The following is a 288,358-nucleotide window of genomic DNA, read 5'->3' on the forward strand; positions in this document are numbered from 1 at the left end:
TAAAAGAAAAAACTTGATGCTATTTTTGTAGGGGTCAGCAGAACATGTTGGATTGGCCTAAGAGAGTCTTGTGTATCTAAATGTCTGTGATAACTGGGTTAGACCTGGGGAGGTACAGAAACATAGATTTGGATTCCCGAGGAACTTTAATGTAAAAATATGAAATAAAAAATGAAACAGAGTTCTGTTGCTTAGTTATTGCTGCCCAGATCACAGAATACAGAATAGCTGGATTTTAATCCTGAAGGGCACCATGTACTTCTCATGGTATTTTCTCTCAAAATTCTTTTGTGAAATGACAAAGCTTTGAATACCAAAATAACCTGAATTATCTTCAGTTCTGCTGACAGGTAATTAGTCTGCTTGGAAGTCTTAAGTGAGCCATATAGAAATTACAGAACAATCAATATAGCTGATCAATGTAGTTACTTTCATCCTTCTTTTGGTTATGGGTGGAGATATATGTATGTGTATAAAGCACACACAAAAGAAGAGGTTTCCTTAAATTTGAAAATCATGGTCACTTGTTTCCAGATTTAGCTGAGATATAATATAACTGAACGAAGCAAATAGAAGAGGCTAAGTATGGTATAATAGGATATTGCTCTGTGCGTGCAATAAATTCCATATGAATGAATCCCAGCAGAATCCTCACAGACAGGTAGCTCAAACCATCATCCCATGGATTGGGAATGAGCATCCTGTCTTCAGTACATAGAGGAACTGGGAACTTTTTAACTATTAAATCCAGAGAATTTCCATTAGAATCTTTCTCCACCAGCTGTCAGGTGCATGTGCATGTTTACATTCTTCTCATATACAGGCATTAAAATCTCAAATTGACTTGATAGATGCCACAACAATTTCAGGGAATGTGATGAATTAAAGAATATCACTGGTGATTTTTAAGAATCTGTATATATTTATTTCTCTTTATGGCACATTTAATGATTGCCTGAAGTCCTTTCTAGCCCTAATTTCTATGATTCTGCAGTTAAACGCTATTCAAAATATGTTCTAAGAAATAGAGATTTGTATGTGCTTGTATAGACAGTACCTGACAAGTAGAATAATCTGTGGATAATAGTACTAAATTATGTCTACATTGCCATGGTTCAAAATGTAATGAGTATAACTATACATGAATAAGTATACACAGTAACAATGCACAAGTATACACAAATTAATGTTTTCAGGCAGCTAGAAATTTATACTTTTTTTTTAATACTTTTTTTATACTTAATTTTTTTATACTTTTATACTCAAACATGGCGGTTTGAGTTTGTATAGCAATACTGTAAATGGGATTAAATGAAAAGGTTGAGTTTGTTTAACATGCATATATTTTTAATAGAGTATTTTCATGTTAGGTATGATGTGCAAATGAAGAGTGTAGACCACTTGTTTTAGAACAGTAGCTGATATAAGTGGAATAGACTTATTTCATAATTTTTATTTTTAAACACTTAATGACCTAAGTTATAACTTCAAAGGAAAATTTAAAAGATCAAGAGAAATCAGGACGACCAGACCTTTGTACAAACCAGGCATACTTCAGAGAGCCTACATTTGATACATCTGTTTGACACTATCTGAAACGCAAGTTCTAAACCCAATTGGTAAATGAATTAAGTTTAAAAACTCTGAAGTGAGGTTCCTGTGTTGTATTAACTTGGTATCTCTAACATCTATGCTATACTGTACCTAATGCTGTTGTTGAGATTTTTCTCCCCTTTTCACCAATATGAAAAATACTACTTTCTTTTCTAATATCAACCTGTAATTCTGACATTCTGTATTCGTTCTGACTTCAGCATGGTAAACTAGAAAATATATGTCCAGTTAACTTCATTATAATGATGAAAATCATATTAACATGTTCACACAAATTAAAGTCTCTTTTCTCTACTTCAAAACATTTTGTGCTGTTTAAGGTCTCGTGACTCTTGGGAAACGATAGGAAATTTTATTCAGTCAGGTTCTCTTCTAATAATTTCTGAGAGAAACAGGAAGAAATGACTCATTCTAAATGTTTATGCCCTAGCATTTCAGAGTTAATAGTAGCAGATCTTGTAAAGCAGCCTGTTCAAAGAGATCTGTAAATTAGTGAATAGACATTTATATAAACAATCTTTTAGCACAGAAGAAAAATGTTATACACAGAGATTTTGTGAAAATACTGTCATGGCTTCTGAATGCTAGTGGAGATAGTGAGTCAGTAATTACCTCATTGCCTTGGGTAATTTTTATCTCATCTTTGACACTGATTGTAAGTGAAACTAGCTTGTTGTTTACATGTGAAGTCATAATGTCTGTTTATCTGTTTTATATCAAGAGACAGTAAATTCCCAGTGGGTAATTGCTATTTGAAATCCTTTGCCATCATTTAGACAAGTAGAACTGAAAATGTTAACAGGTCTGATTCCTGAAAATCCCGATGGAAAGGCCTAGTTATAATTCATGTGTTACAAGGTGTATCTTCTGCATGCTTCCTTATGCCCTTATGTCCAATGATAACTGTTAAATGTTAATTAAAAGCAGTATATCTTGGAAGCCCATCTGTATGCTAAAATACAGTTCAATAGTATTTGGCTGTTGGAGTTATAACTAGCAATAAATGTTATAGCAAACAAGATATATCTAACACTATTGGAAAACACTAGAAATGAAAGATGGTCTGCAAGATGAGAGCTAGCAGCGGAAACTAGGTTACTAAGTGAAGCAAGTAAGTGCTGAATTGGCTAAACACTGTGGAAAGAATCAGGGCTTATATTTGTGTATTAAATGTGGAACTGAACATTGTTCAAGCTGTAAGCTGTTGCTTTTCACATTACTTAACTGAAGCCTAGCCTTGAGCTTCTCCCAGTATGAGCCCTGAAAACCACCATTCCAACCAAATTCAGATGGGTTCTGAAGATAGATCCTACAGCAACATGAATGTCCATGATCAAGCTAGTTCAAGGATCATTTAGTCTAGATGCTTTTGTTCTCAGAGAATTGCTAGCTATTTCTGCAGTGAATTCACTCCTATTTCCTACCAAACCCATTTACAGAGCAATAAAGAGTACAGAGCAACATTCCACTTGTTCATCTCTTCACATATTTTCAAATGTCTATTAAAGCACTAAAAAAAGCAATCTCCTTAAACTTTAAATGACCTTTATATAAAATTGACAGTAAAGTGCTGCCTATACAGAAAAAAAAGACAAAGTATCATCTTTCATTTTAACAAACATAGGCTGGTTGAAAAACTTGCAAGTCACTTTTTTCTTTGCATAGATGCCACAGTCATAAGTGGTTGCACTAACCCCTTGTACTCATTAAACTGTCTGGTAACCTAGCATTAAATTGAAGAGCAGAGAGGAGGAGAATTGGTAGTACAGAGGAGGTATTCATCAGCTACTTGTGGATATTGCTACTTCTTCTCCTGGGTCTAGATACTTGCCTGTATCTCTTTGAATGCTGACAAATTAAGCTAAAACTGCAGCTTAGGAAGCAAATTTTTAGGTTTTGCCACCTGCTCTAGTGGGCTAAAGCTTTAACATTATCAGGGGAAGACAAGGAGGGAGGGGAAAGCTGTTTTAAACTTAGTTTGAAAAGAAGACCAAAATATTAAATCAGACCTCTGAGCTGGAGCTAATACTTATTGTGTACACCTAGACTGGCTCAGAAATAAAGGACTCCTTGAAATCCTCTTAAACCAGTTCACTCTACAGAGATTTTTCAGTGGGTATGGAGAAACAGCCATTCATTTGTCCTCCAGAAATGATTGCAAGATACCATGAATGCAATATTTTCTGGACATAAATTATCTCATCATTAGATGAATATTACACATTCTTTCTGTGTAAGAATACTTTGACAGTCTCTTTGAAGGCTTATGAATTTTGACATTTCCACATCAGGCAGACATCTATAGCAAATTATAAAAAAACAGTGAACTGAAACAAAGGCCAAAGTTCCAAGAACTTTTTGCTATTTCATAGGCAGTCACATTTCTGTGGAGATAGAGAATGTACTTGCCAACTCTACTGTATTTGATGGCTGAATCCAAAATGGTTGTTTCTTACTGCCCTTTTTTTCTGCATCTCTGAAAACAGGTTTGTTTTCACCTGGTATAGTTGATGAATTGGCAAATAGTATCCTGCCTCTGATAGTCTGCCTCTGATACTAAGATTACCATGCCTCACAGTCCATCAGAATTCAAATGCAAGTAAACAACTCCTGCAGCTGCCTGGAGAGAACCTCATCTCTGGTAACAAACTTGTATTCAATATTAAACATGGAGAGGTACTAAAGCAAAGATTTTGTCCTCTTTGAAGACTCATCACTCGATCTGCTGTATTTGACTTTAAAAAAGGGTAATTTATCTGTTGGTAAGCTATTTCCCGTCCTTTATGCTTGCACATTTGGACACCTAAAGTACATTTTTCCTAGCTGCCACCTTGAATTCTACATCTTCTTTCTCTCCAGACAGAAAACTAAGCAGAAGCACATGGCAAGTGCCTCACGATTAGTATCTTTGTATTATGATCACGCCTTTGCTTGGGGAACCTGAGCCTAAAAGAAATCAATTTTACAGGTTAGACTCAAAGCTGAACATTAGGGTATTTGTTTAAGTATATATAAAAGCAATGTTATTAGAAAGTAATTTCAAATGCAGTCTCAGAAATTCAATTTTGTCTTCTTTGTAACATTAATACAGATAACGAAATAGCTGAAGTATGGAAATGGACTGAACACCTACTGTCTCTTTGAATGGGAGATCTGAAGAAGAAAATTCAGGAACTTCTGTGATGCATTGAAATAGCTATAAACTATTTAAATGCTAGAGGAGAAATACCTAAAATCAAGTTGCACAGACTCAAAAGTAGAATGCCCTGTTTTTAAAAAGAATGTCAGTGTGATTTCAAAGTCATATCATAAGGATGATATGAGCTTCATTTAATCCTATGTGATTAAATATCAGTTGTGTTGCAATGCAATAAATTACAAGGGAATGTGTGACTCTTGTTTTTAGCCAATAAGCTGGTGTGGAAGAATAACTTTTATGAATGTGTATGGGCAGGATCCAAGTAGTTCCTTTAGGTGTGGTGAGCCTCAATTATATTTATCTGAGATACCAGGCTTTCTCCCAGGATCTCTGATGGTGAGAAAATGATGTTCACTCTCTGAGATTCTGGATGCTTTTCCTCTCCTTTCCTATAGGGCATGTTTAACTTACAGACCTTGCTTCCTCTAAATGGCTTCTCCCTCCTGAGCACTCTCTATGAGCATTTGTCTCTGTAGTGGGGTTTGAGCTCCCATCATACAGATATTTTCTTACAAGATACCATACCTTTTCTTTGATAGGACCCCTATTACAATGTATAGGGCAGATGGTGCTTTGTCACTGAGATGCTTTTTAGCCTTCTGTTTTTCTACATTGTTAGAGTGAGTTCTCACCTCATGGCTCCTTCTCAAAGTGGCTTTGAAAGCAGAAAGAAATGGTCATGGGGAGAGATAATGAAGGAGGTTCTTTCTATTGCTTTACTAACTACAAGTTCTGAAAGATGTCTAGAAAATATGGAAAAGGACAGAATGGAGAAGGTTAGAAGGTACCCACAGAACTGGGGTCTCTCTTCATCTCTGCTGCAAAATTCTTTTCAGATTTATCTACTGAATTTATGTGGTTTTGCCGCTCTAAACTTTTCAGACAACCAGCTGAACCTAAAGGGAACTCTCTGAAGAATGTCTAAGAACCTAGTACAGGAATTTCCTATATAGCAGTTCCTGAAGTATCACTTGTTTTTCTCCTTGTATATCATCTTTATTCACTCCCAAATCTTATGTGAGTAGATATTATTGGTTAGGCTTTGAGGAATTCATGTGCCTGCATTTTCTGTCTAGTCCTATTTGTGTAGACTTTGAGGAATTTGTGTGCTTGGTATTTTTCAGATCATGACAGACCTTTCTTGTCCAATGTGTTGGACCTATTACAAGTATGCTACAGACAGAGTACAGGGATGATGTGGACAGCATGTCTGACATCGTTTGGGGTGTTAACCAAGAAAACAAGGGAAACAAATTAACTCCTTAACAAATGATATTTATTTTTTTTCTATAGCTGTGTGCAGTACCAGTAGATCTAATTCAGGATATAGTTGTTCACCCAACATTCGTGAGAGATCTTTCATATCTTTATGTTAAAAACAGAAATGTTGTAGCTCATCTTCCTCTGAGTACTGCTGACTGTTCATGCTGCACTTCTATTTAGTCAGTACTTTATGGAACAATTTATGAAATAAGTACAATATGCATTTTTAAGTAGGGGAAATGACCTATTCTTTAATAACTTTCAGCATAAATCATTATAGCATGGGTCATTATTTCTAGGTAAACTTCTTTATTAACCTCTGTTCTGAATAGGACTTTTCAGCATGAGTTGAAATATTAAGATATGTATTCATGGACCAAATGATACATTCAGGTATCACTGCAGGATCACTGCACTCTTTCTCAGAGGAAATCTTTCTTCATTTGATAACCTCCTAGCTAAAGTCATATTGACATCAACTTTATTGTTACAGAAGTATCAAAGATCCTTTTTTTTTATTATTATTTTTTATTTAATTGCAGCATAGCAGGTTCTGCTTTCTTTTATCAGTATTTTCAAGAACTGGAAGCTGCTACCAATTGCCATTTATTGTGTAGGATACAGTACATTTAAATAGAGATGTTTTTCTAACAGTCAAAAATTTCCTCAGAGGAAGTATTTTGACTGGGCTTTGTGGATCTTTTCAGGCTATAAAGCTTATCTCATTCTTTCCCCTTCCCACTGCTCAGGACAGAAGCTAATATTTTGGATCTGTATTAATCCAGGCTGAATCAGACTCCTTAATAGAAGACAAATGTCTTTGTGGCTCCAAAAGTAAAAGCATTACTTGTGTCTTGCTCCATTCTTGGAGTATTAAAATATGACGATGTCATGATACCTAGCAGTATTTTCTCTAACTTTTGTAGGTCTATGCATTTATTTGAGGTAGAACATTTATTACATATTTCTACATTCCCTATGTGCAGTAGAAATGTGTTTGCCTTAACTAATCCATGACAGTATGTTTTGCACAGCAGATATTCATTCTCTAATGTTGTGGTAAAACCACCTACAACTTTTCCTTGTCTATAAAAGTGGGAGTTAGAAGAAGTAGGTTAATTCTCAGCTCAGCCACAGAAATGCCTCACATTGTCAGTGAGCTTATTAATATTTTGAGCCTGAGTTTCCATATCTGTAAAATAGAATTGTATTGACTGGACATCTCAGATTCAATAACAATTTTAAAATGCTGTTAGATTTGGAATTACCTTTTTATCCAAAAAGTACATGTGACTAACAAGGCTTTTTGGAGAAATTGTTGCTGAGCTGAGCTGACTTTCCTCACTTTAGTTATGTGTACATTAGCAATAGTTCTACCTGCAGGAGATTTACAGAGTGAAATAGTTGGTGCTGACAATCTTCTATTCACACTAAAACAGTTTATTCTGGACTAGAGTCAGTCTGATTCCAGTGACTGAATGGTTGGAATACAGTAGGCAAGCTCCTGTGTTATATCTTCTAGTCCAGTTTCATCTGAAAGAAATGTAGTTTATTTGCTCCAAGACCGCTACACGATGTAAACTAAAACCATGGTGAGTGGGGGTAGTTAGTGCATACAAAAGTATGCTGCTGATGCAAACTAAAACACCAATATGATTACACCCTCAGCCCATTCTCTCAGTAGGAGAATCAAATCTGAAATACAACAGGGTTTGTTTTTTAGTGTTTGTTCTCAAAGAAATCAGATAGTATCAATTCTGTCCTCTCAGAAAAGACTTTATTCAGGGTATTTGGTTTTCTAGAACTTCTCCAGCCAGTCACTTGCAATACCTCTCCATAGTCCCTCTCCCTTAAATTCCCAACCTAGTTCTGTCAACAGATTCCTTCTAGAAATCTTCTGAATGCCAATTTTGAAAGGATTTTTTCTAAGGATTTCTATTTTTCCAGACACTTTGCTTTTCTCTCTCTTCACTCCCTTGCTTAGGTCATTACTTAAATCTTAACACAACGAAAATGATAGATCTATAGGTTCCAAGCTGGTGAAAAACATAAAAAAGCATAACTCCATAATTCTCACAATCATTATAAGGGCTAGAATTGAAACAGTGAAGAAGACCTGTCATAAAATCCAAAATGTAGTATGCAGACAATGATTCCCTCTCAACTCTGAGACCATTTTGTGTACACTTTTGCAAGGATAATGAGGCAGGTATATGGTATTTCATAGGAAGTTTATGAAAGAGTTCTCGACATACACACATACCCAAAGAGAAAGGAATTGAAAACTATATTCACGTGTTTCAGTCTTTCTGTCTTGGAATACTGACAATGGTAGAACAATAACTGAGTGTTCATCAATTTGCACTTAGGTGTTCAAAGTCGTGCATGTCCTGTGTTTGGAACAGTCAAAATACTAATGTGAAACTATGCAGAATACTACATTAGTAAATTTATATATAAACTGTAAATAAAAAATTCTGATTTAGAAATCTTTAAAATCCAATCATTTATACTTCAGCCTGGGCAGAGTGCCACATCGGCTTTCAGATGGGATCTGTTCTAGTACCATAACGCAGAACAAACTAAATCTGTTAGTTTTTAAGTAAAAAGATACCAGATTGTTCATGCAGGCTGATATCCTACTAAATAAGCAAATAAGAGTATTATTAATATATGTTCAAGACCAAATTAAAAAAATAAAAAGTTTAAGTGCAGCTGTTCTTATGCATATATATATCAATAACCCTGACCCATGTTTTGCAAAACCCAGTTAAAAACAGTTATTCTTTGTCTAATTCCCCTGTTCCAGAAACAATCCTCATCATGCCACGCTTACTTCTCAGAAAATCCTGTAAAGCTAGATGCATAGCCAAGCCAATGAACTCTTCATATACATTCCTGTAAGAGCAAGCATATGTAAAATTTTTAGCAGAATGGCATGGATTGTTTAGAAGTGAAGTGAAAACAGAGTTAATTCTGTCTCCTTGTATGCATGTGCAAAGGCAGGATTATTCTAAGGGTTTTCTGTCTGTACTTTTTTGTATCTGCATTCTAATTACTTGAAACAGTGTTTGAGGGAGCAAAATGCTGTTTGAAAATAAAATAAGGCTAACAAAAGTTGCCGTCAAGTCAAGCAATAGAAGTTGCACTTGATCTTTATGGATCAGTTGATACAAGTAATATCAGTTATTGCACTAAGATTTATTCTGTGGTGAACTTAATAAAAAAAAAAAAAAAAAAAAGGAGAAAGAGAGGACAAAAATTCCAAGCTGCAACAGTTACAACAGATTTCATCCACATTTAAATATTTTCTTTTTCCATTAAGGGAGAATATACAAGTTTTTCTGCTGGTTTGGTTTGGTTTTTAAATTAATTTTCACTTAATAGGATAATAGAGCTAATAGGACTAGCAGGTTCAAACTTTATACAATTTGTACAATTAGATATCTTTCTCCTGCCTATTTTCATGATAAAATCATCCTCCCAATTTGTCAGGAATCTTCTAATACAAAAATAATTTTCCAGGTTATTTCACTTTGTCTTTTTAATATCGCAAATTGGGTGGTACATGCATAGTTGGCACATCTGTGGGTGGCTTTCTAACCAGTTCCACAAGCCACAGACTAGCTTATTAGAAACTGAGCAGTTGATGGTGTGTATATGATTATCATTAATTCAGTAAAAATCCAGAAATGCAAACTTGATATTTGAGCACTCTAATTGGATAAGCTTATTATTGCTTTGCAAAAAGTTATATATGTAAGTTTGCACAAAAAACATGACTTTGCAAAAAATATAAGTTATTCTTGATACCTCTGTGTTGTTTGAGACAAGACCAGAAATGGATGTTTAGGTTCAAACATCAACATTTACACAGCTTTACAGACAGGATGGATTCTACACTGTGTTTTTGTTCCAAACCGGAAAATTTTCAGCTACACTTGCATATAAAGGATGACATGAAAATCATAATTTCAGTTAGGACTGGGGAAACTATAGCAATTAGCAAAAATTACTCTAATTAAAATCTTAAACTAGAATACCTTTGGTGTCTAAATGTCACTGGAAGAAGTAGTATGCTTCCATTTGTTCCTCATCTCCTTGCCGATAAGAAGTACAGAGTAATTTAATCCTTGACATCACTGGGCTAACATACGAAGTGCAAGGTATGGGTTGGATTTTTTTTTTTTTAAACCTCACTGTTGCTGGTTGTACATTCATATTCATTATGTAAACCAGTGGGTTGAGTTAGTGTTTCTTTATGTATTCCATACAAATACGCATTGTTTTGGGAAACAACTCTGTTATTGTAAGAGGGAGAGATGAAAGGTTATAGCTTGAAGCTGTAAACCAAAATTTGTGTTAAGGAGAAAGGAAAACACGGTGAATGAAGTTGAATATCCCTCTGCTCAGCCAAAGTGAGATCATCGCTTGTATGGGTAATTAAAATTGCAAGAGTCTAAGATCATGTGTTATCAGTAACCTTTACAGGTCAGGTTCATGTGTTGCAATAATTTATAAATTACTTTGCTCTTATCCTTTTGTATGCTAAAACTTGATTTGGCTTTTCCAGCAGATATATTGATTCTGCAGCTCCTAGGAGAAGGAATTACCATTAGATGGTATTTTAGACGATTTCCCATTATTATCTGACCCTCTGCTATCTTATTACTGCCTTCTATTACTGTTACAGATTCTTTCATTTCATGACTTTGGACTTTAGAGTGTTATCTGGAGATCAAACATCTTGCTGGGGAGCTGCACCAGTGGAGAGCAATGATCAGAGACACACAGACAACAAAATAAATCACTCGGTGTCTATGTTGTTAAGCTGACTAAGTGCTGTTATTACGACTCCTTTTTTTTTTTTTTTTTTTTTTCATTGCTGATGTGGGTGCATCAGTGCAAAGATTTCAATTTCCCATCATAAATATACAGAGGAGAAATTGAATTTGTACAGGGGACTGATCTCTGATCTCTTTTGTGTAAAAATTCAAACAGCTCAAAAAAACATTCCCTGTGTAATTTATCGTACTACTTTCATGCCCAGCATCTGCCTCTATTCACCTTAGTCTAAACCTGTCCCTTTGACAGGTTTTCATGGTTCTTGTAAAGAACTTTTCATTTTCTTTTCTTTTAGAAAATGGTGTGATATATGAACAGCATTCATATAATTGTCCATTGTGTTAATACATCCATGCGTATTTGTCTATCTTCAATGTGTAGTAGGAAAATAAGTATATAGCCTCTTGTACATAGCAAACATCTCTCAAAGTACGCAGATTACATCATGTACATAGTTCACAGTAGTTCACAAAAAAGCCATAATCAAGAATATATTCTAATTAAATTCCTATGAAAAAATATTTCATACTAAGCAATCTTAAGACAAATCAAAGGTGTAGAAAGTTTTTATGAACAGCTGGATGTAATGGGAACACATAGGAGATGAAGGTCTTCTAATAACCTGTAAAGGAGGTGTTAAATCAAGCATGCAAAAGAGAATTTGTTTTATTCAAGCTTGTAAGTTTTTTCCTATCAAACTCAAATAGCTTCTGCCTTTGACAGCAGTGTTGTTTTAGTCCCAAGAGGCATGCACCTTTTACTGGTATCCATTATGAATGAGCATTTAAGATATGAGAATACAAAACCATTATAATTTTTCTCCAGAGTGTAATGTAAAAATATTTTTAGGGATATGAGAATTTAAGTTTATGAATAAAAAGAAACAGCTGGACTGGTTGGACAAGAAAAGTGTGCAAGCTGATGTGGTCAAACCAGACCTTATAATCAATATGACAGGGCTTAAGGGAGCCCTCAAATGTGGAAGCACTGAGAGGCATTGCCCCCCTCTTAGTTTCTTCTCTGTTACTATGTCATTCACTTACCACTGAATGCCACATTATACAATGTAAATGTAAACTTTACATTATGAGCACATCATCAGTGAACTTAGTCTCATAATACTAGGATAACGTGTATTCTGCATTCAAACATACAAAAGAATTTTGTGATGATACAAGATAGTCTTGCCTAAATTGATTTTAAAAGATGAGGTGGGAGGCTGGAGAAATCTCTTCTTTTCTTTAGGATTATAGGTTTTAATAGATGTAATTTATCTATACGTTGACCTATTTTATGTTTTTCAAGCTAGATTTTCTGCCTTTATATTCATAAATTCTATTCTTAGAATAGCTTTTTATTGTGTTTCAAAAGAGCGTTTTCTTATTTTGTGACATTAAAGGGTTGTTTTTGTTTTTCCAATATGAATACCTGGATGCCTCTAAAATGCTCTAAGGGGTTTACTAACTGTGAAAGCTTTATCTTTCCTATTAGAGATCATGTTTATTTTTTTGTGCTGCCTTCATATGATTAAATGCACATAGGTCTGCCTTTGTAGAATTTAAAGGAATAAAATCAGCATTTACATTTTATCACTTCATTTTTAGTATGGACTAAAGTTATTCCTGCATTTGATGGAATCAACAAGTTTGTTATATAAAACTGTCTTGCTTGCTCAAGTTCAGATGTCCCAGTTTGCTCATAACCAGGAATCTGTCTCTGCATTGTGAGAATCAGCAAGCCTGAAAGGAAAGCACCTGCTACCATCTTAATTTCAAGAAAAGCATTCAACCGAGTAGAACCTATTCTAAAATAAGAATTACTTAGAAAATAAAATATTTCTGAAAAACTCAAGTATTTCTAATTTATATATTTTTCAGTCAGCTGATCCTTATTTGCAGTGTTTACATGACAGTGCAATAACATTTAGAATCAGGTCATTATTTCAGCAGTGCCAATAAAGCCACAAAGTAGTATGTAAAACCCTGCGTAAATCATTTGTTGGATGAGCAAGGAAAAATCTTGAGGCTGAATTTATCATTAGGTTGGAAGTGTTTATATCCTACAGATGAGTAATCTTTATGTTTTAGAGGATAATATTTTATATTCATTGCACTCTTGTGAAACCTATTGAATGCTTGCTTCAAGAAACAAATTTTGGGAGAGGATGAGGATCTACGTTTACCTTTGGAAGGAAAATGGTAACTTGAAGTTGTAGTGGCTAAGTCATCTTGATATACATCTAAACATAGTGTCTCCTTCTATCTGTGTAGGGTCTGAGTATACACCGTGTGCCTGAGCAAAGTAAAAGAGAACATTACTCTTCTGGCATTACTGTATTAGGATGTTATTTAGTCAAAGTAGTAGAGGAGCAGGTATGAACCATCAGCACATACTTGGCTTCTAGCTAATTATATTGTTGGACAGGAGTACAGATACAGAGAGCTTTAGGTATTCATTACATGAGTACATTGGCTTGAGAAGATAAAAATCTTTTATGGACTCCTTTTAACCTCTGCTGTCAATAGTGTGAATAGAACTTACCCTGAGAAAGGAAGAAGGACAGATGTAACAAATCTTAAAAGTGCTAAAGAGGGCTGGCAAGGGCAAAAGATTGCTTCCCATGTCACTAGCAAGTATTGGTTGAAGAATATTTCAGATAACAGATATGCTGTTCACTGAGAAATCATTAGCAAGTATTAGCTGCCAGTCTTCCAGCTGCCAATGTGGCAGCATACTTGGGCCTAAAAACTCATTTACTGGATAATTCAGTGAGAGAATGCTTTTACATACCTAGTAAGACAAAACTTAGTGCTGAACCTGGTGATAACAATTAATTATTGAATTACTGGTGAACCTAAGTAATAATAAACTTTCTTGAGGTCCTGAGTTTTGAAGTTTCTCCTAACTCCTCATTTGTAATTGTTAAACACAGACACACATACTTATTGTTTGTTATTAAATACCCAAACAAAGTCCTCCAGCCTTTTAATCTTTTTCCTCTTTTCCTGAATTCTCTCCTCATTTTCAAGTTAGTGAAATGACTCTCCCTACATGTATACACTTAATGTAAAGTTTTGGAAAACTTCAGTGTTCAAACAGGTCGTTCAAATTTCAGTGTTCAAACACAGGTTATTCTTTTCTCACACTGGGAAAAATTGAAGTTAGTATGTATTTTGTGATCCAGTATCCTTCCAGGATGTTCTAATTTTATTTCAGTTGCTATCAAAATTAAGTATAAATGACAATCTGAATAATATAATCCTATCCATGTTTGCACTTAGTAAACCATACATAAACAAATGAACACAAAATCTGTCAAGAAATTTTGTTTTATACAATAGCAATTAGTGGATTAAAGAATATTAATATTGCCTATTTTTAGGTTATTTATAACTTTGATTTATATGTGAACAAGAGGGAAGTCTAGAATTTCCAACTGAGCCTCAAAGGACTTGTTCAACAAACTTTATCTTGGAAAGCAGCTTGACGAAATGGTAGTACAAAAGTAAAGAAGTAATAAAAGAATTCTGTCTTAAGATACTTGAGTCAATTTGTCAGAAAAAAAAAAGAATGAATAGAACAATATGAATGGAAACTTTTAATTTTAAACCTCAGTTGACACTGAGAATACACTACATAAAAATCTGCCTGATTTTTCTTCTCTATGACCTATTTTCAAAGATCAGGTAATAAAGGGAAAAACAAAAAGCTTTTATCATATCAATTTAATTTCATCTGTCTTTTAAATAGGTATATTACGTATCTAGATGAAGCTCCTTCTATAGTCAGTGGGCAGAACTAGATGGTCCCAAAGAAAAATTAACCACCTTCCAAAGGCATACATAATTGTCATAAATCTTCTTCTGAATGAGCCTGACTCCTTCCATTGATTTTAGAGTACTCAAATAATGAATTTAGACTAGAAGTTTAACTTTCAAGAGAGTTTGATTATTCAAGATGAATCCCATCCTCAGTCTAATGGAACCTCCTAACCATTTAACTCAGTTCTTCTCTATCTTATCCCATCCATCTTCTCTATCTTGTCCCATCCATCTCTCTTCTCATGGAGAAGAAAATATAGTCCCATTGACTATAGTGGAATTTGAGAATGTATTTATAGTTACACATTTGCTGAATGCAGATGTACGTGACAAAGAATTGGAAAAGATGATTCCTGATTAAATATCTCAGTCACAGAGTCATTCCTCTGACTGCTCTGTTAGTTAGCTCTGCAATATAAAACTTGAGGTAAACAAACAAGCAATCAAAACCAAAAAAGAAACATACAAAAAACCTCCACTAACAAGTACTCTAGATGCTGGCAGATATGTGTTATCTGACTAACAATATGAGTTCATCAGTCACTTCTGCCATGACTTTTAGTATGAATTTATATTAATCATTCACAATGTAATGAGAAAAAAAAAGTATACTTTTTTAGGCAAAGTATGGTATGAAAAATTAACATTTTCTTTTAATTCAAATAAATTTTTCTTTAGCTAACCCATAAAAGATCTTAATCTCTGTTTTGCAAATGAGTCCCTTATTCAGTTATGAGTAGAAGAAAATGATAATTGAGCTTTTAGGCTGTAAGGAGAAATCAGTGTGATGTGCTAACCTAAAATTAAAATATTATCAATTTTTGGAAATGAAATCACTGTATGACAGCCTCACGTTTTCACCCGTGAGGCCTTATATGAGTCATGAGGGATGAACAGATGTGGACAATAATGTGATAGCATTACCTGTGTGAGATGGAGAAAAGGACAGGGCATCATGTTCTGCAGTGGCCTGCTGTCACAAAAACGAAGTCTGTGGCTTTTGAAACTTCCACAAGTGTGGTGGAGACATTTGGTCTGAGAACAAGACTGCATCTATCCCGAATTAACCCTGGTAAATATATAATACAGACGTGAGAAACTTCAGCATGCACTGCTTTAATCTACTGATTTGTTCCTTTTGCCTTGATTGTTAATGTAAAACATAGTATATATATTAAAACCTGCCGTGCATACATATTAGAGGAAAATTAAAAGGTTGTGTCCTTTTACCAACAGGACTTTCACATGGTGCACTCTGAGACTTACTAGCAGTGTATAGGTTTGCTCACCTCTGTAAAAATCATAGTGCTGTAAAAAAAAAAAAATCTACCCGTGCGCAGATTTTTTTACATCTTCTATTAAAGAGAAGAGAAATAACAGTATCAGAATAAGAGCAGTTATTTTTCATCCTCTAGAAGGCATAGCTTTATCAATTAGAAATGGTTAGTTTGTCAGCCAGATTTTGGAACTGGGTGCTAATCTCTGGATTAGCTGCCTGTCATCTGAGGCTATGTATCACTATGCAAATATGCATCACTAAATGACCTTTGTGGTTAAATTTAGATGAGCATTTACGGAAAAAACTGTCAGTTTCGTTTAATTTTCCCGAAGTCTTTGTCAGTGTATCTAAGGATCTCAGTCACCCTGGGGTGTTACCAAAGGTACATAAATAATGAAGGCGAAATCATCATTGACTATTTTGAAGTATTTAAAAAGATAAATGCTAAAATGTATTGATAACATGATTAACAAAACAAACTTGACTAGTTTCTACTTTCATGCTCCGTGTTGCCTCTTTGAGAGTTGTTCCTTGACTTGTTTTACTTAAGAATATGCAGCCAACCAGTATTGTTATAACAGTTAAAATGGTTTAACTACTGCATTTGTGTTACTCTGGATACAGTTTAGACATGTATGCGTAATTGGATGCATTGTTTATAGTGGAGAGTGGCTGACAGAGTCATTAACCAAGTTTGCCTTCTCTCTCTCAGGCTCAGGTTGAGGCTGGTCTAGGTGCAAAGTCAAATAGCAGTGTTCTACACAACCACATGTCTGCTTAAGTCTCTTATGGCAAGGAATAATGCATATTTTTTCTGTCACTTTTAACCCATTTCTGAACCCATAGATGTGAGAAATGTGGTCCAAACTGGAAACAAGAACTAGATGTAAACATTTTAAAGCTGTTTCAAGTAGAATTTATGTTGTGTGTGGAAGAAATGGATATGAAGATATTATGCTATTATTTTATGATGGGTACTGTTTATTCTGCATTTTGCTTCAGACACATCAGCAAAAATTTGTGGGCAAGTTTTTATGAAGTGATACCTCCCGAGACGAATAATGGTGTGATTTTTCTAAACCTAAGCATTTTGTTGTACTGAGCTGGTTTTACTTCTATTCAGAAGAGGAAGGACAATGCTTTCTGTAGAAGTCACAGTAAATGTAAGTAATTGAACTTCATTTACCAGGTAGAAATGCACTGTAGCAGTGATATTTACCACATCAGTGATTACAAGGCAATTATAAAATCACACCAGCTTATTAAAATTGATGAGCGATGTTATACCTATACATGATTTGTTAAAAAGTATCAGTGTAGCTGATAAGTCTACAAAGTATGCAGTGAGAAAATTAACAAGTTATGCTTGTATCTTCATTTAAAGTGAAAACGGTAACCTTTAAATTCTTTAAAACATTTCTTGTTTGCATTTTTGAGTGAGAAACCACAGGAAAGAACGTGCAATGAAACTGTTTTTTGACACAAGCTGTAGTAACAGAACCAGTTAAGATCAAGGCCTTCCCTGAAAATAGTTCTGCATATTTCACATTTTCTTTAACAGTTTTCTAACATCAGCTGTAGCTGGTTATTTATACTTGTCTTCCTGGTTTAGAGTGAAATTCCAGCCTTTAAAGCATGTATGTATTTAGATAGGTCTTCTTAAGAAATTAGTTAGGCTCTTCCGTGGTCTTAAATAAAGTAAAAAGTATTTATTACTGCAGGTATGGTTTATTTTAAATCTATTGAAGCTCATAGGAATGTTTCTATTGACCTGCAGTAGGTCATAGCTGAAGTTATCAAAGTTTTTTTTAGTACGGTAATTGTTTGGGGTTGCTGAATCCACGAGCCTTACAGAGGTCCAGCCCCCAGTGAACCTGAGCACGCATTTCCAGATGCAGTACTCTGTACACATATACCCACAGCCAGCCACACCGATCTTCTCAGTCAGAAAAAAGAGCACTTGTACAAAGACAGCTCCAGCTACCTCACCCTGGTCTCCTCTCTTGTTGAGCAGGATGAAAGTCTTCTTAATGGAAAGCGTATGTACAAAGACACGTCTATGCACACACACAACATAGGCTCCTTACAGCAGCTAGGACAGCCTGCCTGGTAGCTGGCCCAGGACCTGCAGTCTCCTCTGATCCCTCCCTTTCCCATCTTCAGTCCTTCTGCTAAACATCCCATAGGAAATCTGGTGCAATCCTCCTCTGCATCCCGTCACGAGTCCTGTAACCCTGCCTAGGTATTGGTGGTCTGTCAGGAGATCTGAGAGCTGCTCCCCTTGGTGCACCTGACAGCTGCCACCCCAAGCCCATGGGACACCCAAGAGGGGCTGGGCTGGGTCTTGTGGCTCTGGTGGGTGGCTGGGGCTCCCCTACCTGCCCATGTCCCCCTGCACTCCTTTGTGCTCGTGGAAATGATTTTTTGATCACGTAGTCTAACCATCATGAACAGGCACGCTTGAAAAAGAGAATAGCAGCACATTTGGAAAAGCAATTAAAACTGCTATTTATAACTGCATGTTATTCCTATCAAAATGATAAGAGAAAACTCCGCTTTCTTCATAAGGATTCAGCTGTTGTTTTCTTTTTTAAATTGAATCTTTCAATTCTTGTCCCTGTCCCTTTTGTAAATCTTGTCTGTGAATTTGTATAGTTCATTAAAAAAAAGAAAAGTTTATAAAAGAATGTTTAAAGCTGTGTAAAAATATTGAGTTATGATTTTTATAATTGCACAAGTGCTTAACCAAAGAGCAGAAATATTAAAAATATTGCCTAGCCAATATCCAGTGTGCAATATTTAAATTTTGCATTGTTGCAATTATTCACAATTTTTATAATTGCTATTTTACAAACTTAAAGAACTAGCAAACTGAAAGAAATTGTAGTTTGCTCCTAAAATTTCAAAAGCAAAAACAACAGCTAATTTAAATAGATTATTCTTAATGAGATGCTGCTCAGCTCTAACATGCAGCTAATTCAATTTTCATGTGAAAATAAATAAATTAACTAGAGAGATTAACATAGAAAGTTCAGGAATAAGGGGGGAATGATGCTATCTAATAGTTTCCCTTGAAATTTACTGGTAAATTTGTTGTTCATCCAAGAGTTGTAAAGGTGACACCGTGTGGTAATAAAGAATATTGCTCCAGTATTCATTAGGCACCAAAAGGTTGTTTCGAACTGCCATTTCTATGTATATAAACAGAGTAACATTACAATTGAATCATGGATGTGGCCAATAGTCTTTCCCTGAAAGGTCCCCTATGTACATCATACTGCTCTAAGGAACCTGCTTTGGCAGGGGGTTGGACCTGATGATCTTTCAAGGTCCCTTCCAACCCCTTCAATTCTGTGATTCTGTGATATTACTACCATTTTAGATTCAAAGTGTCTCAATTAAAAAAAAAAAAAAAAAAAAAAGCAATCCTTGACTTTTTTTTGGACCTCAGTCTGGTCCTTTTGTTTTTGTTTTGCATCTTCAGAGAACTAAGTGTATTTAAACACTGCTCCTCAAATTCAGCTGCTATGCTTTGTCCTGATGTAGACGAACAAAGAGTGCACTGAAAACCTGAGAATTACATTAATTGCATCTTCTCTATATAGATAGCATGTGCACAAATATGCCCCCTAAAAAAAAAAACAGGGCATAGAGCACAAATCATGTAACTATATCTGCAACGTATCCAAAGGTTATACAGTGATATATGTGGGGCTACCACCTTATTTTTGCCTATGCACAGTCACTGCAGTGGCTAAAAGGATAGTTCAGTGGAAATAAATGATGTTGGGAAAAAGAGATAGTCAAACTGTTGTGTGTTTAAAGGTGCTGTACTAGCAAGTTATCACAGCTTGATCGTTACAGCTGTGCGTTGCTGAGCCTGAGCAGAAGAGCACTCTAAGTCCTGATATGAATTAGCTCCTTTTCCTCCAAAACATAGTTGTAACCAGTCAGTAGGATTGTCCTGCTGGCCTTACGTGATGAGATGGCTGGGATGGGAGGCTGCACTGGATGTCTCAGGCATAGTGCAGGTGGCAGGTCTTTGGAGTTTGTTTCAAAATATGAAAGCCCAACTTTTGGCCTACATGAAACTAACCTATCTGTTTATTGAGAAATTATGTTCACTGAGCCCCATCCCTCTTTTGTGGGTTAGCCTCTGTTCAAAATACAGCATCGTGTGTCCTGTATCTGGCATAGAATTAGTGCTAAACCACATTCTTCTATTAGAACCAGCATTATTACAGGATGCTTATTCAATAAGAAATCTAATTCTTCAGCCTTCTCTTCATCCTAGCTTTCAGTCCAGCTTTAGCAATGCTGTTGCCTACCACAGATATACCTACACATAAACCATCATGCCCTCACTTGGCAGCAGCTCTCAGCCAACCCCTCTCAGTCTTGCAGAGCCCTACAATTAGAATAGCCAAACCCCAACTATTCAATTAATTTTGCCCATAAGCATGAGTGACCATGTATGTTTGAAGTGAAGTTGTTCTTACTTCAGTCTTAGCAGTGTAATTAAATGGTATGTGATCATATTTATGATCATATTTACTATTGCATGTATGCTCACTGCCCTGCATAAGTGATAAGGGGTGTGAACTAAGAGGCATATTCCAACTGCCTTCCCCTCGCTAGGCTTGGAAAATAAAGATATTATGGGCTAGTGTGGGTGAAAAGTCAGTAAAAAATGTAACAGATAGGTGATGAATATCCCCAAGTAGGGAGCCAGGTATCGGTCAAAAAGGTATTAATATTGGTGAAAGCTGCAGTTAAATAGATTACTCCTAAATGAAAAGCTTCACACGAGAAAGAATATGGAAGAATTTGAAATATTGCAGGATATCAAGCAATTTATTAAAGAGTAACTAAAATGTGACAGAATGATAATCATGGATGTTATTTTTAAAGCCATTGTTCTGCTGGGAGGAAAGATGAAAAATAGAGATGATGTTGAGCTGACAACACTGGAACAACCTACTGAAAAATAAGACAGAAAGGGATAAAAAAAGATCTTTTAAGGTTAATATCACTTTAGGAAAGGATCAATAAGGACTTTACTTAAAGCTGAGGATTTTCTGTGTTTTTCCACTGGCTCATTTGAATATAAGAAATGACTTTGCAGTTCTGTTGGAGAAATATTATCAAGAATGTCTGTGGTATGGCATTGAATAGATAGAATAATTAGTAATACTGTAGTAGGTGTAGATATTAATTGCCACTCTAGCAAAATTCACCTTTAAATGTCTCTTAATCCAATGAGGAGAGAACATCACAGGATGGTATGAATATGATTATGACAACAAATTTGTTACATTGAAATGGTAAATGAAAGATCTTTAAGTCTGCGGTACAAATTACTGTGGAATAAAGTGGGAACTACAAAGTAGTAATTCGTACATAAGGTCATACTGTTTGTTAGGTAAGATCGGTTTACTTTTCTTTCAGTGAAGGATTAGTCAGGTACAAGGGACTGCATAGGTGGTTACTGTGGAGCAGCTGACATGCTGGATTTCAGTGTGTAATTATCCATGTTCTCATTCCATGAAGTTCTCAATTTCAAAAGGCAGCCTTTCGTTCATTAAGGGAACTAATTAGTAGAATTAACTAGATGAAGAAGCCCTGCAAGACTGTAAAAACTGGCAAAACTATGAGGAATCTGCATCTCAAGCGAAAATAGTGTGGAGGGAACTTACATAACACCAGTCCAAACTAATGAATGAACATCTGTGAAGTGTCAAACAATTAAGCTGATAACATACATGGAACAGAAAAAAACATTTGATCAGAGAAAACATACCCTCTTTCAGCGGTCATATGTAAGGGTAATATGAGAATTGCCAAGATTCAAGGAGAACTGCATCTTGCCAAGATACCAAAATAAAGTAAAAAATAATTAATTTTAAAAAGGCTTTTCAACTTTATATTAAAACAAATAGAAGCTGTTCACATCCAGTGCCAGAGTCCTATTCCTGCTACACACAGGAGTATCAAAATTGGCAAGGCTTATGTAGGACACAAACAAATATGTCAAGTCAATATCCTAATATAACAGCTAGGGGTAAGGGAGCATCAACCTTATTGTGAAGCTGTAAAATCCTGGGTAAGGGTAGGGTTCAAAAGAGTTATTATCTGTTCTTTCTCCAGTGAACAGATTTAGTGCCTCAAATCTAGTTTTCAAAGAAAAAATCCAGTTACATGAGAACCAGCACATCCACAAAAGGAATAGCCTGCACACCTGCTGCTGACCTTTGCTTATGTGAACTCCCAGTCCATCTCCAAAAGACTTCTCTGATCCAATACAACAAAGAAATTGAGTAAATGGCATAATTTACAAGAACCCCTAGTGGCTGCTGCCACGGGAGCAGAGGAGCAAAGCAACATCAAATCTTGACCTCTTTAAAGGTCAGTAAGTAAATAGTAATATAGCATTGTCACAGAGCAGGTCATAAGGCACATTTTGTACTCAGTTTGGGTATTTTAATGTCTGATTTAGGGACTATCTGATGTCAAGCCTGGAAGCCTGGCCAAGTGTGCAGCTGGCAGGCAAGAAACTGAATAGACTGGTTGTGCTGTGGATAATAGGAAAGGCTATCACACACACACACACAACCAAACAAATGTAAATTCCTGAGAACGCAGGCACTTCCTACCCTATTCTGTCACATCGGTTCTGAATAATGATCTCAACATTTCTACTGAGGATCCAGAACAGAAAAAGTAGAAGTGGACTAATGACTAATACTACTAAGAAAAGGGTGCTGCCAAGAACTGGAGAAGACAGAAATAATACAACTGGGGAAATGCATACAGAATTTCAAAGTACAAAGCGGTGCACTGGCAGGTAGGAGAGGAGCAGCCATGCCATCATGCTCTCCCAGCTAAGCACAGCAGCTGGAAGCATCTCTGTGCAGTAATTAGTCTTGGAGTGACTGCTGTTCAGATGCAGCTGTGAAAAAGAAGGCTTAGGTATTTCTAACAGGTGAAGTATTTAGCAGTGCCAGGAATAATCTAATTAAAGTCAGGCAGTTTTAAACAGTGTAGGCTTGATGAAATTTACTCAGGATATTTAAAGAATGGATGAAGTGCTACTAATGCAGTTACAGGTCATTCATGAGGGGGCTTTCCAGATTGAGATGTGTTTTGAAGACCAGTGAAGTCATAGCCTCACTAAAAATTAAATCTGGTGGATAGAAGAAATAGGGATGGTGTTTGAATTCATGCTGTTGAAAAATAACAAAATAACCAAATTGCATAAGCCTCTGGATTCCTGTGGGTAGCAGATCTGTATTATTTTTTCTAGATAAAAGTTATGTCAATCTAGCTACTTTGTATGTCAGGCTAACAGTCTTACTGGACAACCAAATCAAGTAACTTCTGGATATTTTCTACTCCAGGTAACAAATGTTGCTTTGGCAGTCTTGTAACAGTTTATCAAGCAAATCATATTTTCTCCTCCTATATGAAAGTTATTAGATATTCCAGCTTAAAGAAACTGCTAATGTTGAGTCAGACATCAGTGCTCTTTGCATCTAGGAAGACAAACTCTTTTCACTGTAGCTTCAAATAGGCTTCTCTCGAAAAAGCACGCATTTCTATTTTCCCTGTGGGTTGACTTCTGTCTTAGCTTATCAGCTGTGAATCATGCCTCCCAGAGGATTTCCAGCATCTGTGGACTGTTTGTTCATACAGCATAGCAGATGCTTGTTTAGATCCTTAGAAGTGTGCAGTTAGATGTGGTTTTGCCACACAATTTGAGTTAGAAATACTTCTCAAGTATCATATTTGTGCTTGCTCCTGGGAGAAATTCTCCATCTATGGATGTGGTCCAGGCAGATGGCGTATGCATAGGACTGAAGCTCAAGATACCAGTTGATGAGTCTTGTGTTCATCTTCTGCTTGATCTCCAACAACTTTAAAGGAGCATGGTTAGTCACTTGAGAGAAGAGAACATTGGAAAGTTTGGATTAAATGCATTGAACTTCTTTTGTTGCAAAGCACTTCATTTCATTGTACTTCTCCTCTTGAAGGCTTTAGCTGCCACATAAAACAGTGTGCATGCTGCTGTAGAAGTTCTTCCCCAAGGTTTTGTGCAGAGCATCTATAAACAATTCTTTTTCAAATCTAATTTTTAGACAACAAAGTATCATAAAGAATTTATTAATAATTACTATTAATATTGGCAAATGTGCCTGTGTAGGCAATTCAAATGTAATCCCTGTAAAATGGGGTTGGGAAGAAGGAAAGTATTGTGAAACTCAAAACACAGATATAAAACACTGGTAACATCTGAACTGAGAAGGAATTTATCTGGTTCTTGGTAGTGCCTTCTCTGTATTTTAATCTTTTTGCTTCATTTTAGTTCCTTAATTATTGTATGCCCTGTTTGGCGTTATCTGCTTCAAAAGTGATATCTGGTGCCTTAAGTGACTCAGGACTACTTGAGCCTGAGTCAACAGAGCTGTCAACAGCTGAGCTGTCTGTCAACACAAATACAAATATGATCAAAACACACTGATATCTTCCTCCCCACCTTCCCCAGTCTATTAACTTAATTAAAATTATTACAACAGCAAGAATAAAACCGTAAGTAGGCTGCATCTTGTTGAAATAGCATTTGCATTTTGAAAACAAATGAAACTACCACCACCAACAGCCTGTTAGAGGAGGTAAAATCCTCCACCACAATTAGCAAGTTCCAGCATTAAGACTTCAGCACAAGCCAACAGTGAAAGTGTGCATTACAATATTTTTCTAAAATAATGCTTTCTATTTTTATAATGTTCTTGTTCATAGTTCAGTTGTCTCTTAAGCAGCTATTCTATACTTTAACTTATTCATTCTTCAGTCTGTGATCCTATCCTTTACTTATCACATATTGTTCAACATCTGCATCAGACAGAGCTATTGGAGCTATTCACAACTTTGTTTTCTATGAATCACTAGAGAATGTGTGTTTCTCGAATGATCACATAGAATGGTAAAGGAAGGAAGTATTTTACAGCTGTAAAATGCAAGACACAAAGGCATTAGTATTAAGTCTTCTTGGTGAAGGAATGCTTAGTTTGAGATATCTGGGACGTAATTTTCTTGGAGTATGTAGTAATTCAGTAAATCCAAAATGGAAATGTCTTTGGCTTCAGGTGGATTTCTAGCTTTCTGGGCAATCCTGTAAGCTTAACTATGGTTGTTATTCAAGCAGCATAAAATGAACACAGCCTAGAACAGCCTAATCTAAATAAACTGCTTAGCATCATTTGAGAACCACTCTGATGCAAACAGACTCTGAAATTGCCCGTAAAACACTTTAAACATTTACAGTTCATTTCAAGCTAACTCCTACTTCATAGGGGATCCCCCATACCTAATACTGCAACAAATATTTTATTTATTTAATGCCAGAAAAGCTCCAGTCTGTCCTTTGTCCTTAACACCTTTGTCAACTTGCCTCATGGTGTCAATGTTCACAATTCCACTCTATAGTTTCATGTGGTATTACTGTGGCAGCTTAGAACCACTGAGCAATGTGGACGACATCTTCACTGCAGCTAAGCACACCCAGCTAAACTGAGTGATATGGGCCTGCTCTTGGGCTGTCTGTAGCTTTAAGCATTGAGTCCAGCTGCCACTTAACCACCCTGCCTGACTTCATTTCCCACGTTTTTTAGCACATGAGATTTCATAAAGCATTACTGTTTCAGTTGAAACAGTATACATATATTTTTTGGTCCAAGACAGAACTGCAGACATCCAAGTTCTTCCCTCCAAAGCATAGTGCTTCAGCCATTTCAAAGAAAAGGTTATCTGAATTTGTTTTATTCTCTAAATTCTTCCAAATGGCAACTATTTTTTGCAACAACCAGGAACTCTCAGATAAGTTGGCCAGACAACATAGAATACCTTTGAACAACACTATCAGTGACAGATCTCTAACAAGCAGAATATTGTCTCATACAGTTCTGGAGTATGGCAATTTTATAAATTAGGAAGGTTGGATAACCTTAATGATAAACAGTGGTATCAGTCCTAGATGTAACTATTCAACATGACTCCTTGTATTCGGATCCCACCTCCTAATGGGAGCACTTTCTACATTAGGACCTTTGATAAACAAATGTCACTTGAACTCAGCCTCTTGTATGTGGACCTAAACTTTCAATTTCTTACTTCTGTCATCAATGTCATGACCTCAACAAAATACTGAAAAGATAAAAACAACAACAGACCAAAGAGTTGAAAAGAAAGAAAAGAAGGAAGGGAAGGAAGGAAAGGGAAGAAAAGGAAGAAAAGAAAGAAAAGAAATTCCTTTATAGGAGACAGGAAAAGCTTCATGCTGCAATTCCCATGCAGTTGTTACCCAGATAAGCCGCCTAAACTAAAGATTGCAAAATGGCAGTAGAGCTGCTCACCTCTTTCTACAGCCTAAGCAAACATTTGTACAGGAAATCAGTGTTAGGGCCCTGAGGGATTTTTTTTCCTCTGACCTTCTTGGGGTTTTGGCCACCTGGGCTCAGGGCAAACATGGAGAGAGTGCAGCTGATGGCTTTGAAATAAAGAGCAAGCAAAAACCTCCTTCGAGGGGACCTCCATGCAGCTCTGCAGCTGGAGCTCCTTCCTCCTCTGCCTGGGGCTCCTGAGGCTCTTGTGGTTGGTCACTGCTTGAGCTGCTCTGTGGCAATGTTGTGCCTGTGCCTTGTTGATCCAGATCCTGACCTGCTGGCTCGATGTCCCTGCTGGAGCCGGGCCCTTGCCCTGCCACCCCAAACATGGGGTGGTGGGACAGGCCCTACCCTGCCAGTGCTGCTGCTTGACAATCTAAAAGTCAGGGAGACATTATACCTGTTGGTGCCAGTGCGTGTGCACATCTCTGGGGGATTGTGCAGGAGGTAGGGGTGTTTCTCACGTTACAGAAAAGCCTTTGATATCATGGACACCCAAAACCGCAGTGATTATAAAACTACCAAAATTGTAGATGTTGTACAACTTCAGTTTTAGAAGCTATACAACTTCAGTTTTATCGGCTCATGACAACATCAGCCTTGTGGTAGATTTGCTTCCTAGCATGTTTTCATACTCTTGATTTATTATTATTGTTTATTATTATTATTATTATTATTATTGTTGTTATTATTATTTAGTATTCCTATGGCTGGAAAATTCCACATCCATCTTTCAATGTTGTTTTCCACTCCACACATTGCCTTGTACTATGATTATATTTCCTAATTCATAGATAATAATTTTAATGCTTTAAGAAAGACCAAAGTGTTTGTATAAAAGAGTGTATTTGCCCACTTCCCCTCAAAAATAGATCCAGATTGTATTCATCGATACAGCTTGTGGACATCCTCAAGGATATCTCCCACAGGAAGAGGAATGTCTGAGAAGTGCCATTACAGAGAAAAATAAACCATTAGCTCTGCTCTGTTCCAGGGAGTGAGCTGTGGTTAAACAGAATTAAAGTCTAATCATAAAGCTGTCTCTTCTACAAAACAAAATTGATATTCCCTTAAAACAATGAATATCCACAATACATCCATCACATCCAGCTCTTCCAAAATACAGATGTGGGTGTGCAGCTGCAAATCTTCTTTTCTACTGAGATATTTCAGCCCTTCAGGAGTGCTTGAAGGCAACAGGATACACTTCACATTTTCAGAAGGTCCCATTTCCTGTAATATCTGTGCTTTCCAGAGGTCAGGTTAGTAAAGAAAGAATTAGAATCCAAATTACTTGTATACATTGTGAAAATGAGAGTTGAAATCATCAGGAAGTTTTATTCCCTTTTCAACAAAAGAGAAATCTTTGAAGGCTATATACTACTGAAATCAAAATATTGAAAAGTTCTTTTAAAACTGTTTTTAATTAGTAGTAAAATATTTGCATCCAAGGGTCTGGCATTACTTTGTAATTTAGAAATGCTTAACAAATTGTTAAGTTTCTCTAAGTTGTTCTGTATTTTGTTGATAAGTATGTCAGGTCTGTGTTTTTGGTGGTTTAGATATGTTAGTAGAAGAAGGTGTCACAATCTAGAGGATCACCCGATCCACTGGTATATAAAGATCACAGCTGTGGGTTTGTAGGATTCTGGAATACAAAAAGAAATGGAGGCTTTATTTTCTAGGGATTTCTGTTTATTCCAGATCACCACAAATCACTACTAGAAAGTATACTGTGATTAATAAGGCACACACATATATACATACAGATGCATAGAGAGAAGTAATAAGCTATTACAGATGTTACCAGGAAGCAAACACTTGTAAAGACTTTTTTTTTTCTTTCTCTGAATTTTTGTGTTCATCTGTAGTCAATTACACTGAAGAGCTGTATAAGCACTCTTTCAGCTTCTCAACTCATCTCCATCCTTTAAGATAAACAGACAAAGCTTCTTGAGGTTTTTTGTTGTTGTTATAATACATTTTATGTCTTTTACTGCTTTGAATAACTTTTAGTCACTCATTCAGTGCTTCTTTCATCTCTCATCCTTATAACTGTAGCTTACCTACAATTAAAGATTTGAGCTCAGTTTAGTGCTATAGCAGCTTCTGCAGTTGGGCATGGGAGTACCACAACTGCATGCTTCTGGACTCTCAGCTTCATGGAACTGCCCTGCAGCATTGGTGGGTCACCTCTTTCCTTGACACTCGATATTGCATCCCCTTCTGTTATTGTAATCGGGAGTAGGGCCTGGGTGGGTTTCTGTTTACTGCTCTTGTGCACCATGCATAGAGATCTCTGGAGAATTACTCAGATGTTGAGGCTGATTTCAGAGAAGAGTCTGAGTTGTGTCCCCTTTACCTGTGAGTCCTGCATAGGGAATCTCAAATTCTTACTTTCGTACTAAGAATAACTTCCATCCACTCCTCCTGAATGGAGCTATTTCCATGTTGAGTTTTTCCTTCATTGATTGACCCTGCTTTCCTCGGTCACTCATTGAATCAACAGCAAACTAACAGCATTGACTGAACTACTTTTCTCCACAACTGCGTAAAATATACACAAATGTAAAACCAGTCCTTGAAAAGTGTGATGAAAAAAAAAAAAGCCACTTGGCTATATTCCCTGTTTACATTACATGTTCATATATATTTGTTATTCATCTTTTAATCCCAGTAGTATGTGCCTTGATGATTTTTATCAACTGAATTTATAATTTTGTAAAAAATTATATCAACTTAATTTGACAAGATCTATTTTCAGGGTACCCATGTTGATTAGCAGTAATTATATTATCTTCCTTTAGTTGCTTATTACTTGAATCCCATGTCAGGCTTTACATAATTACAACAATCTCTTAATAGTGGCAGCATGAGACCTTTTGCTGATGACACTTAGATTATCTTCCTCATGATAATGCAAGGGTTTTTTCTTTCCCCCTCTAAATATTCCAGATAGATGCTTAAACACCTATTTATCCTGTTTGCTAAAATGTTAAGATAGTGTGAACATAATAATGAACTGCATAGTATTCTTTCTGAAAGATTTGAGCAGAAGGTTCAGAGCTACTTTAGTCTGAATTGTTACTTCCATGGAAACCTGGAGCTTTTCATATTCAAAAATCTGTCTACAAGATTTCCTTACATTAAACATCTTTTTTTCCTAACAAAAGAATAGATTCCAGGCCTTATCCTTTGCTCTTGAGGATTCTTACATTGTTGTACTGGAGGCTACAATCTGATAGTCAGCAACTAGATTTTTTGTAGTCTATATATTAGCACATTTCACATAACGAAAAAAAGAGCCCCGCTTGTGGTGCAAAGGCCAAAGGACCAAACTGTCCCTTCATGAATATTTTTCAGATGCACCTCCCAGAAAAAGCAATTGGCCTTGACGTGAGCTGGGCCAGGAGTGAAATCTTGGGTACTTGTCACCTCCTTGTATCTTTTTATACTTAAGGTTTATTATACGTTCAATATTGAACATCATATACAGTTGAATATCTTTATGCATTAAGTAGCTTGAACATACTTTGAAAGCTTGATTTTATTTATCTAAAAAGTGTCAGGTCCCCAGTACATTTTGCCTACAAAATATAGTTCAGTGAATGTGTTTGCATCAGCTGTAAAATTGAAAAGAAGAAATCCTTATATTTTCATACCTAGATGACATAGAAAAATATTTTTATATATCTTTTTGTAAGCAGACCCCCATTCCTGACATTCAAAATTCTGAAAACACACTTGTGTAAATAACACAATAAAGAACAAATATATAAATTAAAGAACAAGGTTGGTGGGACATTTTTATCCTCCATGTAATCGTCGGGATTAAGTTGGTCCAACAACTTTGTCATTTTGTTTCTAATTAGTAAATTGGTTTGCAATAGCCTAGGTCCTCAGATTACCGAAGAGCTCATGTTAAAGTGAATTTATATTTCTGCTTCTGATTTCGTTTTTCTGTGATTTTATTTTAATAATAAAATATGATTAATTTTGCTTTGTTTATCACATTCCTTCATTAATTTTAATTAGTGAAGTCATAGCATTTTAATAGTAAGAAGCCTTTGAACACAGTGGAAAATCAGCATTGATAGGATAAATGAAAGGCTTTGCAAAGTTCAGAGGCTCTAATTAGAAGATTGAATCTAATACCTCTCTTTCCCTAAGTGATATTGGATTTTATACATGATTTATAAGATCTGAAAGACCAAAATAAATGTAAGACACTTACTATTGAAACTATAGATTCCCCTGACTTATGAGAAGACTATCTGAATTTATATGAATATATATTAGCTTATCAGGACCTTTGCTGCTGTTTCTGGAATACTTTTTTTTTTCTTTTTCTTTTTTTTCTGAACAACTACTTTTTAGGGATGAAAGATTGATGAATATTTAATATTCTTTTCTAAGTAGCTTCTCTCCTTTGGAATATTTTCTTGAATAAGGATCTTTTTGCTGAGGAAGGTCTTAAATATGTGATTAAAGGAATGAAAGGACATCCATACTCCTGTCATGAGGTTGTCACTGGCCAGGCTGGTACTGTTTTATTGATTATGACTTTCTCAAATGAAGAAAATATGAAGATTTTGGTACTTCTACCTGGGGAATGATATATCTGGAAGAAATAAATTTGATAATTTATACCATGTTTGCATTCACTGAGTAAGACCATAAACTTCTTTATAACTTCTGCATTTCAGTGGAAAGATTATTTGGAAAGATTTTATTTTTCATGTAATTGTTTGAGAAGACAGTGGGAAGGGCATTAGTCTTTCTAAATTCTGAATCCAGAGTAGCTCACCTATTCAGGGTGCTTCCAAAAGGAAAAGGAAAATGTCTATGCATGCTAGAATGGTTTGTACAGAAAGTTATGTAGTAGTTAATATGTTCTTTTTCTCATTTTTTTCCCTGCTGTAAAACTTCTAAAGGGAAAATGAGTGGTAGGAACAAAGAAAATTGTTGATTAGAAAATTATTGAACTTTTGCAATGTCTGTTGAAATCTAATACCTCAGTTCAAGCTGGACTGTCATTGAATAACCCATGAAGCATCTTAATAAGAAGCATGCTTCATATGTACATTGAACATCCCTTTAACAGTGTGGCAGAATTGGTGTATGGAGAGGATTCATACCAAGCAATTGAACCGTATATAAAGATGCAAGGTACCTGTTGCTGACACAGAGGTTTACACATACTGGAATAAAAAAGGGTTGAACTGGCAAAGGTACAGCATCATGCCGTTGGAAAATAACTGTATGTCAACAATGATGTTAAAGTTCCCCACATATAGCATTACGCCAGTCTTGGCATAGAGGGTAATTGAGAGTGTTCAAAATGGAAATATTTGGTGTTTATACTGCAGCATAGTGGATAAACAGATCTCCAGACACAATCTTTAGTTTATACCCCTTAATTAGCAGCGGTAGTAAGTTAAGAGCAACACTGTAGGAAGAGATGTTGTACCAGATGGGACTGATATTCAGAGAAGCTTTTTTCACTGAATTTTTTGGTAAAGATGCTACATGTTCAAAGAGAAAATTCTATAGGAAGAAAGAATTTGTTTCAGGGGCACAAAACTTGTACTCTACAGCAGTGTCATAAGATGACCTGCTTACAGTTGTCCTCTGTGTGAACATATATGTTTAAATGAAGTTTTGAACTAGTTTTTGAGACTAGGTTGAACGAGAGAAGTTGAAGATAAGATATAAAATTGGGCTGAAGTCATTATTACCATCAGAAAGTGGCAGAATTAGACTTCCTCGTGGAATTCTCCATAAAGCAAGTTCTTTTTCTACATTAACATGGAAACATTACCTTAACTGCTTTGTTTATTTCTCTCAAAGGAGGAGACTTTTATTTTTGATTTACTCAGAATAAAAATGCAAAGAATTGCTTACCTTAGATAAGATTTGAAATTTAAAATGCTTCCCTTCAACATTCAAAATTTAAAATGGCAAACACAAAAATATAGTTTTAAAAATGCTTATGCTTAATCATCTATTCTCCCATTCTTAAAGTTTTGCATTTTATTTTTTCCCAAACGTCATACTTCTGTATTAAATTCCGACATTGCTTTTCCAAGGCCATTTTTTGATTCTGTTGCTGTGCTTATAACCTTTCCAGTTTTGGTGTCATGTACTATTTTTAGAGCACATTCTTTATTATATATTTTACAACACTAATGAAAGTGTGTAATAAATTTGATCCTTGATTTTTTTTGTTCTTGCTCTGACACATTCCATTTGCGTTGTCATCTTCCTTTGTATTTATGCTCCTTGAGTTTCCTTCTTGCCTTAGGGATTTTTTCCAATCCTGTCATTATCCCCTAGGCAGTTCCTTTTCTCCTGGGGATTTTCCTTCTTTTCTTCAGAGTCCTCCCGTCTAGCTTTATGTTAACACACTACAGTGGAAACTCTTTGCACTGTTTTCTTTAATGATAGTATTTTGTATATGATATACTTAGCATTTCATGACAAGCATTCAATCCAGAAGATGACAAAGCTAAGGTTTTACAGACAGCCTTTGCTGTTTTAAAGCATATACAGTATTATGCAATCCTGAGCAAGACCATACTGTTGTTTTTGTACTGGTTCTGTGAAGTGCAACATGGGCAAAGTATTCAGCAAAGGAAAAAAAATAAATCAGTGTAGATGACAAGGACCCAATGATACAGGACAGACTTGATGATATGGCAGATACTATGCATTAGTTTATTCCATGAATAGTATCCCACTTCCCTGGGAGAAATGATGAAGTGAAATGTATTTGCCTGGCTGTGCGAGACATTGTACAAAATACAGTGGAATTCAGCTTTGTGTTTAGAATATTTGAATCTACAGGTTCGCTAAGTTTTTTGGACCTCAGAAATGTCAGACATACAATACAGGATCAACATCTCTCTGGTCTAATGTGATGTGGCCATAATCTGTTGCTTCAGGAAAACAGGCGAGAATTGGTTTAGCGGCAATGAAACGTATTTTCCTATTGCAAAGCTGTGAGTGATAAGGTTTATTCTTGGATGCGTGAAACCTGCCCGTGTCCTGGTCTATGTTATTTTATCCTAATGTAACCTTGGATGTTCTTTTTATTCACGTGGACATCTTAGGCCTGTAAAGCTTCACTGTTGTTTATGGCAGAGTCCTATTTTGGCAGGAATAACTTAGTTTTTCTTCCATTTTTTCCCATCTTTCTATTAACAAAAAATACTCATCTTAAAATGTTGCCTTCTTACTATCAGTAGTGCTGTGAGTACATAAAAGAAATAAAACACCGGTTTACTTTGCAGGGGCTAAGTTTGCCAGGCTTCTAAGCAACATCATGGGAGTGTAAGCAAATATGATTCCAGCTTGCACTGGCACATGGAGTTTGTCCAGGCATTTTAAGAGACTGAGATCACGTTCCACACCATCGCCACTCACCTGTGACCATGAGGCTTGGGTGGACAAAGACTGACAAGAAAGGAACACTTGGTCTCTAAGTACCAAGTGTCTTCAGTGCATTGGAAAAATCAAATTCCATAACCTCTAAATCTCAAATTTCTTATGTGATACTGTGTTTTTTGTTTTTGTTTTTAAGTCCCACAACTGCTCTATCATCTTACATCTTCAGTGCCGTATCTACAAGACTTAGAATGGTTTTGTTGTATTTGAGATCCATCAAATGCTGGTGCTTAAATTGCAAATATAGCTTACAAAGAGAAAGTCCATTGCAGAGAAATGAAGTTGGCTGCAATCCCATCTTAATTTTGAGTATAGTAAAAGAAGGAAGTCTGCAACAGATTCTGAAGCATCAACAGCGTCAATTATGAGAACAAAAAATAAGTCAAAATTATACTTTAACAGACTACAAAAATAATTGCAAGTATAAAAATTGCTAGAATAAGCCTTCCGCTGTGGTTTTTGAGCTCATTTGAAAGATTTTACTTGAACATTATTGTAACTGAGATTATATGCTAGAATATATTTTTTTATTTTTTTTCCCCCCTCAAGGAAAAGGGGAGAGTTGCATGCTTTGAGTTTTTTTCTTGATTTAAGTTCAAAATACTTCTGGAAGATAAATTCACCTTTCAAATCATACAGACCTTTATGTCAATTTATTGTACATCTGTGTTTTTTCCTGTTATACTTTATTTTGTAATAAGAATCCCTCCTGTTGCCTAAAGGTAGACTTAGAGGCTCACGGAGACTCAGTGTCTTAAAACCTCTTACTGCACTGTAATAATATAGTGACAAAGAGGAAAAAATAAATACTTGCCATCCAATTGCATGCTATCATTCTGTTTTTATTCTAAAACCATTATAACAACATATGTATATTTGAAGCATCTCACAAAACCACGTTGTTAAGACATTTTTTTCTGTTAATTTATAATCTCTAGTCTCCCTTACCCAAGAGAAGACTACTAAATTAGCTGTGGAGGAGTTCTTGTTCCCATATCTATTTTTAGGTAACAGAATGTCCATTTTTTGAATGAGATTTCATATCCCAGACTTATTTCTTTACTGTCACTGTGAACTAAAATGATAAAGTTGTGAATTAAAGCAGGAATTAGTAGAACTTGACACTTTGTTCTTTTTTGGGTGTTAGCTCAGCCAAGCCACATAGAAACATTGAGAGTTTCATAGGCTTCTGAAGAGGATTATTTCCACACACAACCAGAATGGTACTATACAAATAAGTTTTAAAAATGTTTCTATAGTTCAGAAATAGTTGTCTGAAAGGGATCAATTCTTACATTAAACAGCTGGATTATCTAATCCAAACTAGATCACATTTCAGTAGGAGGCATATTCCCATTCCCTTTGGATGTACCAGTAATAATACTTTTACTTTCTGCTCCTTACATTTCTAAACAAAACTGCTACAATTAGTTCATAAACACAGTTTTTGTATCTTTTATATCAGAGTTTGGTCCTGGTAGTTACCCAGGTAACTATCAAATTAAAGGTTTGCTGGTAAATAGTGATGTTCCAAGAGGTCCAATATGAATGCAGTGAAGAAGGCATTGAAGGAAAGGAGTAAATTGGCATGATGGTAGTTCAGGTTTCTATACTTATTGTTGATCGATAGTTCAAATGAATGTTAATGATTTAAAGCAGCTGAAAGTAGAGAATCACTGGATGGAAGCATAAACAGCTACAAAAGGAGAAACAGAAGAAAAATATGCACATCAAATGTGGCCCAGCCTGTTCCGAAGTAGGTGAATATGTTTAGCTACCTTGAGTTTAAACAATGGGAAAAATATCATGCAAATACAAATATTACCTCTGCAGAGCAAAACTTGTCATTGAAATGCTTCTTTTAGCCTTGGAGAGTTTACTAGAAATCTACTTCCTCCTACCCCAAATTCTGACTTATTTTTTCCTACAGAGGAAAACTTTACATTAGTATGGAAATATAAAATGTAATGTAGAGACTCAAAACATTACTGATATTTGTTTGAACTATATTTCTTTATCTTTAAGTTAAAGAAAATGAAACAGCTGTTTGGTATCAAACAGATTTTCATGTCTTTTAAAAGAACCAAGGGGTTAAAATATTACCTCCACTATATTAAACATAGAATGTCTTTGACAAGCTCATTAAAATTAATATGAACATTTCAATAGTACAGACTGGCTGCCATAAATTATTCAGGAAAAGAAATTATGCCATTCAACAAAGCATGCATTTTTTATTAAGATGGAAAACCAGGAAAACTTTAACTAGTAGCTAATTTCAGTTACAATGAACACACCCTGTATTAGAGCAGTGTGGATCTCTTAACTTCATTACATGGTGTAGCCATGGTTACCAGTCCCTGAAAGGAAAGAGACAAAGACTTGACAGCAGTTTGTTGTCAGCCATGAAACCACAAATCAAATCAATTTCATCTCTTTTCAGACATGAGCTGGAGCTACTGGTTGCTTGTCAGGTTTAGGTGTGTGCATGTGCATATGCAGTGCGTAGCATGACGGAGTGATGTGAACCTGCTTGCTATTATTTTGTTGTTCCTTATTGGAATGAAGGCAAGCCATACCATACAGGTAGTGTACATAGGGAATCCAGTGGGTTTAGCTGACCTTCATTGAAATTTGCTGGGACACCCCAACTCTGGATGGCAGACACGTAAGCAATAGAAGAATGCTATAACCAAAGAACAAAAGATTTGTAGATCCGTAATGTCACATTTGAGATCCCCTCTGGCTTGATCAGCGTTCGTAGTTTTATGCTTATCATAATCTATGATGATGCTCAGTGGGTCATCTGCAAACCACATAAAGACACCTAGAAACTGAACTTGATATTAAACTTGAACTAGATATTAAACTGAACTAGATATTAAACTTGACATGATCACCAGCTGCAACATGGGGCTTATAAACATAGGTGCTGTCACTGATTTTTTGCCCTGTTCAAATATGCAGTAAAAATGGTTTGTTTCAGGGGTGCAAAGCTAATGCATATCCCCAAGCCCATGAAGATGCATTGAACAACTGGTATAAAGTATATGTTGATAATCCCTGTCCAGTCTGTATAATCTAGGAACACAGAAGTGGACAGGGAATTCCCTTTGTGAATTCAGTGCTCCATAGCTGGAGATTCCTGTTATAAAATCTTTCATGAAATTTAAAAACTGCATTTCAACATGCATAGACATTTTTTCCTATTCATCCTGCTGGTAGGTTGTGATGTTTAGGAAAATACTTCTAACTCCAAATCTATATTTTTGTATACGTTTGGGAACCAGTACTGTGTTCATCATTTCAGAGTCATTTCCTTTTTTTTTTTTTTTCTTTTTTTTTTTTTTCTTTTTTTTTTTTGGCTAGACAAGCTTATAGTTCTTCTCCTTTTCCATGATCAGTTAGGTCTTCCTTCTCTACAGATGGACTTAGCAAAGAGATTCAGCAATTCGCATTCATCCTTGTTGAATACATGTGAGCAGAAATGTACACAATCAGAAGAGGTCTCCTCCATCTGTTCTAGACTGGCATTCACAGTTTGCTGCCCTTCCTAGGAAGGTTTATTTAGCATATACGAGGATTGCATTTACATATAGCATGGCAATGAGGAGTAAAATGTACAGCTCTTGACTAAAACTCACAGTCCTTGTACAGTGCATAGCCTGTGAGTTAAACGGACTCCTAAGCAAAGCCTAAGGGAATAATGAGTTGAGTAGAAATGGTTCAGTAAACCCATGGCAGCCTTGCCGACTTTGCATGCTTCTGTCCTTCCTTAGTTTCTTCCAAACAATTCAGTTCAATGCACAGCTCTCAGTAGGATTAGTTTCTGAAAGATTGCAGATGTCCGCATAGGTTAAAAAAAATAAATAACAGAAGGCTTTCACTTTGTACTTGCACACCGACATAAGTTGAGGCTCTTAGGAGTTTCCATATGTATAAACAGTATTTTTCAAGCTACTTGGATTTAGTTTTAAAAGTACCATAAAATCTGATATTTTATCAACTTAATTTAATGCTTAAAAGACATTCTCAGAAAACTTCCTCTACTGCCTTGTTTTCTCCAGGGAATCTGCAGTAGTAATTATCAGTCAATCTGCAGTAGTAAATTATTCATTTACCCCCAAAATTTTGCTAGTTTATTTAAATGTTTGGAAGTATACAAAGCAGCAAAATCTTCTGATACTGTTGTCAGTTTCTTCATTACAGAATCACTGTCTCTTCCTTTCTGGAAATAGAATACTCCTGAATATTTTTAGGTGTTTGCTCCTTCAACTGTTCTCTGCTCCTTTCCTCAGAAAGCAAGCTTTCCTATTTCTAATTGCATAATATCTGCATCTTAAACAACTTGCATCCCTTCATCTCAAAAGGCTCTAAAAGGGGGGGTAAGTATCATTGAGAGACAAGTGAATAATGCACAGTTTTTCAGGAAATTCTCTTCTGTTATCTTAGTGAGGTGACATATATTGATTTCAGGCTTGAAATTTTCTGAAAGGTAAAACAGTGTATTTGTAGCAGTTCTTCTACGACACCTACTGGTTAAATTGGCCCTTGCATTATAATGCTAGCCTGTGATGATAATCCTAGCTGGAATCCTTCCTATTCTATTAAACTGTTCCAGATTCTGAAATTTAATTATTCTCCACTGGACATAATCTGACCAAAGACCAAAATTAAAATAGGTGATAAAATTTCTGGAAGTCATATTATCAAAACTGGACTCCTAAATAGATTGCAGTAATGATAAAGTTATGCATGGATTTGAAAGTATTTTAACAAGTTGAAAAGCCACCATTTTTTCATTTGGGAAACGACAGCACAAAACATCTTGATAGGAACAATGAAGTGGTAGGTGCTCAATGGACAATAAAGTCAGTGATCTGTAGGTATATAAGGTTCTGTATATGCCTTGGAAAAATCTTCCACCAAGGTGATATAGCCAGGATAATATAAAGTATTTATATATGTACTGGGGAGTCAAAAAAAGCAAATGATTTTTTTTTTTTTTTTTGAAATACTAAGTATAGGGTTGTAATAGTGATGACTAAGGGTAGTTTTTCACTTTGACCTTAGATAAAGACAAAGTCTTACATTTGCATTCTGTATTATAAAATCATTTTTCTTATGTTTATGATACTTTCATTGTTCAGGGAGAAAGGATGAAACATGGGTACTGCTTTTCTATTCTTGTAAGATATACTATGATTTATTACAATATTACTGCAGATTATTAATTTATAACAAGTCTTTTGTTAACCTCTAATATTATATGAGAAAATTGTTTTATGTCAGTCAATATTAACAATGGGAGCTCTTTAAATTATAATTATAAATGAATTCTTCTTAAGATAGGAACAAACAACAGAAGTACTAAGGCAATGCTTTTCAATTTATCAGGATCTTGTAATGATACAAACTGTTCCAAAAAGCAACTCAGGTATTTGGGAGGATGATTATTATTATTGCTTAATAATAATTATTATTAATATTTTTGTTTACTATAGATTTGATAGGTTTTCTATATATTTACTGTAGATTATGTAGACCTTAATTTCAAGCTCCTCTACTGCTTAGAACCGGAGGAACTGCAGGGTTTCTTTTGTTGACACCTTTTCTGAGATGTATCAGAGATGCTCAAGGACTTTGCTTTGTCTTAGGGTAAAGTGTAGAGTTATATGGAAATAAAGGAGTAATTTCAACTGGTGTCTTTTATGCCATGGCCCTGAGTGGTCCTGCCCTTTTGGGTATTTAGTTCACTGCATGTAAAACCAGCGTACTGACACGAGTTGTCTAGAAGAGCCAGAAGGAGCCTCTGCTGAGGATCTGCTTCATAGGATCCCCCAACTCCTTTGCTTGGGAGCAGCTTTAAAGCTGAAGTTCTAGTTCTTGAAAATGACTTTGCTACACATAGTTGTTTCTGTAAAAGCAGTACTTCTCCCAGGCTTTTTTGAAAGAATAAAATAGCTGCCATTAAAAAGGGGATTGGATGGAATATTGATTAAATGCCGCCTCTTTTTTTTTTTTTTTTTTTTTAAATTTAAAACCAACAGCTTACTGATCCTACTTATTGAGCCCTGTTTCACTAGTTAAAGAGAATTTGTATTTTAAATGTTGAAAATGCAAAGTCTGCTTTATACCTTTACATTTCATCAGTCTCATATACAGTTGGCAACCTGTCCTGTAACAGTGCTACAAAAGGAATACACGTTTCTTCCTTTCTTTTTTGCTTAACTGCTCAGTATTTAAATAATTAGCTTCTGCATTCAGTCAACCAGATTATAGCTCTCTAGGTGGTTTCTTTATGAGCAAGTGGCTTCCAGTCTTAGCTCATTTTCTGTTCAGTTGTCTCCACTGTTCAGCTGAAATCTGCAGCATCAACTTTTACTTAGGGGTAGAAAGCACATTCATTCTAAGCAATAAAGCTCAGGGTTTGCTCTCAGTCCCATATAGTTTTTACAGCCAATAAAAAACATGTTACAGAGCAGATTTGTTCCTTACAGACTGCATTCTTTACTGCATTTTATTTTCAGTTCAGTGAATCTCAGTGAGAGAAACATTTCATTTAGGAGACAATGTTCAATTGAATGAAAAGTAAATCACAGTTTTGATGCTAGATGAGAAACTGGATTTTCCACAGCAATAATTCACTGCTGTCAGCCTATGACTGCATGCACTGTTTGGAAAGAAGCAAAATAGTCAGACATTCTTCCGTAAGACTGGAGATCTGCCTTGGCTGATGTTCCACTGCTCCTCCCTTTTCAATGAAATTTCTTTAGATTCTGTTACAACTTGATTTTAATTTATCTCAGCTGTAAAGAACTGTATTTTGGGGTCTGATTGCTGCTGATGTCACTGTTCTGTTGCACAGAAGGACATGATTTGGTCTAAAACTTCATTTGTTTGTGGTTTTATTTAGAGGCTGTGAACTTTGAAGGGGGAAGAATCTCTTCTCTGACACAAATTGTAGTTAAAAAATGTATCTATATGTGAATATGCTGGTTAAGACCTAACAAGAAAGCATATATTCTCCATATTTCCTCCTCTTGCTTGGAGACCCTGGGGTCAGGAAGACCTAGAGAAGGAGGGTGCTTCTGTGGATGTATGTTAGAGGAAAGGAGAAGAAGTGGGCAGACATAATAAGCATGTTTGTGTGATTAGATCATATAATTTGTTGTTAAAATCTCTACTTTAACTATGCTTTTATGATACAATGTTTTTGTGACCTGAGAAAGTGTGTGCTTCATGCTACCCATGCTCTTCCAAGAGCTGAAATAACAAAAATTGGGAAAAACTACTATGAAAGTTACCTAGAGCAGGTAGGATGCTGTACATTGGTTTGATACAACTAAAATATTGACTGTACACTGAGCTGTGGAGGATCTCCAAATCCATGTCAGTCAGTGTAAAACATAATCTTAAATTCCAAGGAAGAAGAGACTGAATGCAGCTGGCCCTGTTGTGTAGATGCTCCTGAAATTCCCACAGTTGCTGCTTCACACTCATGTTGATAAGGTACAGTGGGGGTATCCAGGTCTTTATAGGTGGCTAGTTTTTATTTTTATTTTTTAATTTTGTTTTCTTCACATTTTTTTCTAGTATTATTTCTAGCAAATACAAGCATTATGTTTTTTGCTGGACACAGAGGCCATCTTGTGGCAGGATGATGGTAGTTGAATTAAAATACTAATTTAGATGGAAAAATTAAATCCAATTTCTTGAAACATTTCCAGTATTATTTGTAGTACCCTTATACATTGAAGCATAATTATGATATATATATGTACTGACAGCATCTGCTGGGCCTGCAGCAGAATATTCATTCCTAAAGAGCAGGTACTGATGACAAAAGATCTGAAGACAAAATATGTTAGCAAGAAAACTGCAATAACATTTTCTGGTAACAGAACATCAGACTACATTTAAAAGACATCTTTCTTTAAGGAAAAAATTAAAAAAGGGAAGGATGATTATGTCACTGTGAAGGGGTCAAGCTCCTCATATTTCTATCTTACAACTAAAAAATGATAATTCTGCAGGACAAGACATTACTGAATAGAATAATGAAACTAATGAATACTATGTTTCTTTATCTTTTCTTTTGTAATGTGATTTTCACATTTATTGTAGTGATTTAGAAATGTTGCAAATGAATATTTATAACCCCCTGAAAATAAAAGATTCAGGCTAACAATGTGTATCACAGTTAAGTTTTGTCAGCAAGATGTACAGAGATTCTAAATAGTTTAAATATTAATAAATCTTAGATTAATAACTTTTACATTTAGATTAACATTTAAAGTTTGTATTATATTATTAATTAAATAATTAAAGTGGCTGGGAGGTAGGGGTTGAAGGAATAAAGGAATTGCTGATTTGAAACCGTAATAATAATTATTATTATAACTGAAAAATAAGTATGCACCAGTGGACTTTAAGAAAGAGCTGCATCTACTGCACGTTGCTAGCGCATTAGGGAAACTGCACAGATGTGACAGCCTGTGCAATCAGAAATTGATATTTGCATATGCAAATACCAAGCAGCTTTCCCCAGAACTCTGTGATTCACTGGACTTGTCAGCTACTTTGAGACTTGTAACAGAAATGTCAGAGTTCATCTTCTAGAGACTTCTGTGGTGTGTTGTATGAGGTGGATTGCAGTACAGTGGCAACTAACAGAAGACCATCAATTAGGATATAATTTCAGCAGAAACATAGTAATAAAAGGCCAAATCTGCTAGTGCTCTGACTTTTGAAAAATAGGTTAATCTTACTTTGCATTCTGAAAAGAAATGAGTTTTTAGAGTTTAAAATGCATGGCTAAAGAATGGTACAAATACGTATGTTTTATTATCTACACTTTCAATACAAGAGGTCAATATAATTAATAAAATTACAAGGCAATTTTTTTTTTTTAATTTATAAGAAGAAATACTTCTCCCAAATTTGATTGTAGCGTGAAAAACAAAGACAAAAACAAAACCTGAAACATTACCGTGATAGATAATAGTGAGGCAGCAAATCCGTTAATTTCTTGAAACAGATTAGATATTGAAACGTGGTAATGCTGAAAGTTTTGATGACATTCACAGGGATAATAAACATTCACGGAGAACATAAAAGTCAGGAATAGTTACAAACAGCCTTACATTAAGAAGAAATTTTTTCTATTATTTTAATGATCCATTATGCTTTCCTCTGAAGAATCTGATAGCTATTATTATTGGACATACAGTAGTCCATATATCATGGAATGATGCATAAGACTTTTGATAAAGTATAATGAATAATTCCTAGTTTTTAGGAGCATTTACAAACACGATCCTCTGTCAACTGAGTATGGTATGTCTAATTAGAGCCCTTAGACATGTGTGCACACCAGTCCATAATTCCTCATACCTGTATTTTCAGTATGTCGCTTTTCCACAGGGTAAATGTTCACTTTTAGCAAGCAAGGGTATTGTTATCATTCTTTGTTTTAGAAAAGAGTTTGCAAAGTGACAAATAAAACAGTGGTCTGTCGCTTCATCAGATGATACACATCCTGAAAACATTCACTCTTCTCAACAAGAAAGAAGAGAAATTGGGCTGTTAGTTGCCAGTGACTCTGTCAAGTGAACACTTTATTTTGCCACTTACAACAAAGTTCTTCTGAAAGATCCTTTCTGCCGCTCTTCTGCAAATAGCGAGACAGGAGCTGCTGTTTATCAGCCGACCTCGGAAGGGTCTTTTGCCAGCAGCAAAGAAGCTCATAGATCTGGTGTGTTAAATTATCGGGGCATTTCAGCCTAACAAGCTGAAGTACGCTCCGCCGAACAGGGAGGCGTAAAGCAAGCAGTGGTGTATTATCTTCTGCAAGCTCTTCTGCAAGCCAAAAGAGCAAGCTGTCCCATAGGGCCTCTGAGGGGCAAAAATTAGTAAAGCAATGCTATTATTTTTCTGTTATGTAAATTTTTCTTTCAAAAAGCTTTCTAAAGCTGCAGGCTCAGTGGGTGACCTCCCAAACTAAATGTGGTTTGTTTTTTACTGTAATGGAAACATCATCACTTCTTCTTTCTAATGTAATTTTTGGCAACTGCACTGAGACGTGAAGTGGATATAGTCAAAAGCAGATTCAGTAATGATCTATAGCTCTTGGAACAGCATGGGGAAAGATAGCAATAAAATAAAAGGCATTTCCTATAACTGATACATTAGTTACACTGGAGCTTTCCAGTACAAACTGAATCTTATCATACAGAAAATTGTATGCTGCTCAAGTACTCCCCCCCCCCCCCCCCCCCCATTATCTTTAAAGAGCTTTTACATCTCCTGGTAACCAAATCACCTTTTGCTTTAAATAACTTTTAATGCATTAAGTACTTTGGTTCCTGATTATGGCATTTTAAAATGTCAGTTACAACTGAAATAAATCTTGCCATTTAAAAAATAAATAGCTAATATAACTATTACTTATATTGATGTTAATGTGTCATGTAAATGTTCTTACCTGATGAATCAGAAGAAATTCTTTTTGTGCTTCGTGGACGGTTGACCAACTTTTCATGCTATCAAACAAAATGTGTTGAAGAAAGAGAAATGACTAACTGAGCACGGGATGAGGCACAGGGATGGGTCATAGTACATCAGCACTGAAGACCGGTCCTACCTACACAGGGCATTTGAGTCACTACTGAAAGTGAAGCAACACCATCAGCTGGTATAGATCAGTAAACAGCTATCGAACTAATGAAATCAAGTCTGTTTACACAAAATGGATGTTTATTGCATCTTATTAACAAGATTATTTTTATTAACAAGATTGATTTACGCAATTTAATAAAAGTTTCTTCAGTAGCATTATGTTGTGATAGGTGTATAGAAACTGGGGATATAGAAAATCTGTAGGGAAACTTTGTACACAAGATGCATTCTAATTTCAAATGCTGCATTAACTTTTCCTTCCTGTCCCTGTGTACTTATTATAACTGTGTGCATAACATACTGTTTCAAGGAAAATAACAATACATACTGCATACTTAGAAACTGTTAGGTCTAGAAATTATACTATGGGTGTAGCTATAGTTATTTTACATTGTTCAACTTTTAATTATAAATCACTAAAAATCATCATCATTCAAAAGGCAAGTTTCATTAGTAAATACAGAGTTCTTCCTCTTTCTTCCTTTTAACACTGGAGAGAAGGACAAAAACCTGTCTTTTTTCCTTATGACTGAGAAAAAGGAAAGTCTTGTGGGCCTTAATCTTGTTTCCTACTCCATATAGAACAAGAAATTATTTACAAAAACACTAAGCACAAGAAAAGACTAAATTGCATCAAGTCAAGTTGGGCTCCTTTTTTGTTAAAACCTGAAATTGTCCTCTTTTAGTGCCCACATTAAATGTACTTTCATCATTCAGTTGTATTACCTGGCTGTTTATGCTTTCCCTATGAAACTTGCTCCAGGTTTATTCGTGGAGCTTCCCTTTTCCATTTATGAATTAATAGCATGAAACTCTCACTGAATAAATTACTCTCATTTGTGTGCTTCTACAGCAATTCTAACATGCACCAAGTGTGAAGGTAGCATAACATGGCTGAAAAACCCCTCAGAGTAAGGGGAATATAAAGCTCTTCCAGAAGGGGGCATTGTTTTTCTTCCAAGACAGGAATTTCTTTGGCTTCCTTTTATTATGTGTTTATATTTGAACCTATTTTTATTCATTAATGAGAATTTAGCACCTCAAAGCTCTGTATGATATTTTCAAAGTTATTACGGATGAACTCAATCACCCGTGGACTGACTTTAATCTGAACTACTTTAAGCTATTTAATTTTAAAACAGTTGTAAAAATGGTAAGAATTGAAAATGAGTATTGTCTAGAAATAGTGCGATAATATACAAGGCATTAGACCTAAAACATTAAATCTGCCTTTAAAGATTAAATATCTCTGGTGAAGAGCTAAATTCATCCATGGTTCAGCTGCACTGGCATGTGGCCCCGCTGTTTTGGTTGACAGTGTAAGTAAAATACTCTTAGCGGTCAAAGCAGTTTTTTAGTCTGGAAGGCCCTAAAATTAGCTAAGCAACTGCTTTTCTGAAGCAGAGGATCACATACTATTTTGCTGTTAGGCAGTCATTAAACGTGAAACTTCAGCAGAATAGTAATTTGATAATGCTTGAATGGATTACACCACTATTTTCTGCAAAGCACTCTGATTTCAGTCAGTAATACTGAAGTGCCCTGCAAAATGGACCTTCAGACATGGCCAGACTCTGCTTGCATATCAAACAGGACAGACAGAAAAGGAGAAATTAACCTTTTAAACTCTTCAGCCCAGCTTTACAATCATACAACTCCTTTGAAATCAGTAGGAAAATCACTGATATGCTCACGCATACTTGACATTAGAACCTGATCCACTGCGTTTCCTTATGTTGAAAATAACAGGTTTGACCAACCAGTGTTTTTGAATGCTGAGGAAATGAAAGCCCTATAAATAGGGCTTAGTTAATGGTTAGTTAATCAGTTATTACATTTAAACTAAATTTAAGATATTAATGAAAGTAGCAGAAATGTAAGTAGTCTTTGCTGTTCTGACCCTGTATTTCAGGGATTTTATTCCCAACCCCTGAAAGGGTTCCCCAATATACTGAGAGCGAGTGAGAAATCCTTCATCAGCACTACAGTTTAGAGTCAATTAATTCATTTTAAGAGACAAGAGCCTTACTGTGACAACTGGGAATGTGTAAGCAGCTGTTAGTGTAAGAGCAATATTATTAACAAAACAGCATTATCAATAGGAGAGAGATGAAAACTGAGAACTATGTTTTAATATGCTTGAGAGAGATGTGGTAGTTAAATTGCTGTATTTTAGTAGTATGCATGTGGTAGAAACTGGCAGAACTGAAGAATCATTGCTTGAGTATATCTGTCATCATCAGGGCAATGTCTATTATTAATGCTCAAATTGTTCTAAATCAGCAGATAAACAGGAGTTACACATGGAAACAAAGCACCACAAACAATCAAACCCCTTACTGTTAGAAAATTGTTGGTCTATGCACATGAATGTGGTCAGATAGTTCTAGGTGCTTTGGCAATATACATTAATGGCATCACCATATGACTAATTATGGACAGTGTTAGTCTTGGTTCATATTGTATGAACATTAATGCTAGACTTGTTCTTTTATGAAGTGGTAAATAGCTGTTGCATTTGACAGATGGTTGGTGTAGTTGCTTGTATAATTAGTGTGTTCAATTTCTCCACGAGTGTGTTTTCTCATCCAATTTTAACAATTTCCTTCTATTTCTTTTATTCATTAGGAACCAAAATGTGCATATATATCTGATTAAAATTTGTTGATCACATCATAGAGAGTAAAGATAAGATAAAATTCCTAAGTTAATTTTACTGTCAGTGCTTTCTTCACTAATAACAATTTTAGAACATATAATAAGAAGTGGTAAGTAATTAGAATTACATTTTTGTTGCCCTATCATTCAATTGCGTCTGGATCATTATGTTTAATAAAAGGTTCTGTCTCTCTTCCAGTCAATTCATTCCTCAAACACCTTTTTAACTGCTGCAATATCCTGTGAAAATGAGTTCATCTTTTGATTATTTTTGCATGCAAAAAGTATGTTCTTTTGTATCATTAGTTATACCTGTCACTTACCAATATCATTGTTCTTGTATCCTGCAAAGGGGGCTGTAACCATTCCATTTTCTCTTCCTGAGTATACAACATTTCCACTAATACCAAAACTGCCTGAAGAGTTACCATTAATGTATTGTCTTTCTACATGGAACCGCTGCAGAGTGTAGTCATAATATGGATGCCTCATGGATAAATGGCATAACCCTTTTTAAATTTTTATTATTTATTTATTATTAGCTGTATTTATTTATTTATTTATTTATGTGTGTGTGTGTGTGTTTAATTTTGTGTGTGCTAACATGTCTAGTCAGGTGGAAGTCCTGTACCAGGATTCTCCCATCATTTACTGTCCACCTGCAGAGCTAGGGTACTCCTAGTTTATATAATTCCTGACAATGCAGTAAGTGAATGTATCTGTCAAAGGCTGAAAGGACAAAAGATTATCTGCATTCCTGATGTTAGACTTCCTTTCCAATAAAATTTACAATTTAACAACCATAACCATGTAATACAGTTCTTCTGCTTCTTTTACACGAATAGGCTGCCTGGGTGTTCTTGCATGCCAACATATATTACATATTCTCGTACACTTACACAGAGCGACCAGATTTTAAGATCTCAGCCACACTGGGAAAGAGAAAATGTGGCCTTAACTCAGTAGGAGAAAAAGGTTAGTCAGAAATAATTGTTTTGAAAAATCTGAGTTGGACATTTTAAGACTAGTGTGTATAGCATGAGACTATATACACCAAAACAAATCTGAGACACTTGATAATTATCTGTGGTTTAATAAAAATGCATCTCCTTTCACTAAATCTTATTCTTAATACACAGTAAGATTAACTAAAGAGGAAAAATGGGATGGAAGAGAAGCAAGTGGATGGAAGAAAACTAATTGATACCTAGGCTGTGTCACTGGTTCCTGTTTTGTTTGTTCATGGGTTTGGGTTTTTGTTTGTTTGATTGTGATCTTCCCCAGTGGAGCCTCAAGAGTTTGTATTTCTCTCTCTGTGAGTACTATACATGGGATGCTAGCCCTGTGGAAAAGCAAAGAGGGTGAAACTATGCAATTCCCCCCCTGCCAAATTTACATTTTATATGTATTTTGTCACTAAAAGAAGCCTCCTCTTAAAATCTTCTGCACTTAACTTTTCTTATTTTTTACTTGGGAGAATGGAGATGAGAGAGAAATCAAGAGCTATGCTTACAGAATAGAAGATATATTTGCAGGTAATACTTTAAGAAGAGTGAGTTCAATTAAATTCAAAAAGAAACAGGTGCTCCTATATGCCACTAGAGGTTCAGACCAGTGTTACCTGCACAGATTTTGAGATTAAAATGTATGTAAACTTGATAAAAGTAGTCTAGTGACAGCATTTTATACAATACAGGATGTTGGTATCTGGGCTCTTTGAAAAGATTACAATTTGATTTCATTCCATTAAAGGTTAATTTATGTAGGAATAGCTTTCACCAGAGATGAAGCCAAATGCCCACATGGCTGTACAGCAGAGGCTTATCAAGTATAATAGGAAAACCAGGTGATAGGAGAAAGTTTACATCGACCATTTATGCACCTACAATTAGCAATTCGCCACTGCCTAGACAAGGTTACAGAGAGTATTTAACTGACACTTAAGTAATAATTTCTCAGGGCCATACCAGCTGGAAAGGGCAAATCTGTGAAAAAACTTCTGCTAAGTACAATTTTTCTATGCTGGTCCTTGGATGAGAGTCTCTCACCTGCTAAGAGAAATTCTGAGGGTGTTTGTACATTGCTGATGGATCAGAACTGCTCCATCAGCAACTCTTTGGCTTATCTGTAATGGAAAAAAATTACCAAGATCCTTTTGCCTTACAAATACATGATAAGGGAGAATGGGAAAGATCTCTAGCATTATCAAGTGAGAAACTCACCTTTGGTAATGTTAGTGCTAATTTGCACAGTGGTGACTGGTGTTGGTAATCAGCACGTGGCAAGGGCTGTTTCCATTCCTTGGTTATCATCTCTCTGGTAATTTTATAAAAAACAGCCGTTCCTTTGTAGTGAGGTGAGCTGTGGTTACCAAACTCATCCACTTCTTTAATTTGGAGCTCTAGCTTGGGCTTTCTTTGTGAATGAAAAGTCAGCCTGTAGGATTTTCCAAAATCTTTTCCATTTTCTGCAGACCATACAACAACAACAAAAAAGACGAACAAAAAAACGCAATAAAAACAAACAGAACACCATTTTATATGCTGTATTTGGATGTGTGGTATTTAAAATAATTGAGTCAAATGGAACTAATCACATAATAATCTTTGCCATTGTTTTTACTTTATATTGGACACCTGAAGCTCAAACCCTCCTGCTAGTCTGCCTCAGTAGTTGGAATATCTTCATAGTTAGCTGTCTTAGCCCCTGAATTGTTGGTTTGGGGAACAAGTGGTGAAGGCTGTGCTACAAGTTGAAAAGTAAGGAAAATGGAAGGTGATAAAGTATATAACCGAGAGAAATAAAAATAATGCTGAGAATTGAATTAGAAATATATGTTTTCTAGTTATTCATGATGGATGTCTGCCTATCTGTAACAGCAACTGGAATGAGTTCAGAGGGGTACGTGCATTTTTAGGATTTGTAATTTCATTTTATGTGATACATCTCTAACACTATCCTTTCCATAGATAAGCAGGCAACCTGGAGAATTTCTTTAGCACAAATGGAGTTTTCAATGGGAGAGTTTGTATAAGATGTACAAAATGTTCAGGGAGCTACATACGTGTTAACAGGTAATTTCCGAAGCTGACAGAAGAAACTGTATGTAACTTTGTGTGAATTTTTTTCTGAGGTTTCTTATCTCATCTCCCTCTAAGTAAATTGCTGAATGGTGGAAGCCAGCGCATGGAATGCTCAAGACTGCTAATGTGAACAGCATAATAACTCTCTCATCGCCTCAGTTTATGATGCAATTCACAATAACCGCCATTTTGCCCTGGATTTCAGTATTAAACCTCGCTCACTTTAAGTGAATCTACGCAGATAAAACAGCTGTTTATTTTTATTTGGAATCTGTTTAATTCCTATCAAAGTCTCATTAAGTTACAAAGACATTATTTCATTGATAGAATTCTGCCTTTTTAAAACAAAAGAAAAACCAGCTGCTTCCACGGAATCAGGTTTCACAGAATGTCAGAGGTTGGAAGAAATCTCTAAAGATCATCTTGTAGAACAGTCCTGCTCAAAGCACTGTCACTGTAGTGAGCTTACATGGCAAGGTTTTGGTAGTGGGGGGGCCGTAGGGATGGCTTCTGTGAGAAGAATTCGGAAGCTGCCCCATGTTAGATAAGGGCCCTGCTGCTGGCCAGAGCCAAGCCAATAAGCGATGTTGTTTGTGCCTCTGTGAGAGCATATTTACGAAAGGAAAAACGACTGCTGTGGAACAGCAGCTGGGAGTGAGAGAGGAGTGAGAAACAGCCTTGCAGATGCCAGGGTCGGTGAAGAAGGAGGGGAGGAGGTGCTCCAGGTGCCGGAGCAGAAGTCCCTTGTGGCCTGTGGTGAGGACCATTGTGGAGCAGGCTGTCCCCCTGCAGCCCATGGGTCCCACATGGAGCAGATCTCCACACTGCAGCCTGAGGAGGAGACCATGGTGGAGCAGGTGGATGTGGCCTGGAGGAGGCTGCAACCCATGGAGAGCCCCCGCAGGAGCAGGCCCCGGGCTGGAGCTGCAGCCTGTGGGGGACGCAGGTTAGAGCAGTTTGCTCCTGACGGATGGACCCAGTGGCACAGACCCAAATCTGGATCAATTCTTGAAGAGCTGCTGCCTGTGGGAAGCCCACGCAGGATCAGTTTGGGAAGGACAGCATCCCATGGGAGGGACCCCACATTGGAGCAGGGGCAGAGAGTGTCTGAGAAAGAGCAGTGGAGACGAAGTGCTGGGGACTGACCGCAGCCCCCATTCCCCCGTTCCCCTGCACCACTCAGGGGGAGGAGGTGGAAGCGGTAGTTGGGGGGAAGGCGTTTTTGGTTTCTTTCCTTTGTTTCTCACTTCTCTAGCTTGTTAGTAATAGGCAATAAATCTTACTATCTCCCTACTCTGAGTCTGTTTTGCCTGTCACGATAATTGTTGAGTGATCTCCCTATCCTTATCTCAACCCTTGAGCTCTTTGTGTTGTATTTTCTCCTCCTTCCCCTTTGAGGGGAGGGAGTGAGAGAGCAGCCGTGGTGGAGCTCAGCTGCCCACCCGAGTAAAACCACCGCAGAGCAGGTTGCTCAGGATATTGTTCATCTAGCACATTTTATTTGTCAGTTAGAGCAGTTTCCTCTGCAGTTCCATGCGCCTGTCATTTATAAGCTATAAAACAGTGAAATAACTAAATATGATGTGACTAACCACAATCTATTGTTGTTCACATACAATATTTCTGAACAGCTGAGCTGACTGATAAAGTACATCCAGAAGCATCAATTAATTACCTTACCTGAAGCAAATATATTGCCTGTAAATTGAAAATGAATCTGCTCTCCTTCTCTTAATGGAAACTGTTGCGTAGGTTCTGGGGGACCAAAGTAGCCCTCCTCATGGAGATTTTGTAGCTCCCACGACAATTCTTTGGATGCACATAGTAAGACTACTGTTTGATTTGGGTTTTCTCTTTTCCGATACAATATCACATTAGACATTGTGCTACAAACAGCTTCTTCTAGAGCCTGAGCGAAAAGGAGAAGATACGTAGTTTCCAAGAGGAATGAAAGCCGAATGACCACAAAGCTGTATTAAAAAAGGTAAGAAAGTAGACAGTTCTATCACTTCAACAGCTAACAAATCGTTATGTAAAATAACACAGGGTTCAGTCTGTAATAGACATTTTGCTATCTCTTTTTATTCTGTTTTCCAACAAATGAAAGGATGAAAATCTACCTCTTCTGTAGAGTATATTGGCTCTATATCTATGAATTAAAATATATATGAATTTTAGAGGAAATTAAGAAACTATTTATTAATAAGAAATTTCCAAAAATATAATGGTTTTGTAGTTAGAGAGCTAAATCACATTGCCAAATTTAGATTAATATCTGTATTTTCTGCCTCAATTTTTGGATATGTTACATTGTGCACAATCAATAGATGAAAAAATAATTAAATTTATATTTTCTGTACATACGCGTATCAAGTCTAAATGACCTGATACTACAAACTGAAAGAAAGAAGTGCTGGCAAGTTAATAATTTACAGTGAATGACTTCTTGACTCTACTAATTTACATTGACCCATACACTTGGAAGTAAATAGTAAATAAAAATTTATTAAATTATCAGTACATTACCTTTCTAAATGTTCATTTAGTTCAAATGATACAAGCCCATTCCGTGCATTCTGGATATTAATATCATCAAACACCATCCATTCCCGTTCTTTGTTTCTATGACCTAATAATTTCAAAGAATCGCTGAGATTCTCTCCATTCTTTCTCACAGAAGCACTTGTAGCCCTGGAAAGCCAAGAAATGATACAAAAAAAAAACCACAACTGCAGAAAGAGTAAGAGTAAGGCTTGTATTTGTAGCACTGCTTTCCCTTCTGCTTTCCTTGATGACTATGCATTTTTTTCCACCTTGTAGAAAATCTACTTCTGAAAACATACTCCAGAGCACATAAGGGATATAATTGTTAGCCTCAACCTATTTTCAAATGAAGGAAAATGTTGGCATCATTTTCTAAGGAATTTGTATAGAAACAACCAATTCGTAGTCTTTTCTAGTAGTGCTTTGACTGAGAATCTAAAATACTATTTAAACTAGTATTAAGAACTGATAAGTGCCACAGGGGTACTGCTGCACAATGAAGTGCTTCTGGTATGAGAAATGCATTTTGAATCTCCTATTAACTGCCATGGGCAACCTTCCCAAATCTGAAGCTTGTGATAAAAATGGATATCTAGTCAAGGAGATCAATGTGACTGTAAACTCTTTAAAATATGATGTGACAAGTGTTTCAGAAATGGAAAGCTGGAACATTGTCTTCCTTCTCCATCTGTACCCTGCTTATTTTGAAGATAATCATAAATGTTATTACACTGCCAGTTAACAACTGAAATTTAGAGAATTTTTTTTTAGGTGTCCCCATGTTTTCATATTTTTGTTTGTTTGTTTGTTTTTAAGAAAAAAAAAAAGGTGCTTCAAGGTCTAATTTTTACAAATCTTGTAGCATGTGCTTTGGAAAAATCTGACCCTTTCTCCAGTGCTGCAGGTACCAAAAAACTGACATGCCCTAAATCATTATTTCAGAAATTTTGACTCAAGTAGCCATTGGAATGTGTAGAAGTAGAGATCAGAAAATTCAGTGCATTTCTCATCCTCATTCCTGCTAGAAATAAAGTGGTCAGCAGCGGTTAGCATATTTACATGATACATCAACATGTTATATGGATTTTCCTTGTGAAGTGATAACATGAGAATTGTGTGGATCTGCTCTAGTGTTTCTAATAACGTTTGTAACTATAGCAGACTGTATTCGGGAAGTAACACATTTTTAATACAAAAATTATTAATGAACATCTGTTAAAATTAATTCATTTTAATGCTTTTAGAATGCTGAATTTGTAATGGAGTTGTTCTTACCGAGGATGGTATGCTGCAGCAACCCTCTTTACTGTAGCACTGATGGCTCTCACTTGTTCTGTCTCATCTCCTTGCCTTTTTTTTTCTGGGTTTGGAGGACAGGGTAGAGTAATAGTGACTGAGTTATTAAACGGTTGAGCTGAAGGATGCTGGACATAAACCAGTGCACTGGTGGATACCACTGAGTAGTACATATCATTTCTTGCTTTCAGTGTGGAAATCAGTGATGGTTCAATTGGCTGAACCTAAATATGGAAAGCAATTGTACAAGTAATTTGTAAATGAATAAATCTTCCCTTACATGCCTTCATTTTCTATTTGTATTATCTTTTGAAATCGGATTAGAAAGGCTTTAGGCTCCTCTCTATAACCCAGGAACAACCCTGGTAATGTACAAGGAATTTATACAATACACAGCCAAGTGCTTGAAAGTAATCAGAAACTGGAAACTTTACTGACTTAGATATTTGACTGTTAATTTGAGCTTCTCTGCATGTAGTACTTTAGTTGTTTTGGGGGAAGGGAGAAACACAGTATAACTGAAGCAAATTTTGAGATTGTTCCTAGCCTAACAGTAAGTGGTGACAAAAGCTGTTGCAGAATATGGCAGAAATGAAGAAGGTCATGTGAGGAAAAATTGTTCCCCTAGCTTAAAAACTGGGCCATACAGTTGAAGTTTGGTGTTGATGCTTAAATCATTGTGGAAAGCAATTGTTTTTTTTTTCCTGAAGTATATCGAACACAGGTTGATTGATCTTCTTTTTAGGTGCAGATACCATACTGACTACTAGCAGTATCATGTGGTTTTAACAATGCTGACAGGAAGCCATTTGCTATGAATACAGGATGTGGAGGTGCCACTACTTTTCATAGACATCTAATAATGGAACAGGTTGCCCTTTAACAGTGTTATCATCGGTACTTCAGAACTGATCAGATAACACAGAGTTGTGGAACAAGTACTGTGTATTTCAGTCTCACCTTTAACTGCATGGCTGCTGGAGAACTGAATGTTTCTGGAGGATAATAGAAAGAGATTCTAGAATCCATGCTCAGCTTTTTTGAGAGTCCTACCTTTGGAACAGTAAAAGTTTCTCTCTTTAAGCATGACAACACAGAGAAAACACCCAGCTGGTAAACTTTCACTTCCGCAAATGTTTCCTGTGTAAAGAGAAAGTGGGGTAGAGTACATCAGAGGGAAAGGAAGCTGTGTTCTGCAGCACGTTAGCATTTTGAGAGGGCAACATTAGTTATAGAGCAAAGTATGAAACAAAAAGAAATGAAGTATTATCGTGAAGTATTATTGCCACTTGGATGCCCAGTTATCTGGTGATTTCTAGTCATCATGTAATGTCATTCATATTCCAGTGTGTGACTGTCATGAAATGAGATGAGCTCATCAACTGGGTGATGAATCTTACCCAACGTGATTACTTCTGCAGTTAAAAGAAGAACTGAGTTTGGATTTGTATGCACAGAACTGTGTTACTTCTTTGTGATCTGAATGCAAACCAATTCCCCTTAAGATTTTACTTTTATCAAAGAATGCAACTTATCACAAGTATTTACAAAAATCATAAATTACTACTCAGTCATTAGTATTGTGGAACCAAGCACTTCCCTTATGACTACTAGTGAAAAAAGGACCTTGTTAAATACCAGCTTTCAAATAGAATTCATGCTTGAGGGAGTAGGAAGGAAAGTTCAGTTTAACCATATGTAATGGGCAATATGGCTTAATAAGGACAACTTTACTTGTATAACTCCACACAGGCTAATCTGAGCAACTGTACTGATGTTTTCACAGTGTTTAGATAAGAGGTTACCAACCTTATGGTTTCCTTGGTATCCCTCCAAAGAAATGGGAGTTAAGTAATTTGATTGAAAGTTCACTTCTGTCACCTTCACCATAATCTCCCGATAATTTCCTCTGAAGCATGAAGTAAACGGGATTGCAATGTTGATAGGGAAAGGGATTGTTTTCTCATTATCAGAGCATTCGATACTGATAACATTGCTGACCAGCTCCTCGGAATCATCAACCACCAAGGAACTAGTGTCATTGACTATCTTACATGTCAGATTCTCCAGAGCAGTTGCAGGGGCTTTAATAAAACAAACTACTTTACGTTCATTCTTACCACTCTCTTCCACTAGAAATCTGGAGAAAAAGAATAAAAAATATTAGTTTTTGTATTTTGAGTGTGGTGGTGTCTTGCTATAATCATTGCTTCATTATAGTAAAAACAGATCATTCATAAGAGCATAGATGTATGAATAGATAGGAAGATCATGAAAAATTTTATGTTGAGGTTGTCAGAGCAGTTTACAAATTATTACAGAACTGACTAATTGGGGTCCTTTTCTACTGATTTCCAGCAATTTTGGAATTACTGACTTTACTGTCTGTGACTCAGTTCTTCAGTGGTTTAAAAAATAAAAATCTATGCAATCAATTAGAAAGCTTCAGTTTACTTTAGACTAAATTGAAGATCTTCATTGTGCATGTTATAAACTGCACACAGTAAACTTAAATTGTAAAGTGGTATGTGCAAGGCCAGCAGCTGTTTGATATGTGCATATTGAGCTTGTGGGCCCACAAATGTTTATATATATGCTAATAAGCAATATCAGAGTATGTCTGAAAGAAGAATGTGCATACTCTTTGTTCATCCAGTGCCTAGATTTTTCCACTTCTGAATCATTTGTAGAAGTATTCACAGCAGCAAGATCACGTGTTTGTGCTAAAGATGTGAAGGTAATTAGATCATTCGTACAAATCTCATAATTTGTTTTCATTTTACTGTCTTCCATTTGCTCTGACAGTCTGTGTTCTTCACTTTCCACCTCTTTTGGTGGTTCTATGACTACTGCCTTTTTTTCCTCTTCACAAGGACTTGTGACAATTTTGTCGTAAATATCTGTCAATGTCTGAGATGGAAGGCCTTCTCGAGTACCCTTAAGAGCATCTTGACAAGCCAGTTCTGAATATTTTTCTGTAAGAGCGCTATCTCTGAGAGGTTTATCTTTCCCATTATTATCCTTTTCCTCTGGAGTGGAGGTCATTAGCAGTCTGTATTCACCCTCTTCCTTTTTCATTGGAGGTTCTCTGCTAATGTCCTGTTCTTGAGCAGATACATTTTCAGTTGATGATGCAAATATTTCTTTTGCCATAGTTTTAGTGTCACTTGGCTGTATTTGATTAATGTTCTGACTTTCTGTCTTGTTTGGCGAAGGAGTTTTTTGGGATTGCTGACTGGGACTAGAAGATGCTTGCACAGACTCCATTGCTTCTCCTTCAGAACATACACTTGTTTCTCCAGAAGTATTTTGAGCAGTCTGGATCTGAGAATCATCTGGTTTGCAGCTAGCAGCATAAAGTTTATTTTTGGCCTCTTGAAGGTGTGAGACTGTGTTTGTCAAATAACCCTTCATTTTTTGCAGACAATCTATAATGTCATTGTACTCTGAGGGAAAAAAAAATAGGTAACCGATTAAATTTTGCTATGAAAGCTAGCCAAAAATGTGAAGACTTTTACATGTATATGTAGTGAATTGCACCTAATTCCATAATGCCATGCAATACATGAAGCAAAATATATTTCCTGGCTTTCATTTAATGTTTTTGCACTTTCTGCTATTCAGTTTGAGTGAATTTCTGAGGAACTGAAGTACAACTGTGTGCTTGTCCAAGTACTATTGTGGCAACTCTAATGAACCCCATTCTAATGATCAGACACAGGCTAAATTCTTAATGATAATTGATCTACAGCAGGGAATTGGTAAATAATAGTCGAATCAGCTTGGGAACAGCTTGAAAACTAAACATTAATTACATATATTTCCCAGAATTGAATCTTGCAAGATTCTAACAAATGGGTCTCCAACAAAGCTATTATATGTGACCTTAGTATTAAACATGCTTAGCAGCTTTGAATTTTTGCTCTAAAGAACAGAGGATAATGCAAGAATACCAGCATATTTACAATGCTGAAGTTCAGCAGTTTGTAGCATCCTGTTGTAGGAATGGTAGAAGTTTGCCTTGCATATAACTAAAAGCACTGGTCGAAGAAGCATGTAACAAAAGCAAACATTCCCTGCCATTCGTTTAATATTTTATCTCTAAGGAAAGTATTTATTTTATGATCCCTCACTTGTCTTATCTTATACCTTTTCTTAGAAAACCTTCCAGGTATTATCTCCAGAGATTTCATTGTATTACTTTCAGCTCTCCCCTCACCTTACGTTGTCAATCTCTCTATAACTGGAACTATGCCTTCATTAATTAGGTATATTACAAACCTCTGGGAGAAATTCTTACTTTCTTTTTGCTGCATAAACACCTAGAAAGCTTTGTTTTGCTTGTTAAATCTAGTGGAAGTCAATACAAATAAGAACATTGTGTAGATGAAACATGGTATAGTGTGCTCTTCCCTAGAGAGGGAGGGAGGGAGGGAGGGAGAGGGAGAGAATAGAATGACAACAGAAGTGATTTGACACTTTTGCTGCCTTTGATACCAGTGGGGAAAATGGTGATTTTTGTTAACTTTATTCAGTAATGTCATATGAAGTAAATCAGTTTCTCAAGGTTTTCAAGTTCAAAAATAATTGTATTGAGTAAGAATTTCATAGCCATTACATAGCCATAGCCACATAGCTATTTCATAGCCATTTCATAGCCATAAACCATTACATGGTTTAGATAGGCCTTTCACTTTCATCTCTATTTGCACCTGATTGAGGTAAAACTACAGAGTACAGTTCAGTATATTTTTTTTTTTATTCCTGATCCCAGTCTAAAAATTATTCTATTGCAATACTTTTTCAGTTTCCAAATGATTTGGTTTAGGATCTTGACTGTATCTAGAAAAAAAAAAAAAAAAGCCAACACATTTTAAATGTATTTTTTTTCCACTGGCAGTTCAAGGAGAAAATGAGTTTGTTCTAAGACACTGCTCTTTTTCCAATGGTACTTTTACAATGGTGAAGAACTTCCAAATAGTTTAACAGGCATGAGATAAACAAAAGGGCTGGAAATAACAGAGCTTGCACAGCTTGGTTTACATAAGAGGTTGCAAAAAAAACACTTCCCAGTGTCACTAATGCAAACCTCAAGCTTTGGCAATGCAAACTATCCTGTTTACTACCGGAAGTTTGCATTCTCTAAACAACAACAAAACCTACAGCAACTTTAACTTTCTTAAAATCAAACATATAGATCATAGTGTCTTTCTGAACAATAGTATTCTCCTACATTGTGAACTTTAAAATAATATTTAAATGAAATATTTAAATTTAAAATTAGAAGAATAAATTAATACTTCCGCACTTGGCTTAAAGCCAACCAAAGACACTGCCGTGTAACTTTAGACTTTAGGTAGTCTATATGCAAAGTGTCTTCAAACCTTTTGCCAACTGATTATTTTATGGGAAAGCAAGACAGTTAATTCTTAGAAAGCTCGAACAAAAGAGGTCATATAGATCACGAGGCCAACAGGGCATAACTAGCTTGATCCTGGAGTCCGGAAGCAGGTCCTGTCATAGAATCATGCAATTATTAAGGTTGGAAAAGACCTCCAAGATCATCTGGTCCAACCGTCCCCCTACCACCACTATCACCCACTAAACCATGTCCCTAAGCGCCAGGTACAACCTTTCCTTAAGGACCCCCAGGGATGTTGATGCCACCCTGGGCAACCTGTTCCAATGCCTAACCACTCTTCCTGAGAAGAAATTTCTCCTGAACCTCCTCAGCACTACTTGAGGCCATTCCCTCTTGTCCTGTCAAAAATGTTGTTTTATTACTGTGGACACCTTACAAACCTTCAGGACACAGACTCATAAATGCGGGCATGGCTGAAGATTTTTGTCTGGAGTCTCCCCCTCTCGTCTTAGAATCATGCCCTTAGACCACTATTAAATGTTAAATTTTCTTCTCTACCATGACAAATGTTTATTAAGATGCTATTTCTGAGGAAAGAGATTTGCTTAATTTGTCACGAAACCTGCATTTCATTTTTCAGGAATAAAATCCGGATTTAGTTCTCACAATACATAACATGCTTAGAGATTTTAAAATACAAACACAAAAAATTAAAGTTCATGTGTTTACCTGTACACTAGGATGAAAGAACTCATAATTATTGCTATCTTTTTAACTACTTGTTACTTGTTGAGGACTGTAGTCTATAAATACTGGGTTCCTGCCCAGAGGTGCTAGCAGTAGTGGGGAGTTGTCTGTGAGGAGATGCCGGGGCTGCCCCGTGCTGGATGCAGCCAGTTCCAGTGAGCTCCAATAGCCCCACCGCAGGGCCCTGTCAGCAAAGGTGGTGCTGCCTCTGGGAAAATATGTTTAAAAATGGGCAAAAACACCAGAGAGAGTGAATAAAAACATGCGGGAAATTGCCCTGCAAACACCAAGGCCAGATGAGGAGGGGGAAGAGCCGCTACAGGCGCCGGAGCTGAGGTTCCCCTGCAGCCTGTGGGGAGGACCATGGTGGAGCAGATCTCCACGCTGCAGCCCATGCAGGACCCATGCTGGTGCAGGTATTCCCTGAAGGAACTGCAGCCTGTGGAGAGCCCAGGCTGGAGCAGGGGCCTGGCAGGAGCTGTGAGCTATATCCCATGCTGGAGCAGGAGTAAGTGTGAGGAGGAAAGGAGGGGCAGAGAGGAGGTGTTGGGTACTGACCACAAGCCCATCCCCATGCCCCACGGTGCTCCGGGTAGTGGGAGGAGCGGCGAAACGAGTGAAGTTGAGCCTGGAAAAAAGGAGGGTATTTTGATTTTTGCCCCCACCCCCACCCCCCGCCCCCTTTTTTTTTAGCACTAACCAAATCTATTTTAATTTGCAATAAATTGAATTTATTTTCCCCTCCTTGAGTCTGTTCTGCCCACAATGGTAATTGGTAAGTGATCTCCCTGTCCTTATTTCGACTCTCGAGCTTTGCCATCATGTTTTTTCCTCATGTTCTGTCGAGGAGGGGGAGTGAGAGGGTGGCTGCATGGGTAGCAGGCATCTGTCCAAGGTCCATCCAGCACATCATAATATCAATAAAACGGTGAAAGAACTGCTTAGTTCATTATATGTGCGTATGTATACTCTTCTCACATAATGAGAATTTATGAGTCTTACATGGAGTCATATAATACGCCATGATTTCACTGTTGAAATATTAATTCATTTAGTCTAACAAATGGCCAAATACTGAAATACTAACAAATGAAAGATGAGGTCCCTGAGCATCGTTACATGTCAGAACTTAGCATCCAATACACCCAGTCCATTCTCTTTGTGGGGAGGTTGCTCTATACTTGCCTGGACTTGCAGTCAGTTCCTTGTGTTTGTCATGAAGAACACTCAGCAAGTGGCAAGTGTCTTGAAGGCTTTCTGTAATGCTCCCCAGGTGTTGGCTGAGGGATCCGCTCAGCTCTCTTGTTGAAGAGATCAGTCTTAGCACATACTCCACTCTCTCTTCATTATCACTTTTCAGAAGCACATCTCTTGCTAGCTGGTTCAGCTGCCAGATCTTTTCCAGTTGTTCTGATTCGTCTGCAGAAGGTGTAAACCTACCTTCAGCCATTTCCATCTTATATTCAGAATATATATGTCCTACCACAATTATTTTCTGGTGTTCAGACACTTCCACAAGATGATGTCCTTTGTTCAGACTGCGCTGTTTATTGTTTGTAACTTAAACAGCGTATAAAAAGGTACTATATTCGACACACTGCAAAAATCAAGCTCTAGCTCAGCAACTCTGAGTTGATGTTGACTATTAAAAAGTTACTAGGTGACAAAAAGGTGTGGCTCTGGTGTGACTAAGGGCAAGAAATGCCAAGAGATGCCAATGTACAGCACACACATTTAAGAGCATAAATAGGGAGGTTATATAACTCGGTTATGTAACAGTGACTTACACTGCAGGAACTATGAGCAGTTTCTTATTTCAATGGCTGCAAATGATCAGTACCTATGAAATCAAGCCCTAACTAAGAATTATATAGTCACCACCAACAAGGAAGTGCAGCTTTTCGTTGCAAGCTAGCATTAAGTGCAGTAGGTCACTAGACGTCGTTTTCTAACAACTGTATTTTCTTTGTTGTTCAGAGACATCAAGTAGGTGGGACAGATCCAAGCTGCTACGCGTGCTGGATGATGTGTTTGAATTATATGTTTCAGCAATACAAGAATTTACAAATCTGATTTTGTGACAATGGACATGTAAAGAAACATGCAGTGTTTTCTGGGGTGCATTAACATAACAGGGGAAGAAACGTAAAGAAAAGACAGTAACAGCTCAAAGTTCAAACAATGAATGCCTAACATTTCATATGATATTTTGGATGTTAAGAAGCAAATTTATGAGAAAAGCATGAGCTCACTAAACTTAAATGTGATGTAAAGAATTGACTGTAGGTTTGTCATGGGAAAAAAATAAAAAAGACTGTCCTCAAGAGTACTCCCATGAAAACTGGCAGCTCTGCTTTTGCAGGGCCTCGTGACCACCTGCTCCTGGAAGCAGCTTTGTCTAGCAAGACTCCTGTGCTGTTTGTTCATTGACTCCAGTGGGTGAAATTTGAGTGCTGATACCTCAATGACAGTATTTGCATTGATTTCCATCTCATCCAGCATGTTCAGGAATAAAAGTCTCACCAGTATGGCAATGAAAAGAGATGGAGCAGACTGGTCTGAAATCTTCATAGGCAGAGTTCAATACTGGTCTAAACTTGAAGTGTCACATACACCAAAAATGTTTTATAGTTTAAGAAATGTGCTATACAAATTGTCAACACAGTGGCTTTCCTACTAAACATTCCTCTTTATAAATAATGCAGCTTTTAATAGCAATTAAAATGGGACCAGGATGTAAAAGCACACTGAAAATAGCATAGGAGCATTGTAAGGACTAATAAGGTAATGTCAGCAGAGTGCTTTGAAGATGTAAAGCACTGTATAAATGTTAAAAATAACTAGGAAAGATAAAAACTGTCTTTAATCAGTGTATGAGCTGAAACCAGCTGTAATTATTAAATTCAAAAGGAAAGTTCCTTTTGACTCATTATAGTTTGCTTGATCACACTGAGTGTACTGCACAGCTAACACAAAAGGGTAGGTGAATCACTAACCTATTTACCATTTCTGATGGTCCAGCAGCACTACATTCTTCTAAGTTATTCCTAGGAGAAAGGGAACTCTGAAAAGAACATATACTTTCATGCACAAGAAGTGAAAAATCTAATCTTCTCACTCAATTTTTTGAGGATGTGTAAGGAAAATATAGGAAGGGGAACAAAAATACTTTATTATGTATTTACTATATACTATTGCATACACCACTTTCTTGGTGTGTTTCTATATTACTCCTCTAACCATAGTATAGTAGGATTCATCAGCTCTGGATCTTTTCCAATACACGTATTTGCTTAGAATACATCAGACTATCTAAATCAATTAGCATATGTGAGTTTAGAAAAGAAAAAAAAAAAGGAAAAAAAAAGTTAGTTTGAATAATGGTCAAATAAGATTTTTTTTTTTTAAGTAAATTTTGTGTGTGAAATAGCTAATAATAAATGGCCCCTTACCAGAATATGACTATTCATCAGATGTTGCAGAGATTTCTAGAAGCTACTACTACAACACATTTTTATAAACTTGAGTTTAGAAGATATGACAGGAACTGATCTATATTCATGTTCTTTGCCATAAGCAAACTGTTTTGATGAGTTAAAGAATTAAATATGTAACTCCTGCTTCAGTTAATCCATGCTATCTCTATAAATTTTCTATGCATTTTTGAAAGGGAAGATTAGTTAGTTTAGAAAAGACATTTATCTAAATTGCATTCAATAGGAGATGAGAAACTATTTTGAGTTTTTAATGTGTAGTTTAAGAAACAATACCAATCCTTTGAGATAAAAATTTATATTGATCTTCTCTGAACTTGAGTGAAACGTTCAAAAAGCTTCTGTAAAAATATGAAGTACTGCATGGTATAATTGTCTGTCATACAGTGCTCTGTATAAGAATTTATTGTAGAGGTAATTAGGTGAGCTACATACTTGTTGAAGCAGTTATTACACAAGCACTGCTATTGGGAGACATTTGAATTTTATACACATGATTATACATCAAATCTCTAGAAGGAAAATGAAGTAGTAATGGCCACTCATATTACAGTTGACTCTTCCAGCTTTTTTACTCTTCAACAGTAGTAAAGAGCATATATAGTTAGGTTGTTTGATGATCTGTTTGAAGGTGTTTAAGTTCAGCTATTTATATAGCAGAAACGTAGTTTCAGTCAAACAAAAATAGGTCTCTATTAGAATTTCAACTGTGCTAACCATGGTGCTAACTATGATCTATGCCTATGGTCAATGAAAGCCTGTTTGTGGTATCTTACTAATAATTCACCATTTTCTCCTTACTTGAAGAATGATGAAAAATTGTGTATCTGGAATTTATTAGTTATCTTTGATGCTGTTTAATGGATAGTATTACAACTTAAGGCTTGTGTTTATGTACTGAACTGGCAGGTATTGAGCAATATAAATATATTTGAGAACAATTAGACTTCTATTACTTGGCACAAGGTCTTGCCCAAAGCAATCCAATCTGGTTGTAGCAATCAGGGCCCTACAAGCCTTTGTGGCCCAGACCAGCCTCAAAGAGGCGGGTGAGATCAGGTGATAGCTGGGCCGTGTCTGAAGCTTTCTGAGCATGCTGAAAATGTTACTGAAATGAGTAAAATAGCCCCAGCCTCACTGGAAGTTCCTGAAAAAAAAATAAATCTTTTAGCTGAAAAAGAATCAAGCTCTTAGGGGGTAAGATGAAGACACAGTTGTGTTTACCATTACATGTGGATAGTGTTACAACAGACCCACAGGGAAAGAGACGTGTGGGTGTCCTCCTGCAACCCCATTGTCAAAACAGAGCCCTGTGCCCGGATAGGTAATATAAAGGGCAGAAAATTCAAACAATCACGAGACAATGTGTAAGAAGTAAGTGCAAGAAACATTGTGGTAGACGTAAAATTATTTCTAAATTGTGTATTTTCAGCTCTTGGGTTCTTTATTTGCATTTTGTGAAAGAACTAATAACAAGAGAGCTGTGCACTCATCCTGAGAGTTTAGTTCTCCATTGAATTTTGCTATTTTGAAGAGTGATACTCCTCTTTAGCAAACCTACATCAGCAAGACAGAAATATAGTAGAAAATTGGCTCCATGCTGGACTTTGTTTTAAAACAATTTATATACCTTAGTTACTTTCATTTTTAACCATACTCTTTTAACTGTTCAAAGAGTCCTTAAAAGAGCTTTCACATCCATTTTAAATAATGGCCTTGGATGTATGAGGAAAAACATATACAATTTAGAAAAACAGGAATCAAAGTATACATTTAAATACAGTTATTGTTTAGCAGATGCACATACATGTTCTTTTCAGAGTACCTTAACAATGTTGCATAGCTGATAACAAAGTGGACTTTGCTCTGCTAGGAAAAGAGATTAGAGTGTGTGATGCAGACAAAGGAAATTCTATCTTTATATTCTGTGTATAATACAAAGTTCAGTACGTAACAATAAATGCATTTTGCTGCGTTTATTGATCTTTTCATACTTGAAAATACATATAAAGGTTTATTTTTCCTTTTTCCTGTCTTTCGTATTCTAAGGCCCAAGTGAGAAGATAATTACAGTGTAAGAGGAACAAAGATGGTGCCATAGATGTACTGTGCCATAGGAATTATATTATTTGCTCTTGTGGGTGGTCCATTTAGCACTATACCATAATGACCAGTGCTGGATGCTTTGAAGGAAGTCATAATCACCTTGGAATATGTAATTACAGAAAAAAAGTATGATTAGAAAGCTATATCTCTCCTAGTGCTGTCCCAGTACTTGATGTTTAGTCATCATGCCAGTGATTCAGTGTGCATGAGCCTAATGGTATGAAAGGCAAATCTCCAGCGTGTAGTAGGTAGGAAAGTCTGAGCCTGTGCTAAATGATGCTGTGGGCTCTGAATTTGCCTTTACATTTATGTTAGCTTCTGTGGAGGTTTCAGGTAAACAATGTAGAGAAAGCCATCCTCAGCTATGCTTGAGTAGAGTTAACATGCAGAACATGGGATCATGTTCTAGAACATGCTAACTATGCCAAACTGTGCATAGGCATGGCCGTAGGTTAGCTTTGTGATCTGGAAATCAGAACAAAACAATCTTATATTCTTTTTGCACTGTCTTTTAGATTAATTGTTGATAACTGTTGATCAGTAGTTTGAATAATATGCCATGGTAACAAATACTGTCTATTTACAGACCAAAGACAAATAGGTTTGTTGTGGTTTACTTTGGAAGGCACCACACAGCCATTCACTCACTCCTTACCCATAGGATGGGGGAGAGAGCTGCAAAAGGTAAAACTGCAAATGGGTTAACATAAGGACAGTTTAGAAAGGAGGAAAAAAATATTAATGTAAACAAGAAAAGCAATTGATGCACAATGCAATTGTTTACTACCTGCTGACCGATGATGCCCAGTAGGAACGGCCTCCCCAGCCAACTCCCCCCGGTTTTATTGTACAGCATGAGGCCATATGGTATGAAATGTGCCTTCGGCCAGTTTGGGTCAGCTGTCCTGGTTCCATCCCCCCCACCTCCTTGTGCACTGCCAGCCTCCACACTGGCAGGGCACCGTGAGAAGCTAAAAAGCTCTTGGCTCTGTGTAAGCACCGCTCTGCAACAGCTAAAACATTGGTGTTTCATTGTAAATCAAAAACACAGCATCATACCACCTACTATGAGAAGAATTAACTCTCCCAGCAAAACCAGGACAAGATTGCAGACTGGGGCTCAGCATTATGAGTCCTCACCATCTTTGGTGACTTCTGAGTGGAAAGAGGAACTTCTATTCCATCTAATTTGTCCTTTATTACTTGAACATAGACCTACAAAATCTGAGAAGAATGAAGGGGAAGATAAAAATAGCAATATATAACTCTGAGTTGCAAGAGGAACTTCTATTCCATCTAATCTGTCCTTCAGTACTTGAAAAATCTAAGAATGAAAGGGAAGATAAAAATAGCAATACATACTTCTCAAATCCATACACTATATTGTCCTATTTGCATTCTTCTATGGGAGATAATCTTGACTTAGCTGGAAACTTACTCTGCCTGGAATCCAGCATGAACTGTAATATGCATTTCCTGTACCCCAGTTTTGTGAAAGAAATACAAACCGCTTTTACTGATGATTCCCTTACAATGGACAATTTCTTGAAAGTGCAAGACAAGCGAGTTTAGATGGCAGATAAGAAGAAAAAGTGGCCTTTCCCTAGCTATAGAATGAAATAGTCTAATCAGTTCTCATTACATCTTTTTTTTTGTGCTCACGTAGACCTTTGGTGTACTGTAGAAATGGCAATGAATGGTTTCAGTGCATTAATTTAAACTAGAATTTCCTTTATTTTTAAATGTATTTCCTTTTCATTTTGCTCTGTGCACAAGAACTGATAAGGCCTCCAGAATTCTGAGCAAGGGGTAAGTTTTGTAGTGCAGTAGCCGAGCAGAATATGTAATTTGATTTCCATAACAGTGTGCATAAAGCAAAAAGATTTAGTCAAGGTTTTGATCTTGTATAGCTTTTTTATTTGTGCATACAAAACTGAATTATCTTAAATCCAGCCTTTGTGTGATACATTGGCTTTCCACTTATTTCATAAGGAAAGTACAAGATTACCAGTGTCTCTGAGGGGCCAGAAGCGTGATTAACTGTTTACCTGGAGAAGCTCATAATTTCCACAGCCTCTTTGCTGTTTTTCTCATTTTATAAGATCAAGTAATAACTTGATTATAACCTTTGGGAAAAATTAATTCTTGAAAGAAAAATGCATTTTGATGTGATCAGCAATAATATTTTGTAGTTATTAAACATGATTGATGTTGTTTTAATGTTAGTATTTAATTATATAAGAAAAACTGTAGTTGTTTCTATCCAATATTGAGGTGACACTTACTTAATTGCAATTTTAATTAAATTTTAGAAAGGGAAAGATCATAGAAACATGACATGAAAGTGTTGTTTTCACTTGATGCTGTTTCTTTTCCTAATGACAAAGTCTTAGTCTTAGTTATATTGCTCTCCTCAACAATGGAGTTAAGTCCTCATTGCTCCCTTGATACCCTTGGTACAATGTAGTCCTTAAAAGAAGTATGGAATTTTCTGAGCATATGAAGGTGAGAAAGTAGCGAGGTCAATCCGGATGTAAGTGACTTAGTGTGACCTATTTCAGCAGAGCTCGTTTATAAGCTATTTGATTGAGATTTCCAACCCAAACCATTCTGTGATTCTTAAATAGCCACCTAATTCAAGATTTTAGGCAGAATACTTATGCCATCCTTTGTTTGCCTGAAACAACTGAGGTTTGGTCTCATAGTTTTGTGTAACATTCTTCACAGTAAAGTGATCAAAGCAATGGGAGCAACATCTCGGACCAGTCACTGCTGCAACACAACCTCTCCGGCATGCTGTGAGTAGTACTCCCCATCTTGGCTTGGCTACTTTTAGCATTTTGTGTTTGAGCTTGTCACTCAATTTGTTATTTAGGAAAGAGACTGAAAGTCAAAGGACTTTAACTACCTAAAGCCCATTTCACATAATGTCCTGATACTTCTCAGCCTTCTAACTTAACCTAGTAACTTCACAGGAAATTATTCTTGCGTAGATGGGGTATCTTCATTAGGAGTTTTCTATTAAAGTATTATTTATACATACAGTAAACCTCCAGTTTAGTCTCTTTAATAGCATTAGAATCCTGGAAGTGAGCCAACTATCATGAAGTGTGTGTGTGGGGGGGGGGTTGTCTGTTTGTTTGTTTGTCTGGGGGGAAAGAGAAAACATAAGAGATACAATGTGTTTCACCAGACCTAAAGAAAAATGTGAAATTATTTTGAAGTATATGCAATTTTAACTGTGATTGTACTTTGGAAAGTTTTTCTCTAAAAATAGTTCTGTGATGTCTAGTATGCTTCATTACTTTCCATGCCAAATTTGTGCAAGCAACAAGTAAAATAAAAGTGGGAAGGAGGTATTTGAAAGAGTGACCTTTAAAACTAACAGCATCTTTAAATGTGTCATATGTGGTTTCTGTAGAATGTGAGCAAACCAGTGCTGTGTAGATAAAACCTCATGATTCATTACAATTCATTCAACAGCACAAAAGTTGAATATGGGAGAAGTTGGCGCTCTGATGTGTAGGAAAGTTTCTCAGAGGGATTCATTTTCAAATAAATTTAAGAATGCTCCATTAGATTTTTCAAAGATGACAGGAAGTTATGTCAAGGTAACAAGATCCCATAAATGAGAACAATAGCAAAGAAATAAAAAGAACTTACCACATGCTTTGAAGCTGCATTTGTATTCAAAAGCCATTAGAAAACTGTTAAATATAAATGAGAGACAGAAGTGGCAGGATGAGGTCCCACACTGAACACAGGCACTCTGAAAACAAAGTGTTGAAGCTGCCCCTGCAGCTTTTCTAGTGAGAGGTGTCTTGGAGAAACCCTAAGTGACAACTAGAGCGAGAGATTGATGTCAGATATTTTTTAAATTTGATTTTTTTTATACGTCTTTCATTTGATGCAAGAGCTTAACCCTCTTGCTTTGCTAGAATAAATCTGCTGTTTTCATTTTCAGGCTTGTGAACTCAGGTGAGTTTTATACATAGAAGATGATTTTACTTCCCCGTAAGCAATGAATTTAAATAAAGCAGTACTGCAGGCAAAATTCTCAGGTTGCCTGCAGATTGAAGCACATAAAAATGTATGTGAAAGTGGGGGTCACCAACCCACAGGGCAGTATCTGCAAGTTTAGGTGCTGGCTTAAGAGCTGAGACATAGAGGGTATTAGTCCAGGGAAATGCAGGCCAAAGGCAGTGGGTGGACCTTCCAGAAATCTCACATTGTAGCAGGGATGTATTTTGAATTGCCATCTTTGCAGACTCCCATTGAGAGAGGTCAAACTCAATATTTCTGACTAACTCCTCGCCACAATACAAGAGGTGCTTTTGGAGCAAACCTAATTACTGTTTTTTTATTCTCAGAGTATTTCAGTTGATCCAAATAGCTTCTTACCTTTAGGGGACTTTGCATGTGCACTCGAGTGTGATATACAATACATGAGACAGAAAATTAATTCTAACATAACTGTCACCTGCATTGGTGAGGGAAAGAAAAAAAAATCAGTATGCTGTAAAACTAATCAGTAAACAGTATTGTTCCACTGGTGTTATGTCATTAGTTTCAAAAGCAGCATTATCAATATCAGAACAACTTAAAGGGACTACCGCATGAGTCCATCGGTAGTTTTAAGAAAACAGAGACTGCATAAAGGTCAAATGTAAATGAAATAAGATGGCTAAAACCGCAATGACTATGTTTTCACACCTGTGAGGAATAACATCAACTAGTTTATAAAGTGATAGTCTGAAAATACAAATGTGCCATATGATGTATCTGTGATGCTGCTTGGAAATCAGATTGACTATTACACAGTTACATTTGAAAAATGTGGTATGTGTTGAACTAGTTTATAGGTCTAAGTTGAAATGCAGGTTGGTGTCCAGCGAGACATACAAACGTTAAAAGTTATAGTGCACTGAACAACTGGACAATATAAATCCCAAAGCCACAGAAACAGTTGAGAACAGATACAAAAACTGAACCTAGATTTCTCAAAACCTGCGCTCATTCTTAACTACAGTCCTATCATTTTTTTTTCTGAGTCTTTACAGGTTTTTTTTTTGTCTTATCCTGTGTGAAATGTTACCTCATGCTAGAGCTCTGCTTTTGATAATTACAGCGCATGATTTAATTTCCAACGTTAGTTTTCATGATATTTTATTAACAATAGTATAACAATAGTACTGAATTTCCAGTCATAAAAGAGCTGGTTGGCATTCATCTGCTGACTGTTTGAGATGTAGCTAACATTTAATTTCTTATAATGCTTAAAAGCTCCAAAAACTAAATACATTTAATCTTCTTAACACCTTGAGGGACTGGTGGATGAGTTTTATTACTTCTGCTTTAAAGGTAATGAGACTGAAAAGATTGCAGAAGACCAAGTTTAGAAAGTAATTCTTTGTATCTTGTTCAGCCTGTACTCAATGGGAGTATGTGCTGTTTTTACAGCAGAGTTAAATAATCTTATAAAAAGTCACAAACTCAGTTTTTCTGTATATTTTTAGATAGCTGCCAAACCTCATGTACAATATCAGAGCTACTTGTACACAATCAATAAAAGAAGCCCTAGTTTATCTCAGCAGCTTGCTGTTTGTGCAGTTAGAGTACTTAAATCCAAAATACCCGGTAAACAGAACTGATCAGTTTTAAAGATAGATCCAAAAATGACAATATCTGGAAAATTGGAAAATGGCTGACGAGTTTGAATTAGTTGCATTACCAGCTTAATGAACAATAGTCAGCAAATATATACTTTAATTTATGACAGACCACACAGATGGAGTGTGGAAGTCTGGGGTTGATTCACATTCTATGGATGAATTCCTGTACAATTTAGATGATATTCCATCTTCAGTTAAACACAGACTTACTTGGTTATTCTTATGGACTGATCATATTAAAAATAATCAGGTGAATCTCAATTGCTGGAAAACAAGATTATCTTGAAGGTTTATGTAATCATAATTCTGAACGGGAAAGCAAACAATGTGTTCACTATGAATGACCTTCTTGTATGGCCATATGTATTTTAGGATACAAAAGGCACTAATAACTTCTAAGGGGCATAGCAAAAGTATTGCAACTTCCACTTAAAATTAATTTCTAAACCAAAACTTTATCTTCACCTACTTAAAAAGCATTACCGACCTAAAAAATTTTCATGATAGCAACATAGAAATTCATAGGCCAAGGAAATTATCAGATAATAAAATCTCTGCAGTTGTTAAACCTGTCAACAGATTTACAAAACTCAAGAATATCAACAAGCCTTAGAATAGTACTGTGCTTTATGTTATATCTGAATTACATCAGAATTAAGAAGTTGCGGTTTCCTTTTAGATATGCGAAAGGTTATTTATTTAGTTAGTTTTTGTTTTGCTTTACCACAATCGTAGAAAGCTGCCATTTCGTGCTCCATTACAGAGAACTGTATGCCATAGATAAACCAGAGACTTGAGAACTTTCTTAGAATCTGATAAATTACACTACTAAAACAGCATACCCCCCTCCCCAACAACAAAAATCTCAGATCTTGTGTTCTCATCTAGTGATCAAGAAAAGAAAAGTGGCTAGTTCTGCTTGAAACACAGTGTCAGGGTGCAGAGTGCCACGTTATGCTTTGAGGGAAGACGCTATTAATGCACAAATGTAAATATGCTGAGGACAGCCTCTTTCAGTGAGTTCCGTGTGAGAGTGAAAGCTGTTTTAAACACCAAGGGGCCTGTCATCTGTAGTCTCTACTGCTGGTCCACTTACATGGGCAAATCACATGGGTCTCCTGGAAGAGAAGGAGAGCTGGGCTTTATAGAAGGACTTGGACTTTCTTGATAGAGAAGAGTTCAAGGGTATTAATCAACTGCCATATCTAAAAACTTGCAGGAAAGAGAAATTCAGCCCAGTGAAGCTAATTCAGCTAATGAAGTGGATACTTGCATGGCAAGGTAAGCCTTGCAAAGAAGGCAAGTCTTTTGTTGTTTACAAGATATGAATCTTTCAAATATTTTAAATTTCTGTGGTTAAAATTCCTTTTCTAAGTCAGCATTCATTGGCATTCTTACTGTTCTGAAAGGAAGCTAGGCTTAGCTCAGGATCTTAGGCAAATCTGTGATCGGATGCGTCTGTGAGCCCTTAGATTACAATCCAGAAAGGCTATGGCCAAAAAGGGTGTTTGTGTACCTACCTGGGTCAGATCTGTGCAGCAACTCGGTTTGGAAACATGGGTCCATGTGCAAATGATTGGGAATGACATTGAGCCAGGCTCAGCAAAATGATTAATAGAAAGTCAGTCAAGAAAATAATTAATTTCTTTAGGTCACCTAGAAAAAGCAAAAACAAAAGTTTGCACTGGTGTAGGACTTTTTTACCATAAAATTTGCTTGTGTAATACAAGTTTGGGAGATTAAATTAACTGCATTTTTTGGTAGACTGGTATTTGGACATTTAATAGCTAGGGCGCGCAGCAGGATTTTCAGAAGTGTTTGGGCACGGGTGGGATTGGCTCTGTAATGCTGAACTTCACTCCTTACGTTCGAAGTTGTGATCTGAAACCTCATTTTACTACCACGGCACTCTTCAGCCTCTGACGGTCTTTAACAGCCTCGGTGTAAGTCAGGCTATGTTGTAAGGCTGTATTTAGCATGCAATAAGCAATCTTTGCAGCAGCCAGAAGAACGCAGGTTTACTCGCTCCCAAGGAGTGCTTTATTGGCCTGTTTTTCGGGGTAGACCTCGGCTATTTCAGCAGAGGCCCCCGGGGCATCCCCAGCCTCACCTCGAGGAGCTCAGGGCCCACACGGTGCGAGGGGGGCGGCCGCCGGAGCGCGTCAAAGCACTTTTCGGTCTCGTTTTGTGTAATAAAAAGCGACTTTCAGCAGCGCGTCAGCACCTCACGGGTGCGGGCGAGTTCCTAGAAGCGGAGCAAGTGACACGCGTTACTTAAAGCTTCCTTAATTTCATCCAGCCAAGCGAGGCGTGAGGGCGCTGCGCCCTTCGCGGGGCTCCGCTGGGGGGCAGCGGGGAGCCCGGGGGGAGCCCCGCGGCCATCTCGCCCCACGCCCCGGGGGAGGAAAGGAGAACCCGGGGGTCGTGCTCCGGGGCCGTGCTGTGGGGCAGGCAGCCCTCCCCGAGCCCCCGGCCGGGCTCCTGAGGCTGCATGCCGCCCCGCCAGCCCAGGTGCGGCCGCCTCCGGAGGGAGGGAGGGAAGGGGAGGGAAGGGAGCGGAGCGCCGCGGGCGCGGCTCGCCGGGGAGCAGCGCGGGGGTGGGGTGGGGTGTGGAGGCAGGCAGGAAGGAAGGAAGGAGAAAACGAGCGAGCAGGGGGAGAGGAGGGAGCCCAAGCGGCCAGCAGGCCCTCTTCTCCTTCCCCTCCGCGGCTTCTCATCGCCAGGAGGTAAGCCAGCCGCCGAGGGGCGCAAGGCGGGGAGCGCTCGGCTCGACCCGGCCTGCTCTCGCTGAGCGACCCGGCTTGCTCGGGAGGCTCCCCGGGGTGGGCCGGGGGTGCCGTGGTAACGGGGGTGCCTCCGGAGGGTGCCGGGGCGGCATGCGGGAGCTGGAGCCTGGGGGGCAGGTCGGCAGGTAGCGTGCGTTTCCCCGCCTGTGTGCTTCTCGGCTTAATCGTTTTAACGGTCCGTACGTAAATGCCAGCCGAGGTAGGGCGCTTTGTGGTGTATTTATTTACTCCGAGTACTTTCTGTGAAGTTAGGCACAGGCTTCTCGTTAAGCTGCCTGCGAGTTTTACCGGACGGTGCGTGAAGCTCGCTGTGGCGGAGTGTAACAGTGCTGGGATGCCCTTACTGATAGGAGAGGCAAAGCCGGGACGTGGCACCCCCGTGTTGCCGCAGCAACTCGCCGGAGTGTGCCCGGCCGGTGCCGCCCCGGTGCGCGCCGCGCTCCCGACGCCGCGAGTTGCTCCACAGGAATTTCTGGCGGCGTGAGCCTCCGCTCCGAGGCGGCGAAGGTGGCTGAGCTTTCCTCTGAAACAGAAGCCTTCCGAAATAAAAAAAAATATATATATATATATTAAAAAAATAATAATAAAAAAAAAACAACGAGGAAACTATTTGAGCGGAGGATGTGCTCGAAGGTATTTCGTAATCGTGTTGAACTAAGTCACTTCACTGCTTTTGGGCAAGGAACTGTGCTGGTTGCCATTGGTTACCTTGCTCTGTGTTGACCCAAATGCTAATTCAATAAGTGACACCTTTAAAATGGTCACTTCAGAGGATTTTTTTTTTTTTTTTTATTGAGCAAGCCGAAAAGAAAGATCTGTAATGATCTACAGCGCTTCCTAAGCCTGCTAATCTTGCCAGTTTGTATGCAGTCATGCCCAATGGGAGGGTGAAATTGACCACCAACAGATGTAAGTCTGCTCCTTGGTAAATCTTAGAGTAGTTGTTTTAATTTATTTATTTTTTCCCCCACGTTTATTTGGAACTTAGTGTAGTATGTGGTTTAGCAGAAGCTGGGAGCAAGCCTGAACTTCCTTGTATTTGTTGAACTCTTCACTGGAAGTGTGACTGGCTTGCTGTGCGCTTCAGAAGATTTCTTTAGGCTGGCATCAGTAGTTTTCTTTAAAAGGAAGAAGAAAGTCTCGTTTGAGTGTTGAGTAATGAGAAACGCTCATTTGAGTACTTCTATATTCAGCTATATCCTTCTGTTTGTGCATTTCTTTAAAAGTTGGCTGGCCTGCTTCAACATAGATTGGTTTATCTGCACACATCTTCCAATCAGTGATGTCTTGCAGACTTCCCCAGCTTGAAAATCATGGAATGGAGGCCGTATCAAGTGGTACAGTTTTTTAAAATGTTAGGTACAAGAACGTATCCTCCATGTGAGGAAGCGTCCTGAAAATTATGTATTTTTTTCCGTGCCAATATTGTTGTGTTTCCTTGGAGGCCATATAGCTGCTCTTTTCTGCAAAACAGGAAGAACTGGTATGCTACTCTGAGTCCTTCTCCCCATGTCTAAGTCCCTTCTGCAAGAGGAGAAAAGGAAGGATGGGAAAATCATTTTGAAAAGAGTTGGAGAAACATTGTCATATGGGAAAGAAAGTTGGATGATCCCATGTAAGGCTTATGATGTGCAAAACAAATGGCAACTTATCACGTGCCAAAAACATATTTTCTTAGAAGAGAAGCCCAGATGGATTCCCTTGTATTGCTTTTTACACATAACAATTTGGACACTGTACGCATATTTCTGTAAAATTGAATAGTCAAGTGTCTTCCAAGATGCTTTATTTCATATAGCATTCTTCCCACTTGTGTGAATGTGTTGAATGAATGGCTTTTGTCTGTGTGACTCTACATCAGAGGATGTGACAGTGCACTTAGAATCAGTTTTATTTAAGAAAGAAAAAAATGAGGGAAGTTTGATTATTTTTTTAATACTTATTTCTGTCTAATGCTATGGGACAATCTATTTTGCCCTGCTACTGAGAGTAAAAGCTTTGTTTTGCAGGATGTATGTGAACTAACCTTTAAAACTTCTTTTTACTTAAATTTCTGTAGTGGTACAACTACTGACGTGAAAGTCAATGTACAAACAGGTATATATCATTTATATGTGATCACTGCATCGTTATATGTAATATTGTGCAAACTGTGTTTGTGTGAATTATTCTACGGTTAAAGTTGCAGAGTTTTATTGATACTCATTTATTTGAAATAGTTTACTATTTTGGATAAGGTGGTCCTTGAGTTCTATTTTTCTGTACACGTCTTGAGTTTGACTGTAGTAAGGATAAAACATTACAACGTAAGACATGATGTAGTATTTATCTTCTAGCCTGTGTTACAAATATTCACTGATTGTGTGTATCATGGAATCATATTTACTTAGTTGTGTTTTATTTAAAGCGTCATCCGAGCATTCAAACCAAAATAAGCAAAACCCTCAGATCCACAAATACCAGTAAGTTTCACAATCAATATTTGTATATCATTTACTGAGTTGTGTAGGTGGGTCAGATCTATAGCATGTCTTTAGAAGTGCTTCAACTACAGCAACTGTTAGCAACTACTGAAACAAAAAATGGCTTTGGCTTCAGCTCCCAGCATTGCTGGCATTTTGTGGTCAAAACGTCGTCTTAGTGAGCAGATTCTTCCTTTCTCGGTCTGCTGTGTATTATGCTGGAAAATATGCAACAAAAAGAAATTATGTTCTTCGCATTTAGAAACAAAGTTTGTTCTGTGCTTGGTAATCCTGTGCATTGTGTTGTGGTTCATACAGAGATGGGTTAGGATCCAAATAACCGATAATACACGCCTATTAGAGTTCCTGAAGTAGCAGAATGGAGGTTTTCCAGATTAAGGTGTTGGCAAAGCTGTTGCATGTAGAAAAAACAATATTTAGATATGGAAGAGTGTGTGTAAGTAAATAGAAGCTACTTACTTAAGTGTCTTTTTTGTTACTGTAGGAGGTGGAAAGATTGGGAGAATGATACTGTTTGAAAATAAACGCTAACACCTCGGGGTTAAGACCCTAAATAGCACCACAAAACCCCAAGGAAGTTCTGGAAACAGCAGAGATAAAGTATTCCAAAATTGAAGTTGAAATTGGTTAACTGGTAGGCTAACACTGGAGGTGGTTTTTCATATGTGAGTGTGTGTACTTTTTTTTCGTAATGGGTACATGAAACAGTGCCTGCTTGATATTTTTTGCTCCCATTAGTTATTTCTGTAGTAATTAGAAAAATTAAGGAAAAAAGATTCAACTTAACACAATATGTATTTATATATGTATTTTGGGGGGATTTAGAGAAAGCTGAGGGGCAATGCTATTGAATTGTATCTTTTGAGAAATGGGGGCTTAGGTTTTTAAAGAAATGATGAGTGTTTAGGTAGGTGCTCAGGTTGAGGAAGGACAAAGTTAAATCTAATTCCGATTCTAAAAGTTGATTGTTAATCAGTTTAGCTCAATCCAGGCCTCTTTGAATTTAAAAGACTTAAGAATCTTTCAGTGAGTTAACTTCCTAACAGACTTCATCTCTCGAGAGGCTGGTATGTGGCCTATGGAGTTCTCTCTCCAAAAATCTCTAATTGAATGCCTTTCATATTGAAGGTGGTAAGTCACTGCTTGGCAGACTTGCAAGCAGTGATCAAAGCTATGAAAATGCATCACAAAAAATGAAGCAGAATATATTGGCAAGAATCTAAAGAGTTCTTGTAAATAATGGAACTTTTGTGATAAATGTGCAGATTTGTACATCTTCCAGAAGAGTGTGGGTTTATTCAACTTCTTTTTCTCCTTATTATGACATACATACACACGCGTATATGATGTAAGTGCAAAGTTTTTTCCTGTTTTCGATTAGTTCTTTCTGAAAGTGGGAGTAATAAAGGTAGTTACAAAACTGCAAGAGGAAACTTCTAGTGATTAAACTAGTTATTTCATAGTAATACTAGAGTACAATTACTCATAGCAGTGATAACAATTGTGCTCCATTGATTACGTGATTTTAAATTTATATTTGTTTGTATGTGTCTTTGGGGAATGAGGCAGGGCATGAAGATTTATTTATGACTGCTTGGCTGAATAATGATTTACTTATTCAAAAGGCATTAGGGAAATTGTGTAGGAACACATTTTATCCTTTATTGGAGCAATTGATATAGTACAAAAGCAGTCAATCTTTCATGCTTCAGTTCTAGGTCGTAAGTAGTGCCCTTTTAGTTAGCATATATTTTGAAGAATAAGGTGTACCTTAATATCTGCTACCTTGGGTGTATGCTGGGCGTGTGAATCCTTTTCTTTCAGGCTGCTATTTAGGTCCTACGCTGTCCTACCGAAGCTGTTCTTTCTCTTCCAGGCTGCTCCAGGCTAGTACCTGCATGCCAGGGCAGCTGCTACAGAGTCAGCAGCTTTCCCTAAAGCCAAATGACTCTCTGTACAGGAAAAGGAAGGAGGAAAACCTGTTGTCTGCTGCTGATCTTAAACCTTCTTTAAAGACATGATTTCAGGTTGTCTCAAACACCTTCTGAACGGTAGCTTCTCTGTCTGATTTTGTAAGCCATGGATTTGGATATGGCCACAGAGGAAGGAAGAGCTGAAATGGGTGAAATCAGGGGTGTGCAAGAGCTGAGTTGGAAAATACCGAGGAGAAACTGTCATGGTCGCTTGAGATACCAAAGGTCCCTAGCATGGAGGCCAGAACTTGCCTCTGGTTATGCCTCTGATAGTTTGTGACCACAGGAGGTGCTTCCTTGCCAGAGCTGAGAAGCTACCACTTAGCTGTTTCCTGCGTTCCTGTCTGACAGTTCTTTGAAGAACACGTGCCTGATCTGTGAGGAATATTTTAATCACCTCCACAGCTTTCTGGCTGTGATTCTTTAAATAATTTAAGCTACTACTTCTTTCTTTCTTTTTTTTTTTTCTTTCTCCAGACATTCTCAGAAGTGGCTCTACCTTTGCAAACTGTTGTATTGGTTATGGCACTTGGTGGGGATGCTCTAGCCAGTGATTTTTTTTTTTTTCTTTTCCCTGCTGAAAGTCTGTTTCTGTGCTAAAAAGCTTAAGGCTCAGAAGATAAAGGAGTGGAAGCTGCACTCTGTAGTTAATTGGTGCCAGCAGGGGAATGGGAAAGCTTTGGGTTCCAGCTCTGGTCTTAGTTTGTTTTTTCTGCCGTTTATATCCAAGTACTGTATAATAAGTGCATGTGTGTGGCGATAAGTGGTTCACATCTTGTTAACTACTAGGATTATATGTTTTAAAACTATTACTTGTGCGAAGGCTTTGATTTTGCTCTTCTCTTTGTACAGGAGAAGATAAAAGGATGGAGAGGTTATGCTGTTTACCCCGCTTGAAATTTTCATATATACACAATTTAAAAATTGTAGTGTACAAATGACAGGGAGCCTTTCAGAATTTTATTTAAGATTAAAGTAAATTCAGACCTCTGAATTGGGTTTTCTTTCTTTTTCAATACCCTTTTTTTTTTTCTATAGGTTTGCAGTCTTAAAAAATAAATAAAATCAGCGTGAACTAAAGAAACTTGAAGCATCTCAAAGAAACTGGTACTTTCCATTGCCTGACTGACAACAAATACAGAGAGCTTTGTTGCCTCTGAGTATGCATGCATCTTGACTATATTTCTACATGACCGTGAGGGGCACTGTTCGGAATGAAGCTGCCATCATGTCATCCACAGGCAACGGCACCGATATTGAAGAATTCTTGGTCAACATTAACTTGGGGCAGTATCTTCCTAACTTTAAAGAATATGGCTATAACATTGTGACAGATTGCACGGGCATAAACAACAGCGTGCTTCAGCAAATGGGAGTGTTACCTACAGGGCACCGCAGAAGGATACTTAAGCAGTTAGACACTGCTCTTTCAAAAACGCAAGGACATTTGCTTCTACATGAAAATACAAAACTCAAAGACTCGACAGGTTTAGAAAAGAAGCAATATTTGTTCGTGGAAGAGGATTCTCCAGTAAGCAATTTAAATGCAGATGAGACTGACTTGATACCTGCAACGTCGTCAGTGCAACTTCCTAATGAAGCTTACTTCGGTGAAGAAAGGTTCAAACTTGGAGAGCAGAACTTATCAGAGGCAAGTGATGATAGCATTACGAATTTGGATTTTTCTGGTTTATACCAGAATTCAGATAGCATACTAAAAGCTGTCAGTCTAAGTGGAAGTATTGAGATGAATGCTCAGCCGGATACATCATTGGAAGAAGCTGCTGCATACCAAACTGATGAGCACTTGGCTGGCCGTTTGGCATTTTGTGATTCTCCTTCGTTTGCTCATTCATGTGAGACAAAATACAGTGAAAACAAACATCTGATGCTTGCAGATGAGGATGATCTATCTGATTGTGAGCCAAATTCTCCATTCTTTAAGTTTAAAGGAGAAATGATAAACAATGACTTATATGATTCCTGTACACAAAACTGCACGACAGTATTTCCAAGAGCAAGCCGGTCTTTTATGTTAAGACATCGACCTGTGCCAGAAATCCCTGAATCAAGCAAAACTGAAACTTCAACAAGGTAATTGTGGTTTCTGTTTAGTGAAGAATTGTTGTAGAACTTATGGGACTTTTTTTTTGGGGGGGGGGGGGGGGGGAAGACGGCATTATGGGCAAAGGGTGTCTTTTTCTGTGGATTTTTATTTTATATGTGTTGCAAATAGCTTGGCTCTGACATGAGTAATGCCAAATTAACCTAAGAAGGATTAAGCAAGTCAAAAGTGCAAATGGGAGTATAAAGGGAAATTCTAGAATAGTGCCTCATTATAATCTCTGCATCTACTTACTTTCAAAGAAATGAATCTTCATTGCTTTAGGAATAGCCTGTGTTTAAAAACCACTATTTCAAATATTTTTTTAAACTTAATCTGTATGCTCTTCAGATGAAGAATGAATGAAAATACATGTTACAAAAACAAGATTTAAAAACAAAAAGCTGTTGAATCTATTCCAAACCAAAATGTCACTGATGTGCTGGGGCTAGCATCTCATTAATAGCATCTAATGAAATTCTGATCCATGGCAGGAAAATGGTTATAAAACAGTAATTTCAGGAGGATAAAAATTCTTCCTTAAGTATAAAAATGTGTTTTTGTTAGGGAGACAGGTGTTATAATTGTGTATCCAGGTTATATTTTAGTACCTTTTAAGGTCAGAAAATACTGTTCTTAGAAAACAAAGGTTTATTATTTTCTTGTAAGTCTTGTATTTAAAAAGATCTAGGAAATTTTATACAACTGTGTATATTATGGTACTTTCATCTGAAAAGTGAGGGAAAATTTAGAAAAGCCTTCTCGCCTGTTAAATGTGCTGTATGGTGTACCCATCCTGTAAGGATGTATCTGTACGAAGGAGGATTTATCTGACAGGATCGCATATGTGGACGTAGGAAGATGATTTTAAGTCTTAGCCTTAAAGCATACAACTCCGCAGTAGAACTTATAATCTTTTAAATTAGAATAGGATGCTTCATGGAGGAGGAAATTATACTGTCAATCTAAAGCAACGATTTTCTTCAGGATGGCTCTTGGACTGATTTCTAAACTGGTTGTCATGTAACTGTTAATTCAGAGAATGAATGCAACCGGTTTGTCATGTTAGGTGTTGGCTTCTGCTGGTATTCGTATAGCAACAGAAACTTGGATTTTAATGATGCTTGTAGCATATTCTCTCTCTTTTTTTTTTTTAGGCATTCCAGGAGGAAGAAATAGGGGAAAAAAAGAAAAACAAATTTTTTAAAAAAAAATTTTATTTTATTTTAACTAGCTACAACTTAAATGAAATTTTGTAGGATGACAAAAGGATGCGTCTTCAGTCAAAGGACATTTTATTTGTCAATTGGAAAGACTTTTTCTAGAGGATGGAGGTGGAAGGTTTTCAAAGTTCATGGAATCTTTGTAAGGATTCTGTGCAGCACTGGTGAAAATTGGATTGGAGAGCATCCAGTAAAGGTTGTTACTTTATGATAAATTGCATAGTTTGCATTCATTTCAAATATTCATGTGATGTGGGTGTAGATTTTTATTCCTTCAAAATGGCAGAGTTTGCAATTAGTCTACAAACTAGTAAGGAACACTTGCTGTCTGGAACAAACATTAGGTTTTGTGGCTTGCTTTGTAAAAAGGCGATGGAATGTAGGGGAAAAGATCTGATGTTACAACTTAACTCCAGACCTCTCTTAATAACATTCAAATGTTATCATACTTTAAAAATAAGAGGCAGTGAATGTGCAGTTGATCACAATATTACGGGCTGTATACACAAAGAGTATCTTCCCCCAGATTTAATCGTGATATTTTTGATTTTGTTAATTGCAAGGTTTTACTCATCATGCTTGATAAGTGTCTTAGGGAGAAGAAAAACTCATGCAAAGACACATGCAAAGTTTTGTCACTGTAGCTGTATCCAAATCATCAGGTTGTGCTTTTTTTAGCCTTTTTTTTTTTTTTTAAACCACTAGCCGTGCCTGGAAGGGACGTGTCTGAGAATGTTTTGTATTTGTCTTTTTCATCTGCATATCTCAGCAGTTAGAAACATCATTAGCGAGTTTATGCACGCCCTAAGTGCAGAGTTTTCCCAAGCATTTATAAGTTTTTTAGATTAATGAAATATGTTAATATTAAATGCTGTAATACAGTCGTCTGGCTGAACAGGTGGAGGGGCAACAATTTTTTCAACAAGGAAAAGATTTGCGTGCTCTACTTAAAAAAAAAAATATATATATATATATATACACACACACACACATATATATGATCAGTGTCTTCTAAAACACCAAGAAATTGTGCTTATTGAAACTTTGAAACTGAAGTATGAACGTTTTTCAATGGGGAGAGGCTTTACATTAACTTTTGTGGGGTGATCATCCCCACTGCATATAACAAAGCTACTCCTGCTGAGCTGAAACGGGAATCTAATGCTAAAAGATAACAATGACTAGCTACTAAAAGAATACTCTTATCTCTTCTGAGAAACAGTCACCCAGTAGAGATAACATGCTATGTTTATGGTGTTCCCACCATGACAGTAAATCCTTCAAATCCCGGTGTCTTAGAGACTGATGTGTGACTGGGTCACTAACGTTGTTACCCACATTCTGATTTGTGAACTCCAGCTTTTCTTCTTCATCTTTATGCTCCAGTTATAACAATGTAGAAATCATGAAGGACCAGCAGCAAGTCTGTCTGATGAAGATCAAGAGTAAACCAGAGCTTCTAAACAGAACTGAAACTTCACAGAAATGTTCATGATTAACCTTGCTGAGTATTTTTTTTAGAGGCAAAGAATTAATACAAAACTTTAAAGTGGTGGCTTGCAGTGTCTTTAGCCTCAGGAAAGATCATGTCTTTCCTATAGGATTGAATAGACAAACATTGTCAGCTGATTTTTGTTGATAGACGCTGGTTTCATCCTTATTATATTGTGTGAAGGCTTTTTGCATAGAGGCACAGAATTCCAGCTGAAATCTACTGGGAAACCCAGCATCTCCTTCTTGTCATGCATGGATGTTTGCCTTAAAGCTTTATGCAAGGAAATGCTTTTCTCATGATCTCCTAAGTGCCTTCTAACCCTAAAAGCTCATACGGTAGGTCTTCTTGTGGCCCTTTGTAGTGTTGTGACTCTGTCACTTTTTATTACTAATAATGTGCCTGCATCTCTTGTAATTCTGCCTACTTCCCTGTGCCTCACCTGTGCTCCTAGCTCTTACCTGTAACAAAACATGCTGTCAGCTGGTAGGACACCATGATGTTTTAGAAGTTGGAAATACCTTGCTTTTCCTTCTTTTTGCAAGTATACTTGGCACCACTGCAGTACTGAGGGGTGCGGAATTAAAAAACAAACAAACAAAAACTTATACAATGTTCCTGACAAATCATTGTGCAGATTTTCCTAGCTCTTTCAGATAATCAGCACTGAAGCAATGTGTAATTGTGTTGGGTTCTTGCCAGCTAGATTTTTTCTTCTTATCACAGCATTATGAGCTCACTATTGATACAGAATTAGTAAACATCGCTCTACAGGCCTTCAAAAACTTCTGAAGTAGTTCTGAAACTAGGGGGTTGTGAATCATCTTCCAAGACTGAAATAACCTGTCTCAACAGGTCTTGATAAGGCAGTCAGAACCCTTTGCAATGAATTTCTGAGATATTTTATGCTTAAGTGACTAGTCTTAAATTTTTAGTATAGTTTCCCAATAATGTTGTGGAACAGAATAAAGGGTTAGACAGAGGAGGGTGCAAGTTTTGTGGCCTCTCTTGATACTTTTGGTTACTTCTTCCACTATGCAAGTGAAAAACTGATGCCTCTAAGATGAAGTGAAAGTATTGCAATGGATGGAGCTAACCACATACATGCCTTTAGCCCGAGATTAAAGATAAGCGCAGAGATATGGAAACCTCTGAAGCTGCCTTGGACCATGCTGTTTAGCAGTTGCTCCGTAGCTCTGGTTGCACCCTTTGGAACAGCAGTGCCTTTAAAGGGAAAGCTAAGCAGGTGTATAAGGTGGCAGAGCTGATTGTTGCAGAGTGCCACCCAGGTAACATTTCAGACTGACCAATTTCATATACATCCAGACCTTGTCCACATCCTCCAACTCTGTCGCTTGTGTTGTTCAGTGCTGAGTGCTTATTGCAGGAGAGAAGAAATAGTCCAAAAATAAATCTGGAAAAACTGCTACATTGGTGGAGGGGCAGGAGGAGGGAGGGCAAGAGGACTTCAGTGTATGTATGTGTACAGAGGTGCTATGTGCTTGTCCTGGTGCTGTCCATTTTGTGCAAACAGCCACCGCTGCAGTGGAAAGTTAGCAGTGCTGGTATTCTTCACACACTGTTGCGGATATGTAAGTAATCAAGATTGCTAATGAGATTTCCAGGCTGGTGCTGCTGCCTCCCTCTACTCTGTACGTGGCCATGCAGAACAGCTTTTAGGAGGGAGAAGCTGCTCTATCTCTTCCTATGGCCAAGTATCTCCCTTAATTTACCTCTGCAAGCAGCCTGTGAAGCCCAAGGCTCAAACACAGCACAGTAGAGCACTTTGGACATATTCGTGTAAAGGGAGGGCTAGGTCTTGAGCTGGGTAGAAAATGTGATGATTGAAAACAAAAGCTTCATTCACTTAAAAGCCCTCAGCAGATGAATGCCAGTGAAGACTTTGAAGCACTGACTGCTTGCACTGAGCGCTCTCCCTCGCTTTATTTGCGAGATGGCAGGCGTATATAGAACAAATCGGCTCAGCTCGGCCCAGTGCTCAGCTCTCACCTTTCCAGTCTCTCAGCCTTCAGCAAGACAAGTTGCTGCCTCATCACACCCTTTCATCCTGTTTATGCACAAGGAAAGGGTGGTGGGGAAGAGTATGCAGCCTGAACCACATCCTGTATCTCTTAATTTATGAAAATAGTCAGTCTTAACCTCCACAGTTGTAACAAAGACATAATATAATTGAAATTATGTTTATCTGTGTATAATTGGTACTTTGTGATTTGCAGGCTACTTTCATTAACAGTCCTATAAAGAGCAAAACAAAGATGATGGTAATCTCAAGAAGTACGAAGTTTTGGAAATGGTTAAGGAGAGTCATATTTATGTAGATAAGTTTTTTGGTGATGGTGGCTTTGTTTGATTTTGTTTGGTTTTGGTTTGTCTTTTTTGTTTGTTTGTTTTGGTCTTATTTGTCCCAAAATAAGTTGTCTTTATTTTTCTGTCATTTAATGTAAGAATTTATTTTGTCCAACAATTGACAAGAATGACAAATATTGTCATCTTGCACTTTTTTTTGTTGTATTTAATCTCTCAAGCAGATATGCAGAGTAAGCTATTTTAAGTATTTATTGAGGTAGTTTTTACTTGACATAATGTAAAACTTTCCATTCCTAAAATGACCAAAACAATTTTTACATTGTGAGGAAAAACCTACAGATTACTTTTTTTTTGAAGCAGGTTTCCATACTTTGTATGGAGCACATACATGTAGACACTTAATACAAACAAACCAAAAAAATCAATGCCTGAAAAATAAACAAACTAAAAAAATGCAGGTCTTTATAAGTTGTTTTGCTATTTCTTATTTCCTGGTGAGTTTACCAGTATTACTTTTGACTCATTGCTATTACCATTACCCACTTTTAAATCCTTCCACTCTGAAACTAAGCCTTTCACTCGCTGTTTTACATCGGCAAGAAAACCATCAGTTTAAGAGCTCTTCTAGTCAAAGCTGATTATCTGTCCCTCAAATTTATATTGATGCTATTATTACCCCTAAACACAACAAACAAATCCTGTCTGTTGAAAAACATTATTTCTATTTATGTATTTATTTGTAAGCATTCCAGGTTAGTACAAATGCATGAAGTTAATTTGCTAATGTAACTTCAAAAGATTGTAGCTACATCAATTTTAGCAAGACACATGAAGGAACACAGTGCTATGTATTTTTTGTAATTAGAAGAGTGAGCAGTTACTATGTATGGAGCTAGGCCATGGTCCACTTCAACTGGGCAAACTCATCCTATGTTTTCTAAGAACAGGATCTTACAAAATACCATTAAGAAACATAATTTATATAAGAGGATAAAATTTGTACAGGTACTTGTTATTTCAAAGTGTAGCTTCCATATTGAACTTAATTCAGTAATTTCCTTGGGGCAAATAGAGGCATAGATTGAAAATGATACAAAATGGTAGTTCATAAGCATATGCTTTCTTGTCATAGGAAAACATCAGCCTGTAATGTAGAGTTATTCAATTTGGATGTCATGGGGCGGTATTTCTGAAGTCTTGAGCATAACTAACCTTAAAAGCATAAAATTCATCAATAAGTCTAATGGGGAAATGAAAATCAGATATATTGATATTTTTATTAAAACATTTATCTTTGGTTTTGAAGGTTGGAGGATCTGCAAGCTCTTAGCAAAAGCTTGAAGGATCTTTTATAGCGCTTATGAATCAATGAGTATTCTGTAATGATGCACAAGGATCTGTATCACTTTCTCTGCTTGAAATATCAGTGATATAAAGAAGAGAAATTACTAATTACTTGTGTTAACAGGTGAAATCAGAGCTTGGTTGAAAGCAGACTGAAAACAGACTGCTGCAGAAGTGAAGATGGGTTAGAAATGTACTACTTTAGTTGTATTTTCTCCTATTCTGTTGTTCTAAAGCTGCTGCATGAGCCTGAAATCTCAGTAATAATAATAAAAACATGATCTTTACCAGCAGGAATGTACCACTGTACGTGAAATCCCTGAAATACTTAGGGGCTAGCACAACACCAATAATAAAGTAATTTTTCTCCTGTGTATGTCAATACATTCTTGCATATCTACAGAATGCACAGTTTTAGGCACAGGTGGTATAAAAGAAATGTCATTTATGTCTCAGATTGAAAACTTATTGGCGGGGGGGGGGGGCGGGAATCATCATTGGGAATTAAAAATTTTCAGCACTTTTTTTTTCAGTGGTTCAAAGCTTCTGCTTTGTCTGGATTTTCATGCCTAGGCTCCGTGCTTAGAGCTCAGTGTTGAAGATTTGGCTTTGATACTATGCTGTTTTTTTTTTTTTTCGATGCATTTGTTGGTATTGAATGTGAAGTAGAAGGGAGAGTAGAGGATGGGGAAAGAATGGGGGATCCCCATGCTTCCCAGAGGTCTAAATGTACGTTAAGGCATTCAGAACCCAAAAAAAAAAAAAAAAAAAAATAAATCTGAAGATGTGTGTTAGGATCAGTGAAGTATTCAGCATCATGAAGAGAGAAAAGAAAGAACGTTGGGTAATTTAAATTCAGTCAGAAGACTTTTCCAAGACTTAAAATTGACTATTTCTACACTTGCATGTAGTTGTAATACTTTGTTTACCTGCATAAGATGTCTTTGCTCCATTTCTGGGAAATTTCACTTAATATTTTCATTTTGTGCTCTGTTTTGTTTAAGCTCCCTTCAGAAAAGAAGAAACGTGGATGTTATGAATGTATCTTGTGCTGGGAGGCAAGTTTCACAAAGAAGTGAGTTAAGCATGTTGGTACTTACATCTTGAATATTCAGACAAAGAAACCTCAAACCAAAAATTGAGGTCCAACATGAGTGTTGACGTACTATTTTAAGAAATACTGGGTATCTGGAAAGTATGAAAAAAGTGTGACATACATAATAGCAGAGCACGTAACCACTTCTATGTTTTACTTAGTTTTTGTTTACGAGCTAATAGCATGAAAATTACAAAATATTGTCTGTAAACATAATTTAACATATTTTTTTTTAGACTACAATATGTTGAATTTTCAAGATTGTATGCATTTTTTTAAAGCAGAATCTGCTTTTTCTTGAAAACTATAAGAAGAGTATTTCTGACTAATGCAGCTTCATTTGTTAGTGAATACTCAGAGCTTCAGGAAATAACAGGAAATAAATTGGTAACTTCTTCCAGTAAACTATTTAATACAGTCTTGCACAGTCAGTTGCATTTAAAAAAAAAAGTTCTTTCAAACGCTAGAAGTTTGAAGTTATACATATTAATTTCAAGCAAATAATTGGTGACAAAATGAAAATTGAGCAGAAATTTGGTGGTTTTGTTTTGTTTCCTTTGCTTTTTTTTTTAAAGTGATACACTATAGTAGAGAGAGACACTATAGTAGAGAGAGACACTATAGTAGAGAGAGACACTATAGTAGAGAGAGACACTATAGTAGAGAGAGACACTATAGTAGAGAGAGACACTATAGTAGAGAGAGACACTATAGTAGATTGCTAGGTATACTAAAACTATAACTAGATAAAACTATATAAATAGATGCAGTATAAAAGTATATATTTTAGTATATATATTTTCTGAGAAAGTGTGTTTCAGTTATGAGAAATTGTTTCTTGTTCTTCAGTATTTATTTATTCTGAGGAGGACAGAGAAATCAGAAACAGAAAACTTGTATCCCTTGTTGATTATATCAGTACCTTAATGGAGTATGGCAGTATGTGACTGTGTTTATTTTTTACTTTAAGAAACTTTCACAGAAGAAAAGCCACCCATCATATCTCCATATGGAGAAACCTTTTTTTGGGACAGCCTTAAAGATGCTAAGGTAAGTTGAGAAGTCTGGATATAAATGATTTATATCTTCATGTTATGTATTGTGTACTGCCATTAATTCTTTTTTCTTCTCTTTCAGTTCTCAGTATCTTTCCTGTCTTCTTAGGTATATGCACAAGTTTTATAATTGTGATTTAATTCCGGCAGGCAGCTAAGCATCGCACTTACCTACTCTCTGTAGGTGGCATAGGGAACAGAATTGAAAAGGTAAAAAAGTGTGAGAACTCACTTTACCACTTATAGCAAAAGCTTCATGCGTGAGCAAAGCAAAACAAGGAATTCATTCACTGCTTGCCATCAGCAGGCAGATGTTCAGCCATTTCTGGGAAAGCAGAGCTCATAATGCTTTTTGAGGAGATAAATGCCGTGGTTCTGAATGTCTGCCTCTTCCTCCCTCTTCCCCCAACTGTTATGGTGTCATGCTCAGCAATATGGTACGGAATATCGCTTTGGTCAGTCTGGGCCAGCTGTCCTGGCCGTGTCCCTTCCCAGCTCCTGGTGCACCCCCAGTCTCCTTGCTGGCAGGGTAGCATGAGAAGCAGAAAAGACCTTGGCTCTGTGTGAGCACTGCTCTGCAACAACTAAAAACATTCATGTGTTATCACTACTGTTTTCATCAAAAGTCCAAAACACAGCATCGTATGAGCCTCTACAAAGAAAACTAACCCTATCCTAGCCAAAACCATGACAACAGTGTAAATATGTACGGACTAGTGACTTTTCTTAATCTAGAGATATACTTTGTATTGTTTGATAGTAATAGGAAGCTCTGCTTTTTTTTTTTTTTTAAAACATAGGAGAGAGAATTGACTTTTCTGCCCAGAGCTAGATGCTGCCATATCAAATGAAAAACAGTCAGTTATAGGCATTTGCAGACTACCTTGACGCCTTTCTTGTACCTTCTTAAGTACAGTGGTGTATTGTAATACTTTGCCTCTAAACGAGGTTAAGTGGGATTATAACCATTAAAACTGATGAGTAAAGGGAAAAGTGGCTTTTCTCTCTTCTGATAATTCAATATGAAAACTGGGCATCTGGCTGGTGGACAACCAAAGAAAGCAGCTTGTATGTTAGCTTAGTTGATCTAATAGTCACTTGTGGCCATACATTTTTAAAAATTCCTGTATATGAAAATTCTCAGGAATACTGATATTTTTCATACATCCCAGACTTGATATATACACAGTAAGTCACTTTTGTTGCAGGATTCTCTAACGTGAACACTTTTGTTGAGGCTGGTAATTGAACTGTGAATGTCTTAGATGGTATGTGGACGGACTTCTGAATCATGTGGAGGTCCGAGCGGTGAAGTAGCTTAGTGAGGCATCCACCAAATGTTGTGAATCCCAGCTCCTGCTTCTCACTCAGGAATTGTTGCTTCTTTGTTTGCTTATCCTTGTTCCAGCTGATCTCAAGCCACTGACTTAGGGAAAACAATAGGTAATTCTTAGTTTCTGTTCTGGTCTTCACTCTAATGTTTCTCCTTTTCAACTACTCTAAATTATTCACTAAAATGAAAACTATTCAACTATTAACTTTCAAAACAGGTGCCTATAATATTTTTCTCCAGTATGAATTTGTTAAGAATTGTGCATTGAAAATAAATGGTTCAAATTGCATCTTCTAGTTGGAGTGTTTTTAGAAGCATAAAAACGAACTTTTATTTTTCATGTGTACTGTCTTCTCTTTGGAATCATGGCTTTTTGTTTTTCATCGTTGGCTTTTTAAGGAGATGGGCATAAATTCATGATGTTTCTCCTTCTATTTCTTGTTACGTAATCTGTACACAAAAGGTACTTCTGAGCTCCTTTTCTTTCCTATTGCATAGTCTTGTCTGTGCCAATTATTAAAATGTCTTTACAAATTCAAAGTTGAGCTGCTTTGCAATTAGTAAAATGGCATAAGCAGGTTTTTCCAGAAAAAGTTTTCTGTCCTTGTTACTTCTTAAGTTTTTCTATATGTTTTATTGGAGTTGCTGCTTATAATACAGCATACCCAGGAAGTTTGTTTGCAATCTTATCTTATAAAGGCACCCAATAGAAAAAATACCATGCTGTTAAGCTAGATTAACTGCTTGAAACAGAATTATTATTTCTGCTGGCTGTAGAATCCCAATTAAAGCAGTATATTACAACATGCTTTCTCTGATCTGAAGATTTAGATTTTAATTATCATGTTTATGTAAGTAAACATTTTTTTTTTCATTTGATAAATCACATGCTGGTTGGAAACTTCATAGTTTGCTTCCATTAGAACATAATTGCAGACAAAGGTCATAAAGCAGAACTGTAAAACAAAGGTCCCAAGCTATTTGATTTTCAGATTTTTTTCCCCAGGATCAGGTATCCTAGGAACAAATAAGGAAGTTTAGATAACACTGTGAAGTGTTTGAGACTTTAGTAACTGTTGCTTCCTTTTAGAAATAACCTCATATGAGAATATAGTTCATCTGTATTTAAGAAAACAGCAAGTTGTAATGCTGACTAAATGAAGCTTGTTCTAAGTGGTTAGAAGTTGGCCATTAACCTTCTTCCTGTTTCATTGGTGTAACAAAGTAAAAGCTTCTTCAGGCTTTTATAAAGGGAGTGTCTAGAAACAGGTAATGAGTCACTACAGACTAAAGGTAAGTCAGCATGAGAGAACGGGGAATTAAGGGCATAAAAAAAAGTATGCCTTAGACTTAAGTGAGGAAGATGGCTAGAAGCAGAAACCTCTAAAGGGCAACCTGAAGAAGGAACATTTTTCTTTTCCATTTATTCAAAAATAGCACAAATAAAAATCCTAACATTTCACAGCTGATATATTGCTGTGTCCAGCTGAAGAGTAAAGTATATTGGAATTCAGTTTTTCTGTGAAGAAATCCTGAGTTCAAGCCTCTGGAGCGAAATACTGGCTTTATTTCTTGCTGTAGATTCTCAGACTAGATTAAAACATGCATATTGAGTTCAGTAATCTCTGTGAGCTTCTACGTGTTGTGGTATTGTGGAATGCTGGCTAGATTACAAATTGTGCAACTTTAAAATAAGAACTCTTAAGAACCTCTCCTGTTAAAATATTATCTTTAAAGCCCTGTTATAAAACTGTATGGCCTTTAATAGAAGACTAAGGCAGTGTCTCTCAAGTGAAGATGCTTGTCCTGAATGGCATCGAGTATTTAATGTGGCAGTAGTTCCAGTACAATTCTTAGTATTCGGGTTTCCTCGCTTCACATTAGGACCAGCAAGACTGACTGGTAGAAAAATTTAAACAAAAATGCATCTGAATGCTTCCTGATCAAAAGTAGAAATTTCTTATAGGGCTGCAAGTAGGCAGTTACATCTGACTGTGATCTAGAAGCCGGACTTCTTCCTTAAGGGCGGGCTCTTCCTCTGCGTAAGAACAGTATACATTTAAATACAGTTTCACTCTAATATATATACCCATCTTTCAAGAAATACTTCCTTCTATGAAGGTGACTGCAGGAGAAAATGGTACTGCTACTTACCTCTGTACAATACCTGACAGAGTTGCAGGAGGTGGGAAATAGGAGTTCTGTCTTGTATAGAGGCTGAGGATCTTGCCAAGTAATCCTGTAACCAACACATGGCTTCCCTTCTTTAATTTGGATGAATTTTGTGTCTTTGTGAGGGAACAGAACTCTGTCTGCATAACCTGTCTTCATTTATGGATTTCCATATTTTAAAGTTTGCCAGCAATAGAAATGCATCTCTTGATTGCTATTTGAAAGTTCTCGGGGTCCCCTGAACATGGCTAAGTGCTGAAGATTGCAGAGCAAGCAAAGGCAGGATGTAAACTGGTATTGTAATGGGTCATGAAAGGGAGCAGGAGGTGCAGCTGTGTATCCGTACACAGTGGGCATGGTTCGTCCATCTGAGCAGCCTGGGGCTGCATCCTCATGAGCAGGTGAAAATAGTAGAGTAAAAATGTTTAGCATCTAACTTAAAGATGCTTCCTGGGTGATGGCATAGTTTCTTGGCTATTGCCTAAAAATGTGATACTGCCATTTCACCTCCTTTTGTGAGGAGCATTTCAGGCATTTTGCAAGTAGCAGACAGGTTACTCGTTGGTTTTCTGTTTTTGTTTTGCAAATATAGGAGTGTTTTTCATCATCATCTAATCCTTGGTGCTACAACATAGCTAATAGTGTGTGGTGTGTGTTGGTGTGTTTTTTGGAGGGGTGTTTTCTTTTTTTTTTTTTTTTAATAAACTATCTGGTTGGCAGAGGAGGCCAAAAAGTTCCTTAAGGGTTATCCTATTAGCAGCCTATATCTTCCCCAGTTTTTTCTGTAGAGTACAAATACTCAGCTTTTAGTTATGCCCTCTTTTAAGCTTGTCTTTTCATGTTGCCTAGGCACAGCCCTCAAATATAAATGAGATACTGCTTCTGGGGGAAGAAAAAATGGCAACAGTTGTGAAAGCGTATCTGCTTTTTTTCTGCCTCTTTTCGGCTTTGTGACATACACTTCAAAGTTTAAATGAGTAAATTAAATTGTTTCCGTCATAAAGTATGTAGCTGTTCATTTTTTTTTTTAAAGGAAGAAAGATGAATCTTGAGAAGCTTAGTGATGTTGCAGTATGATTGTCAGATCAAGTTTAGAAAGTATGGAGTGTAATGTTCTTGAGCTGTGTTAACCTTGACATTCTGTACACTCCAAGCAGTTTCTGATAAAGATTTCTAAACATTCATAAATGTGCCTTTTAGGAAGAAGAGCTTGGCAAGAAGATACTAGATATGTTTAGCAGTCTTACTGTAGGAATTTGAATTTACCTCTGTTTTATCTTTGTACTATGAAGGCTGTACATTTAATTCAGAGAAATATTGACATGAAAGATAGGCTAACAGTAGCAAATCATAAATGGTATACTTAAGACGCGTGTAACTTGTGGCTCTTGAGTTTAGAAATTTCAGTGTAAAAATAATACTCAATTGTGCTTCAAGAAATAAGTCAGAGTAGTAATATTTCTACGTGCTGAGTTTTTTAATTTATTTGTCTTGGGTATTTTGGGCTATGCGCAAATATTTTTGAGTATTAAAATGGAAATATTGAAAGTAACATTTTTAAAATACTTTTTGAAACAATCTTTCAGATGCCTATTACTAGAAAATTTGGAAAAGTGTATCTTTGCTAGTTGGTCTGTTTGTGTGTGATTTATGTCTATAGTAATTTAAACAATTTACTATTTCACTTACATATGTTTTTTGTGGTATATATATTTTCTAGGAACTTCATGGAAATGAACGCCTGGTTTGTGAAATGAAATCAGATCTAGAAATGAATGAAGAACATTATTCTCACAAGAATTCATGGTATTAAATAAGTTATAGATAAATCTAGAATTTAAAGAGGAAATAATTATTTAGTAATATAATAAGTAGAGCTCTACCTATGAAAGGTAGTCACCAGCAGTGACTGTTTATTTATCTGTCCATCTATTTATTTACTTTTCTCCTATTTGAGCCTTCACATCATTCCATAGGAGGTGACTGTCCTAAGACTGTCTAACCTGGGCTTCAGAATGTTTTGTGGATTTGGGGGGTGTCTTGTCCCTCTCTTCACACAGGAAGACACACGTTTTATTTTGGATGTCTCTTAGATAACCATCTCTGAGTACTTTCATACACTGTCTACTCATCTAAAAAAAAAAAAAAAGCAAAACACACAAAAACATTCTTTAACTCTTTACTTTTTACAATTACTTTATTCTTTACAAGGGGGAGAGACTGAAGAGTGAGATGGTACCGCAAATCCTCCAGAACTTTAAAATGAATAAAGTTAGTTTTCTGAGGAAGCAGAATTCAATTTAAAGTGTTTTAATATTCAGGTTTCTAAAGCAGATGTTACCTCGCTACCAGCCCTATTCAGAAAGTAGGATTCAGTTAAGGTCATAGTTTGAAGATATATATCCTGTTTAGCTCAGCCTCTGGTTATCCCAAAAATGAAACATGTTATAGCACATTGCAATGTCTTAAGAATATTTGTTCTGATTGATACTTTGTTGTGCGTTGTAGCAATACACTTAGATTAAAGTGTACTTTTTTTTCTAGTTCCCTTAATCAGGATGAGAAGACAAAGGAATGTGTGAAAAATGAACCCTTGTCTCAGGAAAACAAGTCATTAGGACCAGAAGATTTTGAAAGTGAATCTGTATACTCTATTGTGGATCAATGTTCTTTACCTTTAAAGAAAAAGAAAAATAAAGCCAAAAGCCACTCATCTTGTAGTAAGAACCGAAGTGGAGATTCAAATCACTTGGTCAGTGAACAAATGGATTTTCGGCAATTTGACGGAGCTCAAACTTCGATTGCAAATGAATCAATAACACCGTATGCTTGTTTTTATGGACCATCAGTAAAGAAGCTTAAAGCAGGATGGCTGGATAAATTATCCCCTCAAGGGTATGGTATTTGTGGTGATTACTGTGTAATTGCAAAGATGTATGCTTGCATGAAAGGCTCTTTGGTCACTGTGGTGGGAAGAAGGGAACTGCTTTTATCACAAGAGCACAGGGCTTTTCTTCCACATTCTCAATTTAATGATATGTTGTTATCTATCCTAAAGTTTATTTAGGAGGTATGCTCAGGAAAGATGTTTTTATTAAAAATGTTGATTGCCACTCATGAACTGTAGTGGAAAATCGAGAATTAATTTGTAGCAACATTTCCAATCTGTGAATCTTTGTTGCTTTTCTGTGAGCAAAACCAAGGTCTGATTCTGAAATATTGCTTTACCAGTTAGCTGTGAACATACGAATTAGTGATTTTCTTGACTGGAAATCACTGTTGGTTTCAGAGTTGTGTAGTCTCATAGGAATGTAAATCAAGCTTTGAGTTTAGAAATGTATCTACAGTGAATAGTCTCCTACTTTAGTTTATCAATGTGCCTAAATTTTGATGGAGGAATCTGAGCACAAGTCTTACTTTGAAATTTTAAATAGTAAAAAAGAGAGTAGAAGGAAAACAGATTCACTAGCAAGTTTGTAGCTTTAAAAAGCTCTTGTTTAATTGCTATTATTGTTTAAAGTTTCTTCTACTTTAATTTAACATTAAATTCCCACTCTTCTTAGATTGTGCAAAGAGCCCTCTATTATCAGATCTTCCCTTCATAAATATAGTAAACTCTGACATACTTCTAACCTCCTTAACTAATTGAATAGACAGTTCTTCAGTAGTTTCTGCTTCTGTAGTTGTTCTAATGACTTTCTTCATCTCCTCTCTGCGTTTTTAAGGTTGGCACAATTTAACTTTTCCAGTCCATTTCTGACTTTCACTAGCATCAAGAAATTAAAGCTTTTGTCCTTTAGTTCTGTAATGTTTTTACTGTAGTTCTCCTTGAGCCTTAGTAGTTCTATATTCTTTGTTCTTAGAACTTCATGTTTAGCTGCTTTGAAGGGTGATATTAAAATGTTTGGACTTTCCTTTCATTAGTTGTAGCTATAATAATCATAATTACTCTGACTATTATAGCAATTATATTTTTTTCACTTTACTGACAAAAGTTATTGAATTAAATTGCTTGAGAATACATTCTAGGTTGAGCCCACTGGAAGGAGCTCTGTGACATAGCAATTCCTGTTTTTTTTTTTTTGTCGTTTGTTTTTTAAGAGTTCTGACTCACAAAGATTTTTTTTTTTTTGCTTTATTATGATATATTGTTAAGGCTTAATAGCAAGGAGAAATAAATCTGGTTTGAAATTCTGCAATGGCAAAACAGGTTTAATCTGCATAAACCTAGTTATATGTTTTTTTTTTCGTGCTTTTTATTCAGTTTCAAAAATTTCATCAACTTTATGGATTGCAATTATGTACTTTTAGTAACACATCAAAGAACAACTTTACATAGACTCAAAATAGTCTTTTCTCCAGTATAGTATATTACTTTTTTTCAGAACTGAAAGAAGTGTATTCACTTTTCAGTTAATACCTCAATTTGGCAGTTAGCTAATGGAGTGATATAAAATATGGTTCTAGATCCCGGTTTACTCATACTGTGCTGTTTGAACGAATAGAGTTTGAAACTGAATGTGAAGGCTTTAGGTAAAGTACTGCATGAGAATAATTCACTATCTTTTTCGAAGTAATATAATCACAAAATTAATATTTGGTAGAACTGTGTAGAAAAGTTGCAGCATCAGTAGCCTCAAACCAGTGATATTCCTTGGCTAAATTTCAAGGACTTGTTTTTAAACAGTTTAATGAATGCTAATTTTTTTCTTTCTAACAATACCATTTCTCAGGTACCTGAAGACTTAAAGAAACTAACCAAAGCAAAAAACAAACAAACAAACAAAAAAAAACCCTGATTTGTTCTGCCATTAAAGCCTTGACATGTTGAGCTTAGTGATATGGTTTAGTGGAGGACTACTTAGTGTTAGGTCAGAGGTTGGACTAAGTGATCTTGGAGGTCTCTTCCAACCTGGATAATTCTGTGATTTCAGTCCGTGTCAGCTGAATGTTTCTTTTTTTTTTTTTCCCATTTTCTTTTTTTATAAAGCTGTTATTTACACCTGGCATTTTGTGTGTCCTCAGGGGAATGAAGATGTACTGTTTCATTAAATCGTTGTAAACTGCATTTAAAGTACGGCTTTTATTTTAGTGAACTCACTATAAATTGTAAAGTCATTGAGTTTGTTTACAGTTTACATGGCACTTAGGTACACTTTTTCTGTAACATCTCAAAGTTTATTGATATTTTAATGGAAAACAAATTCTACGTTGGCTTTTCCAGGTTAGAAAGATGATGATTTATTGTAGTCATATAATACAAGTTAATTAAGCCAGTTGCTATTTGATTGAAGTTTTGATAAACTATCACAGTCTCCTAATCCTAAACAGAGCTCTCTTTAATAGTAAGGGAAATAACATTGGGAAAAGAGTTGTTAGAGAGGGGTCTTGTGCTTGCTTAACTTGTTTAATAGGTTTTAGAATGTAAAGTTTATAGATGATAACTAATAGGCTGCCAACATTTTAATGAGCATAATGGACTGCTTCAGGTTCATATTTTTTATATATATATATATATATATATATATATATAAAATAAGAGCTTAAATTAACAGGAAACTGAGATAATCAAATGAGCTTCTCAATTAATGATCTGTAGTTGATAACAGAAATTGAAAACGAATTTTTACATTGTACTTATTGAATGATATGGTGTGACTGATACTTATTCATTGGCAGGAAGAGAGTGCTCAGGTGAGGTTGACTCTATATGGTTTACATACCATAATATGTAAACAGAGATGTACTTCTCATGAACCTATCAATGAGATGATCACTTCAGATTCTCAGTTTTCGTTTTTTGCAAATGAACTTGGTATGCTCTGTATTCAGAGTATTCCTTTGCTTTCCGTAAAAAACATCCTTTATACCTGTTAGATTCAAGCAAAAATACATTATTGAAGATCTTTTTTCCTTTGTCACTTCAGATATGATAAACAGGATGGGGAGGGGAAAGAGGGGAAATTTGCTTAAAAAAAAAAAAAAAATGAAGTCACTGAATTATAAAAACTCCAGTGATATTGTTTATTATATTTGAAATCAATATTATCTTTTTAAAAAGGTGTAAATTTTAATTTCTAGAATGTTTAGGCCCAAATGCAGGAAGCTAAATGTGATTTTTACCTTTCATTAATTTGCACTTGTGATATTCTTAAAAGCTTGTTCTTTGTTTGTAATTTAAGTGTATTACTTTTTGGTTCACAGCAAACGTATGTTTCAGAAGCGCTGGGTTAAGTTGGATGGAGACAGGCATTTCTACTACAATAATGAAAAGGTAATGACATGTTGGGTCAAATGCATGTGTGTAATAGCATGATAAATATTCATTAATAATTATTTCTTTGTCTTAAATATATCTTCAACTGCAAAATAAGGATCAGGTATTATTAGATATTTTAATGTGTCCTTGATCTTCATGTGTTCTTCATCCTCTGTTTTCTAGAAGGGCTAGTGTTCCTGATATTCCCGGTAGGTATCATCAGAACTTCTTAGTTTATAGGAGGAGCGACATTGCTGCATTCTGCAAAAGAGAACAGGATCGTGAAAAACATGTTTAAGAGATCAAATGCTACTTTGGTGGCTGCAAACTGTCTTGTCCTGGAAAAGCCAGCATGTTAGGGTTTTTTTTTTTTTTTTTGAGGGAAAATTTGGCCTGGAAGACCCCTAAAAGCAAATACTCCATGCCACTTTCCTAGTCTCTAATTATAAGTGTCTCTCCTTTTGTGTATTCTAGGAATAATCACATAACATGGGACTAGTTTACATTTGAATGTGTCTCTTTAAAAGGAGCATAATATTGTTGTCAGTGGCTGGCTTTGTTGTTTCTGTACCTAAGGGACTGATCAGTACCAAAAGATTTGCAGGCTCATGAGTTGCTTTGATTTCAGTAGTTCTCTCTGATACATGATGTAACAAATGGATTTGTAAGTAATAATTTTCAAAAAATATATGAAACTTGGAAAAGACTTACCTGAGCGCTTGATGTTGTTTTTCACAATAGAAACCATTGCTTTTTTTGAGACTATCTTTAAACCTTGCCTTCTTTTTTCTAAAAATTTCCCTTCTTCTTTTTTCCATATTATTTATCTATTTAATTGCACTTCAGCTGACTTAAATTATTTTTCTGTTGCTCTTGTGATTAATCACTTTTGGAAGAAATGCCGAACTTGTTAAATTCGAAAATGATAGATGATTGTATAATGTGCATGTTTGGAAATGAGTTATATGCATGTGTATTGCTTGAAACACTGGAAAAGCATTTCTGTTGAAGATGCATATAAATTAAGAACAAAATACAACTTAGGGTTAAAAGTCCCAAGCATTTATGCTAGGCAGTGATAATCAGTAAGTGTTTCTGCAGATGCTTTATATAATGTGCATGCTTTTTGACATATTTCAGCAGATTATGAAAGGGAGACTAAAGTAGAAAATGGCTGTGTACATCCTGAGGGTCTAGAGAATTGTGAACAAGCTCAAAAATTATTTACATCATGCCTTATTATGCTTACTGATGAGGAACATGAGACAACCTGTTTTGCTTGCTTATTTTTCCTCACTTACATTAGAAGACATGATTATTGTAGATGAAGAGAACAATGAATAACATCTGGGTTGGAAAGACCAAAAATGTTACTCCCTCTGTGGTATTCATACCAGGGCTTTAGACGAGCAGAAATGCAGAGTTAGTTGTTAAGAGACTTTTTAAATAAATAAAAATCCTACGGCATTTGGGATTTGTTTAAACATGTCTGTAGCATAATTAGGCAAAGAATGCTAATTTCAAAGAATTTTAAGTCATGTTTCTGCACTGGGGTTTATTTATTATTTGGAAGGTCACTAGAGGTTGCTTTGCGGTCACTAACTCTAGAGTAGGACTTTATTGTACAGCTGGTCTTTCATAGGAGATTCCAGAAATCATCCTGTATGTTGGACAGGAATATTTAATGTGCACAGTGCTTAAAAGCTTTCAACTCTGCATCCTCTATATAGAAGATATCCGTGATAGTTTGGGCCCTCAAGAGCTTGCAGGAGTCTTGGTTGAAGACTCCTTGTCTCCCTTTCTTGAGCAGAGTATAAAAACACACTCCTGGAGTTGAAAGTGTCACTAGTTGGTCTGTGTGTTCAATTTCAAATTTGTGTGTCTGATTTGTTAACTTGGTGAGCCCTTTTTGTATCCAAGAACTGCGAAGCTGAAGGGCCATTCTGATGATAGCTGAGGATTTGGTGAAACTCTTGGAGTACTTTGCAGATAGGAGGAAAACAGTTGTCTGTCCATAGTTCTGAGTGCATGGTGGGATTTGGGTAAGTAATGGAGTCACTGGGGAGCATGCGCTTTTGGCAGAGTGGTCTTTGTTGGATCCTCCTCCCACACCGAGATCATCATATGCCTGCTAGATGGTTATCAGCATGTTCTGCAATATTTGGCAGACCTGGCAATATCTCCATGCAGCTCAGGAGCTGGTTCTGATAAAGGTAGGGATATCCCCATGGTTCACTGTGGGCAACAGGGCCCTCCTCCTAGCTGTATGTCTAGTTACGTTTAACGAGGAAGTTGTCACTAACTCAATCTTAATGGCAAGATCTGTCTGTTCTAATCTGTGTTTGTCCAAGGATATTTCCAATACACAGACAATCTGTTATAAAGGAATTGTTACACGTTTGGTTTCACAAATATCAATTAAAAATAGTTCTCAAAGAAACCCACTCATACTGAGATATTTTTTCTGATTATTGCAAGCAGAAAGGGTAGAGTGAATAGAATAAAACTGTTTTACCCAGAAACACTACACGTACTAAACAGCTCTATTTGCCATTCAAATTAGAAACTTGAGAGGATGGAGATTCTCAACAAGGGGAAGTGTGCAAGTGTCTAATGAAGAGTGAAATGCATGGAGGATGGGGAGGGAAGACAGCGAGGGCAGTGTTCCTGAAAATGTCTGCGTACTCTATCTAACTCTCCTTGGAATGATTTAAACTTGATTTTTTTTCTAATCTGGATCTAGCTATGTGGTTCATCTTCTAATAAATGCAGATACTTCCCTTTATATCTATCTATATATGAAAAAATGCTTAGTGTGTGTTTTTTGTTTTTTTTTTTCAAATGGCATATGACCTGGGAACTGTTTTTCTTTGAACTGATGATGCTGCTGTATTTTCTCCTGTATTCATGGTCTGAGCAAGTTGATGTGGTCACAGCAATATCCTGGTGGTGTTTGTCATAACAGAATGTGGTCAACTGAAGTGAGAGCAAGCTGAAGAGCGGCAGGTGTAATTTCAGATTTTTTTTTCAATACACAGTATGTGTAGTATTTCTTTCAAAGTTCTTCCTTGTTTTGGCAGGAGAACTCTGGTGCTCTAACATGTTTTTTATGGTAAGGCAAAAACTGCTGGTGATATTCAACGTTTTTGTTTAAAACATCTTAGGATCCTTGACAAATACATTTGTGATTTAGGAAAGCCTTGCCTTTTCATATGGAGAACTTTATTTTGGTTTCGTTATGCTGCATGTAAGCATTAACAAAGAATGAAATTCACTGCAAAACAGGGCAATCACTGTTGTTCTTGAACTAGGTCGTGTTTTATCTGTTGTGGAAGGAAAACCAAAACAGTGCAGGACTATCTTTTCCAGGATCTTTCAGTCTGGCTCTGAAACACACCTGGTGAGGTAGGGCTCCATTGGGCTGTATTTGAAAATAAACATTTTCATCAAAGCAGATGTTCTCAACAAAACTTTCTTCTTTCCCAACTAGAAAATTGTTCCATCAGAGATTTTTTAGCAGCCCTATAAGTAGAATAGACCACCTGGTAACAGAAGAAATATCTGCAAGGTTCTTGGGTCTGTTTTTGTTGTTGTTTCTCCATTTTCTTAAATCGCCTAATTTCTTGTCTGCACTGTTTCAAAGAGTAGGCATTTCTTGCATGTGGAACAGACGCTGCTGTAGAAATAAGATTGAGAAATTACAGTGGTTTAAACTGTATTTGAAAATACATATGCCTTGGGAAGAACAAAGCTTTAAAAAGGATGATTAAATAACAAACCAAAACTGTACTCAGCTTAAAAGGAGACTGAAAATTTTCAAAGCAGGTAGAATAAAGCAGCTGTGACTTAAAGCAGTCTGAATTATTCTCTTACAGTACCAAATACAACCAGTAGATGCCTGCAAACACCGTAATATAATTATATCTGAACACTTTTAGAAGTAACATCTGTAATAAGTTTGTTTTTCTATTGAGAGTTAACACAATATCCAATCTTCTTTAACAAATATGAAGTAGCTGTGTTCAAGTCTGTCTTCAAACAAGTATAGCCATAATGAAAATACATGCACAACACAAATAATTCTGAGTGATGGAGTAGCTCTTGAGTAACATGTTCACTGTCTTTGTATATTTTACTAAACTGCAGTTGTTCAAACAGTATTCATTGATAAATATTAGTGTCTAGAAGCGAAACAATGCAAGTGTGAATTTGGTGAAAGTCTGTTATACTAAACTCAGTAAACAGAAAATGTATCCTATGTGTCTCCTCCATGCTTAGCATTCACAGTGGTTCCTCTGTTATAATAATTTATGCTTCAAGAGGAAAGTTATTACAATACAAATTTTTTATGGGGAGCTCCATCTTGGAATTTTACTGCATCTGGATCGTCAATCTTAGCAGTATATCCGAATTATCATGGTCAAAAAAAAAAACAATTGATGAAGGCAAATATGGGGACAGGAGGAACAGTGTCAACTCTGTAATCCAGGAATTGTGCAGAAGTATTTCCAAAGCATTGCATGTCTGCTTGGGCTTTCTTGCCCTTCCCCACCACCTCGTAACACCTAGGCTGATTAGGTTAAAAGATGACCAGAGGACCTGGAGAAAGTTCTGGTAGCAATTCGCTTCTCCTATGTTGCTGTTGTTTTAAGTTCAGTTGTCCTGATTCCAAGTTGCAAATTAGGAAACTTTGGAAAAATTTGTTCCGATGTCAAATTATATTTTTGAGGGATCACTTTCCTCCTGTCTCATTTAGGAAAAAAAAGTACACACCTGATTCAAGCTAGAGGTTCCTCGTTAGCAATGACAAGGCAATGGATTTTTGCACAGTAGTTGTTCCCACCCTCCCATTCAGGGTAAAAGATAAAATCAGTGGATTTACTTTCTTATTGGCTAACCACTGAATGAATGGGGGAAGGAACATATAAATTCTCTGGAATTTTCTGCCTAGAGAAAGCACTTTTTTTCCTCCTTGCCCGATTTTGTTTTACAGTTAAGAGAGTGTATGTATAAAGATCTGTGAGATACTCAATGCAATTTACTTTGGCATAAAATTGTAAATTTAAGACTGATATTTTGCTATAGTAGAGTCATGAGATGACTCGTTAAGTTATCTCTCACATGCACCATATTTCACCATGGGATTTTACTCTATTTTAGAAAGCTGTAGGTGTGCATAGGCACGTAACAATGAAGTGGGCTATGTGTGGGTTGTGAAGTGGTTTACTAATTGATGCAATTTTGTTAATAATAAATGGTGAACTTCTAGGAGCACAGCACAGTTTAGGATATGAACATCCGAAACATCATGGTGCGTAATACTACCTGGGAGACATTTAATGTTCCGTGAAAGTTATTAACTATTTCTATTGCGTTTTTATTATAGGAAGTGTTCTCAAAGGGGATAATACTGCTCTCTGCTATAGCAACAGTAAGAGTTCATGGAGAGAATAAATTTGAAGTTGTTACATCCCATAGGACTTTCGTCTCTTCGAGTAGATAAAGAAGGTATGTAGAAAACATGTAATTCTAATGATTGCTAGAAAGCTATGTTGTCACTGCTGATAAATTCTGTTTGTGAAATATAACTCGTGAGAAATACTTTTGGAATCCAGCTGTTCTGGGCTCATGAAGTGAAACTAGAGATAACTATATGCTTTGTAATAAGCTGAAATACACTTAAAAATATCAAAATGAGAATACTGTTTTCCAGCTCTTCATTCTTCCCCATTCTTTCCAAAGATGGATTTTTCTGGGGATTCCTCAGGTCTCACTAGCAGCTTTTATAGTCTTTGTGCTCTCAGCCATCTGCTCCAAGTCAGTACTTGGTATAAAATTGATGAAGAGCAACAATGAAGTTGATGGCTTGGATGTGATGATGTGATCAGAGAAAATCTGGATTTTTCTGTGTGTCTTTATTTATTGCCTTGTACGGTATTTTCAGCCATGTACTGATAGAGAATACAAATGTGAAAGGGAAGTTAGGATACCTTCTACTCTAATGCTTTATCAACCTACTGCTGTAATATGTAGAATCAATATCAGTGCATGTATGACTTATTTATGGAAACAATCAAATAAAATGGAATACCTAGAAAAAAGGATATGCAATATGTATTTACAGCAGTACATGCCAGACCCATTATAGCTAAGGGTCTCTCAGCATTTCCATTATCAAATCCCATTTTTATGGGTTATAGCTTGGTTGTAAACATTCGCTGCAGGCTGTAACAGGAGTGCAACATCAGTGAACAAATCCTTCTTATCAGGTCTGGCTCAAATCATTTCAGGCATTTTTATGCTCTTAGCTGAGTTAAAAAAAAAATAGGTCTATTTTTATTATTTTGCCTTCTCTTCCAAATTTTTGATTATTTTTATAAATTGGAGCACAGCCATCTTAGTGCAGTATTTTTTTGTGTGGCCATAATTTGCTTTATGGACGTTGCGTTTGAATACTGTAAAGACATTAACAATTTATACTGATATAAAATATATTCAGAGCAGCCACGTGAAAATGAAATTGTAGTTGGATATATACAGCTGTACAATTGTCTTTGGACCTAGTGGCCTGTCTGTAAAGCTGTTCACTTAAGGTTAGAAATGAGTGTTGTACAAATAATTCAGTCCTTACTGTGTCTAGAGCTGGATGATATATTCATAGTAAATTATGTGAATAACCCTGCTTGCTTTTGGGTATGTGCACAGACTGTTACTGGATGCTATTCCTTCTGTGGATTTGTGGTCGGAAATTGTTCTGGGACTATTCCAATAATACTTAACTTCTTTAAAAATACTTTGAAATGGAGACTTTTATACATATTTCATCCTGTGGACCTTGTATATTAACTTCCCTTTATTTCTGCTGGAGTATCAAAACATGGAATACTGTCATTGACTTCGTTGATTTGCGTCCCTTGGTACCAGTGCTGGTCCACAATCTGTGGGATTATAGTGCTAGTTTTATTGGTTTTCAGTGTGCTGCTTGGTTATTTGTTTGGTATAATGGAAATACAGTATTTTTTGGTTTGATTTAAATATCTAGAGGGAAAACTCTATATCCAATGCTTTGGAAAGTTTAGTGGCATTTGGGGGCAAAAAATTTAAATACGTAGCAGTACTGAATTAGAGCATAATCTGCTCAGATGCGGTGATATTTGTTTAATTGGAGTCAAATGCTATTTAAAAAAAAAAACACACACTTTTAGCATAATGTGATATTATACTATACTGAAATATTTTGGTGACCTTTTAAAACTACTTTTAAAGACTTTCCAATGCTTTGAAACAAAACTTGTACTTCTAAGAGGAGCACTTGGATCACCTACCATGTGCTGGTGTGTCCAGCTGCTGTTTTCCTCTTCTTCAGACTGTTTTCTGGTGCCTCTCATGTGTGACATTTATGAAGTGAGCATGTTATTGTTTTGATAGTCCTCTTCACAGTGTTGGGCACTGATCGTTTCTACTTCAAAGATGCTGTGAACAGTATATACTTCTCCCCAGCCCCCCATATATTTCATGACCTGAATCTTTCAGAGCAGAGTTGAAATATTCATGATATTTCAATCCCATAGGGCAAGTCTAATTCATTCAATGTATTCAGCGTTAAAGTATATGATGTCGCCTGGGAAACATCTGAACATAGTGTATGAGACTGAGTGGAACTTATTACTTCACCTGCTTGTGTTCATGTATTTGTAAGATGCTAAATTAATAATGCATACAGAAGATATTCAAACATGCATTTTCTGACTACTCAGCTCCCTTGACAATATCAAGCCTAACCACTACACCTTAATGAGAGTAGACTGTGAATTGCCAAATGTTGCATAAAGCATGGCCAAACAGAATAGCACGGGGGATGGCTTCCCTGTTCAGCGAGAGATTGTTTAGGCTCCCTGTTTTTGCTTACATAATTTCCGTAGTTCTTTCCCATTTATTGGGCTTCCAGAAGGGAACATGCCACCTGTATACCAACTCAGTCTTTATCTGTCTGAAATAAGAATCTCAAACTAGTAGACATGACTTCAAAATCTTGATCATCAGTTGCATAGTTCAAACTTGTGTTGGTTTGTGGAGTGAGTGGATATCTTTGCTAACATCTCCACTGATACGGGGCTCCTGGGTTGTGGGGTTTTTTGTTTTGTCTATATTGTTTTTCTCCCTTCCCTCCCCCACCTCTTCTTCAAGGTGGATGTTCTCTTTGATGTGCTGTAGCTGTTACAGCAATCAGCAAGCATAGTAGGAAGAACAGAAAAACGAATGTGGGAGAGAATGGGAGCTGCTGCTTAACCTATAACCTATCTTTGTCTAATTTTTTTTCTTGTTTAGAAGAGAAGGAATGACTGGGTTATACAATACTTAATGCCTTGAAGTCTCAGTCTGATAATCGCTCTCAGTCTCGAACTTCTGTTGCCCCTGAGAAAAGTGGATATCTGAACTGAAAGGATACAAAGCCAAAATCTTTATCTACTTCATGGGAATACTGTGTGGATCTGCAAAAATGAGCAGGTAAATTTTTCATATGCTTTTTGTGAATGAATGCTTATAAAGATGATTTACTAGTGTTAGAATTGATGGCTTTTTGTGAATAGGTGCATTTCAATATAAATGCCTAATCTCTTTTTATGTAGTACTTTATTGCTGCAATTCTCCGCAGGTTTCAAAAAGCAGAAGTATCATTATGTCTACTGTACAATGCAAAAAACGGTATGTAGTGAGGTGAAGTGAAAAGCCCTGAGTGTCACAACAGGGTTAGGGGCAGGGCTGGGATTAATTCACTCTTAAAAGTGTGTGTCATAAGTACTCTACTAATTCAGGAGGCTTATTCTGTGCACTGGTTTTGCTTGTCCTCCTGTAATACAGTGCTCTAGAAACTGTGTTATATAGAAGTACACTGTGGTGTATGTAAGTGATGCTTCTGCTAACTGTTCAAACTGTTGTTCTGTGCGTTTTTAAGAACCCTAAATTGACCTGTTTTCTGTTGTGCACTGTAATATTTTAAACAAATCCAATGTTTTTTTAAAAAAAAAAAAAATATAGGATGTAGCTGTGTCATTCCAGCTCCCAAATCTAGGTGTTGTTTTTTTGTTGTTGTTTTGGTTTGGACATGAATATATTCTGATGTAATGGTGGAACTCTCTAGGGCCCTGTAGATATAGGGGATAAATGGGGATAATTAGATTCAATGAGTGGCTGTGCAAACTAGTAGAATAAAATCTTTTGCAGGAGTTGAGTGAAAGGTATTTCCGTGTTGCTGTAACTTGGGGGTTGGGGGGCGTCTGGGGGAAGTGCTGTTACGTGCCTTGTTCTTTTGTTCTCTCTAATTTGTGTACAGGCAAACTCTTGTTTGAAATGTGAATGGCTTCTCAGTAACTTCTCATTTTGTTGTTGATCTCACTTCCTAACCTGTTTCTCTCTTCTGTGTGAAATTATGTAGACACATCTGTGAGAGAGACCACATAATGTTCGGCGTTAGATCTTGCTATTCTTCCCCAGGAAATTTCCAGTGGCAGGAAATTTGAGACTGACAAGATTTTTATATTTTTTTTATTTTCTACATTATGTGTCTCGCCAAGGACATTTTATGTATCATGTGCTTCTTTGTGGCCAGTCAACAACCAACTGATAGAAAAATATGGTGCAACTTATGGATTTTTACTTTCCTCTAGCTATAAGAAAACTCTAAAAGAATAATTTAGACAAACATATTTATCAAATGTGCATGGGGCTACATCTCATTGAATTTAAGCCTGCAACTTGTGTTTTGCTGAATGAACACCATGGAGAGGAAATGGCCTTCATAGCTGAACACAGTACTGTTCAGCTATACCTAAATCCTATCTTGATTATTGTAATGGGTAGGTGATCTACCAGTTAGTTTATTTTAGTAAAGTCCAGAGCCAGAGGTCTTTAAGGAGGAAAAAACACAAAACAACTTTCCAGGTAATTTGTCACTGAGAATCCATGCAATTTCATCCGTGAGATTCCTCTGCAGATTTTTGTTGTAATGAGCCACTTCCATCTTCAGAATCAACACTGCATTCAGTTTGTCCCTGAATGCTTTTGGGTGCTTACTTATGGATGTTTTGATCTTGGCTGCTGGACAAACATGGTACTTCAGTGGAGGAATATAGACTTAGTGGAGGAGTTCTCTTCCAGCATGGTAGGTCATTTGCAACTAGCAGTGTATTCTGATTTCTTTTTTTCCTTCCTTCTTTCTCTGCCTGCTTATAATGAGAGTATCTTTCATGTCTTAAATAATCCCTTGATCTTCCTCTGTTGGCATAGGGCACTCCCAGATCTGCCCACTTTGCTTGATCCATTATTTTGTGTATGTTGATAGAAAACTGTTCTAGAGCCATTCACTATCAAAGGGTTCTTGTTTGCATCCTGAAAGGCAATAACAGAGCAGATTATGACTAAACTAAAACAATCTAATACTGTTCCCCTTATCAATTTTTTCTCATATGTTTTTAATTATTTTTTGTGTGTGCATGTGTGTTCAATCTATTGCTTGTGAGGCTGTATGGTAAGTTATATCAGCTGTGCCCTTTCAACATCATTGACTTAGATTTGCTTTAGCTGATCATGAAAGCACAGCCTTTCTGCAAGATGTTATTCTCTTCTGCTATATGGATGCTCTGTAGAGATCACTGACTGCAGTGCAGCAGAAGGCAAAGTAAAATCAAGCCCTGAAACAGGATGACGCTTATACATGCTGTCAGCCTGTCAGTTCTTTCTGCTTGAACGAAAATTATGAAAAATGGTGCAAAACCAGCTTATCTCCAAAGCTTGTTTACTTAAAACCAAAAATATCAACTGGTCCTAAGAGGTTTCTAGTTAGATCCTCTGTTTGAACAAATGTCTCTCTATGGGTCTTGTGCCTATTTGGAAATCAGGAGAAATAGCGTCTTCCTTTAAGGTTTCATAGAGTGTAATCTTCTCTCAATGCCTGTTGTGTTTTGTTTTCAAGTTGAAAACTGAATTATTTTCACTGCTTCATTGAAGAAAAGCCCAGTATCTCAGAGCTAATCCAGCAGAGGGCAATAGTGTTCTAAAAATCATTTCTGGTCTCAAGTTTGTGCTTCAGCCGGTAATTACCAGGCAAATATGTCCAGGGAAGTCCTTGAATCTTGCTCATATTGGAATTCACATCCATATTAGAACTACACCAAAGAGACTTAGAGGGGTTTATTATAACTGCAGTGCTAAAAGACACCTATTTAGACTTCTTACAATGTTGAAATGAAATCGGATCAAGCTGATTTATTGATTTCTATTAAACTTGATAGAGGAGAGTCCACTGGTACTTTAAAAGATTTTTTTCTTCATTGTTAAAAGTGAAGAAGATCCTAAGCCAAATGCCAAATCCTAGCATAACCAACATGAACTTTGTTGAAGTTCAGATTGAGATCAGAACATCATGTCTCAGGCCCATTTCTAGTTAAAAAGTGATTGGTTTAGCCTGAGCTTCTGGCAGTGATATAGTGCTGGTAAGAAACTATCAATTTCTTTGACTCTCTATGTACTGTGAATTTCTTAAACTTCCTCTCTGGAGCAGAAGTGAAAAATAGATCGTACAGAATCAATTTGTTCAACCTGCAACTTGCTGAAATTCCCATTTCTATTTCAAAATCATTCGTGCTTAAATAAAAACATGTCATCCGATCCTTCATGACAGCTCAACCATTGGCTTGAAATGGCAGGCTGCTGCGATGGTTCCAGTGATAATCTCCCCTAGGTGACCATCAGAAGGGCTGTGACGTGCCTTCCTGGTCTGTCAGAAAATACCCTCTTCGTTGGGGTGTATTCAAGTTTCACTGATAAAGCTGAAGTAAGGGAGGGTGTAATGTCATGGTGTTTGCACGAGAATTTGGCTTTGATAAAGAGACCGACCTTGGGATCCCCTTTGTTACTGCCTTCAGTGGTTCCAAAATAGATGCATTTTCTGGGTATTTGAGGAAACGTTGCCAAATATAAAGATGAGGAAATGGTATGTATGGCTGCGTGCCATGATTATTTACAACTTCTTCCCTCCATGCACGACTCCAAGTTAGAGCTTGAATAGTGATGAGTATTTTGTTATATATGTGAAATACTATCCATTTCTCATCAAAACCCTCTTGTTGCATTTTGGCTCAGTGCTCTTAGTGATTTCAGAAGGTTTTTTGTTTTGTTGAAAATTGAAATGATTTGCTCTGTGACAGATGGGAATGTTTATGCATGCTGAACGAACCACTAAGATAGTGCCTAATAATTTTCATTTCCTCTCTAATGCTAATGATGCATTTAAAGTAAAACTGGACAACATCAAACAATGTACTACAGGAAATGATATTAATCAGGCAGAAGATGGCAAAGGGTACTATAATGGGGGGAGCTGAAAAGGAAGCCATAAGTGGAACAAGAAGTCAGAGTTGGTGCTCAGGTTTGACGGTCTGAAGGAGGGGGAGTAAAGCAAAAGAGTATTTAGATTCTTCATTGTGTTACTGAGATAATTTGTGAATATAGAATTAGTCCAAGGTGACGGCAGCAGCAATATGAAAGAAGAAGAGTTGAATGTAAGTTGAGTAGAAAGCAAAATAATTGCTTAAAGACTCTGAGAGCTAATGAAGAGCCCTGAGCAGTAGCTTAAGTGTCAGCTGAGATTAGTGGATGCTACTTAAAACTGGGAAGCTGTTGTGATGTTAGTGTGCTACAGAAGCTACTGACGGTTTTGGAAAGGAAGCTAGAGGAAGAGGTAGGGATTAAAAAGAAGAAACTAGAGAAGGGTGGGAAGACCTTTTAAATAGTTGATGGGCTGCGTGAGGGGAGAAGGAGAAGAGGAGAAGTGCCTGATGTGCTCTGGGATGGGGCAGTGAGTGGAATGTTGAATTACTGGGACTGGAAAAAAAAAAATCCATCCCTCCCCCCGGAGAGCAAACACCTGTAGTTTTGATTATTTTCTTGTGTGTGTGGTGGTAATCTGTTATTGGTAATGATAACTGGGAAGCTCTCTAAAGAAAGTTGCCTGCTTGATTGCTGATAGAATCTATGTTTAAAAATGTTTACAAACATATGAATGAACCTGGTACAGAATGCCTTAAATACATGGAGGTGACAGAAAAATATATAAACATTTGCCCTCCTTTGTTCTTGTTTGATTTTTTCAGACTTCCCTCTTTACAGTTTTGTATAATTTTGAGGTAGCAAGATGTAAAAAAGTATATATAAAATCCAAGGAAATATATTGGAGGGGAGGAGATTAATGTGAACAAGTGTTTTAAGATCAAATATAAGAAGTGGAAGCAAATGATCCAACCTTTTTTATATACGGTTGTTTGCATCAAGCTCTAGCAGGGATGATAGATTAAGATTGTACTCCTAATTTTCCAGCAGTTTCTTGGCTTGCAGTTCACTCCAGTTTTCCACACTCAAAACCATGTCAAAGATCAATTGCTGTGCATAACATCAGAAACAAATAAACAGGAAATAACTTGAATTCCGTAAGAAAGCTTTTTTTTTTTCTTGTGTGCAGTATGAAGTGAATGAATGATTACAGGAATTATGTAGGGTTTGTTGTTTTCTGACTATTCCTACTTCAGATTTCAACTAATTGTACCCCTACTTCAAAAACAAAACAAATCCCTAAAAAATTAGTGTAAAATAATATGCTATTAATGTGATTGAATTGGAGAAAAACAATGTGACAGTAACCATCCTATTTATACAGGGAAAATCTACATTTTACATTCAAAAATAATTTGTGGGGTGTTGTCATAGGTTGTTGAAGATATTAAAGAACATGGAGAAGGGCAGAATATTACTCAATGAAAATTAAGAGTTAATGTTGAGCTCTTCTGTATGCAGCTTAATTAAACCTTGCCTATGTAAGTGTTTTTTGCCTTGTTTGTTTTTATGCTATTAAGATATCGCTGAGCTGTAAATACACCTAAAGCAATCGTGAAGTGTGGTAGAAAGCCTAATGCTTCCACAGTGATGAAAAGCTTCATAATTAATTGATTTCGGGTGGAGGATAGGGAAGGAGGAAGGGAAATGACAAAGTTATCTTCTCAGTAATGCTCAGTTGAGCTTTCTGGAAGACTAATAGGTATACACCTAGCTACCTTGATCATGTAAATACTTGCAGCGAAGAAAATTATGATTTAAGTATTATGAAGAAAAAGGATTTCACAATGTGGCATAGCACATGCGTGAACAATTGAAGAAGGTTTTAGGTCTTCTTGTCGTAAGAAAACTATTAATGCAGACTTGGAAAACCTATTTTCCTCTGAGTACTGGAATTAACTGAGAGCATTATTCATCACTATAGAAGTTACTTGCATTTAAAAGCTACTAGCTCATCTTCAAATTTCATGGTAAAATAATCTACTGGATCAAAAGCCCTTAATATTAAAAGGAGAATACTACTGTGTGTGCTTTCATTTATAGTGGTAGACCAGGTTAGTATTTGTTAATAATTAATTTAAATCACACAAACCATTTGTTTGGTGGACCTGAAAGATTGCATAACCAGTGTGTGCACATACAAATATATATTTATACATATAGACATGGAGTGCTTTCTTTTTTCATGTGTGTAACAAGGTTTGAGATCAGTGAAATTGAAGAAAAAAAGGAAAAGTATTTTTAGATGTCTCTCTTCTTCAATAGCTCAAGATCCTGTGGAATTAAATGCGGATAGAATGTTATTTTACACCTGGTTGATTCCTGTTTAATTGTAAACAGTCAGTCCTAATACGAGACCTGCTGAAGAACTTCTTGATAGCTTTGGTTTGCTTTTACTTCTTCAAATGAAGGGCAATGCAAAATACAATTTTCCTGTCCATCTGTTACTTCAATGCAATTGCCATATCTGGGACAGGAGTAACTTTAAACATACCGGTGGTTAACGTGGATTACTGTTTTTCCTCAGCCTGTGTCCCTTATTTTGGGTATTAAACTATTTAGTATAGCTGAAATATTAATAATTATGTAAAGTTACAAAGCTGACATAAAAATGAAGTGCGGAGTATTCTGAGGTAGTGTAGACAACACATCCTCACTGAAGCATTCGTTCAACAAATGTAGAGGTAGGCACGAGCATATGTTATGGTAGCGTATGTGAGTCCATTACCTAATTAGGTAATATGCTATTGCAATTTTTAAACTACATAGCACATCTTATGTTATGGACTTGCCATTTTTGAAGACCGTTGCAACTCAATTAACTAAATTCAGTTTATGAATCTTCTCTGAGATTAACTTTTGTTGTTTTGCTATATAATCAAGGGCTAAGTTTATAGATATTCTTCTATGAAAGTTAAACTATTTGTTTGCCCAATCTGCAGGGGGAAGCAATTTCTTAAAGGTTTGCCTAATCTGTGTTGAGTATGATCAGATGAACACTGACAGACACCTGATGATGATTGAAGTGATCTCCTTGATAGCAATACGAAAGCAAATGGATTAGAATGCACCAGCAGGAGACCAGAGAGTATGCCTCTAATTCAGTAATGTGTCTTGTAACTGGCACTGTCATGTCCAGAACCCCCAAGCTCTTAAAAGCAGGTGATCGATTGTAATGTGTTTAGCTTGCCGGAGCTGGACAGGCATACAAAGCTCAGTATTCATGGAGAAAGCTGTTTTGGCATTCGTGGATTTCTGTTTCTTCATGGTAACTTTTAAGATTGGGTGGTCTTACTCCAACCTCTGTTGGAATTCATCCAGAGTAAGGATCACTGGAGTTTAAGATGCCCATAGTTTTCAGTTCCTCCCCCTTTTTTTCCCTTTTTTCCCTTCCTACTCTTTCACTTCCCAACTTTTTTTTTGTTACAACCAACCAGTGGACAGTTGTTCCAAAACCGCTGTCTTATGCACAACGTGTACTGAAAATGTGAACAATATTATTCCTGGCAGTGGAGAGAGAGAACAGGCTGAAGTCACTGCTGGACTGCTAAAAAAAAAAAAAAAAAAAAAAATAGAAACCTGAATGGAAACAAATCTCGCTGTTATTCAGCTGTTTTTATTGAACAGGCTATCTACGTTTTCATCAGCTATGAACGGTGGATGGTTTAAAATAAGCGTTCTAAAGATGATCCTTAAAATACTGAGGAAATTTAATCTCTTTATACTGGAGTGACATTTCCATCTTTGGATGAAATAAGTTGTTGCTTGTTCTGGTTTCTTTGTGGTTTTTGGAGCAGCATGACATTGTTTCAGATAATAGAGTTATTTTCTTTACTTCACTATCATATATCTACAAACTATTCTAAATAAATGCACCATCCTTACAGTAAGAGGAAGGAGATTATGGTTTACAGCATAGCAAGAATATGGGGAATACCCCAGTGTGCTTTTTCAGCAGTAATTTCTGTCCCCGGTTAATAAATCGCTAGGCCAACAAATTCGAACTTAATCAACTCAAACTGAATTATTGCCTCATGAAACACTTCAATGCCATTGTTATTAAATTAAATTCTTCCTCTCAAATGTTTTGCATGCAAAATAGTATCTTGTTAGAGATGGCATGTTTTAAAGCTCAAACATTAGAATCAATAGGTTATAGATATTTCTGGGAAATTAAAGTCAAAAGTGTTTTCCGTCTCAGCATGTGGGTCAGACTACCCCAGAGATCCACCAGAATTATTGATTGATATCTACTGCAATGAAAGACACTTTTGAAAAACATTTCATGCATTGAATTTTGACCTTTGTTACCTTCACTTGTGGCTGGAGGTTGCTGAAATAATTGGGAGTGAGGCGAACTGGGCAGTGATCGAGAAGGAAAAAGACTGAATAACAGGGAAGATAAACATTAATGAATCAGAAAATAAGAGGTAGAAATCTCACTTTTTTATTTAAGTGATGCCTAGTGATTATAAGTATGTTTTGACTATTTCAAATGACTCTGATTTGCCTTTTGGGGACTGTAATCTACCTTTATTTTGTACCTCTGCATGAAGATAAACAGTTTATTGACTTTGCCAATCCCTTTTGGGATTATATTATTATCTAATATTGAACAGTATATTACAGCTTTCATTCATTCTTTCTGTTTAAGGTGAGTTAGGCTGTCTTAAAAAAATACATATATTGCTGCCAGTGGGTACAACTCCATTTTGATTATGGCAGAATTGATGTCCGTCTGTCTCTTGCATTTTCAAACGTTTTCAAATTGTGCAGGTTTCCAAACTCTATGTCTAGGCAGAGAGGAGCCTATGTTTACTGGTACTTGTTTGTCCCCATTTATATGTCTATAGTCAGTAGACTGTAGCATGCAGCATTGTGTTACAGAGATCTGAGTGAGGTTTGAAGAAGGGCTTGAAGCAACGTGGCTGCATTAGTGGAAGTAATGTGGCTTTGGTTAGTGCTTCCTGTTCCCCAGTCAGCCAGGCTGGCACTTGTTCGAGAGGCTTCTGCAGGATGCTGTGTGATGATGAGAGGTGGATGTTTTTTCCTGCCGAGGGCTGTAATTCTTTGCCATGGGGTCATAAAGAAGTTCAAAGGCAGATAAAATGACAGCAGTCAGCAACAGCAGCTCAGTTCCTGCAATCCAGTAATAATTGCAGCCCATTATTACAATTGACTCTCACTTCTCTCCCCTGAAGGAACTGAGCAGCTGCCAGCTTACTGGGCTGCAAGAAACTGATGAGCCAGGAGATGGGGGTCATAACGAAAGTTGAGAAACTGATCAAGGCAAAATTCATTAGACTTCTGAGTAGCCATAAGAGAAGAGAGGAAACAGTGCTGGCTGGTCATCGCTGATGCCCGGGTGGGAGATGGATTCTGATTTCCAGGTTGGTTTGTTTCACCTTGCACTTCTTTTCCTAACAAGGAGAAGTGAGGGAAGTTCTAGCATCTTTTGGCTTACTTTGTTTACTACAGACAAACCACACAGCAGAGATACCTAATGTTTTTCTGGTTTATCTAGAAAGGGTTTATTTCACACGAAATAGATACATCAGCTGTCTCTGTGTTTTTTGTGTGCTCTGTAATCATTCCTGTGTATTTGGAATTTACAGGTTTCTCGCTTCTTTTTACAGCTAAAAACATACGATACATGACTTGCTTAGTCTTTTCTCATTGTTGTTTACTGGCAATGTTCAGCACATAAAACTTGGAAGTCTGATTTGAGGATGATCTTAGGTACTTGCACTTGCTTACAGTTAATGTATACAACCAGCAGTTAAAAGTGAAATGCGTCTTTTATTGGTGTTCTCACCAAGCAATGCTAATGTGGGAGTAAAAGGGTTATGTCCACACAAAGCTCAGAGGCTCTGCTTCTTCATCCTTCTCTTACTCATGAGGTATGGCACATCAGAAATATGTTTCTTTGTACATACTGGTGGAGCTGTACTGGAGTTGTACAGGGAGAAGAAAAATGGAACTGTAACTACAAAACCGAAGATGCTATTTCATTGCAAGTCTGCATGATTCCGTGGTGCTTGTGGTTCAGGTCTTCTAATTTTGCAGGTCTTTCATCTGCAGACCTAGACTTCGTTCTCCTACGCTGCGTGCAGATGTATTTTGAAATTAACCTTAAGAGGCCTGTGCGGATTTTGTTCAATCTGCTTGTCCTTGTAAATGGAAAAGGTAAAGATCCATTTTCAGTGTATTCAGGACAGTTTAAGGAAAACTGTTGCTTGTAGGATCTCAGCACAGATACCTGGGGTGAATCTCCAAATTTGTGAATGTCAGTTGGAGCTTTGCCATTAATATTGGTCTTGCTAGTGTTTGATTTCAGTCCAGTGTTTTGTTTCATTCCTGAATTCTTGCTTGTCCTAGTTTCTTAAATGGCATGGTCATACTGGGAAAATATACCTCCCTCTGACATCAGTGTGTTTGCAGATTGCAGCTGCCCATTCTTGCTAATACAAAAGGACACTTCTTTTGAAAGATTTTGTTCTCAAAAATCATTGGATGTTACAAGCCTCCTGACCTGTATGCACAACTGGTGCAAAATACTGCTGCTGTGTTTTGAATATCCTGAAATGGAGCAATTTTATCATTCTAATTCTATTTCCCTGCTTATAAGGTTCTCTTTTTACAGTGTTATCTTGATCAAGCCTTTACGATTTGATATACTTTCTGTGTGAAGAGTCATACCTGCGTAACGTTAGTTATGAGCCAGAACAGCTTCCTAGCTGTGCTTCGCTGCGTACAAAGTGGGTTCAGTTTGCTGGTGTCTAGGTCAGGATGTTGCTGTTAGATCTGCCTGTGAATCACTGCAGAGGATTTCAGTTTTCTTTGTCTGTTTCCGTGAACAAATTGCCACTGTAGGTGCTGCTCTCTGCTAATCTCTGATTAGCATCTTCCGTTATCTGAACATAGTAATTTGTGTATATCTAAACATCTTTTTTTGTTATGGCATGATTTTGAAAGATGTTTAATAGAACACTGAAGAAGTAAATTTGTAAACTTGCAAAATGTGAAAGAAGCTTCTATTTGCTACATTGGTCAGAGTATACTAATGGTTTTAGAATATCAGTTCAAGCAGCGATCAAAGTTCCCCCACCCTGAGAATGTGCACTGAAGCAGACTTAACATTGCTCTTGGCAAGTTTTGATTTTTTCAGTCTCAAAATTCAAAAAACTCAAAAAAAAAAATATATATATTTAATCCTTGTGTAAGATGGATGGGAGTGAGCTACCTAAGAAGTGAAAGGAGTGTAGGAGACAAGTGGCATCATTACGCTACAAGGGAGCCACATAGCTGTAGGTTGTTCTGGATCCTGCAAGACCTTCCTGTATGGTTCATCTAGTGTCAAGGAGAAGCTCAGTGACGCCCACAGAAGATAGATGTAGAAATGGTAAAAAGAGATAGTTTAAGATTATGTAATTTTCAGGGTTCTTTCTACCAACTAGCTCTCTGTAGTACAGAATATGAGGGTTATTGGAAAGGACTATATTGTCTCTTTTATAATTTTTAATTTGTCATAGTATGTACTGTAGTGTAAATTTGCTCTATGTTTGAGTGTACGGTTTGTATTTTTCTGATGGATATTAGCTTTTGCTTCTCATTAACAGAAAATAATTTCATTGCAAGCTTAAACTTACATGACTTTTATATAACATGCTGCTTACAAAATTCAAAAATTACCAGCTAGACTAAGATTCTTAAAGACTTAGACTGTCATGTAAATCAAGATGCAGGCATTTTGGTTCAGTGAGACTATGAATTCCAGACCTGGTCCTGAAGTGTGAATGCAACGCAGATGTTTTAGTGCTGGATCATTGTTTATTTTCAAGTATAATTTAAAAAGAAAAAAAACAACTTTAATTCTTTGGGATTACTGTTTGAGTTGTGAGTCCCTTTGGTTAAGTTGCATAGCTGTGATGGTTATCCTTCTTAACTTTAATAATCGTTGGAAAGTCAAAAAAAATCACTGGAAACATAGCTATGTGTTTTTATGTGAACTCATAATAAAGTTTATTATTTAGGATGGATTTAGGAAGAGTCAAGTAAACTATCTGAGCATTTGAATTTAGCTATTTCAGTATTTAAATAGTAAAAATGATTTTACTTACTTGTAAAGTGTATTGATTTGTGAAACTTTTTTCATATTCTTTTATACTAGTAGTATTTTCTTTGTGGAATCATTACAATCATGACAAAAAGCTTAGGCAAATAGGAGAATGAATAATTGTTAAATGTTAACTGTATGTGTCTCCGTTAGTGATTTTGTTTACAAAAAATCAAATACTTCCTATATATTTATCATCTATTTGTTTTTGTTTGTCTCATAAAGGCATATTAGTACGTGTGGTTCAAGTCACATTGTTATTATCTCTATAATAATATATAATTATATATTATAAGATATATATATAATATTAATATATTTCTTTTGTTGAACTAAATATGGGAAAAACATCTTCCCAGGAGAGAAAACTCTGAAATGACTGACTCTGTTAGGAAGGATTCTTGCTTATCAAGAGTCACTGTGCATTACAGCATTGCTGCTGTAATGGCATCAGCCCTGTCTTGGTCTGGGCATGACAGAATGTATGGCAAAACTGTTGATGGTTCAGTCCTTCCACTATTTTTAGAGTAAATTACAGGAGTGAGAAGAATTCACAAGTTCTAGTTTTGTCCCCCAGGTTTCTGACTGTAGTCAGCAGTGGGAAACTTCTGCTCTAAACTGGCTTCTAGAAAATGTCTGTATCTCAGTGGAGTCCAAAGCATGTTCTTCAAGGTATATGTGCCTGTGTGCCCACATTCAAAATATTTCTTCTGATAAATAGGTATTCATTTATATTTTTCACAAGAACAAAATTTAGCTATTTTGGTTCAGTTATCTCAAAAGTACTTGAACTTCAAACTTCATGCAAATCTGAACTTTGATGGATTTTAATGTAAACTTTCTGCTAGGGTGAATATTTTTTAAACAGATGAGAATTTACACCAGCTGGCCAAAAGCTTTTGTGTGGGCTTATGCTTTCCTTAGCTTATTTTTTGTCTTAAACTGAAGATCATAATGTCACTTGTTAAAGCACAACTTTTCACTTCATGGCTGCGTGAGCAGCAGGTGTCTAAAATCTCCCTAGCTGGAAAAGGTATTGTTAGCTCAATCCAGAGCTCTCCATGTTTTATTAAAATGCTCCTAATAAGGCTTTTTTGGTGTGTTGTCTTGCAATCTGCATCATCTCAAAGGGCCATTCAGTTTCATAGGATCAGCAATCTAAGCTGCCAGTTTTATTAACATCAGAAGGGAAATGCAGTAGTGATCCAGTTATGATAAAAATGAGGTAAGTTTGGAATTGAGAGTATTTCAAAAACTATAGACTTAGTTTTTACTTTGTGAAAATGTCCTTCATAGTTGGAAGTTTGGATGGCAGTTTAGAAAGCATTGAAACTTTTTCTTTATTGTTTGCTTTTTTTAATTGTCCTTCATAAAGATTTTGAATTTAGCAAATTATTTGGAGATAAGATTCATTAGAGAAAATTAGAAAAGGTTTGGAAAAAATTTATTTATGAACTATAATGCCACAGTTAAATTTTATTTTACAAAAACAGGAGTCAGCGATTTTTTTAAAAAACAAACTTTTTTATGTACAGCGATGGCCGTCATACTGTTAACAGTTTTCTGTTTGCTATCAGTAAGTAAAAGCCTTGTGCTTGGTCAGCAATGCTTTTTTACTGTTCAGTGTCATACACGTTTATCTCCACAAGTAAACTTGGAGAAAAGGAACCCAATTGTTTAGATACTTTCTTGGTTCATTAGGGGATTTTTGCCAGGGGTGGGAATATCCTGCTATTTTTCCTCTATTGTCCAGTCACTACTGTACAAAAAAAAAAAAGTCTGAAGAGGGTCATCAATTTTTCACGCTTCCAGATTTTAAAATATCACAAAAGTGTTCAGAGTCTGTCCTTCCTCTAGGAGTTCAAACAGTTTGTTAGCTGTTTGTATGGGCTATGAATACGTAACAAGATCTTTGTGTGTGTAAAGCTTCACAACACAATTGTAGAATGTGAATTCAGAAAACCATAATGTACACGGTATTTTTAAAATATACAGATCTTTGTGGTCTCCAGAGAGTAGTCTTGATAAATCTTCCAAGAAGGTTTCCAGTTGTGAATCACTCTTAAAGAAGACTCCAGATGGCTGCTTAAAATTTTATTGGTAATAGAGATGTTTAAAAATGTCCTTCCCTTAGCAAGAGGTGTTCTGGGTGCTCAGTTCAGAAGTGTTTAAAACTGTGTGCGAGTTTAAGATGGTTTTGAGATGAGTTCTGCCTTCCAGTAATAGGTCTCAATTGCTTTGTGTCAAAATATACAACTCTACTTAGAATTCAGTTGCTTACATTGAGCAACAGCTCATAGAAGTGGTTTCAGAAGTGATGAAAAGGTTACTGGTCCATCACTAAATTGCGTACGTACCAGTTATTTGTAATGGCAGAGCATGGTTGCAGGATGTTTTTTTTCCTTCTCCTTCAGCATGTTTTTGCACAAGTGAGAAACTTCTGAATGTTTGCAATTACAACTTTTGCTTTCTTATTCATTGTGATCATCTTGTCTTGTTTTGAGAACTAAGAAATTGGGGCTTTTAACTTAGTATGTGTTTACTTGTAGCTATTGTATTTGAACATTTCTTTGCTGATTGTATCATCTTGTCTTAATTCACTGTGACCACATGCTAAAGCCTTTCCTTCTGGGACTGAAGAGAAGAGGAGGGGAGAGAGCGAACTTAGTCTGCATCCTCTGCTCTGGCTTGTATTCTTGAAATCTTGTTAAGACTTGAGATCTCTGACAGCTGCTATTATGTTGAATGCTTTTGAAGTCAAGCATCTATCTAGAGTAAAGTGTTATTTGGGTTAGGTAAGGAGACAGATGCTCCTATGATTATGTAAACCTAATTTTTAGGAAGATTTGAGCTAAAAACCTGTGAAAATTCAAACAAAATCCATGTTATAATAACATGACCATGATTACGTATTTGTGCACCCTTCCTAGAGGTGAGAAAACTGGGCTTATTTCTAAAGCCTTAATTTCATCCAGTTGCATCTATATAATTTATATTATGCAGTAGATATTATAACATGCTGTTTTCTTACAGGGGATTTCCACCTTATTCAGTGAATTGTTTACCTAATAGCTGCTTGATAATTTTAATTTCTTTTCATGGAGTAACCCATGCCTTTTTTATTGTACACTGTTGAAAAGTGTCTTACAGAATGAATCTTTTGCCAGTAAATGTGAAATGATCAGTAATTGCTGTGCTTGGCTATTTGAAGAGCAATGATTAATTTATTTTTCATCAGTTCCTTGTAAGTAATGGAACATGATTGTCTATTCCATGTGACCACACAGTTTGAGAAACAAAGTAAATGATTCAAGTATCCATATATTTTACATTCTCTTTTTCTCTATCTTTTATGGGGGTTGGGAGGGAAGAGTTTCACGTCAGACTGTACCTGTTCAAAATATTGTATTCACAGGTTTCAGCTGAAGCTCCAGTTGCTCGGCAGTTCTGCAAATCAAACCCTAGAGCATAAAGTCAGGAACTAGGAAATGAAAAATGTACAGTGGAATGACTGTATGCTAAGGCTTTTGATTTGCACTGAGCAGAAATTGGCAAAGGCAAAGATAAGAGCTAACTCTCCAGGATAGTATTCAGTCACATTAATTATGTGATCCTCCTTTTTTTTTTGTATTTTTGTAGTCTGTACAGGAAGGGGGCTTTTATCTTCATGTGTCCTAGATCCATCCCATACAGCATGCAAGGCATGGGCCTGATAGTGTAAAGCAGGTGGTATTCATAGTGAAAATTGTATTTATACTTGAAAACTCGCACACGTAGCTGCCAAAATGAGGATTATGAATCACTTCTGTAGTAAGTGGATAAAGAGTTGTGTAACTTTTTTATTCAAGTTACATGTAAGGATGTAACTACCTCAGTGTGTTAGTCAGGAATGAATTTTTGGAAGATCTCTCAACTGTCCCCACGTCTTATATATGGCTTGCGTCATAGAGCCACCTCAAAACGTATACTACATTTCTTTCTAATATAATGAAAATGGGGGATCGTGCTCCAGTAGCACATTCAGTACGCTCCACTGCAAACAAGCCTACAGTGCTTGGCACTGATGAGCTAACCTGAAGTGCCCTTTCTCACTCTCACCTTTTGTTTTTTTCTTGTTTGTTAGCCTCTTGAATTATGGTTGTTCATCTCGACAAAATGTTTTGCAATAATAGCCCGAATCATTTTCAGGTGGTTCTGTTATGGGACATAGGAGTTTTGCTTAGCTAAGTAAAGAACATAAAATTAATATCATAATAGATGAGCACAAATCTATGGAATTAACGTGCGCAGACTGCTTCATTTCTAGCATCTCCTTGCTCATCAGGGCTTGAGTTGGCAAACTTCATGTTCTTTTAACATCATTTTCTTGTTTGTGTAATTATACTGAATGCTTCACTGAGGTTTCATTTTGAGGCCTCATTAAGAAGACCATAAGAGTAAATCTGTATTTACTCATGGCAGTTTTGATTCCAACCTGTGATATTTAACTATTGCCTAAAATCTATATTAAAAGATTTTAAGCTATGATAAGGGACATCAGGCTTTTCAAATCTTTAGAGGCTTATGACAGCTAACTGAGGAGGCTAAGCCTAAGTGTAGTTGAAAAGGAGAGGAAATCAATATAAACTGTGGAGAAGCATTAATATCATCAAAGCAATTTCTGCACTACTAGTCACTGTTTCTCAGATTCTGATACTTATTTATCTTAATTTTTTATTAACATGGAAACAAATTTTTCCCACCTGATAGAGAAATTAGCCTTCCTTTTTAACTAGAAAGACTGAACTCTGTACCTACAGTTAAGGGGAGTGTGGGTGGGAAGTTGATTTCTTTATCTGAAACGATTCTGGTTATTGGCTTTTAATCTCTCTGGAATAATTTGGCTGTTTGAAGGGAATCAAATGCCATGGGGCTAGAACGAAAGAAAAGTTTAAATCATGTTAAATTGCTAAGGGACTTCTGAGGTCTTTCAGAAATGTCTTAGTGTAATAGTGACAAACTTTGTGGTAGCTTCCCCAAAGTAAACCTAAAGAGCTATTGCAAATAGCAAGGGTGGATTCAAGGAAGAATGTAAGGTCGTGTTTTGGAACTCCTATCAGAAACACAGTGCTTAAAGGTCAAGAGTCTTCTATGTGTGGACAGTAGGACAAAAGTAGGGTCACATATACAGATACCTTTTAAAAATCTGAAGTAGGATAGTAAGAAAGGTGGATGTTTAAAAAAAGTGTACATGAATAAATGTGCATATGCATGTATACATGATATATTTTTCTTGCAGCATCATCTTGTATCTCCTACCATTACTGTCTTATACATACATATGTGCATGCACACTCTCCCCTCCTGCAAGGCCAAGATCTAACAGCCGAAGACGACAAAAATAGCCTAGGGGTCATGATCTCAGTGGAAGAAAACTGATGGGCACTGAGAATACTTTTGAAGTAGCAATTTGCAAAAGTGGGCTACTCCCAATATACACCAGTACTATTTCTGTACTGAAGAGTTCTATACTTCTGTCCTTCTAAATGTGCTACATATACATATCTGTACACACACATGTATGTGAGTACATGTGTATATATATATGTATATAAATTATACATTCTTCTGAAATCAGGGCAGCAATTTTCCTTTTTCCATGCTGTTTCTGTTATTCCCTTAATCCTCCAGCAAAAAACTGAGACGAAAATATGTTCTGATATTTCTAATGAGAAAATAATGTAGTTAACTTGTAAAATAAAACTTAGGAGTTATTTCTGTCTGTTGGGGAAGGGTAAACTTGTGCTGTTTTTTCTTTTTTTTAATCAACTTATACATTGTGGAAATCTTACCTTCATAGAAATGAATGTAGCTGCTAAAGAAGTAAATGCAGATCTAAATCTTCTATGTTCAGATGAATTTAGACTCGACCATTTTAGCAAACAAGCATGCAATCCCAAGTTTCCTTCTGCAAAAGTGAGTGGAAGGAGGAAAAAGAGAAAAGAATAAATATTCTTTACAAGAAGAAGAGTGGTCTGTAGAGAGGGCCTCTTCTTTGACTGAGGGCCACAAAAGTCAGAGCCTGTTTACAGATTTAAGGATTTCGTAAAGATGCCTAGGTTTTCATAGATTCTGTGCCTTTCAGACAAGGATGATAATGGCAACAGGACTTGTATGTTATAATCATTCCTCCTTCAGGAAGGAACAACAGTTTATCGGAAAGCCAATACTTACTCCATAGTTAACTACTTTCCCCATCAGTATTTTTAGCCTACTGTGCTGTTTAGTGAATACTTTTAATCTATTATTATATCTGTAAAGAATTGTGTTTTTTCTTGTAAAAAGCTCAAACTGTCACCTGTTTTTTTCAATCTCTATTCAAGTGCATCAAGGTAGTATAAATACAGGCATTTAAGATGTATGTATATTTTTAAAAAGAAGCTTTCTCTGCATATTTTTGAATCTTCTTAAGCTGTTCTTCGTTTGTCAGAAAGTCTAACACAGAGCTTAATCTATCTGGAACAATGGGCTCTCAGTCTGTAGGAGTAAAACAATTCGTATTCCAAAAAGATACTGCTTGGTCTTGCTGCCAGCACACTTTGTATAGTGCTTGAATGGCCCTATTGTCCTCTTGTGCACTCAAAATGAATGAATTTATCTTTCAAAGTGGAGCGTTTCTTTCTTCCCTATACCAATTCCCACTTCTGTTTCTGAAGGAGAGAACAAGACTGCACTCTTGAAAGCACAGAAATCTGAACCATGAAAATGAGATTCCAGTGTACCTGTCACTCACCAAGCCTGGTTTGTGCCAAGTGTACAGTTACCATAAAGAGTTTGTTCGGACCATTACAGAAATAGCTTCTCTCTAATGTACCGATGAAATTGGTTAATTTACCTCCACCTTCTGTTCTGAAAATAGCATTCCTCACTTCTAATTTCTTAAAACTTTTGGGCATTCCTCATGCTGAAAGTCAGTACTGTAAGCTCTTACACACTTGCTGCATTTAAAACATGAGGATAGTTACTATCTTTTCAGTGGGATTGTTGCTTGCCTGGGTATGTGTGCGGATTTGGGGAGGGTTGGTGTTCCAGCTTTGGGACTTGCTGTATTTCATTTCTAAGAGCTTGTGTAGCTCTGCACTGTTGGGTTCAAGTACAGCGAAGTTTGGTGGCTGGATAGCGGCTGTAATTACAGCATATGTAAGCGAGTCTGATCTGAGGTCTTGCAGGGTGCTTCCTTTCAGCTCCAAGGACACCAGCTGGGCCAGCTGAGCAAAGGAGAGGAGTGGGCTGGCTGACTGGATGTGGTCCCCTGCACCCTACCCGGCGGGCTGGGAGGAGTGGGCAGCAGCAGCGGCTGTCGCAGCAAGCAGAAGGGGATGCTTCTACCCCCCCCTACCTCTGGCTCTTCAATTTGGGAAAGGGCATCCTGACCCTTGCTGTTTTGTGTAGGACCTTGAAAAGAGCTTAAAAAAGAAGAGAGTGAAGGAAATGTGGGATAGAGATTTTCAAGGTGGAAAAGCATGAAATAGGTAGATAAATCAAATTTAGCTCTTTAACAGTGTAATGAAATTCATAGTTATCAGATATAAATATTAAACAAATACTTTTTTTTTGTACAACTGGTATTTGGGAAATTTATAAAGTATAATGCTGTGGAGGCTTTAAAGCATGCATTTGTTTAAATTCCTTGAGGATGTGGCTGTCAATGGCTATTAAGTGTGATGGCTTGACTGCAACTACTTGTCATAGGCTTTCTGAGCTGGAAGTCCCTAGATTGCTGGGAGCTTATTTGGGAAGATGAGGATGTACCTTCTCTTATTTATATTCTTCTTATGACAGTTGCCAGTAGCAAGTGCTTAAAGGGAAGCTGCTATAGGTGAACTTTTGATGTGGTAGTTCTTATTTCAGTCATCTTCTCTTCATTACTCTTTTTTGCCTTCAGTGACCTATTCTGGACCTAAGAGTATATTAAACTCCTATTAATCATGTGTTTTTTGGCAGCCATTCGGCATTTATTTAATGAAGAATTTGTTGCACTGTTCTTAAGGTACAAGTATAGTCTGGTTACCTGTCCTTTAAAAATCTGGACTTTTTAAGGCCAATTATAGACAAATAATTGAAACCTGCATCCAGTTTACATCTCAGAAGCACAAACTGTTTAATTCTAGGAAGTTAAAGGTGGTTGTTTTTTTTTTCATTCCGTGTTTCTCATTTGACTTAAGATGCTGCTAATGGAAGTGAAAAAAAAAAAAAGGTAATTTTCTATCCTCAATTTTGTTAGCTTATTTTTCATGCTTCTCTCTTTCTCGCTGGTAATGTCTGCCTTTAAGAATGTTTCATTGCTGCAGAGCGTGCTGTCAGGTTCATTCTCAAAAAGAAATTATTCTGTCCACTCTTTTCCCATAGAACTGAACTTTGAGGATGAATTAGGGACTGTAGGCTTGACAGAGCTCTCTGCTCTCTTCCAAAGTAGTTGTGACAATAACAAAACTGTTGATTCAAAGGAAAATTTGAGGAGGAGGGGCTGAAGACGAGGGAGGAGAATAAAAATGCTTATGTTACAGGATCCTAGGGTAGAGGAAAGGTTAGAAATATTTAAAACTGATTATATGAGGAATGGTTAATCCAGAGTACTTGTTGAAAAGTTATGACTTTAAATCTTTATGCTCAAGTGTGTAGGCTTGTTTGTATCTCCTGTTAGATATAGCCTTACCCATCATGGCTAAAGATATTTTTTTCTTGTTCCTGAAATGATTGAATGAATTGAAAAGAGTTTTGTGAAGTGTCCTCTCTATGTGAGCTTTAATGCTGTTATTAACTTTGAAAATCTCACGATTGTCAATGATGCAGGCTTAAATATGTATTTACTAGAAAAACAGCCGCCTCATCGCAGGCAGGTATCTCTGCCGAAGCCTTTTCCTCTAGTGCTCTCATATTTTTATCAGCCCACGCCAAGCTACTTGTAATGTGAGGAGTGAAATAGTGAGCATCCTGCAGATGGTAAGATATGTGGATTTGGCTCTTTTGCTTGGGTGACGGAGTTTCTGTTTTTGTTCCTGATGCAGTTAATGTTTCCAAGAATTATGGTAATAGTCCAAGAAATCACAGAAGGGTTAAGGTTGGAAAGGACTTCCAGAGATCCCCTCCCTACCACTCCACTCTTGCAGGGCCACACTGAGCCCTTTGAGGTTTCCTAGGGCCATGTTCAGGCAGCCTTTGAAGATCTCCAGGGATCTTCAAGGAGGGAGATCCCTCGACCTCTTTGGGCTACCTGTGCCAGCGCTCCATCATCCACACAGTGAAGAAGTCCTTCCTGATGTTCAAAGGGAACCTCCTGTGGGTGTGTTTGTACCCATTGCTTCTTGTCCTGTCAAACGTGAATTAAATTTGTGGAGGTGACTACCATTAGATGAATATGTAAATTAGAGTCTGAAGGAAGCACCAGTGTGGTCAGAATATGTTTGTCATCAGAAACATGTGTCTCTCCATGGTTCCAAATTGTGTCCATTTGAGACAGGCTTCCAGGGGGTCAATGAACATTTCCCAACCATGTTAACATATGATTGATTTTATTAAGTACAGTGTTTCATGGGGGGGGGGGGGGGGGATTTTTCTTGGTTTAAGACAAAATACTTAGCATCTCTAATAGCCGAACCACAAATAACTCCTTGTCTATTTCAGTTGTTTTATGGGACTTTTTTTCTAAGACATGTTTCAGAAGTTTAGTTCACGTAATACATCAGAAGCATGAACAACCAAACATTTAAGGAATTTTGTTTTCTTTAACTAGTTTGTCTAAAAGCAGGCAAAACTGCTGTCAGTGAGAAGGATTTGGATGGATAAACGTTATTTAGTCACTAAAGTATGATAGAAGCTAGATACTTCTGTTTTGATTCTGCAAAATTCTGTTTTAGTGCAATCTGTTATTTAACATTTTTCCATTATTAATAGTTTCTTCTCTCACCAGCAATCAAGTAAGATCATTCTAGCAATTAGAAGGGTAGTGTTTGGACATAATTTGGTATAGGTTTATTTATCCCTTAATGAATTGGAAAGAGCTTGCATGTTGTAGCCAAAATGTGTATTACAGATCTTGGATTTTGCTGATTTAAATGTTCTGTACATGCTTGATTATTGAATTATAACTCCTTGAACTTTTATTGTCTTTTCCTTAGGATTTCAAGACAGGATTTGGTATCACTTTAATCCCTATGAATGTGGCAAATGTAAAACAAGTGGATCGGACTGCAAAGCAATCTTTTGAAATAATTACTCCTTATAAAAGCTTCAGGTGAGAACTTTAATATTTACAGTACAGAGTGTACAAATAATTAATACACTGAAGAAATACTTGCTTCCTACAGCAGTGATTTAACCTAGTTTGGGTGAAAAGGTAAGTTATTAAGAATGCTCAGCATTTTTTAAACAACAAAGGGATTTTTTTTCCTTTGTTTAGCTGTGTGCTTCATCTGTTATCTCCCTAACTAGGCATCCTGTTCCCACAAATTCATATTTTTAACCGTCTTTGTTCATTCTCTGCAAGGGCAGAAGAAAACCAAACTTTGAAAACTTTGCTTCATCTTCATAGTAAACTGCAGAAGTGAAATCATGCTGCATTCATTTAATATTAAGCATTTTATTCTAAAAGAAAAGAATTGATTATGTGCCATCCCTTGTAAAAATCCTCAGTTGAAAACAGTAGAAAGTTTGGCTGATGCTGTGACTTGTAATGATTTAAGAAAATAAAATAAAGCTATATGCTAATAGAAACCTTTTCTTGAACGTGTAAGTGTTTCTTTAATGAAAACTCAGTAATACAGGAGAAGAAGTCGCTTTGTTCTCCTTGACTTGCTAAATGACTGAAAAGCAAACAATTTGCTTTTATACTTAGTGGCCTAGAGTAGCTGGTAAATAAATTAGTCTCAGTGATTTGAGTCTATGGCTAGTTGGTAGATAGTTGTTTTTGACTTTCTCGAGGCCATCACCATGTTAGTGCTTGTTTATTATTATTTATATTTTTTAAAAAAAGATCAGTTTAAATGAAAAGCAGTTTTGTCTGTTACAGTTAGGAAGTCTACTTTTACTCCTTAGTAAATCATCATTTTTCCTAAAGTAATTCTATGCTGTGTTTTTTGTTTTTGTTTTTTTTTTTACTCAGGCTTTAACTTTGGTATGTGTTAACATAATAAATAAGTAAATGCATTGAAAGTAACTCAGGAACATAACTAAAATGTTACAAAAGCTGTATAGCTCTAGCTGGCAGTGGTTTTGTTAAAAACTGATCTCTGACTGAGGGAGTTTTCACTGACAAAAAATATATTTTCCATCTTAGAATTTGTGTGTGTGTGTAGGAAGATTCTTTGACAGTGATTTTGGGTATGAACGTAATAAATAAGAGAGACTACAGATTCTGTTTAATTGGGCTTTAAAATAAAGATCAATAATGCAGAAAAGTCAATTGTTTCAGCTTTACAGCCGAGTCGGAAAGAGAGAAACAAGACTGGATTGAAGCGCTGCAGCAATCAATAGCAGAAACTCTCTCTGATTATGAAGTAGCTGAGAAGATTTGGTTCAATGAATCCAACAGGAGCTGTGCTGACTGTAAAGCTCCCAATCCTGACTGGGCATCCATCAATCTCTGTGTTGTCATTTGTAAGAAGTGCGCAGGTAGAGTAATTAATGGGAGGCTGTGTGGGTTCTACAAAATGTCATATTTGCATATCTGCGTATGTCCTTGAACTGGCTTTTTTTATTTTTAAAGTGCTATCCTTGTGAAAGTTTCGACAAACAACAAATGGATGTAACTTCTTTAATACCAAGTATTCTAAAGTACTTCCTTGCATAAATGACAAGCCTATACGGTGATTGGTTTCCCTCAGATGAATAATCCTTCACAATTAGTGGAAATCAAGACATACTAACACTTCTTGGGAAATGGCTGGCTTTTGTGAGGCTGCATTCCAAAGGATAACAATTGGCAATGTATAAATTAGAGGTATTAATTCTGTTACCCCAGGCCATATTTACTGACAATAGGGGATAGATAACATTTTCAGATATTAAAAGAAAAAAAAAAACCTGTCATGTTTTATATTTAAATACATGCAAAAGCAGTGGATGCAGAAACCTGGTTTATAACTCTAGGTTTTGCTTTCAGAACAAACCCTTTTGAAAGTATTCTACATCAGAGCCTTTGTTTATTATTTACTATTAAATATGTACAATTCTCACAACAGTGTTATAACCTAAAAAGAACTAGATTTCTGTGCCAAGTGCAATCCACCTCCCTTCCTTCTTTCTCATTTTTTTGGTTGTTTTTTTTGGTTGTTTTCTTTTTGCTTTTTATTTAAATGTCAAGCCTAATACATATTAGCCTTTTTAAAAAAATAACAATTAGAATAAATCTGTCTTCATTTAAATATTTTTGTTAGCTCAGCAGAAGAGAAACTTGGTTTAAGTGCTTTAGTGAAGTTAGTTAAGTAAAAATACTCTTGGATTTCTAGGACAGCACAGATCTTTAGGACCAAGAGACTCAAAAGTCCGGAGTCTAAAAATGGATGCCAGCATTTGGAGCAATGAGCTTATTGAGGTATGTTGAGATATTGCAACTCTGTTCCATCCTGAAAGGTACTTAATGAATAAGAGTTCTTTCCTCTACTTATGAGAAGTCTTAACATTTAGCTGCTAAAAAATATGTTGCTGTTATAGTAAACCTTAAGGTTTCTGTGAGGTAACTGTACCTTTGTGTTGTTCAAAATATTCATTGTCTTTGAGAACAATGTGCACCAAGCATTTCTCCAAGCACCTGTATTTTTGGGGAAAAAAATGGAAATGCTTTTGCACAACAGTCGTGATGGGCAGTGTTGGTTGAGGGGAAAGGAAGGGAAACAAACTCCTCACTACCAGGTTAGGTGCTCAGGGTGTTTAAAAGTGGTGCTGATAGGGAAGGTTGAGTCGTCAGTGTTTTCTTTAAAACAAGTGCTAGTATTCTCTAACCTTCTACTGCTATTTTCTTGTGTTTATTTGAAGTCTTGTAACTGGTTAGCTTTGTAAAGCTTAGTAGCTATTGCTGAAAATCATGACTACAGGTCATTAACTGTGGTCATCTATAAATTAATAATATTGACTGAGTAAGGTTTCTTTTCCTGCAGGCAATTTTGTCTTTTTAGAACTTTTTTTCTCCACTTTTAGCAACTGAAAATTATTAAATTATTTAGGGGTTAGCTTGATATCCTTTGTGATATTTTATTTTTCTCTTGCACTTCATCCAGCTCTTTATCATCATTGGAAATAAGAGGGCAAACAGCTTTTGGGCAGGAAATCTTCCTCCAGATGAAGAGCTGCACATGGATGCCCCAGCAGAAAAAAGGATTGCATTCATTATACAAAAATACAAAGAGGGAAAATTCAGAAAAGCACCTTTTACCTACAAAACCAAGGAACAATTGAATAAGGTAATACTATAGAACGGATAAGCCCTTGCTATACCTTTTGTATTGAATTGTATTTGTGTGCATTTTGTTCATCTTGTTAAACTGGTGAGAAACAAATTGAAAATCCTGAGTGACTGGTTTCACGGCCCTGAATAAAGCCTTTTGGGAAGCCTTTGCAGGAGTCAATCCATGATTTCTTAGTTCTAGATTTTCCAATTTGTTTGTAGAAGGTTATGGCACCTGTATGGTGCCTATAATAAATACTCCAGAGCTATCAATAAATACAGATCTTTGTTTTCAAATGCACACTCTAGAGATGAAAATTCTCACTTGTCTTTTTTATATTCCTTCTCACTATGTTTTTGATATATGTCTAACATCGAACATCCCAGTACATTAGGTGATTGCGTTATCAGCAGTGAAAAGTAGCTCATGCACGCTTTCATAGTAGCTTGCAGTTAATTGGAAATGAAACAAGCTAGAATAAATGAAATGATGAAAACTGTGAGTTCTAATGTTTCCTTTTGCACAAATAACAGAAACAAATTGTCTACAGTCATAAAGTAGAAAAAGCTAATTATAATTGCTAATTATAATTATCAAATTCTGCATAGCTTTGATGTCTATTTGACTGACTTATACTGTCTGCTGATTTCAGAGTCATGACTTTTTAGGGTTTTTGAATATAGAGGGGTTTAAATGCATGTATTTTACAAAGCTAGTGTATTCAATTGCATATTAGTGAAATTGTCTCAAAGGATATGCAGAGATTATGGGGGGGGTAACATTTAAGTTATTGTGCTTTGAAGTAGTAGGTTTCAGTGGTTATTTTCAAAAAATGGAAGTGTTTTTCACATATGTTAGCGGTTGCATGTGAGTTATACACACGAGAAGTAAAACCGAAGGCATTTAAAAATACTGTCTCTTTTAAAATACTTCCAACCAAAGTATAGAACCATCTTTTACTTCGAATTTGGGTTTTCTACATTCCAATAGGATTTTCTGATCCTGTTGGAATCAGGACACATTTTTAGGCTTTATGGAGAGCTCTTTGCAAAATAAAACACTTAGATTTTTTTTTTTTTTTAATTTATTGGTAACAGTTAACTTTATACTGTAACTGCTGACTACAGGAAATGCAATAGTCCTTTGTGGTTTATGAGCTTGATTTTTCTGAACTCTTCTGGTGCAGAGGAGTCTGTCAATTAATGATTTAACTACTGGGAAATAATATCAGATGTAATGATCAAATTCTCTATAGAGACGTGATATTATCATGTAATAAGTGGTCATTGCCAAGTAATTATAAAACTTCTCCTGAACTATCTGCCTTATAGGTTTTTGCCTACTGGATGCACCTGTGTTTATGAGCAGCTGAATTCTAGAGAAGTACTTTTCTTGTGTTGAGCAACATCTGCCTTAATCATTTCAGAAAAACTCATTCATTAACTAAATAATTTAAAATTATCAAATAGATTGCTGTAATTACATAGGTACTTCTAATTTTAAGGTTTTGGAACAACATTTTGGAAAAAATGATATAAATTTGTCTTCATGCATAGGAAGATGAAAGGGACCTGAATTTCTAGAATGTGTTGAGATCTTCAAATCTCAAGGAAAATTATCAAGTATAAAGGTACCCTAAACAGCAGTTGCCTTACTGACTGTGAACATGACTTTGAAAAACTACCTGTGAATTTCAGGCTGTTTCCTAATAACAGAGTTAAAGTATTAAATCTTGTCTCTTTGGTTGAACTTCTGAGGTCTGGAATAATTAATTTTTTTCTTCAGTAGTTTGGTGTGTGAAGAGAAATGAAGGAGGGATTTTTCATGTAGATACACAAGTGCAGGGACAGCTTTTTGTTTTAATTAATGTTAACATGCAGATGCGAAACATGTGGCAGCAAAATCTTGCAGGGTTTGGGTTGGTGATTTTTTTTTTCCTTGTTGCTCCTTTTTCATAGTTTCAGACCGTAATCATGATTCCTGCTGCTTCCCAGTGGTTATGGCCTTTGAAAATGTAGGGGAACTATATCAGAGGTGAAAGGATTTGCATCTATATTACAAGCGCTTGCTACCAACAACTTTCTACTTTAAACAGGCTTCTTATTTTCCCTCTTCATAAGGCGCTGTGCTGCTGTAGTTAAACAAGATGTTCTAGAAACTCTAATGCTGCTGTTCAGTGGAGCTGATGTGATGTGCGCTACTGGCGATCCCGTTTACAGTACTCCATACTTATTAGCCAAGAAAGCTGGACAACGACTGCAAATGGAATTCCTATACCATAATAAGTTCTCAGGTAGGATATACCCTCTTCGTTTTGATCCTCTAATTTCATACTGAGTGAAAGGGAAGGAAAGAATTCAGAAAAAAAGTGGCATTGAGTTGAGCAATGGAAGGGAGTTGTGGCATTAACTGTATTTTATCAGACACTATGTGTAGTTGTGCAAGTTACTTGCATTTCACTTGGACTTCAAGTTTATTTCTTCAAAAAATAATAAAAAGCCTGTGATGACTCATACCCTCATAACATTGTTTTGTAACACAGAAGAAAAGCATCATCTGCTTTGCCTTTATTGTCAGGCTTTTACCAGAAAAATGAGTACATACAGTTAATCATGTATCTAAAGTATTTCTCAGGGGCTTTGCTTTCTGATTACAAATTATTTAAATTGATGTCTACCTTGACTATATAAAATAGGTTTGTACTGTACCTATCTTTTGTCACAAGTTCTCCTCCTAAAATAACTCTCCTCTTCAACCAATCCCAGCAAACTACCCTTTTTCAGATCATAACTGTGCATCATAGACTTTGGCCCTGAAAGTCAACTGGCCTGGTCTCAATCTATCACTGTTTTCAGGCACTTGAAAACAGAAAGCTATTCTTATATATATATATATATATATAATATTAAGTTACGTATTATAAAATTATAGAGTATGGATGTGTCTGAGCTTCCCTTTTAAAAGGGCTCTCTGGCATCTGAAGCAGTCTGGGAATGAAAGTTCACACACCGATTTACACTGGAAGAAATTAGCTATGCTATTCCAGCCAGCATTGTGGGCACACTTTACATTGTCTCATGCAACTCAGCAAACTAACACTTGGTAGGCTGAACACAATTTTTTTAGTCAGAAACTCTGGAATGATCTAGAGCTTCCCAGAGCAAATGCAGTGCCTTAAGTTTTGCCTAAGCACTTCTTTGTCACAAGTGACAGGCTGGGATCCTGGGATATTGAGCTCAATCACTGTGCAGACAAGCAGCTGTGGTGGTTTTATGCTTTCTGTTGTTTGGTTTATTTTGCTAGTTATGCTGTGAAATAGTCCTAAGGCTATAGAAGGAAGTTTGCTTGTCTTGGCTCTGTCTTTTCTACTTTCAGCCTTCCAGCCAAGGCAGTACTGCTGTGTGTTGAAGCTGGTGTTTGTTCCGCCTTTTCAGAGAAAGTAGGGGGTCATGGCAGGTTCACAGTGACCCTCTGAAATCCTTCTGCTGCCAGAGTTTGTGGTAAACTTCTAGATAAGCCCTGAAGAGAAACACTTTCCTTCTATTTAAGTATATTATAATAAGAGATGAAAATAAAGCATAGTACACTAGAAAGACGCATTTAGGATACATTGGCAAGCAGTGGTAGAAAATGGCAATGTAGTAACTGATGTAAAACAGTGTTTTTTGGTGAACAGGTAAGAATTTTAATTATAAAAATAGATCAATAATGTGTATTTGTGCTGTAGGAAAGATTTTAGAGAGCAGCTGTGTATCTGTAGATACTGCAGATGCAGTAAGAAGGATGTGAGAAGCAGTTATACCTTATAGTAGAGGAAGTTTTGTATGTTACTTACTCCTTTGTCTTTTAATAGATTTCCCAGGCTATGATATTTGTCTTGAAAGTGGCTTCTCTGAAGATTCTTCACATTCCACCTTTCTTTGTGAATTTTTGTACAAAGTTTCTTCTAATACTACCAAGCTTCTTACAGAGAAGAAATTAAAAGAAGGTATTTAAGTTTTACTTCATACATTTGAATAATACATGAATATGTATGGTATGGATGAATTTCATTCTTTTTAACTTCTTACATTACTTTTTAAAAGATAAATTGTCTCGTTGGTTCTGTAGACCTCTTTCAGATGAAGAAAATCCTGATTGTCTTGATCTCTTTATTCAGTGGTTGACAGAAGAAGGAAATTAAACTACTTATTCAGTTAACAAAAATGATTGATAAATAAAAACATATACAATATTTCTCATTTTAATTATAATTAGGTGTATGCTGCTAGCTGCCAAAAAGTACCTTCCATTTGAAATCATTATATTCCTGAAATCATTTTAAAATAACATCACTGGCTTCTCAGTAACAGTCCAAATTGATAATGCCTGAGATATTGTTCAAGCTTGTAAATGTTTTAAAATGGACACGTCTAACAATTTTACAACAAATTAAGCATTGTGTGGTAAAAGTGTTTGTATTATCACAGTAGAAATATCAGCAATCATTCTACTAGGATTTTTAAGAGAGAGGTTGTCAGATAAATCTTTCTTTTTTTCTTTCTCTATTCCTGTATTTTCTTCTATCTAAACAAACAAGGTGGACTTTTAAAATATGAGCTGGTTTGTGGTTAATTGATTGCTAAGAAAATCTTGATACAGCATCAATCACATCATTACAACATCATTACAAACTTTTTTTTATATGATGATGTTTATATTCTGCTGGTATATGTCTTTAAGATCCTTAGTCGAGATCAAAGCGTGCACGTAACTCCCATTTAAATACGCTTTTAAGGTATCTGTATGTTATTGTGGATCCTAACAGTCAAAAACATTGGGTGATCATCAGAACTAATTCCCAATTCCACATTTAGCAGCAATGATGCAGCTGTTAACAAAGACCTGTACAGAGCCCTGGACTGCTGCTGGACAGGACTTCTTGTCGATTGTTCTGAAACTGTTCTGAGCTTACTCAGGAAAGAAAGGAATAACCACAAACCTCTTGTTATAAGTGCAGACCTTGTATTCTGTGCTGTGGATATATATATATATATGTGTGTGTGTGGTGTATATATATATATATAATTTTAAAATGTATTTATAAAAACCCAAGACCCTGCTGAGGGAAATAGAGAGCAGATACATCTTCTAATTCTGTTTTATTAGAAACGCGGTTTAAATTCGTAAGTAGATAGATTGAAGAGTTAATTTATAAATGCTCACAGAATGCCTTCTGCTGTACTTTCTGGGAAGATGCAGTGGGCATACATAAGTGCTTTACAGGTGTATAGGAAGATGTGTTACCTGTCCTAAACCATTTGCAGTTTTTTTAGACAGATCAGGGAGGAAAATGTAATTGACATCCTTTTAGTATAGTTAAAAAAAAAAAAAAAATTCAATTTTGAATTAGAATCTGTTCTTACCTGAGGACTGTGACTAGTGTGCCATGTGTAAGAAGTAAAAACAAAAGGTTTTTTATTACAGTTTAAAATATGTAACCTTTTTCTTCCTATATTGATTTTTTCCTACATCAAGAACTGTTTTCTACCCTATAATATCTCACTAACATGAAATAATATGGGGATACGCACATTGCAGATAGTTGGGAATTGATTGTATCATATATGCGTCTACAAAATATTTTATATTTAATAATGTATCATTTTTATGTATGAAATAAATATTTTTCCTTCTTACTGTCTTCATCAAATAATTTGATGATTGCCATACTAATGTGTGGGAGATACAGTTTCAGTTCCCTCCTTGGCCTGTAAAGATTCAAGTAAGAAGGTCACATTACCCCAAAAAAGTGATCTACCTCTTCAGTGCTAGAGAAAAAAGGAGCCCTTTGAGTGAAGTAGTTGGGACGTGCTGCTGAGCTCTCACTGAACCAGAGCACTGCTATCTAACAGGGGATTAGACCACTTGTAAACTTTTGGGTCCTGCCCCCAAATTATATTGGATTTTTGTTATACTGATTTTTATTTTTTATTGGCGTTTATGGAAAGAGCTTTGAGCCAGAATCCAGTTCATCTCTCTAACCACTAAGCTAGTGTTTAAGTTCTTCCTTGGTGTTACAAATTTCTTCTGAGGCGCTTGCCAGCCTTGCCTTTAGTGCCAAGGGCTGAAAATTTAAGTGCTGTGTTTGCAGTCACAGAAAACCGGTATCCCTTTGTGGGGTATGATTCAGTGCTGTGAATTGAATCTGGGTTTTATAACAGCCAGGTACAGCATCTGGAAACACAGTATAGTTTTTTACTATGTGGGTTTCAGTGCAGGAGAGAGTAAGCCAACTTTCTGTATACTTGTTATAGCACCATCCGTGGTTTCAGCAGGGGTGCATAACTTTTGGGGAAAGTTACTGTTAGTTAACAGCTGTTGATCAGCAGGAAGAGAGCTCAAACATTGTTGCTATTCCAAGGCAATACATCAAAAAAATAAAGGTTAGTAATTTGGCCTGAGTTCGATTTTTCTGCTTCTGTTTTTAATGTAAAAGTTTGTACTGATCCCTATTAAAAACCATAGTGTTCCAAAATTATCCTTGAGAGTTGAACAGTTTTCCAATATTGAAGCAGTGAGCTATTTTGTAGAATGGGCATACTTTAGGGAAGGGAATGAGGGAAGGAAACCTGGGGATCAAAAAATCCTGAACAATCAAACCCAGTTTTGTGCTCAGCTCCTGTAAACCTATACATCTTCAAGTACTCAAACTTATTTATGCTTTAGTGTTTAATATGCGTATTTACAATATAGATAAAAAGCATGATATTCAATAAATACTAATAGTGCCCAAAACATGTATGACTCAGCAAATAACAGATAAACTAATTGGATGAAATACCAGACAACATACCAAGTAAGTATTGGCTAATTAGAACTGTCGTTTGTTTTTTTTTTTTGTTCATGATATTTTTTCTTTTCTATTTTCTAAATATTCTATTATTTTCTATTTTCTAAATCTTTTCTATTTTACCAAATTATCATGAATACGTTATTGGAATATTTGGAGCTCTACAGAGGTTTTATGACTGTAGAAATTAGCAGTATTTTTGCTTAGGTCCTGCTTCTTTACACTGTTGAGAATAGATGTACCTCAATTTATTTTCTAAGAACAAGATGTTACCTAGAATGAGTTAATATACTGAGTAGAAAACAGTCATTAATATTCTATTTCATATTCTGTATTCATAGTTCAGGTTCACAAGAGGTAGTAAACACTTAGACTCAAATATGTTGAATAACGCTTTTAAGTTGTTCTGCAGATTTCTTTTTTGATACACCTTGTGTAATTTTCTTTAGAAAAGTGTAAGTGGCAATTTCTGGATCCTCTAATATACCTAGTTCAAAGTTATGTGAAGATAGAATTCTTAAGTAGGTAATTTAACCATGCTCAGCATCTGTGTTGTTACATGTTGAACACATTGTATGAATATTAGCATCCTGCAAATTGCATTGTTGCTTAAATGAATTTACTCTTGCCAGGTACACGTGAGAATAGCAACAGCAGAGATTTCCAACTCATTCTAATGTGAATGTGCCATCCTGCTATAGTTGTAGCTGCTACCTGTCTATTGTGTTTCCTTTTATTTAGCCCAGTATCTAGGCACACATTCTGTACAATTTCACTACTGTGTGTCTCTTGGACCTGCAGTAGGAGAGAATTGAGCTCAGCTGCTGATCTACCTTGAAAGGATTGTCTGTTCTTCAATTTGATATCTTATACTATCTTGGTAGTATATTTTCTGAAGTATTTTAACAATGTTAAATAACATAACTTCTGATAGTGTTTTCTTTTGTTATCCTTGTAGTGTGCAATGGATATAAGTTTTAGCATGTATGACACTTGAAATTTTATAGTATAGTATTTCAAAATATTTTCTTAAACTACTGTATGCTAGAATTCCTATAGGCTAAATAGTATCAACACAGAATTCGAATTCCTGGCCCACTGAAGTTCGTGAGACTGAGATTTCATCATAGATGTACTTCTGTCATAATAGAGCTATGTATACTTTGAGGCAAATTCTATAAAAGAGGCAATGTTTTTTTATTAAACCAACTGAATTTTCTATTATTTCTTTATTCACAGATTGCAACAAAAGATGGTGCACTTTAGAAAGTGGCTTTCTGAGCTACTATGAAAATGATAAAACTACAACTCCTAATGGTATGCTTGACATCAGCGAAGTTATCTGTCTTGTAGTGCACAAGTCAGACTTCTTTTTAAATAGAGGGTAGGTTCCAAAATTAATAATTCAGTAAATAAACGTAGGTATTTCAAGATGCTGTTTTCAGTGCTTTTCATTTGTTCTTGAATTTTGAACACGCAATTTAGAGAGAAAAAAAAATAAAAAGGGAAGTTTGAAGTTATATTGACTTCAAGAAATAAGTGCTAAGTAGTATTGTTTATTTTTTATAGTGATGTAATGAAAATGTTAGGGTAATTTAAAAGGGCAGCGTAAATTAGATACATCTGTTTCTTATTAAAACTGTAATGCATATTCTCAGTGCTTAAAAGGTTACACGATGATAAATTGAACAATTAGTGCTCATTTTTCTTTCTGGGATTGACCTATGCCTCAAGCCAAAACTTTTGCTTTATTTCTGATAATAATGTTGCAGTTCTCCACAATTCTTTCAGTTTTAGTCACAGATCTATCAGCCTTCAAAACCCATTTGTTGTTCTACAGTTGAGGACAATAATTTAACTGTTGAACACGAAGTTACTTTGAAAATAACTTTTTTGATGGTCTTGTTTTTCTTTTATAACTCTTGCACATTCCATTCGTATGTTTAAAAACATCACACGGATTCAGATTTGCATCCCAATGATCAAGATTGATCAGGGCAACGTGTTTGTTGAAACCAATGCTTTAATTTGTACTTGGGATCTGTCTTAAACTCCATAATACTTTTTAAATTTGTGTATGTGTGTAAAATAACAAGATCTTTCTATCGTATAATACAGGAATGTTTGGAACTATAAAGCAAAAGTGTCTGCAACAAAAGCAATCTATTCAGAAAGTTTCTAGAAAGGATAAGGGAAGGAAGGACCTTAGCTACTACAGAGATAGTGTGCAGGGGGGAAAGATCCTGAAAAATGGTTATGCCTCAACATGCTATGAAGTACAATGGAAGTGGTCATCAGTGCTCTGTTGTAGCATAGCTTTGTGAAATCCAGAAAAATAAATACAAATACTACTTTATTTTTCCATAATGTAATCTAACGTATTTCTTGCTATATCTGCAAATGGTTCCACTTCAGGATAATACCTAAATAAAAAAAACTTGTTGGCAGAATACTTCACTTTTAGGGAATGACTCATCTCCTGATGTGCTTTATCTGAGATTGAGTAGTTTCATGAGAGGCTTCCCTAAGTTATTTTGTTAACTGAGATATTTTGTATACTGAAACATTCTGTCCTTAAAAGGACTATTTTACTAGTCAGAATCAAGTACTTACGTGTCATTTCCAAAGTAGTCATTGCAAATGAAAGAACTGATCTATGGTCAGTTCTCCAGATTTAGACAAACCTCAGTCTCCAGTATTGAAAGGGAAAAGCATGCTCCATTTGTTTGGATTTTAGGGGGAAAGGTCACAGAGGAAGTCATGCTAAAAAATTTTGGCACCATAACCATAATTTATGTGTTAAAAATTGAGTCCAACAACTTTGCAAATTCCACCACAGTTTCAAATGGTTCTCTTTCTCTTCTTTTAACTGTACTTATTATTTGGCAGTTAAAAATGGAAAAAACAGGGTCCATCCATTTTAAATAGTGGTAGTGTTGGTTTGTTTGTTTGTTTTTAATTTTTATTACGAGTTACAGCACCTTCAAATGGTAGTCATAAACATGACAGAACCAAACTCTTCTTGGTGGTGGCAGGTGGTACAAGGACTGGCAGCAGCTACATCCCAGGAGGTTCAGGCAGGATGGTAGGAAAAGCCTCTTCATTAGAAGGGTGGTGATCAAGAGAAACAGGAAAGTTTCTATCCCTGAAGTTTTTCAAGGCTTGGCTAGACAAAACCATTGCTGGTCTGATTTATGGTTAATGATAGTCCCACTTGTAGCAGAAGATTAGACCAAATAGCATCTAGTAGACCCTTTCAACCAACATTTTGTATGATTCTGTGATAACTTATTTGCAACTTCATATTCAGTGTATTGGTCTGCTTATATCAAATGTATACAGATAATTTTGAATACATCACAACAATATACTCATTGAGATCACATGGAAATTAAAAAGCAAAAAAGTTCCCTCTGGTTTTTTATGACTATGTTAAAGCATTTTCATTAATTTTAGAGTTACTGAAAAACATGTTACTCAGTAGCCTCTAAATTTTTTTGACCTGAGAAATACTTAGATCGTGTTTTGTTATAAAATAGTCTGTTACTAACTGGGTTGTACATGTAAGATTGGAGGAGAAATTGTTTCCATTCCATAGGTATGAAATAATGTAATAGGAACTAGAGAGAAATGGAACTTGTGTGTGTCTACTATTATGAAGACTAAATACAGCTGCTTTTTTCCTTCTGCTTGCTTCAGGGACATCTTTACCTTTGAAATCTATTTAATGTCAGAACGTGTTTTTCTGTTTGGAGCTGAAACTGCATATTCACAAAGAAAATGGACTTGGGCGATAGCTAAGGTAATACTGATAATTATCTTTTCCAGGCCAGGAAGGCCAGGAGCTTTTGCACAAAGAATAAAGTTTCATTGTTAGCTTAAAATCCTCTGAGAAGCCATTCTTGATGAACACTGGTCTATCTTGTGTGTGATGGTTTCTTGTGCAGCAGGAAGAAGTAACTTCTGTGATTTAATGTTTGAAACAAGATAATACAGTAAAATGGAAAAAGAATTGAAACATTTTAATGCTGACCTTAAGAACATCTTAAAGGTGCACTAGTGTGGCATGTACCATATGAATTTATTTCAGTTAAGTTGTTCGTGCTTGCCATTCTGTTCTTTTGTTTGCTGAAACACAACTCATAAAACAGTACAGTATTTGTTACAGTACCTAATGTTAACAGTTATGTTACTACTTAAACGTAGTTTAAAAAGTAAAAATGTTTGGATAGTGGAGTGTGAATGGAAAAAAATGTGCTATACCTGATTTTATTGTTTAAAGTTAATATATATACAGTTTTACAAATGATAAACCCAACAGTCTTTAATGCAGCTTTCATCTTTCAAGCTTATAGGTTTGCAGTATCTATTTTTTTTAGGGGAAGAGTTTTTTTTCTACATCTGACTCACCCTGTTTTGTTTGGTAGCATTTTGTTCCCCCTGTGGCTGAATGCTTCCTAGAGAGAGACTGTGACCTGATTGGCCAACTGTACTACAAAGATTGCCATAGCCTGGATCAGTGGAGAAAAGGCTGGTTTGCTATAGAGAAGTCGAGCCTTTACTTTCGTCTTGAAATGGAGAACGCTCAAGAAGATTCCATATATCTAAGGAGGCTGCAAGAACTAAGTAAGAATTTTGGTTAATATTTAGAATTCAGGAAATGTTCTACTGTTAAAGACATTTCTGTTACATTTTAAAATCATGAACATTAGGGAGCTCACCAAACAATCCTTTGCATGAGTCAGATGCTCTCCCAACTCTCATCTAAATATGGTGTTGGTGAAGTTCGGTCTTGGATTTTTGTTTTTATTTTTTCCCCTACTTAGTGGCATATGCTAGAGATTTTCATGGGTTCATAATGAATGAAGACAGTTCTTGTTCCAGTTGCAGCAGTATCTTTCTTACAACAGTACAGAGTTGAATAGTAATGTATGACCTTTTGGGATTGTCTCATATTTTTGACACTGCAGACTTGCTAACTGCAGAATATCTTCTTGAGATGATTGACAGGCCTAGTTTTAAAATACTCAAATACACTGGAAAAAATTGTAATTCTCTTGGTGCAGTATTTCACAGACTAATAGACTTTTTTTTTTTTCGGAGACTAAAAATATTTTGTTCAATATCGTGACATGGAAAAGATAATATTTATACAAATGGTCTTCTATGACCATTTTTATATCAATATCTGTAATTGTTTTGAATCCTCTTTAAGTGTATCTGCCTTAGTTCCTTTTATATTGAGCAAGGGAATGTTTCCTATGTTATATGAGAAAGTAAAAATAAACTGAGATTTTATATTAATCTAACATAGACAAGGAAGCTAATTTAGCTTTTTCTTGATGATACTCTTTGCAAATGGCGTCAAATTGTGGACTCTTTTGAAGGAACTTGCCTAAATACTATTGGGCTTCTACTGTTTATTTACTGCCGCCTTACTTTTGCTATGATTAACTACATGAAGGTGATCTTTAATCAGGAATACTCTTGTGCCTTTATCTGTCTTTTTTCAACTAGTGAATGTTCTTTAAAATCTTGATTCAGAATTAAAAGGCAGTAAGAGAATTATTTCTGTTATTACTTTTGGTCCTACCCTTAAAATCATATGAGCAACCAAATCTGCAACCAAGTCAGCAACCAATCTGAGAAACAACACAAATATTTAGCTTTTGGTTGAAGATCCTGTTTGCTTGTGTTTTATTATTAGGCAATAGTAGTATAACAGTTGTTATTCTTGGAAAAATTATATACTGATACTCTTATCTTTTCTCTGGTTTTCTCTGATTTTTGTTTTCCCCAAAATAAAGCTGCTCTGCTGTTAAGAAGGCTGACTTGTGTAACTGAAACATGCAAAATAATGAATCGTCAGTGGAAATAGTCATTTATCTTCTCGATTTTTTTTGACTCATTACATATAAATAAGGACAGGAGTGTGATAAAATTGTGTGACGTACACCAGAATGTTTGTTGAGCTTCACTGATGTTTACGACTTTACTGTCTTGGGGCTAGTTGAGATAAAATGTGGATGATCTATAAAATCTAAACATTGAAAGGATTTTTCAAGCCTTTTCAAAGTTTTAACTTAATTCATTTACCTTTTTTAGTATAGTGCATTGTGATACAGTTTCACAAGAACTGTTAGGGAAAACTACCCAGATGTATTGTCCCTATTATGTATAACATAGTTGTTTTACAGGGCACAGAAGTGGTTTTTATTTTTATTTATTTTAGTAGAAATAGCATAAAATAATGTCAAGAAGGGTGGCAGTGATCTCCACAGTGTACTTGAATTTTCTCTAAGTTACGTTACTGTAAATACCTCAGCTATAAGTATGCAAATCAAAGGATTCAAAAATCCCTATTACTTTTGAGTCATGTCCTATAAAACTCATCTTAACAAGTTTTAATTTTAGTGCAAGTATGTTTTCACATTAAAAAGTACCTGTTTAACCTTTATCATTTTCTGCATTGCTTTTTCCTGTAAATTTGATCGTATTATGGTCTTTTTTGGAATATTGCTCCTATTATCAAGCAGCATTCTATATTTGAAATATTTAAGAATTTGATGCTCCTTTTGTCACTGAAGATCATTTTGAAAATGTCTGTGTATACATTTGTATATCATCTGAATGTGTGTGTGCTTTGTTTTCAGCAATCAGTAGCGTGATGCAAAATGGAGAAAAAATAGATGTCCTCCTCCTTGTTGAAAAAGGAAGGTAAGCTTCCCATCTGAATAAAGCTTTGATCTACTTTTATATTGATGTCTTAAAATTCTTGCTGATCAGTCATGGAGCTTTTTCCCTTTCAGTTGTTAGAGAGAATAAATTTGAAGACTTTTTAAATGAGTGAAAGGCTTTGTGTATTAATTAAGTTTTATGCCCATGTCAGGAAGTGCTAACAAGTACTGCTTAATTAAATGCAGTTTTCCTACTGATAAAATTATTCCCGTTCAGATTAGTTTGCCAATAATGGTGTCTTCAAAAGGACCTAACTTCTTTTACCATGTAAAGAAAGGGTACTCTGGAGCATTTGTAAAGAAGGGGTAACTCTTTGGAGAATTTATCATTTCTTAGGTTTTTTTTTATTGCGCGCTCAAGCTTAAATCTGTGCAGATCAGAATCAAGAGGGTATGTGTGAGTTCCCTGGTTAGTCTTATTGTAAAGCCTGATCTCACTTAGCAGCATGTTAGCCAGAAAAAACATACTTGAGAGGTAAACATGATCTATGTCTGCCTCCAAGTAGGTCTTAGTATTCTGCTGAGATAACTCTATCAAATATTGTGATATGGGATGCTGAAACTTGAAGTGAAGTGCAGTATTTCACTTCATATATGAAGTATCATATGAACCCATCATATATGGATACTAATTTAAAGCTGGAAGTTAAGTTATTGAAAATAATTCTTATTTTGTACTAGGTGTTCTTATTTCAAAGATGTATTGCAAGCATTTGTGTAGGAAATGGTGCATTGTTTACACAGTCTTCTGAACAGTTGATAATAGGTTATTAAAGGAAGATTGCTTGCCTCTCTGAGGAAACACAAAAATCAGATGCCTTTGACGTCTATTTAGAATGAGATAAACTTGTTAGAGAAACTTATTGTAAATTGTGTGTTCTGAATTTTAATTCCTCCTAAGATACTGTTTAAGTTTCAGAATTCAGTAAGGTGATGTAAATCAGAAACAAACACTTTTTCCTGGTTGATGCATCTGTTCTCTCCAAGAAGCGATTTGAAAGGTTTCAGCATTGAGCTACACAAGCCAACTAGGGAACCTGAGGTGTCCTATACTCAAGGTTCAGTCCAACAGATGAATACAAACCATGTATCTGATTTCACAGATACCAGTGCAGAGCAAAACTTCAAGTTCCAAGAGATTTTATTATTTCTTTCATTGCAATATTTCTGTCAAGTGAGGATAGTTTTTTCCCTGAACTCTTCTAATAGAAATTGTGATCTATTTGAAAATAATTACAACAAGGGCACTGACTGATTTATGGTGACTATGAATACGTTGAATTTTTCTTCACTGAAATCTGCCCTAAAAATATAAATGTGTAACGTTTGTTATCTTAACCATTAAAAGCCATATGGTATATGAGCCTTGGTATACTGATTCTTGTTTAGGATATTATTCCAAAAGTATCCATGTGTTCATCACAGTTGCATGATATTGCATCCTCTAGTGATGAGAAATTTAATGGATGTGGGGGGATGTGACTAAGTATCAAATCACCTTTATCTTCAGATTCATTTTTTTATATAAAAGGAAAATCAGCAATTCTCCTCCTACCACTTCAAACCCTAGGTAAATTAGTTAATATCTCTGAGAAGAAGTCAATGTCATCTAAATAATATATCATAGTTCCTAGGTTTTTCTGGTTTTGTCTGTTATTTTATATCAGTGATTCTATAATGCCATTTGGCATAGATAGTCTCTTCTAAGTGATAAATCTATACTGAGCTATTGACAATTCTCACATTGATTTGTTAGTCTCTTAAACCTAGGATAAATGACAAAATCTCAAAAATCATTGTGTCAAGAATGAATATAAAACAAAATAACTAAGATGTTTTTCCAGAATTAAGAAGAATTTGAAAATGGAAGGGAAAAAAATATACAACTTTTTTCTTCCTTAAAGAAGTAAAAGTTCATGTCTTAAAACATATTGCTGCATTTTATTAAAATAAATTATGGAAGTCCTTTGGGAACTTTCCTACTGAAGCTCATACTGTTCTTCTGTTGCTTTTGTTACTGACTTCACTGTCTATCTTCCCATTTATTAAAAATCCTCATGCCTTTTTTTCCCAGGTATCAGTCATTAATTAGATATCATACATTGTGGATCGTACACCTTTTTCTTTGGCCATTTTCTGTTGGTTACTGTAGGCGAAAGGATAACTTGTAACAAACTTCTCATTTAAGAATGATTGCATACTGAAATAAGTGGTTACAGAACCATAAAATTTCCAAGTCTTACTGCTGAAATAATTGTAATGTCATAAATCTAATAATAAAAAACTTCTAAGAAATACTTAGCAGTAAAGTTATGCTTCTGTTAAAATCACGGGGTACATAAACTGAATGTTCATTTGATCCATAACTACTCATAGGCAGATTTTACTGTTGATTTGGTACTGCAAGGTGTAGATGATGGAGAGCTGGGCGATCACCATCCACATGAAGCTTAACAAAAGCAAGTGCCGGGTCCTGCACCTGAGACGGGGCAACCCTGGCTATATGTACAGACTGGGCGACGAGACACTGGAGAGCAGCCCCGCAGAGAGGGATCTGGGGGTTGTGGTTGACAGCAAGTTGAATATGAGCCAGCAGTGTGCCCTGGCAGCCAGGAGGGCCAACCGTATCGTGGGATGCATCAAGCGCGGCATCGCTAGTCGGTCAAGGGAAGTGATTGTCCTGCTCTACTCAGTGCTGGTGCGGTCTCACCTCGAGTACTGTGTGCAGTTCTGGGCACCACAGTACAAAAAGGACATGAAACTGCTGGAGAGTGTCCAGAGGAGGGCGACAAAGATGGTGAAGGGCCTAGAGGGGAAGACATATGAGGAGCGGCTGAGGTCACTGGGCCTGTTCAGCCTGGAGAAGAAGAGGCTGAGGGGGGACCTCATCGCAGTCTACAACTTCCTCGCGAGGGGAGTGGAGAGGCAGGTGACCCATTCTCCGTAATCACCAGTGATAGGACTCGCGGGAACAGTGTTAAGCTGAGACAGGGGAAGTTTAGGCTGGACATCAGGAAGAGGTTCTTCACCGAGAGGGTGTTGCACACTGGAACAGGCTCCCCAGTGAAGTAGTCACTGCACCAAGCCTGTCTGAATTTAAGAAGCGATTGGACTGTGCACTTAGTCGCATGGTCTAAACTTTTGGGCAGACCTGTGCGGTGCCAGGAGTGGGACTTGATGGTCCTTGTGGGTCCCTTCCAACTCAGGATATTCTATGTCAGTTGCTCTTCCCCTATCCACCAGTCCTGTAACCCCATTATAGAAGGCCACCGGATTTGTCAGGCACAATCTGCCCTTAGTAAAGCCATGTTGAGTGTCACCAATCACCTCCTTATTTTCCATGTGCCGTAGTGCACTTTCCAGGAGGATCTGCTCCATGATCTCGCCAGGCGCTAGGTGAGACTGACTTGATCTGTACACTGAAAACAACTGTATACAGTCATTTTAAAAAACATATTAATATAGTAAACACTGCTAATTCTCCAATGCCATGCCATACCACAGGGAAAAATAGTTGTGCAGACAATTGGACTCCAAATGTTCTATTTTTTTCCTGTAATCTCTTAAGCTCACCTAGGTGTGAGTGTTTTCAGATCATAATTTGATCCATGTAGTGGTGTGGTTTTTTTCCTGTTACAATTCTCTTGTAGTTAGCTCTTTCTTACTATAAATAGTGAATCTTCCCTTCAAACTGGCATAATTTATGTTGATGGTTTCATAATTAGATTTCTTGTTAACCCTTTGATAGCAATAGAGTAAAATGCAGTTATGAGCACAAAATTCTGTAAACCAGAAATATCTAAAACATAAGACTCAGATGAGTGAAATGACTTGTGCTTCTACTATTATGTCCTGGATATAAGGTCCTTAATATCCTTTGAAGAAATATTTTCTGACAAATGTTATATATCTCTAATTATTTTTGGAACTTCTATGGTTTAGTTGCAATTTGATTATTCTTATATAATTTGATTGCAGTGCATACCGTTTTAGTACTTCTGTTTTCAGCCATAGATTTGCTTGAAATATGCAATGATTCAGATGTAGAATCACTTGAAGTTTGCCTGAGGGCACTGGATTGTGCTGATATCTGTTTTCTCAGCCTTTCTCCCTGCTTCTCCCTGCAATTATACCTGGAATCACTTAATATCCTGCTTTCCCAATGCAAAGCTCTGCAACATAGAACACTGACATAGCTAACACCACTGGACTTTGCAGGATATGCCAGTTAAGATGGGCCTGAAGATCAGACAACAACCTTTGCACTGTTGTGGATGAAGTGTGCTCGTGTGTTTTTTTCTGTCTTGTTACTAGTGCAGAAAGATATGATGGAAGTCCATGATAAAGTTGAAAGATAACAGTAGTTGTTTTGATGTTGGGAGTAGCTGGTATTTGACTCCTGCAACCATTTGTGCCAATTTAGTTCCCTCAATCCATTGAGATTCTGAAATCTGCATTGGTGGGATTTCTTGTTTGCTTGTGTAATTGAATTATGAATTTCTCAGGTGTGACTGGTAGTGCTTCACACTTTACAGAGCAAATAAACGCTGCCATTATTCACATGTAACCATCATTGCTAATGTTTTATGAAGTGTGCACTTTTTTCTTTTAACTGGAAGAAGTAGCACATGCATGAAGTGTTTAGCTGATATTTCAGGAATGCATTTTAGGTTAGAGTTTCTGTGCAAAGTGGTTGTGAGTCTTCATGGGCTGTAGATCTTGTAAGTAAACTTTGTAAGATCTTTGCAGTAAAAAATTATTTTAAACATAATTACTTCTGTAAGCTGGAAGTATTCTTACCATTAACCTGATCAGTTGTGGTACGTGGGACATGTGCACTTCAGCCTCTGTTTATATGCTTAGTCTGGAACCTTGTGTTTAATATAACTGTATATTAATAATTTCAGTTTGCTCAGTGAGAAGTCTATGTATTCGTTTTTACTACTGTCCACAAAAAAAAAATCTGTGGAAGAGATGATGACATTGGCATGAACAGCAGAAGCAAACTCTACAAAGTTGTCTTACTTTATGAAGTTCTGTAGAAGACTTCCACTGTGCTTTGAGGGTATTTTCACTTTCTGCTAGTAACTACTTGCCCTTTCTGTTCATTATCACCTTCCAGTTTCATGGGGATCCAATAAGTGTCCTCTAGTGTTGTTAAGTTTGGCTGAAAGTGGTTAAAATTCAAAGGAATACTTAAACGATTTATTTGTACATTGTTACATGTTCTTGTGATTTAAATGTATCACAGGTATATTTTCTTTCTACAAAAATGCTGCAGTTTTGATGTGAGGTTTCTAAGCCAGTTTGAGAATACTTTGAATTCTGAACTGGGTCTGGCATCAGTTTTATTTCCCATTCTGCCGCCTTCTCTTTTATGGTGTTGTAAATGCTGAATTGCTCCCTGATCTACCTGACTTTTGTGATTGACTACTCTGGAAATTTTTTGACTTGGCAGCAATAGTTAACTTTTGGACAATAACTAGTTGCCTTCTTTGAACAACCCACATTCTACAATATCAGCAAGATCTTTCACATTCTTTTTTCTTTTTTTTTAAAGAGCAACTTCTCTTTCATGAATATGGCGGTGCTATAGGACTGGTACTTAAAAGGATGCCCCCAATTTTCTTTGATAATTATTAAGAAACTTCATCCTCTATGAGTTAACTTGACACCTTTTCAAATTTTAGAACACAATGATGGCATCATCTCTGGGTAGTTCTGATAGTAGTGTGTGTTGTGTTTTTTGCTTTTTTTTTTTTTTTCAGATTTATTGAGTAGATGGGAAGATCTATAGAATACAGGATGTTCTTTTTGACACTGTTTAGGTAATTTGTATATCATGACAGTTGATTGACAAGCACGTGATTGAGACTTTCATATTGCTGTGAAAAAAAGCTAGATATGCTAAGAATAGCTTTGAAGGTTCACCACACTACTCATTCATTGATATACGGCTTGAATTGCCTCTTTTCTTTAGAAATGGTAATATTTTCACTACTTCCTGTACATATCATAACTCTCTAGATTAAAAAATAAAATTACTCAGGCTTCCATTTCTTCTTTTGCATAACGCTGTAATGTGAATACAGCTGTCTGCAGGGGAAAAAGACAGTAATAAGCATAATGTGTGCATGCCTTGTTGTGGGAAGCAACATAAGTCTCTTCTAATTCAGTCTTAACCTTTGCTGATCTGTGAGTAATTGAACTGAAGGAATACATTCATTGACAGACTGTTTCCACTCAAACTTAAATTTCTTCTTTTGTATGACTATGGCAATACCACAGTATGTCAGGATGATGTTTTCTGGAAGCCATTGCTTGAGAACCACTCTCATATCCATCTGAAGGTCTTGAGAAAACGTTTGGAGTTAGGCATACTCATTTTGTTGTACAAATTTGAGAGCTTACGCAGACTATGGATTTTTCTTAAAGGAAAACAGAGGCTGAAAGTTTTACTAGCTAGGCATATGTAATTAGTATGACCTTCAAAGTCATGAAGTAGAAACTTTTTAAAAAGGGGCTTCAGGAAGCTGAAGTGTTTCAGTGTGCCTTACTGTGCTGCTGAATGGTGTATCCTGAGACACTTCAGATCTTGGGTCTGTGTTTGTGCACTGACTGCATTCTCATTTTCTGTCAAGATAAGAATGCTAAAATGGAAATTGTTGAAAAAGCAAAATAAAGATACAAATCAAAACAGGAGAAAAAAAGAAATTCTTTCACCAAGATATAAAGTTATTTTTCCGCAGATAATTAAAAAGAATATTTGTTTACATTTAGAGGAAAGTATTTTCATTGAAATTCAGGAGAACATCCTAACTTTTCCTAATTAGAAAATAAATTGTCGGTGAGGAAAATTTTTCCCACACATTTCTTTAGTGGTCCACTGGTAAGATTGCTAGCTATTTTAACACTTAAAACGGTTGTTGATTATATGCATGCATATGGGTGAGCATGCACTCTTAAACTGTTCAGTTTTGTAGCTGTTACCTAGAAGCTATTCTGACAAGGTTAAACAGGAGGTTATTGTAGCAGGTTTAAATAATCAGAACGGGACCATGCTTTGAGATAACAAGTAATTAAGGGGTTGTGTTAATTTATTCTACCTCAACTTAGTTTTTTCATATGTGTTCCCGAGTTCTTTAAATCTGTGATTTTCCCAAGGATGATCCTTTCAATACAGGTGAAGGAAGAAAATTCAGTATGTCTCAGCTACCCTATAGAGAAGGGGGGTGGGAAACAGAAAAAGTCTTTCCTAGTTTTGAAAGTTGTCTGTAAATCTTTTGTTTTCTTCTTAACTGTGACTTGGACATATGAATGCAGGTTGCAGGAGGAAGACTGAGGAGTAATTAAAATGTTGTTCAGGTCCTTTCAAAGGTCTGTGACAGGTCTCTGTGTGAAACCTCGATGATTTATTGTGACACGGCTAGTACAAATGGAGTTGGGGAAAAAGGTGCTGTAACAATAGGCAACCATCACAATTCTATGTGGTGGAAGGTGCCTTGATGTCTTATTCCAAGTATTTCTCTGGACAACTTCTGTGCTGTTGTAGAATAACGTCAGATTTTTCTTTCTTTCCTGCATTCAAAATATTTTTAAACTTTTCAGAACACTGTACATTCATGGCCATACGAAGCTGGATTTCATGGTCTGGTATACTGCAATTGAAAAAGCAGCAGGTACAGATGGTAATGCGTTACAAGATCAGCAGCTCAGCAAAAATGATGTTCTATTATAGTGAACAGCTGTATAGCATTTGTTACACAGTATGGTAAGTATAGTAGTTTTTATTCAACCTAATATCATTTGCATAATACCTATACCACAGCACCTTCAGATCTTTTTGAATAAGTTCACGTATTACCCAAAGTAAAACCATATCCCCTGTTAGCCCACCATTCCTTGATCTGACGGTGAAGTACAGTACCATGCATCTGAGAATAGGCAGTGTGTGGAAGTACAACTTGAGAAATCTCACTCACGGACACGTTTGTAGTCTTAAAATTGATGACGTTATCTGATGTAGCTCAGCTTTTGGCTCCCATGTCTCAGTGCAGAGCACCTCAGCCCTACAAATAAGCTTTGCAAAGCAGGAACAGAAATGGCCTGATCATAAACTCCGGAAAACTGATAGTAACTGTGAAATCATGTTCAGTATTAAGGCTGCTGTTTTTTCAGGATAGGAGCCTAAGGAGTTGTTTTTGCTTCAGTAAATATTGCCAGCATAACTTTTCATAGCATTAGATCATATGTAGATAGTGTCAGTGTTGTTTTTACTGCTGCAATTTAATAAGTTATCTCGTGAAATACTAAATACATACCAACCCTGTACAAACCTGTCTTCAGGATAAATGTGTCTGTAACCCCTGTCAGTATGAACAGGCCTAATTTATGTTTCATTGGTTGAAATCTAACTAAATAACTTTTTAACGTGGCAACACTGCATTATGGTAAATAGTTGTTTGGGTTGCAGCTGTTGTCAAAAACATGCGCAAAAAACAAAAAGCGTTTGCTACATTATTTTTTAATTATTTTTATTATATTTTATTATTATTTATTATTTTAATTTTTTAATTATTAGCAATAGGAATTATTCTAACTATAATTTATGCTGTTTCATGCACAGAAATGTTGTTAAAGCAGGGTAATGGTGCCCCCCAATCAGAATATTGCTAGTGTATGCTCTAGATTAAAATTCAATTTCCTGATTTTTTTTTTTTTAAACGAGGTAAATCTTCATCTATAGATTCCTTCCCTTCCCCCCCTCCTCCTTTCCCAGGATCAGGGTTAATGAGTGTTACAGTTTTCATTTGAAAGTTGAAGGAGTTGTATGTATGCATTACTTGTAGATGTACATGTTTTTGTCAGAATCAAAGCTCTGTCTTCAGTTGTGGCCTGCAGGTGACTGACACTATCAGGTTCCACAGCTGTTCCTGACAATATGAACACAAGGGTGGTATCAAATGATAGTGCTTGTGGACATCACAGGAAGGGTGAATTGCAAGAACGTAAGACTTGATTTCACAGGTTTCAACAGAATGCTGCATTTGACGAATACATAGGGAAAACAGAATTTTCTATGAAATGATTCTTTTTTTCAAGTGTGGGGAAGGCAGGAAAAAGAGAAACAGAGTGAAAGAATGGGAATACACATCTATGTCAAGTTTCCACATGCCATATGCAATAACTGAAGGTAAACTTGACTGTTTTAGACTATATTTTTATTTAATTAATTTATAAGATATTAATTTTATTTAATTATTTTTTAAAGTTGGCTTTGGTGTTTTCAGTCATTAAATACAAGAATACTGTCTGCCCGGTATCTTCCTTAACCTGAGGAAAATCGGAAAACAGGAATAGTTTCTTCTTATCTTGAGCCTTTTAATAGAGAAGTGTGTCAGGTTGGATGAATACAATACTGAGTCCAAAGCTGAGCTGATCGGTAGGGGAATAAAATAGTGGGAGTACTGATAATGAAAGGATTCATGTTGCTTGTGTAGATGCAATACCAGCCATCAAAACTTCTCTCCTTTATCGTGCCTTTTCAAACCACTGATTTAGGAAGTCAGTAAGAGACCTGGGGTTTTGAACAGCCTGTAAAGCATTCCTGAAACTGTGATCCCAGGCTTGCTTAATTTTATGATGTGTATATTTACAAAGATGTCTGGTTGGTTATAAGCAGACTTGGCAGTGTTTTCTCTAACAAAGTATGTATGTGGAAAGGGTCAGAAAGATACTAGTAGGAGATGTGATCTGTTGACAGCCACGTAATAAGGTTTGGAATTTCTAAAAGAATACTCAATTTTACAGATACTTCTTTATTTTTCTGTCCTGTATTTCTGTAACCTAGGTTTAGGGAGCAAGAAGATATACCTCAAGAATGGCAATTCTTCTAATGTGGCTGAACTTCTGGAAAGTTTCAAAAAAGATGCAAGGAGTGTTAAACTAAGAGCTGGGAAACATCAGCTTGAAGATGTGACTGATGTATTGAAAAGTTTTCTTTCTCAAATAGATGATGCTCTTCTCACTAAAGAACTTTATCCATTCTGGATTTCTGCATTAGGTAATATTTGCAGTAACACTGAATACAAGAGAGGTTCGTTGTAAATATTCATTATAAAATCTGGGGGTTTTACTAATTATTTGTATTGTTGGACAATCTGCAAAACGTTTGTAGCAGAGAAAAATATTTACAGTTTGGCTGAAGTAGACTCCTGTTACCCAATAAATCAAATATGGTTCATTCGGTTGTTTTTGGAGAGTGCTAGCAATCAACTGGAACAGATGAGGAGTTTCTCAGTTTTTCTTTTCAGAAACCTGAGAGAAATAAGGGACAGAGAAGAAAATGTTAAAAATAAATTAAAAAGCATTACATAAACTTTGCAATTGTCCCAGTTAGGATTATTCTCTGTAGCCTCTGTGCTCAACACAACACAGAGCGGCAGACTTAACTTAAAAGTACGGAGCTGTGTCTGTGTCTCAAATGCTAATTCTCAAGACTGGAATTTCTATCCTTGTGTCTACTACTGTTTCACCTATGTAGCTTTGTACAAAGTTGTTACTGCTCCCTCTCCTTTGCTATCCTCTTACCAGTCTTACATATTTAGATCTGTAAACTACTTCGGAACTTGAGACATTTCTTCAATAAAAATAAAAAGATGAAAAGGTATTTTAGTTTCTTACCTCTGGGCACTCTTAAAGTATGTATGTATGTGTGCATGCATACATGTACACACACAAACTGCAAAGTTAAACATCCTTTGAGAGGGAAAAGCAATTACTTTCCTGGAATTTAGCCTTAAACTGCAGGAACTCATGCTTAAATATAGAACTGTGTCTTATTGCTGATACTATTTCCTTGATCTAGTGTATAATATTAGACTTTGTTAGTAGTAGGTTGTCAGTATAGTCTTCATGAAGAAAAGGTTGAATGATAAGCTAATTTTAAATGACTAGATGGTGCAGATACAGTTAATGAGAAGTGTTGGTGGTTTTTGGTGTACGTCGTTATTAATGCTCAGGGATTATTATTTTTTGGCAGATATGCAGAATGAAAAGGAACGTGTGAGGAAGTATGGAGCTTTCATTCGGACGCTTCCACCAGTCAATAAGGCAACTTTGGCTGCATTAATTGAACATCTTTACAGGTAAATTCAAATGATAGAATGTAGCAGAGAAATTTCTGTAACGTGTTCTCAGTATAACTCTACCAAGAATTAAATTTGGATTGTTTCATCAACTAGTAAGTGTCAAGAGCTTAAGTTGTTGTGATGATTAATTATATTTAATAGCCTTTGATTTATAATGTGTTTTTCTTCAGTTGTGTTTTTAGTAATAGGTAGCTGTACTGGGATGGGAATGCCTTACAGTGGTAGAAAGCTGCCTGTATTTGTGTCTGAGCAGCGTAACTTTTGATGAATCTTCTTTAGGTGAATTCATTTGATCCCATCTGCTAGCCTTCCAGAGGATTGTTGCAAATGGCTTTTGAGATTAAAAGATTTTTTTTTCAGGGGAAACGTCCTTCTCTACAATCTACATTGCAAATGGTAATTTTGAGATGTAGCTGTCCTTCAGATATTTCATCACTGCTTCATTTTGCCACTTGAGGTATTTGTGGAGAATATCCAAAATACAGAGTTGTTTAAACAACAAAGGTCTTCTCCTACTCCTAGATCAAATAAGCAGTAGCAAATATATAAAAATAGTGTGAGTTGGATGATTTTGTAGAGTTAAATGCAGAGTTTTGCATTGTTAAGTAGGAATGGTCATTACAAGTCAAATTATTTTTCTGGTAAAGTGTAGTGGGTGCATAATATGAAGAAGCTTCTATTTACTGTGGTCAAAAGTAGAGGCGTTACGTAGGGGACATCCTTTAAAACTATTTATACAGTTACTAAATTGATCGGTACTGCTATTGGGATAAAGATTATAGTAAGTATTGTGATTAATGATGTTTCTAAACATATTCAGTTCAGATGTTAATATTCTGTTAAATATGTTCTGAAAGTAGTTTGTATTCATCTGTATAAAAGCCAAAATTCTGTATTTGCTTCCAAAAGAGGACATGTTATGTAAATCATAGAACTAGTATGAGAACTTTACATAAGTATGGAAAGTAAAAATGATCTCGTTTGTTTCCATGGTTTGTTCGATCTGAGATGATTGATTTGTAGGGTATACTTATATATCATAGTGCAGCAAATAATTTTAATCTCACTTAAGGTGCAGATAGAAAGTACGTATTTTCATTTCTGTAATAAGATGAAAGAATATAAAGAGGTAAATATATATATATATATATATATAAACGCTATTTAATTTCATTTATTGTAGATAATTCTTTTTGAAATGCACTCCATGTTCTGTAGAGAATCCTTAGACAACCAAAGGAACAATGGAACCTTCTAAATATATTTATTTTTCCTTCAACAGGGTGCAGAAATGTTCTGAAATCAATCATATGAACCCTCACAATCTAGCCATGGTGTTTTCTTCATGCTTATTTCAAACTAAAGGCCAGACTAGTGAAGAAGTCAATGTAATTGAAGATCTAATTAAAAACTATGTGCAACTTTTTGATGTAGGTATCTTTATTGAAAGTAGCCTGACTGCTCTGCTATTAGACATGCTAAAATACAGAAATCTCCTTAAAGTTAGACAGAGTCTGGTATTGGTTATACTGTATGAGGAGTTGCAGGGATGTTGAACTCTAATTCAGTGGACATGGTTAATTGCCTGCTTTAAATTTCATTTTCTAGATAGCTTAGTCTGTGTAGGAATGTCTATATTTATAGGATTGCTCTGAGATACCATTTTCCAGAATGGTGCACGCTTTTCTTGCTGACACTGCTGACAATCTTAAGGAAATTTTGAGATGATAACTATTAAAAGTAATAATTCGGTTCAATTTTTATAGCCATGGTCAGAACTGAAGCATGGAAGAACTGAGTCTCTGAGCTGTGATTATAGTGAGGATTTTAGAGAAAACAGTGTTGGGGTCCTTGGGCCTTGAAGGAACCAAAAGAATATTGAATCCAACTGGATTGAAAAGATACTACTAGAAGCAATTTGTCATAGCCTTTTTGGTTTAGAGTGTACTGTGTCACTGTAACATTCTGTGTGGCAGTTTTTAATGGAATCCTCTCTCTGCTAATGTGTATTTGGTAAAGTTTGTCGTAATGATCCCATCTTTCTGATTATTTGGCACAGCTGCTTCTATATGAGCATGATTATTTGTACTGTTAGTAATTGTTATTCCTCTTGTATTTGTATTTATTAGTTTATTACATTGAAATAGTGTTTGCTAGTGTTATAATTTTTATACTAGCTTATAATTATTAACTGAACAAAAATGATCTATTTTAAACAGATAAATGAAGACCAGGTCAAACAAATGGATATAGAGAACAGCTTTATTACCAGGTGGAAAGACACTCAGGTAAGTGGCAAAAATCAACTGGTATGCAAATACTTTCAACAAAGAGTATTTAGTTGTTTATAGATACTTATTTTTATACCTTGATATCTAAATGTATATTCTGAGCTTGCACAGTAACTAGCGTTGTTAACTACAGAACTAAGGGAAATACGAAGAGGCATAAAGTGCTATAGCAAAACAACTTTGTGTAAAGCATACTCTGGAATTATCCCAGTGTTTAGGACAGAACATAACTTAAAGGTTGTTGCGTGCTTTTACTATGTTACATAAATTGTTATAGAAGGAAATGATCATCATTTACAAGTGTGAAAATGGTGACCCGTCATGTTGAATTTTAATTGTGCATATTAAAAAATTTCAAGTGTATATTAATACTTCTATTATTTCATGACCTTTGGGTACATACTGTCTCTCTTTGTTAATGAATGACGATCCCTATGAGTTTAAAGTATCTGAATCTTTTTGCCACATGCTGTTTTGTGACCACATATGGAGCCTCAAAGTATAAACATTATTGTGGGATGCTTCAAAGACATCCAAACATGGTTACTTCAATCAAACTGAACTTCAGGAAACAATATACAAAAACAGGAGATCTTAAGCTGCTTAATATCCTAGAGTTCAGTCGTACCTGTAACAACTTTTGAGTAAAATGAGAATTGGTAAGAAACAGCAAAGTGATAGTATGTTTCACTGTCTGAATGGTCTTCCTGTGCAATCCTAATTAAAGCAAAAACTGTTAAACTAGGTAAACATGACCAAGATAGGTCATTGCCAGAGGTAAAGGGGAGTGTAGGGTGCTTACAAACTTTTTCAGGAATCTAAAGTAGTGGAGGAGAATCTTGCAGTAGTTCTGGAGCATATAGGGCTTTAAAAAATTAATAGAAAGGTAATAGAAAAAAGTAGGGCTGCCTGACCCCTTCCAACAAGTTTTGTGGTAGTTTTAATGATGTCTTTAAAGAAAGGAGTCTTGCAGATCCACATTGAAATTGCATGTTCTGTGCATTGCTGTCTCGAGTCTTATTTTTTTCGTATTTCCTTCTTGTCTGGGTCAGAGTGCCATGAAGGTTTCTAACTGTGGCACTGCTGTGAATGTGTGTGTGTAAAAAGTAGAATGCCTATTTCTTCCTTTTGGTGCCTGACAGGGAGTGGCCTAGTCACTGGGAAATAATTTTAAGTTCATTACTAGTGTCTCTCTTGCAGAATGGAAACATCTGCCTTGGTAATGTAACAAAACAAAAAACAACACAGATATTCTCTAAGAGCATTCTGCATGGTAGGGGTTAAAGTATGGAATTTATTAATTCCTGGGTACATGAAAAGGACCTTTTACTGATATTTGAGAATAAAATCTTGAATGGTGGAAATGCACAGACTTTTAAGTACATTACATTATTTTGTATGCTCTTTAGAACCAAAAAGAAAAGCATTGTGCAGCTGTGTTACACTATTTACATTTTCCAGGCAGCTCTTGGGAAGCTTTCATGGTTAAATGTTCATGATACCTTTGGAGAAATTAGGAAGACCTGAGAGAAGTTTTATGGGTACAAAAAGGGACAGTAAAGACATCTTAATTAGATATGGAGAAAAAAGAAGAAAGTAAACTGAAAGGCTGCTGAGGTTTTGAGTAACTTAAGAGCAACTGCTGGTTAGGTGGGTTTGTCTAAAACTGGGGCTGCAAGGAGTATAAGAGAAGAACCATTTAAAATGGTTTTGTTTGGTACTTTCTCCACCCCAGGTAACACTGTGAAATCACCTTTATGAGGTGTATTGCATTTGGAAGGCTGCCTATTGGAGAAAAAGAGATGTTTGCTTTTCTTTTTTTAATAAATCTCTAGGTTTTCTAAAATTGGTACCGTTTTTATTAAAAAGCTACCAGCAAAACTAGTCTTTGTAATTTAAAACTATAGTATCAAATTGTAACCTTCATGAATAATTGGGCTTGTTTGGATTGGTTTCACTGGGACTATCTAAGTTGATGGGAGGTGAAGCTATAGAGAGATTGAATTGGAATTTTAACTCTCCATATTTTGATCACAACAAAGTCTCTACTGATAATAATCATTGTTCTGAATTAATGGTTGCAACTACTCTGTTAATAGACTCAGTCTCGATTCTCATAATACACATGGCTAAGCTTTAAATTCTTTACCAAAAATATCATCACTTTAACCTTAAAAATGAAACAAATCCTATTCAAACAAAATCTCCTATCTCATCACAGAATCGTCTAGGCTGAGACCATCTAGTCTAATCCCCTTGCTCAAGCAGGATTGCTAAGAACAGGTTGCCTTGGACCATATCTAGTCAGATTTTTAATATCTCAAAGGATAGAGACTCCACAGCCTCTCTGGGCAACCTTGTTCCACTGCTTGACCACCTTCACAGTTAGGACAAAAATTATATATGTAAAATTGAATTTCATGTGTGTCTTGTGGGGAGGGGGAAACACACCACATTTGTGCCCATTGCCTCTTGTCCTGTCACTGGACACCATTGAAAAGAGTCTGGCTTGTTTTTCTTCATCCCTTCCCATCAGATGTTTGAACGTGTAGTTAAGATCTAGCAGTAGTTGTTTACCTTACTTGTACTGAGGAGCCCAACACTGAACACAGCACTTCAGCACTGGCAAGGCCACACCTGAGTAGAGAAGGATTACCTCCCATGACTTGCTTGCAGTGCTTCGCTTAATGCAGCCCTGGAGGCTGTTTTCCTTTTCTGCAAGGGTGCGGTGTTGGATCATTAATGTTGAATGCTAGAACATCAAGGACCTTCTCAGTAAAGCTGCTTTCCAGCTTGTTGCCCCCTAACCAGTGTGTGCTGGTACTCCTCCCCAGTTGCAGGACTTACATTTCCCCTTGTTGAGCTTCATGAGATTCCTCTCTGTTGATTTCTCTAGCCTGTTGAGGTCCCTCTGAATGTATCAGCTACTGCTCCCAGTTCAGTACCATCCGCTGACTAGCTGGGGACGTGCCCTGTCCCATTATCCAGGTCATTAGTGAAGATTATTGGACTCTGACTTCTTAGATACTTTTCAGTCTACTGTCTACTTGTCTACTCTGTATTTTGTATGCTTGTCTGTGATGATGTTATGGCAGACACCATTGAAGTTTTTACTAAAGCTGAGGTAAATACTGCTATCCTTTCATTCGCTTGTATACTCACTGTATAGGGCTATCAGTTTGGTCTGAGGTGACGCTGACCAGCCTGTAGCTTCCTGAATCTTCCTTCTTGTCCTTTTTGAAGATGGTATTGACATTTGCTCTTCTCTGGTCTTCAAGATCCTCTCCCAGTTTCCATGACTCTTCAAAAATAGAGAGTCACCTTACAGTGACATCATCTAGATCCCTCAGTGCTCATGGGTGCTGTTTGTCAGGCCCCATGGACTTACATATATCCATTACTATTTAAGTGTTACTTAATCTGGGCCTCCTTCACGGAGAGTAAGTCTTCCTTGCTCCAGACTTTCCCTCTGGACTTAAGAGCATGGGATTCCTGACGGTTGGAAAGATGGAGGCAAAGAAGGTGTTGAATACTCTGGCCTCTTCCATGTAATTTGTCACCGTTTCCCTTGTCCCATTCAGCAGCAAGCCCATGTTTTCCCAAGTCTCCCTTTTGCCATTTATGTACTCGTAGAATCCTTTCCTTCACATCCATAGCCAGATTTAACTCCAGGTTGGCCTTAGCTTTCTTTTCTAACCTTATTCCTGCACAACTGCGTAGCAGTTCTACATACCTCTTGGGTTGTCTGCCCCTACTTCTAACTCTTGTATCCTTTGTGTGTCTGAGTTCAGCTTTTCCAGCCAGACTTCATAAATACAAAAAGGATAATTTGCAGTGCTTTCTAGTACTTAGGATCGCCTTTCACTGCTGCCTCTGAAATTTTATGTTATTATATAGTACGCAACTGTCAATTTTTTTCTCATTCATTCTTAACACATTGCTAGAATTGTCAGCTTTTAGTTTCAGAGAGAATATTTGTACAAATAGAACTTTCAAAGCTGAAGAAAATGTCACTTCCTACTTTAGTTTAAGGGGAGAGAAAGGGCTAAAAAGAAATGCACTAGGAGTTGCATTTAGATGTACGACTTTGAAAATCTATTTCTTTTCATCCCATGAGGAAAAAAACAGTTCCTCAAAGGATGCGGTAAATAAGTGCTAAATACTTATAGTACCAGAGAGTTTCAACTGGACTGTAGAGTTTGCGTGCTTGGTGTACTGCATATGACATATCAGGAATAGTGTAGCCAGGAGGACCAGGGAGGTGATTGTTCCCCTGTACTCTGCTCTGGTGAGGCCGCACATCGAATACTGCGTTCGGCTTTGGGCCCCTCAGTACAAGAAGGATACTGAGGCCCTGAACGTGTCCAGAGAAGGGCTATGAAACTGGTGAAGGGCCTGGAACACAAGGCCTGTGAGGAGCGGCTGAGGGAACTGGGGTTGTATAGTCTGGAGAAGAGGAGGCTCAGGGGAGACCTTATTGCTCTCTACAGCTACCTGAAAGGAAGGTGTGGGGAGCTGGTGGTCGGCCTCCTCTCTCAGATAACTAGTGATAGGAGTAGAGGGAATGGCCTCAAGTTGTGCCAGTGGAGGTTTAGGTTAGAAATTAGGAGACATTTCTTCTCAGAAAGAGTAGTCAGGCATTGGAACAGGTTGCCCAATGAAATGGTTGGCATCACCATCCTTGGGCTGTTAAAGGTTGGACTTGGTGCTTAGGGACATTGTTTAGTGGGTGATGTTGGTAGTAGGGCAGTGGTTGGACCAGATGATCTTGAAGGTCTCTTCCAACCTTAATGATTCTATAATCACTGACATTAAATTTCACCTAATCACATTACCACCCACGTTCTCTGTAAATGTTTGCTCTATTCATTACTGCATTCCCAGATAATTTCTAGAGTAAGTTCTATTACACTACAGCTATGATATCTCTCAGCATTGTGCTTTTTTGTTTTTTTTGTTTTGTTTGTTTGGTTGTTTGTTTTTTTTGGCAAGAGGTCTTGCATTTGTGTACCATGAGGAGCTGTGAAAGTCTGAACATCTTTGGTGCATGAGAGCTAACCTTGCCTGAGGTGCACTTCTCCACAACTTTACAATCACCTTGAATAACTTAGAACGTATTTATTATGGCACTGTCTTGGAAAAGTGAATTCAAATTACAGCCTGTGGGCTCATTCTCAGTATATCCTGGATGAGTTTTTGAAAGACAGACGAAGCTCTTCAGCTTTACTAAGGTGGCACCAAGGAACCTTGGGTACCACATCTTTAAATAGAAAAAGCTAATTCCTTGGGCACCCATGTACATAAATGATTGTTGTAAGGTTTGCTGTTGTGAAATTAAAGACCAAAAAATCTGGTTAATCTCTCTTTGCATTGCTCAAGACCTTATGTGAACAAAAGATTTATATTAAAGTGGCAAACAGAATGGATTTCCATATGAACCGTTACACAAAGGAAGAATACGTCAGAAGTACCTGTATATTGGAAAATCACAAAGTGAAAAAGAAGCAGAAAAATAGGTTTTTAATGAAAAAATATTATATTAAATTACCCCCTCTTCTTCTTTTCTCTAAATATTTTACTGTTAAGTCTTAATAGACATTTTATGCTATATTATTTGTATTGTCTAGGCAAAATGGATGTGTGCTATAAATTGTGTGCATTGATTTGTAACTTTATGCTTTAATATAGACTCAATTGGCATAAAATGGAAAGTAGTATAGAAGATAATTTACTTCTCTGTTTCTCAGACAGGACAGTGATCCCAACTGAAAGCTGTCATTGATGTTCCTCTCCCTATAAAGATAATAAGTAATGGAAAATTCCTAGAACAAAATTGGTCACTGAGGCAGTTTAAAATTAGGCATCTGAAGTAATTCCTACTTGAAAAACATGAATTTTCACTATTTGGTACATGTTTCCTCAATCTGTTATGAGGAAAATAAGTAATTGAGCTGCTGGATTATATTAATTGATCTTTGTCAATATTGTATCAGAAAACATGAAATGGTGAGTTTGAGTTAGAAAATGCTTTTGGATCTTATCAAACCACTGGTATCTTTACTCTGCGTGGCATTTCCTGGAAAAAGAGTGATGACAAGTCAAGCTAGCAAATATGAACTCAGGAGACCTTAGTCATTTAGGAGCACTTGCCTCAGAGAGATGATGGTCTTATTCTTAACTTTCTAAACAAGCAGTAGACATCGGAACAAAACTTGTACTTTTTCATAATTGATAAACTGAAGTTTGAACTGCCTTTAAGGTTAGGAAATGCATTCTCTCTTTTCAGTCAGCCTCTTACCCCTATTTGGACTCCATTCCTCAGCTGTTTTACTCAAGAGCCTGATTGCCATTTGTGGCAATTTGATTGCAGCTATGAACATTTTTCCCTTCTGATTTAAGCTGTGGAACATTTTATGCCAGTTGCCAGTTTTTCTGTAGCAGGCAATTTTAACGTTACTACTGTTTCAATTTAAAACTACATTTTTCTGAAATTCCATGTGCACATAACATATTAAATGCATGTGTGCTTAATTTCTGGGACCACTTCAATACAGAAGGGAGTGATTCTGATCAAAGCTGGGGCAATTGCTTTTATTTCAAAAGTATTTACTGCCTAAAGCCCCCTGATTAATGAAGCTGCTTCTAGGTGGTTACAAGGATGTTTTGAGATTTTATATACAACATTTTCTTTAGAAGAATCTGACATTTCCCTGACTGTGCCTGTTGTCGTTAGCAGGATTGGTTGGTAGAGCTGGACCTGGGCTAATACTAAGTGCTGTTGAAAAAGCTTGACCTTCCTCTTTATTCTATTTTACAGTAGTAGCTTCTATCATGAATGCCAAGTGCATGTTGCTCAGAATTTCAGAAGGCTGCGTTATATGCATGCCTACATTTTAAATTTTACCAGGCTTGGCCATATAGTCTTCTTTTAAACTGCTGCTGTTTAAAAGGAAGAGCGTTTTCTTCATCAGGCAGAAATGCCTTCATCAGTGCTATGACCCCAGCCAATTGACATTAACTATACTTCTCAGTACAGACCTGAGATAGGGTTAAGCATCTTCAGAGTTGAATGGCTAGGTGGAAGGGTGTATCTTTGAAATATCTTCTAGTATTTCAGTGAAATAATGGAGTATGATGAAACCTACTCTCCTCAGCTGCTTTCTTCCTCTGGGTCATTGCCTGTCATCATATAGCCTGTGAGCAGTTTGCAAGGCCATGCATATGCAAGACTTGCATTTGCAGACCATATAGACTAGACATTGGACTTGTGCTAGCTCTTTGGGAACTTTTTTTGGATGGCCTTCCAGCTACTGGTAAAATTGACGACATGGTGCAGACAGAGTGATTTAACAGCATGGGTGGCTGGCAACTTAAACATCAAGCAACTATAATTAAGAATTCTGTGTAAGAATCCTTTCCATTTAACATCTGATTGCCTGACATTAGTGCATCAAAATGTACATGTGTTTGCAGGGGAAATCAGTGATGCAAATACTTAATATATTTGAGTATATAGGTTGCTATAGAAAAATTATCTCCAAGCTGATGGTGCAGGGTGTTCAGAGAAGAACATCTAAAGCAAATTTCTGTTGAAGGCCTGGAAGTTCTTACGTCTGAAATGTCATTGCAGTTTCTTTCCAGGTGGCACTTCATTAGCTGCTCTTCATTTTCTGTCCACTATATACTTAGGCCAGCTGTTTCTGTTTGCTGCTGTAATTTACAGCACATTTTCTCTCCATACGGTTGTTTACACGAGCCCAGTGGAAATCAAATGTCAGCTTCGTTCTTTTTTTCTAACCTTTCTCTGTAATACCATCTGAAAAGCAAATTTTACAACTAAATGAGCTTTTTTTGAGTCTATGCCACTATAATTAAGAAGCTTTCTTCAAAGTAGCTTTGTAATGTTTTTCCTCACAAATGTTTCCATTAGTTTTCTATTCTCAGAGGCTAAACTAACTTTAAAGTCACCATTTTCCAGAATGTTAATGTTCTATAAAATTGAGTGCTGCCATTTATTTTTCCATGGAAATGTAGTTTCAGCTTCTGTAAATTCGTCAAAATGTATCTTAAAGCTTGCCTGTTCTTATCGTTTTCTCCATATCTTACTCTGCATATAATGTAGTTTTTACTTTCCTTAGCCTCTTCCTTTGAATTTTGTTAATATGTAAATAAGTAGCATCACTACGAATACTGTTCTCAGAGTTGACACAGATTGGTATTCGTAATGTAAATTTCATTATTAATTCTTTATATTGGCATATTAATAAAAGGATACATCTCCTGAAAGGCCCAGTTTTCTACCTTATTTTTTTCTTCCCATGTACTGATCTTCTTCACGGTTTTAGTTTTAGAAAATATTTTTATTACTGGGCTGAATTGCAATCTTTTGAAGACGCGTATGATTACATTGCAAGGGAACTTGAGCAGGCAAAGAGCTAGACACTTATAACTGTATAAAAGTAAGTAATTTCTCATCCAAGAAGGTAATTTCATTGCCATAGATGAGCAAACCTAGCAATGAGAGAAAAATACTATATTCTTTCACATGAATCAACTTTTTTTTCCTTGATCATAAAATGCTGCATTTACTGTCTTCTGAGTTTCTGTGTAAAGTTCATATTATTAGGTGTTCTTAATTATGTATATTAAACTATTATATAATATATAATACATTTGCTTGTCATCTAATTATTCCGTGGTAGCTTTTTACATAAAAGTTTGGGTATCTGGTCTAAGAAGGTCAAAGAGCTATCTTTAATAGAGGTTGATACCAAGAACATGTGTTTTGATTCCTTTTTTAAACATGTAATGACAAGTATGACTTCATAGTAATGAATCCCAGTTATCTGGGTGTATACAAATGGCTTTAGGACTGTAATATTCTGGCATTAGTAATTCTTCCTCTCATTTTTAACTGACTTATTTTATTTTGTGCTGCTGTACTTTTCTATTTCATGGTCTTAAATTCTATTAATCTGTTTTGGCTCTGAAATGAGCCTGGCTTATTTAAGCAGAACTATGGTTCTGATGGTTTAAGATACTAATACAGCCTAGTGTGTTACTAGTAGTGTGCTAGGTACTAGTACACTCACGTCAATTTTACATTTCCATTTATGTTATGTCATCCCTAGTTTTCTCGCTTGAACGTATATTGGTTAAGTCTGTTTTTTAAATATATGAATACTTTGGATTTAGTCAGGGTTTGAATTTTTCCTTTGAATCTGAGAATATGATTTTCTTTCCTTTTGCTAATGGGCAGGCTTTCCAATTGGCATCAACTTGGGGAGTATTTTTTAGATAAAGGGGAAAGAAGTTAATGTTCAGTATGTTCTTGCACATCTGCTAAATAATCTTTGTACTTACCCAGTTTAAAAGGTTATTTAAAATATTTAAGACTTTCTTGTATTTTTGTTGTTTTCCTTCAGGTTTCCCAGGCTGGAGATTTGCTGATTGAAGTTTATGTGGAAAGAAAGGAGCCAGACTGTAGTATTATAATCAGGGTGAGAATATAAAAGTGATTTTAACCAAACACTTCATAAAGCATGTAAAATATATTTTCATACTTTTGTAACTACATACGAAAGTGTGATTTTGTATCTATCACTATTATTTTAAAACTATTTTATTATCTGTGCTGCCTAAATTTTATAAAGACTTTTTAATGTGCATTTTTAAAGAGAATGTTATCATCCAATTTCAAAGCAGAGACATCCTCCTTCAGTTTTATTGCAGTATGCAGTGATATAAATTTTCATTGTCCTATGGCTGCAACGCAAGTTGCAAATTAACAAGTACCCAGTGAATGCTGTTTTTTAAAATAGGAATATGCGTTACCAAGATGAAAAAAAGAAAGAAAAAAAGTAATCTGTAATATTTACCTTTCTTTTTACCAAGAGAAAAATACCTTTATAATAATTTTGGAGGGTGGAGAAAGTGAGTTTAAAGTTATCAAAATATCTGTCGGCTGAAAAGGATAACTTTAGTTTCATACAACAAAATAAGGAAAGCATACTGTAGTTTGAGAAATATTAGTGATTTCCAACTCTGTGAATCTCTGCATTTTTTTTTTCTTTAGTAAACACAAGGAGGAAGACTTTGGCGGAAAAATTGAAAACAGTAACTGCAGTACATTATAAACTGGCACGATTTGTATTACAGGTATCGCCGTTGACAGAAGCAGAAGAATTAACTAATGATGTTTTAGGAATCAAAAACATTACTCCCAACAAAGATGATATCTGGGCTGCTTTTGAAGTACTTGAAAATGGAGAGCTAGGTTAGTGATTCTTGTTCATCAAATTTTTATTATTTTCAAGATTTAACATATCAAAAGGTTATTTAAAGAGTTACTTAAAATATTTATAGAAATAAAAAAAAATAGCTTTCATGCTGTTTTATATCTGGGTGCTGTGACATCTACATGATTTCTTTCTAAACTTTGCCAGAATTAATTCAATGAGTTGTTTTTAAATGCTTATGATTTGGTGACCGAAAAAAAAATTCCTTGTATTACTTTGGCTTACAGTTCATTAGCCATCAGCTACAGAAAAATACATCTTGCCAATGAATCTCAAGGAAGAAACTTATTTTCATTAGGTCAGTAGTTGATTGTATAAGGAATAATGTTTTCCAGAAAATGGAATGAGAAAAATCTATGCAATACTTGGGGAAAAGGACCTTTATTATTATTATTAATTTAGTCAGTTATTTAAGTTCGTTTAAAAAAAAAAAAAAAAAAAAAAGGAAGCAAAGTTCTGTAATCCTGTTTTTATCGCCAGTGGCATTATGATGTAGATAACACACCCTTGAAACATTTGTTTTAGATACAGTTCTGCTTCTAACAGAGGCAAAAGTCACAAGGTCACAATGTTCATGAACAGTAAAAAGTTTCAACATTGGGATTGCTTTATGCATATTGGAGCCTGAACTTCATTATTAGAGATACTTAAAATAAAAATTGTGGGATTTATTGTTGTTGTTATTATTAAACATCTTATTTTGATGAATTCTCAGTGTCCCCTGATTTTTGAAAAATACCTGAGGGTCAGAAATATACTTTTAGTAAAAAGCAGCCTCTATTAGCATTTTATACTAAGTTGCTTTTAAACTGAATGATCCTGGCACCTCTTTACATCTTACAGTCTTGTGGTGATGCTACATAGACTTGTGACATAGGGTTCATTTCCTGATTCACAGATGTGGGTGTCAACTGACAAACAATGCTAGCATCTGTTGTCTTTGGAAGAGTCCTGATGACTCTAGAACTCCCATTTCTTTTGACTGAGTAATGGAGAGACTTGAAGAAGGATTTTTTTTTTATTTTCTTGATCCTGATATATAACACAGGAAAATGAAAGCTAAAGTAGATATTGTCAAGAGAATGTAAAAGGAAATACAAAAGACAGGCCTCACGGCAGATTCTTGGGGTATTTGCGTATAACAATCAGTGTTTTAGTGTGAACTGGAAAGGTTTTTTAAGCTGACGACTGTGAGAATGGCAAAATTAAGTTAATAGTGAGACACTGCTGGCTCTATATTGGTTTATCAGTATTGTTAAGGAATTCAAATGTATCCTATTGAAACGAGAGATTTACAGAGCACAGTAGAAAATGACATAGCAAAAATAAAACAAAACTTGGAGCAAGCAAAGTCCTAATTCAACAGCTACCTCCAAGTAGTAGATACCACATTGATGAAATGTCTCCTTCATGGATCCTTTTGTGGAGGAATCATCAGAACAGGCAAACTAAATGAATAAAGGTGAAAAATAATGCATATAGTAACAGGCATTTATCAGGGAAGACTCCATTGGTGCTATGGCTGAATCTGGCAGGTTTTCAGAAGCCTGAAACAGAAAGAAAATAACAGAAAAATAGTTCTACGTAGTATTTAATTTAAATGTGACACTAAAGAACCAAAAAATGAGTCTTTGCTGTTAAGTTGTTCTTACTAGCATCAGCTAACAGATACCATTGAACGTTACATTATCGAAGGCATTTACAGGTAAGTTGTGATTTTAACGTGTCATGACAGAAACAAAGTTTGCTTATTTTTTTTCAAATATACATTAGACCATAGTGCATTTGTGACAGAATTTAATTTTCTGATAGTGTTCCTGATGTAGTCTGGTACCTGTCCATTGCATGGTGATACTGGTTCATTACACTTAATCCTGAAGTTTTATGAGAGTTAAAATACTTTTTTTTTTTTTTTTTTTTAAGACTTACTGCCCTAAAAATGAACCCTGAGAAGTCAAGAAAATTAGATGCTTATATTTTATAAAAAAGTAATTTTCTCCTGATATTTATTGCTGCTTAAGACTAAAATGACTGGTTTTGGATATTTACCAGCATATGATGACCTAAGTAAAAAGGGTAATTGGATGCATGTGTTGACTGCTTGCCGTTTGAAATACTGAAATTGCAGTATTAAAAATCAACTAGATTATTTGCATATAGAAATTTTGAAATAATTGATAATTTTATCTAATCTAATGCAGAATGTACAGTACCATATGCTTTTACAAAATAGGGTGTATATTTTTTAGTAATTTGTGCTTGATGGATAGTTTGTAAATGAGGTGTGTTGCCAGTAAAATAGCTAATGCATTTCAGCATGATGATTTATGTACCATGTAATCCATGATGACAGATGGTCTTAAATGTAACCGTAAATACGACAGTAGGTGTTTACTATGGGAGTGCTGGTGTTCTAGGAAGATGTGGTGATTTGCCAGTGTTTCTTGCCTTTGATTTGTGAAGTTACTCTCCTTAAAACGGAATTTTCTTTCTTGCACAAAGGCAACAAGTTGTTTTAACTTTGACGCTTCAAAGAGTTGACTGTTTCCCAAAAGTTGAAAAGAAACTGAAAAAGTTGGACCATTTAAAGCAAAAGGGCCAGAAGAAATTGAGTTATAAAGTGGTGATTGGTATTTTTGTTAGGCTGCTTTGTTGTTATGTCTGAACAACAAAATCTTTACATAAGTGATATAACAAGTCTATAGGTAAGGTAATTTTTTTGCATTGCAAACCAGCCATTGTTTTTCTCAGCCACTTAGCGGTGTGTTGTTTTGGCTGCTGCTTTCTGGAGTCCTGGTGTTCAGGAAAATGTGTTCTGCTAGAGCGTAGTGCTGGACAGTCTCAAAGCAGCTGTTGACATTTCAGACTCATCTACCATAGCAGAAGTGAAAAATGAGATTATGGCATCATCGTTTCCCATCAGTGCCCAAGAGATACAGGGCTAGACTGCCTGACCCTATGTGACAGCGTCACACAGGCGTGACTTTCCAGGAGTTGTACTCAGCTTTTCTTAAGTGTTGACCCACTTAAGTTTGTATGCAATTGGGAGCTCAGAATTTGTGGAAAAATCAGTCTTTGGAGTGAAAATGCATCCATTGCTCTAGTTGTGTCTTGCAAAGCCATTGTTGAGGTTTTGTGCTTTCCATAGGTGCTTACTGCTGAGAGTCCTTGGGTGTGTTCATGGAGGAGCAATTATTTAGAGACCGGTACCATATAGAGGGAAACTGCTGTGCACTGTCTCTCCATCCCCATCAGGATTGCCTAGTGTGATACCAGAGACTGCGCTGCAGTGTATGTCACTTTCATATTTCTGCTGGATCTGGTAATGTGGATTTAGGGCCTATTAGCAGTGCCTTCCCAAGTTTCACTTGTATATGAACTGTAGTTTGTAGAATAGAGTACTGATTGGGCTTTTGTATCATGCTTTTGTATCACTCCAGTGTTTCAATCCTGTGGAAGGGTATCAGGGTTTCTCTTTTTAGGGTGGATATGTTGACAAATGTATGTTTCAGCAACCTGTGTATTAAAATGCCCTCACACAGTCTAGTTGTGCTTTCATCAATTTATATTTTAATCTTGTTATTCTCTTCACATGGGGTTGGGATTTAAAAGTGCAAGTCTGGAAATTCCCCAACCACATCAATGGGGAGAAGAACCAGTAAAACTAAATCTTTTTCCCTTTCAGTTGAAAGGAATGTAACAAAACGAAGGGTCTGCCTCGGCCTGCTTTGGCCATTAACAGACAATGCAATCTATGCCAGTATTTTTACTTCTTTTTTTTCCGTTGTGCTCAAAATTATTTTTTTGTTGTTGTTTTGTGTTTTTGGTGTGTTTCTTGTTTTGTTTAGGTGTGTTTTTTGGATATGTATATGTGCGTGTTTTTTTTAGTGTGTTAGTAGCTGTGGTGATTGATTTTTGTATAGAGCCCAATGCTGTCTGACTGCATTTACATATTCCCTGTGATAATTTCTAACCTTTATATTAGTTTGAAAACAGTGTTTTAGTATCTCTACTGAAGGAAATACTAATAACTAAATACAAAAGAATCGTTGAATATTTGACTTTTGCTTCTTCAATTTGATTATCTAGGCAGATCTTGCTAGCAAAGGTGTTGCTGCAGAAACTCAATGAAGTGCTTAATTGCCTTATTTTGAAAGCAGTGTTCTTCTTCTGTAGCTTAAAGTGAATGAAACAAACAGTGCACGTGAAACTTCTAAGGGTCTATAGTCTTGATTTTCTTATTTCAGCTTTTTTTTTTCTGGGCATTTTTCAGAACGTCCACTGCATTATACAGAGAATGTTCTAGAACAGGTTCTCCACTGGAGTTCACTACCAGAGCCTGGCACTGCATATCTGATAATAAAGAGATTTCTAACAGCAGACATGATGAAACTCTACAGTGGTATGTGTCTTTTGTATATATCCTCTTGTGTTTCTCTTTTTTTTTTTTTGTAAATTAGGTATTTCATGTAGGGACACAAGGATGGCAATTCTTTTATGGATGTCCTTATATAGATTCTTATATAGATGTTCCAGAACACCTGAATTACCAGTATTTTATAGAAGTTTCTGTTTTACGAAGGGTTATGCTGACTTCCTTGTAGAACAAAAACTACATCATTTCTATGTTTTAGAAACTGTAAGCTCTGCCATGTGAACATATGTGAACAGAAACCCTGCATTCTGCTCACACTTTGTGAACCGTGGAGCTTGAGACGACTGTTTTATTCACAGTACAATTCTGCACAGTCCTTCCACATATATACTCTGTCTATATGTGGGTGAACTGTATGTGTGTGTATATATACACACAGTGTGCATATTATGTATTAAGTATGTATGTTTTTATATAATTATATAAAGTATGTTATAATTTCTGTTATACTCCTATGCCTCCAAACTAGTTTGAGTGACATAAACAACTGAATGACTTATGTACAGCATGTGGCTTTTAAAAAGGATGAGAAATTTAGATCTGACACTTGAAAGGAAACACATCTCATATATAAAGTGGAAAAATAAGATTTACAAGCTCCCCCAGTCGTTTTTTTCTGCATAATACCTGGAGTTAGATCTCCCATATAAAAATGTATAGTATTCACTCTGAGGGAAGCAGGAGTTTAAAAGTTAAACATGTCCAAAAATGACTACCCTGTCATTTGAAAGCAGTTGAAATCCTATGTGTTGTCACTCTGAAACATGCAATGCTGACATATGTTGCCTGGTTTAATGTCCAGCTGATTTAATCTAATGACTTATTCAAATATATAATCTTTTTCTCTCCTGTAGATTTCTTACCCATAAACAGAAATATTAATTTCTTCATCAGCATGTCTGTTCTGTCTCAATTTCAAGAAGTAAAAGTTATGCTGTTATGCTTATGCTTCTGAAAGTAATAGCTTTCTTTCATCATTCTCTTTTCCTGTAAAAGTATATTCCACAGATATGAACAAACCTTAACGAGTGTGCTGTTCGTGGCTTTTATGTTTGAGTTTCACTATCTCTAAATGTGTTACAGCAGATAGTGAATAGAGAGAAATGGCCTAGTTCATTAAATGCTTGATATATGAACTCCCATCACCTCACTATGTGTTCATGTATAATCAGAAAAAGGGAATGGGTCATAAGGACTGTGTGTGAACAACTGCTCCGAGAAACACGTAAGGACGAGGCTAATGTCTGAAGTTCAATTTACAAAATGCAGTGCTATCTAAAAGGGAGAGCTGCCATTTGCCCTCCTCCTTCTCTTCTGCTTTCTACATCCATTTGTTCCCTCAGCCCATTTCAGTAATTGAGTTTGAATCAATTCTTTTCAGTTTGACATTGGTCTAGGCACATTGGCTTTTGACTGAATGTTTAAATTTGTCTCATTTTTTGGTATTAAAATAATTAAAACCTTATTAAATAACTTATATTGGTTTTCTCAGTGGTTTGTAGGGAAAAGTCCCTGCCATATTGTTAACTTCCAGTGTTGATCTCTGCAAACCTTATGTGGCAGAGTAACCTCATGTATAACAAAAATCTTGAATGTGAAATTGCCATTTTAGGGAGCTTTTATATGGTGAATAGATTTTAATTTCTAAAGCTTTACTTTTTCTAACTGCTTCTTGTTATAGTAAAATAAAGATGTTCAAAATAACAAACAGTTCTGTAGTCATTTCATCTCAGAGGTTCTGAGACTAGCTTCTAAATTTGCTCTGAAATACTAATAATAATGAGGAGCTAATACACATTCATTAGCTTCAGCAAAACAGTGTATGTATTGTGTAGGCAAAGATGCGGAGAAGTCTGCAGCATTCATCCGCATTTTGTAGTTGCAGAAATCTACATGTTTATTGTTTCTAATCTTGTACCTGTATATGTACGCTTAAAACAAATAAGTGGCTATTTCAAATGAAAAAGAGTTTTAGATCAACATTGTATTTGCATCACTACATGGTATCAGAGTGAGGAAAGATATAGGATCAGGCCATCAGAGGAAGGGATGACCTTCAGTTTCCAGGGGGAGGCAGCAGATGTGGTTATGCTGGAGCTTTCCATCTCAAAGTATAGATGCCGGCCTAGAGAGAGGGAGGAAGACCTTAGCATTGTTAGTCTTTTACCCTCTTTATGTGGGTAATTCCTCCTCACTGAGCAGTAGGACTGAGTCCAAATGTCCAACCAATGCTATGTGAAGTGTGGTTTTTAACAGTGGATTCAGCCATACAAATGAGTGGGTGGCTGTCCTCCTTTTCGGTAAAACCAGTAGGGCTGTGATCATGTCTATGTTTATAATTGAATTCCGTTAATTTCCTTTGTTTCTCTGATTTATGTTAGTCTTACAGACTAAATTATGATACTCCAGACCTTCTATTTTCTGTTAATGTTACCTCAGAGCTTTGTGTCATCAGCACTTTTTTCCTTCCAGAGGCCTTAATTATATATGAAACAATGTTAGTTCAATAATGAACCTAGAGGAACAACTCAGCCTCATTTCATCCTGGCAAATTATCGTTGTCTTCCCTGTCAGTGAAACTTCCCACATTTCCTTTACATAGTAATTTCCTTTACATAGTACTTTCTCCTTTTTTATAACTCTTATTTTCATTTTCTCCATTTTAAACAAATTTCTCATGTTGTACAATAGCAAATGTACTGAGGCCTAGATGTATATTTTTCTCTTGTCTAGAAATCTGTTTTCCTTATCAAGGGAAAAAAAAAAAACATACTTCATTTTGTTTCAGTATTTTCAGCAAATTTGTGGTGATTTTTCCACTTTCCTCCAAATCTTTAGTTACTCTCTCTTGACAATTTATTCTATAGCTTTTGATAGTTGTTGAAGGAGCATTGTCTTTCAAGTGCTGTTCAGAAGGGCTGGCTGTGCATTGTATTTTGGTATAAGAGATGCTCAGTATAGTGTAGTTATATTTCAAGACCCATTTTCTTTTCCTTACCTAAAAATTTACCATATTCAAGTTCTATTTTTTATATCAAAATGTGAGGGAATAGATCCACTATAAAGTTTGTGTATAGGTACTTGAATTTGTCCTGGTAAAGAATTGTATAATTTGAGTGGGAAGTATTGATTTCTGAGAACCAGGAGCTATTATTCAGAGAGATTCTTTGAAACACAAACTTCTGTACTGTATGTGGATCAATCCTGAATGGATTGAGTGCATCTGGTTCCTACTAGCTGCAAAGTTCTGGAAAGCTTTGCATGTTTTGCAAAGTTTATATCTGAAAAATGGTTAGGGCACACCCCAATTATTTTAGATTTATTGTATGAAATACTGGCTTTTAAAGAGTAGAGAAAATCAAGCTAGAGAAATGTTTTTTTCTCCTTCAGGCTTTTCAAAGATCTTTCTAAGTATTGAGTGTTCCTAGATTTGCTAATGCTGCAAAGTTTAGAAAGATTTTTTTTTGTTTGTTATTTTGAGATCTGTGTGTAGAAATATAAAATACTCCAATTTGGTACAGATATGAAAGTGTGCTGTATGCTTAAAAAAAAAATGTTTGTGATGGTGTGGATTCATTTTCTACTCTGAACATTAAACAAATAGAGTGGCAGTGAAAGAATATGCTCTTTTTTTTAACTGTATGTTTGCACAGATATGACACAGATATAACTGAAGATATGTAACTTTTGATTTAAATTTTTGAAATGTATTGATTCTTGCTTTAGATTCTATCCTAAACTAATGAAAATACTGGGAAATTTTCTTCTGAGATTTTCTTTTAATGGCAAGCATACTGATTAGAATGTAGTTTGGCTTTTTGATGAAATCAAAGTTTAATATCTTTTTAATTTCCATTATATTTAAAATATCTTTCATAGCTCCAGTTTGTACTAAGATATAAAGCAAGAGGGAATTGGATTCATGATTTTTAATTATCTTCTTTTTTTCAAATAATTAGGGTTAGTAAGAGGAATAATGTAATTCAGAGTCTTTAAACAGCTGTTTTTCAGCCAATGTGAAAAATGGGATTGAGATGCAACTTTTCAGGCTAGCCCCAAAGTCTCACTACCCTGTACAAAAAATAGCAGAATCTTACTCAGAGTTTCATAATATAACCCGTTTTTATACATTTGCTTTAAAGTGTATTTACATAATCAGATGTTTGAGTCTGAATATTACTTACCTGCTTTTTGTGCACATGCAAGCATGCATCTGATGCAATAATTAGTACATATTTCACTATTGGAATGTTGGGGTTCTTCCAAAATAATCGCGTGTAGAATAACTGTCTACAGGTTCTTTAACAGAAGGGTAAAGAATGTAAAGATTGAAGGATTTAATTCCGTAATTAAAACGTTCACGGTGTCAATATTTAAGAATGCCATCCTTACTACGTAATAATGATAGGAAAAAAATCAGTAAAATTGTAATTATAGTCTTTTGATAAACAGTAATACTAGGAGCACTTAAACACAACAGCTTCCAGTGTTGTAGTATCTTCTAACAAAAGCATTTTATTTTCTTGATAGAGAAAAACGTGAAAGGTAGTGTGAAAGCTGGCTATCTAAAGTACAAAGAAGAACCATCAAAACTACTGTCCGGAAACAAATTTCAAGAGCGTTATTTTGTCCTTACGGGAAGGAAACTTGCTTCTTTACAAGGATATGAAGGTACCATGAACTCTTCACCAGTTTAACCATAAAGGCTCCTTTAAACTTGCTTTTTCATATAGAAATGACAAACAGATGAACACTTATGATACTAAAAAAAATTTGTAGAATCTGGGGTTTTTATGTTCCTATTTCACAGAGATTTTAATAAAAGGAGTTTGTGTCAGTTGTTGCAATATTACAAGCTTTAAAAAATGTTTAGGAATGCCTACAGCTTGTGCTGCGATTTAGGTTTGTGAAAACCTTCCGTAGTAGCAGTAGTAGATGCAATATGGAGCTTAAGTGAGCTGCGTGCTGTTTTTTCATGGTATCTCACACAAAGCCTTTAGAAATTACAAGCAACAGGGTTCTTTTAACCTACAAATGTCATGATTGAAGAGATTATAGAAAGCAACGTCTCAATACACTAGCAAAATCTTCTCCTGCATCCCAGCAACCTTGTCTTTCCTCTTCGTTACTGAAAAGTTAAATGTGAACTACTTACACCAATGTATTCTCAGTCCTGCAAAAAAATATAGATACTATACCTCAGAATCTCACAGAAGCAAGTTTAAGTACACATAATAGAATGGTGGATTTAATATTAAGTATTTCATGGGAGTTTTCTTTGAAGAGTTCTTTTGGCTGTATGGAATTGGTATTAAAGTATAAAACTATGTAACATATGATGTGTACTACGCTGTCATTTTAGTTTTGAAAATTTCTGGTTAAAAATGTATATATTCTAAATTTTAATTTCGATTATTTTAATTTATTTTTGCTGATTGCTGGTTTTACCCATCCAGCAAATATATGTGGCTTGATGACCTTCATAAAGTACTCTGAGGAATTTTTTTGTTAGACAGAAGCTTACAGATTCGTTGCTAAAGTGAACTAATGCAAAACAAATATTGTTAACTAAAATTATATCCACAGTCTTGCAAGATAAAATGACCCAGAATGTCAAAATTGTCTCACAATTTACTGCTAGAACTCAAATTGGCACATATGTGAGAATATATTAATATGTCCATAAAACCTTAATTAGTATCTTGGAAAGAGTTTAAATGATCATTGTGCAGACTTACAATCTGCTTTTTGAGCCATTCTGCTTCATAAAGCATTAAATTCCTAAACTGGGGTGGAGTTTTTGATGGTATTACTTCTAAATTGTTTTGCATTTGTTTTTGTTCTTAAAAAAAAAAAAAAAAAAAAAAAAGATGCCACTTAGAAAATAGCTTATTTCAGTTTGTTTTACTTTCCTTTGAGAGATGTTGATCCACCACTAATAATTTCAGTTTAATTTCAAGTTATATTTAGAAATGAATAGTAAAAAAGGGTTGACACTGCAGATGGAAAAATTGCATTTAATAAGACTGCATGTGCTAATTAATTTATGAATTCTCATTAACAGCAAATTAGGTTTATATATGCAGGTGGAGATACATTCTGTTAAGTGTTTCTTTCTTATGTTCAGGAGCAATTATCAAAAAAGTAAAAAGTTTCCATGATATTATGTGTTCAATTACAATATTGCACTAATTGGCAGAAGCAGCATACCACTTTAATGTACTGTTGTTGAGAGAGATGCTCAAGCACAGAAAAATAGTTTCCTTAGGTGTATTTTCTTGTGAGAAGTGTGCTGTTGTTTAACTAAATCATACATTTTGTATGGGTGTCTATTCATTTTGGCAGCATTTTTGCTTTAAGTGGGAAGTTAGATGAGAAGACCAGACATAAAATTGTGTATTTGTTTTTTTCTTAAATGCTTTTGCCACCCTAGATTCTGGATAGCTTTTTTTTTTCCTTCTTCTTCACAGTGAAATATTAGATATTAAAAGCTATAAAGACAGAAATTGGGAAGCCAGGACAGTAAAGTCTATGAAGTAACTTTATGTACAGGGATTACAAAATTTGTTAAATACTTTGCTTAAATAAACCTGAACCATTTGGCCTATTAGTACGAAAGAGGAGTTACTGTGTTCTGTAGTAGATTTGTGCACTTTTTTCCAGTAACTTATCCTCAAGGCACTTTAATTTCTTCATACCTAGAGTGGATATGTGTCTGTTGTAGGTTGGCTGAAGGTAGTTTTTCCAAGGATCATAGGATAACTTGGGTAAGAAGGAACCTCTGTAGTCCAACTTCCTGTTCACAGCAGGGCCAGCAATGAGGTCAGAACAGGTTGTTCAGGGCTTGATCCATTCAAGTCTTGAAAACCCCCAAGGGCAGAGATTGCACAGCCTCTATGGGCAGCCTGTTCCAATACCTGACTCCTCATGGGAAAAAGTTTCTCTTTATATCCACCAGTGACAGGACCTGTGGGAATGGTGTGAAGCTGAGGCAGGGGAAGTTTAGGCTGGACATCAGGAAGAGGTTCTTCACCGAGAGCATGGTCGCACACTGGAACAGGCTCCCCAGTGAAGTAGTCACTGCACCAAGCCTGTCTGAATTTAAGAAGAGATTGGACTGTGCACTTAGTCACATGGTCTAAACTTTTGGGCAGACCTGTGCGGTGCCAGGAGTTGGACTTGATGATCCTTGTGGGTCCCTTCCAACTCGGGATATTCTATGATTCTATGAACCTTTCTAGTTTTGAATCATGCCAATTGCATTTCATCTTCCCATTGTGTAGCACCGTGAAGAGCCTCGCTCTGACTTCTTTGTAGCCTACCCATAGGTACTTGTGGGTTGCTGTTGGGTTCCCTCTGAAGCCATCTCTTCCCCTGGCTGAACAAGTCCAACAATCTCAACCTCTTGTAACAAGTCAAGTGCTCCACCCCCCAACCAGTTTGGTGGCCCTCTGCTAAACTCACTCCAGATTATTGATTCTTTTCCTCCATTGGGGGACCCAAAACTGGATGCAGGACTACAAGTGCTGAGGAGAGGGGGGGAAATCTCTTCACCCAGCCTACCAGCTGTGCTTCTGTTGACACAATCCTTCCTCGCTGCCAGGGCATACTGCCTGCTTATGCACAGCTTGCCATCTACCAGAACCCCAAGATTCTTCTCAGAAGAGCTACTCTCCATACTGTGTCACTGCAAGGTGCTCTTCTCAAGAGCAGGACTTGATGTTTATCCTTGCTGAATTTCATAAGGTTCTTTTTGGCCTGTTTCTTCAGCCTGTATAGATTCCTTGTGCTCCCAAGTGTATTGACTGGTCATATACGTTGCCATGCAAGCTTGATGATCGACTCTTCTAGGTCATTGCTGAAGCCGTTAAAAGTGACAGGACCCAGACCAGTCTGCCCCACAGGCCTGAAGTTAGAGTATATCTGATTAACCATTAGCCTCTGAATCTGATTGTGTAACTGGCATTGCCAATAGAGATGTGCATCCACTGAGACCATAACATCCCAGCTTGGACAGATTATTGTGGGAGACAAGTGTCAGAAGCCTTGATAAAGTTGGGGTAAATGACAACCATTGTTCTCCCCTCATGCACAGATCCAATCATTTTATTGTAGAAATCAATCATGTTGGTCATGTTGACTGTTCCCAGTAGCACTGTCTCTTCTATGTGCTTAGAAATGTGCTCCAAGAAACTCACTCCAAGATTTCCCCACGGACTACAATGAGTCTGGCAGGCAGTTAATTCCCCAAGTCATCTTTACAGTCCTTTCTGAGGGTGGGTGCAATGCATCCCTTTTTACAGTCATGATCATCAGTCAGTCCTGATCTCCATGACAGTTCCAAGATGACAGAGACCAACATTGCAAGGATGTCAGCCAGCATACTCAGCACTCTTGGACGCAGCCCATCTGATCCGATGGACTTGCATGACTTGAGTTTGCTCAAGTTATTCCTGAGTTTATCCAGTGCTCCTCTGGTGCTGTTTGTTATTCTCTTCCTTGAACCCCGCCTATAAGTATGGAGTGCTGGACCTCCATATGAAGACTGATGCAGTGAAGCTGACATGAAGGCTGATGCAGTGAAGATACTGGATACCTCAGTATTTAGGAGGAAATTCTTCACTCAGAGGGTGGTGAGGCACTGGAAGAGGTTGCACAGAGAGGTGGTGGATGCTCCTTCCCTGGAGGTGTTCAAGAGCAGGTTGGATGAGGCCCTGGGCAACCTGATCTAGTGGATGGTGTCCCTGCCCATGGCAGGAGGGTTGGAATTAGATGATCTTCAAGGTCTCTTCCAACCCTAGCCATTTTCTATGATGATCCATTCCATTATTACCTGGGTCTGCTGTTGCAAATTCACCATCCAGATTCAACGTTGGGCCTGTGTTTTCCATCTTCAGCTTTTTACTGCTAATGTATCAGTGTAGAAATTCTTCATGTTGCCCTTGATGTCCCTAGCACATCTCAGCTCCAAGTTTGGCTTTCAAAATACTATATCTACATTTCCTGAGTGGTGTTTCTTCATAGCCTATCCCTTCTTTCACCTCCTGTATACTGCCTTTTTCTGCACCGGAGCTTCACTATGAGACCAGTTCCACCTGAGCTGCTTACCTGATAAATTTGTTTTTGTGAGCATTGAGATGAATCATTCTTGATCTTGGAGAATGCTGTCCTTAAAGACCTGCCAGATTTCCTGAGGTTCTTTACTTTTCAAAGCTGCCTCCTCCCTAGGAAGTGGGAGCAAGTTCCATGAGCAAGCCAAAAGTTGCTCTTTTACCCTTAAGGTCTGTCCTCTGCTAACTATTCATCTTTATTCCCCTCAGGATCTTAAACACCACTCTTGTCATGGTTATTATGGTTAATGATACCATCTGTGAATAGCAGATTCAGCTGTGCATCACCCATTGTTTGCCCATCCAGTACTGGTGTCAAAAAGCTATTCCTGATACCCTGTAGAAATCTGCTCGATTGCTTGTGTCCCGCCATGTTTTCTTTCCATAAGATAATCATGGATAGCAAAGCTCTGCCCTTTCTAACAACACCACCAACAACAACCACCTACCTGCCCCTGGTTAGAATTGGTATTTGTTATCCAGTGACTTCCTTCAGTTGTTTAAAGACTTTGCTTATTTCATCCTGATTGAGTGGTCTGAAGCAAATACTTGCCATGATACTGTGCATTCCTTAGAAGAGCTCCTTTAACATAGAGGGCAACCCTCCCCTCTTTATTCTGTGACTGACTCATACTCCTGAAGAGCTTGTGTCCATCCAATGTAGCACTCCAGTCTTGTAACTTTCATCAGCACACCTCTATTACTCTGACCGTATTATAGTTTTGATTTCATGTTGACCTTGGGTTGTTGCTAATCAATCTTTTTCCAGTAATAGTGATTGGCACCCTTTGTTAATGGGAAAGAAAGAGAGGAAAAAAAAAAAACATAATGATCTGTTAGAAAAGAGTGGTGCAGTCCATAAGAGATGCCTAACTGTGAAGAGTTGCATGGTGTTTTTTCTTTTGTATGTTCCTGATACAATAATTAGAATCTTTATTTGCAGGCTAGCAAACCTGAAAAAGTGTTGCCTGTCAATTCCTTGAAGCTTTATCTTGGAGTGAAAAAGAAAATGAAGCCACCAACAAAGTAAGAATAGAAAAGAAAATAAGTTAAATACTGTCTAGAGAGGTACTGTAGTGTATTTGTGAAAGGGGAACATAAAATACTGGAACAGGAAAAAGTCAAGAAGCCAATTGAAGCATGCTGTATTAAATTACCCTCCATAATATTATTTGTTCTGTTGCTATCTCTGTTCTTGTCTTCTATGTTAACTCTTCTGTGCTAGGAAATTACTTTATTGATTGGCTTTCCTTAATCTTAAGTGTATTATCTCTTGTGGATATATTTGCTGCTAGCTCACTTAGTTTTGTAGTATGTGTCCTGCATTTCATTGTACACACATTCCTTGCACCAAGAAAAGGAGAAAAGAGAAAACCAACTAGTCATGGCCTTTAGTGACTGTCACCCTTGTTTAGTAAGGAATTATGTTTTTCAAGATCCTTGTTATTTTGATATTTCTCCTTCCAGATGAAGACTACAGTGCCCTTTACAAACATCATTGATGATGTCTCTGGAAAAAAGGAGTGAAAAATGACACCTGTTTTTCTCAGATGGTTCCAGTACTTACTCAGTCAAAGCCTTGAGACAATGAGACAATGTACATGAGTTCCTATCCGAGGGGACTCTAAGCAGACTGTAGATTGTAAGCAGATCTATCTGCTTGAACTTTACAGTAGGCATTTCAAAATGCCCCAAAAATATCTGCCCCAAATGCTCCAAATTTCAGTCTGAGAGTGTTGTCCAAAGGCTTCTTGAACTCCAGCAGGCTCGGTGCTGTGACCACTGCCCTGGGGAGCCTGTCCCAGTGCCTGACCACCCTCTGGGTGAAGAATCTTTTCCTAACACCTGGCCTGACCCTCGCCTGTCACAGCTCCATGCCATTCCCTGGGGTCCTGTCGCTGTCCCCAGAGAGCAGAGCTCAGCACCTGCCCCTCGTGAGGGAGCTGCAGGCCACTATGAGGCCTCCCCTCAGCCTGCTGTGCTCTGGGCTGAACAAACCAGGGGACTTGAGCCACTCCTCATACGTCTTCTGCTCTAGAAGCGGAAGTAACTTCCCTTCACCATCTTTGTAGCCCTCCTTTGGACAGTCTCTCTTAGTTTTTCTTTTTTTTTTTTAAAATCCTATTTTTACTGGGGTGCCCAAAACTGCACACAGTAGTTGACGTGAGGCTGCAGCAGCACAGAGTATAGCGGGACAATCACTTCACCATCAAACCCACAATTTCATTCTAGATTTACAGTACACAGTGAAACTTTGTAAAACAACAACAACAACAAAAAATGCTATATAATTGATCCCTGTATTTTGAGGAAAATGTCCCTGTCTTGAGTTTCTGGAACTAATTTTTGATATTTTTTTTTTCAGCTGGGGAATTGCAGTGTTTTCTGAAAAGCACCAGTGGTATGTAAACATGAGACACATCTGATTGGTTTAACTTCAGTGTTTAGTGTTCCTTGAAATGTTCAATTTCAAAATAATATTCACTAGTTTTAAAACATTATTTTGCTTAAACATTGACATTTTGTTACATTTTTCTTATTATGTAAGAAATCACAGTTGATATGTTTTGGTAGTCTTTTGGCAGTTAGGTGTCTGTCTCCTTCCTGTGACCTTAAATCAGCAAACAGTTTTAAAATATATCATTCTAAATTTTTGAAATCTATACACACGCTTTAAACTAAGCAGATGCATTCTCTTCAAATAGAGTAAAGTGATAATTTGAGTTATTAATAATTCCCTATCTTTTTATGGGAGTGTTAATAAAAAAACATTGACAGAATTAATAAATAAACAAAAGTACTGTTTAAACTTGTTTAGAAACATTCTTTAATATGTGTAGACGCAACGTGATTTTTGTGTTGTTTGTATGTTGCATTCTAGGCATATATGTTGTGATGGACAGGATACGCAGATGGAGTGGATGATCAGCATTTTTACGGCACAGGTACTAATCTGATCAAATACAAGAAATGTAATTTTTACTGTTATGCAAATACTGTTTAACAGTGATATGAATTTGTTATACATGTGTTACAGATAAAAGTGGAAATACCATTAAGGTGTTTGGAGTACTAAGTGTAATAAAACTGCAAAGAAAAGATGGTCTTAGTCTATGAAGATTATTGTGTATAATCACATTTTTATATGAAAGCTAAGTACTTTGCAAATAAGGGAGGAGAATGTTACATTATATTCTGGCATCCTTTTTTTTTTTTTTTTTCCCTGCTGTGTACTAGGGAAGCTGGTTAAAGAAAGACAAGTCAATTCCTTTGTAGCAATAAACCTCTTTGGGGTGAAATTCTGGCTGATGACCCAAAGGGTATATCTGTATCCCACAGCGCCTGAGTGCTCTTTTTCTGCTCGCTACTTTGGATGCATGCAAGGTAATCATCAAAACAGGTTCCCTGTTTCAACACACAGCGATGGTAACAGTCCTTGTCGGAGAGCTGTGCCAACACAGTCATGTTTCTCTGGTATCCAAGTTAGCTTGGTTAACACCAGCAATTCATTGGGTCAGATAGGCACTATCTTAAATTAAGTAATCTTCTACTTGTTACTAGATTGCAAATAAGAAGGGTGTAAGCCTGAGCGCCATGAAGGAAAGATAGGTCAGTTGCATGATTCAGCCTGACAGGAGGCTGGAGCAGACTTTAAGGGTTTAAAAGGATTTTGTATTTATGTCTGATATATTCTTGCCTTACCAGTGGCATTCAAGGAACTTTGAGGGATATCGCTGAATAAACATCGCAGATTTATGGCTGTGAGCTTTACATATTACATAAAGTGGGGCTAGAAACAGGGCTGTTGCAATGCATACTTAGTGGAGAATTTTTAAAACAGAATCTGTATCTTTGACCTTCATAGATAGTAGTGCCAGAAGTACAATGCATGCCTTGTAGGTAAGACTTCCAAATTTTTGTCTTATTCAGCTCCCTTAACTGAAGTAACTATTGTAGTTTCTATGGAAACAGACACCAGTCCTGGCATGTATCTCGTGGGCATAACATGAACAGTGTCTTGACAAATAGGCTTAAAGTTTATTGATATAGGCTACTTAGAAATAACTCATACCAGCTTTGTATATCTGAAAGCCTTCTGACATGAAATAACAAGAAAGGCAATCAATTGGGATTCTGATCAGGTAGTGTGGTATGTAGAATGTTCCTATGACAATATAGATCAAAAGCTGAGAGATGGTGATCAATATTCAGGAGATTTCTAAAAACAACAGCAAAAAAAATCCTTTCACATGCCTTTAAAAGAAAAAAAACAATTGTGAATGCTGTTTTTTTTCCGAAAACTTCATTCTCTTGAGGGCAATGAATTAACAATACTAATAAACTACATTGGGATTTTTTTTTTTAAATCAGCATTCTGGACATCAGTAAAAGTTATCAGATCTTTAAGTTACTTGAGAAATTATGTGCTAGTGAAGCCAGTTTGTTGTATTTTTTTAATTACAATGTAGTGCTGAAAATTTACAGTGAAAATCTTTCCTTGAGAATGTAACTGCTCATGTTGCTAAAGCTTAATGTAAGATCTCCAAATGTTTTGTATCACATGGCACCAGACAATTATCATCATATTATCCCCTTTCTAAACTAGAAAAGTGTAAATGTCAACTGAGGTTATTATTTCTAGTTAGAATTTTCAAAGTGAGGCCATCTTTAGGAAAGATAGCTTTCTTTTACCTTATCCATTAAAACAGTATTTTAAACCTTTTATGTTAGAGAGGCTGCAGGCAGTACATTTTATTTATATCAGTAGAATAGCTGAACTGAAATTACAAATTGAGAAATACTCTAAGGAATGTTTTGAAGTGGTAACACATTTACATTAAATTATCCAGTGCAATTAGGAGAGAGAAAAATCTGCTACCATGCTTAGAAATGCTTGACCAGAACAGGACTTTATTGGTAATTAATAGCAGTACTATTTTTTTTTCTCCTCTTTCTCATGTTTATTCCTATAGTATAAACAGTACAGAGAATCTAAATGGCAAAGTTGTATGTACGACTGCAATAACGAGTATTTTTGATATATAAAGTCAAGTTAGTCCAGAGATTATTCACCTTATACTTTAAGCTGGTAAATACTAAAAGGGTTTGAGGGACCACCATAGTTTCTTTCAGTGCTATACAGTCAGTCTGAAAAATATGGCTGAAACTTGATTCTTTATGTGAATTTGTACTAAACTATTATAGAATTAATAATGTATATAACATACAATTGGAAATAATTAATTTCCATGAAGATGGACACAATAGTATACTTCCAATTCCATTGCCTTTGATCAACTATAGATAGGTCAGTATATTACCATGTGGTGCAGTTGAGCAGATAGGTCAAAACTATGAGTAAATACATTTATTATGTGACCTAATACATTGCTAGTATTTCTGATGTATTTTCCCAGAGTTCTATTTTTAGAAATGTTACAGACACAAAAGAGAAATCAGGTTATGTAAGAGACAGGGATAGTTTCCTGAACCTTCCTGAAAATTAAGGGAGGCAGTTTCCTTCACATACTTGCTTAAAGCTTCTCAGTCACTTTCTGAATCACATTTGTTTTTTATGTCTTGATCCGCAATAAATTGGTTTTTGTTGGCAATATCTGCCCTTTCAAATAAAATGTTCTTAATGTTCCATTGGAAGAAAGATGAATGTTCTTTATGTTCACCAGGGAGAGCTCTTACAACAAACGTTTATATCACCGTGGTCAGTACCATGTGTAAGAATTTTTTTGTTCCATAATAATGTTCATCTATGAGAATTTTTTTCTAAATAAGGAGCTGATAGTCCTCTATTCTAAGTTGCTGTGCTCAGTCAATAATCACTCATTCTGCTGGCTTATTATTAATAACATTGCTTTTACTGGCAGGCCACCTGCAAGTGTGATCGCAGCTCCACAAATGGACTTTGTATACAGTCTTGAAGAGATAGCATCTTAAGTCAAGGATGTGGGAGATTGAAAAACATAAAAACAATAAATGACACTGAAGATTTTGGCACCTATGAAAAGATACCTATTAAAGATTTGAACAGTGTGACAGAAGTTTTTAGATTGAAAGGGACCTCTGAAGATCATATAGTCCAATCCCTTTGCTCAAAGCTAGAGCAGGGTGCTTAGGTCTATGTCCAGTCAGATTTAAATAATTCCCAGGATGCACTCCACAACCTCTTTGGGTAATTTGTTCCAGTGTTTGTCCACTCTCACAGTAAAAAAAAAATAAATAAATTTGTGTGCTAGGAAAAAAAATATTAGTTCTAATGCTTTGGATTAGACTTTTGCTAATATTTACACAAAACATTCTCAGCTTTCATTATGTTTCTTTTGTAGTATTTCTGACTTGCCAATTTCCTTTGGGGTTTTGCTAATTTAGCTTTGTGTACTCATCTCCAAGCTTTAGTAACTATTCTTCTGTAGACTTCATACATCCTCTCTGATTTGTAGAGTCTCATGTTGAAGGGTTTTTTCAAAAAACACTCCTACTCTACCTTGCTCAGAACTTGTCTGTCACGTTATCATTAACTTCACCAGGGGACTTGGAGAGCTTTGAGGACATTTGCTCAAATTTCTACATGTGAAATTCTCATATGTATAGATTTCATGCTGGTGAAAGTTCATTCTGGATATTTTGTAGAAAGAGATTTTAACATTTTATTTGAAATTTTCAGTTAAGGCTATTTTTCTTCCTTTCTCTTCCCAGCCATGTTTTTTACTTAAAATAAAGCTGCATACTTTGGGGTTACCCCCAGAATTGACCTGTTTTAGTAGAGCCAAAGCAAAGTCTATTATTGACGGCAATCTGTATGTTTTTGGGGCATTGAGAATGTCAAGCCATTTCATTTTGTATAGCACATGCAGTTATTGTAGAATAAGCAATGATTTTCTCCTAAATTATTGATATAAATTTTTAAACACCCTTGCAAATTGAGATAGTTTTATTTCAGAAACTTTTACAGTCTATTCTGAAAGCATGTTTTTGTGGAATTTAAAAATTATGAAACAGATGTGTTTGTCTACTTTCTATTCCTAGTATATAATTGTATTGATACATAATGTGGAGGAAAGATGAAAATACATGAAAATTGTATAGAGACAATTTGGTTCTGTTCATTCAGGATTGTGCAGCATTTACAAGCTACTAATTTAATCTTAGGCACCATATTGCTTGCCCCCTTCTCACACGAGGAAAAAAAAAAGTGTGGTGCAGAAGATGGCTCTTCCAAGACAGTTTTATATACAGAACAATGTTGTGTTTTTATGAAACTGCACTCCAAAAATAAGGATTTTTTTTTGTTCTTCAGCATGCCGATATATGGCCGCCTGCTGGAAAAGCAAGAAAACAGTCCATAACTAAAAGTCCAAAGATTGGAGGCTTACCACTAATTCCCATTCAACAGGAGAAGAACACTTGTAAAATCAGAGGGAGTATAGAAGTAAGTGGGATTTAAAGTTTATGTGGAACTTCTAATGACAATGCTATATTTCTAAATAGTCCAGTAATAATGAACTCTCTAGAGCTGGGTAAAAGTAAAGTATAGGTGCTCTTATTGTCAATGTCCTTTTCATTCTCTAGTCATTAAAGGAACAGTTAGGACAATTTAATGCTAAAAAATAAAATGATTATGACCTAATTTTGTGTCAGCTCTTTGTTTGGTCAATAAATCAATAGTAGATTTTTTTGTTTATTTATTGAGCAAGGATTGCTCATTAGAAGTAAATAGGACTTTTACCCAGTAATATACTGCATGTTATTACAGTTTTATGATAATGTCCTTGAAAACTGTCCTTCTTATATATTTTATCATATCTTTTCTTCTCTTCTCTCTGAAGTAACTATTCAGTATTAGTTATTTGCTCTGTGAATGTAATGGGAAAGTTCAGATGGAACTAACTGTGATATATTTAAGCTGTAATATTTTTAGTCTCAAAGAACAAGGTCAGGGTTTAAATGCAGCTCTTTGTGGAGACTGACTACACTACACTATGTGCACTGATGATATGTCTCAACCTCATCATATTAGCTTCAGATGAATTTCTGTCATCTGCACAGAGGTACAGGTGCCTATGGGGAGAATTGACTTGCCTTACTTTCAGCTCAGAAGAAGCAGTTGTAGTGGAGGCACAGGTCTGGTTAAACTAATGGTAAAGATTCTGAATGCAGAAGAGAAGGAGTATTGAAAGAGAACAGCTTGGACCTTTTACTGTATGCAGTATGAGTTCTTCCATGCTTTGATAAGATTTTGATGGGAGGTAAATTATGTGGAACGTTATCACTATTTAGAGACTGTTTCAGACAGAGATTGGTGAAGTTGACTCAGTTCCATAACAAACCAAAAGCAAAGATAGGAGCAATACTACCTTTGTAGAAGCTTTATCTACAAGCAATTCCATCTTTGTGTCTTTTGTTATGCTTTCTTCATGCGTTTCTTTTCTTCCTTAACAAAGAATTATAACACAATGTAATTGCAGTTATCATTTTCCTCTTTTCATTTGTCCTTTCATTTTAGCATTTTCTCAGAAAGCACTTCTGCAACTCTTTGATAAATTTCCTTTAATGTTTGCATTTTAAAACTTTTTTAATGAAAGGAAATAACAGGTCCTGTCATTCAAAAAACTTCAAAACCCTTAGGTATGTTTCTTAACTCTCCTGTATTCTTGATTCTAGATGTAGAATCTGTGATAGGCTGTTTGTGATACCTACAAATCCAGACCTTGTAGGATAGAGGTTTTATTGGATTTTGAGCTTCAGTATTTTAAATCCTTAATACCTTACGGTACCAGCAAGATTTTTTTATTTTTATTTTTTATGCTGTGCTTCATTAGCGAGGACTACAATGTTTTCTACAGTGCAGCTCAGAGGAAGCCTGCATTTAATCACGAAAGTACAAAATCTCAGTTTTCATTAATTATCATCATTTTGGTATTTATGACTAGACTTTGGCAATGTTTATACAAAGGATGATTGCGTACTTGAAGAAGATTAACACCAAATTATATAATGGAAAAAGAAAATTAACACTTTTTTTTTTTACATGGAATGTCAAAATTGGAATGAACAGTTAAAGATGGTTAGAAAGTGAGTATAAGATATGGTTAATTAAGGAAAAATACTGTCAGCAGTGTAGTTAATAAAGCAATATGTATCCTTTTGTAGACTACAACTTCAGTCTTCCACAGATTTGTAGTGCTTGTCCAATATGCAAAAATACTATCATTTACAGCATTAAAGATGAATAACAGAAGCGAGCGTTTTCGGAAGTATGCTGGTTTATGAAATATCCAGGTCTGCTCACAGGATAGTGTGTAAATTTGCAGTGGAAATGTGATTTAATTTGTCTTCATGTAGGCAGGGAAAGTGACCCAAAGTTTTCCAGACAGGGAAAGAAGTGATGTCTTTGTGATGTAAAGATGGATGGGAAAACCCCCAAATATACCCAGACATCAACAAATGTAAAGTCAATGTTCTGTGCTAAAATGGCTGTATAGCATCTTTCTATTTTTTTCACTGATATTTATTGGAAGTAGTTTTAATGTGTGATAACATAAAAATATAATACAGAACATTTGAAAACGCTTGTATAACTACCAATTTTCCTAATAACAATTATGATCAGAAGACTCCTGTATCTTTTCCTATAATACTTGTTGCATACCTGGAAAGTAGTCCAATTAAAATATGAATATGAATAACTTTTTAACTGAAATAGCAATACATGGCAGTATATCTGCAGTAAAGCTGTACGGCCTTGTTTCAAAATACAGCAAGATTGAGGTATGAAGAAAAACTTTCTGACTTAGAATAAGTTATACCTGTGTAGAGTTTTGAAAGAAACACGATTTCAAAGGGCTAATCTATATGAATAGATTTATTCCGTGTCTTTGGTTAAGATGTACAAAAGAAAGAAATATGTTAGATGTACGTATTATCAATTTGTTCACTAATTATTTGATTAAGGATCAGAAATTTAGAGGCAAAACAGTTTCTTCTACCTTGAAATTGTTGTTTTTTACATTAGGAGCTACTGGGAGAAGAGTATGGAATCCAGCAGTGTAATTTATAGTATGTGACTACCAGTAGGCAGTAGATCCAACTACAAAGAAATAATAAGAAATTTCACGTGGCAGTTTTGTTTGTAAATCATTTTGATAAGGGAACGTGTTACTGTTACTGCTCTAATTTGAGCAACAGAATTTGACTCCATCAGTTTAATATTTTAATAACACGCATATCTGGGCATTAGAATTTCTGCATATACTGAATATACTCTAAAAACACCATATGCTGAATCTATATTAATGGGCTACCTGCCAATATACACGACTATTTCAGAAAACTAAGCATCCTTTAAATTTGAGAGCTGTATTTGATCTATTCCTGCTTCCATTTTATAAACCCTTCTTTGGGAAATAGGGTAAAAAAAAAAAAAGGGGGGGGCTCCTGCTATACCCAGATTAGAAGAATTATTTCAGAAGTATAGTCAGTGTTTTTCTTCTCAGAATAAGCAAAATTGAAACGTGATGTACAAAAGTCTGTAAATAGAATATTGTTGCTCCTGATTGAACTTCAAGACTAATTTATATCTTAGTTTGCTAAGTAACAGTAGACAGCTTGGATCATGTTACTGTTTTCTGAAAGGTACTGCATGACAGTTTACATTTCACACATTTTACATTTCGCATACTGTGTGTATATTATCACAGATATTCCTTCTATTACTGTTTTATTAGTTGAACTTGAATCACTGACAGATGCTAATCTCACTGCTTTCTTGTTCATGCAAGTTACAAAAATATGTTAAATGGAAAATGATAGCTTTTTCAAACATTTAGCAGGACAGAACTCCCTGCATTCATGAGACATTGGGACAGATTCTCATGTGTCTTGAACATTTTTTTCACTGAATATAGATGAACGTATTAAACCTTAGGATACTGCTTGCTGGCCTAGATAGTAGCAGGTGATTCTCAATTGATAAAAATTGTTACTGATGTGTCCTGGTTTCAGTTAGGACAGAGTTAATTTTCCTCCTAGTAGCTGGCAGGGTGCTATGTTTTGGATTAGAATGAGAAGAGCGCTGATAACATGCTGATGTTTTAATTGTTGTAGAGCAGTGCTTACACCAAGCCAAGGACTTTTCAGCCTCTCTCTGTCCTGCTAGCGAGCAGGCTAGGGATGCAGCAGAAGCTGGGAGGGGACAGACCCAGGACAGCTGACCCAAACTGGCCAAAGGGGTATTCCATACCATCTGACGTCATGCTGAACAATATATAGGGGTGGCTAGCCGGGGTGGAGGGGGTGGCCGGCTGCTCGGGGATAGGCTGGGCATCGGTCAATGGGTGGTGAGCAATTGCATTGTGCATCACTTATTTCGTACACATTATTACTATTAATACTATTATTATTATTATTATTGTTGTTATTCTTTTCCCTGTCTTAATAAACTGTCTTTATCTCAACTCACAGGCTTCACTTTCCCGTTTCTCTCCCCCATCCCGGAGAGGGAGGGGGGAGGGTGAGCGAACGGCTGTGTGGTGTTTGACTGTCAGCCGGGCTAAACCACAACATGATGTCAGTAAAATTTAAAGTTTCCAGGCAAGCTAAAGGTCTACTCTATAGCATGCAGTGATGGTAATCCATGTAGCAGTATGAATGTTCGTGTGCATTGTTGTTCTGGGACTTTATTTTTGCATGTCCAGGCCACCGATGCCTTGTTGTTAATGTTCAGTCTTCATTCTCAGTGACTGCAAGTAAAAATACTGTTCCCCTTAATGCTAAAAATGATATAGTGATATGACAAAAACAAACAAAAAAACACCTTTATCTGGTCTTTCTAAAAAACTTGTGATTTTATATCATCCAAATATTTGTTTCTTTTACTATTAAATAGATGCTAACTCAGGTGAGCTACCAAGACTGCACAAATAGAGCTGTTGTATAGCTTAGATCTCTTTAATGGAAACATTTAATATTTACTATATTCCTTCTTACACAGCACCTAATTTGCTGTATCAACACTCATTTGCTGTCATTATGAAGAAACAAATCTGGCCTTAAAGCAAATAAGACAAATAAGAATGGTAGGGAAATTTATTGTATTACATCTGCTCAGATGCTGTGGCAGTAGGCAGATCATTGCATTTGTGGAGTAGCCTTATAGTTGCAGAGGAAACTGAGGTCTTAGAATTCTTTTTCTTTCATGTGTGACATCTTTGACTGCTAGAAAACACACAAAGCTAAGGGAAACTTAGTTTTTTCTTTCTGTCTTTCTTGTGCATCTCTTCTGTTTGGCTGGATTATTGTGGAGTTACTCATGCATAGCATATGAGCAAATTGTCTCTCATGGAATCTTGATACTTCATATATGTTAAAGCAACCACGGAAAATCATATTGAAACACTAGAGGGGAGATGATTTAGGTATATCTACATGAGTATCTGAGTTAGGATCAGGAGGGCACTTTAGGAGCAAATCTTCTAGTTGTTCCATCTACTGTTTTGTTTTGTATTATGAACTGGTTCTGGACCATGCGAACTTGGATTGCTTTCAGATGAAACTGAAGTGGAAGATGCTCTACAAGAGCATATAAAACAGACGGGCCTTCTGCCAGTAGGAGAAAACTAAATTTTGTCTCAATTGTGTTTAAAAATAAATAAATAAATGAAATAGTATGGATGTCAGGTTTCTTAGCACTGTTTCACTGTACAGATGTACTCCTAATGGGCCGCACTATCTGCAGTTTTTTCTGTAGCATTTGATTTCCCTTTCATTTCTGACAACTTAAGAACTTGAAAATAGCCTACTGCAATAGAACAGCTGTATTGCCATCAGTTTGTGCTTTGAGTTACAAGTATGTTACTTAAAATTGCTAGTCAAAATTTGAAAAAGCAGACAGCCTTTGTAATTTGCCAAGTACTACTGAACAGACGCTGAAAATATTTGTGTAATGTATGTCTATGTAATGTAAATGTTTATGTAAAACTGTATTTTGTGCATTCATGTAGCTCAGGCATTAAGTTATCGTAATTGCAACATTTTCCAGTCATATTTGTCTAGCTTTTAAGTATTCTGAGAGGTTGCTAAGAGTATATGGATCTGCTGTAAAACATTAACATTTAATCTGTGGTAGGGTAAAAAAATCAAATCGTGAATATATGAAAATACATGAAAACGAATGCCTTCAATTCACTGTGTTTAATTGGAAGATTTATGTAATTTTCAGAAGTATCACTAATTGAGAGAATATACTTACTAAAAATGCTTACTAAATGATAACAGCACAAGTTGTGGGAATTTAGAACTATTTACTGTGCTGTCTCAGCTCTTGAGTAAAATTGATTCTTTAAAGTGTTATGTGAAACCAAGAAACAAAAACTGCGATCTAAATATTATTGAATATTGTGTTAATGTGAATCTTATTTCTCTTTGCTTGTTTGCTCAGAATATACAGTTGGGATTGGGGAAACCGAAACTCAGTGAACATAATGAAGATGACTTACTGGAAGAAAGAAAAAACTTGAAAGAAAAGGCATCTATGGTTGCACAATGTTTGGAACGCAAGGAGGAGAAAGTGCATAATCATGCTAAAGCACATCGGAGCTTTATCTCTGAGGATATAGGTGTGGGGAAGACTGACCTATGCCAAAGACCACATAAGCCACTGAAAAAAAATAAGAACAAAACAAACAAAACTACATTGGAATTAGATAAAAAATTGCCATCAAATGTGATTCAGGAACTAAATACAGTGTTGCAGAAGAACAGAGTGCTTCATGATGAAACCTCCAGCTGATGTCCTAAGTTTGAAGTTTAGAATATATATATATATATATGTGTGTGTGTATATATATATATATTTATTTTCTGGGCAAAAGTAGGGTTTTTATGTATGTAGTTTGTACAGTGCAGAGAAAATTTGTTTATACGCAGCTCTTGATTTTGTATATACATACGCTATGATATGATTTAAGATTGAACTGAGAGAAATGATTGTGCAAAAGTCCTGAAATTTGGAAGTTTTGCTGTGCAGTGCAATGGCACTTGGGTTTTATCTATTGTTTTTTGTTGAAGATTTTGTTAGATACAAGAATTCTAAGCACTATCAAAAGCTTTTGCTCGGTTCGTACTCCATACCATCTTGTAAGTACTGGAGAGAAATTTTTGGAATGAAGGCAAGACATATGCTGAAATTCATCCTGTTGGTCTGCAATATTTTTAATTGTCTAACACTATAAAAAATGAGTTAACATCTGTTTTGAAGAGTGATTTTTCACATATAATTTTTTAAAATTTAAGAATACAATGAGTATCTGTTACCAAAGATTTGTCCTCTTGCAGAGCAGCATGCAAAAGAATCAAAGAGAAGGGATATAATAGGTAAGACAATGCATTAGTCCTTGTATCTCAACACCGTATCTATATGGTATACATATGACTGTGATGCCTAAGTAACCAGAGAATGTTTTGGATTGGAAGGAACCTTAAAGATCATCTAATTCCAAGCTCCCTGACATGGGCAGGAACACCTCCCACCAGGCCAGGTTGCTCAAGGCTCCATCCACCCTGGCCTTGAATACTTCCAGGGATGGGGCATCCACAGCTTCTCTGGGCAATGTGTTCCAGTGCCTCACCACCCTCAGAGTAAAGAATTTCTTCCTACTACCTAATCTAAATCTACCCTCTTTTAGTTTAAAGCCATTACTCCTTCTGCTATTGCTATGCTCCCTGACAAAGAGTCCATCTCCTGCTGTCTTGTTGGCCCCCTTTAGGTACTGGAAAACTGCTGTAAGGTCTCCCTGGATCCTTCTCTTCTCGAGGCTGAACAACCCCAGCTCCCTCAGCCTGTCTTCGTACAATAGGTGCTCCAGCCCTTTGATCATCTTTGTGGCCCTCCTCTGGACTTGTTCTAATGCTTCCATGTCCTTCTTTTGCTGGGGGCCGCAGAGCTGAACACAGTACTCCAGGTGGGGTCTCACAAGAGCAGAGCAGAGGGAGAGACCTTGACCTGCTAGCCATGCTTCTTTTGGTGCAGCCCAGGATACTGGGGCTGGCTTTCTGGGCTGCAAGTGCACATTGCCAGCTCATGCTGAGCTTTTCATCAACCAACACCCTCCACGTCCTTTTCCTCAGGGCTGTTCTCAATCCATTCTCTGCACAGCCTTGTACTTGTGTTTGTGGATGCCTTAACCCAGGTGCAGGACCTTGCCCTTGGCCTTGCTGAACTTCACATGAAGTTCACACAGGCCTGCCTGTCAAGGTCCCTCTGGATGGCATCCCCTCCCTCCAGAGTGTTGACTGCACCACACAGCTTGGTATCATTGTCAAAGTTGCTGAGGGTGCACTCCATCCCACTGTCCATGTCACTGACAAATACGTTAACCTGTGCTGGTCCTAGTACTGACCCCTGAGGAAACACTACTTGTTGCTGATTTCCACCTGGACATTGAGCCGTTGACTACCATCTAGCCAATTTCTTACTGAGTGGTCCATCTGTCAAACCCATATCTCTCCAACTTAGAGACGAGGATATCATGTGGGACAGTGTCAAATGCTTTGCACAAGTCCAGGTAGATGATGTCAGTTGCTCTTCCCCTATCCACCAATACTGTAACCCTAACCTTGAAGACTTGCCAGTGAAGACTGAGGCAAAAAATTCACCGAGTAGCTCAGCCTTCTCCCTATCCTAGGTACCCTGCTGTCCCTTTTCCTTCTGGAGAGGGCCTACAATTTCCCTAGTTTTCCTTTTATCATTGATGTACCTATCTTGCTATCCTTGATGTCCCTGGCTAAATTTAATTCTAACAGGGCTTTAATGAGAAAGAATACTGAAGATAACAAGAAGTTGTCTTTGGAGTAATAATCTAATTTGAAAATATGAATTGGAAAAAAAATAGCATCATCTCTTTTTGCTCTATAGGCTGATAGAATTTTATAAACAGGCCCTGGTTAGCTTAGGGTGACAAAGGCAGGCTTTGCTATCACTGCTTGGAGGTAGCTTGCTTGGTCCTGACAAAGTTGGCATCTGATCAATATTAAGTAGTCACATGAGAAATGAGTTTCCTCAAGAGAAATTGATCCCCACACAAGCATATCCATCAGAAGGGCACTCACTCAGTTGAGAAGTGCCAGTTACTAAATGGATAAGATCAACCTCTCCCTTTACCGTGAGAACAAAGGTGAACAGTCTGCTGTTAGCAGGGACTAGGAAACACTTGTGCTCTAGCTGATGTGCTACCCTGCGGGTAATTGCTTAGATTTTTATGCCCAGAGTTCCTTAAATTAAAAAAAAAAAAAATCAAAATCTGTCTTCAAAACAAAACCTATGTGAAAACCTATGTGAAATTGTTGGATTTTCTTCAGTTGTTGTGTGGATCTCACCTTCACTTCTCTCATGGGATTGTCTCCTTCCTCTCTTATGGTGGTATATCTCAGTTTTTGCTTTGTTCCATAGCAGCTGGGTGGGCCAGAGGCACTGCTGTGCCTGGTTCCAGGTGTCAGATGCTGTCTAGTTAGCAGGACAAGAGACCTACTAAGCTTCTACTGCACCTTGTCCTTAAGGGAGGCATTGATAGCAGTGTCTGCTTTACTTTGCTACTGCTACTACTATTCATGATCTAATTAGCCACTCTACTTTGCCACGGAATTTCACCAGCCTTCTAAGAACTTATTGACACCTCTAATTGTCCTCAATTGCCCTCATTGGGGTTGACCAAACCTCTTAGGGTAGAACAGAGATTCTTAACCTACTTGTTTCATTGTAAATTATTTAGAATTGGTTTTTAATTCCTAAGATTTCAGAGGGAAAAATTATATTTAATCAGCAATGACACTATTTTTGTTCAAAGTTACTTTGGAGGATGCTTTATGTTCCTACTGATTTTTTTCTTTATAGAATCAATATTCTCCCATATTCCCTCTTCTGTTTTTGGTAGTCACAGGTGCTGTAACGTTTCTCACATCAGTTGTTTCCATTCTTGATTGCATTGAGCAGTTTAATTGGAAAAATAATTTGTTTGAGGATATTAGACAAATTACTCAATGTATCTGGCAAATCTGCTAGTAAGTACAGTAGAAGTGAGATCAAAACCAAATGTTTTATAGTGTCTAGTATTTATTCTTCTGGCATGTAGCACTGAGAAAGCAAGTTTAGTCTTTCAGACTTTGCACTTACCGCATTTGACCAGTTGTTAAATCTGAAATGAGTTTGTACGTTTTAATTTTCCCAGTGCACTATTGACTGTTTTGCTACTTCTAATTTGTAATTGAGCCTCTTCTTTCTTGAGCCAGGGCCTCAATGATTAGCATATAAGCCAAAACTTAACCTGTATTGACTGAAGCCTGTGCTTAATGTTAATAAGCACATTCTTAAATGCTGATTTGAATCAGGGCCTAATGCCATCAGGAGGTTACTTTGTGTCTGAGGCTGGACCTGAATTTACTGTTTACAGTCGTACTTTTATTTGCAAGTATTTTTCAGTATGGAGTTATGGTTGCTGTATTGTTTATCTTTTTATTGGGTCCTTAAAAATGACATTCACCTCACTGCTGAAAGCCTCATGCATCATTTAAGCCCTACGCTAATGGAATAAATGGAGCAATGGAAGGGTTTTGTGCGTTGGAGTGAAAACGTCCATGAAGAGAATGTTTTGTATATTTGTATTGAATCTAAGGGCTAAAGAAACATTTGTTCTACTTCAAAAGCAGACCTCGGATAAAGTGTCTGTATGGCTGCTGCTAAAGGGCCCTGAAAATCAAGAAGAAAAGGTGTTTACTAAAATACGTTGAAATGTTTACTTTTCAATTACAGCTACACTGTCTTTAAGGCCGTTGAATCCTCAATGGAAATACAGTTTTTAATAGCTCCTACGCATATTTGGTTTTGTATGTGTAAACCCACATACACTCTCACTATGTATGTATTTGTGTGCATACACTTAGGTGCATATCCACAGAGGTGAGCCAAACGTTGACGGTGTTAACTCAAGGAATATTACTTTGGGAAAATAGAAATTAAATCTGCAATGGATTATTTCAAATAGGAATCAAAGTTTTGCACCAATTATCTGACATAATCATTCTTGCACTACACATTTCAGACTGATTTAAGACCTGCAGAATAAATGTGTTTTGTTGCAATACCTTGATGGCTGCTGATCTTTTATTATAAGTTTTTGTGCCATATTGTGGAATAGTAAAGGAAGTGTAATTTTCAGAGGATAAATGCTAATTATTTGAATAAATGCTACTTCTGTAAAACAGGTGATGGATTTTTTTTTTCCAGAAAAAAAAATAAATATTTTTTGTTAAATAAAAAAAGACTTCTGTATGTGTTTCCATAACAAAGGTATTGAATAGCCTGGCAAGTGTCTACTTTCTGATCTGCAAAATGAGGCTAAATGAAGCACAGATTTTGTTTATTCTATAACAGTGGGAAGGCTAGGGTAAAAATCTCAATAAATATCGGGTTCATTGTTACTTCATTAGACTTCTGCAGCCATTGCAAGTGTAAAGCTAACAGGTAAGCTTGTATTACGTTGTTTGTTTTAACATAATGCCTGTTTGTGTTTGTTGTTGTTGTTTTTTCACGTTTATACAAAAAAAAAATCATATACCTTCACCTTTAGTTGGGATGAGTATCAGCTACTATTTTGGAATTTTCCTTTGAACCAGACCTTCTTCCCAGGTACTATTTTGGGCTACTAGTTCAAAAGAGCCATTTCAATTGGTTTTGTGCCTCAGCAGAGATTACTTGAGTGTGGAGTTGATTTGACTAGCTGAGATGTACAGAGAAATTTGTGTATATCCCAGAAGACTCCTTTAGTTAGGGGGGAGGGTTTGGCAGCATCTTTCATTTTTTGTTTCTACATTGTGAAGACCTCTGGGCTGCTATGCCTGAAGTGCATTGCAGGGATTCCATGGGTTCTGTCTTCCCTACAGCAACCCCCCTGGGGTATCTTCCACTGTTGCATATGGGGGCTGATTTGTACTGCCCTGCGGATACAGATTTATCGGAGAATTAAATTTACAGATGTTCTACCTCACTCCTGGGGTTCTTCTCTCCCCAATAAAGTGCTGGCACAGTTCGTGTTCCTCAGTGCTGCCAGGTTACCACCAGCCCCACATGCCAAACTCCAGATTAAGGAGATGGTGGGGAAAAAAAACTCTGTTGGGGATGGTGGTGGTGCCTCCTGGAGACAGGAGGTGGGGATACATGCCTCACTGACATACTTAAGAGCCTGCCCTGTCACATCACCCTTCTGATTGTTAAATCCTATTTTCCAATGCAAGTTGTTTCAGAGTGAGAGAATTGGTTATCAGACTGCTACTGGCATCCGAATTAGAAGAACTTCAGTTGTGCCTGAGTCCCAGTGGAAACTGAATAAAAAATGAACAAACAACAAAACACTCAAGTACTGATTGTGAGCACAGCGTGCTCTTAAAATTACATTGGATTTAGGCTACTTAAGGTAAATCTGTGGTTTCAATGAATTGCATTGGAAAACTTGAACTGTGTGTGTCTGAGATAGAAACAGATTACCTTGATGGGTGGATGGAATGTATTCCAAGTTGAATTGCTTTGAAAAAACAAACAAACAAAAAAACTACTTGTAAAACTAAGTCTATTGCAGCAAGATTGGATAAGAAAATTCAGAATGCTTAAATACAATCTGTTCCTACTTCTGACCCATTAAAAATATTCTCTGTGCTGTCAAAAAAAAAAAGTCAAACACTGATTTTTGAGGCTAGATTGTTCTTAGAGAAAAAAAAAGTTGACATGGGGGGGGGTTGGAGGGTGGGAGGCAAATGGGAAGCCGTGCAAACTTTTCTTTGAGATTCGCACTAGATTTAGTTGTTGTACCTCTTCAGTTGCAATTCCACTGCAAATGGGATTCATCTATAGCTCAGTTAAGAAGAGAAACAGTCCTGCTGTTTTAGTCCTTACAGTTGCTGTTGCTAAGTATACAGTTCCTGACTTTCCTGAAATTTCTTCGAGAACATTAATGTTAAGTTTTGCTGCTCATGTTTTACTGGAAAACCATGGCAATCTATGATAGTGAAGAAGGATGTGGATGTTAATGTCAATCGTAGTAGGCAATTCTATCTCCTTATGTACCTATACTCTTGCACTGCAGTTCTGGTCTTTTGGAAGGCTTTAGTACTTTACTTGCCTTACTGACCTTACTTGAGCTCTTCATCCTTATTGTTCTAGACCCTATTCTGTGCTGTAGGCTGGGGGACACGCTGATCTGTAGGTTGGCTTCACTACACGCTCCTGTCCTGCTCATTGTCTTGATTGCCCACTGAACTGGCTAAGAGAGATACAGGTTTACAGGCTGACATAAAGGTGTTAGATATAGATATATAGTTCTGTAGCCCATTTCTATAAATTCCCCTGAAGTTTGCATATTTGCATTTATAGTCCACAGCAAATTAGAAGGCAAACTAAAGCAAATGTTCTCTGTTTGCCTTTTTAAATTATTTTAGTTCAGTGACTTAATGATCCTATAATACGTGTTTTGCTTGGTAATAAAGAATGCAATTTCTTGCAATATACCTTTGGTTACATAAACAGGAAAGCTTTTTCTTTCAAAACTTAATTTGCATTGGCTTGTCCAGTACTGCGGACTACTTAAGAACTAATAGCACAGGAAAATTGAGGTTTGCTGTATGTATGAGTTTTATAACTTGTCATTTTCTCTCCTATCTACATTTCCAATATGTTCCATTAAAAAGTTAATGTGTTTGTATTTGTCTAGTTTTGTTTTATAAGTCTACTCAAGTTACAGCATGATTGAAATATAATTTCTTTGAACAGGCTTTAGCCATTAGCATTTAGCTTTACTGATCTTAGCTGTTTACACTTGTGATTAGTGTCCCGCACTTAACTTTGTTTTCATTTGTTACTGGTTGTTTGGTTGTTGTTGTTGTTTTGTGTGTGTGTGTGTGTGTGTGTAACTGTTTGCTTGTTCAGATTATACATTGGAATTGCTCAAGTTCATTGAATGATAAATACAAGAAATAGCATATAACAATCCCAAGGTCTTCCCAGACTACTACAGGTAGAACATGCTTTCACATGAGGTTCCTCACAGGCTTTCCTTCCAGGGGAAACCAGGTTTCATGGGATATTACACAAATTTCTTGTAGGCAAGTATTGACCAATGAAGTCTTGGTTAAATTGCTGAGTGAAACAACAGTACATTTTATCCGTATACAAGAGGCTGTTGGTTTAGTCCTTATCACCCTTAGCTTTAAAAAGTTTCTTTTTACTCAAACAGCAAAATAGAAGTTTATTACTTTTATTTCCTCACAGGTTTAAAAGAAAAATTCTTACTAACTGGACCTTTCCATGAATTTTCAATATTAGTAACTAAGTTTTGTTAGAAAGTTTATCTTCCAAGGCTTAAATATTGATTGAGAGAAGTTAACTAATTGTAAAATATTTTTAAAAGACTTTTTACAAAGGTTTGCTTTCCTACAAACTGTTTACATCATAGCAGCGTTAACTTGTTAAGTTCTCTCTAACTTGTAGTGCTGGGATTAATACATGATGAATATTTTTTAATATCAGTCTCCAAAAAATTCCAAAGTTTCCCAATATATGAATGAATTAATTTTTTAAAAATGCAAATTTAGGATACTTACTTAGGATACTATCAGAATTTGTCAAAACAACAACATTAGGCAAAATACTTCTATTGAAATTCAGCAGCCATAAATATCTTGCTTACTTGAATAATATAACCTTGATTTGTTATGGCCAATGATGAAGATGTTGTTATGGGGTATTTGACAGTCCTGTAGTTAGCTGTTAGTTTATCTCTAGCTGAGTCTTTTGTGACCTTTTCCTCTTTCTCCTAACTCCTGCTGACATTAGGCATTGTTTTAAAGTTCCAAATGTACAGTAAGAGATTTATTTTTAAAATCTTATTAAAAAAATACAGTCTCCTATTTAACATCATTATTTACAAAAGCTTCCCATACTAAATGATTTTGGCAAGGGTTTTGATAAAATAGGAATTGGATGACACTAATTAATTCTGCAGTAGCTGAGTACTTTAAAATAATTTTCTCCGTCAAGTGGGTTAAGGTGATCAAGTGAATATTTCAACTGGATTCAAATTAAGGCCAGAAGTCATTGGTAAGAAATTGCACCAATGCCATCAGACCTCTGTCTTGCTGAGGATTTCCAAGATAAATGTTCTCTCCACGGTTTCCTCATTTATTTATTTATTTATTTTTTATCTTGAGTTATTAAAGAGCTGTTTTGAGCTACAAAGTGTAGCTCAAAAAAAAAAAAATGGAATTTAGCAGTTTCTCTGATTCCCTTCCAGCCTGTGGATGCTGTAGTCCAGGCTGAGACCTTGGTGGTGGGTGGTGTGTATCTCATCATGCATTATTTTCTGACTCCTAATAATTATTTCACTGCTGTAGCTTTCAGAAAAAATATAGAATTTTCAAGTTTTATAGAATTTTCAGTTCTACAATTAGTCTGGCATGCCTAGAATACACAATTAAGATGAGAGGTAAAACTCTCTATAAAGAGAGTTTCTTCTGCTCTAAAAAGTACAAAGTGGTTTTTTTTCACCTTTGAGCATAGCCTCTGGCCTGTACCTGAGACTCTGCACTCCCGAGGGGTATCAAAAAGCTTATCGTATTTGTAAATGATCTTTGTTAGAGTGACTGTTTATTGTCATACTGGACTTTTTTAGTCAAGATTGATGAAATCTAAAGTTAAATAATACTTATTCAAGACTCACCTAATTTCTTTCTTTAATATATTCTTCAATGAGCAGCCACACTTTAAATGGAAAACATTTATAGTCTGCTTTTACTCAACTGCACTAGACTATTGGGGTGTGAATGGTTAATGCTCTTTTTGAATGCTTACCTTAAATAGAATCTTCCTCTCCACAGGCATCAGAGGTTTCATGTGATTTGGCTTTCTTAGCTTCTCAAACCAAAAAAAAAAAAAAAAAAATAGGGGTGATAAAGCATGGTCAGATAATGCATGTGGTCAGTAGTATTGTATCTCACATTTGTCACTGATCACTAACCTTGTCTGATAATGCACTTGCATCACATTTTTTTTTTTTTTTAGGGAATATTTTTCATTAAAGAAATACTTTACAAATAAAGAAACCAATTATTTCATGCACGTGTTCCTTTTCAAGTTTTTGTTTTAGCTTTTTAAGTAGACATTTTAATAGACATATACAGCACTTGATCTTTTCCTGGTTACCTTATAAGCAAAAGCAATGGATAGACATGAAACATCATTGTTGTATCTGACTTACTTGAAACTTCCCAGAACCTGGTTCCTCACTATCTTTGAAAGTATATGTTTTTATTTATTGTATAACAATAGTGGTCAAATTGTGTTCTGCTGCACTCGTTCTCTCTTTTTCCTAGTTGCCACCTGTTATGAGAACCTTCTTTAACCTTGCCTGTTGTCAGCTGTTCAGAACTCAAAAATACACAGTGAAAATTAAAGGCATGCCAGACACCTTGTCACCTCCAAAAGTACAGTATGTTGCCCACTCTTCTAAATCTTGTCAGCTTCTTGGATATTGCTGCCTACCTTTCTATTCCCTGATGTATCATTAGTGAGAAGAACGCGTAAAAGCGCATCCCAACTTCATGGCTATACAGGACACTATAATAAAATGACATTTTGTTTTGTTTTGTTTTTCTTTTGACTTTTCACAATTAATGAACTGTGAAAAGAAATTGCTCGGTAAACGGATGCAGCTGTATTTATGATTGGATCTTCATTAAAGGACTAGTTTATAAACTACCTGGATTGCAGAAATCAATTCCCCCTAAACATTTATTTTTTTAAAGCTATACAGATAAAATGTCTGCTACGCCAACAGGAAGAAAAAATTTGACTGCAAGCAAAACTAGGTAAGCTTTACTCTGAGAAAAAAACTAAAATCTTGTTAACATTCTTATTTAAATCTTTAATTTTCAGACAATAATTTTAGTTTTATTTAGTGGCTAAAGTCCACACCCCTATGTGATTTTAGTAACAGCTTCTGAAATACTGTATACACCAGAAACTGTTTTCTTTCCCAGAACCAGAACTGTTTGCCACAGATTTCTTGGAACAGACTGGGGTATCTAGATTTGTAGTTAAAAATTAATTGTTAATTCAAGTTCTGTTGCAATCAATTAACTCAAGATAATTGACAATTGACTAAACTGCAAGAAAGTTTTAATGTGCAGACAGAGTAAAATGGCTAATGCATTTTGTGTTCCATGCATTTTATGGTATAGAAAAATGCATCATGTTGTCTCTATTTATATTGCTTTTTGATGCCAAATTTTTTCTCTTGTGTTCCCTGATGCTTGCGTGCACTTTATTTTTAGTTGCAGTTCTCCAGGTTTTGGTGGAAAAGAGAAATTTCTCATCAATTTGTTGGGTGTTGCCCTAAACATTTAAAGGCATGCGTCTTAAAAGAGTTTTAAGAGTAAGAGCAAATGATCAACAATAAAAGTTTCTAAAAAAAAGTTACACCTGCACCTTTGTGAAAAGAGTAAGGTCATTTTACTCTGATCTACAACTTGGTTCAGGCCCCCAAAGGTTAATGTCCAGTACATTAGGCATGTTATAATTGAACTGTTGAGAAACAAATTAAGATGTTAATGAACTGTCTTCCCTTTGGAAGTAAACTCTGGGTTTCTTATTACCAGCAATGCCAGCACTCTTGATCTTATTGTCTAATTGACACTTAACGGCTCTCTCTTGGTGTCTCTAATTTTACATAATTAATGTGCATGTAAAATGAACCTTGTAAATATTTTGTGCTCATATACCACATGCTGAATAGTGTAAGCAACCCATTATAGGCTGCTTATGTTTACCCCTTGTAGTTCTTGATCTCAGAACTTTACATTAACATGGAGATGTGAGAGACAAATGTACTGGGCAGCTCACCTCCTTGAAGCACGTAACCCAGAAACAATGAAAAAAATCTAAAGAGCAAAAAGATCAGCTAGAGGTGTTGTTTGTGTTTCACATTACCAAAGCAGTTTGGTGAATAATAAATTGCAGAATTTTCAACTGCTATATCTGACTGTTTTACAAATATGCCCCTTGAAACTGCTTATTTTTAACAGCTAACTGCATTCAACATGGCATTTGTAGCTACTTATCAGTACAAAACTTGTCTGCACTTACAATGTCTAATTCAGTTACAAGGTATAGAATATAAGATTAAAAATAAGAAGTAGTTTTCTAGATTTTTGAAATTATACTGAGGGACTCTCGAAAGAACAAACACTTTTTTTTTTTTTTTTTTTTAGTAGGGGCTGAGTTTCCAAAAAAATGAAATAAATACTATGTCACTAACCTGATATTTGTGGTATGTAAGTGAATTGAGAATTTCCTTTTTTCATCTTTCCTAGACAAATTTACCCTGTGGTGCAGGTTGCTGGCTTCAAACTATCATATCTGATAATTGTGATTATTATTTTCGTTTTCTTCCCAGCTATTTCTTTGTTTTTATTTCTGCTCCCCTTGTAAGCCTGAGTGAGTTATAGAACTTTCAGTGAGGCAGGTCAGGGTAGCTCAGCCCTTGCTCACAGAAAATAGGTACTGTAAGAGTGTCTTTTTTCAGTTGCATTTTTAATAAGCTCATTTCCAGCTGCTGCTTGTAATATGCAGTCTGTTTCATGGAAATCATCTTCAGTCTTCATTTTTTTCTTGCTGAAGCTGGAAAGGACTTGCTCATCAGAATTCTGTAGCAGTTCTCTTTTCAATCTCTTCATTTATCACCTGGCACTGGAAATTACATAAAGGTTGAATCTAGGTTCATGCTGCAATCTGGCAGCTAGGATGCCTTATTTTGATACATTTTTCCACACCAATTCGAATAAAACGGATTTTTAAAATAGAGGAAGAAGTCAAATAAATATGGATTCAAATTAATTCAAAGAAAACTTGTGGAATCCTGACTATGACAAAACTGCAAGTTAAATAAATGGCAGTCTGCCGTAATATGTATTACAAAATTGAGGAAAAGGGATGTCTACCAGACTTTTCTGTGCTTGTACATGTACATTTGTGAATGAAAGTACTTAGTCATTGCATTTCACTTTGCAGCCCCTCACGTACCTCTCCAAGGGTAATGCCTTTTTTTGCTGCTGTTATTAAATGATTTTTAAAGCTGCTGCTCTGGCCTTGTGGTTAACCTGATGGCAGGTTTCCTGTCCAAGCTATGTGGATTGTGTTCCCATGGAATGTCAACCTGACCTTCAGTACTAGCTCCATTTTTCCCCTTTTCCAGGTTCTTTTCCTGTAGGACTACAGGAAGGAGAGGTTACACTAGTCCCACTGATCCATTTCTACTGTCACAACAAATTAAAACCCTTTGCTCTATTCACCTTGTCTTGTGATCTTGGGACTTTTTTTTTTTTTTTTTTTTTGGCCTGGAAACAGAAGTGCTGAGGTGCTAACAGGCCAACTCTTGTTCTTCTCCCTGCTATCAGATTGGTTCCAAAGAGCATTTATCAGTACGGTGCTAGGTGCTATATAAATATAAATATACAAGTGATTACACAGCTGAGTTACCAAAGCATTGGCTGGAACATTATGGGGGACAAACATTAGCCATGTGTGTTGGCAAGGCCCTCTGGAGGCACTTGCTCCAGCCCGTGCTCCAGCAGGGACACGCACAACAGGGTGCCCAGCACCACGTCCAGGTGGCTTCTGAAGGTCTCCAAGAAGGAGACTCCACAACCTCTCTGGGCAGCCTGTGCCAGGGCTCCTCTCCCTTATGGCATAGAAGTGCTTCTGACGGTCAGAGGGAGCCTCCTGTGCTCCTGGCTGTGTCACTGCCTCTTGTCCTGGCACTGGGCAATACTGGAAATAGCCTGGCACAGACTTCTTTACACCCTCATTTGCCTGCATTTAGCTACATTGATAAGATACCCTCTGAGCCTTCTCTTCTCCAGGCTGAACAGTCCTAATTCTCCCAGCCTTTCCTCATAAGACAGATGCTGTAGTCCCTTAATCATCATTGTGTTCCTTCGTTAGACCCTTCCCAGCATGTCCATTTCTCTCCTGTACATGTTGTTAGAACATGAAATCAGAACTGAATTTTTTTGTTGGCCTGTGGGGGACAGTAAGATAGAAGATGTGTTAACCATCCCTAACAGGTTATTTTGTTATTAAGGTCTGGCGAAGAGCTGAATATATTAAGATAAATCCCTCTAGATAAATCCTCTCTTCCCATCAAATTTCCATACCTCCCAAAAGCAGTCTGTTTGTGGAACAGTATAAAAGAAACTTTGTTCTACAGAAATTTGGCTTCAGTCCTCTATGTGTAAGTTATATCCTGCCTTTAAATGTTATAGAGGAATAATTAATTAATCAGGAGTTGAATACAGAATTATTTCAATATTTTCTGAATTATAATGTAATATTAAATATTAATTTTATATTTAAAGTTTCGTGAAACATACTTAAGTAACTTGCTAAAAATGTGAATTTTCAAGGTGTTTTCTTTAAATAGGTAAATCAACACAAATAAGATGTTAAATCTAGATTTAAGTTCAAAATTATTCCTGTTTACAAAAATGAAATCATGCCTTCATTATAGACATACAAGTGCTAAATAATTTGATGTCCATCAAACCCCACCCCTCAAAAAAGTTTTATTATATACATACAAATGCTAAATAATTCACTAGCCCCTGGCCCCACAAAAAAACTTTGTATTTCAAATTACAGAAAATTACAGTAGCATCCTATTAAAATCAGTTCAAGAGAAAAAAGAAATGAAATTCCTAGATAAGCCTTTTTTACTTCACCCTAGCAATGTTATTTGAAGACTGGTGATAATATATTTTAAGCTGGAAAGTTGTGGGGTTTAGTTTTCCTGTTGTTGTTGTCTTTTTTTTTTTTTTTTTTTTAACTCTATTATAGTTGCCTAGGGCACATTCATCTCTTCTGGTGCCTTGCAGTGGCTGGCCTAATGTGAATGAGGCTGAACATATAATAATCTAGATAGGAAATGACACTTCAGCAGGGAAAAAATAATGCCTTAGCCTTTGGAAGGCATTTTAGTGAAGGACTGAGGCTGATGTATATTGTTGTACGCTGCTTATCTGATGAATATTTTCCTTCTTTTCTTTCTGCAACTTCCTAATCTTAAATGAAGGTTTATATAAATTTATGAAAGGTGGATTTTTTTTTTCTCTGTATGTGGTGGTTGTTAAGATTCAACTGATTTCATCTTGAATGGTTATTTTAAAATTATTTTTCTCAACCTTAGGCTGCAGAGTCCAGGATAATTGAGACATTTGGAAATTCAGGCTTTCAGCTCCTTTCCTTTTGCACAGAATGTCTTGGTTTTAACTCTAGCTAACAAAGATTTTTCTAAACTCATGACGTGGGCAATCAACTCCTGTAGAGGGGAACAGAATTGTTACCTAGATTTCTCTGTTGTATATAAAAAAGAACAGCTGCAGATGAATGGAGGTCACTTGCTGCTAGTATGAGCCATAGCTCATAGAGTTTATCCATTTCTCACAGGTAATCTGGACACTAAAAAGAGCTATTTTTTTTTCTCTTTTTGTTTAATAATGCACCAATACTATAAATTAATATTTCCCAACCATTGAATTTCTCTGTCACAGAAAGGGTTAATGAATGCAATGATGCTATCAGGTTTTGAGCTAGAGGTTTTCAGCTCTTATGAAATTGTGTAGTATTATCATTTTCCCTTTCCCCTCGACCAAAAAAAATAAGTAAAATAAGCTAAAAAAAAAAAATTGTAATACTCTATAATATTAAACTTGATAACACAGCTGTTTAAAATATTTTAGAAATGTACTTAGACTTATTCTTTTATATTAACATCACATTGCTTCACATGTAATCTCATCATCCCACTTACATTAGTGAATATTCCTCATGGGCAGAGAAGGTCTGTAAGCCTTAGAAATGGTAGTGCAAAATATATTGTTAGATAATTATAGTGCAAAAATGCTTGTAGATTTCCAGTCACAAGTATTGCAATGTGCATTCAGGCAATGTTCACATTTAATAAATCATAGGCATAAAATTTGTATTTTGCTAAGTTGCATATGCAAAGAGGTTTTCATCTAAATTTACTTTATAAGTCATGAACAAAGGTGTGATAATGATGTCCTATGATGATTAGACGATCAGGCAAGGGTGACTCATCAATCCTGAACACCTGTAGAAACTAACATCCTGGATAATTTCACAGTCAGAGAGAAAAATTGCACTATGTATAGTCTTTCAGCACACTTCCCTTTTAATATTTCTTTCAATATAAATTATAAAATGAGAGTTTTTCAGCAACTGGACAGTATTGCCTTATTAATGATGTGTGGGAAAGAGAGGAAAAACAGTTATTGACAAGTGAAGGTATGTGTTCCACCATATGGATTTTAACGTTTTAATTATATTATTCTCTTTCTTTTTATGGCAACTTTTAGTGATGATAATTTTTCAACTAATTAAAGACCAGCTGGTACTTAGCAAGCTAGGCACCCAATTAGGAATCCAGAACCTGGTAAACAACCTTTACTGTCAGCCAGCTAGTTGAATCACCTCCTGTCACTGGCATGGAAGTTTTTTTTTTCTGTAGCAGTTGTTTTATAAAGGCATGTTTTAGTCATATTGACTGGCTCTGCTGAATGCTGTTCTTTGAGGCCAGCACAAGGATCTGACATCACAATCACATTCTTTTTTTTTTTTTTTTTTCAAGCCTGCAACACCTTGCAGCTTTCTTCATTTATTATTTAGTTAGTTAGTTAGTTTACTAACAATTAAAAGACTTTTTTTGGGGGGAAAAGTTTTACGGAACAGTAAAACAGATATATACCCTCAATGCAGAAAGCAGTTTGCCTGCAGCAACCTCCCACTACTTAAATGATGTTATTATTTCAGATTGAGGTCTAGTTTTCCCATGCTACTTAAACTGTACAGTCCATGTGAATACAGGCCATATTTATTCTGCCTAGGACTGTGGAGTAAATAAATAATCCATATACATGTTATCTTGACTCTGATTATAAAAAGTAAACACCACAGAACTTTTTAAGTCCAGCAGCAATGAAAAAGAAATCTCTGTAGCTTGCCCTGATTATTTTCATTTAGTGATCAGTCTAAAATAGATGATTAATTGTGAATTTACTGGCAGAGAGAATGGGGAGAGAGAAGGAGGTCTGTAGATAACAGAATCAGTTAGGTTAGCCAAAGCTAGAAAAAGCTGAAGGTAAATTCAAGTGCAAGTCACAGTTTTTGATAACTGCAAGGTTTCATACTGAAATGAATAGTTTAAATGGTTATTTATTGCAGCAAGCCACCTTCTAGACCACCCAGGAAACAGATTTGATGTAACAACCATCATAAGCTTCTACTTAATATACAGCCATGCTAAAAAAGACAAAAACGTTAGTATGTATCAAAGTAAAATTAAAAAAAAAAAAAAAAAGAGTAGGTACAAAATTGACAGATTTTTTTTGCAGATCTAGTGCTTGCTTAAGTAATACTGGGTGAAAAAAAGCACTGCTACCAGAGCTAAGAGGTGTACAGACATTTTACATGCATGAAACGGAAGTCTTGAGCTATCTAGGTTGAAAAAGAGGCGAAAGGAAGTGTTTGTAAAGGAACAACACGAGAATTTCAATAGACTTGATACATGAAGATTTATATTTCATAGTTTTAGTGATGAGAAATTAGTTGTGTTCACAGCAGGCTGACAGCTCCAGATGTTAAAGTTTCCTATACAAATGATAGCCACTTGCTGTGACAGTCTCTGCTCTTTGCTTTGTTCTTGCTTTGTAGGTCTGTCAGCACAGGAGAAGAAAGGTAAGCTTCCTTCCTATAGGGGGAAAAGTAGATCTTTCAGTGAAGATGCAACACAGGAAGTTTTTAAATGATTTAAAAAATAAGGCTGTATCCAGCTCTTGATGACATGAGAACTCTGCCAAAAGCAATAACTCAGACTAAAAGTTTAGGAGGAATAGATGCTTCTATGAGCTATGAAAACATCCATTTGTTTCCAAAAGGCAGAGAACGTTCAGTTTGGAGAAGAATATTGCTCCTTCTGTGTGTTTCTGTTGGAAATTGTAGATTCTAGTGAGAGGATTAGGAGATGTCAGAAAGTTGCAGGGACAATGATGAAGATCACAGTCACAAATGTGAGATCAGGCAAGTTTCCCAGGCTCAGATTTTCAGCTAAACGCCCATGTTACCTACAGTCCTTTCTTCCTCCTAAATTTGCTCAAGGATATTCAAGATCTACTGTAATTTTAAGTCCTCACTCCTGCTCCATGTGAATGTTTAATTTCACAGAGCCCTACCGGCCTCCTCTGCTAGTCTTGATCAAAGTGACAGCACTGCAAGTAGAAAAACTCCTTTTGTCTTTATCAGAAACCACCTGAACCAGGCAGCCTGTTTTGCTGTGTATAAGATTCAGGTTATCAGAACCCTGCAACATCAAGCTCCCAATTCCTTATGCTGCCTGGACTGGTATTGTAGCCTTTGTACGTATTGTAGCCTTTGCCCCTGCTGAAAGCCTAAGCTTTTACCATGCTGCTGAGTTTTCTTGGAACCTTGCTTAATAACGATAGAATTGAAATAAATAATAATAATAATAAAATCTGTGGTAGAAAACTGTTATTGGAAATATAGTTTTCCCCTTGTGCTTTACGTTGTTCCCATGAATCTGGGATAGCAGAGAGAGCAGTATTAACAATGGAGTATACCCCAAGCATTACACTAAATTCATGAAATTGCATTGAAAATGAATTGCTAGTTAGAAGGAACATTTCTGATGGTTAGGATTAGATTAAAACTGAAATCAAGGTGTATTCATCAGAGCTGGCTCTGGGGTGTCTCAAGGGTTTTTTGGTAGCATTCTTTTCCGAACTGTTTCTGTGAATGACATCCTTTTAACCCAACCAAAAGTATTTGAGCTTTTGTGAGACATTTGTAGCATTAGTGCTACTGAGTATTGTGAATGTTAAGCAGCTGTTTTGAAAAGTTAGATATCTTGGCTGTTTTCCAACATTATATATATTTTTTTCAAAGAATTGATGAGTTTTGCATACTTTATAGGTGGACTGCCAATAACAATTAATTTTGTTCCTTTTCTTTTCCTTCTGTTAATCAAGCCCAACAAAAATGTTTAAATCTGTGTCCAGTGCTTTCACTTTGAATAGCTGGTAAAAAGAACAGTCATTGGCTATTTCAATGTATTGTTGCTACCTGATTACAAGTAAAACTGATATATTTTTTATCTTTTTCCTGTATAAAGTGACCATATAAGATTGAACACATGCATTTGTTTGACTCTGAAACCAGTGTTTAATTTTGTTATTTTATCTATGTGTAGTCTTTCTTATTTAGGCATGAAATTTATTTTTATTATTAGTTACATTGTGGCATTACCCAAAAATGTCAGTCTACAATACCTGGAAATAAACAGAGTGGGAAGAAACCATCAGTAATGTATATTGACAGTTGAATTCAGCATTATAGAGGAGATATAGTTGTTCTCTTGTAGAAAATTAGTTGAGTCAAATGCAGTCACTTTACTGGTATTAAGATAGTTAGCTCCTGTTGATATTTAAATACTTTTAACATGGGACTGTAGAACTGGAAGGAGCTTCTTGATTCACTAGGTCCAGTCTCTGTCTCTCCTCTGAGGCAGAGGAAAACCTTTTCCAGACTCATATTTTAAATGAGTAAGAAATTTCAGTAATGTTTTAGAGATCTTAAAATCTCCAGCAACAACATGTTTGTTGACCTGCCTTTAGCTATAGATAATCTCCAGTGCTTCATAAGAAGTGTGTTTCCTCCTGCTGCAGGAGAGCAAGAAGTGGAGGGGAATCCTGGAAAGCAGGATGTAGCTTCTGGTGTAGCTCAGAAGCGAGGTTCATCCTGATGCTGCAAACCCAAATGAGACAGCACAGTGTTCTTTGGGTGTCTTCAGCCGTCCCTTGTTGTGAAGGGGTTTACCGCTTTGTGCAGATCAGTGTGGAAACAGAGGTTTGTGGTCAAACCATACGTACAGCTTGCACAGCTTTGGTTTTGCTTTCCTAGACCTGATAGAAGTCATGATGCAAATTATAGAAACTGTACTTCATATGTGGAATAGTAAAAACAAAACAAAACCAAACAAAGCGACTAAGTAGCAAATAGGATTGCCATAAATATTTAATTTAATTTAATTTAATTTAGTTTTCCTCTAGCTACAAGAAGACAGTGGTCCTAGCTGCCCAAGCTGGGAATGAAGAAACTACATTTTCATACGGAGCCCCAAATGTTAATTATTTTTCAATATCACTAGTATTTACTTTGTTGCTTGAGACAGATCTTGATGAATACACAAGTGCCTTTATTCATTATTGTTCCAGAAGAGAGCAGGGACTGACAGCCTGCAAGAATTAAGGAGGTCAGCCTGTGTAAGATTCTGGTAATCTGTTATTATTAATTTTTTTTTTTTTTTTTTTTTTTTTTTGGTTGGGGGGGTTGGTAATGGGATATGAGATTGGCTTTAGACACTCAGCAAGCTTGTTTGAAAATATCAGTTACCCAGACCTACTATACCCACTTCTTCTTCTTGACTTACTGAACACTTTACCAGGAAATGCCTTCTTAGGAACCCTTCCTGAAAGACCTCTTTAACCTGTGGTGCAATTTAGGTATAACAACTGAGCAGATGAGCCTGAAGATTTCTCCCGTTCTATCTACTAGACCTGATGAGTGTTTGAAAGATGTACAAAATTCTTCCTTTGCTCAAGTGCATGTATTACTTCCAAGACTACAATATCTTCATGTATTTTAGGCATCTTAGTTTGGATGATGTAATTTTCATTCTTACTGTATTTATTTCAAAGGGAACAAAGCTAAGCTAGTTCTTTATGATGCATCTCCCACAATCAGAATAGCCTGAAAATGAATTAAAGTAGAAGAATAGAATCAAAATAAATGTAATTTATAGCTTGGAATACAAAATTAATGGCATACATTACCAGTAATCTTATAGGATGATCTTTGATTATCTTCATTGTCATTATAGTGACACATTTTTTGTTGTTGTTATTTAAATTATTTTTCCACAGGAGAAAAGTATTTTTGTTTTTCTTGTGATAACAGTGACTTAGTCTATTCATCTTTGATTTTGTAATAATTTATTTTTTTCATTTCCAAAGAAAGTTTTATATTTTATTTTTCGGGGGAAAAAAAAAAGGAGGGAGGGACAACAACACCAAAAACCCTCTAAAGAATGTTTAATTGTTAGAAAAATAAAATAAAGGAAGCATGGTCTACCAAGAAAATTACTGTCATGTTGCAAAGTATATCTATTAAAAAATAGGGCGGGGGGGGGGGGGGGGGGGGGGGTGAGGCATAAGAATTTCTAACTTAAAACTTGGTGGAAGGTCAACATTTGCATTTTAATAGAAATATTTTAGCAACTATTCTGCCATTATGAGACCATAAACTGTGCATTTTGATATGAAGATAGAATGAAGGTATAGAAGGAACTATGGATTTGTGGAGTTTGAAAAAGTATCATGCATTCCTAATTCTTCTTCCATCTACCAGTGGTACTAAAAGTTCATATCTGACATAAAGCAAACAAAACACCCAAGCAAATTACTAAACAGAAGTAGTCTTCTGCTTTGACGTGTATTAGTCAGAAGAAATTCTCTCTTTTTAGTGGTTGCTGTTTTAACACACATAAGTGACAAGCACTTAGTACATCTGTTCAGCTGACAATAGAGCTTTGTCACTGGGATGACAAATGAAAAAGGATTGGATTAATTTAGTTATAAAGAGATTTACATTTTACTTCATCTGACTCTTCTCCACACGACGGATGAATTATAAATAATAATTTCTTCTGAAGCCACCATTATAGAATGAGGTTGAAAAATTCCACTCTTTGAAATATGCATCATATATCTGGCAGGTAAACCCAAAGAAAGTTCCTTCTGTTATTAACTGAACTCACAGGAGAAAACAGAGTTTGTATGATATATGACTTTATTATGTTGCTGGAGCACAGGAATGCTACTACGCTGTTGAATACAACGCCTTCACCATTTTTTTCTCTGGTACGCCTTGGCACATTTAGTGGTAGAAGGGTTGATGTTGTCATCAATGTAAGATTCTTCAAGGTTTCATATTTTTAGAATGATAGAGAAAGATAAAGTCTGAGCTTTTCACAAAAGCCTTGGCAAAGTGTTTCACTTGTTTTCTCAACCATTGCTTTTCACGTAGTATGCATTGACTAATTTATAGTCTGGATTTTATTTAATACCACAGTTAAGCAAAATTAACTGTTGTACGCATTTAATGTTAACCCGAATGTCTGACGGGTCATTTTATAAACATTCAGATAACACTAAAAGATCAACATAACTGTAAAAGTGCATTATAAAACATAGGATCAAGAGAGAAAGAAGAAAGTATTTCAGAAGCATAAAGTCTTTACTGAAATAAAATGACAGCAAAAGATTGTGAAAATTGACAATTGTTAAACGAACTAATAACTGTGAAATATATTCTTTTGCTTTCCTAAGATGGTCAGATGTAACAGAGTGATTAAGAATGAATCTGAAATTTTCATCTGCTGGTTTTATTCTCTGGGTCAAATTCTATCTGCAGAAACCTACATGTTTATCAGAATTTTAGAAAGCATGCCAGTCTAAAAATAGCACACTATATTAAAAATATATATGGTCAGAAAATCAAGAAATGACATCTTTGTGTGTGTGTGTGTGTTTGTTTTTTTTTGTCAGTTAGCTTCAGCAATATAAATATGACTGACTCCTGTTCCAAGTTCTCTGACATATTTGCACTTTTATCTATAGTGTGTTTTTTTCTAGTAGCAGCATTTTTATCTTTTATTGCAATGCAGTCGGTCTTTCAACAATATGCATAATTGCACAGCTGGCTCCCAAATGATTGAGCTTGGTAAAAATATGCAAGCATCACAGCCTTGGTTGTGTTCATGTTGTGGTGCTGACTTTGACAGCCACAGAAGCACAGAATACAGTAAGTACCTCTAGAGGGCTCCCAAGTTATTTAAAGAGTTATAACCCTATTACTTTTCACAAAAGGTTATTTTTATCTTACAGTGGTTTTCTTCTGGGTTTTTTATTTCCCTTCCTCCCTTTTTTTTCTTTCAGTAGTTCCATATTTATCTTTCATTAAATATTTTCAAGTCTATTTATGTACCTTTCATTAACATTTCCTCCTCTCTTTCTTCCCCTCCTGACTCCTTTTGAACATACTTAAAATCTTGATTGTCTGCTTAAGATTGTCTTAAAAGCAAAATCTGAGATCTGTTTGTTTCTGTGCAAAGACTAAAGGGGGTGTGCTGCTCCAGGACAGCCTTTTAGGCTATGAATTCAAGATCTCTCCCAGAGCCCTAATCATCAGCATCAAGTAAGGCATTATTTTACACATACTATCCTCCTTTGTATGTTGTCTTCTTTGCTATTTGTTTTAATTTCTTTATACATGTACAGCCAGTTAAAATATAAACATTACTAGATTTATTTTTTTATGTTTCCAAAATCATAGCTTTTGAGTTCCCTATGTTGCTCTTACCCAACATGGAGTTCCCCTGATGTCAGTGTGCAGTGGGAATTAGTCTTTTATATTCAAACTTTAAGGAATGGATACCTATTCTGTTGTACATGGGTGTTTGGGGTGGGAGGTAAGGCTAAGCGCTGGAATTTTTTTTTTGTTTGTTTTCGAGCTAGGTGTAACACTATCCCACCTTGCATGTGTGTAGTAACCACAGTCAGAACATCATCCTGAGAAAACTAGTATGGCTGTTGTCTGTGTTCCTGCTAAGAAATAGCTAAAGAAGTATAGTTTAATGCATATAACTGTACCTGTCAGTTTTCAAAGGTGAAAGGCAACTGAATTTTGAATGTGGTCCTCTGGGATGAAACCCTGGCTCCTCTCAAGCTGGCTGAAGTTTGTGCATTGACCTAACCAGGAACCTGATTTTGACTTCTACTTTGTGTGTGTCCAGAAAAGTAAGGGGAAGAGTGAAAAGTAGGCTCAGTCTAATCTATGCCAGCATGTGTACAGTGTTTTCTGCAGCTGGAATAAACAGCAAATAGAATGTGTGAAAGATGGCTCGAAAACTGTGCAGAGGAAAAGGATCTGGAGGTGCTGATTGATGCTTGCCTGAACACGAGCCAGCAGTGTACCCAGGTGGTCAAGAAAGCCAACAGCATCCTGGCTTGTATCAGGAATAGTGTAGCCAGCAGGACCAGGGAGATGACCATTCCCCTGTACTCTGCTCTGGTGGAGCCACACCTTGAGTACTGTGATCAGTTTTGGGCCCCTCAGTACAAGAAGGACATCAAGACCCTGGAACGTGTCCAGAAAAGGGCTATGAAACTGGTGAAGGGCCTGGAACACAAGGCCTGTGAGGAGCGGCTGAGGGAACTGGGGTTGTTTATTCTGGAGAAGAGGAGGCTCAGGGGAGACCTTATTGCTCTCTACAGCTACCTGAAAGGAAGGTGTGGGGAGCTGGGGCTCGGCCTCTTCTCGCAGGTAATTAGTGGTAGGACTAGAGGGAATGGCCTCAAGTTGTGCTGGGGAAGTTCAAGTTGGAAATTAGGAGACATTTCTTCTCAGAAAGAGTAGTCAGGCATTGGAACAGGTTGCCCAGGTAGGTGGAGTCACCATCCCTGGGGGTGTTTAAGGAAAAAGGTTGGACATGGTGCTTAGGGACATTGTTTAGTGGGTAACTTTGGTAGTAGGGCAGTGGTTGGACCAGATGATCTTGAAGGTCTTTTCCAACCTTTATAATTCTATGATTCTATGACTAATCAGTAGGATAAGTTAATGTGGCATGTGTAATGGCATTATAGGATGGTATAGTTTAAATCAACGTATGGTACAATCAAACGCCACAGATAGCTGTAGTTCAGTTGCTCCTTCAACTATATCATGTACTAGGGAAATACCTGGCAACAGAAATGTCGGAGGGTTTTACTGAAACCTCTCGAGTATCCATGTGAAGTGCATGGCAAAAGTTGACCAACAGTACTGAATGTTGATAATGAGAAAACTGAATCAAAGGTAAAGTTTGTTAAAGATGACTGTATGTCTGCAATGAAGTAATTACTTCACTGAAGCACTGAAGTAATTAATATATATTTTAATTACTTCATATATGTATATGCATATATAGACATATATATGAACATGTGTATATGCACACATGTATATGCATAAATATATATGTACATATAAATACCTCCCCCTCAAAAAAAATAAATCAGAAAACCTTTACCGTGCCAAAGCCATCTCTGTACAGCAAAGCACATGCTTATGTTCCATTGGCATGGTAAAACCCTTCATGAAAGAACTGAAAGTTAAATTGTTTATTTGAATATTAGTCATTCTTAACTTCATATTTGTTTAAGCAGGATTGCCTTAATCTTAACTAAATATGATAATGCTTTAATTTTAATATTTTTATTTTTTTTTTTAGCATTGGCTTTTTGAAAACAAGACAATTGTTCTGAGCACACATACTTGCTTTAACAGATGAAAATGTTGGTTAAGTCAACAAAGAAGGTAAGGGGAAAGAAATTTATTATTACCCTTTCAAATGACTGATGTGGACAGCACAAAGACTGTACATTTCAGTATGGTTTTCTGCCTTTTACAGGCCATTTTATTGTCAAAATGTGACACTGACTCATATTGAGAATATGATCCAGTGCAAGTTTCCCAACATTTTCTATAGGATGTTTTAGCGAGTCATTTTCCACTTTGGTGTGAAAGATTTAAAGACGCAGGCATTGCTTAATTTCAAGAGAGGATTGAGCAGGACTATCTCAAAATACCAAAATGGCTACTGCCAAGTAATCAAGAAATACCTGTTATTTCTTTTTATAACAGAAATTATTGTGTCACTGGAGGTCTCTGAGAAAATGGTCTGTCCAGAAGGCAATAGCTGAGGATGGTCTTGCCTAGGAGAGGTACTAGGTTATCTTTCCAGGTCCATTCTGGTGTATGTACGTCCATTCTGCATGTACGTGACACTGCTATTATATATAACGTTTTAAAAATGAACAGGTGGCTTCAGTGGTGCTCAAAGCCAAAAGAAAGCATACCTATAACATGCAGCAAAAGCAAAAATGTTTATTTACTTGTACTTTTGGCTCATTTCCATATTATTTTTAACACTGGAAAGAAATGAGGTACAGAAAGAGAATTACAAAAAGAGAAGTTGAAGTTTAGATAAAGAGTACCAGCAAAAATAGATGCATTATAAAATAAGTTGATGATATTAGTAAATAATTTGACAACAAGTAGCATAATATTTTCTCCTATGTTTAAAAGTAGGAAAAAATATTTTTACAAATAATTCATGAGGTACAATTTGCTTGTGAGCGTCTTTAAATATTTAAAACTCCAGAGCTGCTGGCTTGCTTTGGTGGGGTACATAGGTCGTGTATTTTCTTTTGCTTTGAGTTAGACAGCTTAACCTTAAGAATCATGGTTTCAGCATAATATTAATGCCAAAGCCATGATTTGTTATTGTCAATGATTTTTTTTTTCACATATCTGTAAAATTATCTGTCTTTAAATATGTCTGCTGTGAACGTATGGACCAGGGCTACCAATAAAAGACATTTTGTATTTTTACTAGAAATACTGTCATGAAAATTTTTCATCTGTCTTTAGGTGCTTGACAAAGCCCATATGATTTTTTTTTTTTTTTTTGATAAATTTTGCTGCACTTGAAGCAAATGAACTTGGCTTTCAACAGGAAGAAAGTAACTTTATCTCTTTGAGTTAGTTCTCATTTTAATTTAGGTTTTTGGCTTGTGCAATAAAGACTGTGTTCATACTATTCATAAAACACCATCCACAGATTTATTTATTTATTTATTTATTTATTTATTTATTTATTTTGCATTCAGGTGAAAGAAATAAATTTAAACAGAGATATATTTACATCTGTTTTTCTAAATATTCATATCACATTTATTATCCCATTCACTGAGGGCTTGCTATTAGATCTGCCAAGTACCAGACATCAGAAATGATTGATGAGATATCTTTTAAAATGTAGCCAACAAATGTGAGTTCAGTGATACTACTGACTAAATTAAAAAAAAAAAAAAAAAAGGAAGGAAAAGGAAAAATGCGTCATCAACAAGGTAGAGCAGTAGTAAGGATCATATAACAACCAGAGGAATGAATAGAATATAAATAATTTATGTTTCTTCCATTGGAGGCACAAAATGATTATCTCATTTACACAGGCCATCCTCTTGAACAAATCCTAATTTCTGGCCATGATCTTCGCACGTATTATTTCAAAACTGCTAAAAAACACGATGAGTTAAAACAAAATTAATTCAGCATTTCAGAATGGGGTAACCTGCTTTTAAAAGTTTTAAATTATCAGTAAAGAAAGTGTTTTTTTCATGTGTCATGTTTTCCTGCAAAATGGCAAGATGGAAGAGAAAAATGGCAAGCTAAGCATTGATTTATAAAGAGAAACTAAAACAATTTTCAGTTGAGGACAGATACAATGTAAGTAACATTGTATAGACAAAGAGAAAAACAGCTTATTTAAAAAAATTAAGTGATTAATATTTTTTTTTTGTATGCCCAAAATAATTTATTGCTTTTAAAAATATTGAATATTTCCAGATGTCATAGGTTGACCTTGGCTGACTGCAAGATGCCCACACAGCCACTCTCTCACTCCTCCTCCTCAACAGGACAAGGACGGGAGAAAAATATAAGATGGAAAAGCTTGTTGATTGAGATAAAGACAAAGGAGATCATTAGAAATTACTTTCAAGGGCAAAACAGACTCATTTTGGGAAAAAATAATGTAACATCGCCAATTAAAAACAAAGAAGAATGGTAAAAAAAAACCATGTTTTTCTTCACACCCCTACCCCAGATGCAACTTCACTCCTTCAGTCCCAACTCTTCTATGTCCTCCCCCAGAGCAGTGTAGGGGAACGCAGCATGGGGGCTGCAGTCAGTCCCAAATGCTTCGTTTCTGCAGCTCTTTCACATTCACTCTCTGCCCCTGCTCCAATGTGGGGTGCCTCCCACGGGATGCCGTCCTTCCTGAACTGATCCTGTGTGGGCTTCCCTCAGGCAGCAGCTCTTCAAGAACTGCTCCAACATGGCTCCATACCACAGGGTCCATCCCCCAGGAGCAAACTGCTCCAGCACAGGTCCCCCACGGGCGGCAGCTCCCCCCAGACTCCTGCTCCTGCGTGGGCTCCTCTCCACGGGCTGCAGCTTGGGCCTGGGGCCTGCTCCTGCGGGGGCTCTCCATGGGCCGCAGCCTCCTCCAGGCCACATCCACCTGCTCCACCAGGGGCTCCTCCACGGGCTGCAGGGGAACTTCTGCTCCAGTGCTTGGAGCACTTCCTTCCCTCCTGCTGCTCTGACCCTGGTGTTCACACAGATGTTTCTATTAATAAATATTATTAATTATGATTATTATCATTATTTATTTATTTATTTTCCCCTCCTCCTCTGTCTTCATGCCATTGTTTTGCCCTTTCTTAAATACATTTCCCAGAGGCACCACTGTGTTGGCTGCTGGGCTCAGCCCAGCCCATTGCAGCCTGCTGGATCCAACTGTGTCTGGCACTGGGCAGCACCACCCTCTTGCAGCGCCCCCACTGCCAACACCTCGGTAGTGACACCCAGTACCCCAGAATTCATGAAGGCCAACATCCATGGTATAGGCTGAAGTGCCACTACGTAGTAGAATGTCCTCTCTAGGAAGGAAAGAGTGTGTTTCTAAGTTCTGAAACGATGAAACCCAAGTTGCCTTTGATGTCTGTATACAGGACAGATAAACACAGTAGTAGTTTAGAGATATTTTCAGTCAAATTTATTCTTGTGTATTTCTTTGTTTTCTTTGGGGTTACTTAAATACTTAATGTAAAAAATATATTTAAAATTTCAGGGTGGGACTTTTTTTTTTTAATTATTTTTTATTTTTATTAACCTGTTGCTTAATACTGTAGCATGTCACAGGTAGGTGAGAACGCTGCCATATTCCATTCCATGCTTCTTCACCAATGCTTTCCTCTGTACTTAAAGACTTAATTTTTATCCTGGTCAAACCTCAGCTGGGTGCCAAAACTTCTTGCTACCAGCCTGGCTGAGCATCAATTGGTTCTTGAGAAATTAAATGATAAATCCTTTACCAGATAAATTTGTTCTGTTTTTGTTGGACCAGAGCTGTACTTAGTATTCTATTATTTTATGATAATTTTATACTGGATGGCTTACAGATTCAGCACAGGACACACTAAAAACTAGTGTTTCCAATTCATAATTAGAGAACAATGTGACCTATGGTAAGAGATTTAAATAAATTATTTCAAATGTGCTGCATTGCAATGTCTGTGAAATCACTTTCAGGCTCTTTAAAAGCAGCTTTTCACTGAGTTCCTATTTCGATTTCATGCAAAGCATGTTCATTTATCTACAAATGAATCCTAATGAGGAGCCTTTCAGTTTTTGTGATGTGCAAAAGATTTCTGCAGAAACCAAAGCCTGCTCACATATAAATCCTTTCTTACCTTGTTTCAGTGGTGGCTCCTCTGATACCAAAAATGAATTTTTCACATCTGACTCCTCAAAGCAGTTTCTAGCTTAGTAATAATATTTCAGCACCTGCAAATGCCTTATTAGAAACACTTTCATGATTCCCCCACACTCCTGCACCAAGACTCACTTGCTGCAAAAATCTTCAGGATTTTCTCTGCAGTCAATTTTACACTGTGTAATCCAATCTATCTAGAATATTCCCATTTCTATAACAATATAGCCTGAACTTTCTGTAAGTTTTAAAATAGCTATAAGGTCTAAAATAAAATTATATTATTGGTACAGTGGGAAATATTATTCCCAGATGTGTTTAAGAAATGGCACCAATCCTTTCTATAGAAGTGAACGAATTTATTTTGATCGGTGCTATATTTATACCTACTTCTGTGCTTGTGAACAGGTTGTGCATATTTTATTTAATGGTACTATAGCAATATAAGAATATAAATGAATAGGAAAACAGATATGACTCTTATTTCTATAGATTTAATTGATATTATAAATCAAGCGTAGCCTTCTGTTATAGTCTACATAAAGATTTATTTCCATCTTTCTCCAAGTATTTGCATGATTCTTGATATATTTTTCATACGCTTGATGCCATTTTGAGAAATTTGACTCATTTCATTCAATGCAAGAAAAGCAAAGTCTATTGGTTTCCACAAGGTAATGAAACAACCAAAAATGAAACAAAAGAAATTATGATATATATTTATAAATGTCATTGCTTTCCTCTATGGACACATACTCCATTGATCTAGATGCTAAAACTCTGCAATAAAAATCTTCGTGCAGGTATATAATTCCTGCAAAGACAAGTTTCATGGTATAAACAAAGTAGCTGTTTCAAAACAGAACGTTATGACTGGTTAACTGACTTTGATAAAAGACAAAAAATGCATTGAGAGGTACAGGTAAAAACATTTTGTTGTGTGCAGTTTAGGTAGTAGAAAAACATTTTCTCTGTATCTGCCAAATCGTGATGGAATTTTAGCAAATATATTAAAATTTTAAATGGAATTCTATCATTGAAAAAGAAACAGAGAAGCCCTGCCAAAGCATAGTAGCCCTGATAGCTACTTCATGAAAACTGTTGTTTCTTTGCAATGCAAAAAGAGATGTATTTGTGCAACTCAAAGCTGAGCAAATCCACTGTCCTTTTAAAAGGACAGTCGTTTTCAAAGATTTATTCTATCACATGGATGTTCCCATATTGAATTATACTTACCTCTGTGCACTTGTGTTTGTTGGTCATTTACTTTTAGGTAGAAGGTTTAACTCCCTCCATTGGGAAGAACTATTCAGATTCTCCACTTTTCTGGAAAAAAAAATGGCTCATAAATAAAGTGATTAGTATCACACTCTCACAGCCAGATTGTTAAAGAAAAGAATAGTTGCTACTAACTTTTCTGAGTGGATTCATGCACCTGTTAGTAGTAAATACATCTTGACCTGGACTGAAGTACCTTTGTGGTGCTATCATATGGTGCTAAAGCTACAGGGAACATTATGATTTCAGATGACCAGTTGTTTCCAGTTTGGCTAGCAAGAAGTCATTTTTTCATTGTATAGGTCACTGCAGAATCCATTTTTGTGTGTACAAGGTTATGATGAATATAGCAAGGATCATTTCCCCATCTCCTAAGCACAGCTGTAGCTACAGTCTTGTAGCTTTATTACATTTCCTTGTCAGAGAGAGACCTGGGCATGCTTTTGCCTCTCGATTCTCTACTTTTGCACAAAAAGCCCCCTAGGAGCAGGAGCAGTAATGTGCTCTGCAGAGGTGATAGTCTGCATGATCTGTAACCTGTGGTGCTGAAGTGCTCACTGAATGACGAGAATAGATGCATCCTGGCTCTCCCTGTGCACTGCAGATTGCCCTTACACATCTCATGGTTTTAATCTCTGCTCCCAGAGCTGAACTGCCAGTAATATACTACCGTGACTAATTTATTTATTTATTTATTTTGGCACTTAAGCTATTTCGTGCATATAGTTCTCTGTCAAAGACTGTGGCAAAGTTAGGATTTCTACCTGAATTTTTAAGAACAAGATCTCAAAACTACAGATAAATTTTGTATGTATTATTTGTGTATGCATGGGGTGTTCTTAAAAACAAACAAACAAAACAAACAAACAAACAAAAAACCCTTCTATTTGCCCATACCTCTTTTCATCCAAAATGAATGACAAATTTCTGAGTCTGCTGCTTGCTGGACTCTTATTTAAGCATAGTAAAGTGCCACCCACTTTTTAAAAGATAGTTGCTTACTCAAGGAGTGGAAACTGCACTGTTAGAGGAAAACCTGCAGGAAAACTAATGACAGTTTGAGGAAATTATTACCCACTGATTCCCAGATCAAGTTAGTGCTCTTAGATGATATTTTGGCTTATAGACTGAAAAAATACATTGCCAGTAGAGAAAAATAATAATCAAAATTAGCAACTTTATGTTCCAAACAGAAGTTGGAGAGATATAGAGTCAAATGGTTTCCAATGCAATGAGTCCTATCAATTTTAATTAAACAAATAATAAATGATACACTAAGCTGTGAAAAACAGTCATCATGGTGCGCACATTTCATATCTGCCATTGCACTTTAAATAAGCACCTATTATAATTGTTTCTGCAGCTTTGCTAAGATCATTACTGAGTATAGTCAGATAATTTAAATATTGATCTGATTTGTAACTTGGCTGAGCACACAGCACCCTGATGAATCCTTCAAACCTGAACCTCTTTTGACTAGGTGACAGTGAGAGAGGGAGCAAATTACCAAATCAGAACATTAATATTTTTAGCTGAGCTCTTCAATTTTGTGGTAATCAGTGTGTATCTGTCAATCATGTTTGTTTTCTTGCAGGACCTTAACTTTGAGTGGACTAACATGCACGTTTGTATTAAGTGGCACAGGAGAAAGAGAAGGTAAAACCACTTTTTATCTATGAAAGCTACTGGGATAAAGTAATGTGGGCCATTAGGTCATAGAGATAGAAGCATACAGCTCAATTTTTTTTCTTGTTTCTCTGGCAAATTAAAAAAAAAAATCTTCCAATCCTTCCTACTCTGGTTATTATGAATAATTTATTAGGATAGTTTGCAAATACACTAGAGGTGGTTGCGTTTGAGAAGTGGTATGATTGTATGTTAGGGACTTGAATATCTAGGTTTTAAGGTGAATAAATATAAAACACAAGTTGTTCACTGTAGAGTAAAGTGAAAACAAGAGTGTTGGGAAACTGCAAATATTAAAGGGAAAGTACAGAAACATATTTCTTCAAGCTTTATAAGCTAAGGGCTTTTTTTTTTTTTTTTTTTTTCCCCTTTGAGAGTATTTTGTGTTGCTTGAGTGATTGTTCTCTAGGTGCCTGTGCTTGATGAATTGATGAATTGATTCAGTACATCCCAACTATCACCCTCCTCTTTTCTACACACTCAGTCCTAATAGATTTCCATTAGTAACTGAAGACTTTTTGGTGTTCGTTGTGCTGGCAAAGAGTGATTTAGGAGAGGATCACATTCCAGAGCATGGCCTATGGCATATGGTAATTGGGTAATAAAACATGGGTCTGTCAGTAGGAGTATAAATATTGCCAAACATAATTGCCATTCCCTGTTCTTCTAGTTCTTCAGTAAGTCTGTAGAAATAGAGAAACCAATATGCTTCAGGAAGAAAAATAAATAAATAAATAAATAAAAACCAGTGTTTTTTTATTATTTTACTTTATTTTTCTAGGTTTTATAATGCTTAACTGCAGACTGTCTTTGAGTAAGGTGGTTTGATTGCTCCTGTAAGAAGTAAGATGGCTACTTTTATATAGGTCTAAATGTCACAGTTTCTCACAGCTGATATTTTATGTGCTAGAAGTACATCTACAGAGCCATTCACGTCTGAGCCTCTTCTCCAATGATCAGGTGTGAGTGCTAACATTAACAATGCTTCAAAAAGGAACTCTTGAGCAAGTAACGGTAAATATTAAATAACAATTCCATGATTCAAGAATAAGCAACTAATAATAATAAAATAATAAAATAATAAAAATAAAATAAAAAATAATAAAACTAATAATAATAAACAACTGATTCAACAGTAACAGTTCCATGAATTTAACAGTCCCAGATTAGCAACCCCCAACTTTTTACCATCACTATATTGCCAGGTCTCTCCTTGGCCACACTATACTTAATCTTCCCCTTTGACTTCCTCTGGCAACATTTCTGGATGCTGCTGATGTTCCTTGGTCCATCTCACAGAAACATCAGTCACTCACTGCATTCGTCCATCAGGTCTTGCTTGATTCCACTTCTCAGGCACCTGGGCTGTGTGGACCCTCCGATGTCAGGCCAGAGCCTGTGGTTGCTGACCAGACTGTCGATTATCCAAATGGCACAAATAATGCTAAACTCACTACGTAGCCTCTCCTTCCACAGGGTGCTAACTTGGATTCTTTTTACCCTTTCAGAGCAAAAGAGAAAATCTTTCCTTCACCCCTGGGGAAAAGGCTGGTATGCATCTGGATCTCTTCCTGCTGTGGGCAGCTGGGCTGTGCACAGGTATGTAGGTCCTCTAGCTGGGATAAGGCATTTGAGACTGCTCTGTCAATCAGCCTCACACCTGCACAACAAGATCAAAAATGCATGAAGAGGAGAGGGAAAGGAAAGAAAGAGTCATAATACAGGAACTTAATTTCCTGAGGAAACAAAGTTAAAACATAGACTGCATGTCACCATTATATTACATTTACTTGATGTTCTATAAGATATCTTTTTAAGAAACTGGTCAAAAATGAAAAGTAGGACTGAAAAGTTTCTGTGTAAGAGCAATTTCAAAGTCTGTCCTTTAAACATTTATGAAGAGAAACCAAGAGACTGCACAGAAAATTCAAACTGTGAAATTCTACATCAACAGACTATTTTCAGATGAAATGTCTCGGTGAACTCTTGTTTCAGACTATGATCTCCTTTTCATAATCACTGTTCCCCCATAATATGTATTTCAGACTCTTCCTTTCTTCCTTTCTTCCTTTCTTCCTCTTTCTTTCTTTCTTTCTTTCTTCCTCTTTCTCTCTTTTTTCTTTTCTTTTTTCTTTTTTTTTTTTTTTTTTTTTAAGAATATCACAAGACACATATTTAACAATAACATTTATACATAATAAATTATCTGTTAAAGTAGCAGTCAGAGCTATTCCTTTGGGATAATCCCCCAAAGGGATTTGTGAGATACAGTAAGTAGCAATCTTAGCAAATATTATAGTAAATAGAAAATTTGACTTTTACTTTCTTCATGTATTTTAATCCCCTATTTTGGGGGATGAGGGAAACAAGACTATGACATTCATCTTCATATTTGTCCCTCTAGATGATGTCCTCTACAACAGCAGGTGATGCTCATCTAAAATTTGCTTAGTCTATATGCTATAAAGTCATTTACCAATATCAACTTGAGATTTCAAAAACAGATATTAAAAACACAAACAAAGCACAATAGCATTTTATATTGTAGGAAACTGTTCCTATCTGATCAATAATGTATTCCTTCTTAATTATTCAATATTATTTAGTGAAAATTTTATGCCTACTGGAATATTAATATCATATAACAACTGTAAATACTCCAATTTTAATTAAAATACTTTAGAAAAAGTTGGATGAGAAAGTTTTGATACATTGACAGTCATGACAAAGCAAAGTAACATATCAAAGTACAAAACAAAAATGAGGAATAATAAAACTACTAAGGAATTGTAGGAAAATTATATTTATAAATCATATACTTTTTTTTGTGCTTTCTAACTGCTGTATATAGGATTCATACATCTGAAGCATTCTAAAATAATCTTGTTTTCTATTTATTTCTCATGTACTATTTACAACTTTAAAAATATATTTTTATTTTATTTTTATTTATGGGAGATTTTAGGAATAGAAGGTATTCCTATTTTGTGTTATAGAGTAACAATTTCATATCTCCAGGAAATTAGATTTTATTTTAAACTGAAAAGGCACATTCCAACTGGAAAATATTTCAGCTGAGATATTCCTGCTAAAACCCATGAAAGTATTAACCAGCTCCTGGATACATTTCATGTAAGAATAATAACATCATTGAGAAGACAGACATCCTTCACAGTGTGAAGACACTTCATGTCCATTGTAGGCTGCAGTCTGCAGCTGCAGTCCTGGATTCACTGATCTTGCTAGCAAAAGCTCCTCCAGCGCCTTCAGGGAGGGGATCTTGTTGCACAGCTGTAAGGACTGCACTCCCTCCTCTCTCCTGGTAGGTGGCTGACCACAGCTGCCCATGGTGCCAGGGCCAACATGGAGCAAGGAACTGAGAAAAGTAGTGGCAAAGAAATTCACTAAAAGGAGACATATAAATGTGGGAAAGGAATTCGCAGGTGGCTTTGCGCTCTTTCACACGTCCCTGAATTAGAGATAATGAGGAAACAAGCGGTAGAAACAAAAACTTGAGCAAGGTCGAGATAAAGTAAATTGGCTACAGTGTTAAAGATGAGCTTTGGGCAGTGGCCAATTGCTGGCTGGCTCGAGGTGTCTGTCTGAGGGTCTCTAACCAATTGTATGACAGATTCGGGCGCGTGGACAGCACGTGGGGCTACGGGGAAAGTATATGTAGTGGTGAAAAATGGCAATAAATGTCTCCTGTTCAAGAGCCATCAGGAGTCCGTGTCTTGCATCCCTTCATATAAATATTTGCAGAACTTTTAAAAATTCCATTTCATGATAATATTGTTATGTACTTATTAGGCAATAATAAATAAATAAAAACAAAACAACCTTTCCCTCTTCCAAAAACCTAGTTAAATAACCCTGCAGCGTGAGAGATAAGGGAAGCTTACAAGATAAAGAGACCTGAAATATTTTATGAATACCGTTAAATGTGTGAACTTGTACTGTCCTTGGAGTAATAATCTCAGACAAATTGGAAATTTACCTTGTCAAGTGATGCTTTCAGTAAGGTATAAAGCTAGCCAAAATATACTGAACCTGCACCTCCCAATACTGAAGATGCCTCTGTGAGGACTACCTCAGGTAGTGCCACATCAAATTGTCCCCCGTTAATGTTAGTGCTGCGTGGTTCTTGAGGTTCATACATATGCTTAAGGACTTTGTTGAACAGGAAATACAGCAGTGTGAAATATGAAAAAGGAAAGAAGGAATAAATTCATTAGACAGCAGATAACGCTCACAGAAGCAAAAGCTAGAAAGAAAAGTGTGGGGGAGAGGGGGATGGGCTATATTTTGCCTTTCACTATTTGAATATATTGCTGTTCTGCTACTAGAAAATGGCCCTTTTCACTACAGCTGCACCTTATCTTCACAGCTTCATGTTTCAAACTGTCAAAATGTAATAAGCCTTACTGAACTGTTACTGGTGGATAAGAGGTGATGCTTAAAAGAAAATAATAAAAATAAATAAATAAAGCAAACAGAAAATAAGTATTCCCCTTGCAGACAAAATAGTTAGAGCAAAGCAAAAGCAAAAATAGGAGATGTTATGAACAATGTCATAGTGTGATCAGACAGTAAGGTAAGTTGAGCTATCTCAAGCATGGGATGCTCTCTGCCAGACCATGTAACTCCATAACTTTCACATTCCCACACTTTGACAAGGGATTGTTTGGTGACTAAGATCTGTCCTTTATTTTTTACAACATTTCTTTATTTATTTTTACGTTTTACCCTAGATACTTCGTTGTTGTTGTTGTTCTTCAAGCTATCCGTACAATCCAAGTACTGGAAAAAAGATAATAAGCTATAAGAATACATCTGTGCATGTCACCAGCCTACTAGGTGAGACCGATGGCCTGTCTAGCTTACCTCTTACAGTGTCAAAAAAGAGATGCTATTTAAGAAAACAAAACCACTACCTGCAGTCATCATGTTACTGCTGGCTCTTCTCTATCACAGTGAGAATCTATTAAGCCTTAACCCTTTGTTTCCTATCCTTTAGCCAGCTTTCAACTCCTGACCTTCCTTACTTTCAGAGATTATGACTATAGATGGCATCTTTGGCCCTGTCAAAGCTTCTAGTGTGGAATTTTCTGAAATACTTCCAAAAATTCAAACACTTTATGTCCACTGCATTGTTTCTATCCATGCACTTATTTACATGATCATAAAACTCTGGGAGTTTAGTAAGACAGTTTTATCCTTCACAAAAAATATACTGATTCTAGATCTTTTCTTTATCATAGAATCATAGAATGGCCTGTGTTGTAAGGGACCTCAAAGATCACCCAGTTCCAACCCCCCTGCCATAAGCAGGATGCCACCCACTAGATCAGGTTGCTCAGGGCCTCATCTAACCTGGTCTTGAACACCTCCAGGGATGGGGCATCCATGACCTCTCTGGGCAACCTGTTCCAGTGCCTCACAACCCTCTGAGATTATTACAGTTTTATTATGGATTATTACAGATTTATTACAGATTCTTCACGTTTACCAGAGATGGAAGTCAGTCACCAGTCTATACTTCCTGGAAAGCCCATCCAGATCTCAAGACGGAAAAAACAGCTGCAAAGAATTCCATTATATTTATTTATTTATTTATTTACTGGGAAAGATTTAAAAATATTTATTTAAGGCTTTGCATCAGTGCTTCCTTGTCTTGTCTGGAAGTTTCCCCAATCACCCCTATATCTGTGTTATAAAGAAAAAAAAATCCTTCCCTCTAAAAGCCTCTGAATATTCACCCACTTTTAACATAATGCTTATGGAAAAACTGAAAATGACATCTCTAGTACAAGAGCAATGGAGCTACTGTGTTTGTTGTCATTAAGGTTTAAATTCATAAATACTATAATTATAGTTAGCAGTAAGCAATATGAGCAGGAAGCATATCCACTTGTTCAAATTCTGCAGTGTTTGCCTACGTGGGAAACCCTGAGAATTCTAATTTAAGGCTTTGAGTCACCTCTAAGATAGGGAAGTAGAGTTGTTTGTTACAAAGGGAGGCACAATACTGTAATTACTTTTTTATGCCATTGTCAGCATCTTTAATAAGCATCTGCACTCTCCTCAGCATGTGTACTAAACCTTGATGCAGTCAGTGTAGAATAAAATTGGCACTTCTCTTTGTCTTGCTTTGTCCTTTCTGTTAAAGTCATTCTACTAAAATGGAGACAAAGTGCTATTTTCAAACTAATGAATACGAAATATGCTTGTTCTATTTATTTGTGGCATACATAACACAAGATCCATCAGGAACAGATTTTGTATTTTTCTAGGGTGCTCATCTAAAAGTCAGGCACAGAAGGGGAAATCTAGCCTTGGGCTAATTTTTTTTTTTTTTCTGTTCTTCAGATACTGGGTAAAATCCCTCTCTTCTACAGGTGTTTACTTTTTTTTTTTTTTTCCTCCATTCAAACAATGTAAATGAATAGCACAATAAGGTAAACCCAGAATAACTATTCTGAATGTGGATCTTAGAAACTTGCTTTTCAACCTGTGGAATCACCAATGTGACCCTAGTCTTGTCTCCTTACTCCTGCTTCCCCATTTCATTTAACATTTTCAGAAAAATCTGTCCTTTTAAGCCTTGCTTTCTCTCAAGACCTATCCTGTCCCAACTCTAGCAGCATTATGACCCCAATAACCATGGTAGTTAGTGGATGGCAGAAACAGCAGTAGTTAATTTGATGGAGTTTCTGAATAAGTGATCGGATACATTTACACTGTGATCATTTAGTTCCTGCTTTTCATAGCACAGGCCATAGGTCATCCTCAACTTTCCACCTGCAATAAAGCATACATTTTAGGAAATAGACAGCCTTGATTTTTAAATTGCCAACAGAAACCAATGTAACCCGTTCTACTTCCGCTTGCAGTTAAAGCTCTGTACCTGATTGAAAGGCTGAATTTGTCTGACTTCAGCTGCCAGCCATTGGGTCTTGTTACGCTGCTAGCTGCTAGGCTGAAAGCCCGCTATCAATACCATTATCAATTTAATTGATCTTTTGCTGCTGCTTCAAGATTAAGCACTTAACTGGCATTTCTAACTATGCTGTAGAGTCATGTGAAACATTACTCCCTGCAGCCAATCATTTGGGGCGTGACTCTTTCCCAGCTTTCACTTTGAAAACTGTATGTGCAAGAAAAGCAACTAAAAGGAGCCTGGCTAAGGCTGGTCTGCTGGTATGTAGCTCCTACTTTGTTCATGCTACACGCAAGTGTCGATGACTAAGTGAAGTACATGCAGTGGAAAATCAGATCTGATTTTTTTTTTTTTTTTTGGTCTAGATGTTGGAAAACATTAAATTCTGAACATCTGTCTTCTATGATCATATTCCTGCCCCCTTTTTACTTGTTATTTACAAATATTCATGTGCACGTATTATTGTTTCCAAGGATGTATGGAGAATAACTGCTCTACATATGGAGACATGTATTTGCATGTAAATAAGTATTTCTGCAATTAAAAAGATTATTCAGTCCTTGTATTTTTCCATTTTACAGCATTTCAACCAGCCAATCAGGGAACAGAAACAAATTCTAAGTATTAGATGACCACTGACGTGCCCTGAATAGAGGGTGGCAAATAACTGAATTGACAAAATGTTTCTTTTGTTTGATTGTTTGTTTGTTTGGGGGGGTGGGGTGCTATTTATCAAGTTGGTTTAAATAATAAGTATTTTCACTGAAATAAATCTTTGTTTACTGAACCAGACTCACAAAACAAACAAACAAACAAACAAAAACCCACACTTGTTTTCTATGAATAATTTTCTCAATTGCTCCAAAAGACAAAATTGTTTTTATCCACTCCTGACACTGCTATTAACTGTTAAAACTGTCTTTAGAACAGGCTTGGCTTTCACATTTTGGTGCCTGCTTGCTTTCTATGCTCCTGCAGTACGCACTCTTCTTTCTTTAGATCATCACTTCCATTCACTGAGGTGCTGGAAGTTGAATTTGTGCTTGGCTAGATAAAACACATTCTCAGCACATCTTAAAATATTAGGACTGCTGGTCAGGAGTGCTCAGACTTGTTCAGGAATTTTCAGTTCACAGATGAAAATGTGAACGGTTTGATATCGGTGCACATGGTGACATCTTTGATGGGTACAATAAAGTCTTTCTGCTATGCTTGTGAGTAGCTGCAGGAATATATTTACAGCTCAGTGACTGAATTTGCAAATCTGTTTCTCTTTCCATTTGCAGTATGAGAAATGGTGTAATATTTTTTTCTGTTTTAAGTCAATGGTCTGATAAACATCTTTTTCCTTTCAAGTAAGAACAGAGATAGCAGGAGCTGTTCCCTAAATATCTATTTTAGAGAAACTTAAATCACATCTGATCAGCTTTTTATCAAATTAATAGGACACCATTCTTTGTGAAGTAGACAAGTTTATAGCCTTGTAAAATGCGGAGATGAGATATTTCTCTAATTTGCCCTTTAGCTCTTCTTTTGTGGAAAACTATTTTTCACAGCCTGGAGATTTTAAATATTTCCCAGGTCTATTTTAGAAACTGGACAGACCTCATTGTCTTCCTCCTGAATTTTCTACTCTGAAACTAGCTCTGGTGATCAACAAATGTACTTTGTATGCTCTTGGCACTGCCAGTAACAGCTTCAAACTAGAAATTAATTTTTAAACACCAGGCTTCTGTGACCACTGCACTGCTATTAAACTCTCTGGCACAAACTTTAGTTTTACTCCGTCACAGTTGATGGTAGATTTTTTTTTCTTTTTTTCTTTAATTTTTATCTCCATTTTATGGTACTTTACCTTTTCCCCCAGATTAATATTTAACTGACAGTATTTAACTCACAGTATATTGGAAAATAGAAACTAAAAATTAAAAAAAAAAAAAGTTATATTAAAGGTGCATATGCCTGGTTAAGTCAGAGTTTTCATTTTATCTAAAAATAATAGCACCACAGTGGGCTCATCTGTTTGCACCATTGTGGAAAAACACTAAGTTCACAATTTTCGGTTCCTTTCAGTGGCTGTTCTACTATTAAAAGGCTGCAACATCAGAAGCCACAGCAATCTGAAACCTTTTAAAGGAAATGCTTGAAAAGGGAAAGCTAGCTGTCTCTCCTAAAATTTACCCCTAGCCTGCCTCAAGGAAAGAGATTAAGCTGGAACATCCATTGCCAGCCTGGCCTTTCTGGCTGATCCTTAAAACTGATCCTTACAGTCATGACTGGCTTGACTGACACATAAAGGTAAAGATCTGTATGTGATAGGAGATGGAGGAACCTGATGAATCTCAGGTGGGAATTGGGAAGCACACATTTGAAATGTGTGCTTCTTCTCTCCATCCCTCTGGGATCAGTGTGGAACAGGGTTCAGAATACCTGAGAATCAGGATTTGAATTCAATTTACATTTTAAATTCAATCATGCCTGAAAGAAAAAGAATCTAACACCACCCTTATGGTTCCAGAGGGCAGAATCTTAATGTTTATAGCAAGCAAAGTAATCATGCAAATCATTCTATCATCTTTCTCTCTCTCTCTCTCTCTCCCTCTTTTTTTTTTTTTCCTTTCCTTAAGTGTGGTGTTATTTCAACTGCTACAAATTACAGCACTAGATTGAACAAACATGATATAACTGAATATTTAAATATGAACCTGGGCTGATTAAACCACACATTTATATGGAAAAAATTAAGTGCTCTCAGCAACACACTGAACTTCCTTAAGTCAGTGCTTTTCAACCTTGCAGGTAACACAGTCCAACAAAAGCTGCTGTTGGTAAGAATACCAATCTCACTCAGACTTCTCCATTTTGACTTTTCAATTTTCCTGTGGCTGCAAGGGTGTTCTCCATAAGCTATGGCTTTCTTTGAAAGTCTAAACCACAGCTCTTATTTATGTTTTGTGTAAATACATAGAGAAAAACTCCTTGAAACTTGAAATAATAAGACATTAAATTCTCTCTCTGCTGAAATCAGCAGCTATTTTGCTTTTGAGGGTAGTCCAGATTTCATCCTTGTCAATGGAAACAGATGATTTCTTTGACTTCACTAGTTAAAAAGACGAAGAAAGTTATGTACCCAAATCCACTCTGCTCTGATTTTTGGATTTCCAGGGCACTTAACCTGGCTAACATTAGTATGTACGTATGTATGACCTTTTTATTTTTATTTTTTTAAGGCATTTTTTATGAATTTTATATATATATATGCAGTAATAGTAAAAATCAAAAAACATCATTGCCCTTATGGTATTGTACTTATAATACTTTTAATTCTAAAGCAGGTTCCAGAGTATTTTGGGCTAGCTTTTATGGTCTTGAATACTTTATTCCAACACCAACACTGAAGGAAGGTTTAGTTCGCACACATCAATGGTTTTAATGCAGCAACTTTTTCAACTGGAGCTAAGACATAAAAATTCTTAAGCTTTCTTGGGAGGCTTATTCAACGCTATGAGCTTGAGCTCAGCTGAATCATAATGTGACAATGCAAAGCAGCCTACAGAAAAATGAATTAAAAATATAAATAAAAAATTCAGAGCTGAAGCCATCATGGAAACTTTTCCCTATGTAAAAAAAAAAAAAAAAAAAAAAAAAAAATAGAATGCTTGAATAGGTTATTGTTCCATGAAGAATATCATATTTCCCTCTTCAAGTTTTCTTTCAAGTTTTTTATTCTGAAATATTTCCCTCTTCCAATTTACTCTGAAATGTAATGAAAACCTAGGAATATGTTTTTCTGGGATGTAGCTAGAAGAATGCAATAGTGAGATCCTGGGGTTCTTCCTTCACAATATCACTGATTTGACAGTTGGTCACTTAGCCTCCTGAGTTTATGTGTCTTGTCACTGCATCATAGTTGGAAAGTGATTTGTTATTCTTGCATTTACTTTTTTATTGTCTATTATTTAGTGACAATTACAGTATCATCCAATTATTGAATGCTTCCTTAAAATCTGTCATAATATTTAAATTATGATTTCCCACTATAAAAATACATGTTTTGTATATATTTACCTATAGAGTATGGATTAACATGGATGAAGGGCTGGAGAAAGAGTGAGTGTGCCTCTGCAAGAGGCCAGGAGAAGAAGTACCTGCTATAATGAACTTTTTATTCAAGATGTGAAATACTCTCAGTAACCACCTTTTTAGGGCTGGGTTTTGAGTTCCAGAAGGAGGGTTCAGGATACAACACTTTATTTCATAGTGATGTCTAAGTACCAGGGCTGTAGGTGATGGAAGGTGACACTGTGACATTCACACGACAGCGTAATATGAGAAAAGATCCAGAAACAGCATTTAAAAGCTCTTGGAAAAAAGTATGAAGATCATGTTTATTACAATAGCATTTTGTAATTTTTTCCCTGTACAGGACCATGGAGGATACAGCAGTGCAGGCTTATGAAATAAGAGCAGACATTTCCCTTCCCCAGCTCATGGATCCTCCCTCCTCAAACTAAACATCTGTAGCGTCTGGGAAAGAAGGAATTTGTCCTGAACAACAACAACAAAATGTTTTCTTCCCACTGGTGTTAGTAAGTGGCTATAAACTGAAGATTTTGTTGGATTATTTCAATGCAGATTTTGGTTATTTGTGTATTTTTATCCAGCAACTAAGATTCCACTGTAGATCATGTAAGTAAGTTGTATTAAGGGTATTGCTGAAAAAGCAATACTTTTTCAATTAAAAACTTTTTTTTTTTAATTATTTTTAATACATGTCACTCAGAGACAAATTCTGGTGTATAATTTACTCTGTTCTATCAGAATGGCATAGTTAAATGATGATATTAAATTGCGGTAGTAAAATGTCTTTTACTGTGGGTAAAAACTCTTGTCAAATGGGTGACAAAAAAACCCAAAAAATCTGAGTATATTGGAGTGTCTCGCTAGGGATTGCTTATAATAATATTTGTTGTAAAATGAGATTGTGACTTGCAGTTTCCTTAGTCTAGCAAATCATGTGGTATGTTCCTCATATACAGCCTCTAGGAAAAGTATTAATTACAATAAGTTTTCAGTTAGTCAGATACTTGTCTGAAGCATAGGAAGAACCTGTGTAAATGATCTCTTTCTAGTATCTTATATGGTAATGGTTCTGGCATAAATAAAACTGTAGATGAAAATATTCATGTTTTTGCTATAAAGCAATCTTTCTGCAAAATACAGGCAAAGGATGTCCCCTGTTCCTTTTTTTTTTCCTAATTTCCATTAAAATGTATTTGAATCTTATTAAATACTATTTTAACTAAAATATTGTACCTTAATGATCAGCTTTTTGTTTTGAGGATCGAAATCTGCTTTTGCATTTTATTTGTTTCTTTATAAACATTTTATTACTAAATTTATGCAAAAAATTCTAGACCACTCCTGAAATAACCTACAATGGTATTTTTTCACTTACACATGGCAAGCAAGATTTAAGGTCCACTCATCCTGAAAATTCCTGTTGTGTGGGTGGGATATTTTTTTTGTGTGTGTGGTTTGTTTATTTATTTTTATTATATTATTACTTTTACACCTTTCTTCCTTTCCTTCCTCTTAAAAGGAAGAGTAATGATGAACCACATTCATTGTTTGCCATACGTATTTGTATAAATTGTGATTTTTCTGGTTCAGAGGGTTATGAACTGAAAGGTACACTTTTCCTTTCAAGTCTGCAGAAGAAATCTGCAGTGGGCTTTATTTATATCAAATACCAGCTAGTCGTTAGATTTTTGTTTTCCAGTAATAACTGGCACAACAGCATTCTTGGAACGACAGACTCTAGCTGTTGAATATTCTTTTGGAAGAAGTGATCATATTTCTCAGCCATGGAAAACTACAATGTAAGGTCAAGGAAGCTTCAAAAAGTTGTAGATGCTGTTTCACTAAGCTACAAAGGAGCTGATAAAGCAGAGTGTTGGTCCAGCAGAAATGCTTCCCAGAGGGAAGCAGACCATCCTTGGCAGGCAGAAGGGCAGTGGAGAGAATGCCTGGAGGACGGCATCTCCTTGGAATTGTAACATCATAAAACCTTTTATTTATTTTTATTTTTATTTGTGTTATTTTTATTTTTATTTTTATTTTTTAATTATGAATACAACCAGCCTTTCAGGAGAACGTACATTGGAATTGGAATGGATATTTTTTAAAAGAGATTTATTGGCTGTTAGTTTTTGTTTGTTAGTTTTTTGTTTTGTTTTGTTTTTTTTAAGAAACCATGTAGAATTATAATCTTGTGCTATAGAATTCTGTTCTTACCATCTATCAAGCAGTAATACATTCTGAGCTCTTGCAAGTTATTTTTTGGTTGGAAGAATGTGGGTATTTTCTTAGCCTTTCTGTGCTGATGTTATCACTTTTGAAAAGCAGAAATACAAAATACACAGGTAGCCCTACCTTTTAGGAATGTTAGAATCTACTTCAGAAAGTCCTCCAAAATGGACTTAGTTGGAGAATAAAAGGCAGACAGCAGGATTTTTCATATTTCAGAACTGTCCTTTTAAAGTAGATAATGCTTCATATAGTCAGGGATACTACTCCCTGTTCTAAAAAGACCAAGACTGTAACTGAATTTGAAAATCCCACTGGAAAAGAACATTGGTAGGAGAATGTTAGAAAAGCTATTGGAAAATTCTCCTTAGCATCAGCTTGTTAACAAAGCTACAACTAGAAGAAAACATTATATATATATATTAGTTTTGAAATGCATCTGTATTTTACAGAAAATCTAATTTGTCTGTGGATTAGGCCACCTGCTCTGCAGTTTTGATCAGTCCAGTACTGGATTTAAATGTCTTTTCACATTCAGTTTAAAGTTTTAGACCTGGATTTCAGCACTGGTCTTTCAGTTGATTTTTATACTTTACATAAATACTTACCTAACTAATTGCATTTGATGGCAGTGATTGAATAAATACTTTTCATCAATCTGAGCAGGGTAGTGTTACATTCTTTGGATAACAAATGATCAAAAGAGAGTAAGTCATGTTTATACATATGCTCATATATCTATATATCACTAGTCCTGTGGTGAAGAAAAGATTAACTTAATCTTCAATGAAATAAATAGACTGTGTTTTCATACAGCAAGTGAAACTCCTGTTACCCATGCCATCAGACAGGAAACAGTCCTAGGATTAGTCTGAGAACTTCGGGTAGAGTAATTTAGATATTATTCCTTCTGTCATATACCATCTGGGAACACAACTTAGCCATAGCCTGGCACTTTGGAAAAAAAAAAAAGTATTAAATATAAATATAGATCATTTTTCTTCTCCTTTTATTTCAGTAATCCAGTTCACAAACTTAGAGACATAGCTTGTGCCTTGAAGATTTTGCCATCCATTTGTGTTGAATCACTGGCTTAAGACCAAGGCTTAAGAAGTAGTGCAGCCATATCGATAATTTACTAGAAGTAATGTGTGTACGTATTTTTAGCTAATGGAATAGTACTATTATATTAATTAAAGTTCACATAATATTAATTGTGTTACACATAAGCTCTTCTTACAGATTTTTCACAGTATAACACCAAGATGCCATTATGACTATTATTTGTCTTCATTTTCCATTCATATTGGCTGTGTGCAACACTTTTAGCATTGTCTAATGAAACCATATCTTAAACCTATATAAAAGTGGTATTTGCCAACATCACGCACTGCACACAACTCATAATATTAAAATACTTTTATAAAGTAAATTTAAACAAACAATGTTTGGCTTAATCCTATTAAACCAGACTTTTGTAAGAGTTACTGCTTTCATGCAGAATGCATACTATACAAAAGGACACGGAAATGCAGCTCTAGTAAACGCATCGCTATGGCAAAGACAGTGGTCACTGGGTGTCACTGTGGATCCATGCAGTTTTATGCAAAATACCTTCTTTGGCAGTACAAATGTTTCTGGTCCTGTGAACAGCATTTGCCCTCTTAACTGTTTGAACATTCCTACAAAGAAGACAGAAAACGAGACTGTCTGATTATGGAGAAAGACTTTCATTTTTTTCCTTTTTTTTTTTTTTCCTCCTTCGATTCTCTTGTGCAAGCGCTCTCTCTTCCCCACCTTTGCTGTTAACCTCACGGAAGACTGTGATATACAGATATGCACGACTGGCAAATCCAAAGATATGTAAAGATATAAAGGAGTGGCAAAATGGAACTGAGCTTCATATGTGGGTTATTAGCTGTTTTGTATGACGAAGACATAGGAATGGAAAAAAATGAAATAAGTTTAAAATGTGTGTGTTTTGTTTAAAGGTTGTATGTAAAGTGATTGGTGAATTTAAAATGTAGTATAGTCAAAGCTAAGAAGGAGAAAGATTTTTATATATTATACCCTATGTTAATAGTATTTGCACAAATTCACTAGTTCATGGTATTGCAAACACGTGCCCTGATTTTACCAGGATTTTTTCTGTTGCTGTTTAGTGTGTTGTATACACAAACAGCAGAGGATTCTGAAAACAGTGAAGGTCCCAGTGTATGAAAGAACATTGAATGAATGAAGTACTGAAAAACAGAGAAACATACTCTTCCTTTTTGCCTGTTACCTACAATTTTTGGACAGAGTGAGTAATTATTTATTGTAGTTCCCTTGTATGACTGAAAATGAAAGAAACAGTGGAATGAATATTGTGAAACATTACTTCAGTGGAATATTGTTTCAATGGAAGATGTCAAATATATTTCCTATTTTGTCCTTTTTCAATGACTTTGACATTTTCTCTTTGGACAGACTTCTGGAAAATTTTCCTATTTCAAGTATCGTATTTTTCTCCAAGTTAGTTTTCCATTTCTGTTTTCAGTATATCTCAAAGTGTTAATGATTTTTAAACTGGAAGGTTGGTTTTCATTTTTTTTTTAATAAAAAATGTCATAAATTCATTAAAAAAAAAAAAACAGCACACTGCAAACAACTGAATATTCAGGGGCATTCACTTTATTAAATGTTCCCACTGAAAATCATCACCAAGGCATAACAGTCTTTTCCAAGTAAGGCTAGAATTGATGGCACATGGAAAGAGGTGCACATTGAGAAGGTCAACAAATTAGTGGTACAAAGATTCAGTAAATTTGACATGTAGGAACAGCTCAAGTAGATCATATGTTTACCTCTTTTGCAGTTACTTATCTGGTAGATTGATTCAGACCAAAAAAGTACTAAAACCATACATGAGAAGAGGAATATATATATATATATATATATATATATATATAATTTTTATTTATTTATTTATTTTTGAGATAACTCTTATATGCTTTGAGAAAGTTAATGGACAAATTTTAGAAACCTGTATAAATTTGAACAGGCAATTTATTTATATATGTGATTCTTTCAGTACTAAACTGGACAACACATCAGGTAAGTTTATGAACTCCTACATTTGTTTTGCTGCATATATTCTGTTAAGAAGAAATAATAATAAAACTGACTTTTTGAAGCCTAGTAGCACACTTTTTCTTTTTCCTATTTCCCACCCACATTACAATTTTTTACATCACCTTACTGCTTTACATTGTGTCATTTGTTTTAAGCTTTGAAAGCATAAAAAATAAAATTCAAAATGTGATTTTAAGCCAAAAGCATTTTTTTCATTCTTTCATTTTTTATATTTTTTCCTTCTTTCTCTCTTTCTGTTCGGTAATTGTTTTGAAATACTTGAGGATTGGAGCGCTGTATAATCTTTACAAATACAAATCCACAGTCTTAAGATGAATAATAATTGGTAGAATTTTATGAGAGATTATGAGCCGTTATGAAGCTATGACTGCCTGTTTTGAGCTGTTTTTACAAAATGGCATACCCATATGAATGTCACACTTTCCCAGTGCTTTCCACTCTGAAAATCCGTCAGTTCTGGTGATTTTACTTAAGGGAATGCTGCTGGGTGAGCATCTCTAGGTGGAATTTATAAACTATAACTAGGGTGTAATGAAAATGTTCTTTCATTTCGAGAATTGCATTCAGTGTTTTGCTGGAGACCCATCATTAGCTTTGTTTTCTTTGTTCTTTTTATGTCTTTAGCATATTCTGAAAAATGCAGAGGTATTTGTGAAGTGTCAAAGGGACCATGCACTTAGTTTTATGTATATAGCATAGTGTCTTCTGTTTAAACAAATCAAATATTCAGTCTTTGAAGAATGCACTGTTTAATATCAGAGCCATCAGTAAACAAGAGAAGTAATAAATAAAATAAAAAAATATATTTCAAGCAGTGTATTTGTTCATAAGAGTCATAGAAGAAGACTAATTTACTTGTGTGAGAGTTCAGAGAGGTGAGAATATGAAAAAGAAAAAAACCTGTAACTAAACTCAGAGCATAGAAATGAATTTTCATCACAGAAAAAGCCTCAAAATACACAGTGATTAGAAATCAGTACTAGAAAAACTAGAAAGAGAGATGAATATAAACTGATAACTTTTACTGAAATTATCATTTGTACAAGTTGCCTGTTACTATGTTATGAAGGAGATTTTGGGAAATATTTTTTAAAAAATATTAAAGCTAGGTAATTTGGTAACTGATGATAGATGAAAAAACAAACATATGATAATGTTGTGCTCAAAAAAATGAAATAAAGAGCTCACATTTCCAGGAAAAAGTGTGGTTTTGTTTTTTGTTTATTTTTGTTTGTTTGTTTCTGAGTTATTTATGATCCAACAAAAATCTAGTGCTGCTGCTGAAACGTCAAGCAAGATCAGATAGATGTTTCTGAATTTACAGATTTTAGAAATAATACAGTATCACTATTTTGCCTACTAATCCTCAATTTCTAAATTTTGTTTGTCATTTTGTTTTGAAAAAGAGAGACTGAATAGAAGTGTGAAAGAATATCTAAGGAAGGAATGATTATTTGGGCAATTCCAAGTCCTCTACCACAACTGTCTTCAGTGAACTGGATCAGTTCTCATATCCACTATGTTCCATTGTCTCCAGATGCAAAAGTAACAAAGTAATCAGGTATTTCTCTATGTTAAAACAGCAAAAAATGTCAGATGACTAACTGGGTTAGAAATCTTTCTATATTCTGTTTCACTGAGTGGAAAAGAGATAGGTGATAGAGTCTGATAGGACGCCGTGCTCTTGTTGTAATGTACAGGTATGGATCTCCTGATTGGGAAGAAGAGGTACACAAATGCCTGGACCATTGCAGTACTGCTGCTCTCTTGATGTTTTCTTAACAATCCACTCCTAATAAAAGTAAACATCCTGCTCCCATTTGCTTTGTTATCAATAATAAACCACTTCAACTATTTTACTGCATGCATCTTCTTAAAACATGCCAGTGTTAGTAATCTATATAACAACTTAAAATTTACATAAATCTTTTACTGGCCTGTGTGAATTACAAAAAATTGCTAATTAAATATATTGTAGAGTTAGCACTTTTCAAATTCCACATTTTCTTTAACGTATTGAATATATTGCAAACATATTCATCCAAATTAAGAAATCAGTATGTTGGTTAAAACCTGCGTCATTAAGCTCCTATGCTACAGAGATAATAGCAGCTTGTAGATGACAATCCATAGACCCGTACTGGAAAGCTCCATAGATTTTTGATGACAATGACATTAAAATCTTTGCTCAAAAAATGAAGAGTTTGGATGAGCAAAAAGACAATATCTGAAGAGCCTTCCTCTGTTTCATTGAGGCAGAAATTTTTTATATGACAAGCAAAATGACAAGATATTACAGGAGATATGTCTATCCACTTTAGACATATTAGGTTTGTACGAATATGATTGCATACTTGGTCAACTGCTTCTTTCTGTTCTCTTGGTATAAAGCTTGTTTTATCTCTTTGCTTTTGTCCTAAATAAATAATTTAAGCAATATTCATTGTTCCATGTTCTGACTTTAAGTCAAAATTACTGCAATAAAAACCAGTGGGCTGCATTTGAGTGTAGACGAACTGAAAAGTTTCAGTTGAAAAGAGACTTGCTAGTTAGTTGCCTGAAGGATGTAGGAGGGATGAGAGGTCAGCCTGGTTACTGTCACAGGTAGAAATATCAACTGATCTGAAAATTTATAATTGCTCTAGAAGATTATTTTTTTTGCTCAGGAGAAGAATCACTTTTTTTTTTTTTTTTTTTTAATGATTGTTTCACCTTACACGGACTTTCTAATTTTTATAGATTTTCAGTTTATTAGGTAGCGAACATTGGTATGAATTCCAGATTTTCCCTCACTCTTATGTAAAGATTTTTCTTTAACTCTAGACATGGAGGTAAATGAAGGTTCAAAGCATAAGGTTTCTTAGACCATTGATCATACCAAAAAATTAAAATTATTATTCCACAAGATAGGTTGTGTCATAATCTTCCCTTCTCCAAAATCTACAAGCTCACACATTCCCTCAGTCTAAAATCTAACTTTACTTTCAAGAAAACTGCTAGAAAACCTTCCCTGGCCTTAGGCAATGAGGCTTTCAAAGTAGCCATTCAGAATATTAGTATAAAATACATATTGAACCGAACTGTCCAAAATTCAACTGTTGCCATATTGCAGTCCATATTCCCTAACAGGCCCAAGCAAATACAAAAAGTAAAAATTACCTCAAACTAAAAGTAAAGTTTAACTGTGGGGAAAAAAAGGCCATTTTTTTTCCTGACTGCTGACACACAGCAATATTTAAAAAATGTCTCGGTTGGTCCCTACCCTGTGCTATCCCAGAGATTTCTGCAATTATTGTAGGACATCTCTTTTTTTCCATAACTCATTTATTCATATCTAAGAAAAACTACTTCCCAGGTCAAGACACATTCCTTTTGATCTATTATCAACAATGCTTTCATATACTTCTGTCAAGAATGTATTTACAATTTAGCCACTGGGACCTTAACACAAAATTTCTCTTGTGACTAAAACCCCTGCTTTTCTGAAATTTAAGTGATTAATTCTCCTGTGTGCTTCTCTTCAGCCGATCAGCCTAACCACTCTGAGATGGTACAACTATGCTCTGCAACGTCTATTATCTTCAGTTAAAGCAGTGTTAGGCCAACGCTTAATGGTTTTGAAAATCCCTTTTGAAGAGAATTTCACAACTTTTTCTATCTACTGCAGAGCAATTAGCTGCCAAAATCATTCAACCTGATTGATCCAGTTTTATGACAATGGACCAGCTTCAAATGCCATGTTTAACCCTCTTCAGTGTTGCACACAACCACTGAAACAATGAGAAGCATAAAGCAGTATTATACCTTGATCCAGAAAAAAACGTTTGATTCCATTAAACAGCCCTGCATTTTTCCTGCTTTAAAAAGTTCTATTTTGGAGTGAATAAGATTAGCTGGATAAAACTCCTGTATATTTGAAAGCATAGTTTAGATTAGCTATGCTTTTTCTAACAAACCCAGTTACCTTACTTTGCTTCAGCAGCTATAGAATTTCTTTCTTAGTAGCTGCCAGAACAAAAGATTCAAAAGGCTATAGTTTGCTGGTACTGCCAACCATGCTTTTCTATAAACTGATAATCCATTAAAGCCCAACAGACTCTGGACAAAATAATTCACTAGAATAATTTTTTAATTGACACACCATGTAAAACTAACTTATTGCTTGCTTTTCTCCTAAATTTGACAGACTCATAGGTTACAGGTATTAATAGTAATATTTTCCATAGAAAAATAGCGATTATAACAATATTTTCTATTCTGCCTGAGGTGTAGAAAATAGCTTTAGAGAGCATATTTTGCCAGCATAACTTCTTGTCATGTTCCTCTTAAGCCTTTCTTTACCTAAAACCATAGGTTTTGGGTTATTGGCAGAGGGGAAAATTTGTCTGATGTGTGGGGAGTGGTGCAGAATGTAGGGGATAAAAAGAAGTGATGAAAAGAGAAAACATAGAAAGAGCAACCAAGGAAAAAAATAGCATAAAGCATGATGCTACCTGTCATAGAAGCTTGAAGTGATACAGAAAGAAATTGAGTTGGTTATGATGGCAGAGGTCACAGTAAAAATGAGGAAAGCACAAATGTTTCAGTGGAATACAACTTTCAGCCATCTGGTGAAATCATGAAGAATGAAATGTTTCTGAAGACCATTGAGAAGTACTTATTCCTTTCCAAATTTGTGAGCAAAATTTTTGCTGATGTTCGTTGTAATTTGTTGTTCTAACACATAAAATGTCCAAGGGGCAGGGCCATTAATCTTGTATATTCAAAAAAAAAAATGTATATTTTTTTCTGGTAACTGAGTCATTATTTTCTCCTTTTTATAGCTTTAATGGTCAATTTCTTTTTTTTTTTTTTTTTTTTTTTTTCTGAAGGAGCTGGCAACAACTTTTGCCATATAAGGATAAAACAAAGTTAGAAAAAAATAAACTCTTGAAATAAACAATCTCCTCATGAGTTAAAAAGGCAATTTATTTAAAATTTAATGAAATGTGGGTTGTTTTTTTTAATGTATTTGTTGTATTTTGTCACAGCAGCAAGGGTATACATAATTTATATCTTGTTTATAAGCCTAACAAATGTGTTTTCCAGAGATAAGGGGTCTGTTTCTAATACCAGTTATTCTTTGCACAGCAGAACTTTCCTAAAAGGTTTATGAACATTACTTATGATTATTTGTTGATGTTACTGCTTTCTTTAATTGTAGTCCCTGCCCTGCATGCCAGAGACCCTAATGCTTATTCATGTCATTTGATGATCAGCAAAAATCAGTCTTCCTTTAAATAATTCCACAGACCAGCATACTGACACTGGCCTGTACATGTACAGCTCTGTCAAGTAAGAAACATTTAATTACTGTTTACAGTTATTTTAGGCATCAAAATCCTGGGCACAAGATACTTGTCACTGAATTTACCCAGACAGTTTTAGCTTTGTATCCAGTAGTTTTGCATCTTGTTTAAAGTATTAAAAATCCAAATGCCAAGAGACTTTTATCAAACTGAACTATATGTGGACTATTTTGTTTAGATTTTCTAAAGAAAAAATTAATTCCTACTTAAGAACTGCAGTAAAGTGCCATATTTTTAGGAGAACTAACACTGAGAATTGAGCTCTTGGAAATACACATACTAGTGCTCTTAGCAGAGATTAGACTGGAAATGTGATGGATGAAATCTTGGCCCCTCTGAATTCAATGACAAAAATACTATTGATTTCATTGAAGTCAGGATTTCAGTCAGCAAAAAGAAAGCATTTTTAAAAACTCTGCTTGAAATTCAGTCTCTGCCTCTTATGGGGAGAAACAAGTTGCTGATTATTATGGTGTTATCTTCCTTTCTTCTTTCGTTCTCTGCTCAGCAGTGAAATAACACACACCGGTGGCAAAATAGGTTTTAGAGTTATCACTCAGGGAGATGAATGGAGGACTTGTGTGCTTCACTGCTAGATCTACTTTTGTTGCAGGCTGAACTGTCAGCTCTCAGAGGCACCACTGTGTGAGTTTCCTTTGCAATGTTTTCTTCACTGCGATAGATTCCTAAGCATAGATTTTTCTTCCAAATGAGAGCTTCTACTGCAGTTACATGGACAGGATCTGATTTACCACACTGCTGGGAGCTAAGTTGAAATGACCCCAGCTCACAAGACACCCTCTTGGTAATCTGCAAAATTAAACCTCTAAAGAGTCAAGTGGCCTTGAGAACAGATATGAAGTTTGTATTCATTCTTATCTTCAAGGTTTTTGTGTACAGAGCTGGTTTAGCTGTCTGCCTCCTAGTCCCTAATGACTATAAACAAGCCTCTGTGTATGCCTCCAGGTGATATCTGCTTGTACTGAGCTGATACCATTAGAACAAGTTATGCTTTGTGGCTGGGAGACTGGGGTATTGGATTTGGACCCAGAAGGGGGAAAAAAGTTATTTTTTCTCTTCTGTCACCAAGTCTCATGTGAGCTTGGGCAAATTAGTTCACCTCAAAAATTTCCCCAATGTGTAGAAAGGGAATAATTCTTCTTCATAAGGAGAACAATCATTTCTTAGGTTATCTTAGGTATAGCCGTGACTGAATGTGTCATGGCTGAAGCACTGAAGTATACAGGAGAAGTGATGGTTCTTGGAGAGAGAGGTAACAGAGGACTCCTAGAGGTGGCAGTTCTCGTCTTTGTCACTGACTCTGCAACTAAACCTAGAGAAAGTCACCTGTTCTCTTTGTGTTTTAGTTTCCAGGAGCATTTGTCTATTAAACAATGGTTTTATTTTTAAAATACTTGTGAGTTACATAGAGATCTGGCTTATTTGGGAAGTCTGCAGATATATTTAGGTATTTTAAAAATGGTAATGTGAAATAAAAGCCTTTTCATCAGGAAAGCAAAGGACTAGTAAAACATGAAGCAATGAATAGTCAAAGAAGTAATGGAAATGTATGAGTAGTGGATCTCAAAGATTAGCTAGGTAGCTAATATTTACATGATGTAATTATGGTTTTGATCTCATTGTCAAAATTTGGGGTGTGTTGGTTGCTTCTTTTAAGTGGATAAATTCATGATACAATCCTGTATATATACAATGAAAGCACATACATTTGTGTTTTTCTGTACACAATAGGAATCAAACAACAGCAGAAATGTTTTCACTCAAAATTTCAAATGTCTCTTATGTAGTCTGACCACTGTTTCACAGACTGGTTTGGCTGTCTGTTGTTCATTGCATGTCAGCTGCTTTGTGTTTCTGCTGTTTTTCACATTTCACACTATTGTAGATGAACTGCAATCCAATCAATTAGCCACCTAGGTTCTTATTATTAATGTCTAACTACTTACATGTTATTAGAGTGCTAAGAAACCCACCATACATGTTTGCATATGATCTTTGCTGGTTTGTCCCCCCAGTGGCCTGCTACTGCACCCTATAATGTGAAGGAAACTGGACCTCATGATCTGTTTCCATATGTCCTGCTTGTAGGTTGCTTCAATACAAAGCACAGTATCTGGCTAAAGCCTTCCTCCAGATTCGAGGGTGAGATACTGGTGTATTAATTTGTTTTATGCCTTCAGCCTCCACAAGCCAACCAACCCTCTCCAGCATTCTCCAGAGCATGGACCATACACACGGCTGGATGTGTGATGATGCATTAGCAGTGTTTGTGATGGATGGATGAATGTGGGCTTGAGAACAGACCTGGACAGCTGCTAAAATAGGGATTTAGACTCACCTTGTCCTGTAACAAATCCCATTGCATTGATGCCAGTGCTGCAACAGGGAAATTGAAACAGAAGAGGACTTGTGCCAGTTTACCTTGTTCTCTGAGAGCTGGTCAGTGCTGTGCTGCTTGCGGATACCCACTCCTTGTCCAGGCAACTCTGATGACACCAAGCAGGGCCAGGTTCACAGATGGCCCAGGAGGGCTGTGTCCGCGGTGCTGGATGTCCTCAGGCCAGCTCTGGCTGTCCCCTGGTGCACTCACATTTTTTCAGTTATCACTGCAAGAGCCATTCCCTCACTTAACCATTACTGAAAGCACAAAAGCTTTTGTAAATACCTTAACAACCCATAACAGAAATACTTCTAGAATACAGTAGTGAGAAACAAAGGTACAAAGTATTATTTACTCATTTACTTTCCCAGAAGGTGAAAAAGCTGGGTGGCTGCAGCAGTTTCATAAATGGCTCTTGAGTAAGTAAGAGTAAATTACTGGTATTTGGTCATAAGGGCTTTAAAAAACAATGGAAGCTTTTAGATGCTCGGTTAATTTTTCTTAGTATTAGGGTCACCCACATGAATCTTCTGTTAAGCCTGCCTGTGCTTTCCCCCGGCTGCAGAAGGTTGCTTAGCAACCTCCTGGGTTGAGTCATGTGAAAAAGTACTGTGATGACAAAAAATGTTCATGTTAAAAATATTAAAAAAATAAATAAAATAGTGTGCTTTTCACTTACAAACCATACTTTTCCAAATGACACTTACCTACTCATTAAAAAGAGAACTATAGATTTGGAAACCTGAAAATTTGTTTTTACTTTGCTCAGAGACTTGAGGTGCCAGCATTCACTGAACCCTAACTTCCAAGTGACTAGTTTTGAATTTTCAATACCCATCTTTTCAGAAAAATCCACTCCAGACCTTCAATGTTCAGACAAATACTCCACTGGTTGCACTACACCTTGATAATGGGATAAAATTGGATCTCTCTGCAAAGAGAATTAATGGCATTATGACATTTACTGAACACATAAAGTACTTAAACACATCAAAAAAATATGTGACTTTGTAAAGGACTTCAATTTTTAAATGTCAAACTGTCCTTAAAGCAGAAAGATTTTCAAAAGCCTATTTGGATTCCTAGTACAAAACTTAGTAAAATCACTCTTTTTTTTTTTTAATATATTTTTTTTTTTTTCTTCAGAGAGTTGGCACAGTCCCCATTACAGAAATTTCGAGCCAGTAGTATTGCCCAACAGGTATAATCCCACAGAATTTCAGCCAGCAAGGGTATGATAAGGTAATTTTTAGCTTTCCAAGCTCATATATGATGAAGGTTACTTGATGTTTTTCTTTTTACTGTATTAAATATTGCCTCCCCCGTTTGTTTTTTTTTTTCACAGATATGTAAATTCACATGTTTATGAAGAACTTGGTTAAAAATTCTAATGCTAATATAGATAATGTTGTTGTGGTGTAGAAGGAGGCAGAGAAAGGAAAACATTAATATAAAGGTCTGATTCAAACTTCCTTTGCTGCAAGACCTAAATTCAAATGGAAACTTAAAGCAAGATGGTGATATTTACCTTTGTAGTGGTTCAGAATCAGATTCATATTAAAGAACAATTCTTTTTCTTTTTGTGCTGTATTTCAGCTAGGTGCAGCAACAGTCTGAACTCTTCCCTGGTTTGGGGAAAATTCCTTCCCTGTTTGGATATATAAACAAAATAAAAAAGGCTCTGACGGACATGTTAATTTGCTGTTACAACTATATGAACCATTTTAATGGATCAGAAATTCATGTTGTTAATCTGATGTCTCCATTACCTTGTATAATTCTATTGTTAATTTAGAGAAGTTATCTTATTCTCTTCCATTTCCCCCACTCATCAGTGTTCCTGGCTTGTGTTGGTACCTGCCCTGTGGAAAGCAGACTCCTACTGCATGTAAGGTAGAGTGTCTTGTGGATTCAGCACATACACAACGGTCATTTCCTTGCTCTGCCTGGTGGGAACTCTTCTTTCCTTCTCTTACCTTCATTACTCTCTGTTAGTCAGTTAGTTCCCTTTGTCTTTGGTTCCACCACATCTCTGTTGGATTAAGAATGTATTTTCCTGGCTGGTGAAAGGGTGTGAATTGATATCCTAACCAATGCCTTGCACCTGCCTGCTGAATTTCCAGATAGATATTAAATATTATTTAATGGGAAGTTATAATATCACTATTTTCTTCTTGCACGTGCCTACAAGTGTATATTTGTGCTTTTTAGCATGAAGAGCTCCTTTTGCAAAAACATCAAATCTCTGAACTCTATGAGACACAACTCTGTTAAGCAGGAAGGCAAAAGTGAAAGCTGACAACCAGTTTTATATACATATATATAATGTATATATTTATACGTGTGTGTATATATGTGTATATATTTTTTATTTGAGGCAAGGAGGACTAGTTACATGGCAAGAATATCCCAACAGCTTTATGAGATACTGTTTTCTTTTTGCTTTTCAAGATTGAAAACAACAGTGCACATAGACGAACAAGGGTCAAGATATCCAACTCAGGATATTCTATGATTCTATAATTGACAGAAAAAAGTTCTGTAGAAAAACCCCTGTGAGTTGCTCTGCAGGATCAAATATGATGATAATTGAAGATAGGAAATCCCCTGACTTCTAATTTCTTTCTCATATTTTAAATAGACAAGGTATGTCATGGTTACTAAGATGATTATCTGTGGTTTAGGAACACTGAGGAAAATATGTATTTCTTATAAGCTTTATGACACCTGAGATTCAACCAACACATTTTGTTTAGTCAGACTAATATTGATGAGTTGAGTAAGAGTGGCATAAGACTACTAATTTCACAGTGAGTGGACTGCAGAACATGCAAAGCCTTTATTAAGACTGCCTGAAGCTATAATGTGAATTGCTACCTATTAGTTCAACTTTATTCTTCACGTAAACACTCAAAAGGAGTGAATGAGTGTTTAAAAGGGCAGGACTTGTTTGTTGTCTCACAATCCAGTGGAGACATACTTGTGTGAAAATGATGTGAGATCAGACCCAGATTTTCAATTTATGAAGTTAAAGAAAGAAAATGAAGGCGGCTTTGTCAGAACAGTGTGGAATTTCATAACAAGCCATTGAATATATTGGTAAGGGCTAGAAGGAAGGGGAGGAAGAGCATATACATCACTGACATACTTCATCACTTCACATATGGACATCACATTCAATTAAGTGTAGAGCTCTCTGTCAACAAACTTGACACATACACCTAGGGAATGTCAACAACCCCCCAGAATCAATATTCAAGTTATGATGGACTGACAGCTAAACAGCTGAGTGAATGTCCCCTGATTTTACCCATTCTTGCTTCAGAACACTGCAAAGTCCTTGTAGCATGAACAAACAAACTTAATTAAACTAAGGGATATGGCTGAGTACAAACCTAGAGTCAACAATTCATACAGCATTAAAAAAATGCTTAATGAAATTCAGATCATTAAGAAACCAAAATATAATTCTGGCAAGAAATCTGAAAAGACAAATTCTCAATATCATAGTTAGGTAAAGTAGATCAACTTGCATTTTATAAAGCTTATCCAGATAAATAGAACTTCCTATGTAGAATTAAATCACTACATACCTAGGGGAGAGTTTGTCAGTGCTGCCATGTCATTGCCATTTCTCTTTTTTGGATATATAAGGACACAAATGCACCATAACCGTAGCAGAAAAGTCCAACGGGGTAGCTTGTTTGAAAACTGCGTCTTTGACAATGGCCAGCATTAGATGATTGAGATGAAGGTTAAACCTCATAACGTTACCTCTGAAATACTGTTCTTTATAAGTGTAAATCGAAAGATGTACAGTATATCTATAAAGGAGGAGAATTTATAACTCCTCAGTTATAATGTTAATTTTGCCACTAGTTTAGAATCTTCACATTATGTGAGTATTCTAATGGAAATATATACTTGTTTATGTTGAGTAGAATATACTAGATTCTAAAAATGTATTTATTTATTTACTGTGAAGATCAACTATAAAATGAGTTTATCCTTGTGGGTCCTTACCTTGGTATCTTGGTCCTACTTTAAAATGAACATTAGTAATAGACGACAATTATTTTGATTTGGCGAGTCTGAAAATACGTTTGGCATTTCTACTTTCATATGACTAACCCGTTTGTCATACTTCTGATATTTAAGTATAGTTTTAAAATGTTCATGGAATATGAAGAGAGAAGCACAAAAACATCCTTACATAGTAGCACAGAAAGGTCTGATGTGTGTTTATCATCTTTACATTACAAATGGCTCACTTATAACACATCTACTGCCTTAAAAACATTGCCTTGTAGAAGAGTTATTCATGGAATCACTGAATACTTGGGGTTGGAAGGGACATCCAACTACCCTGCGAATTGCCTAGGACTGTGTCCAGTTCAGTTTTGAATATCTCCACAGATGAAGACTCCACAAGTTCTCTGGGCAACCTGTTCCAGTGTTTGACCACCCTCACCGTAAAAAGTGTTTTCTTGTATTCAGATTGAATTCCTTATTTTCAACTTTGTGCTCTCAGTGAACACTTCTGAGAAGAGTGTGGCTCAGTTTTCTTCATTCTCTCTCATCAGATGTTTGTATGCATTGATAAAATGCCCCCTGAAGATTCTTTCTCCAGGCTGAACAGTCACAGCTCTCTCAGCTTTTTGTCATATGAGATATGCTGCAGTCCCTTAATCATATCTGTACTGGTCTCCCTTTGGTATATCGATGTCTCTCTTGTTCTGGGGAGCCCAGCACTGGACCCAGCTTTCCATATGTGGCCTCACTGGTGCTGAGGAGAGGGAAAGGATCACCTCCCTCAGACTGCTGGCAGTGCTTTGCCTATTGCAGCCCAGGAGCCTGTTGATCATCTTTGCCACCAGGGTGAACTGCTGACTCATGGTCAGCTTGTCCACTAGGAACAGATACCCACTACAACAGCACACATTGGTCTGCCTTATAATTTTTATTCGTAAATGCTCAGCTGACTCCTGACCTGCCCTAAGGTAGAGCTGCACATGGTCTAGATGGTTTTTGGCCTGTCCTTTCTAGAAAAATCTGTATCCATCCTTTGCAGCACTCCAGTCATGAGAATTATTCCACCATGTCTTCATGATTCTAGTGAAATCACAGCCCTGTAAAGGCACATGCTTCTGATTCATCCCGCTTTTCTTCCAAATCCATGCTATATGCATTACTGTACATCTTTCAGAGGCACCCAAGCATACTGATTCCCCAGTACAGGCTTGAGAGCTTTCCCCATAAAGCTGTTTTGCATGCACTTCTGTCTCTACATGCCTATGCTTGAGGTTATTGCACTTCAGCTATATTTTGTTGATTGCTATATTGATTGCTATTTGTTCACATCAACCCAGGCCTGTAGCTTACCTAACTCATCTACAACTTCCTTACTATTTTGTTCAGGAACCACTCCCTCCTGTGTCAGTATTATGCTATATATTATGGTTTTCCTTAAATAATATAGAATTCAAGGTCTTGAGAAACATGTTTTGACAGTCCTTCAAATTCTGTTTTTAATGTGAATTTACTGTTTGGATGAGGAACTTGAGGAATGACAGCTTTCTTGCAATGCAAAGCAAAAATTTTACCATGAGACGAGAAGATGTGCCTTTTTTGTTGTTGTTTGTTTGTTTTACACATTGTCTGGTATTTCTAAATGCTGTTAGTAAGAAGGCTTCCCAAACTGAAATATAATTTAGAAAATTGTTTTAAGTTTTGCCGTAAGATTTTTCCAGAAATGTTAGTTAGGATTAGACATCTTGATCCAAACTTAATTTTGTGCTAATTTAATTTGTGGAGAACGATAAAACTTTATAAATCTGACAGTGTTTCAGGAGACACTTTCTTTGAGAGTAAGCTAATAATATCTCCGTGGCAGTGATTATTATGATTGGATAAGTGAAAATATTTTCACAATCTTCTGCAAATGACATTCTGCTTAAAAACCTAACTTTTTTAGATCTTTCTAATATGTTCTATATATGAAGTAAATGTGACACCAGGTGCAAGTTCAGACTAAGTTCAGATACAATTTTGGATCAAGAAAGAATATATTCAGAGATGATATTATCTGGTTTCTGATCTGGTATCCACTTTAAACCCATCAGAAGCAGAAAAAAAAAAAAAAAAGTGGGTATACAAACGTGTAAACTCCACAGGAACCATACAAAAAACTGAAGTGACAATGTCTTGATCTATTAGCATTTGACTGTGAAAAACTGCTTCAAATACTGTTTTTCAATAACACCGAATATGGAATATTGTATTGTTTTTCTTTTGGATTTTAGTGACCATAACTTCTTGTAACAGTTTTCCATAAACTAGTAATATTTTTTTTCCAAGGACTGAGTAAAATTATGTCATTGTTTGTTGCTACACTGTTGAAATGAGACCTGAATTGTTTCATTAATGCATTGCATAGTTCTTGTTGTTTATACAGATTTGTGATGAAGATCCAAATGTCTGTTATATATACAAGATGATATATAAAAAATACCTTTATTTATTTTCAAATGCAGATTTTCATAAGAGGAGATAGCACAAAGAAACATCTGCTTTCCATGAGTATTTTCCCACCCTTTAATAAGCTGACATTTGTTATGTTTATCACCTATAGAGGAATAAATCCTCTATTTTATTGTCTACAGGAAAGTCTTGAAAGAAAATATTTTTCTTGTACCATTCTAGGATCCTGCTAATTTAGCAGCTAGGAGTTTTATGGTCTGTTAAAATGCAAGCATATTTACTAGAGAGACATTCAGGAACACAAATTTGCAAACATTTTGTACTCAAGCTTAGAAGGAACAAAATGTACTCTAACAAATAAAGCTTTTAAAATGTTCACTGAACACAACTCCTTTAAATTTTCAATAAGGCTGCTGCTTCAATATAATATTCAAACAAATGGAATAAAACAGATTTCCTGAATGCTATTTCACATTGAGAGCAAGGAGGGGAGATTTTTTTTTTCTTATTATGAAGTTAAAGACAGGTATACAAAATGTCTTCTCAAGGTCAAACAGCAAGCAAATTGTAGAACTGGGCACAGAATCCAGATTTTCTGCTATGCAGTCTTGTTAATCATCTAGTAGATCACACTAAACCTTTTCCAAAGGTGAGGTCCTTAGTCTGAAATTATTGGTGCTGTAGCTTTTACTGAATAAAATCTACTTAATTTCTGTGACAAGATGTGAAGTTTGACATTGTGATAGATATTTGTTTCAGACCACTTGATCAGGATTAAAATATCAGATGAAGCTTTCTTTAAACAACTCAGTCTATGGTTCTTATGGGGAGCTATGTTCTCCCTGGTGTCTTCTGTAAGGGCAACACAAACAAACCATCCAGTTTTTGGAGGATGCCAAAGATAACTTGGAACAGATATTGGATGGGCCTATAAGGGGTGAAGCACAGTGAATTTGCCATTCACAGACATGGAAAAACTTAATAGGTTATGCAATAATCAATGGTAGCATTGGCCAGAGTGGTCATGAAATGGTAGAATTCAAGATCCTAAGGGGAATGAAGAAAACAAATAACAGAGGACCGACGCTGGACTTTAAGAGTTCAACTATCATCCTCCTTTCCCCTTTCTCTTTCCCTTTTCCCCTCCCTTCCCCTTTTCCATAGAAATGGCTCCACACCTTGAGTGGATGTAGCTGGACACTTCTTCCTTTTTTTCACCTGCCTCCTCTCCTTCTAGGGAAGTCTTTCTGTAGAGCTGGCTCCATGCCAGGAGTGGAGGGTAGCTGGATTTACAGGGTAGGAGTAAGGCTTGCAATACTGATAACTGGAACTGTCAAACCAGGAAATCTGAGGTGATATAGGATCCCTGCCAGGCTGTTGTTTTTTAATGTCTGCTTCCTCTGGTACTGTGTTTAGCTTAACTCTATTTGATGGTTTCATCTGCTGAAATGTAGTTTGTCTATATTTGATTTAGTTTTTGAGACTTGTTTATATTGGAGACTTCTATAGACATGCTGAAGTACAGTTCTAATACAGAGTAGTATAGGCCAGATACTTGCCTTAAATGTGTCTATTCTTATCATTGACCAAAGAAAGCTAATATAATGAGCTCAAATTATAGATATCTAGTATTAGATTAGATAAATCCCATTTTTATAACATAAAATTCAACTGTGCTTGGGAAATTTTTTGAAAGTCTCTGAATGGTGCTCTTTAAAATTTAGACTAGATCCTCAAACATTCTTATACTAAAGATTGTATTTAAATAGGTTAAGAAATACACCCCAAGGCTGTCCACAAAACCTTAATAGTAGCCTGAAATGAAGAGTACTCTCGAGTCTTACACAGAAATTCCTTTTTTTTTTTTTTTTTCTTTTTTCTCCAAGCAGGCTGCAGATTTACTGCAAGTAACCGTCGATAGTTTATAGGAAACCAAAATATCAGCACCTCCTGAGGATACTCCTTTGTAACACTACATATTGTGCCTGTTCTTTGTGGCAATCCCCTCTTAGTCATGTTTTATCAGCACCATGTTCTTTCTCATATCAAAGCATCCTTGTAGCAAGTGGTAACATATTATTTCCTACCACACAAATGGAAGAAAGTGCTGAGCTAGGAAAAAAATATGAACCCTATTTTGGAGTAAGAGATAATTAGCAAACCCAAATCACTCTTGTATCAACACTACAGTAGAATCAAATAACATCTTATATACATCAGATGTATCTTACACTGTGACCTGTCTCCATTAATATATTGCAGAAGCAAGCTATGGGCTGTTGAAGAGAGCTGTATAGGACAAGTCTGAAATGTGTGATCATTGTTTTTATCTTTTGTTTAAATTTGAACCTTCTCTTAGACTGTGAAAATGCTTGTGTGAAGGCAAAACTTTTTTCTTCTATGTAGGCCCACATAAAGTATTCCAACACCAAAGCCAAGAATGGCTTTTTTTCTATTCTGTAGTTGCCAGTTGCCAATTTGCATAACAGCAGTGTTTGTATAGAAGCCTTGACAAAACAAAACAAAACAAACAAAAAAAAAAAAACACCATTCATTAACATTCAAAATACACTTGCACACTTCAGTCTTTTCTAATGCTGCACCTGTTTATTTTTTAACTTTTAACTTTTAACTTTTTTTTTTTTTTTTTCCTACCAGTGGCTTTTTGACACAATAGCAAAGAAAGAGAAATGTTACCTTTTTTCATAGAAAATGAGAGGACACTGTACATTTTGTCAAACCAGAAAATACTGACCCTGTGGTAAGTGACAAGAAAAATACAACCTGGTGAAACAATAGTTTCCAACTCATTGGAGCTCACTGTGTTGTGTTCTTGGAAGGCTTTAGGAATACTAAAAAACAAACAAGCAAATAAACAAAAAACACAACAACAACAGCAAAAAACATAGCCATGTTTGGGAAACTCAGAATATGAACAGCTGATATCCTTATCACCTCTCATTTAAATCCCAGGAGTACTATTTAATTTCTCACTGCTAATTTATTTCCAAGCATTTTTTTATTTGACTTTTTTTTTTCTCAGACAAATGTTTGTAAAAAATATCACTGATGGATGGTAAATGGGTCCCACAGCAATGAGTTTTTAGTCCTTTCTCTTTCACCATATTTTGTTTACCTAGAGCAAACTAAATTCATTTTTCCTGTTGTGAACAAATGTTTCTGCTCATATTGCTTGAATTTTGGCAGTGATCTTATGAAATAGGAGACAGAGGTCAAATGCAGAAATGATGCAAGAGGCTCTAAGGCTCTCTTTAGTGTTCTGGCTTAAAAACAGTAACCTCTTATATACTTTGCCAGTTACTAAGCATGGAAGTTAGAACAAATAGCACTCCACTGTATTTAAGTTCAATGTCTGCAAATGCCTCATTTACATGCAGATTTAGCTATGAGGATTACTGCAACATTTGCCATATTTTGCACTTCTTCTGAACTGCTACTTCACTGTTGCAATGGGATGGCAAAAAAATAAAAATAAATCTGCTTCCTTCATCTAAATGAAATCAGTAACTTCACTAAACAGTGGGGGTATGTGGTGGTATAAAGAGACAGTATTTAAGAAAATGTAACTCTAAAAGCCAGAGTAGTTGATGCGCCTGAGTCATCTGTAGAAATAAACTATGCACAGGCTGCACAAAAATAAACGGAAGATGTGAATAATATATAGAGTAGTGAGTGATATGTGTATTGGAGGAAATTTTAAAGGGAAGCTGATTCATTTGGAGACGATCATAAAACTCTTCATGGCAGCAACACCAATGATACAAAATCAGTTTATTTAATACAACATTAAAGTCCAAACTGGGGATAGATGTTACAATCTTAATGCATTAATGTAATAGAGTCCTTACCCCCACTTTTCACCTTCAGTTTGACCATTGCCTTGGTAAAACACTGGCTGTTGCACCCAAGACCTTGCTAATGCAGGGAGTGACCCGTATACTGGATTCATCCAACGCCTTACTCAGGCAGATAGCACCCACAATATTGGCTCAAACTGAATGCTGGAGAAACTGACAGACAAACAGATATCTTGCTCAGCAGCTGAGGGCCAATGGAGCATGTGCCAAAAAAATCCAACAAACTGTTATGAATATCAGTACATCATCTTACCCCATAAATAGTGAGTAGACCAAGAGCCCTTTAAGCTCTTCTGCATAGCAGCTGGCTGCATGACAGGATCTGTGCTTGAGTAGTGACACCTGTCAAGGTCACGCCTGCTGCAGAGATCCCTTACTCCTTGTGAGAAATTCCTTGCTACAACAGATACTTGGTAAGTGACTAAACTCGCTAAACTTCATAAACTTCTCCAAGATTCTATCTTTGATTGTGCATGTATAATCCTTAGATATAAACCATTGACTGAGTCTGGGACTAGGAGTGGATTCAGATGCACCTGGCCTCCTTACCTCTTTGTCTTTGGTTCAATGAAAAATAGAAAGCAAGGGGTCCACTTTGAATATCGTGACTCAACAGGAGGGTGTCCCTGACACATCTGACTTACCCTGTCCTCTATACAGTAAATAAACGTGTGCCTAATAATCTCAAATCTTGTTAAGTCTCTGTCTTATTTACAATTATGCTTTGTTATATCACTACATTATATTGATAAATATATTGCTTCTTCTCTCTTATGAATGAAGTAAATGATTTTACCCGTGACCATTAAGAAAACTGTGCTTTGGTGTTGTTGTTTCTTTCCCCCAAGATATATCAAAGTGAGGCTACATTAGAGTCACAAACAATTTTATTTGTGTTTGGTTTACTGGTCTTGGACACTAACTTGACAGAACTGAGAGCAGTAACTGATCAAGATAGTCACCTACACACACTTCTGGAAGAATATGTTATTTAGTTAATTGAACTCTGTGTTAGAGGTCTCCAGTACCCGCTGAAAAGAAGGTGACAGGCAGTCTGACTGCATAGGTGGTGTGTTGTAGTTATAGCAGTAGGCTGCAGTGAGTGTGTCCCTGTTACATAGTGTTGGTACTGGTTTGGTGGTTATCATCATGACTAGTTAATGTGGCCCCAGAGTGAGGAATTGAATATATAATCAAATAAAATTATGTAATCTAAAAAATTTTTTTTTGAGGCTTGAGGAATCTGTGACTAAGAATCTTGGTTATTCCAGGATTCTGTTAGAAGTTGTTAGCTAGAAACTGGCATTGACATTATTGTTGAAACCAACATTGAGAGAGACTGCTTAACTAGGATAAACAGAATTAAAGGGTAAAAAAGTGGTTGTGCAGGAGCAGAGTATGGCTGCTTATGTTCACTATGAATTTACAAGATGAAGTATGGATTCAACAGTTTGAAAGAATTTAACTGTAAACTGACAAACATTATCTGTCTTATGGCCTGAAAAAGAAAGCATGAATTTTGTGTGTTTTTATTTTTGTTTGTTTGTTTTGGTTTATTTATTTATTTATCTGGATTTACCAGGTACCTTGTAGGATATATATATATATATATCCATAAAAACATTTCCATTTCCTTTCCAAATGGTTTGTGATATGACAAAAATAAGCTGCTTGATTTGTATCATGTCTTACAATGCACTTTTACTAGCAGTCATTTTCAGGGTATTTCAGCTCACAATGGATAAACAGATGCCTAGCTATCTATGAAGAAGACTGCTGTGTGTATGTGGGGGACTTATCTTACAAGGCTGTTTTTAACTTGAAAGCATTCAAAGATATTCTGCTAGTGGCAAGGTCATGCAATGACACTGAATTTCTTTTCTGTGGTAAGGATATTTCTTGAGCATTAGAACAAATGTAGGGGGATAGTCTGACAGACACTTTCAGGCATATGTAGATTTCATGCCTGCAAACATTGGCAATAACTTGATGTGAAATCTATGTCTAGAAAGTATCTGTACAGAAACTAAATCACAGTCAATAGTTGTCAGGTCCCCATTTTCAAAATATCAGGCAAAAATATTGGATTCTTGCATGTATTTTAGATTTAAAGTGGCTTAAAAAATACAGGATAGAAACTGGCTTATTAAAGGACAAAATGTCTTACAAAAAGTGAAGCAAAATAGAGGAAAGGAAAATAGGAAATATGAATATATTCATAAGGAAAATGTAGAGTAACATGTGGGTAGGAGACAGGCAGTTTCCAGTGGGTAATGGATTGTAGAAGAGGCAGCTAGTTACCCAGGGCATTGAAATGGATGAAGTACTGAATGCCTTCTTTACCTCAGTCTTTACTAGCAAGACTAGCCTTCAGGAATCCTGGGTACCAGAGACCAGGAAGAAAGCAAGGAAGTTGTAGCCTTGGTGAAAGAGAATCTGTCAAGAACCATTAGGCAAATAGGACATACTTATGTATACCATTACTCCTTAATGCTTAACCAAAAATAATGAGATGCTGATCCAGAAGGATGTTAGCTTTCATAGCATTGAACACAAATGGTCAAATATTCTTTGTTTCTATTGATCTTGCTGCAAATGTTACACAAAGGTTGAGGTTGGTCCTCTGAATCTAGTATTTAAAGGTTGTAGGCTCTCTTAAAGGATATTGTACATGATTAAGAAATATTTCAGATTTTTTTTTTTTGTTACAGTTAGCTGTTTTTGGAAGACAATGATAATCATAAAATTACTGGATGCAGCAAATATTATGCACTTGGATAATTAATTAACCTTGACAATTAACAGTGAAGCATTTACTTGAGCTTTAGAAGCCATTTTTTCTTCTATATAAAAGCAACTATTAAAATTTCACTCATCATTCTTCTCCCATAGAAACAATCAGAGAAATGTGTGACATCCCTTTAAAGACAAAAAAAGGAGAGGGGAAAGGGAGGGGGAAATGGATAAACAAACCTACCAGAGTGGAGTTTACACAAGGAGGTGGTTTGAGTAAGGTATATATTGCTGCAGTTTTCCCTTAAAAAGTCACTTTATTTTTCTAAATGTTGGTCTATGGTCTCTCATAACACAAGATTAGAAGTCTGTAGTGGAGTAGGAACTGTTTCATTTTAATTGTATCTCTAGTAAAGTGTGTTTTTGTCCAATATAGGACTGTAATCACTACCAAACTTTAATTAATCTTTGGATACTTATAATATTGGCAGGTCCAAGACTGTAATGGACTTACTACATGAATGTGCTGGTTATTTCTCAGAAGCCTGTGAATTAGAAAGCAATATATCAGATTCCAAACAGGAAGGTTCTAAGAGTAATCTGCCATCAAGATTGATGGAAATTGTCATTTAATAACTGAAAAGCTTGACTCCACGTTAATATATTCTGAATTCTTGAAAGAATGTCAGTTTTAGCTGAATGTAATTTTTTAAATTCAGGTGGATTAGATTAATTTTGCAAATGGAACTTCAGTACTGTTTAGTCTTCTTATTAGACTGTAACAAAAAAATTTCTAAAAGACATTCATAATCCTTATCTATTTTATCAGATTTTAAGTGGGTGTGTATAAGAAGTTTGTAAACTATTTTAGGTCCCGCCATTTGGGCTTTCCACATGGGATGAAGTAATCTAAGTGTCATATCTTTCTATCTGCTATATAACAATTGAACCATGAAAACTTCAGAATCTTGAATGACCTGTTATCAGGGAAGACATGACACCATTGTTAGTTATTACAGGACTGGTAATTCTTTAAAATTCTTTATAGCTTCATATTTTCTAATTAGTTACATGTCTGCAGTATAAATTTTATAAATGTGATGGAGTAGGTTCAGCACAGTTAGCTGTGTTTTTCAGTGTATTGAAAAACAAGAATTTACATTTCCTAGGTAATTTTTTCTCCTTTTTAGTGCTCACATAACAGGGTCAACATACACTGTCTGAAGCTAGGTGGTTAGAAGTTCTACTATTTAGCCTCTTATGTGATTATCCATTGCAATGACTGTCCTCAAAAGCTCTGGTATGATTCAGCAGGTAGCACCCCTGAGTTGCTTGTAGCCATTGGCATGACCCTTTGATAAGGTTTTCCAACTGTGATGCAGAAAAATCTGTGATTTTTTTCTTAAATGTTTGTGCTTGTTCTGGGACATTCATACAAGAGTTAAAAATGCAAATTACATGCAATTAATGTGTGTAAATGAAAACATAACGCCAGAAGTCATGTCTATGACACTTCAGACAAATGGTGTAGTAAATTATTATAGGTTTGCATGTTTCCAACTGTCTTTTTTTTTTTTTTTTTTTTAAACCTTGGAACATGATAAATTAAATCCCTAAGTGGTGTACAGGGCATAGAATTTATTAACTGGGTATTATGCAGCATAGTCACTATTAATTACCATCCACAGTAAATCTGACTAATGCTCGTTGTTCTCTGACTCAAATAAGTTCTACTTAACAGTTAAAGTTTTAACAGTTTAAATAACAGGTCCTAAAATCATTTAAATTGAATAATATAGGTTTCATTGCTGAATTTTCTTTTTAAAAAACTTCAAAATGTGACTTTAAAATGTATATATAATAAGGATTTGCAGCAACTCTTTGCAGAAACGTATAGTCTTATCATTTAGTTGCACTATGAAATGCAGATAGAAATGATGCATGCTGACAACAGTCTTGCAATTAACTTGAATTAATATCAAAATTTATTTCAAAATTTGTTACATGTAGAAAAGATAAAAGAAAGGAATTAGAATTTAACTCTATAGGTTTAAATTAAGAATGTTTGATTGTCTCTTTTCATCCACATTCTACAGTGTCATAACGTCCTCAATACCAACGTGTTGCTTTCCATGTTTTGAAAAGATATTTTGAAAAGATTTTCTGTGTTTTGAAAAGATAACCTACAACTGCAGATGTTTACAGAAGGTAAAACACTCCACACAGTAGCAAATGACTGGGTCTGGGAAATCTTTGCTGAGATGGAATTTAAATTTCCTTAAAGAGTAGGAAACCTTCTCATCCATGAGAAGAAGCTCCCCGAGGTTCTAGTCGAGGTACGAGTTAGAACACTTTAACAAGGCTCGTATGCAACAGCCTGTCTAATGGAGGCTACCTTTTCCTCTTCTTCTCTCTACAAAGCGTTCACACCCAGATTGATTTTAGGATTCTTTCTTTATTCATTTATTCAGAACGGGGTCAAGTAAAGGTCACAGAAAAATCTAAATACCTCAATACTCATGAGAAATATTTCAATGATCTTTGATCTTTCAGAAGAAAACAAACAAACAACAACAAAAACCCAATCCTAATACCATTTGAAAATGCATTTTCTTCTTTTTTTTTTTTTTTTTTTTTTCCCCCCTCTCAGACTCCTTCTCTTTTAAACATGGCTGCTTACTCTATTTGTTATTGCCTTCAGCCTCTGGTGGCTGGAAATCATTGAATCACAGAATGGTTTGGATTGGAAGGGATTGTTAAGGATCACCTAGTTTCAACCCCCCTGCCATGGACAGGGACACCTTCTCTAGACCAGGCTGCTCAAAGTCTCATCCAGCCTGGCCTTAAACCCTTCCAAGGATGGGGCACCCACAGCTTCTCTGGGCAACCTGTTCTAGTGCCTCACCACCTTCTGAGTTAAGATTTTTTGCCTGACTTCCTCTTTGTTGGGATTAATCACTCCTTATCTTGGAGGAGATGATCCTTGAATATTAACCAGATTTCTTGGGTCTCTCTTCCCTCCAGGGCTTTGTCCCATAGTACTCTACCAGGCAGATCCCTGAGGAGGCCAAAGTCTGTTCTCCCAAAGTCCAGGACTGTAAGCTTGCTATGCTCTCTCCGCGCTGCCTTCAGGATCCTAAACTGCACCATTTCATGGTCACTGCAGCCAAGGCTGCCCTTGAGCTTCGCATTGCCCACCAGCCCCTCCTTGTTGGTGAGAATGAGGTCCAGCATAACAACTTTCCTTGTTGAATCCTCTATCACTTGGAGAAGAAAGTTATCATCAGCAACTTCTGGGAACCTCCTCGGTTGCTTATGCTCAGCTGTGTTGTCCCCTAACAGATACTGGGGTGGTTGAAGTCCCCCATGAGGACCAGGGCTTGTGAATGTGAAGCTGCTCCTGTCTAGAGAGGGCTTCATCTGCTCATTCTTCGTGGTCAGATGGCCTGTAGCAGACTCCCACTGTCACCTGTCTCTGCCCTCCCTTTAATCCTGAGCAAACATCCTTTTGATGCTCACTATGATAGTTTCTTTCTTCTACTGATCCCAGGATGCTTCTTGGCTCATCTGACAACTTTTCTTCTTATAATACATCTTTGTTCTCTCAGTTCTTCTTTGCTATTCAAAGATGTTGCCTTCACTATCCTCTTTCTGGTATGGCTGTTGAATTGAAGAACTAGCCTGAGTCTCCTGTGTGATGCTTTATTTTGGCAAAGCCCTACTAAGTCTTGACACATACTGGCTCCAGGGTCTCTCCAGTCTGGCATGTCAGTGGAAGGCAATGCTAACAACTGGAGGAAGAACAGTTATCGAATGAGAGGAAAAAGCTACTTCTCATTGCCACACAGTCTTGAGAAATAAGCTGAGATATTGATTTACAGGGACAGTAGTAGACCTGAGCAGATCAGAGTTATTGGCAGCATGAAAGAATGACTGTCTGGAAGGAGCGATCAGGGACAGAAAGTGGAAGAGACTGGATTGTAATACTGTAAGATGAATTTGTTAAATCATATAATAGTCTTTCTGAGGGGACATCTGTGCCCAGAACAATAAACTGTGGACACAAGAAGGACACTGAAGGACAAATGGGTTCAGGTCTACTATTATTCATTCCACTCAGCAGGTGTTGTCTCCATTTTCTTACATGGAGTTGCACAGAAAATAAAGTTGTCTGCTTCTTTAGGTCTCAATTCAGCAAAATGCTTGAGCACATCTTAAACTCAAAAAGAATTCCAGTTGTAGGAAATGAAACTTAGATATGTAATTCAAGTAAAAGATCACAGAATCATAGAATGGTTTGGGTTGGAAGGAATCATTAAGGATCACCTAGTTTCAATGCCCCTGCCATGGTCAGGGACACCTCCGCTAGACCAGGCTGCTCACAGTCTCATCCAACCTGGCCTTAAACCCTGCCAGGGATGGGGCACCCACAGCTTCTCTGGGCAACCTGTTCCAGTGCCTCACCACCTTCTGAGTTAAGAATTTCTTCCTTATCCTAAACCTACCCTTTTTTAGTTTAAAGCCATTGTCCCTTTTTCTATCACTACATGCCCCCTGCCAACTTTCTTGAAGGCCCCCTTTACATCCTGGAAGGCTGCTCTAAGGTCTCCCTGGAGCCTTCTAAGGATATAGTTGTGTTTCCTGAATAGACATGAAGTTAGGTCTCAACAAGTTCTTTCTTGTTTCAGTTCAATGTGTTCAGGGCATTTATGTTCTTTTGTATGTTTCCAGCTCTATTTTAATATTACTACTTGTTTGCTTTGTTATTTCAGAGCTGTCAACTGTCCCAAACTGACCATCCATAATAAAACAAACAAAACAAAACACAAAGAATAACAATTTTCTTTAGAAATGAGTTTTCTGTGGATTTTCTAGTCCGTGTGCCTGGAGAAGTCAGATTTTTTTTTTTTTTTTCTGTATTCTAATTGGCTGTTCTAATTGGTTGCTCTAATTGGAGGAGCACACAATTTTTGCAGCTGCTTTATAAACACATGATTTTGACTAAGAAATGTATACCTTTTAGATGGAGACAATAGCATTCTCAGAAACATAATGAAACATTTAAACTTCCTGCCAATCTAATTAGGAAACTGCTCACTCTGGAGACACAAATTGTATTTGGCCACATTTGCACTTTCATTTTTCATTTGTCCTGAAAAATTTCATCAGTGTTTTTCTTTGAATTATTATCAGTTCTAAATTCATTACAAAACTACATTTGTTATTGTTTTTTAAAGGTAATGGAGCTTTCATCTGTTTTAGCTGTTATTGGAACTTCTGTATTTCTTGTTTCTTCATGATGCTATTAATCAACTGATATCATGATTAGAAATTGTGCAAGCATGCATCAGGCCTTCTGCTTGTTGTTTGCGGGTCACAAAGAATATGTTTTTCTTTCTCATTACTTCCAGAATTTTTGTTTATTTTTCCCTGAACCATTGCCTTTGGAACTTCCTCTGCATTTTACAGAAATGGTAGTCTTAGTAGGTTGTGTTACAGGGATTTAAAAGAACAGATATTTATATTCTTACCCAATATCTTTGTGTGGCATTATTAGTTATGACTCCCAGACTTTTATACTATGTCTTAAGCTTGTTAAAATTTGTTGGGAATTGTTCTGTGACTAAGCTTCCTTGTCATTATCAAGGACTGGACCAAGTAGTCATGTCAATTTCTTCCTATGATCCTAATTCTGATATCTTCCAACATCTATTCTTTGAGGAAAAAAAAGATCAGTTTTCTTCTTCTATTGTAATTTTTTTTTCATGTTTGGCAGACTCTCACACTGTTCATTCATAAATAAACAAACAAACAAAATCTTAAATTTTAGTAGGGAAGGTTTTCTTTAGAAATGACAGGATTATTATTATTATTATTATCTTATTTTTCCTTTTGTTGCACATAGAACTTTTTTTTTTTTTTTTTTTGAAATAGTCTTCTTGGTTGTCATTTACTAAGACTCATGTATGCTTAGAATAAATTTTATGATAGTCCATTTAAACAATTTTTAAAACAAATTTCCCCAAGATAAAATTAAATTCTGGTATAGTATGTGACAATTAAAATGTTTATTTATGCTAATGCTCATTTATAAATTGGTACATCATGTTAGGGGGATTACATTCGGGCAAAAAGACTATCATAATTCTCCAGAAAAAGTATTAAAAATAACATTTTAATAATAACAATTTATTAATTATTTTAACAGTCCTTAAGCATTTTATAAACCTTAATATTGTCCAAAAAAAAATAAAATTGTTGTAAGGATTGTATTAGATACTATCCAATGACTTGGCATATTAAATACTATGCAATATCTAAAAACCTGTCAAAATTAAATATGAAAAAATATTTTTTTAGAAGCAAGCATTATTAAGTGTGTCCTAGGTGAACGTAAAATGCTTGGTCCTTTATAAACTCAAGTCTTTAATCCAAAATATATATGATCTACTTCATGTCATCTACTAAGTCAGATAATGACACAAAATCAGTATTTGAAATTACATACAAGCCTCACATATACAAAGTATTAGAAGTGTTTAGAAACATAAGGTGATGTACCTCAAAGATGGGTTGTGGCAGTATGTTTCCTTATCCATATTTTTTCTTTAAATCCAAATACAATTCTTAACATTTTATTCTTTTGATATAATAATCTTTGAAATGTAAAAAGGAAAACCAGCTATATAACTAAAAAATGATAATAATAAAATAGACATATTCCAGGATTTTTAATGTGTTTTTGTTTTTCTGGTGCAAGTGAAGAATCATCTGCCAGGTTTTTCTCAGAAATTGTCAGAAAAACAATTCCAACTGCCATTCTGGCACAGAGCAAAACCAATGTATGTTTCAGCAATATCAAAAGGTGGATTGCTTACATAGAATTTAAACCTGTAGTTTGCTGGATTAGAAATTATGTTTTATCTCAGAAAAAGAGCCTATTAACCAGCCACTAGCGGTGAAAGTCTCTCATTTTAGAAGGCTGATGCTTGTGTTAAAGAAATTCAGGCTTTTAAACAAAACTTTGGTCTTATCAGTGAGAAACAATCACAAATCCATTTCAGTAGTTATTCGTATTTAAAACCATCTTTGAAATTTTTGATGAGCAAACAAGTCATAAAACGTAAATAAATATTGGTAAGGATTGTGAATGCCTCTTAAGTGACCAGACAAAAAAGTTGTTGTTAACTAAAATGGCCAAGATATCCAGCAGAGCTCACAGAGAGGACACGAGTAATATGGAGCCTGTTTTTGTAAATGGAGAGACATAATCATCCTTTGAAGAAAACATCAGCATTGAGACCTAGTTTCTGGTGTGCAAGACAGAAGGTGTGTAGGCAGAGTCAGTCCTTTGGTGGACACTGAATGAGATTCCTGTGGATAGCAGTAAGAAAGGAAAAACATTCATAAACATTGCATCAGGAATAGATTTACCTTAAAATAATTGTGAGAGATCACACACAGGTGAAATGAAGATTCACCTTTTAACTGGTCAAGGGAAAACAAAGAAACCAATTTGTCCATAAGGGCTGGGGAGGGGTGGGGGGTGGAGTGTAGAAGACAAAGAGGGAAAAAAAGAGAGATTTAAGAATATGTGGGTTCACTTTGTGAATCAACTGGAATCTATAGATTTTATTTTTTTTTAGAAGCACTTGAGAAAAGGCAGTCTAATAAGGAGTTGGCTGATATGCTCTGATGGTTCAAGGGGTAGTGGAGATACGCATATGCAAATATTAATGACTTATTTTAAATAACAATTGCTATTTAAATTATCTATTTTTGTAATAACTGTAGTTGTTGTGATTTTATCTATTTTGTTGGACTTGCAATACACTATCTGTACTGAATGTTCATTTGCATTTTTAGTAAAAGTCCCAACAGATTCACTAAATGTGTTAATTTTTGTCATATTGTAGTGGGTTTACATGGTAAGGTTTTGGTAGCAGGAGGCCATAGGGGTGGCTTCTGTGAGAAGAATCTAGAAACTGCCCCATGTTAGGTAAGGGCCCCACTGCTGACCAGAGCTGAGCCAATAAGCGATGTTGTTTTGCACCTCTGTGAGAGCATATTTAAGACAGGGAAAGAAAACACGCTGCGCCACACACAGCAGCTGGGAGAGTGAGAGGAGTGAGAAACAGCCTTGCAGGTGCCAAGGTCAGTGAAGAAGGAGGGGGAGAGGTGCTCCAGGCGCTGGAGCAGAAGTTCCCTTGTGGCCTGTGGTGAGGACCGTGGTGAAGCAGGCTGTCCCCCTGCAGCCCATGGAGTACCACGGTGGAGTAGGGTTCCATGCTGCAGCTCGTGGAGGAGACCACAGTGGAGTAGGTGGACCTGCACCGACGGAGGCTGCGGCCTGTGGAAGACCCCTGCCAGAGCAGATTCTGGGCCGGACCTGTAGCCCGTGGAGAGGAGACCATGCAGGAGCAGGTGACCTGGCAGGAGCTGCTGGAGCTTGCTCCTGAGGGATGGACCCCATGGTATGGACCCATATCTGGAGCAGTTCTTGAAGAGCTGCTGCCTGTGGGAAGCCCACACCGGATCAGTTCAGCAAGGACTGCATCCCGTGGGAGGGACCCTGCAGCACAGAGGACGAGAGTGACTGAGAAGGAGCAGCAGAGAAGAAGCGCTGTAGACTGACCATAACCCCCATTCCCCTGCGCTGCTCGGTGGGAGGAGGTGGAAGAGGGTGGATGGGGGGGGAGGTGCTTTTTGTTTCTTTCCTTTGTTTCTCACTTCTCTAGCTTGATAGTAATAAGCAATAACTCTTACTATCTCCCTATGCTGAGTCTGTTTTGCCCGTCACGATAATTACTGTGCGATCTCCCTGTCCTTATCTCAACCCTTGAGCCCTTTTCATCGTATTTTCTCCCCATTCCTCTTTGAGGAGGGGGAGTGAGAGAGTGGTTGTGGTGGAGCTCGGCCACCCACCCGAATAAAACCACCACACATATATGATAATTACAGCCTAAATATTTATATTAATTAAAAAATATGATTTCTTCATTTCCTCTTTTTCTGATATTCCTGTAGTTTGAACAATGCCTTTTTATAAGACCTTGGCCAGACTTAAATAATAGTTGATACTTCCGCCCCCCCCCCCCCCCCCCCCCCCCCCCCCCCCCCCCCCCCCCCCCCCCACCCCCCCCCCCCCCCCCCCCACCCCCCCCCCCCCCCCCCCCCCCCCCCCCCCCCCCCCCCCCCCCCCCCCCCCCCCCCCCCCCCCCCCCCCCCCCCCCCCCCCCCCCACCCCCCCCCCCCCCCCCCCCCCCCCCCCCCCCCCCCCCCCCCCCCCCCCCCCCCCCCCCCCCCCCCCCCCCCCCCCCCCCGGAATAATTTCCCTTTGCATCACTATGCATTATTCTATACTCTATGCTGTTACAGTAATTAGAGGTCTCAGAAAAATGTTTTTTGTTTAATGGAATTCTGCTCCAAAATATCTGTTGTATGTGTAATTTCATCTGTCCCATCCCAGATCCAATTTAAAAACATCCACACATAAACTAAATGGAATTCAATAGACTGTAATTGAATGTAATGGGCATAGGATTGCTAAGGGGATGTTGGCTAGGAAATGAAAAGCTACTTAGAGACTATGTTAGCTATTAACTGTAGCAGTTCATTCAGGAAATTCATAGTAAGTTTCTTGGTCTGTCTTTGGGGTTATCGCTAGAACTTTCACCTTTGTATATTCTACAAATATGCTTTTTATTTTGGCAGGAACACTGTCTGATCCTGTCATTTAGGCATCACTATATTACTGAGAAGGATTCCAGAATAACCTCAAAGATATACATATTGTGTTACATGGAATGGTATTTTCAGAAATGAAAATATTTAATATATATATATATTAAGACGAAAAGCTGAAGAGAGCCTAATTTTTCAGCTGATTTTGTAAAATTATGTTAACTATGAACTTTTATGCCCACTGAATGTTGTATACGATTTCTTCTTAATGGAAAGTAATGTTAAGACTAAAGATATGTATTTTATGGTTAGCTTTCTGATCTATGTTGCACATGTATTAATTTATTAATGAAGTTGAACATTTTCATATTATTTGGCAGTCAGTATGTGAAAGATTTGCCATACAATTTATCAGGCCTCAAATCCTGATTCACACATATACATATATACATATAAATATGTTTATATTCACATATGAACTTTATAATCATATATAAAGTTTCTTTGTGCCATTCTTTCATGGGAATATACACACATATGTAAAAATTTATACACCTATATATGATTTATACTTTTATGTATATATATATATATACATATAGACATACTTAAGGTTTTCTAGTGGTTTTACCATAGTGACAAACTTTGAAAGTCTTTTGTTGACAGTCAAGCATCAAAGCTTGTGATCCAAAACTGCATCAAAGCTAGTCTTGAACTGAACATCCTGAAACTTTTCAGTTCAGCCAAGCATTGATAAAGCACAAAAACAGAAGCCTTGTCACTCAAGATTCCCAATCATATGGAATAAATAAACTTTTAGAGCACTTCTGAAGCTGTCAAAGAAAAATCACCCATTCCACAATTATACTTCACAGTAGCATCTTTTTATTGAATTTCTTCTGCATCTAGTGCAAGACTTTATTTTTCTTCTAATAGAAAACTATTGTGCTGTTACAGAATATAACATCAAGGTAAAACTACAAGTAAATATTACAGAGAAACACCTGAAACATAAACTTGTCAGCTCTTCACATTTTACAGAGGTTTCTATTTTGCTATTCAACATGAATAGCTTGTATGGTATTTTTCATCTATTTACATACGTACTGTCATATGTGAAAACAAAGTGTTCTTTTATAAACCGTGTAATATGCTGTTTGGTTCTGTGACTTTCCTTTGCAAAAATTTACATAATTTCTGGAATTGCTGGTAATTTCCACATACTTCAATTAGTGAATATCTCTGTCCATCATTTCTAAAGGGCTAGTATTCTTTAATTTACTGTGAGCACATTGTTAGAAGGTGGCAGCTCATCGTTCATCAGAACTATTATATGGTGTTTTAAGGACAAACATGCATCAGGATTTAGCTTTACTCCTTTTCCCATCTATTCTTCTCTTTGATGTTGTTTTTCTCTATCCATTGGTTAGGGGGATTAGTGTTGTTCTGTCATTATGTTGTGTTTAAAACACCATGAGCTGTTGCAACTAATATTCAAGAAATTATAGTCCATTGTCAAAGGCTACCATGATGGTTATGCCATGCCTGTTGAAAATAGATTTGACAGCTTTGATTTCTTGTATATCATAGGAAAGCTAGTTCAGGGAAGTGAGAATTATAATCTGGGCTTAATCAATTACTATTTTTTCCCAGCCAAGAAGAACAATTCTCTGTCCCTAAGGTGAATTCTCTAGTGTCCAATGTTCTCTCTTCCATGGGTGTTTCATATGCTTGATTTGATCTGCATTTATCTGCAATAAACTGTGTTGCAGCTTCCAAACTGTTACTGCTCATTTTATGCAAGGACTTATAAACTCTGACCTGTTCTTTTAATTTTCATTCCATAAATTAAAAATTACCTTTAAAATATGTTTCTATAAGTCTAATCACCTTCTGATTGATTTTAGCACATCTGGGTTTGATAATGTGTTGTGGTTTGTTTTTTTTTGAGTCAGAATTAGTGCCTGGGTATAGTTCTACTGCTGTACTGACAGCTGCAAATAATTTGCCTCTTTCCCTTCCTAATTATATTAATGCTCATACTACTAATAATTTGTCTTTTCCTGAGATATACTACTGCTAATCATAGCCCATATTTCCACTCTGGATAGACTTTTGGAAACAATAATTAATACATCCATCATTGTGCTCTGGACTTCACGTTGCTGAATTTTGTTCAAGAGATTATATCTGCATCATCTAGTTCTTGGCTTAATCTGCAAGTAAAACATTGTAGAAAAATACTTTGGGGAAAATCTACTGTATTTCTGAGTGGAGGAAAGAAATTGTAAGGCACTTTAGAAAGTGATAATAAGTGATTCATGGTCAGTTTTGGATTTCATTTTCCTCTCATAAGTGAAAGGAAAAAAAAGGAAAAACCTTTACAGTGGCTTTTCCTTTCAGCTTACTGTGCCAGCAATGTGCCATTGTGGCAAAGAAGGCTAACATTACCTTGGGCTGCATTAGGCTGAACATTAGGTCCAGGGAAGTGATTCTTACCCTCTGCTCAGCACTGGTGCTGGGTCTGGTGCTGGGTTCTCCATTGCAAGAGAGACATGGAGCTACTGGAGAGAGTCCAGTGAGCAGCCACTAAAATGATGGAGACACAGGAGCATCTCTTCTTTGAGGACTAGCTGAGAGAGCTGGGACTGTTCAACCTAGAGAGGCTGATAGGAGAATCTCATCATTGTGCATAAACACCTGAAGGAAGGGCGTGAAGTAGATGGATCCAGGTTCTTTTCAATGGTGTGCAGTGACATTACAAAAGGTTCCCTCCAAACATATAAAACACTTTTTTACTGTGCAGGTGATGGAGTGCTGGCACAGGTTGCCCAGAGAGGTTGTAGAGTTTCCCTCCTTGGAGATCTTCAAAAGCCACCTGGATGTGGTACTGGGCACCCTGCTGTTGTTGTCTCTGCTTGAGCAGGGTGTTGGAGCAGATGGTCTCCAGAGGTCCCTGCAACCTCAACCATTTTGTTATTCTGTTAATGTCTCATCACATGTATTTCTATCATAGTGTTTTTCTGTGGAGCAAAATCAAGTGTTTGTTGATCTTAATAGTCTCTTTGTCAGCTTTTCCCAAAGTGTTTTGAAGGTAATCTCTTTAAGGAGTCAAATTTAACACCTCTCTTATTTCATAAGGTGAGTCCAATGGCCAGATACATTTCAGAACTAAGTTTTAGATGATGTTCTTCACAGCATCAAAGTAAACTTATAGTCTGCCATTGGTATTGGGATTATGAACACAAAAATACAGTCTGATGTTACGATCTCTCCAAATTATTACATATGAATGTGCAAAAAATATGCCTTACTTTTCTAGTAACTATAATCTTTGCTAATATATCAAACATTTTTTTTTTCTTTTTGTGATCAGCCACCTAAAAATGTGTTCCTTTTTAGTCTGATATAATTAGTTAATTCGGGGCTTCCTTCCCTTCCCCTCCCAATTAATGTATGCATCCTGCTTTTTCCTCAACTTGATATAAATGTATTTAGTTTATACTTTTGCCATAGTAAAAACCATTCTAACTATATTGGTAAGAACTACTCCATCACTAAGAAAATATTTTTCTTTCCTTCCTCAATTATTTTGATTCATTTTTCCTCAAAAAATATACAGGATCGGAAGACTGTGCATAACCAAATGCATTTATAAACTACATTTTTCCCAAGTTATATCAACAAACATTTAACAAACATAGTCTTTGACTGTTTTTAGATCTCCCTTGTTTCCCACAAATAATTATGATGTTTAAATTAGGAGCCTACTTGCTCAAGGCTGTTTCTGTTTCCATTGGAAAGAGATGGCTATTCTGAAAGGAAAAGCAGATCTTAGGAGTTTGCAAATGCCCTCTAAAATATTTACATCTCCTTTGCAACTACAGGGAATATTTTGGGCAGCTATATATTTAATATAAGTACCTCACTGGACTGTTTAACTTTAGGTTATATTAATACAGACATGGTCTGTCCTTGGACATAGATTCAATGACTATAGTTGGATTCCTGTTTTACTTGTTTACCTTTCAGTCCCAGAACTTTGCTTCATTTTATGTTGTTCAGTAGTAGCATCGCTACATCTAGCGTTACTCTGGTTTGTGCACCAGCTTCATTTAAAAGTAAGATTTGCCTCATTTGCTTTTACACCAATAGTCTATTCATCATCTTGCAAACGCACACTAAAAGTTCCTCTAGACAGTGATGCTGTCACTGACTTTACCTATATAGTACATTACACTTGCAAGGTGTAATTTTTAGAAAGTAATTCAAAATTTCCTCCAAGACCAAAAATATATTTGTCTTTCTTGTGATTCTCAACTTTAGCTTTCAATATTTTTCTATGAATTTTAAACTATAATGATGAGGGTATCAGGGCAATGTCCATCTTCATTCTGTTTCAGTCTAAACAAGTTTTTGGGACCTGAAAGTAGCTGGAAGTGGGTTTTATTGCTGAACTTGTTTTCAAGCTGGGAAAGCTGCACCTTAAATAAGGATCTAATCTTGGTTTTCCATTGGCCAGTGAGTAAGGCAGTCCAGGGTCTGCTCATCTTCTCTTCTCACACTCTCACAGCTGCTTGTCTGCTTCCCTCAGTTCTTTGCCTTCTGGGTAGGGTTTGAAGGCTTGTTGGTTGCCTGCTAAGGAACCCTTTTTTTTTTTTTTTTTTGTCATAAGCCAGAATTACACCTTCTGTTTTTGAAAAGGTACTCTAATAACAATCTAATAAGCACTGTGAGTAAAGCAAAAGAGACAGCATGGTTTCAAATTCTGAAATAAATACAATTCAGGAAGATCTAAGTGTTAAGGTAGAAAACTAACTTAGCAGGATGCCACTCGTACACAGCTAGAAGGTAAAAAGAATATAAAACTTGTGTGATGATAGACCAAAGCTTATCAACTAGAAACCAAAACTTTTCTTCTTTTCTTCTTTGAGAAGAAGAGAAAACTTAAAAACACCCAGCAGGAGAGCAAAGCTACAAAAAGATTTTAAATAACTAAGTTTCTACAAGAAAAAGCAAATAGTTCTTCATGGAACTTCAAACACAAATCAGTGACAACATAGTAGAAAAGTATGAGAGAATTCAAAATAAGTAGGGGGACAAATTGCTTTGAGGTACAGAAATCTCACAGAGAAACAGAAGGCCCATTTGTTCCTGTAAATTGACATAGTAAGCTCACTCCAGAAAAATCACAACCACTTAAAAGTAGATCAAGGACACTGCTAAATTCAAGCAAAACTTGAGACTGAGGATTCTAAAAACTCTTTGCAAATGAAATAAATACCACAAAATCTATTTTATGCAAAGGGTATTGTTCCTTCTGTAGAAATGAATGTCTTGTAAACCTCTGTTAAGTGCCCAATAAGTTTTTTGTTTGTTTTGTTTTGTGTCTGCTTGTTTTTTTGTCTTTTCTTTTTCTTTTTTTTTAAGTTTAGTAGGACTTGTTCAAGAATACTAGCTCTAAGAATCACGAGCCAACACTACAGAATCATAGAATCTGTTTAATTAGGCTGACTGCAATTTATCAAACTCCATTAAAAACAACTTACAGTTCAAAAACCATCTAACCAACAGTAATGGTTTGTAAAAGTGACACAGAAATGCACTCTGTTTGCTTGTGCTTATGGACATACTCTCTTCAGTTAATTGCTTAGCAATTCTGAAATGATGAAGCAACTAGGTTAAATATAGTAGATCTATGCCTCAAGGAACGTGTTAAATAAGAATCAGACTCGTATAACTGAGGACTGAAAGTCCTCCTACACTATCATTGAAGCCAATTATAATTTTGCCACTGCCTTTAAGGACAGGAAAATCAGTTCAATAAAAGCAAGTGTTTTTTGCTTTATGACAGGACTCTGGATTTTTGTAAATAATAGAGTATGGTTAGTTAAGACAGTGTCACTACAACTGAAGAGAATAAAGATGGCTGGTCAAATGTAGCTAAAAGTTTCAAGATGGTGTAGTAACTTATATGTCATGTAAGTAATAGCTACTGCTATTAGAACAGATTGTAGGCTAAATAATGTTAAATTGTAGATGAAAATGTATGAGATTATCATACCTTTAACAGATCAGTCAGAAATATGTTCAGAAATATGGCTGAAAACTGTCAAACACCATACCTTCATTTAAAAAGCACTGAAATTATCCACCATATTAGTGTATTTTTTCTCCAAAATATCATTTTTTAGTGTATTTTTTTAAAATGTTGTTGTTATGCAGGAACAGTGTGTTACGAGTCTCCACGATAATTTTAAGCTTTGGAAATTTGCATTTAATGAATGAATAAAATCTTCTAGGATGACATTTTACATTAACAGGAATATAACATAAGGACAGTCTCTCCATTGTAATGCTTTTTTTCTGCCTTATGTAAGATAGGTATCCTAAAATCTGACAGATTGTGCTAATTTTTATTATAAATGTGCGGAACAATTATTATCTGTTGTTTCATTTATATTTTTAAAAAGCGATACTTTGTATGTACTGGGAGAGCAGATGGCTTCTTTGGTATTTCAAATGACAGTAGGAGTGTTGATGCTGCCGGTAGAAACTAGGAACAAGAGAAGCAAGAAACAGAGCTTTTGTACTTGATGAAATGTTACTCTCAGATTTTCTTTTAAAGAGGAGGAAAAAACCAAGACAACATTTTCCAAAAGCTGCTGTAAGCAACAAATAAACAAACTGTAAATACCTAACTTTGTTATATCATCTAAGTCTCTAGGGCTTGGTCAGGACATGGAAAAAGACACCTCAACTCAGATTGCAGGAAGCTGAGCTGAAGGAGGTGGTGTAGTACACTTGTATCAAGCTTTCAGGTGACATTGAAATGGGAGGACCACTTGATAATCTCAAGAGTTTTTGCCATTCAGAAGGGGTTAGGAGGCTGGAGGAATGCGTCAACTGGAACCTCCTGAAATTCAACAAGGTTAAATACCAACTCCTGCACCTGGGAAGGTAGGGCCCCCTGCAATGGTATAGGCTGGGGCCTGGCTGGCTGGGGAGCTGCTCTGCTGAGAAGGAGCTGAAGGTGCTGGTAGCTGGACATGGGCCAGCACTGTCATCTCCTGGCAGCAAAGGCCAAGAATATCCAGAGCTGCACTCACTGGAGCACAGTCAGGAGGTCCAGGGCAGTGAGTTCCCCCCTCCCATTGTAGTCTGGATGTCTACCACATCTGGAGTTCTGTAACCAGTTCTGGGTGCTCCAATACAAGAAAGATCTTGATCTACTGGTTTCCAGACGTGGAACAAAACAGCTAATTGGAATCTTGTAGGATAAATGTAGTTCTCAACCATTTCAGTTGCCCAGTTTATAGTAGCATTTGTTGTGCCTATAGCTGAGGGAATAATGAACTTTAGCACAGATAAGATTCTGTAATACATTTTGATACTGATCAAAACCAATACTATCAATCAGTGCTATCAGTATTCATTTGCTAGACTAAACTAAAAACCCCAAACTAAGAACAGAGTGTATGTTAATTTCTATATTTCCAAGCTACCGAAGTGTCTTAGTAAGCACTATGAACTACTGACACCATCCCTTTCTCCTTTTTGTAATGTAGAATCCTCCTTAGTCAGGAAGTAGCTGATTTCTTTCTTTCGAGCCAAAATTCAGTAAAGGCCATTTTTCTCTAAAAAACAATTGTTGTCTTTCAGCATTTCTGATATTATAGCCTACAGTATATAACCTTTCCCTGTGCTGGATTTCAGTCCCCTGCTCTGCCAACGTTTAGCCTTGTGGCCTAAACTTTTTGGTTAATAAATAAGATAATAAAATGTTCTCAGCATTAAACTATGACTTAGTGAGGACTGCTTTGGGGAGATTGCAGTCAATTGAAGCTTTTTCCCTTACAGAATATAATTCAGGAAACAATCATCAGGAAAAGAGCTAATGAGATTAGTTCATGAATTTATTAAGAGAAAAACCCATTGTAACCACAAGGGTAATGGCTTAGGTAAGACTGTATCCAAATAAGAAGGCAAACAATGGGACAAAATAGACTAAACATCCAGGAACCCAGAGCTTCTCTGTTTTAGTGACATTCTGTGTCCTTGGTCTTTCTTATTCCAAAACAGAGCACTTATTTTTTGAGTGGCAGAACTGACTATATAAAAATTGTATCATTGGAGCACTGGCACCTTACACTTTTTGCTTTCATTCCAGTGCTTAAAAGCCATATATACCATATAACCTGTAATAAATTTGGAACTATTCTGTAATTTAAGAATACTATGTTAGTGATGAGGATGTTGTACTGTATGAATAAATTGCTTAACTTTATTAGGAAGTTCATGTGAAAAAAAAAAATGGTTTAGGATGAATCACCCATGAGAAAGATTTATTAAAAGTCAGTATAAGGATAGGTAAAAGAATCTTTCAAAAGAACAGTGTTAAAAGTGGAAAAAAAGTGCAGTTGCTTAGAGAAACAGGCCAAGATACCTACTCTATCTACACCAGTATCAGGAGATAGGAAGGCTTGAGATAAGACAGGGGTATATGGACTGCTTTATAGCTTTAAAACCTGTACCTCTACATATGCTCTTATTGTTAAAAGTACATTAAGAAGACTGTTTCATTTAGTCACAGATTCACAAATTACAAAATCCTCTAGAACCTGAACTCAGTCAGTTTTACTGGATCATAATATATGCATAAATAACTTTATCCTTAGGCCTAATCTAGGATCTAGGAGTTGTGCAGTTGGTGTTAGGACTCAAAAAGGTAGGAGACCTAAGATTTGTAAATGTGTACCTTTACACATTGAAAACTGTGTAACATTTACAACGAAAACTGTGTATCTGTTACAAACCTCAAACTTATTTTCAGAGGCTTACAAACTGGATCTGTGAATCCTTTAAAATCCACTTCACTGAATAGACTTCACCGGGTTCATTTCAATGAACCACAAATGCCATTCAAGCTAATATTCAGAATTTAAAATAGATGTGTCCCCTAGCTAAACAAACAAACAAACCAACAAACCACCACCACCACCAACAACAACAAGAAAAACAGAATGAAATAATAATTCAAAGTTATTTGGTGTATTAAAGGTTTCTAATTGAATAATTCTTTTCCAAAAGTTTTAGAACAAATTTTATAACCTCTTAAGTAATTTACTTAATTTAGGAGCCAAAATGTCTTACAAGAGTGACTTTCAAAACATGTAATAAGAAATATTCATGAAAAAATGTTTATTTTGCTATATGCCTTCAGCAGCTCTTTATATTAAGTGACATTAATTGCTTAGTAATGGCTATATAAATTGCATTTGAAGTTTCAAGGAAACAGCAGTATCCTTATTTCCCATAATTCAGAGCTCAATGACTATGGTCAGTTTAGAACTTTCGTGCTTCTGAATAATGATGCAAACATGCCTGTCAATGAGTTTTCAGTTGACACATCTCTAGTAACATTTCAACATTTCAACATTTCAAATCAAAACCATAATATAGCAGGTCAAATTAGCTCTTCTAGCCTTAAGTCTGTCAACATTTCCATTTTAAATCAGTATTTTATTTTTTATTTTTATTTTTTTAAACCGAGCTATAAAACTGTGCTCCACTTTGAAACTTGGTATGCACTAAGAATTAATATTTTTCATAGAACTTCAATCAACATGGTTTAACTGTTTAACACATAGAATTGCAATTAAACATTCAGACTTTTGTTTAGAGGGTGTGGAATACTAAATGCAGTCTGGTAAAATTAATTATTGTAGCTATGTATTTACAGTGTGTTAATGATTGAGCATGATTTTGGATAACAAGTTCCATATGTGGGAAAAAATATAAAAGAGAGGGGTTTGGTATACTGTGGTCATTAAAAATCCCAGGGTAAGTCTTGTAGGTAAAGTCATTAGTACATAGTAAGGAACACTTGGGAACAGTGAATCAGGAAAGACTGCCTGGTTTAAAAATTTCACTTTCAGCCTTTTTTGGTAGAAACCCAGGAAATAAATGCTTATACCAGAAAGCTCTACAGAATATTTACTCTGTCTTTTGTACATTCCTACTTTTTTTTTTTTTTTTTTAAATTTTTATTCTTTCTATACACACAATAACAAACTTTTGGTTCAAAAGACCAGTGCCAGTGTAAGAGAAAAGGCATAACTAGAACCTTAGCTCTTTGCATAGATGCTGTGGTATACAACCTTCATATGACCTAAGCCTTGGACGTGAATGTGTTCCAGGCAGTGGAGAAGTGGTCTTTAGGTTGGCCTCACAACTCATAATAAGAGAAAATATTTACTGACTCCCCCTCTGGTCTCTGACTGAAAGCAATAAATTGTGCACGAGATACACTGTAGGGTGGGAGCTTTTTGTATTGTTTTCTTTCCAGAGACATTGAACAAAATTGTAATTTCAAGATCTTTGATTGAAGAATTAAGTGGATATTATCACAAAACATATATAAGTTTGTGTGCTTGTGTGAATGTGTGTATTGTGCATTCAGTTCTTTTAGAAAATGTATTATAAAATATTAATCAAAACCAAATAAAGAGCGAAATGGCTTACCCACACCTTCACTTAGGTAACGTTAATTGCAAGTACATTTCACCTAAATTTCCTTTGACATGTAGAAATAGAACATTTGGACACATGTTTCCAGATTGGTGTACAATCTCTTTCATTAAACTCAGATCCCTTTTCCAGAATAGCATAGAATCAATTATAGTTTTATGAAAAAAATAAAATAAAAAAACACACCCCACAAACATCCCTATAATATCATACTACCTAGATCTTAACCCATTCCTAGATTTTTTTTTTTTAATTTCCTGTGCTTTTAATTGAAACAAGCATAATTAGATGAAAATTCATATAAGAATGATCTCTTCACATTCCTTTTACTTTGTCTTTCTCCTCCTTTGCCTTTTTCTGTCTTTTTTTTTTTTCTTCTCCCTTTCAAAATGTATAACAATACAAAAATGAGCACCTCCCTTTAATTTGCACACTGTGGCAACGTGTAACATTCACAGAGGCACCATGTCATCCTAACATCTGACACTGCCATGTTTAATGGCTGGGTAGCTGTCACCTTGTAGAGAATCCATAATGCTGAGTAAAGTGTCATCATTTTTAAGGTCAGTAGAAGAGGGCAGAAAGTCTGAAGTCACGTTCTTTTCTTGCACTAGGACATTTGATTTAAATGCCTGTTTAAGTTAAAATTCAATTCCTGAATTTAATTTCTTAATATGGCAGAGGTAAGGGTCTCACTCTTTTCCTCTAGAGGACAAACAGAACTTAAAAACATGCACTGCAGTAGTGGTAATTTAAGGTGCAAGCTCTGATTCTATGGCCCAATTGTAATGCGAGGTATTTGAAATCACCATAGGAATTTCAACTCTTATTCAGCTAAGTGAAAATGTGCCACTGGAGTCATTGAACCAGAGAGAAAGCAAAGAATCAGCATGATTTTATAATTCAGTTATAAGCCTTTATGCAACTTTTGCATTGCAACACTAGTTGATGTATTTAGGTGTCCTCATTTTTACTCTCTTTCTTCAGGTTCATATTATCTCTCAACCTCTATTTGCTGTACATCTGCACCAGTGTGCAGCTGCTGATTATTCCTTTAGAGCACTTCAGAAATTTATTTTTAATTCCTCAGCTAGGCAAACATGCTATAGTTTTGTTCTGCTAAGTGTAGCTCAGGCCTCCTTTCCAGCTGTCTCATATCATTTATAATCTCTCCTACAACCAATATAACAGCTGACTTCTAAAATTGTCTTATTTACCAAAAATATCCATGCTGTCCTCACCTACATAAGCCCTTAAGGGCTTTATTACACTTCTAACTACTGAATTTCATTCAGTATCAAGAAGGCGTCTCCTGGCCTTGATCAATCTTATAGCAATGAAAGGGACT

At 36.3% G+C, this 288,358-nt stretch overlaps 2 protein-coding genes across 2 annotated transcripts; one reads left to right on the plus strand and one right to left on the minus strand.

Moving 5' to 3' along the window:
* Positions 1 to 42,718: 42,718 nt before the first annotated feature.
* On the minus strand, positions 42,719 to 61,732 carry DTHD1 (death domain containing 1). The gene is made up of 10 exons (XM_040555448.1): positions 61,462 to 61,732; positions 56,668 to 57,613; positions 55,977 to 56,307; positions 55,128 to 55,307; positions 54,147 to 54,391; positions 52,854 to 53,018; positions 52,008 to 52,297; positions 49,467 to 49,711; positions 44,393 to 44,450; positions 42,719 to 43,803 (listed from the first exon to the last, which is right to left on the minus strand). Exons 1-10 carry the CDS (start codon positions 61,730 to 61,732, stop codon positions 43,514 to 43,516), a joined length of 3,021 nt encoding a protein of 1,006 aa, XP_040411382.1. The 3' UTR covers positions 42,719 to 43,513.
* Positions 61,733 to 73,428: 11,696 nt separating this feature from the next.
* ARAP2 (ArfGAP with RhoGAP domain, ankyrin repeat and PH domain 2) lies at positions 73,429 to 202,285 on the plus strand. Its single transcript, XM_040555449.1, is given in 40 exon segments — positions 73,429 to 74,059; positions 79,829 to 80,884; positions 88,286 to 88,356; positions 89,348 to 89,427; positions 94,658 to 94,743; positions 95,482 to 95,832; positions 99,142 to 99,211; positions 104,583 to 104,684; positions 104,686 to 104,704; positions 107,525 to 107,626; positions 107,629 to 107,658; positions 107,661 to 107,704; positions 129,857 to 129,972; positions 131,149 to 131,348; positions 132,185 to 132,270; positions 132,953 to 133,135; positions 135,079 to 135,134; positions 135,241 to 135,413; positions 136,974 to 137,108; positions 141,192 to 141,336; positions 143,652 to 143,754; positions 144,380 to 144,578; positions 146,606 to 146,669; positions 154,298 to 154,416; positions 154,419 to 154,460; positions 156,540 to 156,752; positions 157,731 to 157,836; positions 159,122 to 159,269; positions 160,059 to 160,127; positions 169,556 to 169,630; positions 170,289 to 170,406; positions 174,702 to 174,830; positions 179,394 to 179,494; positions 179,496 to 179,534; positions 184,917 to 184,999; positions 186,339 to 186,374; positions 186,855 to 186,918; positions 191,286 to 191,417; positions 197,424 to 197,811; positions 197,844 to 202,285. Coding segments are annotated over 38 exon segments (5,145 nt in total). The 5' UTR covers positions 73,429 to 74,059; positions 79,829 to 79,979; the 3' UTR covers positions 197,775 to 197,811; positions 197,844 to 202,285.
* Positions 202,286 to 288,358: the final 86,073 nt, after the last annotated feature.

This window comes from Cygnus olor, chromosome 4, assembly GCF_009769625.2.
Source record: "Cygnus olor isolate bCygOlo1 chromosome 4, bCygOlo1.pri.v2, whole genome shotgun sequence".
Lineage (NCBI taxonomy): Eukaryota > Metazoa > Chordata > Aves > Anseriformes > Anatidae > Cygnus > Cygnus olor.

Bases quoted from the DNA above. Each gene is read 5' to 3' on its own strand.
- DTHD1 (XM_040555448.1), bottom strand. From the start codon at position 61,732: ATGGAAATGGCTGAAGGTAGGTTTACACCTTCTGCAGACGAATCAGAA. The intron at 57,614-61,461 runs GCAAGTATAGAG...TTTTTCCCTCAG, and splicing joins GGAACTGACTGCAAGTCCAG to AGTACAATGACATTATAGAT. The intron at 56,308-56,667 runs GTGCAGTTTATA...CTTTTTCTCCAG, and splicing joins TTACAATTTAAGTTTACTGT to ATTTCTAGTGGAAGAGAGTG.